Source organism: Xyrauchen texanus, chromosome 12 (assembly GCF_025860055.1).
Source record: "Xyrauchen texanus isolate HMW12.3.18 chromosome 12, RBS_HiC_50CHRs, whole genome shotgun sequence".
Classification (NCBI taxonomy): Eukaryota; Metazoa; Chordata; class Actinopteri; order Cypriniformes; family Catostomidae; genus Xyrauchen; species Xyrauchen texanus.
This window is the reverse complement of record NC_068287.1, coordinates 29,951,703-30,154,427: the sequence shown is the minus strand read 5'-3', so window position 1 is coordinate 30,154,427 and position 202,725 is coordinate 29,951,703. Positions and strand designations below refer to the sequence as shown.

Genomic DNA, 202,725 nt, shown 5'->3' with positions numbered 1-202,725 from the left:
GTGTAGATAATTGCGCCAAATTAAAGGCCATAGAGTACAACACAAGGATATCTCTCCCATTGTCCTCTTAGAGGTGCCCAGGTCATTAATAAAGATAATTTTTTGTCATTTATATTAACTGTATGACTTTCCTCACAATTAGTGCTCGCTTTATTCCAGCCAGACAGGGAAAGTAATTACTCAAGCTCTAGATAAAACACTGTTCTTGATTAAAATGTTAATCATTTTATCATTTTATATTTAATAATTTCCATTGAACTGTGCTACAAAAATGTAAAAGCAAATTAAACAACAAATAAAGATGCAAATTCAAATCTGAGTATTCTTGATATAACGTGATTCGTGTTACTCAGAACATGTGTGGAGACGATAGAGGTTTCACTTAAAGGGATAATTCACCTAAAAATTCTCTTATCATTTACTCACCCTCATGCCATCCCAGATGTGCATGACTTTCTTTCTTCTGCTGTACACAAATGAATATTTTTAGTAGAATATCTCAGCTCTGTAGGTCCATACAATGCATTTAAATGAAAATTAAAGCTCAATGTTTAAAAGCTGTTGATGAGAGAGATCAACAGAGAATGGCCAGAGTGGTTTGAACTGACAAAGTCTATGCTTACTCAAATAACCGCTCTGTACAATTGTGGTGAGAAGAATAGCATCTCAGAAAACTATTCTGTCTTGGTGCTGTTTTGGCAGCACGGGGGGCTCATACACAATATTAGGCAGGTGGTTTTAACACGAGGGTAGTCCTATTCCGACGTGCTGCAGGAACTGCACTCAGTGACCGACCTCGCCCTCAGGGCCACGAAGGCAACAACGCAGTCACTCGGGTAGGCGATGGTCACACTTGTGGTTCAGGAACGTCATCTGTGGCTGAACTTGGTCGAGATGCGTGAGACGGACAAGACAAGCTTCCTTGACGCCCCTGTCTCCTAGTTCGGCCTCTTCGGCGACACCGTCGAGGACTTCGCCCAGCAGTTCTCCGCAGTGAAAAAGCAGACAGAGGCCATTTCACACATCCTGCCGCCATGGGCCAAGCCCCGTCTGCTCGCCAAGGGCATCCACCTGCGGCTAAAAAAACATGCAGCTCCGCCTCAACCCGGGCCCAGCTCTCAGCCCCTGCGTCCAGCGCCCCACAGAAAGCGCAAGCCCCCCATCTCACAGACCCTCGAGGACCCGGAAGGCTTCCAGGCGCTCCTGAGACGATCGACTGACCGGGTGGATCACTTGCACCTAGCGCCCTTTTCCTCGGTTGAGGTAAAACCATGCGCTTTTTCTCCCAGGTGATCCCACTCACTCGGCTCCCTGGATGACTCCTCCCTAGCCCTCTCGGTACGCAATTCAGTGGAGGAATTCGCTGGCCCAATCCACTGCGGGTACTCAGATCTACCCTGTACAGGAATAATTGCTCCACAGGTCAGGGCTCCTATGTGGACTTCCCCCCTGTGTGTATTTTCCGCGGTACGGTCCCCTTACGAGCGGACCTGCATCTCCCTTGGGCAGTTCCCACTGCCCCCCGTGTCTGTAGCAACTCCTCCCTCCGAAGAGGCGGAATCTACCACCGTGCCACTTCCCACATGTGACCTAAAAGCCCATGTGGTGTATGTCACCACTCTTACCTCCCCCTCTCTGGGCAGGTGTGGTCTTCGCAGGGTCTTTTCCCCCTGAAAGTATAGGAAACTGGGTAAGACCCCCTTCCCCGATGCGTGTAAGGGCCCCAGCCGTTGACTCTATGAAAACATAGAGAGAAAAGAGGCCCTGCTAGGTTCGGCCCATTCCCAGGTTGGCAAGCGTCGTCTTGTTCCCCTGTCTAAGGTAACTATAAGGATTCCGATGACTTTATGGGGCATTGGGGGAAGGGTACGTGCAGTCTGATACAGCTGGTCGTTTTGGCACGTGAAGTACCTGCCCGCTCCTGTGTCAGCAGTACACGTACACAGCTCAGCGCATTTAAATTGGACCCCTAGTGTCGCTTCTTCGACACAACATCGAAGTGAGCAACAGACAAGGAACATCTAGGTTACGGATGTAACCTCTGTTCCCTGATGGAGTGAATGAGATGTTGTGTCCTCCCGGCCACGTTGCTGAGATGAGCCACTGTTTTGGCTGGACCATTTGCGGCTCCTCAGAAAAATCCTGAATGAAACAGACGGATTTCCCCGCCTTTATACCCATATGTCCGGGGGCGGGACATGCAAATTATGTCTGCCAACTTGTCATTGGCCTTTTTTCATAGATCAGAGGTATATTCGGTGCTCAAGAGAGACCCCTAGTGTCGCTTCTTCGACACACTGTCTCGTTCCCTCCATCAGGGAACGGAGGTTACATCCATAACCTAGACGTTTTGGTGCCACAAAGAAACCACAGCATCTTAAAATACAGACCTGATTAAAATAAATGTTTTCATCTTCCTATGGTTGCTTCTTCATGGACTTCAAAGCAGCTTCTTTACATGGAATGATATTGCAAAATTAGAAACATGGAAATAGATTTTCTTAATTTCTGCAACTGAGCAATGTAAACAAAATCACGGATAAAATCATTCATAAGAAAAATACCACATTGGGGTTTATTTAAGTGGTTTTCATTAGTTCATATATGTTTGCTCAGTGTTGTTTCTTTCTGGCATGTTAGTCTGTTAATTAATTTATGCTACATTGACATTAATTTTGTGAGTAGTGTCTGTATCCCCAAAGCACATTTGGCTAATTTACATATTTTCTTTCTATGCACTTAGTTACAGGTATAATGTAATTCAAACATTTCAAAGACTGAAATCATTAGTCAAATATGTTGCTGTTTGTTCTTTATTTTATCAAACACAACATGTTGAATTCTGACTTTTGTACATGAGTTACAAGCTTAAGCTCATGGATCCATTTCCACAACAAGTCCCTCACTTGACAGGAATGGGCTGAGTGTGTTGTTCTTTGCAGCCCACTGCAGCCCACATAAGTCTTAGCTCACTGCACCAATCCAAAAACACATTAGTACTTTCAGTACAACATATTATATATGCAGGGCTTTCAGTGGATTTGCTGAGCCATTAATTTCTGCTACTTTATGTATTTTAATGCTGACACTCAAAGGATCATATTCTTAATCTTTGTTTTCCTGTAAAAAATATATTTATGTTGGTCGTTCAAACATACATCTAGATGTGGGAGCACAGCCTGACAGAAATTAACTAGGAAAGTATATGGATACCTGTTCCTTCCATTATTAAAGGGGGGATTTAAAAAAGTGGCTTTGGGTTGTATGTATAGCCACGAACTCCACATGTTGTCCCTGAGTGCCTTAAGGACATAGTAACGTGTTTAAGCCTCCAGCAAACATATTCATTAAGAACCCGTTTATACCTGGTATTAAAATGCGTCTTGAGTGTTCCGATCACATGTGGTCACGAGACACGTCGCTGTTTAAACCTGGTTACTTAAATGTGTCTCCTGTGATCATTTGTGCTTGGATTAGGAGGGGAGGGTCTCTGATTTCATGATGATATACATTTAACAACTGTTTCACTGTGCTACTGCCTGAATGCACGGAAAACAAAATGGCATACTGTTTCTCCAAGATGCGATTGAAGATTAATCTAAGCACAAGCGCAACATTTCAAGCAGAATTATCCATTATTTTAGTTGAGCACCTGTGTCATCTGAGCCTAGAGTTTGTGCTTGACATCTGTGTCACTGCATTTTGATATCAGTCCAACCAGATCTCATGAAAAGTTGTACATCATTTACGAGTTGTCTATTTTGTATGGTCTCACACGATGTTGTTCACATAAACTTGCGATGTCTAATACGGAAGTTCCGCACACAAGGTGTACGGAACTTGGAGTGGTGGTGGCGTAGTGGCTAAAGCACAGGGCTGTTAATCAGATGGTCGCTGGTTCTAACCCCACGGCCACCACCATTGTGTCCTTGAGCAAGGCACTTAACTCCAGGTTGCTCTGGGGGGATTGTCCCTGTAGTAAGTGCACTGTAAGTCGCTTTGGATAAAAGTGTCTGCCAAATGCATAAATGTAAGGTGTTAAGGACATACTTATTAATATTATGCCCATACCCAAACCACTTATCTAAACTTAACCAATCAGTAGAGTGTGGAAACATGATAGGAATCTGTTGTGTGTGACAGTCGCGTATTAGATGTCCAGTGATGTCATTGGCTGTATTGAAAGTCATAGAAATTTAAACGAGGCAAGTCACACAATATCATACAAATAAGCCAAATTTAGAAAGTTGCACAAATGCTAACGATTTTGCCACGAGAGTGTGTTGCATCAGTCATAGCACAGACGATCTGTGAAGTTCTTGTACTTTTATTTGGTTTTTACAATTTTCTGAGTGAACTTTCCTTTTAAAGCCACTTATAACCGGTGACATGAGCAATTGAAACTCTTGTTTTAGTGCATCTCTTGATTGACAGATGAGGGTTGGTGCTTCACTGCTGCCTGAGATGCAGGGCTGGACTGGTAATCTGGCATACCAGGCATTTTCCCGGTGGGCCGATGCACTTTTGGGCCGATCAGGGGTGTAATGTCCATCGGGAGAACTGAGCGGACCGGTGGTTCGGCCGCAATACGTGCTGAATGGGCCGCGATAAGCAACAATGAGCCGCCGCTTTATGCAGAACAAACCATGGTGCCACGATATGCAGAAAAGGACAGAAACTTGAAACTTGCCTATTAAAGGTGCTGTAAGCAATTTTTTAATGGAAAGGTATGCAAAAGAAATTCTATTCCCTGAGAGCTATTACTGAAATAAGTGTTGTTAGATATCTCACCTGTCTCAGTGACTGCATTAGACTCTTTAGAAAAAATGAGTCAATGATGCCTTGACCTGTCAATAATTTGGCACATTCTCATAGTGTTGAAATAGCAGCAAATTATTGAGACTTAATGACATTTTTAAGCCATGCCGATCATAACAGTTGTCAGTTGAGGGTGTTATTTAGCTGCAGTTGTTTTTAACACCGTTTCTGCATGATGTTGGTCTCAATATAGCTCATTTGTTATCTTTGGAATTCTGGTTTTGGGAATTGAGGGCATGGCTTATCCAATGGCTCCGTCTCGTGGTAGCAGAACGACTAAAATTGCTTACAGCACCTTTAAGTAATTTTTCGTAGTTTAATTAAATTCTAGTGGAAAACCAAAAAAATACTGATTAAGGAAATTGTTTTTGCACTAAAGTTGTTGCAGACCACACATTCAGCCAGTGGTTATTTAGTCTTAGCATGGCAGACTTTTTTTTATAGTTTGCTGCTAATTGCCTCTCCTAATCCAATGACATAAAAATGTCAATATGGTCATGCACGACTGCGTTCATGATTACATTTGATTTCAGTTCAGTGTGGTATTAGTGAATGCTTGAGAGACATTCATTTGTCTAGATGAACGCTATTTCAGTGTTTAACATGGCAAATGATTCATGTGCTGAAGGTAAAGCCTCAACCGTTCCTATTTATTTTTTTCCCCGACTCAGATCAGTAGTCGTTTGTTTGCATTTATGCAATGTATATTAACTCAATACAATTCTCATCTGCTGTTCCATTAGAATATGCAGTGCTAATATTGGAAAGCGATTACTCAAGGACTGTTTTGCCTGGACTGACTTTAATGCAGCAGCATCGTAGCGTCTGTTAAAAAATCATTAGCAATTTATTTCTTATGTGTCATGTTCTATAGCAATTATGATGCTGGCCTATTGTGAGCCGAATAAAGGAGATGCAAAGATAGCATTTGCCATTTTTCATGAACCCATGCACAGCTACTGATCTGTCACAACAAAATGCTCTCTCTCTCTCTCTCTCTCTGTTGCTCTTCTTATCTGTATTTATGTCTCCCTCTCTCTCTCTCTCTCTCTCTCTCTCTCTCTCTCTCTCTCTCTCTCTCTCCCTCTCTCTCCCTCTCTCTTGTAAATGTAGTGCTGCACGTGGCTTTGGCATGCATCTAGGTAGAAGGCTTGATGTGTGCATAGCACGTTACCATATGAATCTGCCTGTAGGTTCACCCTAGAGACAGTACTACATATATATCATGAAAATTAGGAAGTGTGTGAGCTATGGGTCATTAAAAAGCAAGTGCCCCATACACAGTGTCTCTGATGTTTACTGTGCTTGCCACAGATTCACAAAGCCACTTATTACTGGCTGACTGACTTTAGCATGTGGCTTTTGTCTGCTGCTGTCTCCTCCATAAATGCATGAGAGATACTCAAACTCTCCATTACAGCCACAGACTCGGTGTACTGTACATTCCCAACAAGGGTTCAGCCACTCCTTTTCACCATATAACTCTGCTTTCATAGAAAACAGCTGCACACAGAGAGAGATAGAGGGGATGTGGCCTGAAAAGCTGCGATAAGGATTCACAAATGCAAGCACATAGAAACATACACTAAACCACAGACAGATACAAACTGAGGTTGAAAATAGCCATTGTTTGTCTGAGTGTCATATATTGAATAGTACTGGGCTCCAGGAATTTGGTTCAAAGACAGCAACTCTATCACAGGATGTTATTATAGCACACGTTACTATGATTGGCCTCTCCCAACTCTTAGCTATTCATGAAGAAGACCTTTCAGATGCCACTTGCTTTGATATTTTCTTATTTAAGATGCCACTTGCTTTGATATTTTCTTATTTAATGCAGACATTTTTGCTGTACAACGATAAAAATAATATTTTTTGGAGCCACTGTATAAGAGACATATTGGGAAAATTTAGAAGGCCCAGAGGGCTTATAGTACAGTGCTGTTGAAACTGTGTGTGTGGATGGGTATACCCTGGGCCCCTGCTCGGCATTCACAGTAGAATGCACAAGGTTATTCTGCGCCGGTCATAGCCATGCATGAATGAATAGAAAGCTACATTAGCATCTCCTCGCATCAGTCCTCTTATGTCTTGCCACTTTGATGTTGGGGAAGATGGACAGAAAGGAGGGATGAATGGCTAAGGAGAGAAAGGTAACAGTGGAAGGATAAATAGATGACTTTTTTGGAAAATGATAGCATATTACATGCTTCTTTACACTTATTGCAGGTGTTCAGAGGTGAATGTTCATTGAATGGCACTAAAAGTTAGTTACATTTTCTCCCCAGATTAATGTCCACTGAATGGCGCTAAAAGCGATTAAAATTTTCTTCTGAGGTGAATGTCCACTGAGTGGCGCTAAAAGAGAGTTACATTTTCTCCCAAACAGATGCTCTGTCATGTTTTAAATCAACAAAACCTTAAACCTAAACCTAACCCATAGTGTTATAAAAAGCAAATGTGACATGAAAAACACAATTGCTGAAGCAGCCACATAATTTTGTGGTATTTCTATGAAACTTCCATCTTGTGTGTCGACTCATACCCCGGTCCTTTGAATCACAACAGCAACACTCTTTCAGTTGTGATACTGCATTTAATCAAGCTTGTAAATGTAAGACTGATCTCACAGTGAAATCGAAAACAGTAGATTGACTTTTCTTTGTTTAACAAAATTTGAAACACTGACCCCAGTGGCCAAAGTGGTAAAGTGTTGTTGGAATTTTGGGCACATATGAGCTCTATTTTCCAGATGTAATGTCAATAGAGGGGCGCCAAAAGTAAGTTGTGAAGCAAGTTGTTTTAATCTGTACAGCATGTAATACAGTGAAAAGGAATTCATACTTTAACTTTTACTTCAACTGTACAGCCCAACCCCACCCCCAAACCTACAGTAAACCAAATCATCAGTGGAGTACAAATGTATTGTTAGAGGCAGAAATGCAACCTCCGAATCATGCTCGTCACTGATTATGCAACCATGATTATGTCCTTGTTTCAACCGAACGGGGGTCTCCCACACTGTTGACGCAATGCGTTTAGGGTCATGCCACAAGTGAAGGTAAACACACTTTAGCCGATGCAAAAAACTAGTCAATGAGTCAGCATAATGTATCCGATTCTAGAGTACTGGGACTCTAGGAAACAAAATGCCAACTTCCCGAGTGATCATGCAGAATGTAGTTGGTTATGTAATGCTGCAAACATTACCATGTATCTTCTTACAAGTCAAGCACTATAGGAAACATGTTTTGATGTCATAATATAGTATTGTGTGAGGAACAGGGTGAAAAGTCCAAGTTTATGAACTAATAGTATGCCTTTGTACTCGTGATTTGTGTGAAAAGTCATTGTTGTAGCTCCTCCAGTGTTTATTTCACCAGATGATACGCACAACAAGCCACATAAAAATATTTTTGCAAACATTTTGGCATAGTAACATGAGTCTATGAGAGCAGGTTGCTGAAAGCACAATTTGGCACACCTCTCTGACATTTTCATTAGCATTGTTGGGAGGGTTACTTTTGAAATGTATTCCACTACAGATTACGGAACACATGCTGTAAAATGTCATTTGCATTGTATTCCGTTAGATTACTCAAGGTCAGTAACGTATTCTAAATACTTTGGATTACTTCTTAAGCATTGGTAGATTTTTTTCACTTGTTTTGACTATAAAAACTATAAAAACAGTACAGTAAGACAAAATACACATGTTAAAAATACATTCTCTGAAAAACCTACATCTCTTATGTAGTATTGTTTCTAAAACAAAATATATCAAATTAATCTTGGTTTAAGGATTTTTATTTTTTTGATATTTTTACAGTTGTTTTTACCTCCAATTTTTACAAAATTATTATCAAGAATACGATTTCTGACCTAATATCAAAGGTCTTGCTAGAAAAAAAGAAGTTATGATCCAACGTGAATTTTCTTGATAAAAAATCTGATCGTGTCTGGTAACATGTGCATGTAAAATGGCTAGAAATAGCATTTTAGCTTAGCATAAAGCTGACAATTTACACAAGGTTTATTTCTGTTTTTCTGCTCCAAACTTACTTCAAACTTAATTCTCTGTCTGCTCGTATGAATGTAACACATCATAAGAAAGTGTTTCACCGCTGTTCAAATGCACTTTGGATCGCATCATTTATATGTATAAATGTGCATCTGAAAGGACTAAATATTAAATTAATCAAATGACAATAAAATGTAAAGTAATCTCTTCAGTAATTAAAATACTTTTTGAATGAAACTGTACTCTAATTACCGATGATTTAAATTGTATCTGTAGTGGAATACAGTTACTTATATTTTTTAGTTTAAATACGTAATCCCGGTACATGTATTCTGTTACTCCACAACCTTGCTCATTGGACAGTGTATGCCTACAGCAAAGTGCATTGTAAGAAAAATTCTGGTCACAGGTGTCGCTTTCACAAACCCCCGCATTTCTCCTCTTTGCAACACACTATCCCCATTTAAATAAATGGATTTGCATGCGGTCTCTGATGCAACATAAATGTTATTGTGTTGGTGTAACATTGTCCTAATCAGATGCGACACGATTAAGCAAAAAGCAATAAATCTCTTCCATGTTAAATAGAGTTTTTGTCCTAACGGGGTGCAACGAGTGACAAGACATTCTGTTGATCGCTTGATTTCTATTTCTGTGACCTTGTGCCGGGAAGGCTGGCCACTGCAAATTCTCATTGGTCCAGAATCGAACAACTTATAACAGTAAATTAAACATCAAATATTTTCTTATTGCCTGTGACATTATTACTTTCTTACTGCATCACATCTGGTTAGCATTCAATGTTAGTCTTGCTTCCAGTAGTGGTCGACCAAGTCGCAAAATCTAATTATTACTAAATGTCAGAGGGAAAAATCTGTGACGTTGTATTTGAGCTGCAGAAGAGAGAGTTGAATGGTATCATTATCATGTTTCTAAATTGTACCATGTACAGTGCCCTTTATCCCAGTAGTCCAAATGCAGCGATTGAGTCATTAGAAATTACAGATTCATAGGGAAAATGAGAAAGAGGGCACAAATGATATTCTCTCCTTCCTCTTGAATCTAGATAGTACACAGACCACTAGCTCTTTAACCGAGTGCTTACACAGCACCTAAATTGAATGGAATTTTACATTGTGTGAGCAGTATGAGAGTGAGACGAGGAAGGGAGGAATAAGGGGCCTTTAGATGGTATGCTACAAAATGCTAGATGCAATGCAATGAATATAACAGAACACAGGTGTCTTGGGATGTGTTTTAAAAGTTACAATTCTTTTCAACTTTATATGGCATATAAGAATGACAAGGAGTCTATTTGAGACACTGAAAAATAACGAGGCACGAAGGTCAATGATGCCTGCCTAGCATGTTTACATTGAAAAACAGCACAGGCTGACGTAAAAGCACATTTGGTGTGAACGGTCCCTAAGACTGGATGGCTTTGAGTGTTACAGAAAAGCACAGCGTTTGAGAGCTCTTCAGTGGAATGGATAAAGATGTGGAACGGAGATATGATATATTTTGAGCTTATTGTGGTTGTGTGATATGTCTTATGAATCTGTGGAATAGAAAATCTATAGAATGTGTTTTGCATTTTTTAAGGATTTTGTGAGATGTTCTGAAATTTATGGAGTTAAGAAAGCACAGAATACAGTTTAAGACATCATTATTAAAGGGATCCCAAAAAAACATAATTTACTCAACCTCATGTTGTCCCTTATGACTTTATTTCTTTCATGGAACATAAAAGGATTTATCTAGCAGGATAATCAATGTGCTCTCTTCCTGTTCATTATTCATTTTTGGGTGAACTATCCTTTTAAGTCAAACATTTGTGCATGATCTTATGTGGGCAAAAAGGTTACAATATTGAGGGGTGCCTAAACTACACAAATGATTCAGCTTTCAAGAATGAGAGGTTCTTCCTATAAGCCCAATCAGCAGAGCTGTCACTCAAAATCATAGGGGGTGTGGCATTTTTTAACACTGCTTCTCTGACTTTCTGCTGCAATTGTACTGATCTTATCACATCTGAGAAGCTGTTTATATGAATGTGTGTCTGTGTGTGTGTGTATGTATGTATATATGTAAACATAACACTTTAGTTTTGCTTTCTTTGTACTATATTGTCAAAATGAATCTATTGCTTTATTTTTTTGATTCTGAAAACCAAACCAAAAGTTGTGCAATAATGAAGAAACATTTTTTTGTAATTTATTGTACATATTCAGCCTGGTGGCAATAAATAGGTGTGACTTCCAAAAAGATGATTTGACTGAGAACGGAGACTGAGGTTTGCTCAGACCTGTCCTCTGTCATCTTTGTACATTCACCACTGGTCCTGCTTAAGATTTCATTGTAAAATGTATTGTATGAAATAAAATGTAAGATATTGAGACTTTATGAAAACCTTGTGCGATGTATTGTTTATTTATTAAAGCTGAAATAGATCATTTCTGCGCCATTATTGTTACCAAACGAAATTGCAAAAATAATTATTGTTTTCAAAAAGGTTTCATGAACACTTCCCTGGACTTCCATTGGTTAGTCAAACAGATAGTCATACTCTAAACTCTCACCATTAGTTGAGCCAATGTTACTGTGCTGGGCTGGATGGGGTGCCGTCATGCTTAAACATACAGAGAAATATTATAATAGCACAAGTGTTTACACTTTCAAGGAAATCAACCTGTAAATGGGGTTAGAATGAGAGTAGAAAATGATCATGTTTTACAAATATATTATTTTAGTTTTGTTTTTTGTGCACATTTTTTTTTTTACTAATTTTATAAGTGAACCTCAGGGAACATATTAAAATAATAAAAAAGGCATGTCATGTCCCCTTTAAACCAAGATTTGAATTTTTTTTTTTTCATGTTTTATAAATGGTGTATGTGTTTATCTAACAAAAATACTGTAACTGTGCATGTGAGTATTGGGTGTTGCTTCGCTCGAAATGTTGTTTTTAGGTACATTGCTCCTCATTGACACACACAACAGTTAATTTCCTCTTTCTAATAGAATCTGATGGCCTCATTATTGGACAATGACCCTGTTCAGAGCTTGCAGGGGAAAACAGAAGCAGCAGTTTTTCTGTTTGGTGTGATTTTTATTTTTATTTTTTTGTCTTTGGTAGGAAGGGGGATGGGGATTGTTTAGGATGTGATGGCATCATTCTGCCACAGATGTTCACTTGTGTGCATGCCAGATCAACTCCGGCAATATCTGCCCAAAGCAAAACTGTTGAACATCCATCTTAAGTCTCAGGAGTAAAATAACATCTCAGACCACAGATTCGGCGTCCTGCTGTCTTTCAATAACAAAGATTAAAGGAATGTTATTGGCAAACTGATGCCACGTTTCAGTAGTCAAATCCACAGAGATGTCTTCTTCTTTCTAAATAAGACTGCATCGACATTAAATAAATTATAACAAATAAAAATGTTTGTCTGCTTGTACTATGAAGCCTGTTTGTGGTTATAGAACACAAAAGGAATGGTTATTATTCTGAAATGTGTATATGTTTGTTCAGTTGAGTAGCTATAAGTGTTCATATATGCATGTAACCTTGGAACTTTTGGATTTCACGGAGATCTAAATAGACATAAGCACACAGTCTTAACGCTTGAATGCACCACAGAGAAATATTTTTTTAAGGCTTTTACTCTGTTAAACTTTATTTGCATGTATAGGTGTTTCAATGCTTATCACAATCTGAATAAAAATAGGAATATTTACTGTAAGTCATTTCGTATTTTACAGCCATAAGCATCATGTAAACACAATGAAAATTCAAAGATATGACATGTGCCGCTAGCAATGCCAAGGCCACGAGTTTGATTGCAAGCTAATACACATCCTGATAAAGTTCATACCTTGAATGCACTTGAAGTCACTTTGGATAAAGAGACTGTTAAATAAATTAATGTAAAAGAAATTAGCTCTATCCACAGGAGCAAGCAATTATGCAGACAAGGATGAAGTGTGTCCCCTTATGTTCAAATGCCATTTCTATCATGTAATAACTTAATACGCACATTTTAGCATCCAGATTGAAGCAATAAACACAAACATTATCTTACATACTCTACCCACAACATGTTTGGTATTTCTGCTACATTTTAAGAGCTAATGATCATCCCTTGAGGTGAAATGCTTCAAAGATTTCATGGAGCTTTATGTAAATGTAGAGCACATCAGCACATGGATGAGGAATTTCAGGATGATAAAAAAAGTCACATGAGATTTCATTACAGTATGGTTCTACATTTTCCAAAATAGAGGTGGTGGTTGACAGCATGTCAAAGTTGTGTAAGAGGAATTCCAGCAAACTGAGTATATCATAAAAGAAGGCACAATTGTTGAACAGTTCTTTGTTTTGTTTTTTTGCTGGTTTATAAGCTGGAGAGATCTGTGGGAGTGTCTACAGCATATTTGCCGTGGGCACGCGCTGCTTAATGCACCAATGAGAATACCTTTGTAATTGGAACTGCCAATTACTGTCAGCTGAATTGGTGTGAAAACAAGACTTTAAAAAGTCATTTGAGCATTTAGTTTGGCAAGAGCGGATGTATTTTCCTTAATGTTACCTTTATAGATTTTTCCCCTGTGGCATGTAATATATTTGTCTGAGCTGAGCTCTATGTAGCTCTCTTGTGAACTTTTCATGTGCTGACACGAAAAGAAAAATAAGTTACTGTGATGCTTGTAACTTTCAACTTGAAATCCTGCATCTTTAATAAAAAAACCTACTTGACCTAAAGGGAAAAAATACGTTCTTACAAGTGAGTGTGTAATTTTTGCACCACAAAATGGAAGGTTTACCGGTAACTTCCTCTTTCAAACAAACAAATTGTCCCCACCTGAACTCACATACAGTAATTGGATAAGCTAGTGTTGCTATCTTGGGCTATTGGGATGCTCAAACAATGCAAGCAATGTTTTAATAACAGCACAGAGCCACAGTGTTTACACTTTCCAGAGGAGTCAACATAAGAAAGCTGGGATAGGAAAAGCTATTTTTGCAATGTAGGAAAAACATCCAAAAAAGGCACACTTCACCTCTAAAAGTTTATTTTCTCCTATAAACTGATATTTTTTACTCTAAATTTCTTATTGGAAAAGCCAAGTGCAAAACCGTTTAAGTGAGATGCTGATAAACATAAGGTGTATCTCAAGTCGCATGCTTCTGCACTATTCTATGCCATTTTGTAGTGTATGATGAGTATAGTGATCACTCAAAGAATGCAACAAAGAATACTACGACTATCTGGATGATATACTACTTCAACCAAAATGTAGGAGTGTGGGATGCTGGAAACTTCAAGCAGTTACAGCTTCTCTTATATAGTGCAAGGGGCAGGGTTACCTGTCCGTAATGCTGACGTGACAAACAGTTGCTATAGTGGAGAATGTGGCAACAACAGAATCTTCTATGAAGAGAGCCCCTTTCCAGTATGAGTTGAATGCTTTATCATCACCCCACATAGCGAGTATGTTATTTGGGATATAGACTGAGGTTGGCTAATGCGTTGAAGCTAGCAGTAACATATTGCATGTGTTTGAAACATAATTTCCATCAGTCAAAAGGTGGCAAAGGCTGCTATGTAGTAAAAAACGTCTCGGGTTACTTGACTGTAACCCTTGTTCCCTGAGAACGAGATGCTGAGCTAGTTAGCGATTTGGGAACAACTTTAGGTGTGACCAGCTGTGTATATGTGTGCAACACGTCAATGAACATTGACCGGAATTTATAGCCTCTGCCGGTGACATCATTGGATGCACCTGTAGCAGGGCTATAAATAGATGCGTCACAGGTGTATCGTCAGGTATTTTGTCTGAAGAGCAGTCCTGGGGCATCCCAGTGCGGCAATGAAGTGTAGCATCTCGTTCCGCTTTTATCAGGGAACAAGGGTTACAGTCAAGTAACCCGAGACGTTCCCTTTCAAAAAGTTACACTTATGATGCTGTGCTGAGTTAGCGCTTTGGGAACGAGAATACCCAAGCTGCCGCACTGTGGATGCCCGGACCCCTTACGGTTGTGTAGTGTGCTCACAAGGGCGCGAGAGGTCTCAGACATGAGCTTGTGATGTCGACTCAAGGACATAAGAGCCCGGAGTGGCATGAACATCCAAACTATAAAATCTAATGAATGTGTGCGGAGAGGACCAGCCTGCCGCATCACAAACATGCTGCAGAGGAACACCTCTAGCCAAGGCTTTAGAGGAGGCGACCCCTCTGGTAGAGTGAGCCCTGAAGCCTACTGGCGAAGCTTGACCGCGCACCTCATAGGCCAGTGCAATAGCATCCCTCACCCAATGCAACATAGTCTGCTTGGTTGTGGCCGCCCCCTGTTGCGGCCCCCATGGCAAACGAAGATTTGCCTTGACTTACGCCACTGACTAGTGCGGTGAACATAAGTCAGAAGGGCACAGACTGGACAAAGTCTATGAAGTCTTTCCTGCTCTGGTGTTGTAAACGGCGGGGAGCAGAAGGCTTCGAGAGTGACCGGATGTAAGGTCGAGAAAGGAACCTTAGGCAGGTAGTGAGGGTGAGGGTGCAAAATTGCTTTAGCCATTCCAGGGGCAAAATCTAAGCAGGCTGGCAAGACAGACAGAGCCTGTAGATCCCCAATTCTTTTTAGAGAGCTGATTGCCATAAGAAAAAACGTCCTGAGAGTCAGAAGTTTATCAGACGCTGACTCTAGAGGTTTGAAGGGGGCCTCAACCAGACCCTCAAGGACTATTACTAAGTCCCATGAAGGGGTCCTGGTCCTAGCAGGAGGCCTCAGTCGCATAGCTCCACGAATGAAGTGAGCAAGTAGAGGATGTCCCCCCCAATGGCACCCCGTCAATCAAGGCGTGGCAAGCCAAAATGGCAGCCACATAGACCCTGAGAGTGGCGGGGCATGTGCCTGCTGACATTTTTCCTGCAGAAAGTCCAGAACTGATGCAATCTGGCAGTTAACTGGATACCCCATTTATTGGCATAACTTCTTTTGGTAGAGGGAGCCCTAGTACTCAGAATGGTCTTGATAACTTCAGTGTCCCTCAGTTGGTACCCTTCAGGGGCCAAACATGAAGGTTCCACAGATCGAGCCGGGGATGAAATATTGTCCCCTGCGCCTGAGATAGAAGGTCCCTCCTGTCTGGAATCACCCAAGATGAGCCGTCGAGGAGAGACATTATCTCCGAGAACCTTACCCTGTTCGGCCAGCGCGGCGCTATCAGTAAGAGGCAGGACCCTTGCTGGCGAACTCTGGCCTGATAAGCCTTCCCCACAAGCGTGGAGGTGGTCCTGCACAGCTTTGTGGGGAGAGTGGTTCTCTTTAGCGATGATGCCGAGCTAGGCGAGAGATAACCTGCAAGTGTATCTTCTACCGGCGGCATCACCGAATACCCCCGAGCCTCAGCACCCACGATAGTCGAATATGTCAACTTCGAGGGCACAAAGACACAGGAATTATAAGGATTCCTCCATGAATGAGAATGCTCATTGTGGAGGTCATAGAAGAAAGGAAGAGACTGACATAGCGTTCCCTTCCCTTTACTTATTTATATATTTTTGGCCACCAGACAGAAATCTGTTTTCTAGTTTGAAGCATTTGGGGGGTTTCTTGTTCGCGTGACCAGTCTAACTATAGTCTGGCCACAGCCCGAGTAACCACCTCGAGTAATTCCTCAGCCACTTTATTATTGTGCGTGGAAAGTACAGAGGTTCAGTGTCCCCCTCATGAACCGAAGAGGCGCCGAGGCGCGCTTCAGGCTTACGAGAAGGATCAGCTGGATCTGGGGAGAGAGCGAGCGATAGGGACAGACCCGTCTCTCACTCCTCAGCCAGATCTATGCAATAGCCCCAAGACAAAAGTGTGGGCGCTGGCTCTTGGAAGTAAGCGAGACAAGTGTGAAGCATTTTGACTGTAAACAGATCGCAATGCCTGCACCCACCCTGCCGCAATGCAAGAGCAGCATGCATACAATATCATAAAATGTTGTTAGATGAAGAAAGAGTCACACAGCAGGACACTAATGACAATGCTTAAAATTTCATGTCAATTACCCACACAACTTTGAGTACATTTTTATTTTAAAATATCAGTAAAACAAATTTGGCCCGAATATGTACCTATTCAAGTCAGTACTTGCGCAGCAACGGGCTGGCCCCAATTACCCAGCGACCCACTGGGAAAATGCCCAGTGCTCCCTATGGCCAGTCCGCCCCTGCATTGGTCTATGATGTCAGCATTGTCTGGGCTGAGGATGTGCAATTTTTTTGTCATGTCACAAGTGTTAAATCCATAACTTTAAAACCCTAATCAGTGTAAAGCCTTTGATTCAGCACAGTATCGCTCCATTTTGCCCCAAACAGCCAAATTTTATCCCTCTGTCTACTGGAAGAGCACAGAGACAAACCATCACTCTATGTGCATCAGACTGTTTCCAGTTGGAACTTTATTATTTTTTATTTGAATCTCAGATCTGGACCGGCATGCTTCACTTGCACACTCCATTAGTTTTCTGACTTGTGTTTCTCCCCCAGCCCTCATCATCTGTTTCACTCTGACTTTCATTTCTCTGCCCCCTAAGGTGATGTGTGGTGATTGGAGGATCTCCACACACTTAAAATGTGATTGGCGTAGCATAGTGACTCGAGGAGACCTGCTGCCAAGCAGACATGAGTGTCATTACAGCAAAGCCAAAACATACATTCACTTTCTCTATATTCTCATTATTTAGAGGTCCCTTTATATCTCCATTACTCCACATGACATAATCCTTATGTATTGGCTTATTTCCCACTATCTTGCACCACACCAGCACAATGTTTATCCAGCCCCACTGAAAAATCTGGAGAGACACAACATATCTTAACTGGATACTGGAAAATGAGAGAAGCAGCCCTTTAAGTGCTCTGCTGTCTGGAAGTAGAATGCAGGGTGGACTGCATCATAAGATGCGATTTAGGGATGATGCTGGTTTTTCTAGATATGGGGTGTCCAAACTGTGCCCCACGGGCCATTAGTGGCTGCTCTGGTGTGGACTGAGAGAGATTTTAGTAATAGAACATAATTTGCACCACTACTGAGAGATAATATGATATTCACACTCTGAACACTTGGTGTCGCTAACACATACAGCCCAAGCGAGCACTGTATGCACGCAGTCTGATTCATTTAACCACGCATAATCTTTAAGCATAGTCTGCACATTTGCCTGGAATGATTTGCACTAATTAACGAGTCCACAAGGTGGCAACACGCACAGTTTGGCCGTTGCTTTTTAATGAAGAAGTGTAAGATGACATAAACACCTGTAAACAACATGAGACAAAGGAGGGAACAACAACAGGTGATGTGCACATCAAGAGCATGTTTGTAAAAAAGAGTCAACGAGTTGAGATCCATGTGCAGCTTTAATAACAATAATCATAGATATACAGACAGGCAGGGTCAATCACCAGCAACAGTAAAATCTAAGGCAATCCAGAGAGGTAGCCAATAAACAGGCAATTGGTCAGGGCAGGCGGCAGACAATAACAGGTAATATCAAGGTAAACAAAGCAGTAGCAGTAGGCAGGTGGCAACGGGTCAAAACAGGGCAAACAGTCCAGGATCAAACACAGGCAAGGTAGTAAACTCAGATAATGCTCAGAAATGTTAGCCAGGGCAAAACAAGACGTCGCAATGACAAAGAGTCAGTGTGAGACTTAAATAGCTGAATAAATGAGGAACAGTTGAACAGGTAATCAGTGCCAGGTACAGGGATTATTAGAAATGGAGTTCAGAGAGTTAAAGTCAATATTCAGGTGATGGAGCCCTCTGGTGTTGAGTGGAAGGAAATACAGATTCCTGAGATTCATGAGTTTGTGAGAAGATACCATCATTTGTATAACTCAAGTCTGTAATACTATAAAGACATTTTTATGGGTCTAAACTCTTAAAGAAATAAAGTCCAGTATTGCACAGTATTTGTAGCACCCATGTGTCGACTGCATGTGTACATGCACATGCTCAAATCATATATACTTGGAAGTTTTATTAATCGTAATTAATTGGTTCATCACAATGATTTAACAGAGAAGAATAATTAACAGGCTTCCACAACATTACTGGAGCAAACATTTCATTTAACAACATTGTACAAATGGCTAAAAAGAATGTCTAAAAGGCACATCACTGTTCCATTTTAAGTGTTCTTGGTGAGTCAAACCAAGTCCCACATGCACTATTTAAGCATTCCATAATAAGCAGACAATTAACAAATAAATTAATGGTGACAAACCAAAAGTATCTACAGGTGTGACCTGCACTGCATTTTTTTCTATTTGGCCCCTGTTGGAAACTCTCAGATAAGAACATGAGACTTGGAAAAAGCAAGACATAACCGGATGGTTGCTGGTTCGAAGCCCATGGTTTACGGTGCCGTTCAGCGATTGCATGTAATTCATAGAAACAAATTAAACCGTCCCTTGTCGTGTGGCAATTAATAAAGGTTCAATTCTATATAGAGAAAAAAAGTGCTTGAATGATGGGAATATAGTGGAATTGAGTGAATTTTAACAGAGAATGGAAGAGAACCTGATGAAAAGGCAGGGTCCATTAGTCTTCTTGGCATCTCAATTATCACATCGCCTCAAAGGTCAAGGCGATACCTCCTGACTGGAGTGACAGTTAATGCACTGACCTTAGGTCAGATCTCAGAGACTTGTGATGGGCAACACGTAACTCACTCTCATTCATTACCTTCTTCCCCCTTCTTCTGTTCCCTTTTTGCCATCCCTTTGTTTCTATTCTTACTTTAAGTCCAAAGCCACCTCTGTGACTACATGCATTGACGTATTTAGGTGTCTACCCATGTAGCCTAACCTCTGACCCTTTTATGGGTGATGCCATCGATCGGCATGAATACAGTCATATACTGAGCACTTAGAGTGACAGTGTGACATGCATACATGCCTCAAATTGCTCTACAGTAACTCAGTGGTACTCGATGTGTCGTGACCCAAAAAATGTGTTGCAGGTCTGTTCTGATAGGGTTGAGGCCAGCAGGTAAAAAACTATTATAAATCCAATTATCCATTTAATTGTGAATAATTAGGTTAGCAAAATAAATAGGTTGTCAACTTGTAAAGGGGGGCAATTCCCATATGTTTTGTTGTTAACGTCAAAGGCTGTGCATCCAATCAAACTCTACGGTATTTTAGTGCAAATTCATCTTTCACTTGGAAGAAAATATAAAGATTAGGCAGTTGCCAACATAAATAGTTTGCATGACATGCCGTCATCCTTAAACCATGAACAAAACTGAGCACAGTTAAAGGAAATGTGACCCAGACTACAGTATATTAAACACAGGTTACAAGTTTAAAGGTTTGGTGCTGCATTGGTCACCACTTTATTTTCAATGTAAAATCTGGGTCCAAAAGCAAAACCAGTAACAGAATATTTTGCTCCATCTGGTAACTTTGTTCTAAACCACCGCCCCTTGCCTACAAATGATCAAATACTGTTGCAATGTAGATCTCCTTTGTCGACTGCTGAATGTGGCATTTTCAGAATAATCAGCTCTTATTTCATCATTTTTCACTTCCGCCTATCCCCAGCATCTCTATCTCTATCTCTCTGCTGTCTGTTAGTATTAGAATTAATGGGTGAATTTAAGATGCTGATTCAGTCTCAGAATATTAGACTCAGAGCTCCTTTCACCTCCTCCCTGTCATCTCCTGCTCTTAATCCACTGCTCTGATAAGCATCTTATTTACAATTTTACATATGCACAGCCTTTGTTTCTATCTCTGTCTATCTCTAACACACACACATACACGCACACCTTCTCACACATCCTCGCACATTACTTCCACGCATCTGACAGTAACCCATTGTGTGCCTTGCAGTCCTGAGATGGTGGCCTGAAGCGCAATCAGCTCACACACCAGCACAAGACAGAATGCCAAGACCTCACCTCACACTCCATCATCTTTCTATTACACCTATCTTTCTCACTCTTATCCTTCTCTTCCCTTCCTCCACTGCTCTTTTTGTCAATCTGATACTTCTCTGCAGCAATTTAGTGTGTTCTATTGACACAACACAGAATTAAGCAAACAATTATATACATGTATTTCTTATCATGTATATATAATTCATCTATCAACAAATTTCTTAATTCTCATAATTCTTCTTGTTTAATTGAAATGTATTTTCAATTCAAGTTTAGGAATTTATTTTGAATTTAAAATGCATTTTAAATGCAACTGATAATGCCTCACAGCTCTGCTCTCTTTCTCTCTCTCTGGTATGGAGAAAGTCTGTGTTGTCACCAGCCTTTTGTCCCTAGGCATGTTGCAGGGATCACCCTGGTAATGAAAGAGATTCAGCAGGTGTGTGGATAGAGAAAGGAAAAATATTGCCTTTAATATCTTTTAGTTCAGGATACAGTGCGGCCTTACCATAAACATTATTCCTATAAGCTCCTGTGCTCCAGAGTACCACACTGTTTTTCGCTGTGCAGTCATTTCTAGCCCCACTGAGGATATTTTTTGACAAAACAATAACATGGCAGAATGCATTATACTTCACATGCTGGTCCACAGGCTTTATTGTAAAACTGGAGCCTGTGGTGCATTTTACATTTAAAGGAGCATCATGAAAATAAAATACCATAAAGTGAGTTTACAGAGAATTACTTGTGCTTTAAAAATACAGTATGTGTGCCATTTTGTCATGCAGGGTGAATTATTGGGGCTCTTTATTACTCCTGGTTCCAAAAGAAAATGCAGATACCAAAGCCACTGCTGGTAAAGCAGCTGTGTGTGTGTCACACACAAACCCAGACACGTCGGCACAGAATGAAAAATCTGATCCTATCCACCCAGAGGGTCTTGTTAGAGGCTAGCCTTGGTGACACAGCAGACTGTTACTGTAAAAGTCATCAGTCACTGCACCGTGTGGGTGCAGGAAAAAAATCTGTTACTCCATGCAGAGGCCTTTGCAAAAATCTCATGTATTACCCCCAGAAATATTCTAAATTATAATTTATGCCTCTTCTCCCTTTTCCTGTTGTTGTTTGTTCTCATAGCTTCTCTTCTCTTAAAGGGATAGATTACTCAAAATTACAATTCTGTCATCACTAACTCAACTTCCTGTTATTTAAATACCTTATCTATCAATCTATCTGTCAGGGATCAATCAGGTTCATTCACACCCACTGCACAAAGATCACAATCACCTGAGTATTAACCACCTGCACCTGTCATCTAATCCAGCATCACTGAGCACTACAAAAGAGCACACTTCTCATCCAGTCTCCTTCGAACCTTGAACTAGGAACCGACCTGCTAACTCTCTCTCTCTCTGTGATTCCCAGATTTGTGTATTCATCAGCTCCAGTGTGACTCCACAGTATTCCAGCAAAAGGACTTACCTACTGCTTCTTTCCCTAGACCCCACGTTTCCTCCTGGATTCTCCCCTATTCTCCTGTGATCCTTCCCTGTGTTTCCCGGTTGGCACATCCTTGCTATATCCAAGCAGATCTCTACAACATATCATCCCACGATCATTCCTCTGCAAATCATTTCCCGCGTCTGTCAATTTCATCTGATGCTCACTTGCCATTCAAATATTAAAGCTTTCTGAATCCTATTTACCTTGTTGTCCTCGTGTATATCCTGACACTATCTGAACAATTCAAGTTCTGGAACTGATTTTGAATTTAAAATGCATTATAAATGCAACTGATAATGCCTCACAGCTCTGCTCTCTTTCTCTGTCTGATATGGATAAAGCCTTTTGTCCGCAGGTGTGTTGCAGGGATCACTCAGATAACTGAAAGAGATTCAGCAGGTGTGTGGATAGAGAAAAGAAAAATATGGCCTTTAATATCATTCAGATCATGATTCAGTGCAGCATTACCATCCATCCATCCATCCATCGTCAATACTGGCGCATGAGAATGTGCGCATTTTTGTGGTGACATTATCTAATCAGCATTATAATTACATAATTTTCATGCAGCTCCAAAGTAATTATTTATAGCTCAGGTGATTTACTCCAAAAACCCATATGTGGAAATGATGGCCCATTATGGCATATTTCAAATTGCATACCTCACTAAGTTATGCGCATACCGAGAAATTGCCATTGAGAACATTCTCCAGGTACAGTATATCTCCTTGATATAAATAAATACCATAAAGCTTTAAATCTGTTAGTACCACGTATGCTTTTCTTTTTTTTTCTTTTTTTTTTGCAATGATTTCTGCATGTTTGTTAAAAAAAAAAATCACTTTTGGATAATTTTCTCAATTAGGCTTAATATAATGTGTAGAAGTAAACTATCTATCTCACTTGTCCAAGCAACAATGTGTGTGTTTATTGATTCAGTTGTCAGCTTAAATTGTTTAAATGAGTCATGTATTAATGCTAATTACAGTTTATTAACATGAAATCAATTATACATTGATGTAAATTGTGTAAAATGCAGTTGTGTAAAACTGTGTTTATATTCTTTGTTAACAATGAGATTTAAATTGTGAAGTACATCCAACTGTACAACTAAGCTAATGTTAAATTAAACATACAATAGATTGATTCCAGAGTTAGTTGTTGGTTGGGTTTTTATCAAACAGTCTTTTAAAACAACTGAAGCATATCATATACACAGCATAGAAATGTAATCCTACGACATGAGCAAACATGGTGTCTTGTCACAGCACATTTTTAAGGCGTCTCTTTTGAAGGTCAAGATGAACAAAGAGACTGAAAATGGAGAATTTTTCAGAGGATTTCAGATCAGTTATTTTGTTTGGATGTACAGTAAGTGTGAGTGTAGTGGTGCTGGTGGTATTTTATTCAGTGGTTATTACAATGAAGATTATGGGAGGTTGAGTTTGAAGCGTTGCCATGGAGAGGAGATTGAGTAATTTCATGTCTCCTCTGCTCACCTGATTGCCTACACTCTGTTGGTCAAATAGATTCTGAATCCCATTAGCAGTGATCTATCAGAAATGTAGAGCAATGTCTGGACTTTTTCCATATCTCCATCTACAGACAGACAGGCAGGCAGAGAGAGAGAGAGAGAGAGAGAGAGAGAGAGAGAGAGAATAAAAAACCTTTATTACGATAGATTTAAACAATCATTCTATAAACAATTTTTCACAATAAATAGGGTGATAGATTCAAAATAGTTAAAATATTACAAACAATGTGCAAAATAAGCAAAAAGCTCTTCTGTGACACCATATACTCTCAAATATTATAAGATTACTAATGGTTTTATAAAAATCAACAAAATTATGGATTTTATCATAACAGTAAATTCTCTTAAAACATCATGATCACCTCTCTGTTCAATCTGGTTCTTTCTACTGATATATGTGGACATATATTTTGCTTTACCCAAAAGGAACTTCAACAATTGACATTCATCATGTCTTCTTTGAACATAATTAAAACAAAAATAAACATCTGTACTGAATAAATCATTAAAACAATAAAAAGACTCTTTAAAAATGTCAAACAAAGGCATTAACCTAAAACAGTGCATAAAACAATGGAAAACAATCTTTCTTTCAAAACAAAAAAGGACATTCTTTGCTTATACCAGGATTTAATACAGATATAAAAGCATTTACAGCAATTATACCATATAAAACCCTATACTGAATATCAGCCAATCGTTTTGTTAATGGTGGCTTATATAGTGCACACCATGGTATATCAATTCTATCGTGTAACCCTTTTTTGTTAAAGGTTTACACAATGCCATGTACAACTATTTACCATTGACATCATTAAAATCTAAACATTTTAGATTCCAAAAAAAACTCTGGAGATAGAAACAGCATAGAAAATGGGTTCTTGTCATTGAGGGAAATATCTTTCCCAAAGTAATCAGTGAGCATACCAGTTCCCACCATTGTGAGAGCAGACTGCAGTTTATATAATATTTGAGTGACAGTTCGTACAGATTTAATACTTAAATGTGTAGCCACTTCAACATCTCTGAATCCAGATCCAGATAAATTAATCAACCTTTGTAAAGTTGTAATTCCAGATTTTAGGAAGTATTCAGTCAGCGTTTTACTTGCATTCACTGTATCCCATACGTGCACCATTTATCAGTGGTTCTTCCAACAACCAAAACACAGATTCTTTGATCTCAATCCTTTTTACATTAAAACAGCTCCATACTTTAAAAAGGTTGTGGTAAAAACAAAAAAAAGCAATTGGTGTCAATCTTATTGGGGTACATCCTTAAACAGACTTCAATATACAGTTGAATATACCTGTGGATGTATTTTAAGGCCTACCTTCAAACTCAGTGCCTCTTTGCTTGACATCATGGGAAAATCAAAAGAAATCAGCCAAGACCTCAGAAAAATAATTGTGGACCTCCACAAGTCTGGTTCATCCTTGGGAAACACCTAAAGGTACCACGTTCATCTGTACACACAACAGTATGCAAGAATAAACACCATGGGACCACGCAGCCATCATACCGCTCAGGAAGGAGACACATTCTGTTTCCAAGAGATGAACATAGTTTGTTGCAAAAAGTGCAAATCAGTTCCAGAACAACAGCAAAGGACCTTGTGAAGATGCTGGAGGAAACGGGTAGACAAGTATCTATATCCACAGAAAAACAAGTCCAATGTCGGCATATCCTGAAAGGCTGCTCAGCAAGGAAGAAGACACTGCTCCAAAACCACCATAAAAAAGCCAGACTACAGTTTGCAAGTGCACATGGAGACAAAGATCTTACTTTTTGGTCTGGAACCTCTGGTCTGATGAAACTAAAATTTAACTGTTTGGCCATAATATTAATCGTTATGTTTGGAGGAAAAAGGGTGAGGCTTGCAAACCGAAGAACACTATCCCAACCGTGAAGCATGGGGGTGGCAGCATCATGCTGTAGGGGTGCTTTGTTGCAGGAGGGACTGCTGCACTTCACAAAATAGATGGCATCATGAAGGAAAAAGTATGTGGATATATTGAAGCAACATCTCAGACATCAGCCAGGAAGTTAAAGCTTGGTCACAAATGGGTTGTCTAAATGGACAATGACCCCAAGCATACTTCCAAAGTTGTGGCATAATGGCTTAAGGACAACAACTACAAGGTATTGGAGTGGCCATCACAAAGCCCTGACCTCAATCCAATAGAAAATTTGAGGGCAGGACTGAAAAAGTGTGTGCGAGCATGGAGGCCTACAAACCTGACTCAGTTACACCAGTTCTGTCTGGAGGAATGGGACAAAATTGCAGCAACTTATTGTGAGAAGCTTGTGAAAGGCTACAAAAAATGTTTGACCCAAGTTAAACAATTTAAAGGTAATGCTACCAAATACTAACAAAGTATATGTAAACTTCTGACCCACTGGGAATGTGATGAAAGAAATATAAGCTGAAAAACGGAAAGATGCAACAAGGTTATTTATGATGATTGTACGTCCTCTGTATGACATCGTTGTTACAAGCCACTTTCATCCGTCTAAACGCCCTTTTATTTTCTCAAGTATTCCATCCCAATTTTTCTGAACATTGGCTTCATCCCCCAAATACACGCCAAATACTTTAGCCCATCTCTATTCCAGATTAAGTCACCTGGGAGATTTGTTGCTCTGTCCTTCCCCTTTCCAACCAACACTGCAGAAGAGATATTTTCAAATTCTTTTGCTACATTTATTAACATCTGTACATCATTCTGCCCCTTAATCATTACAACTATATCATCAGCATAAGATGATACATTTAAAAGCATTTTCACCTTTGGTATTGTTATTCCTTGTAATTCTGTTCTCAATTTGTGTAGAAAGGATTCTATTGCTAATGCTTAAAGATTCTACTGCTAATGCTTAAAGCATACCAAAGAGCATCCTTGTCTAATTCCACGGCCAACTTTAAAAGGCGCACATAAGCCACCATTAATCTTCAACACACTCTCAATGTCACAATATAGAGTTTTCCTTTTGTTACTAAAATCAGAGCTAAAATAAACAAAACAAAAAACTTTCCACAAATAATTATGTTCACGCGATCAAAAGCTTTCTCTTGATCTATGGAAAACAAACCAGTATTCAGACCATACATTTAGGATATTTCAAACAAATCTCTAGTTAATAAAATGTTATCAAATATTGACCTGCCAGGCACACGATAGGACTGATCAGAATGGATGACTTCTTCCAAAACCCTTCCTAGTCTTGTGGCTAGTACTTTCTAGAGTAATTTATAAATCACATCAAAGCAAAGACACAGGTCACCAACTTTTTATATCAGTTAAGTCACCCTTTTTTGGCAAAAGGGTGAGTACCGTTCTTCGACAACTCAATGGTAAACACCCATCAAGTAAACTACTATTAAAGACTGCTAGCAGATCCTCTCCTATGATGGTCCAATAGTTGTAGAACTCAACTGGAATTCCATCAATTCCAGGGACTTTTTGAAGAGCTTTATGTAATTCTCCCAGGACTACAGGCTTATTTAGTGCTGCATTAGACTTTTCAGAAATTTTAGGTAGTTTTCTAAAACATTGTTCAACAAAACGATCTTCTTTGGACTCACTCTTATATAGTTTTTCATAGAAATGTGCTGCTCTCTTGTGCATTTCATTCTGGTCTGAATGTAAATCCCCAGTTTCAGATTTAAAAATATTAATTAAGCAGCGTTGACCATTTTTCTTTACTAACTCAAAGAAAATTTGGATTTTGAAAGTGTGATCTTATCACTGCTTAGTAAGCACTATTTGGTTTAAAAGAGTTAAGAGTACATCCTACTAAGATGTGATCTGAAAATCCAACTGGAGAAATAAAAAATTAATAAAAATAAACAGTTAAAAAAGTAACCTGTCTAACCTTGCAAATGATAGTAAATTATCACGAGCATGTGCCCGTGTATATAGTTTTGAATCTTTATGAAAGTTTCTTCATACATCACATGTGTGTTTCAGTCAGTTGAATGAGCCATCTGCGAGAGGGCATATGTGGCTTGAGGTGATTCCTGTCTATATTTTTTCTGCACAGAAAATACTATCTTCACCATTACATCCTTCTAAAGTTTTACAAAGTGTATCTAAAAAGACTCAGTCTTTGTTTTGGTAAAGTTTGGGCATAAATGCACATAAAATCAAAAGATATAATTTTCGAACTCTACAACAACTTTAAAAAGTCTACAATTTAGGACATACTCCATTTTAACTGAATAAGGCACAAAACTTTTAGCAAACAAAATAACAACACCTCCACTAAGGTAAGTGTTATGGCTTAAGAATGGCTACTCTTTTATTCACATCCCTGGCTCCATTCACACTTACAGAAGAAATACAAATTATCCATTTCATAATAAAGAATGAACCATAAAACACAGAAAAGGAGAAAGCCAACAAAGGCCAAGAAATTATAAGCTACTACACTATCATTGTTCCTCAGTTGTTTTTGTACCTTGGTGACAATCTTCTTCAGACGATACACTTCTTTGTCTGTGAAACGTCCTTCACTCATTGAAATCTTCATGACTTCAAGAAACTTCTTAAGATCCGGAAAATAATCAACAATGTGTACACCTCTAAAAAAAATTGTTACTTTTAGAAATCTCTTGATTCCTTCAGAACTATAACTGTCACATGACAAACCACTCTGAGAGCAAGCAGAAGCTCTTGAATCAGAAAAATCACTCTCGCTATCAACACCTTGGTCAATTTCATGTTTACCTGTTTTTCTTGCTTGCTTAGTTACGGTACCTTTCTCAATCTTTTTCCTTTTTAGAGGCAGAAAATATTTTGATCCACTTCCATCACTGTCCTTTCACCATTGTTTATGCTTTCAGAAAGGGATTCCACATCAGACACCTGACTCACTGAATTTGTCTGTGAATCCTCAGAATTCTCAACATTCTCACCATCATTGACTTCACTCAAATTAGACTCAATTCTAATAGACTCTGAGAATACTCTATCACCATCCCCATCACTCTTTACAGATGTAGACTGTTCATTTAGTGTTTTATCTGCAGTTAAACTTGCAGCTGATCCCAATACAATCAGAGTCATCACATCAGCAGAATTAACAGCCTCAACCTGTTCACTGCCTTCAGCACAAACACTTTGGTTGCGCTATTCTCTATGTAAGCATTGATGACCCATTTTTCTGCATCCAAAGCACCTCGAGTCAGTCGATACAAAGACTGTGTAGTCAAAATCATCTATTCTAAGTTTCAAATTCAAATCAAGTTCAGTCCCGTTGTCATTTAAATCTATGTATGCAAATCTGCGAAAGGAGACTGCATGTTTAACAAGTTCAGATTTGCTGCAAGTTGTGATCTTTTTAACAGGTAAAGCAGTTTTCCAAAGCGTTAAAGTTCTCTTGCCAACATTTCATCTTTTATAAATGGCGGGACATTAGACAACGTAAATGCGGGTGTGGAAAGAGGAAATACCGGTGTAAACAAACCCTGTAACACTATACCTCTATACCCATGGTGCTTAAGAACAAAACAATTGTATTGTTAATTCTTAAGGCAGCCAAAACACATTTATGGCCAGCCACATCTACAGCAGCAATACTGCATTCTTCTACACTACCTGAACACCAAGCCAATGCGTGAGTGAATCCAAACCACCACCTGCGCTTTGAGCCGCATAATCTCCAGTAAACTCTGGTTATTAGAGACATAATCTCCGCTAAACATTGTTCCACCTAACTATAGTGTCCAAAAGTTATCAACAATACATTACAACATAGAAAAGAAAGTTAGAAAAAAGAAGCCATAGTGGGCACAATTCACTCGCACTCACCACACACACTCTACTCGTGCACTCTCAGAATACACTCCGAGAGAGAGAGAGAGAGAGAGAGAGAGAGAGAGAGAGAGAGAGAGATGCATGGACCAAGAAAGCAAGTGCAGCACAAAGCAACAGACAGAAAGTGAATGAATATGGAAGCAGATACTGGAGAGAGTAATAATGAAAAGGAATAAATGCAGGACATGAGGAGAAGAGGAACTGCTGGGAGTCAGTGAGGGGACACAGAGATGTCAGCATGATGGCCACACCCCCCAAGAATAAAAATGAAAAAAAGTTGGAGCCGTGTGGTTGGTTGTTTATTGTCATCTTAAAAAACAATAAAGAAAAATATTCTCTTCATACAATTAGCTACGCTAACGGTGTCCATGCCCTCCTCTCTCAAGCTGCAACTTCGTCCCTCAGACTCCGGATTATGTCTGTGCTCTAAAACCATTTGTAGCGGACATCCCCAACTCTAACCCTACCCCTAAACCTTCACAAAAAAAAAACTTTCTGCATTTTTACCTTTTCAAAAAAAACATTGTTTAGTATGTTTAAGCAATTTGAATTATGGGGACAATAGAAATGTCCTCTTAAACCACATTTATAGCATAATACCCTTGTATTTACCAGTTTGTAACTTAAAAAGATGTCCTCGTAGCACACACACACACACACACACACACACACAGGAGAAGAATTCGGGAAGTCAGAACGTACTATAGCTCCAATTGAAGCTAGACACTGCCCCCTGTTGTTGATTAAGTGTAGGGAAATAGAGTGAGTGTTATTTTTCTTGAAACAGAGAAAAACATATTTTTTGTGTGTGTGTCACAGTCATCTTTTTTGCTATTTCATGTCAGAGTTCACTAGTTGGAGATCAACTGCCTTTCAATATTGTGCATTTAAACATTAAAACTTTAACTCTTATAATTTACTCACTCTCATGCCATCCCAGATGTGTATGACTATTTCTTCGTTGAACAAAAAATTGAAGTTTTAGAGGATAATCTCATCTCTGTATTTCCCTTCAATGCAACTGCAAGTAGTAAAAGTAGACTTTTGAAGCTCCCAAAATCAAATAAAGCAGCATAAAAATAATCCATACGACTCCAGTGGCTTAATATATGTCTTCCGAAGTGATCCAATTTCTTTGGATCCATTTTTAAATGTTTTTTTCAGAATTAAAAAGTGAAAGTAGATAATTATATCAAAAAATGACATAAATATTGATCTGTTTATCACCCAAACCTATCACATTGCTTCTAAAGAAATAGATTTAACCACTGGAGTCATGAGGATTACTTTTATGCTGCCTTTATGTACTTTTTGGAGCTTCAAAGTTCTTGCCACCATTTACTTGCATAGAAAGGACCAACAGAGCTGAGATATTCTTCTAAAAAGTTTTGTTTGTGTTCTGCAGAAGAAAAAAAGTCATACTGTAGTAAATGATGAGAGAATTTACATTTTTGTTTGAACTATCCTTTTAAGCTCCAAAAATGGAGAAGGTAACACTTTACAATAAGGTTCCTTTCATTAATATTAGTTAATGCATTAAGTATCATGAACTAACAAAGAACAATACATGTTTTACAGAATTTATTAATCTTTAATAAAAAATACAATTGTTCATTATTAGTTCATGCTAGTTCACTGTGCTTTAATGTTAACATATACAACTTTTGATTTGAAAAATTCTATTACATTAATTTATTAAGATGAATTAATGCTGTAAAAAATATTGTACATTGTTAGTTCATGTTAACTAATGTTAACAAATAGAACCTTAATGTTAAAGTGTTACCAGGAGAAGTAACCAGGAGAAGGGCATGAAACTTTGTCTTGCATTTATCAGACCCTAAAATTATAAAAAAATAAATAAAAAAAGCATCCGCTGCCACCAAAATAGCCATTTATAAATACCTTCTCTCGAAGGATGCAGTGGGAGTAAAAAAGTTGGGTGTCACCACTGATGTAAAGTACCGTCATATCTGAACAAACCACATAAAGACAGTTTCTATTTTTGCAGTGTGTCGATCTGTTAATCAATTCTCCCAGAGAGCAAGAGAGAGAAAATTCCTGCAGGAAGCCTCACTTCACCATGGAGACAGACTTGTGAATATGGGGTCAAAGAGGTGGACAGAGATGAGCTGAGGGGACTGGAGTCTTTTGAATTTCACATGTTCGTCAGTGCCATGGCAATCTCCCAGCCCGATTCCCCCCCACCTACACCTTGCCATAAACCATAGAGACAAATTTATAACTGCTGAAATACAAAACAGGGATTCCTCAGAACAGATGCCTTATATTCAGGTCATGTATACATTTATGCCTTTGGCAGATGCTTTTATCCAATGCAACTTGTGGTGCTTTCAAGATACACATGTCTATGTGTGTTCCCTAGGAACTGAACCCTTGGCCTTAGTGTTGCTGGTGCTTTGCACTACAGTGAACCACAGGAATATTAATGTAAATACTGTAAGTTATCCCACTAATTATACGGCTACTTAAATTAATAAATGGACATTAAATAGACATAATATATTTATTTGAGTTGAATTGTATTGATTCTGTGAGGAGGAAATGGAACAATGTAGGAAACTGGTTGTCAGGGCCAACGGCCAAAGTTAGTGGTTATAATTAAAATTATTTGACCACGGAATGCTGTGAGAGCTGTGTAAAAATTTAAAAACTGAAGTCCATTTAATATTCTCTTCATTCTAGTTCACATTCCTTCATTGGATACTTAAGTGATGATAAGAGCAGGAAGAACCCAAGACTATCATTTATCTCTCTGATGAGCAGAGCCATCCGTTAAGAGCAGGAAAGGCCCAAGGAGCTCCCTTAAACACAATCTGTACATTGACCCGGACACTGGTGGCTATTACATTTCGAGTGTTGACTCCTGAGTAAGCATGCTCTTAGTGTGGGCTGGTGGTGAGGTCACCACAAAAGAAACAGAACTGATTACACATGGTATGAACTGGCGATCTGCCGACGTAGCTATAGCCATGAACTATTCTTTCTTTCGATCTATCTTCCTCTTGTCTGCTTTATCTTCTCTCTATTGCTCCCTCTCTTTCTCAAGATGGAAATGGGGCAATAGGTGTCATGATAACTGTCCCACTCTGCAAGCTAACACTTCTTGTTAGCAAGGATGTGACATCATATTAAGTTTTTTGGGTGGAGACTTTTTTGGTTAGCGATGCCACTGTAGAAATGTGCTATACTTAGTCCGCTATGATTCATTTATTCCATTAGCAAAAGTGTCAAATGATAGAGAGGTTAACAAGATAAATTGAGTATCATTTGGCTGGTCATTTGATCTTAACATTTCAGCCCCATGCGGTAGTCCAGCTCTGTTAAATTAAACAGCATTTTTATTAGCCTACTGTTATGACTCATTTATTGCGGCTTTCAAATGGAGTCGGAAATATGAGTTCTACACACATAAATTATAAAAGTTTAGTCATATTTAAAAGTGGGGAAACTTGGAATTAGATGATACCAGAGTTGCCGAGTAGAGATGTTGTAAGGGGCGTGTCAACATGAAAGATAAGCAATGATTTGACAAAATTATAAAAATGTCTGTGCTTTATTTCAATTTGTTATACATGTAAAAACTTAGTCAAAATCTAACGAAACACCCTTCGCAGTTTGTTTTATGAAAATGAATTTGTATGTAGTTTAGTTTATTAAAGTAGGGCTGGTAAATTTAATGCATTAATGTGATTAATAGTTGACTGTTTAAGGTGTTAATTCCCCACTTTTAGTGGCTAAAATTGGCATATTTCATTTCCAGGAGGTACACGCTCAACTTGACTTCACATCCTTGCACAGAAACGATTGTGTGGAGCAGTGCACACTTATTAAGTGCGACACATAAAAGCTTCCCTGGTTCACTTGAAGGCAGCAAGGGAGAACATGGTTGTAAAAAAAAAAAAGTACTATTCATTTTCTAGAGGTAAAACTTTTAATGGCAAAATAAATTACTCGCGAGCAGGGTCGTAACCACAACATACATTGAGAGGGACAAGTCCCTTCCAATAATCAGATATGGCCAGATTGTGGGAACCTTGTGGATTATTTTTATTCCAGTGCCACGCATGCAATGTTTGCCCACTGTTTTATGATTGAAATGTTGTACCTACTGACAGTAATTTCCAAGGGTGCAAACTATATTCATAATTTGGTGAAATTTGCATTTTTAATTGAAAATGTCATTACAGCATGTGATTCGTACGTCATTAATTGTAAAAACAGAGTAGTTTTCAGCATATCAGGCCCAAGACAAGTAATTGAGTTAATGTGGTAATCTGGCAGGCTTTGAAGTAGCCTTTTAGAAAATTCACTTGACATGGTCTAATGTGGAGCTTACACTACATGATTTGAAGCCCAATTTTCGCTCCCTGACAGTTTTGTGGAGATCGCCGACAAAAGCCTAAAATCGTAGGCAAATCGGAGCTCGCTCCCATGATCGATGATCGCAATGTATGAACTATCACAGATGCAAGCTATCTAGAATGTTAAATATCTGGACACGTCTGCGATTCCAAATCGTGCAATGTGAAATATGTTTTGTCTGAATAAAACTGCAGCGTTGACCTACAGCCAATGAGAGAGCAAGACGCATGGCAAGGAAGTTTCAGTGGGAGGAGTCCTGACGTACCTGCATTAGAATATCAACTAGCATGGCTGCGGTATCAAGAAAGTCTCATTGGACCAAAGAAATTGAGGAAAAAAAATCTGTGGAACACTGGCAGGAGCACCAGCACCTATTTGATCTTTCATCTGAACTGTACCAAAACCGGGTGGAGAAATAAAAGAGTTGGAGAAAAATTACCAATTCTCTTGGACAGTCAGGTAAGCAAATAGGTAGATTTTTCAGTAGGAGGTACTTTTTCATATTGTAACCAATAAAATAAATGATTAAAAACATACACATCATATCCTGAAATGCATAACATATGATCATCCATTTGTTTTCGTATCGAGTCGTTGGGGATTCGTCAATAGTGAAATATTTTGTAATGCGTTCACCCCTATCGCCGATTCCTTGTGTAATTTGAAAACGCTACGACTTCCATGACAAGACAGACAGTTGTGTAATATGAACGGTACCACAATCCGACATGATTGAAAGTCGTGTAGTGTGTAGGAGGCATAAGATAATGATCTATAAAACAAAGTAGAGCATTATCACCCACAGATTAGAGCTAAACATGGTAAGACCTGTGACTTGCATTGAGTTTTTAGGTTGTGGCAGACAGTGTATGTATTTTTAATGCAAATATTATTAGGTAATAATTTACAATAAATTAAGATTTTCTAAATAATTTCTTTGTCTTTAATTCTACATTTTTCACATCATCTCCCAAGAGTTTTCTTTTAAAAGATACTTTATTTTGAGTATGTCCTTGTCGTTCAGGACCATTTACCATTTTATTCAGGACCAAAGCGAACCATTGTACACCTGCGACCCCCACCCTTCAAAATATTTTGGTGCCCCTAATGTTCAAAACATGATTATGGCCTTGCGGATGAGTGAACGTTTAAAGTGGAAGTGCGTAATTTCTGCGCCACAAGTGTCACCAAACGGAAAGGCACATTTTGTATTTTTTTTCAAAATAGGTTTTCTGAAAACTCTGTCTTCCATTAGTCAAGAAACGGAATGTCCCACCCCAATGAGCACCAAAAAAAAAAAGAAAAAAAATTAAAGAATCAAACATTTAAAAACACATATTGGTGACCACTTATCTCAATATTGGATGGCCGTATCCCCCTAATTGTCTATGCAGTTACAGCCTTTCTGTTAGTATATTGTAGCAAGCAAAAGCCATGGCAGTGGCAACAGTTCCTCTTTGAAGATGACTGACTACAATGTCACTCATTCATTCATGCTCTCAGCAAATCCCTTTTATCCACTGATAATTGGTCTTGGGCTCTCTCTAATATTCTGGCCTTTTAACCAGTTTCCTCTTCCTGACCATCTGCTGTATGCGGGTAATCACCTCCTCTCCTCATTGGCACAGGGAACGGGTCCGAACATTTCCATTGCCATGGAAACAAAACACCATCGTCAGCATTAAAGTTATCCTAGAATAACGCACACACATGCACATAATGTGAGTGATTAAGTAACAGTAAGGAGGAAAAGCCTGCATTTAACACACATTCATAGTGTGACTCTGAAGAATATGCACTCCCATAGTGAGTGGGAAAAGACATTAGACAGACACTCAAGAACAACAAATGCCAACAGTTTTAAAAATAGAGTTAAAGACTTCTGATGTTCTCAGTTTTCCACAAAACATTGCATGCCATGTACAGTACTGCATACGCAACCAGGAAATGACTTAATAGGTCCTGTGTTCAAGTTTATGGTGAAGACAAGTATGTTACTCTGAGTGGAAAAGAAAATGAGAAGGATCAGTGAGAGGAAACTGGTGCGTTTTTAACGGAGGTCAGTGGATGTTTTCAATTAATTCCTATGGAAGTAGAGCTGCGGTTGGATACTGGGACTGACAGCGGTACGAACAATCATGAACAGCAGGAGCATTGTGAGCAACGACGAGTGGTTTCTTCTGCTCCAGTGGAAATGTACCATAAGCCCCGTTCACATTGTCAGATATTTATCGCTTGGAGCACTAAAAATGCTGGGTGAAATTTTTACCCAACCATAAGGTGCATGTTCATTAATTGTTTATGGTTCATTGAACAAACATGAAAAACATTGTTTGAACCCTTTAAAATAAAGATCTGTAAAATTATTTGGATTTTTACAAAATTGTGTTTAAAGTAGTGTCCTGAAAAAGGGACATTTCTTTTTTGCTGAGTGTGTGTGGTGGTCATTCGGAAATGAGACAGGTGTGCAGATAGGTGAGATCAGGTGGTGCAGGGAGCAGGAAAACGTCTCGGGTTATGACTATAACCCTTGTTCCCTGAGAAGGGAGCGAGACACTGCGTCGTTAAGCGACTCTTTGAGAAGCAGCTCCTTAGCGTCGCCTCTGAAGTATGAATGAAACTATTCCAATCTTGATTGGTGTTGCGTCATGGCGTAACATGTGGCGGCATAACGGATGCATAAAAGTGGCGCCCGGCACACATACACATTAGCCTAGCGATGAAGCAAGCCGCTCTCAGGCCTTGAGAGCGTGGCAGGGCGGCGCAGTGTCTCGTTCCCTTCTCAGGGAACAAGGGTTATAGTCATAACCGAGGCGTTCCCTTCGAGGGAACTTCGCACTGCGTCGTTAAGCGACTCTTTGAGGAACGAATGCCCACTAGGCCACGCGCGCGAAAAAGGCCTGCCCTAGGGTGAAACTGAACTCAGGCACTCAGCTGGGGCGAGAGCACCGTCGCCAGGCGTACTAGGGAGGTGCAGACTGTAAAAACCTGATGAAAGTGTCTTGGGGTAGCCCAACCGGCTGCCTCACAGATCTCCTGGAGGGTACTCCCGATAAAGAGAGCCCTAGAGGGCGCCATGCCTCTAGTTGAATGAGCCCTCACGGCCAAAGGTGAAGGCAAATTAGCACCTTGTAGGCGAGATAATAGCCTGAACAATACAATTACTAATGGTTTGTTTTGAGGCAGGGAGCCCCTTCTTAGGTGACCCAAAACACACTAACAGTTGGTCCGACCTCCTCCAAGAAGAGGACCTCTCGAGAGTAAGCAGCTCAAAGCTCTGACAGGGCAGAGCAAATGGAGCCTCTCTTCTTCTGCCGACACATAAGGTGGAGGATGAAAAGCCTGCAGGACCGTGGGCCGTGCCGTGTTAGGCGGCACCTTAGGCCTATAGCCAGGTCTCGGGTGTAAAATGGCTTTAACTCCGCCAGGGGCAAACTCCAAGCAAGCTGGGCGTCACTGCCAGGGCTTGAAGATCACCCACCCTCTTTAGAGGTAATAGCTAAGAGAAAAGCCATCTTGAGCGTCAGGTCCTTGGTGAAGCCGACTGAAGGGGTTGAAGGGGGCCAGGGATAACCCGCCGAGAACCACAGCCAGGTCCCAGGCAGGAACCCTGGACCTGGTTGTCGGTCTCATCCTCCATGTACCCGCGGAGAAAGCGAATGACCAGCTGGTGCCTCCCCAGAGGCCCATCACTCAGTGGTGCATGGAGCGCCCGAAATGGCAGCCACGTACACCTTGAGTGTGGAAGGGAGAGACCCATGAAAGCGATCTTGAAGAAACTCCAGAACTGAAGCCACCGGGCAGTTAACTGGATCTACTTCATGTTCTCTACACCAAGTGGAGAACACATTCCACTTGAGGCCATATAATCTCCTAGTAGGCGGAGCCCTAGAGCTAAGTATGGTTTCAACCACCCCCACTGATAGACCAGCATTTAGGTACTGAACCCCTCAGGGGCCAGACCCACAGTTTCCACAGCTCTGGGCGAGGGTGGAAGACTGTGCCCCCGCCTGAGACAACAGATCCCTCCTCAGAGGAATCTGCCATGGCTGAGCTATCAGGAGTGAAATTATGTCTGAGAACCATACTCGGGCCGGCCACATGGGGGCAACCAGAAGTAGACTGATGCCCTCTTGGCGGACCCTTTCCAGGACTCCGGGAGCAGAGCGTCGGGGAAATCTTGTACAGGCGAAGCCTCGGCCAAGCCTGTACCATGGCGTCCAACCCCAGTGGGGCTGGATGTGAGAGGGAGAACCAAAGTGGACAGTGGGGCGTCTCTCGAGGCGAACAGATCCACTTCTGATGGTCCAAATTTGTCCCATATCAACTTCACCACCTCTGGATGAAGTCTCCATTCCCGGGCCTCAGCCCCTGCCTCGACAGGATGTCTGCTCCTGATTCTGAACCCCGGAATATACATTGCTCTGATAGACAGTATTTTCCCTTGGGACCAAAGAATTATCTGATCGCCAGTCTGCACAGAGGCGCGATCTGAGTCCTCCTTGTCGGTTCAGATAAGCTACCACTGATGTATTGTCGAGCGTGCTAGGACATGGTAACCCTTGATGTCTGGAAGGAAGCTCCTCAGAGCCCTGAACACAGCCAACATCTCTAGACAGTTTATGTGCCAAGAATGATGATGGTCCTGCCACAGACCCCTGGCAAGCGGCCGTCCATGACCGCGCCCCAGCCAGTGAGGGGCGTCTGTCGAAGCGGTTTTCGGCGACATGGCGCTCCCAACACTGGCCCTTGGGACAGGAACCAAGGTTTCTTCCATATTAGCAGAGAGCGAAGGCACCTGCGGCGTTACTCTGATTATCTGAAATGGATTCCAGCTGGGGAAAACCCCTTGGCTTTCGGCCACCACTGGAGGGGCCTCATGTGTAGAAGGCCCAGCGGTACAATGTTGGATGCAGCTGCCATGAGGCCCAGCAGTCTTTGAAATTGCTTTACAGTGATGGCCTGGCCTAGCTCTAACCCGGACACCATCGCCATAAGGGACTCGTCTGGCGCAGGAGACATGCGTGCCTGCATCAGTAACCGAGTCCCACACAACACCAGAAATGTTGTGCACTGGGATGGTTGTAACACACTCTTTTTGTGTTGAGTCTCAACCCCAAACTTGAATATGGCCAAGGGCGACATCTCGATGCCGAACCGCCATTTCTCGAGACTGGGCCAGAATGAGCCAGTCATCGATATAATTCAGTATCGCGGATGCCCTGAAGTCTCAGAGGAGCAGGAGCTGCATCCATACATTTGGTGAATGTCGCGGGGAGAGAGTGCTAGGCGAGCGGAAGAACCCGATATTGGTAAGCTTAGCCCCGGCGAACCTCAGGAACCTCCTGTGACATGGAAGGATGGGTACATGAAAATAGGCGTATTTTAGATCTATAAGTGACAAATCAGTCCTCGGATCTGATCTGACTCACGATGACAGGAATGGTAAGCATTTTGAACCTGAACCTCCTCAAAGGCGGTTCAAAACTCTGAGATCTAAAATCGGCCTCAACCCCCATCCTTTTTGGAACTATAAAGTACCGGCTGTAAAGGCCGGACTCCTTGTCTGAATGAGGAACACGTTCTATGGCCTCCTTCAGCAGCAGAGATTGCACTTCTTGTTCCATCACCTGAGCCTGCTCGGAACCACTGTAGTCTGCACCACCCCAGAGAATTTGGGGGGTGGTGCCAGAACTGCAGTCTGTACCCTGATTTTATTATATGCAGGACCCATGCAGATATGTTGGGAAGATGATTCCATGCCTCAACAAAATCTACTAAGGGAACCAGCCTCTCGAGGCTGATCTCGAGTGTTTTTAGAGCACTGTTCTCGACTTCCTGAGCGAGATACCGGCAGGGTTTAGTCGATACAGTTCTTGTGACCACAATTGATGTGTGTTTTTTATTTTTTGGCCTTGAGCGGCGCGGTGTGCGTTAAGCTGGAAAGTGATGTGGCCCGAGCGTCAGAGGCGGCGGGAACCGACACCGATTTCCTGAGGACTCGCTCGCGAGAGCAACCTCGGTTGCTCTGCAGCGAGGGATTCCCTCCGAGGTTCTACCACCTCGGTAGAACCTCTTTCGAAGCTTCTACTAAGGGAACCAGCCTCTCGAGGCTGGTCTCGGTGTTTTTCAAGCACTGTTCTCGACTTCCTGAGCGAAAGACCGGCAGGATTTAGTCGATATGGTTCTTGTGACCACCATTAATGCTTGTTTTTTTTTTTTTTGACCACGAGCGGCGCGGTGTGCGTTAAGCTGAAATGATGTGGCCCGAAGCGTCAAAGGCGGCGGGAACCGACACCGATTTCCTGAGGACTCCGCTGCGAGAGCAACCTCGGTTGCTCTGCAGTGGAGAGCAGCCCTCCGAGGTTCTACCACCTCGGTAGGACCTCTTTCGAAGCTTCAACTAAGGGAACCAGCCTCCGGGTGTTTTTCAAGCACTGTTCTCGACTTCCTGAAGCGAGGACCGGCAGGATTTAGTCGATATGGTTCTTGTGACCACAATTGATGCTTGTTGTTTTTTTTTATATATATTTATTTTTTTTTTTTGACACGAACATACAGTGTGCGTTCGGTGGAAATTGATGTGGCCCGAAGCGTCAGAGGCGGCGGGAAACCTACACAGCTTGTGTGCGCCATGTAAGCCCTACTTATTAAAGCAGATGTATCTCTGCAGGGCTTACTAGGCAGCGCCGAGGTTTTAGCCCATATCCGTGCCCCCAAAACATCGTTCTGTAATCAAACACTGGGGCTGGAGATCACGGGACGAATGCGGTTTACCCCGATCTCGTTCTGTGGAGATCGGGGAAAAGCGGCAAACCCGGCTGAGGTTGTGATCTGTGCCGCAGGAAGCGCGCGTCTAATTTGCTTTCAACTTGCGTTCCCTGCTCATTTTGTGGCCAGCTGATATTCAGTCTGGCCGCGGCACGCGTCATAACCTCAATCAGCTCCTCATAAGCTTGGCCAAAAACCGCGTGCTTGGCTCGCGATTAGATCGCATCGATGCTGAGCATATCCACTTCCTCGGAAGCAGTGAGCTCAAGCATCGGGACCTGATCATGGGCAGAAGAAGCGGCGGCGGGCTTCTGCACCACACACAGTAGGCTCGGGATCCTCAAGCGAAGAATGAGAAAGTGCGCAGCAGTCTCATTCTCATCTGCAAAATCCGCTCGCGAACCCCGCGATCTCAATCGCCGCGCTGCCTCAACAGGCGCGGGACCAAAACCGTGGGGAGCGCGAGCCTGACCGTGCTCATCAAAGCACGCCAACCGGGGCGCAGCACTCTCATGGGTAGTGCTTCACAACTTTCACAGGCAGATCCCTCGAGAGCTGCCTGTGCGTGCTGCGCTCCCAAACAGTTCACACATAAAGCGTGCGTGTCCCTACCCGTAATGAAACGAGGGCAGGGGTGCACGCACTTCTTGAACTGTTCGGTGGCCATAATATTTTTAAATCAGACAAACAACACCAAATAAGACAAACAATTTCAACATAGAGCGCTTGCTGAAGAGCGAAAAGCTGATGTGTATGTGTGCCGGCGTCACTTTTATGCATCCGGTTATGCCGTCACATGTTACGTCATGACGCAACACCAATCAAGATTGGAATAGTTTCATTCATACTTCAGAGGCGCACGCTAAGGAGCGTTCCCCAAAGAGTCGTTTTCAACGACGCAGTGCGAGTTCCCTCGGAAGGGAACTGGGGTTACTGCATGGTAGTGGAAAGTGGCAGGATCTGAAATGACAGGGGGAGTTAATGGGATGAAGAGACTGAGTATATGGAATGATGGACAAGGTGATGGAAAAAAGACTTAAAGTAGAAGGCGTAGGATATCAGATGTTAAATACATCCAAAGTTCGTTGGAGTTGCAGGAACATGATGGCGTGTCTGATTAAAACACGGGACAAATACCAGTCTTTTGCTCTCCTTTATTTTAAGTTCAGGATGATTAAGCCTTGGGTAATTCACATGACATGAAGTTCATACATTCACATGCTGATTGACACGATGTAGATGGACAGGATGAACAGGATGTACAAGATGGTCTTAAGTCACAACCACTGACGTGCGGTCTGGGTAGGCAAACTAGGCACTGCCTACCCTGCCAAAATTGTAAAATAAAATGTTTATTAAATAATAAACTTGTATTTGTATTTTTACTGTGTATTCTTGTGATTTATATATGCAATATGTGTGTTATTCCAATTGTTTAAGACGTTATGATGACAAATGTAGCAGTTACGCATAATCAACTAAAAACAAATGGTAGAATAAGCAGTGCTTTTACGGTCCATTCATTGCAGACGACAAGCGGAAAACCCATGTTGCGCATGCGCACTTCGATCCTGTATTCTTTAACATGTACGGCAAAAAGCACAAATCTGCTGTGCCTTTTGACGTAAATATGTTATGCCCGTAATCATCTCCGTTACGTATCAGACATGGACCAATTAAAATCGAGATATTCCTGGACGTTTGCGTAGCTAACGTCATTACACCACAGCTAGCGTACATGCCTAATCCCCGCAAAATTCAAAATCAAAATGACAGTACCGGCCGTAATCACGGAATTAAGACATTTTTCCAAGCTCGATTTTAATTCCAAATATGAGTTAATTGCAAGAGGGAGGTCTACGCCAGCCTTAGATGGACTAGTACAGAAAAAGGGCCCCAAAATTATCCCATCATTTCAAACTGATTGGTATGTACGAAAAGATTGGCTATGTGGCTTTGCTAACAATCAGCGGCTGTACTGCTATCCCTGCCTGCTTTTTTCAACCAGTCAGACTGTTTGGACTTCAGCGGGATATTGTGATTTGAACAACCGCAGCTTTAACCAAGCATGAAAAGCCGTCAGCTCACATCCAGTGTCAAATTACACTGAAAACCTTTGGAAAATCTCGGATCGACCTTGCACTTGACGAGCAAAGGAAGCTGAATATAACCTACCACAATGAAAAGGTAAAGGAAAACCGAGAGGTTTTGAAGGATCTGATAAATGCGTAAAGTTCACTGTTTACGCGCTTGTGTGTGTGTGTGTGTGTGTGTGCGTGAGCGAGCGAGAGAGAGAGAGAGAGAGAGAGAGAGAGAGAGAGAGAGAGTACACGATATACATCCTGATTTGTACATTTCTTGATATGCCGCGCTTGTGCGTAACGTTCACTGTTATTACGTATTATTAGCTTAAACAATAAATCAGGTAATCTGGCTTTCATAACTCAGTGCCTAGCCTCTTTAAGACATCACCGCACGTCACTGGTCACAACAAACAATACAATAAAAGGAAATCAAACTCATAATTCATCAGTACACATAAACAACATATACTCAATCCAAACAATTTGAATAAACAAATTCAAACAATACAATTGGCAAAACAAACTTAACACATCCTAAAGGAAAGGACTCAAAGGACATGGTTGGGTGTCCATTCAAACACCCACACCTCACCAATGCCAAAGAAACAAAGGAAGGAAGTGAGGTCTACTTATAGACCTCGACCAAGGGGTGTATGGATAATGTAGTGCACAAAATGTAGTAGTGTAGTTTGCTTGGAATTGTGTGATATGGAGTACAAATTATCTATCTATCTATCTATATATATATATATATATATATATGGAAGAAAAAGAAAACAAAATTAAAGAAAAAGGGCCAAATTCGCAACAGAAGGTAATTTGAGTCAGCTGATGATTTTGTATAATAATGCTGCATCAATCATGTATAGTGTGTAGTATGTTCTTATGCATTCTACGTTTTGATTCTGTTTTTAACAGGTTGGGACCAACATGGTTGAATACTTGGGGAGGCTGAGATTGCTAAACCCTTCCCCTTTGTCCTTGGCCTCGGAGCCAACAGTCAGTGCCATTAAGCCTTTGTTGTTGTTGGCAGACAGGCACTACAGCAAAACACTCCTTGGTGCTGTGGACATATGCTTTAAACTTTATGTTTTGGACGTTCATTTCCCAAACCAGTGTGCATCAGTGTGGGAGTTTCTGCAGACCGTTGTCTACAAACTCCCAGGAACAGAATCACCTTCATTAAGACTGCTGCGTGGTTATTTGTCTTGCTAAGCAGTACCACAACATTTGTTAGCTGTTTTGTTCTTTTGAAACAAAACCATTTATGATATTAAAGGATTTGTGTACAGAAATTGGATGAACTGAAATTGTTTATATGCTGTTTTATTGTTCATTGAGAATGAAAATATACTTGTGCTTTCTCTATGAAGTATGCTTTCTATTTTTTGTCTGTATATAGTTACAATAAGTGAAGGTAGTGAAATATAAAACTATGACATTCTCTCTGCAGAAATGCAATGTACACTGGAGTTATAAATTCACAAAAACTGCAGAAAATACTGATATGGTCCTTTTCAAACCCTTTATAAACAGCTTGAAACACATTACCTACACATTGGGTTGTTGTAACCCAGCAAAAAATTATCACTCCCCATAAGATGGGTTAGACAATCAACCCATAGAGTTGGGTTGGTTGTACAACCCAACATGTTAGGTTTGTCCATATTTGACCCAGCCATGGGTTGCAAAACAACCCAAATTGGGTTATTTTCAACCCAACATTTTTTAGTGTACAAAGGATTAAATACGTTTTTTGCATTCAACCAAACTTTCTAATAGAACACTACAAGCTGAGAAACAAGCACAGGAAAAGTCCAAATATTTTTTTTTGTAGTCATAGTAAAAATTTCAATTCTTAAAACAATTCATAACAGTTTTTTGCCCTTGATCCTGGCTCTGCACTGACAAAACTCAATCAACATACAAAAAAAAAATGTAATGCTTAGAATGAAAACACTGTTTTGATGTGTAGAATGCATTAAATGCAAAAATCTACAGTAATATAAGAAGTTTAGACAGATCCTTAGTGGGGGATTCAGTTCCAGGACATCCATACACCACAATCTGTAAATTCCCACACTGGGGAAAACGGTTTGGGGAAATTGACATCTAAGGTGTAGAATGCCTTAAAGCAAACATCTACTGCTGCCAGCAATGGGTTTTGTCAAATGATTCTCCGTTTATAACAACAAAGGCTTGAAAGCACTGGTTGTTGTCTCCAAGCATCAGGACATATGGAAATTTGGTGGTGTTTTTTACACATTGCAGGTACTCAGCCATATTGGCACTTCACGTCCTGGTACACACGCATAGCAGATCTGACCGGAGATGTTTCTTTAGTTAAAATATAGTTATGACGTTTATGACCAAACATAATTATGGATTTGTTTCTTACAAAAATGCAGCGATTTGCTTCAGAAGACATTCATTGAGCAACTGGATCCATATGGATTATCTGCATGCTGCCTAAATGTGACTTTTGGACATTCACATTGACTTGCACCGCGGAGGTGCAAAAAAGGACCAGCCTGCCTGATATATCGTTTTAAAAATATTAATTTGTGTTCATCTGATGAACGAAAGGCTTGAGAGAATTTTCAATTTTGGGTGGACAATCCCTTTAAGAAAGTCAACTACAAGCCTAGTGCTCATGTCTTTTCAATGCAAGTTTCAAGATAGTTTAAATAAGGGTAATATTTTGAAGAAAAACACCACAATGTATCATTTATGCCCTAATAATATGTTGGAAAATTAGCAATTTTCCACCACTGAGGCATGTTGTCATAGTGACTTTTTTTTCCTCAATTAATTGAATATTTTAAGTATCTTTAGATTCTGATCTTGCAGATAAAGAAAATATTTGTATATAATTCTTTAAAATATATAGTTGAATATACTCTATTTAGATTTGGAATTTTTTGAAGGTTAGTAAATGACAGAAATTTTGGGGTGAACCTTTTACTTTTGTCAGTGGTGCGTTACATGTAAATCAGTTCATTATGAACCTATTTGACATTGCCTATTTGCAATGACTACAGCAACCCTGTGAAATATTGTAAATTAATACATACCTTCAAATGTAGGAATTAACTCCTCAAGATTCCTCTGTCAGTGTACTTTCCACATATTCATCCATCTGTAAGAAAATACATACCAGTAAAAGGCATCTTATCATTATGGCCAAATTTTAATTGTATCCCAATTAAAGAGAATGGCATGGCAAATTTGACGTCACATGAAGCAAACTAGCCTTAATTTATCTATGATTAGGCATTTCTGGCTATTTATAACGTGTTGTCAGGTCTAATGTACGAAATAAAGAACTGAAAACTAGGTAAAAACACCTCATTGCTCTATAATAATTGTGTAATGAGGGACGATGAATACAATTTGCAATCAAATGTAAAACTTAACGCAGTAACTAGTTAGAAGCAGAGCGGGACATTTCGACACAAACTACAAAGCAACTTTCAGACAAAACACTACATAATTAGCTATATTTAGACATGTTTTCCGTTAAACGTACAGCTAAACAGAGCGATGAATCGCTAGAAAGGGAGGGACAGTTTTTGAAAGTTAGAAAGATAAATTTCACCCAATCACATTTTAGGAAGATAAATATCCAATATTGTACATACACAAACTGAAAGATTATCCGAATAAAGTATGTGAGGGTATCGCATGATGATTTTAGCATCTTTACATTTAAAGCATCTTAAAATCACTCCTCTTAAGCTCCACTTTTACAGTTCCTTTATGACTTCAGTCCACTTGACATTGCGTTTACTAACGCATATGGGGAGTGCCTTCATACACGACCTATTTGAAAGCTCTCTACAATATTCTAATATTGCTATGGTGTTTGAGCCAGCCTGTTTTGGCTCGAAACCGACCGCTCGTTTCGGCGCGAACGGACCGCTATAAAAAAGGTGCACAGACACCATTTCCTCAGAATTTCTTCCTTCAAAACCGCGATTAGCTCGTCTTGAAGCCCTCTACCTTCGCCGTCGATTCACACCAGTCAGCGGACGGAATCTTCATGGCAGTGAGAAGACTGTCTGCTCCCCGGCAGTGCTCTCCGGTCCCCGGCAGTGCTCCGGCGAACATCTCTCCACTTGACACTTCGCTGGTGAACGGACCTCAACATCCTGATTCTCCGCAGTGCGTCGGCAGGTGTAGAGTATCCTTTTAAAGCAAAATTGTACTTGTGTGTTATAAATGCAAGTTATATAAATATAAATCTATATTTTTATATATCTAGAAGAGACACTTACGTGTTCACGTCTTTCTCAAGATGTCGTTCCGTAAGTGTTCCTTGTGTGAGAGAGACATCCCACCGTCTGTCAAGCATGAGAGCTGTGTTTTCTGTCTGGGCCACGCCAATGCAGAGTCAGCTCTCATGGAGACAGACCATCCTCACTGTGAGGACATGAGTCTCAAGTCGCTTTGCTCACGAATCGCCCTCGTTCTGAGGGACGATTCAAACTCTCGCGCCCTTCCACCAGCCTCTTCTGTGATTACCGAGGGTTCACACGAGGAGGCATGGCGGGGCCGCGAGGCCAAGCAGGATGAACTTGAGGTGGATTTCGTGCCGGCACACGCCCAACGAGCCCCTCAATCTCCACGAAGCGCATATATCCCCCATACGCTATGTGCGAGACGAGCTCCGGCCCTCTGATGGAGCGTGTGGCCTCGTCTCGTTTGGTGGATCTGACGCTGGGGATGATGACATGTCTCTCGCCGCATCAGGCAAATGGTCAGTGGATGATGCTGCCGCCCCTCCCCCAGCGAGGGCGAGGAACGTGCACGCGCCACTGACAGGGAGATGCTCCGCGTCCTTACAAGGGCAGTCGAAGAGCTTCACCCTGACTGGTCTTCCCCAAAGGAACAGTCTCACCTCGATGAATGGTTCCAGCAGTCCAGGCACCGTTAAACTGCAGCATCCCGCACATTTCTTCCCTGAAGTTCATAATGAACTATTCAGAGCAGTTGGAGATTTGCTTGAGAAAACTAGGAGACCTACCAAAGACGGTAATGCATTCAGGCACTTGAGAACTTTCTCAGGGAAAGTTTCTACTCCTCGTGAAGAGAGCTGTCTGTGAAGGAGGAATCTGTCAAAAAGTCATGCAAAGAGGTGACATTGTAAGACAGTGCCCCAGAGAGCTGCCCCACTGCAACAAATCCCAAACACCTGTCCTTTAGACTTGGTGTGCATAGACATTTTGTCCATTTAGCCGGATTCAAAAGTGTTGATCGAGACAGATCACTTTACCAGATATACACAGGCATTTACAACCAAATATCAAAAAGCATTGACAGTTGGAAAAGTGTTTGAAAAGTTCTTTGTGCATTATGGATTTCCACCTCGAATCCATTCCGACCAAGGGCGCGACTTCAAAAGTCAAGTAATAAAAGAGTTGCTCAGAATGCTTGGTGTCCGAAAGTCAAGAACATCCCCGTACCACCCTCAAGAAGATGCACAGTGCACAACCTGAAAGATTTAATTACACATCGTTTTCAATGCTTGGAACTCTCGATCTAGATAAGTCAACATGGAGCCAGCACATAAGCAAGTTTGTGCATGCATATAACTGCACTAAAAATGATGCCACTTCATAATGTTTGGTAGAGAGGCAAGACTGCCCATTGATCTGTGCTTCGGGATAGCTCCTGATGGTGAAGATGAAATAAAGTACCACCAATACGTGGACAAGTTGAGACGTGGTTGAAGAGTGCCTATGAACTAGCTACTAATGCTGCTTCCAGTCATGAGGGAAACAAGAGATTCTGTGATGCTAGAGTCAGAAATCAGACTCTTAAAGGTGATGGAGTGCTGATACGTAACTTAGGACTAACCGGTAAACACAAATTGCAAGACAGGTGGAACCCCTTACCTTACCTGTTGATTGGAAAGCTTCCTAATTTACCTGTTTACAGAGCAGACGCAGCATCAGCCGCTTTGTGTGTTTAGCCCCGAATGTTTTGTGTAGCCCCGAATGTATTTTGAAAAGTTGACTGACAAATATGAAACTGGACAATAGCCTATGTAAACCCCCGAAATCATAAGTTTCCTTATTTCATTGTGTTTTGGCTTTGCACAAACTGCATACAGCCTGTAAAAATAGACATAGGTCTTAAAAATAATCTAGCCTATAGAATAAGTTTCTTTGCTGTCGGTAGCCCATGGGCTACTCAGTTTCTTCCTCTGTTGAATATGCAGCAGGTAGGGGAGGAGCTAGCACAGTCATTGACATCAACTAACGTTACTTAGTGGCGAGTTAACAGCAGTTAGCAGGAAAGACAGCAAAAATGAAGCAAATGAGGCTTTGGGGATTTTTCCGAAAGAAGTCAGTAAAATGGTAAATGGTCTGCACTTATATAGCGCCTTTTTAACCTTTTTGGTATTCAAAGCGCTTTACACTGTTGACTCGTTCACCCATTCACACACACATTCATACACCAATGGCGGCAGAGCTGCTATGTAAGGTGCTAGCCTGCCATTGGGAGCAACTTGGGGTTCAGTGTCTTGCCCAAGGACACTTTGGCATGTGAAGTCATGTGGGCCAGGATTTGAACCACCAACCCTGCGATTAGTGGCCGACCCACTCTACCAACTGAGCCACAGCCGCCCCTACTTACTCAGTGGGTAAGAATTAAAAAAAAAATTTTGTCCATAAAGTCTGAAGATCATCACCTGGCTGGCTTTCACCCACAGTAGGCTAAACCTCACTCTCCTGATGTCTCTAGCCTCCTTGTTAGCGCACCTGCCTCCCATGCTGGAGATGTTGCATCGAATCCTGTACAGCGTGTACTTTCCTTATTTATCAGGTGTTGTTTTCTCTAAGGATAACCAATGAGCATTAACATAAAATGTATGTGTGACTTGTTTTGTGATATTAGTTTGTAGTAAATATACACTTTGATTTGATTAAATTGTTTTGTAGAGTGTAGCAAAGATGAGCTACAGATTGAGGAGCCAGCAGCAGCTGTGCCAGAATCAGGCACGGAAACCAGTAACAATTAATCAGTCACTTTACTTTAGATAAAGTTAAAAGTGAAACATTGTTTATCCTAATGATCGTATTTTGATAGCTGAACATTGAGAATTATATACAGTTCGATGCCATGGTGTGTCAATGAACTTAGACTAAAGTCATTCATGTATTGCTTTAACTTAGGATCTCATACATCATTTTGACTATTTATGTCAAAAAATAGAAATGATTTATATAAAAAAAAAAAATAATTACCTCACTTTACTCACTATAATATAACTCTTTTGTGATGACTTTATGGTAATGTACATGAAAATTCAAGAATCATGATAGATCTTAGGGCAATCCCACTGATCTGCTCTTCCCAATACATTTTCTTCAATGGTATTGGTCTACAATTTGAAATATGTAGCACTTGATGAATTGGTTGTTTGAAGATGATTTGCAATAAGTTATGTGCTGTATCTGTTCTTTTGCATCACAGGTGATTCAGGGAGGAGACAGGATGAGTTAGTTGAGGATAGTACTAGATTGGAAGATTTAGGAACTGTAGAAACAGGCCCAGCCAGAGCAAAACTCAAAGAATACCCTCTCACCAGCTTTGGACTACAGAGAAGTGGTTGTTAGTGTGAAAATAAAATTGTCTGGGCTAAGCCCCGGATGTCCTTCAATGCTGGAAACGCCTCTATTACAGAGTAAAGCCAGACCGGGGACTAGGTGTTGTAGATACAATGCATTATGACAACCTTCTGCCCATTGGTTTCCTAGTGAGTATGCCAGTGAACTCTCAGGAAGTTCCAAAGAACCAGAGACCCGAGCACAAAGAACTAAAAGGATGGAAGAGTCACAAGAACAGAATAAATAGAAGTGATTAAAGAGAAGTTCATGAAGAGTGGAGTTCTGAATCTGAAGACGAGGATTTGTATCCTCTACTGCAACTTACTGTACATTTCATCGCACAAAAACATTGGAGACATCACCTGTCCAGAGTGTTACCGATCCTGTTGAGGAATTCCAGGTCACATACATAGCTGAGGAGTGAAACAGATAAGAGTTAGTACAGGAAATGGAAGAGACAGAAAATACTCTACCACCTGTCCAGAACCCTGTGGTGGACACAGAACTAGGAGAAGGAGACGTCCTTCTAGTACATTGGATGAGGAAGTGGAGCCAATCTGTTCAGTTTTAAGTCTCATGGGGACATGCAGACCTTCTAGAAGGGGGAGGATGTAGCCCTTGCTTTTAAAAAAGCTATAGCAAAACATTCACTTGAATGTTCACATTTTATTTTCATTAATACATATTTTTGCTTTACAAATCTAGATGGCATGCACCTGTAGTATTCATGTGTACAGAAAATGTGACTGAGTCTCGTACTAACTTTAATTTTATTTAAAGCCTTATTGGGTTCCTAAGTGTCAGTTTTGTTTTGGAAAAACTTGTGATTGGTTAGGAGTGACTTAGGTCAGGTAATGTGTGTGTGTGAGATCAGAGTGACTCAGAAAGAGGAGAACTTCAGAGTTAGACACGCAGAGTGTTGCTCATAAATATGTCTCTCAAACTTTTGAGTAATGTGTGATTTTGCTTGATTTTTTTATAATTTCTGAGAGTAATAGAAGTGTTAGAAGTGTATTGCTTTAGTACATTGTTTAGTACTCACTCGTTAAGCACTAGGGTGACTTGGATTACCCGGAGACTGAGCTCCTCTGGCCTCTTTGGAGATTGTTATCCTGGTAGCACTCCGGGTTACTGGGAATACCTGCTATTTCCCCTGGCGGCACAAGATTTTCTTCTCCAGATAGAGCTCCAGACTAACGGGTATGTCTGTGAGTTCCTCTGGCAAAGCAGGAGGCGCCGACTCACACATAGATTGGAATTACCCTCTCATATGCTTCTCTCTCGCTGCTGCCTGCTGCTCTTCTCCGTTCCCTGCCAATCACAAGAACTGCTAATTGTTCCAGGACACCATTATACTTCGTGAGGAGAGTTCTTTTATTTCTTGCTCTGTTCGAGTGAAACGGCGACACAATTTGGATGACTCAACATAACCAAGTGTCGCACAGGCCTGCAATGGGATATTTAGTTTTTTTTATTTTCATATATGGATCTATGAGGATCTAAACGCAGCTTTATTTACAAAGAATAAGCAAGCTAACTCAAAATAAAAAAAAAAAAAGAATTTCAACATAAAAGTCAAGACAAAAAACAGGGAATATGTGACAATACCTGTGAATTTGGTTAACAAATGTGTTTATATAAGTGTTTTAACAGTGAAAAGCTGTGAGTTTTGAACAAAATGTAGTCAACTTTGAGTTGTCGATTCGCTGTTTGATTCTTTTGAATTATTTGACTCCCTATTTGAGCGATTCAATTCCTTAATTCAATTCCCTATTGAGTTATTTGACTTTATATCTAAATTGATTCATTCAAACTAACTGTGATTCTTTAGATTGACCTTTTGAATCTTTACTCTCTATTTCTTGAGTAACCACCAATACATAGTCATTGTTAATTGAGAACTGTATTGATTGGAAATGATTTTGAATCTTTATTGATTCATTTGTCTTAAATACAAAAAACAAAACCATACACAAATTTATTTTATATATTTGTTTTTACATTTAAAGGATAAGAGAAATAATAAATACATACATACTTTTTTTGTTTTTATAAACCATACAATTTAAGTCCTTTTGTTTCTTGCTGAAAAGCCTTTAGTTCATATAAGTATATATATATAGTGAATACCCATTAGTTAATATAACTTTTAATACTTTAAAGAACCTAGAGCACTTAATTTCAAAGGAGTGAAGGAAGTGCTACACTTGTTTGAGAGAATAGTTGTGTTCTGTAAAACAGAGAGTTCTGAAATTACATTAAACTACAAAGACTTTAAAGAACCTGTTTATGAGCAAAACTGAGAACACTCATGTATTAGTATATTGGGCAATGCTCCGACAAACAGTGTGTGTACATATGTGAACATCTGTCTGTTTGAGGGGCCAAAAGGCACAGGATCATCAGATGATTATCTCTACAGTATCTCCCCTTTATAAAATCTTGCCCATAAACCAGTGGTACTGATACAGAATTGTGCTAATGTGCTGAGTTGAGTTGTGAGGTGGGGTGATTCTCACAGTCTGTCATTGCAGATGCAGACAGATTAACTGGAAAGAGGTGTAAATACCCTGGAGTGTTAATGAGATAACATCTCAATTAGGTATCAAATTTACATATCTGTTACACACAGCTGATTGTCCACTTCCGAAAAAGCTTCAACAGTAATTTCAAGAGTAGGTTGAATTATGTCCCTTTTCAATTTCAAAAGCTGTGTAATTTAAGGTAAATGTTAAGGTATTGGAAACTGAAAAATATTTCAGTAAAAAAAAGAAAAGAAAAATGCATACTAGGGGAATTATCACTTTTTTCATACAAAGCAAGGTTTCAATAAAAGAAAAGATTTTTCCCCACCAGAGTGCTATGTGGTTAAAATAGCAAAAATTGCATTTAAACCTTCCTATTGAAAATTTTAAATATGCGTACCACAAGCACTCTATTTCGTTCTGGAATTAACCAAATTAACCTTAAAATAATAATAACACATAATTAAAAAATCACCATCATCCTAGCAACAAATAGCAATTCTATGGCTTAATTCATTGCAGAAACAAGAAAAGACAAGACCAAACACATTAACAGTCCCCAACCATCTTTACCTCTTTCCGTGCTGAATAAAAAAGTGTTATATTGTGTTAGTGTTATCAAAGACCTTAAATCTTTCAGTCAAGAAGCACATCACATCCTGATATCTCAGATGACATAAACCTTTGATGATAAACCTATGATAATGATGAAGTTGGTAAAAGTAGGCAGCAATAACAAGCAAATGAGCAAAGTGTATATTTTGTGTACTTAAAATGTAACGATCAGTGGGCTTTGCACGACAAATGAAAAGAAAGATTTTCTGTGTAGACCTTAATCATTCATAAATCCATTCATGCATACATTATCCCAAAGGACTGAATGCAACAATTTATATAAGAATGGTTGTATGGTTTCATTCGCACTGCTCGTGTTTCATAAGTAAGGTCATACATAAGGATTCGTAAATAATAAACACTGCCTTACACATGTTGTTTGCTGTTTCCTGTACTTAGTCTTCAATTTTAATATTGTACCCATCTTTAAAAAGAAATTCACAAGCATATACTGTTGATAAAACAATAACCTACATACTTTAATTCTGGCAATTCATTGCAACTTTATCCTAAAACCTTATTAATAAGCCCATTACATTATTACTTGACATTATGGATTTCAATCTCTCTTAGGACCTTCACATCAAACCAAGCTTGACAAGCTGAGATATTTACGTGACCAGCACATAATGGCTTCTTTTTGTAGACAGTTTTGGGCAGTAATTATATAACAGGCGATCAGGATACAACAACGGAATCTCTTTCAGTTCTGTGTTCTGTCCGGAAGCTTAACTTAATATTATCATTACTGACAGAGGAGGAAGGACATTTGTCAGAAAGGGGGTTAGAAAACAGAGAGCCTCCCCTGTGTTACCACAGCTCAGATCCACCTGGATATAAGACAGAGGATAATGTTTTGTAATGAGGGGTCACACTACACTTTACTCTATACATTATAATGTAATTACCAAAGAAAATAATAATACTAACAAACAACCTATACTTCATATGTAATTATTTTGTGGCAAATTTGTAATTAGGCTACATAGTTACTCTTGCTGAAATTGTAGTTAAATATATTAACTGGTCTTTAATGAACCTAAGAGAGCACATGTTACACCACTCTTTGTCTCTCTCCACTGGCTGCCGGTTCATGCACGTACTAAATTCAAGGCCCTGATGCTGGCATACAAAACAGTCACTAGGTCTGCTCCAGCATACCTAAAAACACCTGCGGTCGGCTAAGGAACGTCGCCTTGTCGTACCAAAACAAAGAGGCACCAAAACACTTTCCCGGACTTTCAGTTTCATCATACCACAGTGGTGGAATGACCTTCCCAACTCAATCCGGGAAGCTAACTCACTCTCTATCTTCAAAAAAACGGCTGAAAACACATCTTTTCCAAAAGCACTTAACCGGTCACAAAAAATAAAAAATAAATAACATTTACATTTCTTGTTGCACTTAAATCTGTTTTGTATACTATTCTGATAAAAGTGAAACTTTGTAGTATGGCACTTTTTGTACCACTGTCTCCTTAAGATGATTCGCTTATGTTTTCCTCTTTTGTAAGTCGCTTTGGATAAAAGCGTCTGCCAAATGAATAAATGTAAATGTAAATATTAAAATTGATGTTTAACCTGTCTTTAGTGACCTGGATTGATTTGATCCCACACCTCTTTAGTATTCTGTAATCTCTCTCTTATTAATATATATGTGTGTGTGTGTATATATATATATATATATATATACTGATCAGCCATAACATTAAAACCACTGACAGGTGAAGCGAATAGCATTGATTATCTCGTTACAATGGCACCTGTCAATGGGTGGGAAGACAGCAAGTGAACAGTCAGTTCTTTCATTTAATGTGTTGGAAGCAGGAAGAATGGGCAAGCATAAAGATCTGAGCAACTTTGGCAAGTGGTTAGTACCTTCCAAAAGTGGTCCAAGGAAGGACAACCGGTGAACCGGTGAAAGGGTCATGGACACCCAAGGTTCATTGATGCACATGGGGAGTGAAGGCTATAGCACGTCTGTTTCAATCCCACAGAAGAGCTACTGTTGCACAAATTGCTGAAAAACAATGCTGGCAATGATAGAAAGGTGTCAGAACACACAGTGCATCGCAGCTTGCTGCGTAGGCACAGACCGTTCCGAGTGCCCATGCTGACCCCTGTCAACCGCCGAAAGCACCTACAATGGGCATGTGAGTGTCAGAACTGGACCATGGAGCAATGTAAGAAGGTGGTCTGGTATGATGAATCATGTTTTCTTTTAGATCATGTGGATGGCAGGGTGTGTGTGTTCTGCTGTGAAACCTTGGGTCCTGGCATTCATGTGGATGTTACTTTGACACGTACCACTTACCTAAAGATTGTTGCAGACCACGTACACCCCTTCATGGCAACAGTGTTCCCTGATGGCAGTGGCCTCTTTCAGCAGGATAATGTGCCATGCCACATTGCAAAAACTGTTCAGGAATGGTTTGAGGAGCATGACAAAGGGTTCAAGGTGCTGACTTGGCCTCCAAATTCCCAAGATCTCAAACCGAATGAGCATCGATGGGATGTGCAGGACCAACAAGTCCGATCCATGGAGGACCCACCTTACAACTTACAGAACTTAAAGGATGCTGCTTAAGTCTTTGTGCCAGATTCCACAGGACACCTGCAGAGGTCTTGTGGAGTCCATGCCTCGACATGTCAGAGCTGTTTGGTGGCACGAGGGGGACCTCCACGATATAAGGCAGGTGGTTTTAATGTTGTGGCTGATCGGTATACAGTTGAAGTTTACATACACTTAGGCTGAAGTAATAAAAAAAAAAAAAATTAACCACTCCACAGATTTAATATTAGCAAACTATAGTTTTTGCAAGTTGTTTAGGACATCTTCTTTGTGCATGACATGAGTAATCTTTCCAACAATTGTTTACAGACAGATTGTTTCACTTTTATTGACTATATCACAGTTCCAGTGGGTCAGAAGTTTACATACACTAAGTTAACTGTGAATTCCAGGAAATTCTGTCAAGCCTTTAGAGAATTAGCCAATTAGCTTCTGATGGGAGGTGTACTGAATCGGAGGTGCATCTGTGGATGTATTTTAAGGCCTACCTTCAAACTCAGTGCCTCTTTGCTTGACATCATGGGAAAATTAGCCAAGACCCAGAAAAATAATTATGGACCTCCAGAAGTCTGGTTCATCCTTGGGAAACACCTAAAGGTACCACGTTCATCTGTACAAACAATAGTACGCAAGTATAAACCCCATGGGACCGTGCAGACATCATACCGCTCAGGAAGGAGACACATTCTGTCCTGTAGAGATGAACGTAGTTTGGTCTTGAAAATGTTTGACACTTTCTGGGCAATTTGTAGATCCATTTATGATATGTGCCGAGTCTCTAAAGACCCCAATATGCAAGAGTGTTTGGTGAAATTCCCATGCATTTTAGGGTAAATAAAGGTCTACTGAACGATGGCTGAATACCAACATCTTTCCTTCCTTCCTTCCTTCCTTTACTCTTTCTTTCTTTCTTCCTGTGTCTGTTTCTCCTTAAAAGCTGAAAAAAATTCTAAACATACAACAAATGTGTGATGCTAATTATTTCCTTGTCGAAGTGTTGTATGTGGCTTGAGGTCTTTGCCTGGTTCCTGCAGTTGCATGAAAGGTTTGTGCAGGGGGACCCCCTCCCAAACAACCATCCAAAGCTTGTACACAATATTACCAGAGCATAAACCAGCTTCATCAAACTATTTGCGATTTAATGCACAGTCCATTGGCGGTTCTTGTATGGCGCCCTAGGCCATTTTATATTATTCTTAACAATTTCACAAAAACCAGAAAAAAAATGCAAATATGTCTGTGAAACTATATATTCACAGTATTATGAATGAATTGTGTTTTATTTTGTAACGTTTTGTAATGTGACTGATTTGCATTTGTACTGTACAAAGTTAGAGGTGCGCTATTTGATAGATTCCCCCGCTCCCCCTACCTCGGGCTTCCAGTGGTTAGACCTGAACTACCCCCAGCCCCCTCCCCATCTCGTACTTCTGGGTTGGAGAACTTCCCAGGTAGTAGCCTGCCTATCTCACACACAAAAAAACTAGAATCAGGGCGAAACCAACAAGGTTAATTGACCCACAGTCCCACACGGTGACATGATATAATTGATGTGACGTGCAAATGAGCGATAGAAAACGAATCGGTTACTAACGTAACCTCGGTTCTCTCTAGATGAGGGAACGAGTATTGCGTAAGCTAGCTTACGCTACGGGAAAGATTCATCTTTTCTGAGATATTGAAGCCAAAAAATTATCCTTAATTTTGTATCCATTGTCAGCGCAGTGCGGCAGCTGCAGACCTTGAGCGGGCTAGCTAGCGAGCTCAATGGTTGCTCTGCGGCAACTGCTGCAGCCTATAGACGAGCTTGGGCGAACTCGCATCCAATGAGAGGCGTCCGCGCGCTCACTGCATCAAAGCCCGCCAAAAAGGGCGTGACTAGAGTGCATATAAGCGTAGTTCGTAGGCTGGAACCCTGGTTTTCATTGAATGAAGCGAAAAATCGCTGCGTGGCGCGAAACGCGGCCGATTACGCAATACTCGTTCCCTCATCTAGAGAGAACCGAGGTTACGTTAGTAACCGATTCGTTCTCTTACGAGAGGTTCTCTCGTATTGCGTAAGCTAGCTTACGTTACGGGAACCCTTTGTCAACGCCGTCGCGCTCAAGCATCCACTGCAGGAGCCCCAGGGAATTAAGGGGGACCGGGGAGCCCTTGTGAGTGGGGAATTAATATTTGGCCGGCAAGAGTGCGGGCCAGTGTGTGTGTAGTACATAAGCACATAGACAGAGCGGCGGTGCCGGTCTGTGTGGACTGTGTCCCATTAATGCAGCTCACCAGGGGAGCTGTAGCGTATTAAACCGCTAGCAGTTTAGCCTGCAGAGCGGGTACTTCCAGATTGTAAAATCTGACAAAGGTGGAGGGGGAAGCCCAGCCCGCTGCCACACATATGTCGTGAATGGAAATCCCGCTGGACCATGCCCACGAGGAGGCCATGCCTCTAGTGGAGTGAGCCTTAATGCCTAGAGGTGGCGAGACCTTTGGTGCGCCCTCCGAACTAAACGAAAAGCTGCTCAGAGCTTCTGAAAGATGCGGAGCGCACAGTATACAATCTCAGTGCTCTAACCGGGCAAAGGAGATTGGCGTCGCGTTCGCTATCAGATGCTGGTAGCGCCGACAAGGAAATGATCTGTGCTCTGAAAGGAGTACCGACCACCTTGGGGACGTAGCCGTGTCTAGGCTTTAAAATGACCTTGGAGTCACTTGGTCCAAACTCAAGACACGCTGCGCTGACAGATAGCGCGTGAAGGTCTCCCACCCGTTTAACTGATGATAGGGCAGTTAGAAAAATGGTTTTAAATGAGAGGTGTTTCACATCCACGGATTGAAGCGGTTCGAAAGGGGGGGCTTTCATAGCTCGAGAACTATAGAAAGGTCCCAGATAGGAACCGATGGGAGCGCGGAGGGTTCATCCTTCTAGCTCCCCTGAGGAAGCGGATGACCAGCTTCGTTTTTACCCTGTGACTGGCCGTGCAGGGGTTCAGCGAACGCCGCGACGGCCACCACGTACACTTTGAGCGTGGATGGGGATCTGCCCTTATCCAGCAGCTCTTGTAAAAACACGAGCAGCGGCGACACCCACATGTCCGTGGGTCCAGGTCTCTGTCGGTGCACCATTTTGAAAACACAGACCATTTTGACGCATAGAGTCTTCTCGTGGAGGGGCTCTAGCGTGTATGATGGTGTTTATTACTCCTTCTGGCAAAGCGACGGGTAGTCGTTGATCACCCAGCGTGTAGCGCCCAGCTCTGGGTGGGGATGCCAGATTGTTCCACGAGCTTGCGAGAGGAGATCTGCTCTCACTGGGATGGGCCACGCGGCTGTCAGTGACAGCTGCGTAAGCTCCGGGAACCATGTTTGATTCTCCCAGCGGGGCTATGAGGAGCACCGAGTGGCGCGTTTCCCTGATCCTCTGCATTACCTGTGGCAATAGCGAGAGGGAGGGAAGGCGTAAAGTGGGCGGTTGGGCCAGTCCTGGGCCAGCGGCGTCCTCGCTTCGAGAAAAATATTGGGCAGTGAGAGTTCTCTTCTGGCGCTAAAGAGGTCTATCTCTGCTCTGCCAAATATGCACCATAGCGTCTGGACTGTTTGGCGTGCAGGGACCATTCCCCTGGGGAATATTGTCTCTGGACAGTCTGTCTGGGCCGTCGTTCAGGTGGCCTGGCATGTCGCGTCGCCCTCAGGCGCTGGGACCAACTCAGTATGCGTTTAGGTCAGATGGAAGAGGTTCCTGGATCTGACACCGCCCTGGCGGTTTAGATAGGATACCACAGACTTGTTGTCCGAGCAGACCAGGGCGTGGTGACCCTGAATGATCGGGAGGAAGCGCGCGGCGTGTACTCGACCGCTATCATTTCCAGACAATTTATGTGAAGGAGCTTTTCCTGAACTGACCATAGGCCAAAAACCGGAGAGCCCTCGCGGACCGCCCCAACCTGTGTTGGGCGCGTCTGTCGAGATGACTTTCGGCGAGATACAGCTCCCATCATCACTCCCGCTGATACCACTCGGCCAATGTCCAGGGCTGCAGAGCTGAAATACAGGTCTGAGTCACCCTGATTGGCTGGCGGCCTGTGGCCCAAGCCCGGCGAGCGCGGGTGTTTAGCCAATGCTGAAGCGAGCATCGCGCAGTAAACCCAGTTGAAGTACTGCTGCGGCTGAGGCCATGTAGCCTAGCACTCTCTGAAACTTCTTCAGAGGTGTGAGGCTGTTCATCTGAAATGACGCTGACTAGTCGCTGCACACGCGGCGCTGTGTAGATAAGCGAGCCGTCATTGCCACTGAGTCTAGTTCTATTCCAAGGAAGGAAATTGTCTGACTGGGCTGTAGTGAGCTCTTGGTCCAATTGACTGCAAGGCCCAAACTGTTCAGATGACTGAGGAGAACTGTCCTGTGAGACAGAAGCTCCGTATGTGATTGTGCCAAAATCAGCCAATCGTCCAAATAGTTCAGAATTCGCAAACCCTGACTCCGCAGGGAGTGCGGCGCCAGCGTCCATGCGCTTCGTGAAAGTACGGGTGCTAAGGACAGAGCGAGCGGAAGGATGGTGTATTGATAAACCTGGCCGTCGGCGAATCTCAAGAATGGCCTGTGACGGGGATTTATCTGAATCTGAAAGTATGCATCTTTCAGATCGAGAGAAATAAACCAGTCCCCTGGCGCATCATGCGCGAGGAGTTTGCTGGTTGTACGCATTTTGAGCGGTCTTTTTGCAAGCGCTTTGTTCAAAACCCTGAGATCTAATATTGGTCTGAGGCCGCCGTCTTTCTTGGGGACAAGAAAATAATGGCTGTAAAACCCCGGCTCAGCTCAGGGAGGCGGCACTCTCTCTATGGCCCTTTTGCACAGAAGGTTTGCTATTTCTGAGCGAAGCATGCACGCTGCTTCCGTGTTCACAGTAGTTTCGAGCAGCTCTGAAGCGAGGAGGACGGCGATCGAACTGTAGTAAATAGCCCTGTTTTATTGTGCTTAACACCCATTCGGATATCCCTGGGATATCTTCCCACGCTTTGAAGCGTAATGTTAGAGGGTGAGTGGGCAAATCGGCTCTGATTGCCGCACACAGCAGCTGAACAGAATGTGTGGCAGCTTACTGTGCTTATGCTGGACTGCTCGCAGACAGCATGGACAGGCTGTTCTGTGAGTGACTTCCGATTGAGGTGAATGGGGAAAGAGTCACGTCTGTTAAGTGATACACAAGCATAGTCACGGGCACGGGACTTACATACAGAAAGTGTTTGCTGGCCGTGTGACAGAGCGGGCAGAGAATGGGCGCACACGCGTATTAGTGGCGCATTTATTGACTCTAACACTCGAGTGGTTCAGTAACCACTTTTGAGTGTGCTCTGATGGGGACACGGAGCGTGTAATGCTTGTGTGTAGAGGTGAACACTGGATTGTGGGCACATTTTCTACACATAAGGCTGGTGCGTGTGACAGAGCGGCCAGAGAATGGGCGCGCATGCGGATTAGGTGGGTGCGTTTATTAACCCTAACACTCGGCGGTTCAGTAACGCTTTATGTGAGTGTGCCGTGATAGGGACCACGGGATGTGTAATGCTTGTGTGTAGGGGTGAACACTGGATTGTGGGCACATTTTCTACACATAAGACATGTTTGCTCTCTGGTATGGACACGGGATGTGTAATGCTTGTGTGTAGAGGTGAACACTGGGTTGTGGGCACATTTTCTACACATATGGCATGCTTGCTCTTTACCATATTTATTTGGGTCGCCGTGAAAACGGCGTTTGAGCGCAGGCAAGCGGGCGTTAACACCGGCTTGTTGGCTGCTGAATCTACCACTGTAGTAGCCTGAAGGAAGGGGACTGACAGGGGGCGAAGCTTTGATTGGTCTGCGGCGGCTGTCTGAGCGCGATCGAGGGCAGCCGCCCTGTCGACGCTGAGAAGTCTGGCTTTGTTGAGCTGGGCGCTGTGAAGAGGCTCGTGCAGGAGGCTCACGTGGGCGGCCTGCAGAGGAGCTAGCGCGACGAGGCAGAAAGAGATTCATGGCTTGTGTGGCTTTTGGACCTCTGAAAACCGGTCAATGATACCATTCACCGCGGAGCCGAAGAGACCGGATGGAGAGGCGGTGCGTTGAGGACGTAGAGCGCTCTGCTTCTCCCATGTCGGCTAGCGTTAGCCACAGATGTCTTTCGGTCACAGTCAGCGCGGCCATGCACTTCCCTATAGCTTGGGCTGCAGCTTTGGTAGCGTGGAGGGTGAGGTCCGTAGCACTCCGTATGTCTGCAACCGCCTCTGGATGCCTGCTTTCCTCATCCCACTCCCGCAGAAGGTCCGCTTGGAGGATCTGTAGGACGGCCATAGAGTGCAGAGCAGATGCAGCTTGGCCAGTGGCGGAATAGGTGCGGCCAACACAGGCGGAAGTTGTTCTGCAGGCCTTAGACGGGAGCACTGGTTTAGACCGCCATCTCGCGGAGGGCGGGCAAAAGGTGTGCTGCTACCGCATCCTCGACCGGAGGGATGGAAGCGTAGCCCTTCTCAGTGGCGCCATCCACCGAAGCAAGAGGTGGAGACGTGGGATCGGACCCTGGCCGAGAAAGGCACGTTCCATGATTTGGAAAGCTCGGCGTGGAGTTCCGGCAGGAAGGGAGCGGCCCGGGTAGCGGGTGCTGCACGGCGGCGGCCTGTGTGAGGAGGCGTGTTAGTTCCCCTTTGACACCGGCGCGGGTCCTGCTGGATTCCTGGGCCGAGGAGGAGGCGTGTGAGCCTGACCACTCCTCGCTGTCCGAAGCCATGATGGAACAGCCCTTATCCTCCGCTTCTTCGTCCGAGATGGCAGCAGAGCAGCGGCTGGCGGCAACTGCGCATCCGGGTGGGCAGGGAGGGTGAAGGCGATGCTCGAGGATGGGCTCGGCGAGGCAATCGCTTCTACCACTGTTTCCGGCAGCCTTTGAGGCGGCGCTTTTTCTCTGCGGCTGAGCGGAAGGCGCGGCGGCTTCAGTCCTGGCGCTCGAGTCGAGCCCGCAGGGGTCGACATCGGCAGCTCCTCGCAGAGATCGCATCCGCCTGGCGAGGCGAGCTCTGCATGCCCCAGTCCCAGGCAGAGGCGCCAGATGATGTGGCGGTCTCCGGTGCTGAGAGGAGCGCGGCATGAGGCGCAAGTGGAGCGAGGCATCTTAAAAAGACGCTCGTACTCTTTTGTGAAGTTCTTTAAGAACTAGCTTGCTTTTAAAAAGGATACGTCGCCGGATGGCGTAGCTCGCAGGACGGCTGAAGGCGCGAAGACGGCCGGCTTCTTCGGCGCTGTCCACGCTTGCTTGATGCCCCTCGAGCGGCAGCGGCTTCCAGTTCAGTGATGCGAAGAGCTTCGCTGAAGAGATGAAAATCAGGGTTCCAGCCTACGAACTACGCTTATATGCACTCTAGTCACGCCCTTTTGGCGGGCTTTGATGCAGTGAGTCGCGCGGACGCCTCTCATTGGATCGCGAGTTCAGCCCAAGCTCGTCTATAGGCTGCAGCAGTTGCCGCAGAGCAACCAATGAGCTCGCTAGCTAGCCCGCTCAAGGTCTGCAGCTGCCGCACTGCGTTGACAATGGATACAAAATTAAGGATAATTTTTTGGCTTCAATATCTCAGAAAAGATGAATCTTTCCCGTAGCGTAAGCTAGCTTACGCAATACGAGAGAACCTCTCGTAAGAGAACTGATTGCACAAATGTCACCATTCCGACTTTTTTTGTGCGGACGCCCCGTGCCGCCCCCCCCCCGGCATTGCCGGCAAGATGCCCCCCTGGGCGCTTGCCCATGTCGCCTATACCTAAATCCGCTAGTTGCATAGTCTATGTTTAACTTTGGAGTAGAGACAAACACTCTTCTATTATGAGAGAGAGAGAGGTAAACCACACACACATCCAGTAAGTTGATCAGTCAACTGCATTTCCTGTCGCATGCATTGCCATTCTAGCAGAACTGCTGAAGTGGCGTGTTCGTTCTCTATAAGTGCAAACGCTCCTCTTATAAAAGGGCAGACGCAAGCGATGTAGACTGAGCTATTTTAACACTTTCACAGCAAAAATATGTATAGAAATCTGCGTAAATGGTCAGTCGCATGAAACAGAAGCTAGTCTAGCCTATAAGATGACTTTGATATATTGCCAAAACCAGCTGTAATTTGACACAGCTGGCATTTGACAGTTGGAATAGTCGCGATCAAAAGGGGCGGGGTAAACGGTTCTGCTCGTTCTTGTGTAGTTAAGCAGCGCTTCAAACCGCAAGTGCGCGAGTAGGCTACAGGTGTAGATTAGAAGTTTAGTAGGGGGTTACTCGTGAGGCGCCGTGAGAGGTGACAGTTCTTCTGCAGGAGGTTTGTCCTGTCTGGCTTGAAGTTGCAGCGAAACAGCAAGACAACGGTTAAGTAATATGGTTTCCCTCTAGTTTTCTATAGTAGGCTACAAGAGCCAGAAAGTTGCTAGCACCAAAAAGGCATGTTATGTTGTTTGCCAGTTGCAACACTTTGCATAGTAGGCTGTAAATGCGATTGGGTGCACAATGAGAATCACTGAGATGCTCAAGTGAGCTGTTGGCTTCTGGGCTCACTTGAATGAATTTATGTTTTTCTTGATCTTAAAAACATTTTGATCTAAATGTTTATGCATCGATGCTTAAAATTAGCTTTGTAGACTAATATATAAATTGTGCATATGTGTGAATTTGTTTTATAAAACTAAAATATGGATTTATTTTTTAATGAATGAATTGGGCTGCATAGTGAAGAAAAAGTTGCTAACAAGTGCCCAGCATGGGCACTCTTTCAATACTATTTGAAATGTGTCCCAGGTGCAGAGCTGTAATGTAGGCAAAGCTATAATATAGTATTCTGATTTGTTTAGCATTTTTTGTCACATAATTCCCCAAATTAAGTATAAACTTAAATTTGTGTTAATTCCTAGTTTAAATTACTTTACTATTACTTGAAAAGTAGGCTATATATATCTATATATCATAATGAATGAGCTGGTTAGTTCAATGTTAAATGTTTGTTTGTGTGTGTTATTATGTGTGTGTGTGTGTGTGTGTGTGTGTGTGTGTGTGTGTGTGTGTGTGTGTGTGTGTGTGTGTGTGTGTGTGGGGGGCATGTTTATGTGGTTTACGAGAACAATTTTTTAGGTTGCAAACGGGTAATTACAAAGGTATTATGCTATAAATGTAGTTTATGAGCACTTTTCTAGTGTCCCCATAATTTAAATAGCTTAAAAAACGTATTAAATGATGTTTTATTGAAAATGTAAAAATGCGGACATTTTTATATGTGGGTTAGGTTTAGGGGAAAGAATCTATAGTTTTGTTCAGTATAAAAACATTATGTCTACCTATAATGATAGGTAGACTAACCTGTGTGTGTGTGTGTGTGTGTGTGTGTGTGTGTGTGTGTGTGTGTGTGTGTGTGTGTGTGTGCGTGCGTGCGTGCGTGTGTTTGTGTGTGTGTGCGTGTTTTTGTGATTTACGAGGACAATTTTGTAAGTTACAAACTGGTAATTACAAGGTTATTATGCTATAAATGTGATTTATGAGGACATTTGTAGTGTCCCCATAATTCAAATCGCTTAAAAATCATACTAAACAATGTTTTATTGAAAATGTAAAAATGCAGAAGGTTTTCTGTGAGGGTTAGGTTTAGGGGTAGGGGTAGGTTTAGAGGATAGAATCTATAGTTTATACAGTACAAAAATCATTATGTCTATGGAAAGTCCTCATAATGATAGGTAGACCAACATGTGTGTGTGCGTGTGTGTGTGTGTGTGTGTGTGTGTGTGTGTGTGTGTGTGTGTGTGTGTGTGCGTGTTTTTGTGATTTACGAGGACAATTTTGTAAGTTACAAATTAGTAATTACAAGGGTATTATGCTATAAATGTGATTTATGAGGACATTTCTAGTGTCCCCATAATTTAAATCGCTTAAAAATCATATTAAACAATGTTTTATTGAAAATGTAAAAATGCAGAAAGTTTTCTGTGAGGGTTAGGTTTAGGGGTAGGGTTAGGGTTAGGGTAGAGAATCTATAGTTTGTACAGAATAAAAATCATTATGTCTATGGAAAGTCCTCATAATGATAGGTAGACCAACATGTGTGTGTGTGTGTGTGTGTGTGTGTGTGTGTGTGTGTGTGTGTCTGTGTGTGTGTGTGTGTGTGTGTGTGTGTGTAGAATATATAACAGGGGTCCTTTCCCAATTCAAACTGTTTCGCATTTCCCTATTTCTAAAAATTAAGAGTTGCTATTTTAATATCAACCTTCAAATTACATCCAAATTACATACTTGCTCAAATTTCAGTTGTGTAAGTCAAGGCTGTGCTTGCGAACCAAATTAAATATTTGCAATGTGCAAAATCTCTGTGCTTCTGCAATATATCACATTGCACAAAAAAACACTAAGAAATAGTTTATCAAGGAAATGACTAAAGCTCACTGTTTGAAATCAACTTCCCGTGGCACCGTTCAAATCAGCTTACAAACTTAAAATGTCCTTTTGTTTTTCATCTTTCTTCTTCATAATGCCTGTGTATTAATCTGGTTATGTAGTTTGCATGACTTAAAGGCCTGTGTTTCAAATGTATGGGTAGGGCTCAAATGATTAGTCGATGTTATCGACAACATCAACAATAAAATAATTGCAGACAAAAATGTTCGTTATTAAATAGTAGTTTGATGTCATTTAAAGTATGAGATCTCAGTGATGAGAGCAGCACTGCAGTCTTTTAAGTGATCTTCTAAGTGACGTCCCCTTTAATTCAGTGAATGTCATTTAGAGTAAATGATGAGAGAAGATGATTTTGTACTCTTTATTGTTAGTAAGCACGTTTAATACAACCTTTAAGTCGGGGCACAAGCGGAATAATCCGTTTAGAGCTAATGATTAATTTTTGCAATAATTGCCCGAATAGTCGAATAATCATTCTAATTATCGTTAGATTAGTCGATTATCAAAATAATCACTAATGCAGCCCTAGTTATGGGTAAGTTAGATTTCATTGAAATGTATTCATATTTGCACAATGTTTTAGCCATAATCTTGAGGATGATACAGATACTGTGAAATTGCTGTTTGAATGTGTGTAAAATGTGACAGAGAGTGCGGATGAAGTGCAGCTTCAACCGGCAATCTTGACTATTAGCTTTTCATTTAATCCTTCCTCTGTCTTGCTGATCTTTCAGACCCATTTAGAACTATTTAAAAAAATTATTCAAAATGACCCAAAAGATCACAGAAGGGTTAAGCAGGAATATAACAGAGGTATTTAAAAGATTGTTTACCCTTTAGTAAAGTTTGGTTCAAAACCAGTTAAGCAATACAACAGCATTTGAGGCATAATGTTGATTATCACAAAAAAAAAAAAAAAAAATAATATATATATATATATATATATATATATATATATATATATATATATATATATATATATATATATATTTAAAGGCAGAAATGTGAAGCTTATAATGTTATAAAAGCACTTAAATGAATGATTCTGTTAAAACTCAGGTTTTATTTGAGCTGTAAAGTTGTTTAAATCGTCATCATTTTTACAGTTGTTTTAGGGTTTGTTGACATTACATTGCATGGCAATGAAGTTTGGCTATAACTTTACACAGAAATGATTAGTAAGTGATTTTATCACACTAAATTCATTTTAACAGACTTTTGAAACAGTATTTTAACATTTACAGATTGGTCCCCATTCACTTCCATTATAACTGCCTCAATGTAACCCATATTTAGCTTTTGTTTGTTTTTTTAAAAAAGGGGGTAAATCAAAATACTTTTTTGTGGAAATCAATATTATGCTACAAATGCTTTCAATTGAGCTTAACTTGTATTGAACCAGAAAATTACTTTAACTTTAATTAAAGTATCCACGCCAAGACTTTGCTATCCAGTCACTGAGGACAACAGAACTATTATGTCCACAGTCATTTGTATCTCCGTCCCTCAGTCTAGGCCATCACACAGCTTTGCTCCCCGTCTCCATTCAGAGCTCATTTCTTTGTAATCTATACAACATTTATTATATTCCGTCTCTTAATGCTCTCTCCCTCAGTCAGATTAATTCACAAAACCTAAACATAAATGCTATCCTCCTCACAGTTGTCCAAATTGTGTCATTGGACAGAAAACAGACAGTTTAACATTTGGAGTCAGGGACTAAATTATGTTTCTAATTATCATGGGTGTCACATGGGTGAGGAGGAGGGCCGGGCTTTGGTTCAGTGTAATCTAGAGGTGGCAAATTGAAATGGATGACACTGAAGACTATGCTAGAGTGCATAGGCATGGCAAAACAACATTTGCAAGTCCAAAGACATGAGATTTAATTTTTAGGATCATCAGTGGGATAAAAGAAATTATAGAATTTTGTTGATTAAGTATCTTTTTCTAGTAGATTATCTTCAAGTGGCACGATGAGATCTGCATTGCATTGAAATAATGCACAGTATTTGATGAACAATCAGTGTTGGTTTAAGTTGCTCAAAATATGTAATCCACTACAAATGACTAATTACTTCTTAAAAATGTAATCAGAGTATTTTCTGATTTCTTCATCTAAAAGTAATCACATTACTGATTATTTTTCTTTTAAATTACTTTCTAAATCACTTTTTTGGTTTTTGGTTCCACTCGTTCAAAATGTCTATATTTCCTCATTTATTGCCGCACACACTTCAGCTGTCACAGAAACACTAACAGATGTACAAATTAATTAATATTTAAATGTATTATACATATTACTTTATTGCAAGTAATGTACTTAAAAGTAATTACTTTAATTGAAAGTTAGTAACTGTAATCTGATTAAAAGTATTCAAAATGTAATGTTACACTACTTTTTTGACTAAAAAGTAATTAGATTACAGTAAAAAATTTATTTGTAATCGGATACACCTAACCAAATAATATATGCATCATAATCATGCAAAAATGCCACCAGAAGTGACAAAAATGCAGTAGATATTTAAAAAATAGAGGCAAAAAAGTCAAGTTGAATTCCTTGTTTTTTTTATTATTTTTCTTTATCTAACATTTGAATATTTCATGTTGTTCTGTTTCAGTTATATGTTTAGTGACTTTTTAGACACCTGTAGGTGTCAGATATCTAGGTATCTGATATCACTGTCTCAGAGGAGATTGTCGTTGAACGTGCTATAGCTAATATGAAGCAATACAAAAAATTGCTATGAGCTTTGAACGTAAAGGAAACACTCAGCAACTGCAAAATGTGCAACAGCGATAGTATTCAAATATACTGTAACAATAGACACAGCTTAAACACAGGGGCCAACCAATTATTTAAAGTGTAATTTATATGTTAAAATATCTTATTTACAACTACTTGTATTTTATGTTGATTTTAGAGGTAACAGCCATGATTGTTCAAATTGAGAATTTATTTAAATTTGATGTAAAAAATGACCCATTTTTGATATATAGGTTAAAAAAAAGCACCTGAAAATATATTCCGTGTGGCAAATATTGTTGAAATTAGTTTTTGACACTGTACCAGTCAGCCCCATTATGGTTTGTACTGTCGCAGGCTTAAAAAAAAGCCATATATTTTACAGCTATGAGACAATATCCAACCTGATCTCATGTTGAACTCGTATGATGTTATGATTTTGCCATCTGGTTAACTTGTGTGAGCTACACCTCTTTCCATTGTTAGGAATGTTCAGTTTAGGAATCTTTTGGATTTTTGTTCTTTAATTTTATAAGTGTATTTTCTCTATATTTCTATCTAAAGTCTAATTTAAGGTTAGGGTTAAGGCCAATCGCTTCCGCAGTTGATGCATAGCCTTGTGATTCCCTTGGTTATTTATTGTTAGTGCTTTGGTATAATTTTAATTGTATTGATTATGATTGACTCCTTAGTTAAATAAGAAGCAAAGAAAAAATTGTATTTGTTATTTTCAGTCCAGGGATAAAAGATAGCAAATTGGGTAAGAAATATAAAGTACAGTTTGAACATAATGTCCCAGAGAACTAGCTAATCTCTGTATATCTCTGCAATAGCATCTTGTTGCTTAAAACGTTTTGTTCTAAATCTTAACATGTAAACTATTAAATTACTTATCATCATAAAGTGAAAGGGCTGGGTTCACTTTTGCATATTTCCTTTAACAGTGAGCCAAAGCCACATTTTTGTTTAGGGAGTAATTTGCTAATACCACTCTCACACTCTGTCTCACTCTTATTCTTTCTCTTGCACTCTCACCGTCTCAAATGGAGGATGTGCAGTTATACTGTAAAATATGTATCATACTGTTGTTATTAAATATAATTTAATCTGCATGTCCTCCTCTGCTGTTTGCATGGCTCTCCCTATCCCTGATCAGAAAGATGGAAATAATCCTTATTTGAGGCATCCCTGTCTTTCCTCTTCACTCTGAAAAAGCACAATTCAGAGAAGTTTTTTGTACTTAATACAGTTTGTGTTTCAAGGAAGATCAGTCTACATAAAAAAAAAACATCCCATGCACCCATTGGCATTTTTCTTACATTATTTACACCTACATGTGTCTCTTCATTAGGTGAAACGGTGATGGCCTCTTGAAACAAGTTGAACGAGTTTCTCAACATCATCAGATCACAGAGAGCGTGTTATAGTAAGTCTTGATCACCACTTCATTAATAATTATGGACCAATACAATAACTGGCTTGTTCCGTCTACTTCTTTATCTTTGTCCCATAGAAATCTTTGAAAATAGTCTGCTTTTAGGCTTTTAGAGGTCATGTTGGAAATCCTGATATACAGTACTGTGCAAAAGTGTTAGGCAAAACTTTGTTTTCACAAAACATTTGTCTTAAGATGGTTATTTATATCTTCAGCTTTTGTGTGTCAATAGGAAAAATACATTTTAGACTCCCAAACATTACTTTTGTAAATAGAAAAGATTAGAATAGAAGAACAGGGAGCCCTGCAACAGATGGATTGGCCCCCACAAAGCACCCTACTGAACATCAAGTCAATCTGGGATTAAATGAAGAGACAGAAGCAAATTGAGACAGCCTAAATAGTTAGAAGAACTGTGGTGAATTCACCAAGAAGCTTGGTACATCCTGTGTCCAGGTGTACCTAGGAGAATTGGGGCTGTTTTAGAGGCAAAGGTGGCCAAACCAAATATTGATTTAGCTTTTTTATGTTTACTGGAATTTGTCTGATGTTAATTGATAAATAAAAACTATTTATGGCATTATTTTTGAAGAAATCCTCACTATGTAACATTTTTCACAAGTCGCTAAAACGTTTGCACAGTACTGTAGTATAAGCACTACATAACCTTTGTTAAAAGCAACCTGCTCCACTTTTACAACGATACACATTTGCATTGCATAGAACGGTGATTAGCTAGCTAACCACAGCGCACGCTCTTGATCTGTGCTTAACAAAATCCTCAGCAGGTTAACATGTTTTCTCTTCATTTTCTGGTACCTCCAGCACATTGGATTATCTAACCTGTAACATACCTTTTCCATTTCTCTATCTCTTCCAAGCCTGTTGTCCCGCTCCTCCAATCAACCTCTCAGTATTTCATTATGGAGGCCAGGGGAAAATATGACTTTAATGGCACGGCAGAAGATGAGCTCAGCTTCCGGAAAGGAGACATTTTGAAGGTGAGTGACAGATGACCCAAATACTCATACAGTTCAATACAGGTGTCTTGGTTGTACCTGAAAATATGCTTACAAGCGCTTTCACATGACTTGCATCAGGGCTTGAACACAATGCGGCAAACTCCACTTTGTCCTGCACATAAAAAGAGTTGCCGATTGTGTCACGGAAGGGTGATTTTTCAAGGTTGCAAAGTTGCAAGAAAGTGGGAAGTGTTACAGTAAACTGTAAACAAAAATGGCTTTGAGCTTTGAGAAAAAGTCCTGCCAAATCCTTTGATGTTGCAAAAAGAAAAAAAGGAATTATTGAACGTGGTTTCATTAAAGTTTACTGCCCTGAGATGGTCTTGGTGAACTGAGGCAGCATGAATACAAAACAATATGAGGCATTTAAGGTTGCTTCATAAAGTTTGTCTTTTTTAAACATTTCGTCATTCTTTTTACTACAAAATCATGCAACTTTCAAAGTTGGACCTATCAGAGATTGTATACCTCATGCAAATTGTCAGATAATTATTTGCTGCCCTTTGAATGTCAAGATTCAAAATAAAAATGTTTGAACTTCAAGAGCCATGTTACATTGTTAAGCTTACTGCTTACTCTGTTGCTGTAGCTTCAGATCATATGGTTTAATGCATTGGACAACACTGACATGAGTTATGTGAAAGGTCCTTTAAAGGGATAGTTTACCCATAATCTAAAATTCTCTCATCATTTACTCACTCTCATGCCATCCCAGATGTGTATTTCTTCTGCTGAACACAAACAAAGATTTTTAGAAAAATATCTAAGCCATGTAGGTCCATACAATGCAAGTGAATGGTGTCTAGGCCCTTGAAGCTCCAAAAATCAAATAAAGGCAGCATAAAAGTAATCCATACGCCTGCAGTGGTTAATGATATGTCTTCTGAAGCAATGCAATCACTTTGGGTGAGAAATAGATCAATATTTAAATCAATTTTTACTATAAATATCCACTTTCACTTTCAGAATGTAAAAGAATGTGAAAGTGGAGATTTATAGTAAAAAAGGACTTCATATGGATTACTTTTATGCTGCCTTTATGTGCTTTTTGGAGCTACAAAGTTCTGGCCATCATTCACTTGCATTTTAGGGACCTACAGAGCTGAAATATTCTAAAACGCTTCATTTTTGTTCAGTGGAAGAAAGAAACTCATCTACATCTGGGATGTCATGAGGGTGAGTAAATTAATTTTCATTTTTGGGTGAACTATCCCTTTAACATTCAATCTGTGAATGTTTGTTAATGGTGTCAAAAATATTATAACCACTGTTTGTTGATGTGTGATGTGGTGAGTTTTTTTAACAAAAAATATCTTCAATAATGCCAGATTCAATGTGTGTTATTTATTTTGACAAATGTTGCACTACAGATCCTGGGATCTCAAGACGACTGGTTTAAGGCAGAGCTGCATGGTCACGAAGGCTTTGTACCTAAAAACTACATTGACAGGCAAACACCAAGGTGAGCTTATGATTGTGATATTAGTGAATGTTTGCTTTTTGCCTCACGCAAATAATCTGTGACCATGTATTAGTTAATATAGTGGGGTATTGTTGAAGATGGATTCCCTTGCATTCCCTCTGCAGCTGGTTCAAGGAGAACGCCAGTCGTGGTACATCTGAAGAGATGCTCATGTCTCGAGAGGTGGGGGCTTTCCTGATCCGTGGCAGCCAGAGTTCCCCTGGAGACTTCTCCATCTCAGTCAAGTATGAACAGCTTGAGAAAATCCAGAATAGAGTGCAGAAGTCAGGTTCCTAAAAATCCCATTACTTTTCTCTATAGAGACATTGTTCCTCATTCATTAACTGTGCGTATTTGTGCGGGTAATCTGCATACCAACATACAAACACTATGGTCCTAACAAAGTACCCGAGGTCTTCTGCTGTTGTTGCCCTCTGCCTCAAGTTTGTTGTGCATTCTGAGATGCTATACTGCTCACTACAATTGTACAGAGTGGTTATCCGAGTTACCAAAGTCTTTCTGTCAGCTCAAACCAGTCTGGCCATTCTCCGTTGAAATCTCTCATCAACGAGGCGTATCCGCAGTTCCATTATTAACTGAAGTTCCTGACCTGTATCAGCATGATTTTATGTAAATATAAAATAGTCTTATTACATAGTATTATTACAAAGTAACAAAAATTATGTGCATATGTGCGTTATAGTGCCTGGGCGTGCTCAGTGATAGATCGCACAAACAACATACTATGTCATTGGATTTGCTTGGATACAATTGGTGGTTGATCTTATACAGCCCGGAAAATATTTGTCAGATAGTTTTAGCATGTTATTTACTGCACAACATCACAATGGCACGGGACATTTCTTTACCTTATGGCAGTGCTCTATGTGCACAATTTGTGTTACAGTACTGGCAGCAATTTTAACTCTTAATGCCGGTATGGTGTCCTATTCACAAAATTACTAGTGGTACATATCATCTACAGTGGTACATATAATATAATCATTCTAAATTTGAATGCTGTACTGCGCTGTTTTATAGTCTGATGTCTTTTGACCTTTTGCTTCAGCGGCATCTTTGTTTTTTCTTTTTTTTTTCTTTTCTCCACTTTTTCTCCCCAGTTTGGAATGCCCAATTCCCAATGTACTTTAAGTCCTCGTGGTGGCGTAGTGACTCGCCTCAATCTAGGTGGCGGAGGACAAAACTCAGTTGCCTCTGCGTCTGAGACTGTCAACCTGCGCATCTTATCACGTGGCTTGTTAAGCGTGTTACCGCGGAGACATAGCACGTGTGGAGTTTTCACGCCACCCACAGCGGCATCCACATACATCTCAGCACGGGCCCCACTGAGAGCGAACCACATTATAGCAACCATGAGGAGGTTACAACCTTGTGACTCTACTCTCTCTATCAAACGGGCCAATTTGGTTGCTTAGAAGACCTGGATGGAGTCACTCAGCACGCCCTGGGATTCGCAAACTCTAAAATTATTTTCATTAAATAAAGTCACAGTCCTATTAATCGAATGCCAATATTTCAGCTACCCACAGTTTATCCCAAAAATTGCTATGTCAGTCTTGTTGCCCTTCAAGCCATGAGGCTGAAAGATCCACATACCTCCCTGAGAGCTTTGCACCTGAAACATATCTGCCCACAAACACTGAACCTGACTTTGGAATCACTCCATGAATAATGCATTAATAACATCCATCTTATTACATGGAGTTAGAAAAATGTAGAATTTCTTATTGTGCAGAAACCCTAGTAGGGTTTACCAAATTAATCAATGCCTTATTATTCACCCTATTTTTTTTTTTTTTAAATTTATTCCTGTTTCACAGCCAAGCAAGGATTGAATACTTATCAGTTAAGGGTTAAATCTTTTTGAACGCTGTGTGTGTGTATATATATATATATATATATATATACAGTATATTAATCATAAACAGAGTGTGAGTACATCATTTACAACATTTACAGTACTCCTTCTGAAGCTCATTGCTGGTGATCAAAAGGTTGCCGTTTTGAGCCCTATAAGGGATGATCAATGAATCATCACCATTGTCCCCTTGAGCAAAACAAGTTGCTTCAGGCATACTGTTACTTTCAAGTTACGAGTTACTATCGTAAGTCAGCTGTTAAAATGACTACGCAATTTTGCATACTGCAAGTGAGTTTATTTTTTAAAGTGGTTTGTCATATCTCTAAAGAAAACATTGAAATAAGTGTGGACAGTTATTGTGCGTTTTTCTCTGCTCACAGACACGAGCATGATGTACAGCATTTTAAAGTTATGAAGGATAATAAGGGCCATTACTACCTGTGGACAGAGAGGTTTACCTCCCTTAACAAGCTGGTGGAATACTACAAGACCTCATCTATATCCAAGCAGAGGGAGATCTTCTTGAGTGATGAAAGCAGTGATGAGCCAAGAGCACTTCAACCAGTACATAAACTCTAGATTTAAATCAATGATCCCACTTGATTTACTGTTGATATTCCAGATGATTTCTGTATATACCAAATCTCATAACAGAACTCCATAAGCCCAAATCATTAGATTCCCTTTTTACCTCCATCCTTCCTTGAAGAACTAATATATTGTAGGACTCTCTGTTGTTTTATTAAGACATATATATGGTGCAAGATAATCAAAAACTGAAGTTATGTGGTGGAGATATAATGTCATATTTATTGATTCAATATGAGCAGATTTTGTGTGCAGGAGATGAATAATGATATGAAGGGTGATTTTCATTTTCAGTTAAAGAGTAAACCAGAGGTTCGGCCTCCCCCAGTTGGAGGTTATGGTGGTCCCCAAAGCACCACACAACACATCACGACTCACAACCAGAAGGTACTAGTTACAATTCAACACACACCCACTTGCATACCAACACTTTCATACCAACAATCAAAATTCCCCTCAATTACAAGTTTATTCAGACTATTTAATATACACTGATGAGCCAAATCATTATGAGCACTCATAGGTGAAGCGAAAAATGTTGATCATCTCCCAACAAGGCCACATGTCAAGGTTTTTGTAGATTAGATGGTAAGCGAACAATCAGTTATCGTAGTCAACTTGTTGAATACAGGAGAAATAGGCACGAGTAAAGACCTGAGCAGCTTTGACAAGGGCCAAATTCCAAACGACTGGGTCAGAGCATCTCTGAAATGGCAAGGCTTGTGGGGTGCTCCCGGTCAGCAGTGGTGAGTACCTACTAATAGTGGTCCCAAGGCTCATCTTTGCACAAGGGCAAAGAAGGTATCCCATCCTGTCCGAACTGACATAAAGTCTACTGTGACACAAGTCACAGAAAATTGTGATGATGGTTACAGGAGGAATGTGTAAAAACACATGGTCCATCGCACACATGTCAAATATGGGGTTGCTTAGAGGCAGACTGGTCAGAGTGCCCATGATGACCCCTGTCCGCTGTCGAAAGCACCTGCAATGGGCACGCGAGCGTTGGAACTGGACCTCGGAGCAGTAGACGAAGGTTGCCTAGTCTGATGAGGGCCTGTTTTTTTTACATCACGTGGATGGCTGTGTATGTGCACGCCAGGAAGTGATGGTACCAGGTTGCACTTTGGGAAGATGACAAGCCGGTGGAGGGATTGTGATGCTCTGGGCAAGGTTCTGCTGGGAAACCCTGATTCCGGCCATTCATGTGGATGTTACTTTGACATGTGCCGTCTACCTAAACATAGTTGCAGACCAGCTACACCCCTTAATGGCATTGATATTCTCTTTCAGCAGGAGAATGCACCATCACACTTCACACATTGTTCATTGGAAATGGCTTGAGGGACATGATGAAGAATTCAAGTTGAAGTTCTTTTTATTTATATAGCACATTTAAAAACAGCATCAAGGCTGACCAAAGTGCTGTACAATACAAAAGTATGAATAAAAAGTTATAAAAACACACAGCATTTTAAGACCAGGACATTACGTGCTATTAAAAGCCAGTGAAAAGAGATGAGTTTTAAGAGAAGATTTAAAAACAGATAATGATGTTGACAATCTGATACTGATAGGCAGACTATTCCATAAAAGAATAGTCTTGGTGCTAGATACCACAGAACACCTTCAGGGGTCTTGTAGAGTCCATGCCTTGGCAGGATGGTGCTATTTTGGTAGCACGCGGAGGACCAACACCTTATTAGGCAAGTGGTCATTAAGTTTTGGCTCATCGGTGTACATAAAACGTAACAATACAAAAAGACTCTATAGTCAGACAATGAACAATGATTTTTTAATGCAATTATTAATCTTGTTTAATGTTCATTAATAAATATACTGTTGTTTGTGCATTATCTAATGTTAACATATAAAACTTTTAATGTTAAAAATGTTTTTAGTATGTAGAAATTTATCAAGATCATTAATGTTGTAAGAGTTTTATTCGTTGTTAGTTCAGGATAATTATTTTAACAAATGTTAATGTATACAACCTTATTGTAAAGTGTTACAAAAGAAATGCATGTCATATTGAAAAACCTTGTTGAAATATTAAAAGCTTCCATTCGAATCGAAGTACGCTATGCACCATTCAGCTGGACGACAAGATTAGTTAATGCACCTGGTTCACTACAAAAAATGGTATGTGTTTTTTTTTCTCAGAGTAAGAGGGGAAGTGTTGAGGAGAAAGCTAACACTGTGGGTCACACAGGGAGGAACAGCCCAGTCCCTCTGAGAACCTCTGCAACTTTGCCTGCTCCGGTAATTCTCACAATCACACAGGCACTCATGGGTGTCATAAGTAACACGGTGTTTCAGTCTTGTGTGAACTTCTTCCTTAATGTCTAGTTTAACAAATGTTCTATTCCCAAACAATTCATGAGCCCACTTCAGATAAAATCCATTCAATATCTGTGTACTAATATTCTATCACTGAGAGAATATAACAGGGAAGATTAAAGTAAACTCAAATAGACAATTTAGAATAGTACTTTGTATAGCACTAACACAATGTGTATGTGTCTGTGTGTCTCAGATGTCAACCATACAGGTGAGAGCAATACATGACTTCACAGCAGAGGAAGACGATGAGTTGGGCTTCAATGTCGGTGACATCATAGAAGTACTGGACTGCTCAGACACATCATGGTGGAAAGGACGATTGTGCGGCAGGACTGGTCTTTTTCCTGCAAATTTCACAGATCAGATCTAATATGTTACTACTGCTCAGAGGTGCAAACCCACTGTAGGAAGAGTCAAAATCATCATTCTCCCACCAACTGCCTGTCTATAATATATGGAATTGACAATATATTCAATAATGTCAGTTTTACAAAGCTGGCTCAGGACATCTGTTCCAAGATAACTGAGGGAAAAAAATAATTACTTATGAAGGACGTATTTTATTTCAGAAATAAGGTATGAAAAATTACTAGATTAGATGTCAAATTCCACAAATGATTAGACTGTTACCCTTGATATGAATTATACATTGTTTTCTGATACATTGACCCTTTTATCTCCTTGGCCATGTCAAAAATGTCATGTTGTGAGTTTACAATTTTCCTCATCATAAACTGTCAAGTTAAAAAGAACTTAAAGTTTCAAAAACGTATATTGAGACAACTGCATTCTGTTTTGTTCGTTTCGCTGTGTATAGATAGATTTTTGAGCAAGTGTCAAAAAGATTCAACATTCTGAACAAGTTATGAATGCAAAGAGGGGAATGTTACATTGTTTCACATTATTTCAGATTGTTCTGCACAGTTTCAGCACATGATAAACGGTAGGGAAATGTTTTTTCCACTTCTTTAGTGAAATGAGGGGCTTCCGTACCTTTTTAAAACTGTGTATGTTTACTGTTACGAATGTTGCTCACATAAAATACAGCATACTGCAACAGTACTTGCTAGGAGAAATATATAAAGGGAGTAAGCTATTTTGGGTTTGGGCCTGACACTACCGTTGGGCCGGTTAGGGTCGGGCCACATGGTTTCGGGTACGGGTCAGGTTCCAGTTTCATTTTAAGGCTCATGCAGTCCTCATATGCACTATATAAAGCAATCAAAAAGCAAATTTTCGACAACTCATGTTAATTGGAGTTTGTTTGACTACTAATCTTTTTTCCCTTCCATGGAACAATCCAAAAACCCTTTAAACAACTGTAAAGCTCGTTAAAGGGAAGTTTGTTTGCTAGACATATGTCTATCCCTCACAGCGTCCTTGTTATTCCTGGTCTCAGAACTGGTCGAAAATCAAAGATGGTGCTGCTGTGAACAAGGGCTGCATCCGAAACCAAAATGTTGCCTCCAGAGGTAGGATGAAAATAAGGTGCTTTTCAAACTGTTCTGAGACCAGTTTCCATTAATCAAAAACGCTGTAGGCTGAGCCACTAACTGACACACGTGTAGGAGACTAGATAGGGCATGTCAGTTCAATAACAACCTGTGTGTCGTCTGACTTATTATTGAAAAAAAAAAACACAATATTACAATGACAAGGCAGCAAGTCAGCTGCCTATATTTTTGGATGCAGCCAATAAGTCTGACCCTTTTAGCCTTCCATAAAAGACGTCTGTCAAGCGCAGGTTGGGCGCAAAAACGCGTTCGGTGTAAACGGCCCCTTATAGCTCCAAGCAAACCTGTTATTGTATGAATTTTATTAATTTTTGTATTAAAAACCTAAATTATATATATTATAAAATGGTAGGTTTTTAAAACAGCACAGGCAGGAGGTATGATGTTGTGTTGATACGCAGGATGGTACATAGGCCTACGTCAAATGTGATATCAGTAGGCTAGTAGTGAAAAGGACTTGAATAAACATTCTCTTTCTGCTTTTAAATATGTCAAGTAAATTTTTTTTTTTATTACGTTTGAATCATTTCTATTGGTCATACAGTTTTCTTTAATCTACCGTCAGTTTCATGGCGTCAGTCAAATATACTACCGGTGACAGTTTAACGTGTATTGTTTTATTTGAAGTTAAACAAGAGTGTCGTCATTTCAAATCCCAGGAAGTTTCCACCACAGCAGCCCAAAGCCGAAGCATTCTGACTCCAAAAAAACTCCTCCCCCCGTTTCGCTTTTAAGCTCGATCATCTACACCAACACCAACCATTCAAACAGGTAAAGGTGCGCTGAGCGTTTCCGCCTCGAGACACACAGGTGAGCACTGTGTCCTGGAGCACCGCTGCCATGGCCGAGTCTCAGTTGGTGTGCATGGACGATGAACACGTTAATGTGAAGATACCGGAATCCAAACCGGAATTTTATTACAGCGAGGAGCAGCGGGCCGCGCTCGAGCAGCTCTTGAAGAACGGCGATGGCGCTTTTAAGATGCGTCTCAAAGACGATAACGTTAAGGACTTTCTTTCCGCCAGGGAAATCAAATGGATGCGGGACACCTTCCAGGAATATAACAGTGACTCAGACACATGTTGCTCGCGGTCGCCCCATGATACGAGTGAAGACTCGGGTGTTCACTCTACATACTGGCCGACCATGTCTGACACCGAGATCCCTCCGCTGGACATCGGTTGGCCCAGCAGCGGTCATTACAAAGGGGTGACTCGGGTGTCTGTTTACACCCACCCACCCAAAACGAACAGTCCGCATATTAAAGAAGTGGTGCGTAGACTCATTCAAGAATCTACAAAGGTAAGAGGATGTTTAGTTTTAGACTGAGTGATGCTCATTAAAACGTGTTCCTGCAAAACAAGGTCTTCCGTTTGAACTTCTTCCGTTCAAAACAAGGGCATATTTATTAAAGGTGTAGGCTATATATGTATGTGTGTATGTGTGTGTGTGTGTGTGTGTGTGTGTGTGTGTGTGTGTGTGTGTGTGTGTGTGTGTGTGATATTTTCTATAGGCCAACACCATATTAAAATATTCCGTTTTGTCATTCAAATGATGATGGTTAGGTCTTCCTAAACATGGTTAACAGGAACGAGAAGTGTTTGAAAGCATATGGTCTTGACCATCTTAAAAGTTTTATGTTGGTCTGTGTTTTTTAAGTTAATTGTCAGTCATGTGAATTAAATGGGAAATATCTTTGTATTTTTATTTTACTTTTGTACTTTGTAAAATGTATTATTTTCGACTGAGCATGATTCGTCATTTAAATCAACCTCTGTCTCACACTTGACTATGTTTATATCGAGCCATATAACGTTGTGGGAATGAAGAATAATGGAAGAAAGTAGACTATAAATGTTAAGGTTTCAGTGATAAAATTACACTGGGGGCATGTCCTAAATATTGAACAGGCCTATTCCCTAGAACAGTGGGTTTTTTGTGCAGTGGAGCGTTTATTAGAGGACTAGGTCTAAGCACTTGGAATAAAACTGTTTGTTTGAACATTAAACTTTAGTCATGTCAAATGCCAGACAGCACCACCAAGCCAGTCTTAAAACACTGTTATTCTAAAAATGGAAAAATAAAACAATTTCAAAAGATTATAAATGCAATAGAAAATGCAGTAAATATTATTATCAATAACAATAATCATCATCATTATTGTAGACCTAATTATAATGTTTTTTTTAATAAATAAAAATAATTATTATTAAAATACACTCAAAATGATTTATGGATTTACATTTTAATTAGGGCTGTCAATCGATTAACATTTTTAATCCAATTAATTACATGGTGTCCCGATGAATTAATTGCGATTAATCGCATATACAACTATTTGCTGAGAAAGCCCCTCATATAACAATAACTCAATATATAATGATTATACATATTTATATCAATATATCATTATACATAGTTATCTTTAAATATTTATGGTACCTGGAGGGGTCTTCTGGTGCTGTTGCCCATCCAGAAATACTTTTCTGCACTCTTGTAACATGTGATTATTTGGGTTACTGTCACCTTCCTGTCAGCTCAAACCAGTCTGGCCATTCTCTATTGACCTCTCTCATGAACAAGGCGTTTCCATCGCAGAACTACCATTCACGGGATGTTTTTTGTTTTTGGCATCATTGTGAGTAAATTATAAAGACTGTTGCGTGTGAAAATCCCAGGAGATCAGCAATTACAGAAACAATTACAACAATTATCCATGTGATTATCTAATCAGCCAATTGTGTGGCAGCAATGCAGTGCATAAAATCATGCAATTACGGGTCAGGAGCTTCAGTTAATGTTACATCAATCCTCAGAATGGGGAAATAATGTAACCTCAGTGATTTGGCATGATTGTTGGTGCCAGATGGGCTGGTTTGAGTATTTCTGTAACCTTGTTGATGAGAGAGCTCGGTAGAGAATGGCCAGGCTGGTTCGAACTGACAAAGTCTACAGTAACTTGGATAACTGCTTTTTACAATTGTGGTGAGAAGAATAGTGGTTGGTGCGGTTTTGGCAGCATGAGGGGGACCTACACAATATTAGGCAGGTGGTTTTAATGTTGTGTGTATGTACACACATACATTAACTATTTTATTTGAAGTTTTTTCTACATAAAACCAAATTTAAAAAATTATTTTATTTGTAAACTTATTTGAAACAAGCTACTGCCATTCATCTAATGTTGGAATTGATAAGATAGAAAAGTTTTTGGTGAGATAATAAAATGAATTATTTAAAGACAAAAACTTAGATTTCCTTTTCAAAAAGACCAGTTTTTCTCGTTATAAGACACGCAATAAACTGAACTTGAACTTGTAACAGATCAGTTGCTAAAAAAATCTATCTAATTTGAAATGGATTTGTGTGTGAAAGGTGAAGAAATAATCATTCATGTAATTGCCCCATACAGCCTTTGGCTTTGTCTGTAAGTGCCAGTCTCTTCCTCTATGTTGTTGCTTTGTCAATCATACAAAAACCACTGGTGTCACCCGAGGCCTCAAGTCATGCCTCTCTACTACCGGGTTTGCACACACGTGATTAAATGACTGTGCCGAGGCTCTGTCAGTCTCAATTATAATGACACACTTCAGGCACTTTACTGGCTTCAATACAATACACCTCCATATACTGTACATGGACCCTTAATTATTAATAAAGCTGTAATAGAGTCCTGGATAATTTATTTAACCTCAAGAACTGGAGTCCTCCTACATTACAGTCTTCTTGTTATAATGCACCCAGTCCGACTATGGGACTGGCCTGTTTAAGACAATTTTCACTTTCAATTCTCATCAGTGTTTACTGTAATTCATTACAACATTTGGGTCTGAAAACCTCTTATTTAAATGGGTCCGTTGTGATATTACTGGTTATTTTAGCTTGTCAGTTATTTTATTGATAAAGTAACATTTTTGTGTATCTGTTAGTTGACTGTATAACTCTTCCATCTTTGCACTATAAGTACCCAATACAGCATAAATACTTATTTGGTAATGGGTTTAGCTGAGATTTAAGTGAAACCAACAACTTGTCAAAATTAGTTAATGTCGTTCTGGCTGTTTAGTTGTTTAGGTTTGTAGCTATATTCCTGTATATATCATGTGAGCCTGTTTCTAGTACTTTTTTCATACTAAGTTGTACTTATTTAAAAGTTTATTGTTGTGCTCTTGATGCCTTTTAAAAATAGTTGACATGTTTTAAGCTGCTTTTATACTCATTTGTATATTATTTTATACACTTCACATTGTGTGCATATTATTGAGTTATAGTATCATAATTGTATTTATTTTTTTCTTAGATTTAGGAGTGGCTTAAAATGAATACATGTGATTGCTGACTAGTGTTACATTTAAGTTTCAGTAAATGTGTCAATGTTAGCATTGGATTGTGCCCTTAGGACATTATATTAACATAGTATTTGGGTTGATCCTGACGCTTGCTGTCACACATGACTCTAATGTCAAGGTACCTCCTCCTGATGAACTGATAAGAAAGACACCTGTCTTAAGAGCAACATTACCTTGTTCTGTAACTTCTGTATGAAGTTGTTTTAGTTCCTTGATGTTCCTTGGAAGCTGATACAGTAGTTAACTGTAAATAATGCAGATCAGGCTTTACAACCTTTCAGGCATTTTTTGGATTGTTTCTCATAGTAGTGGTAGAGCAGAACTGTATGTGTTATTAAAAGGATAAAAGCAGACAGGCCTGTCCTTGTGTTATATTAATTGTATGTTACATATATCTTGTGCCTGGTATCGGCTTCATTTTTGGGTGGACATGTCTGTACCAATTTTAGCCTTTGACAATTTTGTCCCTACCACTTTTTGAAATAGCTTTCATCAGGTAGTCTAATGCAGAATAAATGTTCTTCTTGAACAGGATTTTCAATTTCATTCATGTGCGTTATAATAAGTGGCGATCTGGCACTGGAATGTTATCTTAAAAGTTATGATATATGTTTTTTGCGGCTGTTCAAAGTGATGTTGAGCGACAGGTGACAGAGACAATGTTCTTTCGTGCACACAGAAGCACGCTCTACTGGCTCCGCAGCTGTCGCTCTTGTCCAGTTAAACCGCAAAGCAAAATACAAACAGATGCTGTGCATCCGGAAAGTATTAACAGCGCTTCAATTTTTCCATATTTTGTTATGTTCAGCCTTATTTCAAAATTGATTAAATTCATTATTTTCCTCATAATTCTACAAACAATACCCCATAATGACAATGTGAAAGAAGTTTGTTTGAAATCTTGAAATTCAAGCCAAAGCGTTCAGTTTTGCTTATGGTCTGAGAGTCCTTCAGGTGCCTTTATGGCAAACTCCATGTGCCTTTTAATGAGTGGCTTCCTTCTGGCCACTCTACCATACAGGCCTGATTGGTGGAGTGCTGCAGAGATGGTTGTTCTTCTGGAAGGTTCTCTTCTCTCCACAGAGAAACGCTGGAGCTCTTTCAGAGTGACCATCGGGTTCTTGGTCACCTCCCTGACTAAGGCCCTTCTCCCCCGAACGCTCCGTTTGGCCGGGCGGCCAGCTCTAGGAAGAGTCCTGGTGGTTCCAAACTTCTTCCATTTAAGGATGATGGAGGCCACTGTGCTCATTGGGACCTTCAATGCTGCAGAAATTGTTCTGTACCCTTCCCCAGATCTGTGCCTCGATACAATCCTGTCTCGGAGGTCTACAGACAACATAACAGTACAGTAACCTAACAAAATGTGGAAAAAGGGAAGCACTGTGAATACTTTCTGGATACACTGTCCAGATTCATGATATACATCCACTGACGTAAAGATGTAATCTTGGTATATATAAAAAAATTATACTAGGGCAGAATAAAACCTGGAACTCCTTGTACTAGAAGTAAAAATGTACCATAAGCTAGGGGTGGGCGATATGGAAAAAATATCATATCACGATTTTTTCAGGAAAAATCACGATTCACGATTTTATCACGATTCTATTTCATGTTTATTTTTAAGACTATTTTGCAAATTACTGAGCCGCAACACAGGAAAAATTATATCCCCATTTAAAAAAAAACATAGCCCTACAAGGTAACAAAACATAAAAGGGAAAAAAAATGACAGACTGTGTCAAAGTACGTTTTCGAGCATATTTTAATCAAGTGTATATTTAATGGAAGTGCAGTTGTGCAAAGTAAGAACATTCAACAGGACTTGCATTACAATCAAAGACTTCTCATCATAAAATGAACATTGTTTTAAAAAAAAATCTAACATTGGCAACAGCTGTAACAGACCCTGAGCAAAACCCATGTCAGCATTTTTTTCTATTTCTATTTTTTTGAGGTAGCATCTAGCATGAAAAATATAGATAAATAAACAGATGCAGCAAAAACAAGTTGAAAAATGTAAGCTTATTTTAAAAAGGTTAAATAAAAATGTTTAAATAAAAAAATATTAACTTGGTCTAGTTATAAATGTAAGTACAGTCAGAGACTATAGCATAAATCCCCAAATAAACATTTTCTTCAAAAGGTAAAACACTACAAAAATAAATAGCTTAATAAAGAAAAGTCAAATACAAAATGTAAACTACCTTTTATAATCTCTTAAGTAAATTTTTTTTTAAAGTGCAATGTGATTCAGAACCAAAACAATCAACCAAAGGTGCAAACATATTTCTGAATCCTGACTCTTTTAAACTTGGCAGCTTTAGAACAAACCTTTCACAAGAACGTAAAGTATGACTGATCCCAATCACAAATTTTTAGAGAGGAAAACCAGTTGATTGACTTTATCTGGCTTGAGAGTTGCCCTTTGGCATGTGACAATATTGCCACCTGTGCTAAAAGCTCTTTCTGATGGAGCACTTGTTGCTGGAATGCACAAGTACTTTCTAGCAAGTTGGCTAACTCTTGGAAAGTTTGTCTCATGGACTTTCCACCATTCCAAGGGATTCACCTCACTTTCTGCATTCGGTGTGGACAAGTATCCCTTCAATTCCCCTTCTATTACCTCTTTTAGAGATAAGGAAGATGATCTTGGAACTGCACCACCTGAGGTTTTCAAAAAGCTGGCAAGTGATTTCTTTACTTTCTTGTGTGGTGTTTGTTCTGCGTCAGGGCTCTGTGATGTGGAGGCAGATGTAGGCTGTTGAACCGATGTTGGATACTGTATGGTCAGCAAAGACTCCAGCTCAGATACAGCTCTGGCTTGTATTCCCTCTATCTTGTCGCTGTCAATGTATTGAGTTTTGAACCTGGGATCAACAAGCGAAGCCATATCCAACAGGTCATCAGTGGTGGGATCCTGATATTTGTCAGTGAGGTAATCGAGAATTGCTTTCTTCATTGTTTTTGTTAGTTCAGTTTCATCATCATTCAGGCTCAAGATGTTGACTTTCAACAGATAAAGCACTGGCTTTACGTAGGACACACTCACATAGTCCTCACCGGAGAGTGCATCAGTAAAGTCTCTCAGTGGACTCAGTGCCTTTTTCACAGACTCCATCACGTCAATGTCTTGCCATGATGGGACCAAATGCCTCGCCTTCCGGTCTGCCTTCAGGACCTGCGAAATGGCCTTTTCCTGGTCAAGCACTCTCTCAATCATGTTGAGTCTGGAACCGCATCGTGTAGGGGATTCAGTGATGAGTATCTGTTGAGGTAGTTTCAGCTCAGTTTGATCATTATTTAATTCCCTTTTTTTCTTCCAACTGAAAGAGAAGGTACTGACGACTTTCTTGCAGATAGATGTTATGCGTTCAACACGAGGGTCTTTGGCACTTTTTTTCTAAATTAAAAAATAAAATAAAAATGTATTGATTAGATTTAATTAAATTTTAATTCATAATATTTTATTGAAACCAAACAAATTGTGCTACAATACCATATTTTTTTTTCATATACAAAACATTTAAATATAATAATCCAATTTATATTGTAAACTAGTCTCATCATTTTACTCTGTTCAGTGTTCCTAATGTACCCTAATTAGTAAATATTTAGTGTTACAATTTACAAACAAACTTCTAAATGCATGTGAAAATATTTTATTTTTAGTCTCACTCACCAATAGCTAGGTGAAGTCTGTGCCCAAAGCACTGTAGACGTGTCCAACTGTTGAGCTCCAAGGCTCTCACCATGTTAGCCCCACTGTCAGTAGTCATGCAGGTCATGTTCGCTTCTTTCAGTCCCCAAAATTCAAGCGCTTCCCTAAGGCCTTGTCCTATGAGCTCTCCCGTGTGGTCTTGCGGGAAGTATGTTGTTTCTAGACATGCACTGCACAACTTCCAGTCATCAATTAAATGAATTGTCAGACTTAAATAGGGTTCTGAAGTGCGGCTAGACCATAAGTCAGCTGTTGTGGCAAAAAAATTAACGTTTTGAACTTTGTGTTCCATCTTGTTGCGGCATTCGGAATACAGCCGTGGAATGGCCTTCGCAGAAAAATATTTGAGGCTGGGAATCTCGTAACGCGGATCAACGACTTTGAGGAGTCTTTTGAAACCCTCGTTTTCCACAGTTTTTATGGGGATCATATCCTTGGCCAGGTAAAATGTCACTGCATCAGTTACATCTTTCCAGCGCTTACTTGTCCTGTCATACGGAGTTCCCTTCTCAAATACCTCCTTCGTTAGAGTTGTTTGTTTAAGCCTTGTAACGTTAGCCTCTGGCTGCTCCGTGGATGTACCTGATGCACTCGCACGGGGTCCCCTCACAATTTGACTATCAGCATATTCTTTAGGGTGTTTTCTTTTGAGGTGGTTAAAAAGATTTGTTGTGTTACCATCCGACGTGCGAATCTTATCATTGCAACATTTGCAAATAACTGTTGTTTGCGCCGTGTCTCTTATGGAAAATCCAAACCATTTCCATATTACCAATGTTGATTTTTTTTTTTAGGAATCAACTCCTCTGTGTTTTCATCCATCGTCCCTGCGTTGCTAAATCTCACAAGCAAGTTTATGATCCTGTTAGCACGCCGACATCTAGCGCGCCTCGCATCGCATGCTGTTTTCATGTAGTTGAAAAGCCATAGAACTGCATCTGATAGAACGTGCACTGTAGCACGATACAACGATATTTCCGAAAAGTGAATCGTGGAGACAGTTTAATCGTTCACGAACAAAAATGGTCATATCGCACACCCCTACCATAAGCCCAATCAGTCACCCAGTGTGACTTTGGTTAATGCATGTATATCCACAGACTACCAAAATCTCATGACCAACAGTTATATGGATAAAGTTACCAAATTAACTATTTGAAATATTTATTTGAGTGCTTGAATTGTTCAAAGTATGATTTTGTTTAACAAAGTGATGCCCAGGGGCCTGGGTAGCTCAGCAAGAAAAGATGCTGACTACCAAACCTGGAGTCACAAGTTTGAATCAAAGGCATGCTGAGTGACTCCAGCCTGGTCTCCTAAGCAACCAAATTGGCCCAGTTGCTAGGGAGGGTAGAGTCATATGGGGTAACCTCTTCGTGGTTACTATAATGTGTGGTTCTCGCTCTCAGTGGAGCGCGTGGTAAGTTGTGCATGGATGCCGAGGAGAATAGCGTGAAGCCTCCACACGAGGACTTAGAGGTCATTGGGAATTGGGCATTCCAGATTGGGAAGAAAAAGAAAAAAAAGTGATGTTCATGCATGGTATACACTCTGATATACAAATATATTTCAATCAACAGGTTTGTAGAAAGAGTCGTTTCTCTCTCTCTCTCTCTCTCTCTCTCTCTCTCTCTCTCTCTCTCTCTCTCTCTATATATATATATATATATATATATATATATATATATATATATATATATATATATATTATATTATATTTGTTGCATTTTCCCTTTAATATTAAAAGAAATAAAGAGATACACTGTTAATGTGTCACTGTGCTTTTTTAACCAGCAAAATGAGTTTTGAGTGGTTTTGACACCACAAAAGGTTTTAATTTTTATTTTTTTTCTCTGTTTAATGCAAATCACTTCCTTATTTTACCTTGAGCTTTTATGGGTATGTGTGAGTCAGTAACCAGGAGTGAACAAGTCTTTACCAACCAATGAACCTTAAGACTAAGCTCTACAGCAGCTCTAAATTGACCCATTACATTTGTTTTTCCAGATTATGATTGTTTTTAAATGATGAGCTTTTGTGTTAACCCAGTTTTAAATGGTGCATGTGGTTTATATTTAACACATATCTGCCTTTTACCCAGATAGGCAGCTTTGTTTATACAGTAGATGGCTTGTTTTAGCTGAGCATTTTGAGTCATGCTGAGTTTGTTCTCTTTTATTTGCTTTATCTTTAAGTAGGGATGTCCCGATCCGATACCTGGATCAGTATCGGCTTCAATACTGACGTTTTTGGATGGATTGGGTATCAGACCGATGAGCCCGACCCAAATCCGATACTGTGTGTTAGTCATGTTCGTTACTGTCAAGCTCAAAAAATAACATAAAAGAACAGTTAAAACACCATTAAAGCAGTTAACATGACTCAGGCATTTTATGCGAAGATGCATGATAGCTCTGATATGAACTCAGAGATATGAACTCAGTAGCAGGGTTTATTGAACAGATGATTGGAACAGTGATGTAAACATTGTGAGTAAATCCAGTTGAGCAGAGTGGCAAACAGCAGGTGAGTAATATCCAGACAGAGTATAGACAGGGTATAGACACGATGAAGGGGATAACTCAAAAATGTTATGATACTTGCAGACAATAATGAAGACACAGGTATGCTTGACATAGTAGAAAGTTCTGGAAGCAGTTTTGGTCAAAGTTCTACGGATGACTTATAATGGAATTACTGTTAATTTTGCTGCTACATTATCCAGTATACTAGTTAATAATAAAGTGTTTCTTAAGAAGCTATACATTTATATTGAAAATCATTATTAAAACATCATTTATATATGATACTTCCACACAATAATGTAAAGATATTATAAACTGATTATGAAAAAAACCCAACACAGTTATCGGTATCAGCCAATACTGAGATTTCCGATATCGGATCGGAAGTGGAAAAAGTGGTATCGGGACATCCCTATCTATAAGCCCTCAGTGAATCATTTATGTCTAACAAATAGAAATGTACTGTAAAGTTTTATCAAAAATAGAAATCTTTTTTTTCTGCCACATAAATTTGGTGGGGCCTGTGAAAATGTTGTCGGTGCAAGTTAAAACTACTACCAGCCTGACCAGCAGATAAAATCCTTAGTGTTGGGCCCTGACCTGTTTGAAACATGTTTACTCAAGTTACATTACTGCAAAAAGTCCAGAGCTTGATGTTGCGCATAAACACCTCAAAGGCAAATGTGTCATGTTAAGAAGCTCTGGGTGAATAAGCTATGCACTTACCACTCCTGTTTGGCTTTACTTAATTTTCAGTTGATTGCAGTGGTCATGGACCTGTTGACAGACCTGTTGATCCTGCAGGATCTCTTTGATGCTGCAAGTAAGAGAGGGGTGGCTGTATACTTACTGCTGGAGGAGCATGGCTTGCCACACTTCCTGGACATGAGCAGCAGACTGCAGATTTCTGCACAACATCTGAGGGTGAGTGAGCCACTTGTCCCAAGCAATTATAATACAGGGAATTGTTGTTGAACTTTATCATTGAGACTGTGGAGGCTAAAGGAATATGTCACCCAAAAAATGGAAATTCCATTTACTCACCTGGTCTTCCAAACCCAAATTACTTACTATGTGGAACACAAAAGCCTCAGTCACCATTAACATTTGTTTCATCGTGTGTGTGTGTGTGTGTGTGTGTGTGTGTGTGTGTGTGTGTGTGTGTGTGTGTGTGTGTGTGTGTGTGTGTGTGTGTGTGTGTGTGTGTGTGTGTGTGTGTGTGTGTGTGTGTGTGTGTGAGCGTGTATTTATCACTTTGTGAGGAGGACCAAATGTCCCCATAAGGATAAATTTTTGACTTTGTGGGGACATTTTGTCGGTCCCCATGAGGAAAAGAGCTTATAAATCATACTAAATTATGTTTTTTGAAAATGTAAAAATGCAGAAAGTTTTCTGTGAGGGTTAGGTTTAGGGGTAGGGTTAGGTTTAGGGGATATAATATAAAGTTTTTACAGTATAAAAACCATTATGTCTATGGAAAGTCCCCATAAAACATGGAAACACAACATGTGTGTGTGTGTGTGTGTGTGTGTGTGTGTGTGTGTGTGTGTGATACTGTGATTCTAATTCACTAATCATCACATGTAGGGCTGGGATAAACGATTATTTTTTAAACGATTAATCTAGCGATTTATTTTTTCGATGCATCGATTAATCTAACGATTCATTTTTTTCAGTCCGATTCGATTTCGATTCGATTAATCGACTTGTGACAACACCGGTAATACCGGTTTCATCGGGGGTGGGGGTGTATAAAATGTAAAAAAAAAACATTTGCCGGGAGTTTGATTGACTGGCGATCTGATCAATCAATCATAATACGCCATTTTTGTCCGACTAAGTAGTCAGGAGAGAGAAGATTAATGTCGGTGGATTTGAATTTGAATAATGGATTGTAGGCTACTGTACTGACATCTTTCCCCGGTTAAAACAACAGTCCTTCTGATGTAGGCTACATTCATGTTTAGCCTATTTGATGCTATAAATTAACCAAGGAAAAGATGATCGGTTCACGAGCAGCTTTAACTGAGGCAATCTGTCACGACACATTAAAGAGCCACAAAATAGTAGGCCTATTTATGGTTTAATTTTCTTTGAATGACCAAATTTGAAAGTTGAGACTTTATTAAATGTTACCTGCTTGGTCCTGTCTGTCAGCGTGCTGTCAGTGTCCTCTATGTATTTTTCACTGACATTCATAGCTATAAGCGCATTATTAATAGCTATAGCTGAAAACTTTAGGTGTTGACAACGTATTATAGCCTACTCCAACATCGAGTGCAAAGTGGGGAGTTGAAAAAAAACTTGCGGTGCTCTGTCATCTGCAGCTGCAACCGGGTGGCGCCTCTTCAGATGCTGGTGCATTGCCGTGGTGCTAGAATGGAAGGCCATCTCCATTTTGCAAAGACGACATATCACGGAATTGTTTCCTTTTAAATTAAAGAATTCCCATACTTTAGAGGAACGAGTGCATGCCGCCTTGCACTTCTGATAGTCTGAGGAGCCACTCGTGTTGCTACTAGTCGCCGGCGCCGCCATCTTTGTTTTGGGTCCGCCGAATCAACGCGCATATTTTGCGTCGACGTATTTTTTGCGTCGACGTCATCGATGACGTCGCCGCTTTGTCCCAGCCCTAATCACATGTCATACAGGTTTGGAACAATATGAGGGTATGTGTCAACAGTAGTTTCACTTTTGGACAAAGACAAACAATCTTACACTCAAAAACATATACTGTATGCATATACTACTCTAGTAAACCTTTAAATTCTGTTCCAAAATCTAGTGATCTGCTTCACTACCTACTGCCTAAATAGGTAGCTGCCCACTAAAGCAGCATCCTAACTGTCATGAAACCTCATAAGTGACTTATTTGGGACACTATATAGGAAGCAACTCTATGTTCCACACAAACAACACTTTGCATGTACTTTGACACAGTTAATTTCAACTGAGTTTGACATTAGTATGTTGCTAAGATTATTGTGCAATACTGTAAAAATATACAGCACACACAAAGATTGGGTAAAATAATCTATTTTAAATCGTTTTTAATTACACAATTTTTACAGATAATTTTTCTGTATTAAATTAATTTGTCTAATAGTATATTAATTAGTGATAGACCGATATATCAGCCATGCAGATTAATCGGCCAATATTTGGCCTTTTTGTGATTATCGGCCCATAATTGTTTGCTTGGCGTATTAACAGAAGTGTAATCTTTCCCTTGTGTTAGTTCCAGAATCTGTCAATACATTTGTCAATGGATAATCAACACTTTCTGTTTTCAATGTTTTTTCTTTTCCAGTTTATGCAAATTTCAGTAAATATTGCATAAAATTATGTTTGTTTCACTTTAGAAACATCTGATTTGCTGTTGTTAAATTGTATTATGTTTATCAACATTTATATCAGCCACCCTGCTCTCTAGACATCGGTATCTGCATTGGCCATTGAAAAACCCATAATGGTCAACCACTAATATTAATTAGTAAATTAAATAAAATAGGATATGAAATTATGTTTATACTTATAAGGACAGACTTTCATAAATGGTATACAATTATACTTATTGTTTTGGGGGGTTTTTTTTGGCCAAAAAAAGGTAGTACCTAGAAGGTAGAACTTACAAACTGCCTATAGAAACTTATATATGCTGGCTCCACATTGGCACGATTCCTTCAAATATGATTTCTTATAATGCTGCTTCCATAGGCAGCTTTTTATGTTTCTGAACAGCGCGATAGAATAACCTGTTTTAAAAAAAAAAAACAAGACCAATGCATTTTTTTAAACCCTATTTGATTTTATTCATCAATATCAAAATACATCTTTTGCCACGTATAATGTTATTTAAAGTGATGAACACAAATCTTATCAACGCATCTGAATGTGTATGTTAAGAAAATTGCCACTTTCCATATCAGTCAGATACTAACATGTGACTAAAGTAATTGCACATGTTAGCAGAGTGTCAGCTGTCCTAGAAGACTTGTGTGAACTTGAAACTGTGGATGATTGTCTGATGCTACAGGCATCACCTGACATTCTGGTCCGCTGTGTACACACATAACAGTACCTGTAGAATAAAACCCAGGACCTTCCGAAAGACTGTCCCATATAGCACCAATCTCCTTAGTGTACATTGCCAAAAAGTCTTATCTACAGTATGTGTATTGCTTTTTAATATCACACTGGGGCTTTTCATCTGACACTTTACACTATGCAATAGAGTTAGATAAGATTACACTTGCAATAGAGTTAGATAGACGATATTCAGATTTCCACAGAACTAAGAAAAAAGGCAACTTGATCTTATTTAGGAGAGTTGTGGAGTGCTCTCATCTCTCATGCTTCTGATTTTTCTTGTCCATGCCAGCCATGTACTTAAAGACTCAGTTCCAGTATTCCTCTCAGTATTCTGTTTGAGTCTTGATTGTGCAAATTAAATCGCCACACCTCTGTGTGCAAGGATTTCTTTTCATTTAACCTCACACCACTCGTCACATTTGATATTTGCCTAAGTTGGGTGTGTTGCTCTGACACCTCAGCTATTTTTTAATCCTGGCCTCATTTTTACTATAACTGGAATTGTATTTTATGGTGCATTTAAATTTTGTGTCCTTTTAGAACAAAGACGTCTAAAAAAAACCTGTTAAAGTATGTTATAATCTGTTAGCATCAGAGACATTATAAGAAGAGGAGACATATTGCATTATATGTATATATGAATGGGAGAAATCATAACATTCAATGTGGCAGCTGTAGTCCTGCTTCACAGTTAAAAGAGCCATTTGTGTGTTTGTCTAGAATGACCTCACACATTAGCAACCTGGTCACATAGATTCAGCTATTTGCTATTACACTATTGGTAAGGTTTAAGGTATAGAAAATAGAATGTTTTTGTGGATTTTAAATCTAGATAGAGCATTAATCTTAAATAAGCATCTGTTTGTCATCTCACATTTGCTTTTTTGCCGATAGTGCATTAACCTTAAAAGTCTGTTTGGGAGAACATTTACCTCACTTTTAGTGCCATACAGTAGACATTTACCTTGGTACAGCTGCAGTATGTGTAATTAGCCATGTATGTATTTATTTAAAAAGAAAAATGTTGCCAGTTGAAGCTCCAAAAAGCATAAAAGTAATCCAAAGGACTCCAGTGGTTTTATCTATGTCTTTGGAAGTGATTCAATCAGGTTTGGGTGAGAACAGACCAAAATGTATTTTTTTTTTACTATAAATCTTACAACTGCAGTCTCCTTTGTAGCAATATGGAAAAAAATCCATACCGTCCATTTCACTTTTCCAAATGGGCGGAAACCAATGAGGAAGAAGGAAATTATATAAAAGAGAGCGAGAGAGAAGCGGAAGCAGGAAGAAAAGAAAATTAAAACTCATAGGTTAACTAAGAGGGTCACATGCTACCTGAAGGCCGGGCGCTGCCATTTGTTCCTGGATTTTCTGTGTGTGCTGACCGGGTGTGATCGCCAAGTGATGGAGAAATTTAGCTCTGCACAGTTTGCCTGCCTGGTGCAACCTGAGACAGCCTGTCTCGCCTGCCACAGGTATTAGCATTGTCCATCATCTTTTAACCCCACGCTAAGACTCAAAACTTATTTTTCCAGGCTCTGAATGTTCAGTGGTGGGTCCCCTACGTAGCCTACTTCATGCAGTCAACACACACACACACACACACACACACACACACACATACACGCTCACTACCCATGCACGCAAGCACAAAGGTATTGTGAATCAGACGAAAGTCAGAATTGTGTTTAAGCCGTAATCTGCTTGGTACCGTTTGTGTATTAATTCGTTTTTGTTTTTGTCTTTTTGAGGAAAAAGAGAGAGGAAAAAATACATGCTGTTTGAAAAGTGAACATTGAGTAACCACTTTTTCTATGTTTTCTTAAATAACGTGTTTTCTTTGTTTTTTGACCTGAAAACCTTCAATTTGTGAGTGTACATTTAAGTCCATGTTCTATGTGCTATTGTGGTTATTGGAAGCTTTCATTGTGTGTATCGGTGGTTTATGAGCTATTTACCAGGAAACTGAAATTGATTTATTTTTTGACAAGTAAAAACTTGTCTGGCACCCAAACAATTAGACTCAAGTTACCAGTTATTCATTCTTTGAATTTATTTGGGACAGCCACCGTTAGAAAAATATTTCTGCTCTGTTGGTTCATACAATTCAAGTGAATGGCGACCAAAACTTTGAAGCTCCAAAAAGCATAAAAGTAATCCAAAGGACTCCAGTGGTTTTATCTATGTCTTTGGAAGCAAGGTTTGGGTGAGAACAGACCAAAATGTAACACATTTTTACTATAAATCTTACAACTGCAGTCTCCTTGGCTAGCATGATTACAAGCTTGATTATATTGCCAACTAGCACTCTGTGCATGTATCAAGCTCTAGGAAGTCTAATTGAATTAAGAAATGAACTTGTCATGATCATGCATAGAGACATTTTGGTTACACTTCCTAGATTACAATTCTCGATTACATTTCTAGTACTTGAAGCATGCGCTAGATGTCGCTAGGAACTGTATTTGAGCTTGATATCATGATCGGCAAGGAGACTTATTATGTCAAGACAAATTAGATACATTTTGGTCTATTCTCATCCAAAACCAATTTGATCAGTTCAGAAGACATGGATTAAACCACTGGAGTCATATGGATTACTTTTTTGAAACTTCAAATTTTGGTCACCATTCACTTGCATTGTAGGGATTTACAGAGCTGAGATATTCCTCTAAAAATCTTTGTGTTCTGCTGAAGAAAAAAGTCATAGACATCTGGGATGGCATGAGGGTGTGTAAATGTTGAGAACATTTACATTTTTTAATTAACTAACCCTTTAAATCTATATTTTTATAAGCGATATGATAGGTGTAGATGAAAAACTTATCAATATTTAAGTCCTTTAAAAGTCCATATCAGCCTTTTTTTAAAGCTTTTAAAATTGGGCACTGGCAAAGATCATGAAAATGTTAACTTTTTATATGTTGCTTTCATGGCCATCAATGGAGGAATCATATGGTGTAGTTCAAGCATTTATCAGCAGAGCTTAACTGGATCATGCTAATTAGTCAATCTTTGAACACCTTGTTTATAAAATTTTTCTCTCTCCCTGCTTAAGAACCTGCGGGTGCAAACTGTGAGAGGCTCTGGGTTGGATCTGTCTTTTGGTCGTCTTCCAGGATCGCTGTGCTCAAAGTATATGTTAGTAGATGGAGAGAAAGTGATGTCTGGATCATACAGGTTAGTATGTAGACCAAAGGTACCTCTCTCACCCAAACTTTACATTTGTTTACTCCGTACACCTTGTTCACACATTTTTTATTAAAAAAAAATGTTCATTTGTTTACACACTCTTTCATCAACACATTTGATTTACCTTTCCATTCTATGTAGCTTTACATGGAGCGCCTCCAGAATGAACCGTAACACAATCACTGTAATGTCAGGACAAGTTGTTGACTTCTTCGACAATGACTTCAGAGAGCTGTATGCTGTGTCTGATAAAGTGGATCTATACCGTGAGTTTCACATCACTAAGCCAACCCTGATAGTTCCTGTGCTGAAAACGCCAGCAGAACCCATTAGACGTGCACTTCCTGTGCCCACATCTCGCTTCCAAGTTTCTCTAGAGGGCACCAAACAGACTGACCTAAAGGTTCCTGCACATAAATACCACAATCCTAAGTACTCTTTGGTTGTTGGCAACAGTCTAGGCATGACTGGTTCCCTGCAGGATCTTTCAACGCTTAGGGACTGTGTTGATCAAGGCACTGTGAATAACATGGAAAAATTAATCTGCACCAATGGGGACAGTATACGTCCGCTGTCCCCAGATGGGACCGAGGACAGTAAATGTAATGGGAAGAAACTTTCACCTTTTGGTTCTAAAAAGCGTTCTTCGTTCCGAAGTTTCCTAAAAGGCAGGGCAAACAACCAGAGTCCAGACTCAAACACAACCTATCACAGCCCAGTCTCTAAAACAACTACTCAAAGCACAGATCCAGTACAGATCAATCATAATAAAAACACTAAGGTAACCAATAATTCCATGGAAGCATCTTGGTTGACCAGACATATCAGAGAAGAGGATGCATCCAAACATATTACTCCCACACCCACTCACAAGATCTCAGAGACTGACAGCACTAGTGAACTCGAGGACACTTTTGAGATAATAGAGAGTCCACCAGTGGTGAAGTTTAAAGGCAAAAAGGGCAAAATGGGTCAGAGGAGTATTTCTCTTCAGGCTATTTCCACAGACGGCGAGGATGGTATGTATACTATACAACTATTTCAATATTTTTGAAGGAATAGTCCACTTAAAAATGAAAATTCTGTCATAATTTACTCACCTTCATGTCATTCCCAACCTGTATGACTTACTTTCAATTCGGAACACAAAAGGAGATGTTTTGGTGAATATCTCAGTCCATTTTTTCAATGCAATGGAAAATCACTTTAAGAAAGGACCTAAGACGTTTAAAAAAGTAGTCCATGTGGCTTTGTGTTAAATTCCAAGTCTTCTGAGGACATATGATTTGTTGAGAACAGCACAAAATGTGTAATTTTTTTTTTTAGCAAATATCTTCACGTCCTTGCATGTTCATGAGTGTATGAGAGAAGCTCATACACGAGAGTGGTGGTGGGATAGTGGGCTAAAGCACATAACTGTTAATCAGAAGGTCGCTGGTTCGATCCCCACAGCCACCACCATTGTGTCCTTGAGCAAAGCACTTAACTCCAGGTTGCTCCAGGGGGATTGTCTCTGTAATAAGTGCACTGTAAGTCGCTTTGGATAAAAGCGCCTGCCAAATGTATAAATGTAAAATGTAAATGTAGAAGCTCATTCACAGTGGCTCACATCTTCATGCTAGAAATTGCATTATATTTATTTACCACCCGCAATCCAGTTTAACCAGGCACTAAATGTACTGAAATAGTACAAATGTAAAAAATCAGTCATTCTTTTTAGCGCAAATATGCCTAGTTTCTAGAGTATGTAAATTTAGCTTATTATATATTGTTTAATTTACAAAAGTGGGCACTATTTGCATGGTGCAATTAACATTATGCTATTAACGCCCGTGGAAAGCAAGTGGTAAACGGAATTTTTGAGATGTTGTGATAGTGAATCGGGTGCTAAAACAATGCAGACAGCACATGAAAATAAACGTTGCCATCAGAAGATGCAATTAATTCTAAGTCAATTCCCTGAGAATATCTGACTTCTTTTGTTTCTTTTCAGGCCTGAGAGGACGGAGGCGTCACCAAAAGAAGACATGTATTCAGTCCTGAGGTTTCATTATCAGCGAGAGGATTCAACATAAGCATGTGCTTACAAATAAGGACTTCAGACACCAGAACAGGTTGAACAGGAAAATTAAAGGGATAGGTCACCCCAGACATAAAAATTTCTCACACGTTGTTCCAAATCTGTATGACATTCTTTCTTCCATGAAATAGAAAATGTTTGGCAGAACAGCCTCTGTCACCTTTTATTTTCATGGTGTATGTACTGTATATATCTTTGGTTGAACTTGATTCAATCATGGACAGTGGTTCCTCGTGACTGAGATTAGTTTTATTAACTTATAATTTTTATGTAATCTCAACACCTAACACTTTATATAGATAGAACCTAATTGAATTAGGTAAACCCAACAAAATTAGACGTGTCAGTGTAACTCAAATAAATCTCTTGTTTGAAGCACTACAGTGCTGTTTAGAAACGATGCTATGGTTAGATTAGATTAGCCTTTATTGTCTCCCTTAGGAGAAATTTGTCTTGGGAATTCGAGAAAACACAGTCAACATAGCATCACACTTACAAATAAACTACAATTATCATGCATTTACACATCAGATATAGCACAAAGCCTTATAACATACGATATACCATACTATTGCACAGATGCCTTACACCTAAATATTGCACAAATGCCCTATACCTAAGTATTGTACTTTGGATGCGTTACCACTAGGCGGGATGTATACAGCCAAATGAAAATATTCCCATAGTCTCTGGGTAGGTAAAAAGGTCTTTGACTTAAACATTTGAGTTCAAGGTCAGGAGTACATACAGAGTCTTTTATTGAGTAATTCCTGCATCAATTATCCTTAATAAAAACACAAATGCCACCTCCATTCGTTTTCCCTGAGTTATTATTTCTGTCCGTACGAACATTTGTGAAGCCTTGTACATGAATCAATGAGTCCGGGAAGTCTCCTTGAAGCCGGTTCTCTGTAGACAATGAGGCATGACTCACGGTATTCATTGCAGGCTCTTGTGTTCAGGTGCAACTCTTCCATCTTGTTCCCAAAGGAGTGAGCATTGCTGAAGCATCTTCAGTGTTGTTGCATCATGGCTTGTTGCATCTTCGGTGTTGTTGAATGCTGCCCCTTCTCCCTCATTTCTGTGGCTGACTGCCTCCATGCCATCGCAACTACTCCTCTGGAACTGTCTAGCAGATCCAGTTCTGGTACTGCTGTTTGCTGTGAAGGACAACAGCAGTTCTCTGCCACAACCCCGTAGCACCTGGTCACTTTCCCTGGTAAACACGGTGGCAGAGTTGTATTGCATGCAAACACTGGATGCAATCAGTGCCAGCAACAACATCACTCCAACAGTCTTCTTCCCCATAATGTTATTTTCTTACTTTTGACTTCATCACCCTTAACAAACTTAACATACATAGAGAAGAGATGGTGAGAGACTTTATATACTGCTTAATGTCTCCTTTTGTCTTCCATGGATGAAAGAAGTCATACAAGTTTGAAACAACATGACGGTGAGTAAATTATACATTTTTGAGCAAATTATCCCTTTAAAAATATACTATACCTTTTTAAAAGAGGAGATTTGTCTCATTATTTTCACCTGTGTAAACAAGATGGGAAAAGTAATTATCCCTAAAATAATATTGACTCAGTCAGCTGAAACTCCTATTGGTGCTGAATTTTAAGAGGAATGTGAAGTTGTTACAACAACCTCCAGAATGCTGACATTACAAGAAGCTGGTCTCAAATAAATGACTGAAATATAGTGCTCACACAGAGATCATGTGACTTCCTGTCATGAGTTATAAAGATAATTATTGCAGAGAGCTCAGTATGTAAGTGTTTCAAAATGTGAACATGTTAGCTTTTTTCCCCCTCTGAATGTCAAAAATATTTCCTGTTCAGTAGATACTTGATCTTTGCTCTACATAACCTCCCTGTCTAAATCAGTTCCACTAACATCTGTGGCACCCACAGAGGGATAAAGAAGTGAGGAAAAAGGGTAAAGCTGACAGAAAATAGTTACCGTGCAGCTTGTTTGTACAACAAATTGAAAGAATTCAACCCAGCTATGTAAAACCCATGCTACTATATCTTCATGGGATGATTTTAACACGTGTTATTTATATATAGATAGATAGATAGATAGATTAGGGCTGTCAATCGATTAAAATGTTTTATCAAATTAATTACATGGTGTCCCGATTGCATTTTAATTGTCGGAAATGAAACAAAATCGAGTCGCACTTAAAGATGAAAAAATTGTTTCATTGACCAATGAAATTGTCAAAATTGTTTATTGGAGTCTTCATTGGGTAATCTATTTGTAGGATGATTTTACATAAAAGTGTAAAACTGTGGCGGAATCAAAACATTCCTGTTTGTTTGAGCAGCCACATTGGTTTGATCAATGGTGTGAGTTCAGGGCGGGACTAAATGTTTAAACAACCAATGGAAAGTAGTTCCAAGAGTTTTCTGGAATTTGTTTGAAAACAGATTTTTTTTTTCATGATGTTAGTAGTGCTGAAATTACACACTTTATGTCCAAAAATAATTGACTTGAGACTTGACTTAAAATCGTAAACAAATGACTTGTGACTTAAAGCTATAGTATGTCATTTCTTCACTAGCACCTATGAAAGGAATTAAGAGGAATCAATGTTTTAAAAACAGCTTTCTGAATATGCACCTTGTCTGCAGTCGTTCAAACAGTCAGATAGTCCCGCCCCCAACCGTGGTCATTGGCTAAGTAACATTGTTGAGTGGAGTCTAAGCGGGTCATCAAAATACACACATACATTTGTATAGCGCCACAGAGACACAGTGTTTACAGTTTTCAAGAAAATTAACCTATGAATGTCTTATAGTCTCTGCAAATTAAATGGAAGTCTCTTGTGCAATTTAATGAGAATGTGCAGTCATTTGAGCCTGTTTCCCACAGCAGTGTTTCAGCACGATGACAACAACTGATTTAATGTTGTAAGATTTTAAGACATGAACAACCGGACTGCACACAAGCACACTGCCTCTTTTTTTAGACTTGTCTTGGACTTGTTACAAAATACTTTGCATCTTAATTTGATTTGTACTATTCTGTACTGTTTCTTTAAAGAATGTATGACAAATGTTTATTTTTTTTAGATCATGACTTCCAATAAAAAAAAGGCTATGGCCTTAAATAAACTTATTCTTCCTTTTTCTTTTCATTTAACCTCTGTGATTGTACTCTGCTAACAATTGCCTGTAAGGAAGACAATGAGCCTTATTTGCCAAATGTGCATTTAATCAGATTGAATTGTAAAGTGGCTAACAGCTACTATTACACAAATTATTAGATTTGCTATTAGAAGAGATGTGAGCGGTCAAATTTAACAATGACACTGATTGAAAATCCAGTATTATTAACTAGTATTATATCCTTTAAAATAAAAAATAAATAAAAGTAAAACACACTCCTATAATAAACTTTTTGAATAATAATTGAAAACATCTGTTTTATTAAACATAGCTAGTTTTATCATTTCTTTTAATCATCTTTTATAATAAAAATGATGCTAGAGGTCAGAGGAGAATGGGCCGACTGATTCAAGCTGATAGAACAGCAACTTTGCCTGAAATAACCACTCGTTACAACCGAGGTATGCAGCAAAGCATTTGTGAAGCCACAACACGCACAACCTTGAGGCGGATGGGCTACAACAGCAGAAGACCCCACCGGGTACCACTCATCTCCACTACAAATAGGAAAAAGAGGCTACAATTTGCAAGAGCTCACCAAAATCGGACAGTTGAAGACTGGAAAAATGTTGCCTGGTCTGATGAGTCTCGATTTCTGTTCAGACAATCAGATGGTAGAGTCAGAATTTGGCGTAAACAGAATGAGAACATGGATCCATCATGCCTTGTTACCACTGTGCAGGCTGGTGGTGGTGTAATGGTGTGGGGGATGTTTTCTTGGCACACTTTAGGCCCCTTAGTGCCAATTGGGCATCGTTTAAATGCCACGGCCTATCTGAGCATTGTTTCTGACCATGTCCATCCATTTATGGCCACCATGTACCCATCCTCTGATGGCTATTTCCAGCAGGATAATGCACCATGTCACAAAGCTCGAATCATTTCAAATTGGTTTCTTGAACATGACAATGAGTTCACTGTACTAAAATGGCCCCCACAGTCACCAGATCTCAACCCAATAGAGCATCTTTGGGATGTAGTGAAACGGGAGCTTCGTGCCCTGGATGTGCATCCCACAAATCTCCATCAACTGCAAGATGCTATCCTATCAATATGTGCCAACATTTCTAAAGAATGATTTCAGCACCTTGTTGAATCAATGCCACGTAGAATTAAGGCAGTTCTGAAGGCGAAAGGGGGTCAAACACAGTATTAGTATGGTGTTCCTAATAATCCTTTAGGTGAGTGTATTGTTTACAGCATTTATTAATCTTAGTTAATGTTGATTTCATAATATACATTTTTAAAATCAAAATTTGTTTTTGTTAACATTAGTAAATGTACTATGAACTAACATGAACAATTAGCGTTAGGGTATTTTTAACTAACATTAACATTAATATTATCTATTGTTAACAAATGGAACCTTCCAGTAAAGTATTACCCAAATTTTCTAAAATCTTAGTATATAGTACTCATGTTTGTTTCACTGTATTAGTGAGGAAACTTTCACAAGTACAGTATGTCTCCCACAAGTATAGCCAAGCCTGTACACATACATCATTTGTTTAATGTAGCAGCTATTTGGCCACCAATAGGAAAGCAACACCTGCTTGATACAAGTATAATATGAACTTATGTGTGTATCGCTGTTCTTTTCTTACAAACACAATTGGGAGCAATTGAGCCAAACGATAACAGTCATATCATTGTCAAAATGTGGCCCAGTTTACCTGAATTCACCATATACTGTAGGAGAAGCTCCACGTGTAATAGGCTACAGTTTAAAATAAATAGATAGATAGATAGACAGACAGACACACAACATAAGTCTAAATGGCATTGCATTTCTAAACATTCCATTCACCCTCATTCAATTCAAATGACAAATTTGGCCATAGAAAAGACAACTTACATTATCTTACAAGCTCTTAATTCATGGACAAGACTGAATGGTCAATAAGTACACTTGTTTTATTGTTTTCTTTTATGTAGCAGATAACATTTCATAGTACATCCATAATGAACACAATAGTGGACAATAGGTGAATTGTACCTTGACCTCAAAGAACAACAAAAAAGCAAACAGAGATGAGCCAGTGTGCTTACAATACTTGACATTCTGACATCAGAGAGAAGAGTCAACATCTCTGTTTAGCTAATGTAGGTGTGACACTCGCCCTCCCATGTTTGTTAAGGGTATTATGATGTGTGTTACTTAAGCATATACTGTTTGTGAAACCAAACAGTTTCATTGATTACACATATGAAGTTAAAGTATAAACTCAAAAATTCAGACATGACAAAAGAGTACTTTTTTCAAATATGAGCCAGACTCATGTTGTCTGTATCAGTTGCCAAATAGAGCTTGACTGGAAAAGTATTGTACTTTAAAGTACAAGTACCAGCGAGATAATTATACAAATCAAAAAGGAATGAATAGATGTGAGATAATAAGAAAAAGAGAAATACAGTGGGTACGGAAAGTATTCAGACCCACTTAAATTTTTCACTCTTTGTTATATTGCAGCCATTTGCTAAAATCATTTAAGTTCATTTTTCCCCTCATTATTGTACACACAGCACCCCATATTGACAGAAAAACACAGAATTGTTGACATTTTTTCACATTTATTAAAAAAGAAAAACTGAAATATCACATGGTCCTAAGTATTCAGACCCTTTGTTCAGTATTTAGTAGAAGCACCCTTTTGATCTAATACAGCCATGAGTCTTTTTGGGAAAGATGCAACAAGTTTTTCACATCTGGATTTGGGTATCCTCTGCCATTCCTCCTTGCAGATCCTCTCCAGTTCTGTCAGGTTGGATGGTAAACGTTGGTGGACAGCCATTTTCAGGTCTCTCCAGAGATGCTCAATTGGGTTTAAGTCAGGGCTCTTGCTGGGCCATTCAAGAACAGTCACGGAGTTGTTGTGAATCCACTCCTTCATTATTTTAGCGGTGTGCTTAGGGTCATTGTCTTGTTGGAAGGTGAACCTTCGGCCCAGTCTGAGGTCCAGAGCACTCTGGAGAAGGTTTTCGTCCAGGATATGCCTTTACTTGGCCGCATTCATCTTTCAACCAGTCGTCCTGTCCCTGCAGCTGAAAAACACCCCCACAGCATGATGCTGCCACCACCATGCTTCACTGTTGAGACTGTATTGGACAGATGATGAGCAGTGCCTGGTTTTCTCCACACATACCACTTAGAATTAAGGCAAAAAGTTCTATCTTGGTCTCATCAGACCAGAAAATCTTATTTATCAACATCTTGGAGTCCTTCAGGTGTTCTTTCATGTGTCTTGCACTGAGGAGAGGCTTCCGTCGGGCCACTCTGCCATAAAGCCCCGACTGGTGGATGGCTGCAGTGATGGTTGACTTACTACAACTTTCTCCCATCTCCCGACTGCATCTCTGGAGCTCAGCCACAGTGATCTTTGGGTTCATCTTTACCTCTCTCACCAAGGCTCTTCTCCCCCGATAGCTCAGTTTGGCCGGACGGCCAGCTCTAGGAAGGGTTCTGGTCGTCCCAAACGTCTTCCATTTAAGGATTATGGAGGCCACTGTGCTCTTATGAGCCTTAAGGGCAGCAGAAATTTTTTTGTAACCTTGGCCAGATCTGTGCTTTGCCACAATTCTGTCTCTGATCTCTTCAGGCAGTTCCTTTGACCTCATGATTCTCATTTGCTCTGACATGCACTGTGAGCTGTAAGGTCTTATATAGACATGTGTGTGGCTTTCCTAATCAAGTCCAGTCAGTATAATCAAACACAGCTGGACTCAATTGAAGGTGTAGAACCATCTCAAGGATGATCAGAAGAAATGGACAGCACCTGAGTTAAATATATGAGTGTCACAGCAAAGGGTCTGAATACTTAGGACCATGTGATATTTAAGTTTTTCTTTTTTAATAAATGTGCAAAAATGTCAACAATTCTGTGTTTTTCTGTCAATATGGGGTGCTGTGTGTACAATAATGAGGAAAAAAAATGAACTTAAATGATTTTAGCAAATGGCTGCAATTTAACAAAGAGTGAAAAATTTAAGGGGGTCTGAATACTTTCCGTACCCACTGTAAAGCAAATGATACACAGGAAGAGGGGAGTTTGCTCTTGTAGACCACAAGTGCAATGCAGATTTTGCAGAGGGGATTTTTTTCTTCTATAGAATATTGTCATTGTGCATCAGTAAAGGTCTCTCATGATACAGGTTGGACAACCTGGTAACTTAACATATACACCTAAGCAGGCTAAACATGGAGTGCAAAAATTGCAAATTACAATTTTGTTTTTAAAAAGGTTTATCCAGGGCATGATATAACATTACAAACGAATTATATTATTTCTTACTCTCACAAACATAGTAATGTGTTGTTAGAATATTGAAGAATTCTTGTAGAGCTCGAATCTTGCTTTATAAAGATTGGCAAACAGTACCATCTGCTGGACAAAAATGTGTGTTGCTTAGTAAAAACAAGGCTTGTAAAGTGCATCATAATGATTTTGTAAGAACAGACTGGACTACTTCAATGTACAGATTTATTTGTAACACTTTACAATAGTTTTTAATTATTAGTAACAGAATTAGGTATCATGAACTAACAATGAACAATATTTTTATAAATCTTGGTTAATTTTGATTTCTGAAAATAAAATAGTTCTTTGTAATTTCATGTTAAATCATAATGCATTAAATAATGTTAATGTATACAGTTATTCATTTAACATTTTTATTAATTTATGTTGAAATGCATATAACATGAAAGGTTGTGCATAATAGTATTTAGTTGTGTTGTAATAGTATTTCTTATTGTTAGTCCATGCGAACTACTGTAGTTAACTAATATTTACAAATACAACCTTATGGTAAAGTTGTTGTTTTTTTTTCAAAGCCTTGAAATTACAAAATCCTACAATCAAATAAGGACACATTTATTAAATAAACCATTTATTATGTACAAAATATGGACAATTTCCTCCTGATGAGCATTAATGCTAAATGGCTCCAGAATTCTAAAATATTTACAAGATACACAATGATTCTAATTTGTTTCCTTTTTGGTTAATCTTAGAATCAAAAAGAAATAAAGGTGTTTAGTCAAATTGAAAAATATTAAAATAAAGCAGGCCAAATGATCCATCAAAGCATAAATAGCTTAGTAAATGTTTAGAAATGTAGCTTAGATACTAAAGTTACCTTTTGTGTTTTAATCCTTCACTTAAATAGGAACAGAAATGTAATGTATAGAAACAATAAAATAAAAAAAAACTAGAGAAACTAAAATATTTCCAAGGGTCACTTACAAGCGATTTCCCTGTAAAATTTCTTGTAAGTTATAATAAATACAAAAATAGCTTCTCACAGAACTCCTGACCACAACACCACCGCCTAAACGAGCCCCGAGGCTGCAAATGTAGCAGCTGTGACCTATGCATGGTGAGAGCGAGGGGTGAGAATTACTGTAGCACCTACTGTAGAACCTTATTCATCATTTCCTGCTGCTCACTCAGTTCAGTGATCCAAACTCTTGAATGTTCCAAAGGCTCTAGTCTGTGAGCAACATTTTTGAAACAGATCAACCTCCTTACTTCAACTTTTCATTAATCGGTCCTTTAAGTCTGCCTCACTCATGGTGTTCAATATGGTTGATGACCTTCTTCTTGCGTACAGATACCAGGTCATAAAATGGGTCTTTTGTGATGCAGGCTCTGAGAAAAAGAGAAGCAGTTAGATTGAAATTTCTCAGTTCCTCTGGAAATGAAAGCATATACAGTATCCATGGCTATTTTGTAAACAATTTTTTGAATCATGATTTACCGAGTTTACACATAATGTGTGAAAATGTTTGTTAACATACATGAACATGACTTCCTCATTCCCATGAACTAGTTCTATTCATTGCTACACCAATGAAAGGTCTTATACAGTACATCCATAGTATTATTACCAAGCCTATACTGTATAAATAAGGTTAAGGTTAAGCCTATGTAACTACGGTTTTGAGTCAAAAGGTAAAATACACAAATGTGTTTTCCCTAGCAGTGGTTTGATGGTGGTTTCAAACACCTTGTTCAACATTCACTTAAATTACAATATTGTTTTGTGAATTCTACCCTCCAAACAAAATTTTTTATATAATACGCACTGCGTCGTTGAAAACGACTCTTTGGGGAACGCTCCTTAGCGTGCGCCTCTGAATTATGAATGAAACTATTCCAATCTTGATTGGTGTTGCGTCATGACGTAACATGTGACGGCATAACCGGATGCATAAAAGTGACGCCGGTACACACACACATTAGCTTTCGCTCTTCAGCAAGCTCTATGTTGAAATTGTTTGTCTTATTTGGTGTTGTTTGTCTGATTTAAAAATATTATGGCCACCAAACAGTTCAAGAAGTGCGTGCACCCCTGCCCTCGTTTCATTACGGGTAGGGACACGCACGCTTTATGTGTGAACTGTTTGGGAGCGCTAGCACGCACAGGCAGCTCTCGAGGGATCTGCCTGTGAAAGTTGTGAAGCACTACCCATGAGAGTGCTGCGCTCCCGGTTGGCGTGCTTTGATGAGCACGGTCAGGCTCGCGTTCCCCACGGTTTTGGTCCCGCGTCTGTTGAGGCAGCGCGGCGATTGAGATCGCGGGGTTCGCAGCGGGATTTTGCAGATGAGAATGAGACTGCTGCGGCACTTTGTCATTCTTCGTTTGAGGATCCCAAGCCTACTGTGAGTGGTGCAGAAGCCCGCGTCGCGGCTTCTTCTGCCCATGATCAGGTCCCGATGCTTGAGCTCACTGCTTCCAAGGAAGTGGATATGCTCAGCATCGATGCGGACGACCGTGAGCCAAGCACGCCAGTTTTTGGCCAAGCTTATGAGGAGCTGATTGAGGTTGTGACGCGTGCCGTGGCCAGACTGAATATCAGCTGGCCACAAAATGAGCAGGGAACGCAAGTTGAAAGCAAATTAGACCGCCGGAAAACCGTTTGGACAGACGCCTCCCTCACTGGCTGGGGCGCGGTCATGGACGGCCGCTTTGCCAGGGGTCTGTGGCAGGACCATCATCATTCTTGGCACATAAACTGTCTAGAGGTGTTGGCTGTGTTCAGGGCTCTGAGGAGCTTCCTTCCAGACATCTAAGGTTACCATGTCCTAGTACGTTCGGACAATACATCAGTGGTAGCTTATCTGAACCAACAAGGGGGACTCAGATCGCGCCCTCTGTGCAGACTGGCGCATCAGATAATTCTTTGGTCCCAAGGGAAAATACTGTCTATCAGAGCAATGTATGTTCCGGGGGTTCAGAATCAGGGAGCAGACATCCTGTCGAGGCAGGGGCTGAGGCCCGGGGAATGGAGACTTCATCCAGAAGTCGATAGGGGACAAATTTGGACCATCGGAAGTGGATCTATCAGCGTCTCGAGGGACATCCCACTGTCCACTTTGGTTCTCCCTCTCACATCCAGCCCAACTGGGGTTGGATGCCATGGTACAGGCCTGGCCGAGGCCTCGCCTGTACGCATTTCCCCCGATCGCTCTGCTCCCGGGAGTCCTGGAAAGGGTCCGCCAAGAGGGCATCAGTCTACTTCTGGTTGCCCCGATGTGGCCGGCCCGAGTATGGTTCTCAGACATAATTTCACTCCTGATAGCTCCGCCACGGCAGATTCCTCTGAGGAGGGATCTGTTGTCTCAGGCAGGGGGCACAGTTTTCCACCCTCGTCCAGAGCTGTGGAAACTGTGGGTCTGGCCCCTGAGGGGGTTCAGTACCTAAATGCTGGTCTATCAGCGGGGTGGTTGAAACCATACTTAGCTCTAGGGCTCCGCCTACTAGGAGATTATATGGCCTCAAGTGGAATGTGTTCTCCACTTGGTGTAGAGAACATGAATTAGATCCAGTTAACTGCCCGGTGGCTTCAGTTCTGGAGTTTCTTCAAAATCGTTTCTCTGCGGGTCTCTCCCCTTCCACACTTAAGGTGTACGTGGCTGCCATTTCGGCTTTCCATGCACCACTGAGTGATGGGCCTCTGGGGAGGCACCAGCTGGTCATTCGTTTTCTCCGTGGTACATGGAGGATGAGACCGACAACCAGGTCCAGGGTTCCTGCCTGGGACCTGGCGGTGGTTCTCGAAGGGTTATCCCTGGCCCCCTTCGGACCCCTTCAGTCGGTTTCGCCCAAGGACCTGACGTTTAAGATGGCTTTTCTCTTAGCTATTACCTCTCTAAAGAGGGTGGGAGATTTTCAAGCCCTGGCAGTAACACCAGCTTGCTTGGAGTTTGCCCCTGGCGGAGTTAAAGCCATTCTGCACCCGAGACCTGGCTATGTGCCTAAGGTGCCTTCTAACACGGCACGGTCTACGGTCCTGCAGGCTTTTCATCCTCCACCTCATGTGTTGGCAGAAGAAGAGAGGCTCCATTTGCTCTGCCCTGTCAGAGCTTTGGGCATTTACCTCGAGAGGTCCTCTTCTTGAAGGAGGTCGGACCAACTGTTAGTGTGTTTTGGGTCACCTAAGAAGGGGCTCCCTGCCTCGAAACAAACCATTAGTAATTGGATTGTTCAGGCTATTATCTCGGCCTACAAGGTGCGCAATTTGCCTTCACCTTTGGCCATAAGGGCTCATACAACTAGAGGCATGGCGTCCTCTAGGGCTCTCTTATCGGGAGTGCCCCTCCAGGAGATCTGTGAGGCAGCCGGTTGGGCTACCCCGCACACTTTCATCAGGTTTTATAGTCTGCACCTCCCTAGTACGCCTGGCGCGCGTGTGCTCTCGTCCTAGTTGAGTGCCTGAGTTCAGTTTCACTCTAGGGCAGGCCTTTTTTCGGTCGCGTGGCCTAGTGGGCATTCGTTCCCCAAAGAGTCGTTTTCAACAACGCAGTCGCGAGTTCCCTCGGAAGGGAACGTCTCGGTTATGACTATAACCCTTGTTCCCTGAGAAGGGAACGAGACACTGCGTCGTCCTGCCACGCCCCTCAATGCCTGAGAGCGGCTTGCTTCATCGCTAGGCTAATGTGTGTGTGTACCGGTGTCACTTTTATGCATCCGGTTATGCCGTCACATGTACGTCATGACGCCAACACCAATCAAGATTGGAATAGTTTCATTCATAATTCAGAGGCGCACACTAAGGAGCGTTCCCCAAAGAGTCGTTTTCAACGACGCAGTGTCTCGTTCCCTTCTCAGGGAACAAGGGTTATAGTCATAACCCGAGAGGTTTTTTTCTCCCCTGGGCAATAACGATGGAAATGTTCAATAGATATTTTTTAGCCAAGGTTTTAAGCTGTGTGTTTTTCAGAAACTGACTTTCACTGGAGTAAAAACTAGCCCTGGTCTCCCCTATTTTGGTATTTTTCAGTGGACTAAACTGCCATGCAGTGCTGACTGGTGTTGTTGACGGGTGAGCTTTCTGGTACCTGATGGCTTGGATCCATTCTGTTTGTTCCTCAGCAGACGCAGCACTGAGTCTGTAAGATTGGTGTTTACTCATCACAACTCTTCCATCTGTCTCTGTTTTACAAGCCTTTATTTTCTCCCCTTTGCGATGAGGGCTGAACAACTCTAAACAAAACTAAGCACACAAAGTGGATCAGTATGGAATGGCTTGGTTTCACAACAAGAACCGTTCGACTCGATGGTTTCAAAGTGGCTATAGAAATCAGGATCTGAGCAGTGAGACTCTTCAAAGCAAATCTAGATTCAGCTCACAGAGGTATAGTTATAAGTTATGGTTGACTAATATAAACTTAAAGTGCTTAGAGAAACATGGTTTTGGATCAATAGCCTCTTTCACATATGCAACCAGGTAAATTATAGGAAAATATTTGGGTTGACTTTACTGATAAATGTACCACATTTACTGTTCACACACCATCAAAATGGACATTTATAGGTACAAAATTACACAACTTCTCATTAAAGGAAATTGCCAGAGCACAATGTACCAGTATTTTCAAAAGGGTTGTGCTCACAAATGGCCTCTTACCTGAAAATTGCAGTAACATTTCTGCAAAACACTGTATGTGTGAACGGGGCTATTGATAAACATAAATACATTGGGTGGAATGGCAATGTCTTAAAAAAAGTACCTGTTTGTGTGTGTCTTCCACCTCTCTAACACTTAAGTTCTCTAGAGGGATGATACCTTTTGGCTCTTGGTCCTAAAGAGTGTAAAAAGACTTGTGTTTAATTATTACTTTTATTTATCCAAATTGGAAAAACAATCATTTTATACTGATTTAAAAGACCCCATGAAATCAAAAATAGACTTGTGTCTTTTAGTTCCTGTGTGTTTGCTTTGAGGCCATCTACGCTATATGAAGTGCGCTCCTAAATGTTGACAAAATTCACTTTCAGCAGATATATGCAATTAAAATAAAAGACTTAAAATTATATGCTTGGCATTTTTGTAAAGTTAGAGTCTTACAGCAGTGTACTGGAAATAGTAGAGACAGCTGTCAGTCAAAATGAACCATCTCCTCTTCCAGGTCTTTATTCTGCCACCTTTGAATTACACAGAACTGTTACAAATTTCAAAGAACAGAAACAAACATTTGAAATGCACACTAAAGAGTATATTGTAAAAAAGATCAAGCTATCTTGTATTACAAAATGTGTATTGACAGTCCTGAAGAGTAACACACCCTCTTTGAGAAGCCAGCCCTCTCGATCAGGATTGAAGAAGGTGTGAGTAAGATCATTCCCATCATCTTCTGGGATCTTAAATGGTTCATTCTTAATACTCTCATAAAGTTTCTAGAAAATTTACCAGACAAAGAGAAATTATCAACAATTGCTCATAATTAATTAGACAAAATCATGTCATCATCAGTGGTCTATAAAAGGCACAATAGAATGTGCTATATTGTGAATAGAATCACAGCTAGGTCATTGTGAGAGCCTAAAATCCTTTCAGCCATGACTATATTCACAATATAGCATGGCTTCAAGTGCCTTACTATATTAAGGACTGGGACTATCTGTTTGTTTGTTTTTTCTGTTTTTTTGGCTTGGTTAAAGAGATATTTCACCCAAAAATGAAAATGATCTCAATTCCTCACCCTCATGCCATCCTAGATGTGTATGACTTTCTTTATTCTACTGAAAACACACAAAGATTTTTAGAAGACTATCTCAGCTCTTTAGGTCCATACAATGCAAGTGAATGGTGACCAGACCTTTGAAGTTCCAAAAATCACATCATGGCCACATAAAAGTAATCTATACGACTCCAGTGTTTTAATATATGTCTTCAAAAGCAATATGATAGGTGTGGGTGAGAAACAGATCAATATTCAAGTCCTTTTTTACCATAAATCTCCACAAATTGTGGAGATTTATGGAAAAAGATATTGGTCAGTTTCTCACTCTTCACACTTATAAGTGCTTTTTGCTTTTGAAAATAACCACTGGAGTCATATGGATTACTTTTATGTTGCCTTTATGTGATTTTTGGAGATTCAAAGGTCTGGTTACCATTCACTTGCATTGTAAGGACCTAGAGAGTCATACACATCTTAGATGGCATGAAAGTGAGTAAATGATGAGAGAGTTTTCATTTTTGGGTGAACCATCCCTTTAACATGGAATGCAAGAGGAAATTAAACCTTATGTCTGCTCTTACCTCAAGCAGTTCATTAGGAAGATCTCCCCCATTGTTGATTCCTCTGTTCATGCTGATGAAGCGTTCTAGTGTGGTCTTGTCTTTCACATTGCGGTTATGCAAGCTTGTGTTGAGCATGATGATAGCAAAGGAAAGAATGTAACAGGTGTCTGTTACACCCACACATGCACACACACACACACACACACACACACACACACAAACAAACATAATTGTTATACATAATAGTCGCCAATGTCTACATAGATTGTGGTGGGATGGTGGATGGCAAAAATGTCAACAATTTAGTTAAGGATGAGGGTATTATTTATCAATTAGCATACTTTCTGGTATAACTGACTGAAACATTAATGAGCTGTGTTGTCAAATTTACCTTATTAAAATGGTTGTTTTATATCGTGTAAGTTGAAGCACAATGTCACTGTAATTTAAATATATCCTTTATATATACAGTACTGTGCAAAAGTCTTAGGAGTGGTGGCTAAAGCACTAAACTGTTAAGCAGAAGGTTGTTGGTTCAGTCCCCTCAAGCCACAACCATTGTGTCCTTGAGCAAGGCACTTAATTTCAGGTTGCTCTGGGGGGATTGTCCCTGTAATAAGGGCTCTGTAAGTCACTTTGGATAAAAGCGTCTGCCAAATGCATAAAATGTTATACATAAGATGTTTCACAAAAACATTTGCCTTAAGATGGTTATTTATATCTTCAGTTTTAGTGTGTCAATAGGAAATATACATTTTAGACTCCCAAACATTACATTTGCAAATAGAAAAGATTAGAATACAAGACAGATGTCATAGCCCCCACAAAGCCCCACACTGAACATTGTGTCAGTCTGAGATTACAGGAAGAGACAGAATCAATTGCCTAAATAGATAGATAACTGTGGCGAATTCTCCAAGAAGCCTGGAACATCCTATCTGCCAACAACCAAGAAAATTTGTGTCCAGGTGTAAGTAGGAGAATTGGGGCTGGTAAAGGTGCTCACATAAATTATTGATTTAGCTTTTTATGGAAACTGGATTTTCTATGACAATAAGTGATAAATGAAAAATATTTATATAATTATATTTGAAGACATCCTCACTATGCAACATTTTTCACAAGTGCCTAAAACTTTTGCACATTACTGTATTTTTTCAGCTTTGAATGCTGGGAATTCATTTAAAACCTTCAATATACAGTATGTGACACAGATTCTCTGATTCAGAAACAGGAAAATTGTGATGCAGTTGAAAGTGTTTTTAAAGTTTTGCCATAAACATTATCATAAAAGCATGCTTTGCATTACTAAAAATTATTATCTCGAAACTTCAGCAACCAGAGAAAATCAAGTATAAATGATTGGAAAAAACAGTTTTAATAAGATGTGGCCTGAAATCCCTTAACCTATCCTCAAAATGCAGAATTAACACAGAATTACTACCTGTGGACTGAAAAACTCCAGAGTTACAGGTGCAGTAGCGCAGAGCAAAAGCCTCCATCATACGGTCAATCTTCTGAGCCTCGCCAGGCAGACGGAAACTCCACAGGAATTGCCTGTGTCCACATACAACAAGATTCAACCAAACCATTTGACACAAAAAAAAAAAACTGGTGAATAAGTAACATATTATCAATGTATATTCAAACATATGTGTAGATGTGAAAATAAAATGAGACGAGCTCCTCCACTGACCTTAGAGCCTGAACCAGATTAAGGTTTGAGAACTCATGAAGGTCAACAAAAGCTTGTAGGATCTGAAGGTGGATCTCCTCCCTGAGGACATACGAGCAAACAACTGTTTCAGAATATTCATCAGAGGTCAGACTAAAAAGCAACTATCAGTATTTAAAGGAAAATACCATCATCACATCATCCTACCTTTCTCCTAAAAAGTTGCCAATAGCTGTTTTATTGAGGCCATCCTCTTTGTAGAGGAACTCTGCCACAGTTTCTGGTTTCCACCCCAACAGGCCATTATCCACAAGGTACTGGATACCCTGGAAATAAACACACACATTTAACCTCACTGTACTGTAATAACAAAGCTTTCATACCACAGACCACTGGCACCACTGTTAACAACCATTCATTAAAAAGCTGCTTATAAGATAAAGATCCTGCACACTAGAGGAGGAGATGCATAATTGGCTGTTTGTCGAATAGCAAATGAGGTTGTACCTCGATTGCAAGGGACACATTTTTATCTGAGAATCTGAGACACTTACACACAGGAACTCAGGAAACAGAACACATTGTTTATGCAGGATGCATATGACACGGCACTAAATATTGTGTGAGACGGGGCTTCCTATACTTTCTGAAGTATAATTGAAACTGGATTACTTTAGTTCTTTTTAAATATACTGACCATGCAGAATGAGCTACTTGGAAAATGCTGTGTGGCTTCAGCTCACTTGTTCTACAGAAAACACAGGATGTGGTTCTACATTTCTTTCTCTGTCTCTCTCCACTCCCTCTTCCTCTAACCTAGTTTTGCAGTTGTGAAGCTGTTACCTTACATGCATCACTTTGTTACATTGCATTAATTGTTTTGACTCATCTTACCAACAAATAATTCTTACAGCAATGATGGTGCATACCTTCTTTGGGTCCATGTTAAACTTCTTTTTTCCACATTGGATTCTCTTGTTCTTCATAATGTTTTTACTACAGGGGCAAATAATTGGCAGACAAATTAAACGCATTCATTTGTCTGCATGATTTATTTAGAATATTAGAATATATAATAGAATATTGATTCAGCTAAAAGTGGTGTGTGTGTGTGTGTGTGTGTGTGTGTGTGTGTGTGTGTGTGTGTGTGTGTGTGTGTGTGTGTGTGTGTGTGTGTGTGTGGTTTAAAGGTTGACCCATTTAACCTTCCTCATCATTTTCTGTGGCTAGCATGTATGTACATGTATATAATTAGCAATGTCACATTTAGGCCCAAACGTCTTCTCATAAAATTAATACCAAGGAACAGGAAACAGATACAAGCCCACACACATCATCAATGTACTGTGACGTGCACAAAAACTGAGACTGGTCAAACTCAATTCAAGAACATACAAAAAGTCACAGATGCACACGCAGGGGTGTATTCCCACACTAAAAGATTGAAAGCACCTTTTCCTGATGCTACAGGTGCATATTGGTCATTACTATGTGGAAGCAGGTTAATTAATCACAGATACTCCACTATATGCTTTCTTTTTAGTCATTACAAGTCTGACTCCTCTGCATTCTAACCTTAAAGGAAACTTCTGGGTTCAATACAGGTTAAGCTCAATCGACAGCATTTGTGGCATAATGTTGATTATCACATACATTTATTTTAACTTGTCCCTTTTTTCTTTAAAAAAAAAAGAGCAAAACTCAAGGTTACAGTGAGGCACTTACAATATAAGTAAATGGGGCCAATTTTTGGAGGGTTTAAAGGCAGAAATGTGAAGCTTAAAACTTTATAAAAGCACTTACATTGGGGGCCTGGGTTGCTCAGCGAGTAAAGACGCTGACTACCACTCCTGGATTCATGTGTTCGAATCCAGGGCATGCTGACTGACTCCAACCAGGTCTACTAAGTAATAAAATTGACCGGGTTGCTAGGGAGGGTAGAGTCACATTGGGTAACATCCTCATGGTCGCAATTAGGGGTTCTCACTCTCAATGGGGCACGCGATAAGTTGTGCGTGGCTCACGGAGTGTAGCATGAGCCTCCACGTGCTGTGAGTCTCCGCGGTGTCATGCACAACGAGCCATGTGATAAGAGGCGCAGACTGACGTTCTCAGAAGCGGAGGCAACTGAGACTTGTCTTCCGCCACCCGGTTTGAGGTGAGTAACCGTGCCACTATGAAGACCTACTTAGTAGTGGGAATTGGGCATTCCAAATTGGGAATGAAAGAAAAAAAAACAACGAAATGGAGGGACGAGTCAAAATACATTGTTATGGTAAACAACATTATGCCACAAATGCTGTCAAATGAGCTTAACTTGTACTGAACCTGGAATATTGCTGATGTGATTGATATGATTAAACATTGTCATTTGAGGTTCAGAAAGAAACTACACAGCAAATGATGTATAGGAACTTGGAAATTAGTTTGTGAAATGTCCAAACACTGGGGTTAGTGATTCCATTTCTTGTTGCCATGGTAATTCAGACCTTACTGAAAGCGGTGAATACTCACTTCTCATCATCAGCCTCTATCGTATGAATTTCTGTCATCATGTTTTCAATCTCCAGTCTGAGTTTCTGCCAGAGAGAAAGGACAGCGGTCAGCCAGAGCTTTGTCTAAATAATATTATACACTGAAAAATTCCAAAGTCACAAATTTCCCAAGACTTTGGTCTTGCATGACTTTTTGATATGCTTAACAAGCATTTATTATGAACAACATAAAAAAGCAAATGTTGAATGAGACTGACATGCCATATACCTGTATATCATCTAGTATTACATGCTTATGGACATTGACGTCAGTCTGCCGCTTCTCATTTGGACCAAAAGTTAAAGGTGCTGTGGATGATATGAGACACAAAAACATAAACAGTTAGCAACAATTTCACATCAGATCCATGACGACACAATTACACAGAAGAGGAATTGGAGAGAGATAGAGAGAAACCTAAAGTGCAAACACAGCCCAGATTTCTATCATCCACTAAATACAGTACCTGCTAACTCTGTTTTGGAGAACTAGACCACATCAAATTTATTTTTGGCCTGTTAGTGGATACATTGACACAACACTGAAATATTTATACTTCATTTAATTTCAGTGAGTTACTCTATGGTATGTGATTATTTTATCAATAAGTGAATTTTTAAGTTCAAGTTGTTCTAAACATGTATGACTTTAAATCTTCTATGAAACACATTAGGAGATGTCAGTCAGTATGTTAGTCTCAGTCACAATTTGTATTGTATGGAAAAAGCATACAAATACTGCATAATTACAAACCACAAACTTCCCAAGACATCAGTTTTGCATGACTCTTTAACCTATGTGGTATATAATACATATTTTTCCACACAATAAAAGTGAATGGTGACTGAGCCTTTCTCTTAAGAACAAATCTTTTTGTTCCAAAGAATAAAGTATGAAAATGTCCATCATTATATCACTGACTGCTTTTGCCTTTATACCAGACACATGCTGTAGGCATTACAACATATTCTTCAGTCTACAAAATAAGCAAGTTTGGATGAAGAAGGTGATGTCACAGGTGTGCTGCATTTTGCTCAGGCTCCAACCTGTCCACACCTGAGCAAAGCAAATGATTAAGGAAGCTCATACCTTTCCCCCAGAGGAAGCTGTCCTTTCTTTGGGTTCCCATACTGGTTGTGCTGGAGGGGGACTGCAGTAAACAGTAAAAAATCAGAGTAGTGCAAACCCAGAGTAAGGGAGTGCTGCATGCGTTGCTATTACTATATTAGATTACGGATACACTGCTTTAAAATGTATAAAATAAAATTTTGTGATGCATTTCTTAAAAATGCCAGCAGCGTAGGCTACATATAGCCTAAAATAATTAATCCCAATGTTCTATGCGCTGTCGAACGTAACAACCTGCGAAACCTCTAAATAAAAGACTATTTTATTAAAGCTGACAATAGTTAAGGCTGTTGAGAATTTGGAAGGTATGTCTGTAAAACCTTTTCTTGCGTTAAATAAACTACAAAGTAGCGATATAAATGGAGGTTACAGCCCATAAACCCCACATAAAGTCTTATCAAAAACGAAAGAAAGTGGTCAAAAAGCATACCTTCATATGTGTAATTCAATAAGCAGGTACTCGACGGCATGTAAATGTCAAATGCGGTTTACTTGATGGAGACGCGCCGAGTTCTTGAGCGAGGAGCGTGACGTCACCGTCATGAATGATAGCCGCCTGAGCTCTGAGAATTCGTGTCAGCTTATTTCCTCAACGTAATTTATCTCACTCTCGCACAACATTTTACAACAATTTACATAAATGTGAAATGAGAATTTATGACATTGCAATTCTGAGAACTTCGTAGAGTAATTTTCTTGATTACACAAAATATCCTCAGACACTCACAGTTCTGTCAAGATAAATCCATATTATGACTTTATATGATGTTGAACCTATAAATAATCTTCAAATGTACTCAGAAGGAGATGAAGGACCAGAGCATAAATATATGCGGGTATTAATATATGCGGGTTCAATCATTGTTACACACCGCCCTCCTGTGGCCTGTATTGGTTATGGCGCCAAGATAGCCTCTCACTTTAAGTTAAATACTTCCTCATGTTCGAAATAGTCACAGTGCGCAGAGAAGGAGAGAGAGAGAGAGAGAGAGAGAGAGAGAGAGAGAGAGAGAGAGAGAGAGAGAGAGAGAGAGAGAGAGAGAGAGAGAGAGAGAGAGAGAGAGAGATACTGAAGAAGCAAATCTGTTTCCTGTATTTCAACTTAGTTCCTTAACAGTTGTTTTACAGCAGCAGCCGCAAAAGTTTGTTAGAAAAAAAAGTTTCAGAAAATGCAAGCAATAAAGTGTGTGGTGGTCGGAGATGGGTGAGTTGTTTTATTAGTATACTTTATTTGCTATATCATTTTTCATCCTTTCACTAAAAAGATACTGTATGTAAACAATATAGTACAGTTGTTTGTTTTTTGTCAAACACCTAATCTGTCATATGAATTAGAGTTAATAGCATTTATTAAACTTTCAATGTCTCTCCAAAAATCTAGCAATTTACTTATTGTACATACTTAAGCTGCTGGTTAGTTTGAATTGTTAATGTCATATGAGATACTTATTCGTTTATACAGTCTAAGACTCAGGTCAGTAAAGTAGCTGAACCCTAAAAGAGGTCATGACTGAAAAAAACTGATTGTGAAACTTCATATAAACCTGATTTTTCTCTTCCTCTTTGAGCTTAAGGTATTAAAATACATGTATTTCCTAAAGTCTGCTTTGTCCAGGCTTTGCGATTTAGAATAGTATTTCAGTTGTGCTTGGCACAAATCACAGAGATGTGCTTTATTTGACTGTCTGACAATTTGTGGGTCGCAGAGATCTTTTGGGGCTTGTCATTCAGCTTCACGGGTACTGTACAAGATCATAAAAAACACAGAAGGATGAACACATTCTGTCTTCGTTGCATTAAGTTTTGCCATTCCACTGAGAGTGTGCAGGAAGTTATGCTTCATATAGAACATGCTAACTGATTTTCATCAAAAAAGGAAACTGAAATTGCACATGGGCATTTTCCTGTAGAGGAAGTTTTTAACACTGCAAGTGACAGGATCATAATGAGAATGTTAATAAATCACATCACTTACACAATGTGACCCTTTATAAGGGTGTACACATTTGCGCTGTTACTAATAAACCAACCAAAATTTCCATGAAGGATGCACTATAATGCAAGGAAAATAACCTGTTTCTTTTCCTTCATTGTAAGAATGAGGCTGTACAAATTATAGTCATGCAGTCAAAGCTGCATTGCCATCTGTGTTTCTAAGATGACTGATTAGCAATGGCATTCTGTAGAAACAAATTCTCTTTTATTCAAGGACTGTTAAAAAAAAATTAAGACTTTGAAAACAATCTAGATATGTTAAGTCTGTGGTTTGCTTTCTGTCGGTTACTCGTTTAGGTCTGTGACCATAATTACAGTTAAGCAATTTAGGTGTATCTTGATCATATGCTGACTCAGACAGTGATGATTCAATGTGGAGGATGAGATGGCTCTGATGTCGAAACATGTGAGATTGAAGATGCTTTTAGAAAGGGGTATGCTGGATTTGCATAGGAATTTATTTTATGTTCGGATTTGTGACACTACATTATCTCAACTGTTTCATATAATACTGTTACACAGAAACTGAAGTAATGGTGATGCATATGACATATGGGTCTGAAATCAGACCAGTATGGTAATGCTATAGTTATATGAGTGTAGGCTGGAGATTTAATGTGTTAAAATGTCTTATTGTGGATAGATATAAAAGTGAGCTCTAATGCATTAATATTTCTCTCCAAGACTTCAGTGGTATAAAGTGATTATGCGATTCTAGTCTGATTCTAATGAACATATCATATGGAAGATGGGGAGAGGTTAACTCCTTTCTCTTTGCGGATATCCTGTTTAAACCCTGTGCTCAGTTCTCCATTTTGAAACGGTCTGCTGCCTCTTGTGCTATTTTTAATGCCATAATGTGACCCAACTTAGCTTAAGTTCCTCATTCTCCTTCAAGGTGAAAATCCTGTCCATCTATTTACTCTTTGATGCCTGGTTGCATATATAATAATCTCTTTCAAAGAGATTATTCTCTTCATTTTATTCATAGATGTATGCTGTTCAGGTTCATACACTTGTTGTCAACATTAGTTGTCATGTGGCATCATCTGTCTCATCTTTCGTGTACATTCTTTGTGTGAGTGCACGGGTCCTGTTATTAGTGACCGCCGTGTTCGAGTTACCGCCATGCACTCTCCGGAGATGTCACGGTCCCGTCACCTTGTCAGGTTGGGTTTTTGTCTGACGAGGACCGTGGCATCATCATTCCTTTTCTGTCTTGCGTTTCGTGTCTAGGGCATGGTGTCTGGATCCTGATTTCCTGTCTGGTTCGGTTTTGGTCTGTGTCGGGATCCAGACACTCATGCTCCATGTTCTATTTGATTTGTTGGCAAGTTTGTTGATGTTTTTGCCCTCATATGTTTCAGGTGCCGCTGGCACACAGAATCAGCGTTTCCATGGGAACCCTGATTGTTTCCATGGGAACGCTGGTCATGCCAACTTTCATCTGCGAGCAGCACCTGCCCCTTGTTTGTTCATGCATATATTAATCACCTCATGTGTCATGTGCAGTGCTGGATTGTCTGATTTAATGTTAAATGTAGTTCAGTGTTGACTGAATGCCTCGCTAGATTGTTGTTTGGTGTGAAGTAACTAACCTCACTCTCTCTGCCTAGTCTCGTGTGTTAGGGGTATAACAGTTATGACCTGGACCAGATATGGAGAAAGAAAACCAGGAGTCGAGAAATTCAATTAAAGAATCAAAATTTACTGAAGAATAGTTTGCAGTGAAATTGGTAGAGCCAGCGACAAAGTCTCACGAGGAGATCGAAAGCTAACTTTTACCTTACACAAAATCTTGATGAGGTTTAATACAATCAACTCAGACCTTAGAAATACAAGCACATATGAGTGTAGACACCTTAGCTATCACATTATGTTATCGTTGACAGAGTTGGAGAATTCTGGAGTTTAAGAGTAAAAGAGGGAAAAATAAAAAGTTAAAGTTAGCAGAGCATTTTCAAAGACACATCATCAAAAAGAGACACTCTCTCTCTCTCTCTTCCTGACAGACAGCACCCTACTTCCTGCCAGGCCCCATACTAAGCTCGCTCTTTTTTCTCTCTGCATCTATCTGTTTCGGATTCACAATACAACTTCAAAGAACCTCAGAAAGCACCTCTTAACGGTTATCTCCCACTGTTTTCCAATTAAGACTTCAGCACACTGCCTCAAGTGTGTACGGGAATTTGAGTAGATTGAAATTTATTCAAGTCTTCTCAGAGATAATATCATATTTGATTCCCACTGAAGCTGCACTCTCTGACTAAATTCTTTTAATGTTACATTATTTCGTTGGGATGGCAAAATCCTAAGAAATCTTGTTGTCTTGTTCAATGGAATGGCCAATATGGCGGATGCAGAAAAGGAAGTCCCACCTTACTGGTAAAATAGCAAATAATTTTTAGATACAGACATCGCCTTTTAGTCAATGTCTGATACCATTGTATGATGTATGATACCATTGTGTCATATTTTAGCACATTTTAGAGCAAATTTTACTGCTGATTTGAAATTATTCTTTGATCATAATCTTGACCAACAGTTTTGGAGATTTCGGTCTTTTCCCATTCAAGTAGATTGGAGCTGTACTTTTATGCTGGTTGTATCCATAGAAAATAGCTGCACTCCAAAGACAGCAGCCGAGTGGACTGGCTTGCCATGAAAGGGACAACAGTTGTACTGTTGTTTAAAGTGTTTTGGATCAATCCACTCGCTGGCGAAACACTGAAAAAAAGATCTTTCCAAGACATTTAAAACTTGAGTAGTGAAAAATAAGATGTGATCTTGGAGCCTTATACAGTGCATGTCATTGAAGAGACTGTAAGTAAAAAAAATCAAATATGGCGCTGCTGTAAATAAGTCATTGTACAATAATTGTATTGATTTGAAATTCTTTATGTTTATTAGTAGGTCTCTATGAGAATAAAAGTCAGACCTTTTTGTACAAGCCAAGACATACATTATCTTACAATTTCTCCATCTCATACAAATTATTACGAGCTGACATGAAACTGTGTTGTATTATTTTATTGTTTTTTGTCAAAATGGTTTACATAAATTGTATGTGGACATTCTTTGAAACTTACAGTACAGTATGCTTAAATGACTGGAACCATCAAAAAGAGGCCTGGGTAGCTCAGCGAGACACTGATTACTACCCAAGTTGCAAGTTTAAATCCGGCACAAGCTGAGTGACTCCATCCAGGTCTCCAAAGCAACCATATTGGCCTGGTTGCTAGGGAGGGTAGCGTCACATGGGGTAACCTCCTCGTGGTCGCAATAATGCGGTTCTCGGTCTCGATGGGGCGCGTGGTGAGTTGTGCGTGTATGCTGTGGAGAATAGCGTGAACCCCCCACACGTGCTATGTCTCCAAGGTAACGCGCTCAACAAGCCATGTGATAAGATGCACGGATTGACGTCTCAGACGTGGAGGCAACTGAGATTCGTCCTCCGCCACCCAGATTGAGGCAAGTCACTATGCCACCACAAGGACTTGGTGCATTCTAAATTGGGGAGAAAAGGGGTGAATTCTCTTTTTTTAATTACTGGAACCATCCAACATTTTTTGGTTTTGAATGGATTATAGTGCACAATGCTATGTCTCTGCCAGAGCTCTAGTTTTTTCTTTACATAGGACTCCAAAGCCCAGCCCTTAATCAAGTGCACACAAGCCTACCTCCAGATTAGCGTGTGTTTGTTGGTATGTACTTTCCTCAGTGTCTATATGTGAATGCATTTTATAGAGTGAGAGAGAGAGAGAAAGAGAGAAAAAGATAAATTAAAAATGTACAAAATTACTAGAGTGTAATGAAGATATCTGATAGTTCTGAATCTGATGTGACTGAATGTGTGCTGCCTGAGGTGTATATTTTTGGCCTTGCCTTTGAGTTCTGTAGCTGTAGTGTGATGCAAGGAAATGTAGCCACAGGCTCCTGAATCCCAGCATTCCTCTCTCTCACCGCCTGCATGCAGCAACATGTGCTCTGCTGGAGTTTTTTTCTCTCCTACACTCCATTTTGAACCTGTGTACACTCCTCTTTCATATACCTGTGTTTGTTGCTTATCAAGTGACCAATTTAATTGTATTCTCCCTTGTTGAGACCATGCATGCATGCACAATTGTTTGAGGTGTTATGTGTATAATTCCCCTGTTTGTTGTCATAGCTGTGTATGTAACATAACTCTACCTGATATCGCAGGATCTGTCTGTTTAAGCAGTTTTAGAGTGAATGCACTGACTGTGACTACAGGTTTCTGAGTATATATAAATTATTTTCCCCTGAGGGTATTCCAGTTATCTTCTCTTGTTGCCTTAATACAGCAAACATGAAAACTTAACTCATATATAAAAATAAAAAAAAAACAGGACAGTAAGTGATGTACAGGAGAAAAAAATTATCAACAACTTCATTCAGCTCTGAGAAATGCAATGCAATGCAAATCAATTGAAACAAAAGTACATACAGAATGGCTAAACTCCTTTCATGTGTGGCATTGCTGTATGCAGCTTGTATTCAAACACTCAGAGTACAGTCCTTAGTTCTTGAAATAGAGCCATGTAAACCACAAGAATGTTCTTTGAATTTGGAAACAAATGGGTAGATTCACAATGGAAAGTACAGTACACCTGTTGTCCTGTTGTTGGAGGATGGTTACACCAGTTGCCAAGCACACTTTGAAGCCATTTTAGCAGTACTTTACTTGACATCTGACTAAATACCTGTTGTTTGTATATCTCAGAGCTGTGGGAAAGACCTGTCTTCTCATCAGCTACACTACAAATGCCTTCCCCGGGGAGTACATTCCCACAGTGTGAGTACTGCAACAAAGAAAGATAAGTTTAACATATATTTTTACTGTATGTTGTTCATTAACCTAACGCTGATGGCGAAAGATTTAGAGATTGTGTGGGTTGTTTTTTTCTTTCCACATTTCAGGTTTGATAACTACTCAGCAAATGTAATGGTGGACAGCAAACCAGTCAATCTGGGCCTCTGGGATACAGCTGGACAGGAAGACTACGACAGACTGCGGCCACTGTCCTACCCGCAGACGGTACACTCCCACGTGTACTGTATATACACAAAACTCAGGGCCATAGGCACTGTAGACATTAATAATAATAATAAAATAAAAAATACAGATACATTCATGCACATACAATGGAAATTATTGGGGCCAGTCCATAAACTGGTGCAAGACAGGCACAAGACATGAACATTACATGATTTAAGTGTGATAAAATCGCTTCCTAATCTAATTAGGGTAAAGTTATCCAATTTTCCAACTTCACTGCCATGACAATTCAACACCAGTAAACCCTATAAGCGATTTTATCACATTAAAATCATGTAGAACTGAGAAGGTCTTGTAGCTCTACTTTCAGAAACAGAGTGTATTTTGTATGTTTATGGACTGGCCTCATTCACTTCCATTGTCAGTGCCTTACTGTAACTGTAATTTTGGCTTCTCTTTTTTAATAAACCATAATAGACCATTATTGTTATTGTTTTTTTGTTTTTTTTGTGGTAATGAACATTATGACATTCTTTCTTCATCTGAACACAAACAAAGATTTTTAGAAGAAAGATAAAAGTAACCCATAAAAGTGATCCATAAGACTCCAGTGGTTTAACCAATGTCTTCTGAAATGATCCAGTTGGTTTTTGGGTGGAAACAGACCAAAATATAACTCCTTTTTCACTGTACATCTTGACTGCAGTCTCCTTGGCGATCATGATTTCAAGCTTGATTACACTTACTTTTGCGCCATTCATTCCTCTTCGCATCAAGCACTAGAAAGTGTAACCAAGCATGAAATCATGATTGTGCCTATAGACTGCAATGAAAAGATGTACAGTGAAAAAGGAGTTTTTCTCACCCAAAAAACAACTGGATCGCTTTTATGCTGACTTTATCTCCTTTTTGGAGCTTCTGATCACCATTTTCTTGCATTGTATGAACAAACAGAGCTGAGACATTCTTCTAAAAATCTTGTTTTTTGTTCAGCAGAAGAAAGAAAGTCTTACACATCTGGGATGGTAAATTATGAGAATGTTTGGGTGAATTATCCCTTTAAATTTATATCCCCCATCACGCTTTGTAGGATGTGTTTCTCATCTGTTTCTCCCTGGTGAGCCCGGCGTCGTTTGAAAACGTCAGAGCCAAGGTTAGTCTGGATATTTATGTAACAAACACATTCAAATACAGACACAATCCATGTGCATTCCAATTACAAGCAATAATATTCACAAACACAAAACAACCTACCACCATTCCATTCATTCACACATGCTTACACACATTTACATAGACACTCATACATGTACTGTACTTCAAAACTGTACTCCAACTACAAATTTTCCTATTTTGATATTAAACACTTGCTCTGCATTACACTGGACACTTGATGCCACTATGCATTAATCTGTGATGCATATTAACCTAAATTTCAAAGTAGTTTTGATAAACCGATGCAAAATTAAGTTTCACATCCAAAGAGATGTTCATAAAGGGGACATGATGTCAACATCGGTCACTATTAAAATGTTTTGGCCTTCTGGGTAGTCAGACATTCACAAATTGAAGGCTGAGTTCCATTGATGGCATTTAGTCGTTTTGAAAGAGACGGTGATGTGTGCTTAGGAAGCATTTATTAAATACAGCATCATCATGTTTTTCCAGCCAGCCACAAGGTTTTTTTCTATACAAAGTCTATTAATCAGTTTGGTTATTCATATACCTTATACCTTGACCTGTTTTCAGTGGCGGGCCGTGTATTAAAAGTCTAGGCCTTCAGTGTGATTCATGCCATTAAGAAAACAGTTTCACATGAAGACACTTTATGCCTTTGGGCATCATACATTTTGTCACAGCTAACTAATAATACCAACTGACATTTTAAAAACTTGTCCACACATGAAAGCCAGAACTTGAAAAAACACTTAATGCTCAAGCAAGCCTAATTTAACTGCAGCATGATGTCTCCCAAACAGACATTCAAAAATCATAATTTTTGTCTAATAATATTTGCAATTTAAATGTTGCTTGCAATAGATTTTGTTTTGTCAGGGTACACGGTTATGCTGCGTTACATTCAAGTTGGATGTGGGATATTCCTACTTGATATCTCCGACCATAAATTAATTATATTCCCTGATATTTGGAAGATGACGTTTAAGGAAACAAAACTGCATCACTCCTGTTAGCTTAGAAGGCGTTTGACTCTCATTCAGAGGTGGGTAGAGTAGCCAAAAACTGTACTCATGTAAAAGTACAATTACTTCAAAAACATAATTTCTCAAGTAGAAGTAAAAATACTAATATAAATAATTACTTAAAAGTAAGAAAGTATCCGATTAAAAGAGTACTCAAGTAGTGAGTAAATCATTACTTTCACAAATGATATAACAGACGTTAACTCCCCTATATTCCATTACATAATACACACTGAACATGTACTACAGAATTATTATTAATATTAATGGAAATTCTGCCATCATGCACCATCATGTTGTTCCAAACCCATATGACTTTCTTTCTTCCATGCAACACAATAAGGAGATATTAGACAGAATGTTTGCCTCAGTCACTATTTACTTTCAGTGAATGTTTTTTTATATTTTTATATTTTGAAAGTGAATGGTTAGGGACTGTCAGTCCAACATTCTGTCTAAGATATTTTGTGTTCCACATAATACAAAGCCTCACACTGGTTTGGAACAACATGAGGGTAGAGAAATGATGACGGAATGATGAATTCTCTCATCATTTACTCACCCTCATGCCATCCCAGATGTGTATGACTTCCTTTCTTCTGCAGAACACAAATTCAGATTTCTAAAAGAATATTTTAGCTCTGTAGGCCAATGTTTTGATGCTCCAAAAAGAACATAAAGGCAGTATAAAAGTAATCCATAAGACCTCAGTGGTGAAATCCATGTCTAAAGATGTGATATGATAGGTGTAGGTGAGAAACAGATCAATATTATGTCATTTTTTGCTAAACAGCAGGGGGCGATATGCAGAGAAGGATGTGAATCGCCAAAAACACAAGAAGATTGTGAAAGTGATCCGTTTCTCTGTTTCTCATCCACACCTATCACATCACTTCTGAAGATACTGATTTAACCACTAGAGTCTTATGGATTATTTTTATGCTGACTTGTGTTTGTTTGTTTAGCTTTAAAATGTTGCCACCCATTCACTTGCCATTATGGACCTACAGAGCTGAGACATTCTTCTAAAAATCTTAATTTAAGTTCAGCATAAAAATATGTGTCATACACATCTGGGGTTGCATAAGGGTGAGTAAATAATAGTAATTATTGCGTGAACTATCTCTTTAAGGGCTCTTGTCAGATCTGGATGAATTTGTCAATAAGATTATTATATATAATGCTGAAATATAATGCCTTCTTTTGCTATTTCATTGCTTTTAAAGTCCTGTGTGTATTCTTATTTCAGTTTAGTTAAATAAGATTCAGTGTCGTAAGTATTTAGATTGTTAGTTCTGTACAGCAGTACCACCGCTCTCTAAATGCAGAGTACACAACCTACGTAAGGCACAACCCTGATCGTGGAACACTCGCTGTGTTTTCGCTATTTTGTAGGAGTGTCTGAATTCTGAGTGAGCCACTTGTTCCTTACGTTTGTTCACTCATTCTTTCCCACAATGCACTCTAATTTCAGACATTTAAAGTACACTCAATGACGGTTAATTTCCCACAATCCACCACGGAGAAGACGTACGAGCTGGGAGTTTACTGCTTCCTTCACTCCTGCAATCTTTTATTTTATTCTGAATGTAGTAAATTACTTTTTGACTTGATTAAAATAACATAATAACATATAGAGAGACAAAACATACAGATACATTTTAAAATATACTCTTTATTTGATCAAATGTGTTTACTCTTTATATTAACACACAGTATATATTAAAAATGACAAACAGAATGAAGATTTATTGAATTAATATATTATTTAATAAGAATAACTTATAAGGCCCAAGTATTTAAAAATGTCATATGTGACGTTTCTGCACCAGCCCCAGAGCTCTGACACTCTCGTCCGAATTCGCTCATTTCGTTCACTTACTGCTGAGATATAGTGCACTAACTGCCATTTACTATATAGGAAATAGTGAATGAGTGAACGATTGCAGACACAGACACTCTCGTCGTGATGATTGCCTTCACACATGCGCGCCTCACTGCACGTGCAGAAATGCTGTCTATACACGCTCCAGTTGTTGATCACGTGAATGGCAGCGATTTACACTCAACTTGGATGTTTACGTGGATGTATACAGTTAATCCGCTTGAAGTAGCTGCGATAGTTTCCAGTACCCCCACTTGCAGAGTATATGCATAAATACAGCTTATGACATGTGGAACAAAGCACACTGATATATTGATGCACTGATTTAAAAATGTACACTTAAAAACTTATGTCATAAGCGCCCAGTTACAGAATCACCCTGAAAATCTCCCGCATTAGAATTAGAGCCAAAACTTACCTCAGCGTGCTGCCTGAAGTTGGAACTTTGACTTTAATCTTGAAATATCAGCTTGTCTTGGTGTTAAAAGAAGGCATTGCAATGACGAAACTATTCTGTTTTTCACTGTGTGGAGCGAAGAAAGTGTTTCATTTTGAAGAGTTTGATGCTGCTGCACTGATGACTTGAGTGACAGTCTCTCAAGTGGGAGCCTCTCATCGTGCGCAGCTGTGAACTTCTGCTCTCGTAAAAGTCCCATTCAATAATTTCTCAATAAATTACTCATCAATTCAAATTAAACCCAGTACTGTAACGACAGTAACGCCACACATTGTAAAGAAGTAAAAGTAAAAAAAAATCATTAGAAATTTACTTGAGTGAAGGTAAAAAGTACCCACTTATTAACATACTCTAAAAGTAAAATTTTACTCAAGTAATTATAACGGAATAAATGTAGCGAGTTACTACCCACCTCTGCTCTCATTAGAGATGTCTCCTAGCAACCCAATTGATTAACAATGCCGCAGCATTAACATTTGTGCTTCAGGTGTACGATTATCAAAAGAGATTATAATGTTTTATACACCTGTTTCTGCAGGCGTTTGTTAAACAAGCTTTAATATCATGTAATGTGGAAACTAACTCATGTATTGATATTACTTAATAAAGTGAATGTTTATCACTTACTTTGTATATCTCCCTGAGTGTCGACATGTTTGTGTTACATCATGCACCTGTATCTCGGCGAAATTGGAGTTGATAACTTCTGCACGAGCCTAAAAGTTGTATTTCTGACTTCAAGATGCATTCCATTGCACTTTTCCTAGTAGGAAGTTGTAAAATCCAACTGTCCGAGTTGAATGGGATGCAGCACTACTTTTCAAACTTTATCCGACACTGAATGCTCAAGCAGTATAATTTACACTAAGAAAAATCATGATTAATAAAGTAAGAAATCACACGGTCATGCAGAACATCAGTTTTTTGTTCCATAAGGATCTCTCTCTCAGTGGCGATAGCAGCAGTAATGACAGTCGACTTGTCAGCAAGATCTCACACTCTCTTACAAATTACGTCACTTAAAGCGTGATTGCGTCACTCAAGGCAAGCTAGAAGGCCTCGAACAGGACATTCCAAACCAACCAAGAACAAATAAATCAATCTGATTGGCTGATGAATCTGACACTCTGACTTTTGTTGCCCATTCATTTGCACTGTTGAGGGATTCTGTGGAAATTCTTAAGGCCTAACGGGGTGGAGCTAAAACTCACGTGCTGCCTCGGGCATGCGATTTGTGAAATAGTTGTCACACTTTTCTTGTAAGCATCAAGGAATAAATTCTGACTGGATAAACTTTTTGTTTTTCTCTATTTGTCCTGCTATAGATGCCTTGTTTAAACTGCCTCCATTTCACCCTGATAGAAAGCATTTTCAAGAGTGATCCCAAAAGGGAATGCTGTTTTAGAAGTCAATATGGCTGTTCCCTGAGAGTGAAGTGCAATCCAAACAATCTAAAGTACTAGGGGCAAAACGTAGGGATAAAATGTGTCAATGGTATCCAAATTACCCCAGTGCCAAAGATGGAACTACAGTCATGCAGTACAGAGACCCAGACTGCATTCTTTCACTTATTTCTTCAAATAGGTATAGCTGCAGTCAGAGATCTCAAAATGGAGTGGAATCTCCAAAAGATGGTTGGGTCACTCCAGAAGGGGCGGGGTTACTCCAAAAGCGGGTTGCGCTAACTCCAAAAGGGGGCATCACTTCCACACATGATAAGGGAAAGAGTTAGTAAAAGGCTCCCTATATCTCTGCTGCCAGTTTGGAGCTCCCGCCCCATTTTGGAGCTCTGCCTGGAGCAATATCCTTCTCTATTTCTGTGAAGGGATGTGGCTTGAAAAGCACATGGCGTACAATTTTTGGAAACATTTAAGTACTAATTGCATTAATATACTCCTAACCCTAACCGTACAGAAACAGTGTCCTTTCACTTACTTCGTACAAATGTTGTATCTTGCTAGTCGGAGACCAAAAGTAATTTGACATTAAATGCACAGTGTGGGCAATTTTGGAGATATGGACATTCATCACTTCATGCCGCTTGTCTGGAATTCAGCATATTGGTTCTAACTTCAGGTGGGGGAAAAAAATGTAACACAGAATTCCCATTTGAACATGTTGGTCCACAAGCGTTTAAGTGATAAAGAAAAAACAGGTAGTTTGATAAGTCCATGCTGTTAGGTTAGCTTGTATAACTTTGACTTTGGGGGCATCAATCTGGGATGATCTCTTGTATTGTTAATTGTAATGGCTCAAGCGTGCAACTTGTGTAAGTCTGCAAGGATGAAAAAAAAACCTCAATATACAATATTTATAACCTTTCGTTTTCCAAAGAGAAGATGTCCCTGAGTTGTCTCTTCACTTATTCGTATTTAAATAGTATTGTTTGGACAAGCAAATACATAATTCTCAATCTGAAAGAACTATTTATGAGTGGATCTGACTTTATTTTACATTAAAGCACAGTTTGGCTTAAATACTAAGATGATTATCTCCAACTTATATCATACTTATATCATACACAATGTTTAACAATATATTGCCATGTAATACAAAGCAGCAGTGATGTTTTGAGTGGAGCGAGATGTGTTCACCAGCTTGTATTTTCAATGGTTGTGGCATTGTGTTATAGATACATTATTAGACCAAATTGGCTTTGTTGCTGTGTTAGTTTTTCCATCGGTTTAATATTAACTGTAATGTCAACCGTGAGCTATATAGTAATAGCATTGTATGTCTAATACTAAACAAAATGAACTTGGAAATGTAAATTGTCATAACCACCATAAACATTAAGGGGGACATTTGCCCTCCAGTATTCAGATTAGTCCATCTAGGTTTTAAAATGTTTACATTCTTGAGCATTTATTTACATCTTTGATTAGTAAGAGCTCAAGAACCAAAGGAAATTGACAAAAACGAAAAGAGATTCAGACAGATAAAAGGAATTTTAATAAACAAAGACAAAGAAGACTCTTTAATATTCTACCAACCTAGTTTATTTTTGTATTAAAAGAGATGAGGAACAAAGGCCCAAAATGAATGAGCAGAGAGAAAGTGTTTCTATTCTACGAAGTTGTTGTTATAATGCTAGACCTTATCAAGGCCACTGCAGCACGTTTAAGGTGCTGGAATGGAAAGCAAATTGTTTTTGATATCAACAATTCCAGAAACACTCTAGGCCTAATCCATTCCAATTTACATTGTTTAAAATCTTACCGCTTGCATAAACATGTCCGCCAAAAGCCCTTTGGTTTGTTATTAAGTTCAAACAATAGCAATCTCATCACCCGTCCCTTAATGCTTTATGCTTTCACTCCCAATCAAAGACCTTCAGAAGCTTATTCCACTCTTTTAGCTTTTCCTACCCTCCTGGTCTATTCCTTTATTATTTCTACAGCATATTCCCAAGAAGTAACCATGGTAACACTGGCCATATGCAAATGTAGTCTTGATAGATTGCGCGAAGTTGAGGAGACAAATTAAAATCTATTTAAAGCAGAGAAGAAGGCACATATATGAAGTGGGAGAGGCTGTGGGAAGTTACATGGCCCATGCTAACACATCCACGCTGTGGAAGCAATCACCAATGACGAAGAAGTTAAGTGCAGAGAGATCATTTCTCATTACCAGTGCTGGCTGAATTTGAAAAGGGGGTGCTGCGATAATGGTTTGCTTTGACTGGATTACAAAACGAGTCACAGAAAAGCTGATTGGAGATATGCTGATCCCTAACGAATGCCACCATTTTGTCTAACAAATGCCACCATTGGAGATATGCTGATCCTTAACGAATGCCACCATTTTGTCTCTCTAAATCCTTTTGAAGACTCTTCTTAATAGGCTTGAAAAGAGGAAACAAAGATACCTTTAGTTTAATTCAAAAGCCCAAATAGTTTAGCTGCTGTCGATCAGGTGTGGTATTTTAAAGGAACTGATGAATAACAAGTGCAAATTTTAGAACCTGAGTCATGGATGTAAAACTTTTGTCCTGAGGGAACTGAGGAGATATTTGTTTATTAAACTTTTTAATGTTCTCTTGAAAAGATCTTTCATGTGCACTTTAGTTCATTGTACAGTGTTGGCATTCTGTTTTCCATCTAATAGCAGTAACATCATCCATATTTATTCAAATGTAAATTATCCCCAAAATGAAAATGTTGTTATCATTTACTCACCCTTGTGTTGTTTCAACACATGCACAGGTTTGGAACAGGGATGCACCGATCTGATATCTAAATCTTTATAAGCTCAGATACCGCCATTTTTAACTGGTTCTGGTATTGGTCCAACAAGCCCAACCCAAAACTGATACTGTAACTGGATTTCATCTAACTATGAAATTGTTTATGAAATTGCACATAAGAAATCCTAAATGGAAATGCTTGTCATCCTAATCAACTATTAATGCAATTGTATGCGCTAGGAGGAGGTTGATTTTCTAGAGTTTTGCATTAATTAAAATACACATTTAGGTGATAGAAACAGTTTATTCAAAAAACAATGCCCATTGTTTTGACCATTTGTGCATGTGTTAGTATGCTATAGCTTGATGAGACTGGCCAAATGAAAGGTTAGACCTTGGCACACACTTCTTCGAACATAGCTCTTGACATTCAGAAGTGTTTAACCCACAGGCGTTCCCATGTATGCGGAGGCTGGTGGCGTGTGAGCATCTCAGCCCATTTCAGCCCTCATTATATCTGATATGACACTTATTCTGTGGAGTCTCCTGGCAGCATTTAATAAAAAAGGTGCAATTGCTCCAATCCTGTAAATAAAACTCTCCCCATCATGACAAGGCAGGCTCCCTCAAGATAATGTGCATGACGTAGGAGATTAGAGTAACATTTATTAAATTTGGTTGACAATTAATTGTAAACAAATAATTGCAATTATGTTGATTTAAAAATACAGTTGAAGTCAGAAGCTTACATACACTTTAGCTAAATACATTTAAACTCAGTTTTTCACAATTCTTGACATTTAATCGTAGAAAACATTCCCTGCCTTAGGTCCGAAAGGATCACTACCGTAATTTCCGGACTATAAGCCGCAACTTTTTTCCCACGCTTTGAACCTCGCGGCTTATACAATGACACGGCTAATATATGGATTTTTCCAGCTTTCAAATTTTATATTAAAAAAAAAAAAAATTCTGTGACGTGCTCAGTTTTTTGGCGGCGTGAAGCTTTCATTAGACCAATTGAAATTGCCGAACGGGTTAAGGTCAAAACAACTTTTTTTGTATACTGTTTAGATTAAATCGAGCGCGCTCAAACTTCCCATCATTCTGATTACGGTAGTAATTTTGTCACCCTCACCATGGCAAAGTTGAAGGCGATTGATCTGGCTGTTGGAAAAGGAAATAGAGCTGCTGCACGGGAGCTTGGTCTTAATGAGTCGATGATAAGACGTTGGAAACAGCAGCGTGAGGAATTGACTCAGTGCAAAAAGACAACTAAATCTGAGGCTATTCAACTCTGACACCGAAGGAGATGACTTCAGTGGTTTCAGTGCACAGGACGAGGAAGATATTGACCAATGACTTTCTTGGTAGGCTACTGTTTACTGCAAATGTTTTATTACAAGCCATGTGTGGCAGCGGGCGTGGTCAAGCGCCCGTCCGGAGAGAAAAGCTGTAAGGCGCTTACACCTGCGCTAAATTATGTCTAACACCGGTGTCTAATTTCAAGTGCCCTGCTTCACGTGTCCTTCTTGGGAAAACTGTCACACGGGCACCAGTGTGACAGTTTTCAGCAGGGCACTTGACGTTCCAGGTAAGGCTTTTAATGGCCACAGCAATGTTTACAATCAATTTTATAAAGTTGCTCAATTCTTCTATGCGCCAACACTAGACTGACGTGTGTCACTCTCTCAGCTCTGTGGCTGCTGCCTTTTTATGCCGCTCTCTCCATGCTTACTGAAATTAGACACCGGTGTTAGACATAATTTAGCTCAGGTGTAAGCGCCCTTACCCTTACGCTTGACCACGCCCCCGCTGCCACACTGTGTTTCGTTAAAGCCTATTTATTTTTGTTACAAGCCGTGTTTCGTTAAAGCCTGAGTAAAGTTAATTTGTTTCAATGTACCGGTAGGCACCTGCGGCTTATAGACAGGTGCGGCTTATTTATGTTCAAAATAATATTTTATTTAAAAATCAGTGGGTGCGGCTTATATTCAGGTGCGCTCAATAGTCCGGAAATTACGGTACTTTATTCTAAGAACGTAAAATGTCAGAATAATAGTAGAGAATGATTTATTTAAGTTCTAATTTCTTTAATCACATTCCCAGTGGGTAAGAAGTACACTTTGTTAGTATTTGGTATACTAAATATCAAAAATGCTTTTTGTTAATCCATTCCATTTCTTGTATGCTCCGACATGTTTCAGACATTCCGGCTCCATTTCGCAAGTGTACATGCTCAAAAGCCTTTCAAGTTAATTAGTCAGTTGCTGGTAAAGGCAGCATATTCAAGAGTGGCACGAGAGCATGCACCCCCACAACAGATGCACGTTCCAATTCTGTATTGCTACGTGGTCCGATCTCTGATTCACAGAAATCGCAAAAAATAGAATCAACTGCTCATTTATTTCTGAGACTTCTCCACTGATATGGAGTAGCAATTTTGCTTTGTTTATCACAAAGCTGTATACCCCTTAAGAACAATGTGAATTTACTTTTAAATTGTAGGCTAACATAATTGGATAGTTTAGCATGTTCAAATGAAAGATGACCCCCCTATGTCCCAGCTGTCACCTGATTTTTATAAAATGCATAAAATACATCTGATATCATTATTCATAATGTAGATTTGTCATTTAATGTAAAATCCTAAACCAAATAACTCTGTATTATCACAATTAAGTTAAATAATTGCATTCATAAATAATGATAGACAAATCATATAGCCTAACAGTTTGCTAGTTCGTTTGGTCTCGCACGATGTTGATCGCATAAACTCTTCATCACGTGCAAATTCTCGGATGTCTAATGCGGAAGTAAGTGCGAGTTCTGCACATGAGGCATTAAGGACATACTTATTAAAATTATGCCCTTACCCAAACCCCTTATCTAAACTTAACCAGTCAGTAGAGTGTGTAAACATGATAGGAAGCTTTTAAAGCAAGTAATTGTTACATATTACATGGAAACGATGTTGAAAATAGCGAATCAACGACGTCATTGGCTGTAGTGAAAGTCATAGGAATTCAAATGAGTGCAGTCGCACAATATAATACGAATTAGCCAAATTTAGAAAAGTCGTATGAATCCTGATGATTTCACCATGAGAGAGTGTTGATTTAGACACACATATGTTTTAATGAAGGGATGTTATAACAGCAATCACTCGATTTTAGGGTTCCCCCAAACTAAACCGATTTGACCTGCATATGCCGTTAAAAGTGGTCCCAAACCTAAATATGATGCAGTGTTGAACTGAATTTTGGAAGTTAAGATAAAATCGAGTGGAGAGAGTCTTCTTCACAAGATCAAGGAAATTGTCTGATCAATTTATTTTCACAAAGTCATCTCCGTGCTGGATTTTTTAGTTTCGAGTTTGATTGGATGCTTGCTTATTGATTTAAATGTAAATGGATGCAATTAAAAAAGAATGTTACGAACTCGTTTTCAATGCTACCATAATCGAATACATATTTATTAGGCTTATGTAAGACTTATACTACATTGTTTTATAATCATTTTGTTTTTTAGTAAAAAAAAAAATGTTTGCACATGGATGCAGCAACTAAAGCAATGTACGTTTTAAGATGATTTCAGCCACAGTGACTGATCTAGAGTCAGCTTTCCCATCCATTAAAAGTTTGAATTTGAGGTAAGGGAAACTGATACTAGATAGTTTAATGGTGCGGTTATGAGCAGCATTATCCTGGAGCGGCAACTCCGATCGATACCTAATATTCATTAATATGAACATCGTGCCCTCGACCAGGGGAAGGCTAAGCCTTGCCCAGCCTTACACACGCTCCGCTTATGGCGACAAGCCTACGTGCAACAATTCATATTTTCTTTAGTCACTTTTTTGGTCGAAATGCGCTTCAAAAGTGCTAAACATTTAAATGGAAACCCAGTTTGTGTGATAGTCATGTTCATTACTGTCACGTTCCAAAAATTACATAAGACCAATTAAAGCACCATTAAAGTAGTTAATATGAATCGTGCATTTTTTTCAAAGTTTCTTCAAGACAAACGATAGCTTTGTGAATCGCAAAAGGCTGTGTTTACTAAGTAGATATATAATCTGCATGTGCAGCACATTTCAGTGAACGCGTGCTGCTCTATTGACACACACTCATAACATGCACAGGGAAATCATGATGTGCTACTGAATCACCTCTCAGAGTGGCACACGATATGCAATACACATGAACAACATCTCAGATATAGATGCTCAATAGTTTAGTTAAATTATATTGAAATAATGTATAGTTAGAGGTTTGTGTTTTTTTTCACAGTGAGGTGTGTGTGTATATATATATATATATATATATATATATATATATATATATATATATATATATACTAAAATGATTAAGAAAAAACAACTGTAGTATCAAAAGTGGTATTGGTGCATCCCTTGATTGGAACAACATAAAGGTGAGTAAATGATGAAAGAATTTTGTTTTTTGGGTGAACTATCCTTTTAATTTATAAATACTGACCACTATATTGTTTAAAAAATATAGAGCAAATTGTTTTCTAAGTGTGACGTGGAGTAGGGCGGGGCTGGGCCGTGACTATGCACGCCCGGCCCCCAATCGGGCTAATCATCCAAGGAGAGTGATAAGTGAAGCGGGATGTTCAAGAGAGAGAGACACACACACAGCTGCCATGTGTGCATTTGTGTTGTGTGTCTTTTTGTTTCGTTAAATATTATTTTGACCGTTCAGCCGGTTCCCGCCTCCTCCTTTCCCATTTTAACCTTGTTACACCTAGATTTCATTTTGTGTCTGTTTGGAAGGCAAGGACACTGTGGACTTAGAAATGTTCTAGTAATACAAAGATTGCTGTGCCCATTGATCACTCAAGGCCTGCTATAATGTAACTGCAAAGACTGCTTTGTGTATGGTAACAATGGTGTTTGTGAGTGTCAGATTAAAGACCATATTTAGAGGGCAGGCCTTGAAATGTGCAGCAGTCGTTGTACTTCATACGTTTTCATAAAGCATCTCTCTTTCAGCTGCTTTGCAATGAACAAGCAAGCTTTTTTCATCAGCATTTTTCAGATACACTGACATTAACTACTAATTTGGTTGGTGTTTTTATGGAAAAAAAAAAATTAATTAAAAAGTCTTGGCATATCCAGACATAACAGACATAAAGTCAAATGGAGCAAGAACTTAAAAAGCCTTTGTAGAAATAACTGACTTGTTAGTTATAATTAGTTTAATTAATTTATTTTTGACTTACTCTGCATAACTCAATGTATTCAACAAAAAACAAAAATGTATTGTTTTGTTTTTTCACAATTCTCTTTTTATTGTTGCGCTCTTCATGTCTGTTGAAATAAAAATAAATAAATAAACATCTTCCTAAGGCTCTTTCAGTATATCACATTATCTCTTGTTATGTATTTTTGCTTTCATTATGGCAATAAATTGTCCCAAATTATTGTTCACATGAGCACTTTAATTACCTTTATAATCCCTGCATACACACTGTCAAGTAAATGCACTGTGCAAAGCACCATCAGGGTAGAGGCAAAACCGAAATACCACAGATGGACTGATAAATAAGTGTTATGAGAATAAGAGAATTAACTTGTTTTGACCTGCTCCTCTGCTCCCTCTAGTGGTACCCAGAGGTGAGGCACCACTGCCCTTCCACTCCAATAATTCTGGTTGGCACCAAGCTCGATCTGAGAGATGAGAAAGAGACCATTGAAAAGCTAAAGGAGAAAAAACTGGCACCAATCACTTACCCACAGGGTCTTGCATTGGCCAAAGAAATAGGTGAGACGGCAAAGGTGGACTTCTACTTTTTATATCTTTGGATCTCAATGTTTGAGATACTGTATATACTTTTGACAATAAGACATAATATATATATATATATATATATATATATATATATATATATATATATATATATTCTCCCAGTGTGAATTATACGAGCATTTGAGAAAACACATGTGCTAGTCCTCCAACACACTCAGCTATGACAGATTTGTGCACACCTAATGCACCCAGACATCTGCTGCTAGGTATCCCACTTAGAAGAGCTGTGTTAATGTATCAGATATGCTTAAGTATGCCTCTGCAAACAGCATTTCAACTATACATTTTATAGATATATGAATGTTTCAATTATGTACAATGAGTGCTATATTACTTTTGAGAGGATGATATATTGCTTGTTTGTTCCAATATGTACTTCTTTGTCCTAAACATGACTATGTACTGTATGTTCTTGTGTGAATACAGATGCAGTAAAATACCTGGAGTGTTCTGCTCTTACTCAAAGAGGTCTAAAGACGGTGTTTGACGAGGCCATCCGTGCTGTGCTTTGCCCCCAACCCACCAAGGTCAAGAAGAAGGGCTGCGTGCTGCTCTAAGTATACATGGTGCATTAGTGGGTGCGTGTTGTTTCTGAGTTTTTTCTCATAAGACAGAAAGAGTCAGACAGAGGGGGAAAATGCAAGCATAAAATTTCAGATACTGCCTCAATTACCACGAAAGGCTTTTGTTCTATTGCTTTGCAATTGTAGTGACTTAAAGGCACGTTTTCAGGTGCAAGTTAAAGATAGTTATTCTGATTCATCGCAAAGGCTGTTCAAAGGCTCCTTAAAAAGAATGTTACGAAATGCAAAAAGCAGAACAACCACTGACCTTTTGTTCTCTCTGCCTCCAGATTCTTCACAGCAAAAAAGGTACCAGAGAAATCCACTGATTTTCTCCAACAACCTATCAAGGGATAGAAAATAATTGTTTGTGGAATTTTATTAAATTACAAAAAACAAGCCTTCTCTTTTTAGACAAATATAGCTCTTGAATCCACCATATTGATACCAATGAAATAATATTTTTGTTAAAGTGATAGTTAGAATAGATAGAAAATAAATTTATATAATTATTTACTCACTCTAATGTTGTAAACCCATGACTTTCTTGGTTAGCATCAGTCAACATTCAAAAAGTGCACAGAAAGTGAATAGTAACTGAGGCTGTCAGAACAGTTTGAGGGTGAATAACAGATGAATGAGTTTTCATTTTTGGGTGAACTACACATACAAGTGTAAAGAAAGAGAACATATTTAGTCATAATATAGTAACTGATGTATTGTGTATATTGTGATTGATGTAGTTGATGTGTTTTTTATGGGGACACAGTTGTGTATTGTGGTCTTGGGTGGGAAGAACCCATTTTTTTCTCTCCATTCTTAGAACCGAATAAAATGTTAAACTCAGAGGGATTTTTGAACATATGAATCACATTCACTAGAATGGCAAAATAAACTCTACAACTCCTTTCTCCGTTTATCTAATTTATTTTCATTTTTTCTTTGATTGTGCCACTCTTGTCGAAAGCGTTCAAACATAACAACAGTTAAAATAATAGATTCATAGATTACACCCTGCAGTAAAAGTACATTGTGGAGAATGATTGATTATTGATTGCAGAACAACAGGATTTCACTTTGAATAGCTTCTCTCATTACTTCTACAGTTCTGAAACTTCAGCAGCAAAAATGTTAATTTATATCTTACTATGATGACACGGTCACATAATCTGATCTTCCCTCTTGTGTTGGCTGTGTGGACTCAGTGACATGACAACAAGCATTTCAATGGCACTGTCATGAGCTAACATCAATTGTACTATCATGAGCCAACCTCAAAATGTTGCCATTTATAGCGAGTCCTTATGTGGCACTCATTTCCTTCATCTCTGCCTCAACATGAGGGTTCTTGTCATAAGTGGATTTTGCACTAAAATAGTGTAATGGGTTTAAAAAATGGTGTTAACAATCCAATCTTACAATAAACTAGTTAGTTATTATCTCTCAACTCATGGTAATTGCCAATATCAGTCACCTTGACAGAAAGTTACAGGACCCTATAATAAACCACGACACCATAAAGTGTAAAATATTATTGATATTTATCTGTTTCTCATGCTTCAATGTATTTATTTCAGTGACTTACAAATAAAGCACTCTAAGAGGCTGTGATGGGGGTCAGTGCAATGACTAAGGAATGGATTCAGATCATAAAAATCTGATGAGGGTGGGGGAGAGGTAAAGAGAGGAACAAAAACACAATCAAGTGGAGTCAAGAGGTTCAGCTTCCATACAGCCATCCAAGAGGCTATAAATGATGTGCCTGTGTGTGTGGATGTAAACAGACTTTCAGAGACGAGCTGTGCTCAGAGATCTTGTGAGGTATTGTCTGATCTTCAGAACCCTCCCGGTCACTCAGAATCTGATGAGAGTCTAGAGAGCAATCCCACCCAAACACCTCCAGAATATCAATCTGCATTATTGTTTAAACAGAGGAGAACAAATGAGAAAGCTTCTGGGCAGAAAGCTAGACCAATATGCTGAATACAAAATTGATAGAATCTGATGGCTTGCAGCTGATCTCTTATTCCTTGCTCCTTCTCTCATTTTCAGTGCTCCACTTCTACTATCAAAGCAGTGAATGAAAGAATCAATTTTAAAACAATGGCAATCTATTAGCTTTAAATTTTATATGTCAGAGCTCGAAAGGGAAGTTGTTGAAATAAGTTTTTACTATTTCATTGTCCGTTTCAAAGTAGACATCTAAAGGGTTAATTCATACAGGTGGTCTATCAAAAGGTATGTCTGTCTGTCTGTCTGTCTGTCTGTCTGTCTGTCTGTCTATCTATCTTATCTTATCTGTGGTGGTGGCGTAGTGGCTAAAGCACAGGGCTGTTAATCAGAAGGTTGCAGGTTCTAACCCCACGGCCACCACCATTGTGTCCTTGAGCAAGGCACTTAACTCCAGGTTGCTCTGGGGGGAATTGTCCCTGTAATAATTGCACTGTAAGTTGCTTTGGATAAAAGCGTCTGCCAAATGCATAAATGTAAATGTGTCTGTCTGTCTGTCTGTCTGTCTGTCTGTCTGTCTATATATATATATATATCTATCTATCTATCTATCTGGGTGTTTCTTGTGTTTCAGGGGGTCCAAAGTACCTCACTCCCAATTTCTAGCCATGATCACATGGGAAGTCAACATGTTGCTATTGAAAGTTCCAGTACCCTGACATTGACCCAATTCTGTTGAGTTTATGATGAGCACCATCTGCCAATTGATATTTTTGCATCAATTCAAGCAGGCTATCTTTAGTGTGTTGTGTGTTGTGAAACGAGGCCCCTAGACACAGATTCAGGATTCAGTCCCATGGAATCCAGGAAGTAATTGCATTCCCATAATCAATGATGAATGCGACTGGGAGGTTGCCTTTCTCTACTATTACATTTTGACTCCACTGACAGGTAGATTTAGGGGAAGGGTATAGGTTAAGGCGTAACCCATACCCTATACCGGTTAATAAAATATGCATTCCTGTTGATTGTAAAAAAATAATTTACATTTAAAACCACTTGCTTTTGGTACCACTCTGTGGAAATTTAACCCGGAAACAAGAGCTCACATGCCCTTCCGTTCAAGAAAAGTTCCAGCTTTGGCCACATGGGGCAGGAGTTTGAAACTGATTGCAACTGAAGAACTTTCGACCTACTGTGGCAAATTTCCCAGGGAGATCAGTATGTAAGAAAACTGTGTGTATATAAAACCGTATCTATGGAAACTGTCAGTGTGTGAAACCAAACTATTTACCTGTCAGATAGTTTAGACATAGAACAGTAACTCGGCACCACAAGTTTAAAACAATAATGTGAAGAAATGAATAACTTCAGTACTTGTTTTTGTTGTGTTACTGCTGTCAGACTGGGTTAAATTAGTGCCAGTTATTGTGGCTCATGCCTCTATGTCCTCCCTGCTCTCTGTACTGTTGTGTGACCATTACATTTAGCTCACTTATTAGATTCTATTGAATGCCCACACCAGCACATCCTATCTATTTTCTAGCAAAACAAAAAATTTTTACATTCTTCATCAGCTCATCTCTGCACTGAATTCTTGTACTGAAGTATTACATAGCACAACAAATGAGTCATTAAATAGATTTTTATTTTAATGACTATTCGTGTCACATCTAATGACAATAGCTTTCCATTTAAAGACCATGTGACACTGATCAACTTTATGCTTCCAGATTACAAAAACACAAATATTTTGGCTTTTGACATGTTTTAAGCAGAACAAGATATAAAATAAACTTTGAGAGAAAAAGGTTGGAGCATGAGTGCTTTTTCTCAATTCTTTTCTACAGTAGTCTAAAATACCTCCCATACAAAACATTTACAAAGGGACACACTTTACAGTACACTGTCAATGTCATAGTGTAATTAGGACATATGTAATATGCAATTATGTTTTGAAACAGCCTCATGTAATTACAGTTGTCAGTGCTCTTCTTTCTAATCATATTCCTAATGTGTGTAGAAAGGACACTTTTAGTGTAACGTGTTACCAAAAAACAATAATCAACAAGAGCCCTGTGCTATGTACTATATATTGTGATATTTTGAAAATAAAATGAAATTCTCTGTTACTTTAATTTGTAACTTTGATCATTGAAGCCTGATTATTATAATTTTTATCCAACCTCTGTTTTCTCCTTCACAGTTTCATGAGCACTTTCTTCTTTGTGTTTGTGTGGGTGTGATGACAAAAGAAAATTGCCTGTCAATAAAAACTTTATAACATTAAAGTTATGTTTAATATGAGATAATGGCTTAATTAGCTTAACTGAATTTTGTAACATACTAATTTATAAATAATCATACTTAGAGATTATACATAATTATTTATTATCCTTTTTAACATCCAATGGAGCTATGTCACAATAAGGTCATGACCACAGTGTGGACTTAAAGAGGCCCTATTATGCTTTGGGGAATTTTACTTTTACTTTTTACTGTGTGTAATACAGCTGTTTGTGCATGTAAAAGGTCTACAAAGTTACAAAGCACATAGTCCACGCAAAAGGGAGTTATTCTCTCCCACAGACAACACTGCTCAAGAACTACAAGAAACAGGCTGTTTGTAGTCCAGCCATTTCTTCTGTAAAGTATCTATGTAACTATGTAATACATTTGCATAATGTCCACTAAGGGCTACATTGGCCCACCCTCAAACAAAGTTAGTTATAGCCGAGGACAGGATGAGTTGGGTTAGTGTTGTCGCCATGTCGAGAAGACACTGTTTTCTTCACTGCTAAAGAAAAAATGCAATTTTCAAGACGGTTACTCCTGAAAGATGGTGCCGTTCCCACTTTGTTGGGGCAATCTGGCGCTTCAGGGTCACGTATGCTTGATTATTTGTGGATTTATCTGCTACCGCAAATGCTGAGTTTTGTGTTTTAGCTACAGTGTACACCCATTGCACTGCTGTAGGCCTCTGCTGACCTGATAGCTAAAGTTATTGTGTTGAAATAGTTTTGCTAATCAGCTGCAGGCATACTTTTACCTACAATTGTGAAGAATTATGCAGATTGTTTGTCATTCTTACTATCATGAAGTGATCAAGTGTGGAGATGGTTTTATTTTTGCAAATGGTAATTTTACATCCACAATCCACGGTAGAGCTCTGCTAATTTGCTATGTTATGTAATTGTTTTGATAACGGTTTACAATTCAGTTGAGCGCCAGCTTTTACCTAAAACTATAATAAAATGGTCGTTCTCAAGAGTCTTTTATAATTATATAATTACAAGCTGTAATGTCACGGCCGCTATCCACGATACTCCGCGGCTAACTTGCTCACTAACTCTCTAATACACCCGGTAATGTCCAACCGGGAGTAAGCCTCTGTTCTCCATTCATAGATCGGGTGAAAAAATTTGACTACACCCAATCCAGCTAATCTTAGTAAAAGATTACTAACTTAGATGCACTATGTGTCTTTTTACTTGAAGCTTTGTTAGGTTCACAATAATCAACAGTGTACTTGTAAGAAAGCTAATAAATTAAAACTAACCACTGTGAAACATCCTGCTCAATTCGTGTTTGTTCTTCCAAACTTTCATTATCGACTCAGATTCTAACTGGTACGGCAAAAACCGATGTCACTGTTACCATAGTTACAATAGTGTTTTCAGCTGCTCAGGAAACCTGAAACTCCGTAATGGTAAGAGGCATTACATTTCTGACACACGCTCTACATGGTTGACCAATCACAACAGACTGGGCCAGCTGACCAATCAGAGCAGACTGGGCTTATCGGAAAGGGGGGCTTTAAAGAGACAAGACAAAAAGCTGAGTGTTTGAGCCAGAGGATGAAAATAGGTTTAGCAGAATTGTACAGTATTAGAAAAAGAATGTGTCTTTTGAACATTAAAGCATGTAAACCTATTCTAGTAGACCCCAAAAATTAAATCATGAACCTGTAAATTAGCACAATATGGGCTCTTTAACCCTAACACTCTATGCTTACTGAAAATTCAAATCACTACTCCCAGTGGCCGAAAGTGAGAAGTATTTGTAAATATCTGGGCACATGTGAGCTCCAGTTTTCGATAAAATATCAAGTGAGTTGTAAACTGAGGTGTTTTTAGTTATAAATGATACAGTATAATACAGTGAAGAGGAATGCATATTTTATTCAAATCTATACCCCCAAACCCCAACCCTAAACCTTACTTAAGTAAAAATGTAATCTTGCAGCCCCCGAATTGCATTCGTCACTTATTATGTGTACAAGAAAACTTCCTCGTTTCAATGCAAGATGACAAGTAGAGGTCTAAAAAGGACTTTGGGTTGGGTTTGAAATTAATGAAAAAATAAACAGGCTTACCAAACTTTCACTCACAGACACGTACAAACAGATGAGTTTGCCTCGTTGCAGAACAACTGACCATAAAAACTGATCTAGCAGCGTTCTTCATGGAACTAAGCCAGATGAATTTGACAATTCTTGAGTTCTCCTACTTCTCCACCGTGGCCATCCACACCGGTTTTGATGACAAGACCCTAAAAGACATCTATTGCATCGGGCATCGGACTACCAACACGCCGATTGAGTGAATTGCCGGAGACCGGCGCTTACACGTGGAAGGAGTATGTGGAACTCGTTTTGGAGATCTTCACTGCTGAGGAACCACCTCTCTCAATCCCGGGTTCATCATCTGAACATTCCATGCCTGCCACGGCCAATGAGCCAACGGCCACGCCTGCCACGGCCAAAGAGTTGGAAATCTCGTCCTTCCCAGAGCCAGCATTGCCAGCCTCGTCCTTCCCAGAATCAGCATGCTCAGCCTCGCACGCCCGCCGGAGGAGGAGAAGAGGAAAGGCTTCTGCTCTCCAGTCTCTGCCTTCCACGGCTCCGTCGTCAGAACCTTCCAGGGCTCCACCTTCCACGTTCATTGAACCAGAGCTCACGCATGCCACAGTCAGCGAACCAGCGCCTGAAGCCTCAACCGTCCCAGAGCCAGCGCCTGTAGCCTCGACCGTCCCAGAGACAGCGCCTGTGGCCTTGACCGTCCCAGCGCCAGCACCTGTGGCCTCGACCGTCCCCATGACCACGCTTGGTTGGAAGGAAGAGGGCACCTTCTCCCCAGTCTCTGCTAGTACTCATGACCACTGAGGTTATCCTCGAGTCTTCCACGGCTCCGCCTCTCGATCCTTCCAGGGCTCCGTCTCCCGAGCTTTCCAGGGCTCCATCTCCCGAGCCTTCCAGGGCTCCGCCTCCAGAGCCTTCCACTTGCCTTTCCCTATCCCCCTCATCCCCTTGCCCCTTGTGCCTCCTTGGACTGCCTGTTTGCCCCTTGTGCCCCCCTTGGACTGCCTGTTTGCCCCTTGTGCCCTCCTTGGTCTGCCTGACACCCCCCGAGCCCCCCCTTCACTCCTTGGAAGATTTGTTTTTTTGTATTTGTGGGGTTTTTTTGGGAGCGTCTACAATCCGCTCCTTTGAGGAGGGTTATGTCACGATTCCGTTGTCTGCCCTGTGTTTCTCACTTGCCATCTGTCCCGGACTACACTTCCCATAATTCCCTGCCCTCATCATTGCCAGCTTCATTGTTCTCACCTGTGTTTAATTTAATCATTATCCTTGTGTATTTAAGCCCTGTTGTTTGTTCATTTGTGGTCAGTTGTTAAATGTAATGTATGTTCTTCAATGTGTTCCTGCCCGTGCTCTTCGTGGATGTTTTCTCTTGTTTATATTTTGGTTTTCCCATCGTGGATGTTTTATTTGTTCCCTGTGTCTTTTTGTTATTCACCTAATTACCCTGTTCACCTTTTGTTTTTCCATCAAAGCTGCATTTAGATCCCACTCCTCGTCTGCCTCGTTACAACTTGAGCCTGAGTAGTTCAGTACTTGAGGATTGAGCCTGCTCAGTACCTTAATGGGAGACCTCCTGGGGAAAAATAAGGTTGCTGCTGGAAGAGGTATTAGGGGCCAGCAGGGGTTGCTCACCCTGTGGTCTGTGTGGGTCCTAATGCCCCAGTATAGTGACAGGGATGCTATACTGTAAAAAGGCACCATCCTTTGGATTTGATGTTAAACCAAGTTCCTGTCTTTCTGTGGTCATTAAAAATGACTCTTATAAAGAGTAGGGCTGTACCCCGGTGTCCTGGCCAGATTCCCACCGTTGGCCCTTATCTATCATGGCCTCCAAAAAATCCCCATCCCTGAATTGGCAACATCACTCTACTCTCCCCTCCATCAATAGCTGGTGTGTGGTGAGCGTACTGGCACACTATGGCTGCCGTCACATCATCCATGTGGATGCTGCACACTGGTGGTGGTTGAAGAGGTTTCCCCTCCTCTATGTAACGTAATCGAAGTGCCTAGAAAAGCACTATATAAATGTAAGGAATTATTATTATTATTATTGCATCCTAGGAGACAAAATGATATAGACAGTGAGCAATTTTGGTCTTAAAATCTGACTATATTGTTCAGGCCGGGTAGAGTATTCCACACGGTCTTGGGTGTGGGTCAGGTTTCATTTTAAGCCCCCCGGAGACCTCTAATGAGAACCCCTGTCTCGGAGTATGCTGATGCAGTGTGATTCAGTCATGCCACAGGAAATGGAAAAAACTTTTTAACTGATGCAAAAATTTAAAATGGGCAGTGTTGTATAAAGTATCCATTTGTCATACTTGAGTAAATGTAAAGTTAATTTCATGGAATATGACTCAAGTAAATGTATTAAAGTAACTGATATTAAATTTACTTAAGTATCAAAAGTACATGTAAATTGCATAAATTACGGAACAGTTCATTAAACCCATGGCAACTTATTTGATTGGTGGCGCTCATCATTTGCTCACCCTCATGCCCAATTTGTTTGACTTTCTTTCATCTGCAGAAATCATACAATGATTTTTAGTATAATATTTCAGCTCTATAGGTCAATTCAATGCAAGTGAATGGTGGCCAGACATTTCAAGCTACAAAAAGCACATTAAGCAAGCAAAATGTTATCCATACAGTGGTTAAATCCATGTCCTCTGAAGCATTTCAGTTGATTTTGGGTGAGAACAAACCAAATTGTAACTAATTTTCACAGAATATCTTGCCATTGCAATCTCTAGGTACGATCACGATTTCAAGCTTGATTCTTAGCCTTAGATGGTGCTATAGGAGGTGTAATCAAGCTTGAAATCCTGATAGCCAAGGAGACTGCTAATGTCAAGATTTATAGTAAAAAAAGGAGTTATATTTTGGTCTATTCTCACCCAAAAACAATTGGATCTGTTCAGAAGACATTGGCTGAAACCATTGGAGACTTATGGATTATTCTTATGCTGTATTTATGTGCTTTTTTGAGCTTCAAAGTTCTGGCCACCATTCACTTACATTGAATTGACCTACATAACAGCAATATTGTTGTTAAAGTCTTTTTTAGTTTGTGTTCTGCAGAAACAAAATGAAATTCATACACATATTGGATCGAATGAGGGTAAGAAAATGATCTCTTTAATGGCACATTCAATTCAAATCAGAATTATCATATTTATGGGATGAGTGTAAATGAACACCACAGTCCATAAAAATTTGAGTCATATGAGTAACCAGAACAGGACTCTTTTCATTTGGGCCAATAAACAACTGTGCTGAAACACCGTTAATATAACGTAACAACAGCATAGCAAGAACCTGACAACTAGGGGTGCACCGATGTATCGGCCAAACATCGGTATCGGCCGATTTTCACCTCGTTGACTGACATCGGCCTATCGGCAAATACGATGTCCTTCACCGATGGCAGTGACCGATGTTTATCTGTTTATATGTCTTGGTTATTTGCGGATGACTTGGACAACAGTTGCCTACCCAGCTGCAGTTTTGGAGAAGATCCAACAGGTGGTGCTATAATACCACCCACAGCCACTGGCTGGACACGACTCTGGCATGACGTAAGAGGGCAATGGATGCGGTGCGCACGTGTGGTTTGTTTTCAAATAAGTGCAAGAACATGTCGGTGGTGATTTTACTGTCTGGCCTGTGATTTAATCTAGTTTAATATGATTTAGCTGTATAGCAGGTGAATATCAGGCTAAAAAGGCTCTTGAAAGTCATTTTTTATTTGTGATTTGAAAGAAGGTTTCATAAATTTGTGTGATTGAATTTGTGCTCAAAGATAGTGTGATGCAGGGCTGAAAGATTTAAAAACAGCTCATTTATTTTTTATAATGAAGATTTCTTTGTTTCACTGGCACAAAAGGGAGATTAAATAACAGCAAAAACAAAATAAACAAACTGTATCACATCGGCCATCGGCCAAATTGTTATTTTAAACATCGGTATCGGTATCGGCCCAGAATCACACAATCGGTGCATCCCTACTGACAACCACCTAGAACACCCTGTAAACTGCAGCTCAATGTGCAAAAAACACAGAAAACAACTTAGCAACAGCATAGTAACAACCTGGCAACCACATACTGTAGCAATGCGCCAAACACACAGCAGAGATCACCTTGACAACTGCATGCATAGTATGTCCTAGCAAAAATCCAGAAAAATATAGTAAGCACATACTGAAGCATAAATATGCTACAAGCAAATATAACACTTTAGCAACCACCAGAAAACTAGTTTTGCTTAGGCAAAGACCATTCACATCATCATAAAATATAAAAATAAATATTTTTGGACATATTCATGAGCAAATATCAGAATAAATATTGTTGGACATTTTCATGAGCACTGGTAATTGGTCATACACAACATATCTTGTTTAAATGTAAAATGTAAATGCAGGTCTCCTGGAAAGGTGGGAGATTGGTCACACATAACTTCATTATTTAACAGCTTTCATATTGTTTATGCCTAAAATTATAAAATTAATTAGCAAAAAAAAACTTACATGAGCAGTTTCTTGACTTCACCAGTGCTTGAAATGTAAGACATGTAATCTTAAAGCTTCGCTTGTGATTTTGATTCAGATTCGTGATTCGCAAAACAAATCATTCAGACCACTGTTTGAATCTTTTAGTTCCGTTCAAAGGAATAAAATGTAAAAGATTCGACTCTTTCAATTCTCTTAACGTATCACACATCACTATTGCCTATCTGCATGCATTTTTACACATACAGCTGCTATTTTTTTTGCTGTGTTCAGTCGCAAAATTAACGAAAGTGTCTGGAGAAATTAATCAGAGTTAAAGTATACATTTTATCTTCACAATGTAGTGAAGTGAGACAGCTGCCTAAGTAAATAGGTCAGTTTTAGAACATACCTATCAAGTATCAGAAAACATTACATAGACTTGAGGTGGACAGCTCTGATATAATGGTGGGATTACAACACCAAGTATGTTAACAATGTGCTTACCTACTGGGGCTGTGGGTCTTAGTTCACATGCACTTGTCAATCAATCGACAACCAGTTTTTATACACAAACTAACAGCCAGCACTAATTAAACGAGAAATTAGGTACTCTCCAATGTTTGCAGGCCAGCAGACCCACCAAGGGAATATTGAAGCAATTTTATACAAATGATGATGCTTTGAAACATAGCAGTGAGCTTAGCAGTTTCTACCTTTTGACATTTACAAGCCTTGTGCTGCCTTAATGATGCAATAACAGAACCAGCCAGTGCACCTTAGCAATGACCTTTAGCACACCGTGGGAGTGGACCCACAAACCCAGCCAGTCAGGCTACAAAAGACAGCTGAACTACCTCTGAGACTACAAACAATGAGCATGTACAGCCCCTAATGGACCTATTTGTTTTATGACAAAGAGAGGGCGTGGTTAAATTTGGATGGATGTCTGAGCGGATGTTTATGGTGGCTCTGGTTTTGATGGATTATAAGAGAGCAGCTGTGGGATTTGCTGTCAAGGCTCCAGCAGTTTTGAAATGCCATAGATGCAGCAAATAAACAAGGCAGCGTTCCTGAGTCAAATGCAAGTAATAAGCTATTGATTTCCTGCATCATGGAACATAATCTTGACAGCTGAAATATCAGATTCAGACCAGGTTTAGCTCATTTACAAGGGAAAAGGACCAATCTTCTAATTCATCAGCCTAGAGCAACTAAACAACACATATAAATCTTTGAAGGAGAAAACAGAAATTGTTTAGATATTTAGAAAAAAAATACTACAACTGAATGTGTCAGTTTAGTCATGAATATAACAAATGAAAAAGGGAAACAGCTGTATGAACACAATTTGACAACCTGCTACCTAAATGTTTGCAAAAGTATTTGTACGTGGCTTGGTGTACGTATCGAGGCACTTTCTTGGTGAAATTAATGTTGCTACAGCAACACTGACTTTTATTCCCATTCAACAATTCAAAGGCAAAATGGCAAATATCAGAAATCTTAGTTTTCACCCTGTTCCTCACACAATGCCCTGACATCTAAACACTTTTACTATAGTGCATGACTTGTAAGGCAATACGTTTTAACTTTGCATTACATAACAAATCTCACTTGCAAGCTTGTTTAAGCATGATTAAATTGCATGGTAGCTCAACTGATAGTGTTACACTTGCAAGACCAAGGACAGTGGATGAGCAGGCAAATCACATTTTATGACATTTTCGGTTAGCTTTAGGGTAGGGAGGTCAGTTTTGTTAAATTTAAAAATGTGATATAGACTAGCACAAAAGTAATTCTAGCAAGTCAGTCCACTGTCAGCCATCTTTGGAATGCTCTCGGGAGGCTATTTCCAGTCATGGCAGTGCAGCTCCTATCTACTTGAATGGGGGAACACATATGTTAATGTAATCTGTTGAAGCAGTAAACGTATTTGGCTTGCAGTCTGTATACTGGAGGACCCGGAGCTCGAGACTCAACTCGAGTCCTGAGGGAGCGCTTTACACGTTTGTTTGAAGGTGCATACTTGTAAGATGGCTGGTCGAGAGAGCTATGCAGCAATTCAAATGAGAAACCACCACTCCTCGTAGAAGTGGATGGGCTCACAGCATGCGACCAGGGAAGGTGAAATTATTATCGTCTGTGAATAGCGGATCAAGAGGGGACTTAATGAGGGAAGAGAGATTGGTAAGGTTGGATGGGGGAGAGCAAGTTGAAAATGTAAATCGAATTCCCCTTTTAAATTTATCTGTTTTGCTTTGTTTAATGAAGAGTCTGATTGTTAGTTATCTATAATTTGCAGATCTGAGAAGGTGGGATGGATTTTGGGTTCGAATTGTGTGTTGACAGTGATTTCTGAGCAACGCAGAAAGCCAAAAAATGCTAAGATAAACATAGCGTTGAGCGTGTATTTAATGAATGGTAACCAAGGCAGAGGGTTGTTAGGCATTTTGTTAATATGTCGATGTTAGAGGCATTCTGGTGTCTGGGTGTGCGGGTTGGGATTTTTTTAATTCCTTTATTGAGCAGAGAAATTTGGGGATTAATGATTGCTGGGGCTGATTTGACAAATATTAATTTGTGAAAGAAATGTACGCTGCTCAGATTGCCTTTGATGGTACCTGGTTGAATGCCTTTGAATTGATTTAGGAATTAAACAAAAGATGAACTGGATAATAAGGAAAAATCTGGGAACTGCAGCTTAGGTTTGGTGAAACAATATGAAGCTTTTCCAGGCTGTCCAGTAGGTTTGGAGAGTTCTCAGTGAGACTGCTCGAATTATGGAGTCAAGGGATGCAGTAAGAAGTTGTTAAAGGGGATGGTCTATAGGAATCTCAGCTCCGAACACATGAGGTGCCGGGATCTTAGTTCAGTCCACCTCTAGAGCTAATGCTCTGCAGTTTTTGCAATGACTAAGATGCTTTTTTCAGATCTTTGGGCTACATACTGAGGAAATGCTGCGGCATCCCAGAAAAACTCGAGGGCTCCCCAGTGTGGACACTGGTTCCACTGCACGACTCGAACAGTTCATTAGGCAGAGAACAGTTTATGGTAAGTGTAGAAATGACTGCTGCCAAAAGAGAGATGTAATCATTTCATTTGCTTCATCTGTGTGGAAACAGAGCAAATAACTTCTGTATAACAGCTAAACGAAATACAGAATTCTGTCAAGGAGAGTGTACAAGTGGAGGCAATTTTTTTGTTTTTTAGCGTTACTGAAAAGTTGCCGCAATCTAAAAGGCATTGCGGCTCGTTGGTAGGGTAGAGAGAGAGGAGAGCAGAAAGGTCTATATCTGCACCTGACAAAATCTGGGTCCGGAGATTACTGGACAATTGCGGAAGCTCCGTGGCTGTGGCATTTGCGGGAATGGCTAGGGGCGCAGCTGTATGAAGGGTGAAAGTATGAGGGCAGGCTGGCTGAGGCCCACCGAGGGGTGGGGGCGGAGCCGGCACTGAATGCGGAGGCATCCTCATGCCTGGGGCAGCTCCTAAATCAGGATAGAGTGAGGGGGAGGAGCTGGAAAAGGTATACATTGAGCTGAAAAGATTGTTGTTACCGGAGGCAGCCTCACACTCGATTCCTCTCCAAAAGCCCAAGGGTATGACAGGGGGAGAGAGCTGGGGAAGGCTGTCTGAGGACAAGGATTTAGAGCCTCTGAGGTTGATGATACTCCGAGCGGTGGCGGCGGGCAGACTTCTGCATCAGGGTGCCTGGTGGTTGGATGCGAAGTAAGCGGAGGCTGGAATGGGAGAGAAAGGAGAGGTGGTAGCTTGCTAGGTACTTGCAAGTTTGGTGAGGGAGAAATGGCCTGTACCTGGAAACCCGGAGGGTTGTGAGCAGTCGGGGTGCTTGTGGTAAAAGGTAAGGATTCGACTATCATGTTTTCAGGGGTTTTAGAGGTAGAGGGAATGTCATGTTGGGAAGAGACGTATAAATCATATAATTGGATTTTACTTCGCCTGCGAGAAAAGTGGATGTTAGAAGTGGCTAAAGCGTGGCGAAGTTTGTTAACTGTCCATTTTGTCATAACAGGTATAGTTGGGTGGTCGGCAGAAGTTGAAGATCTGAGTGAATTGGACGGCGGAGGAAAGAGTTGATTCCTACGTCTTGGTGTGCGGGTTGCTAAGCGAGAAGCTCTCAGTCCTTGGCTTGGAGCAGCCGGATCGAAGACGCCGTTGGACAGAGAAGTGTCTTTGCCGGGATCGGATGGCTGCGATGAAGCATTGACGGGAGAGTTGAAGAGTTCCTCATTGGAAGGAAAGAGATCCAGTTCAGACATCTTGCTGGACTGAGGGTTGGACCCAATTGTCAGGAGAGTTGTCACAGGAAGCAGGTATACTCCTGCATGCTTGCTGTGATTTGTCAGATAAAAATTAACCTGCTCCTCCTGAACCTCTGTTAATTAACTCCATTAGGGAGGCCAGACATCCTGTTTTTCCCAGGACAGTCCCGTATTTAAGCACTTTTTCTAGTGTCCTGACTTATTCTGAAAACATTTGTGTTTTGTCCCGTATTTCCCCTCTCCTAAAATTTGTCTATCGCCTATGCTGCATTCTCAGTCACGTGAGTATTACAATCAAAGGTAGTCAAGGATATAGCTTGTAAAACCAAATAAATCACACTGTGTTATTTGAGCCCTGCGATGGACTGGCGACCTGTCCAGGGTGTCCCCCGCCTTTCGCCCAATGTTAGCTGGGATAGGCTCCAGCCCCCCGCGACCCTGTACACAGGATAAGCGGTTGACGATGGATGGATGGATGGATGGATGGATGTGTTATTTGAAGTACACGTTTGGATTAAACTGTCCAATCACAATCCCCTATCAATACATGTCCAGTTAGTGAACTGATTGAAGAGTCAATTTGAAGTCACTGACAGAGCCAAGTAAATTGAGGTGTGAGATTTGTGGCGCTCACAATTCCATTGCCCATGGAGGCCGCACCGACATCGTGCAGCATGTTCGTACAAAAAATGTGGATGCTGCTAAAAGTGTGCACCACCGAGTGTTAATGATTTTTTTGTGAAGCAAATTTTGGAATCTAAAAAGCTGCACACATGTGAAGGACTTTTTGCTTATAATTTTGTTGTGCATGGCCATAGCTTTGCACATTCATGACCTGAGAAAAATCTTGCAGGCCAGGCTGCAGGAATAATTCATACCCTCTGACATTAAAAAGCAGTTGGGTGCCCTGGTTGAACTGGTGACATGCGAGTGGATGATTTATTTTGTGCAGTCAGAAACTTTAATTCAGCATCGCTGGATTACCTCCAAAATTGGAGCCACTGGAGAACACAGAAAAACTTGAGTGGGCCCTTCTGAGAGACATCCCAGAGTGGAAAGACATTCACAGCAGCCTCAAACATTTCTACTCCATAATCCCCACTCTAAGTTTGATTGACAAATCCATGCTTTTTGATGAGTGGGCTTGCACGTAAAACTTTGTCAATCGTCGTATCACTGAGTGGAACATGAACATGAACAAGATGGCCATGTCTGAGAGATGGACAGATGTTTTTTTGTGACCTGGAGAGCAAGACCATCAACTTCCAAGTCTTAGCCAAGGTCGTGGAGTTTGTTTTATGCCTGCCTGAGACATTTTTATCTTTGGAGCATGTGTTTTCGTTAATAAACGAAGCAGGGACACCCGCTAAAGCTCAGTCATGAAGGCAATGCTTTTCGTACATCTTAATTTTGGACTGGATTGCTCAGCATTTTACAATAAACTCTTGAAATTGCAGCCAGTGAAAAGTACAAGATGACAGCAGTTACAGATGCAGATGCACTTCGCATTGACCTGCGCCTAGGTAAGGATACGTCAATTACATTTTTGCTAGGAGGGGGCTGTCCTGTTTTCCATAAGCAGGAATCTGGTCACCCTATAAATTGTGCTTCTTTATATTATATTATGCTAAAACACGGCACCTTAAAACACGCCTGGCTTGTATAGCTAATGCGCATGTGCCTTAGAGAGCTGATTGACCGGCAATGTCTGTATCTAAAAGATGATTTGCTCTTTTACCTGTAAGGTGGCACTTCCTTTCCATATCTGTTGTTCATTGGGCACTAGATCTTCGTTGGGCTTTCCAATTTCTCCCATTTGTTTAAATATAAGTGGCCCATCTCTGCTAAATAATCTCTGGCTAGCATTAAAGGTGCTGTTATTAGCACCTGAATTAGCCATGCCCCCAAATTCCAAATCCCCACCCTTAAAAGATAATTTTGAGACAAAAACTGAGCAAAACAGCAGAATTGTTTGTTCCTGTGGCTGTCAAATTCAACAGTGGCACAATAGCGCCCTCAACTGACAAACATTATGAATCAGCCTCAATGATCTGCTTCAAATGACAACGAGCAAAATAATTGACAGGTGAAAAGCATCAATGTCCGCAGTCCACAGACACATTTTTCTTTGCAAAGTCAAGAGCTGTCACATGAAGCTCTTTTGCATGAAAAAATCGCTTACAGCTCCTTGAACTTTAAAAACCTAATCTTTTTGGGAAGAAATGTAACTTTCTTTTAGCACCACTCAGTGGACAGTTCACCTTGAAACTGCTGCAGTATGAGTTAGAAACCATGCAATATATATATATATATATATATATATATATATATATATATATATATATATATATATATATATATATATTTTTTTTTTTTTTTTTTTAAATGTCGCCACAATCACATACAAAAAAAAGAAGTCTTACCACTTAGTAACCTTTCTGTCATTAGAAATGCTATGGGATTTAAACGTCTCTTAACAGCCATGCAACTCACTAAGCAGAGTACTTTCTTGTGTGTACATTACATACATTGTATGACTCTTCAATCAAAACCTAATCAGTTTCCATTAATTGTCTGGTCCTCTTACTCTTATGCTGTTAACAGCAAATCTCTGATCCATCACAGCTTTATCCTTTATGACCTGATCTTTGGTATCTCATTAAGAAGCTTCCATCAGACATCTCTGCTGAATTATCTACATGGTGTCCTGGAGAAAATTGCTGCATTATGTTAGCATAATTGCATGTCAGTCTTTCAAATACTTTCTAAATACCTCTAAAATTCTGTGACAAGCTGAAAAAAAGAACAGAGAACTTCTGGAGAAAAGAAAACAATTTGTTAAGAGCAAAAGTACTCAATGTAGTTTTGAAGCAAAGGCTTCTTTAGATTCCATATAGTCTTTCATCTTCTAGCCACTTTCAGATTTATTTATTACATTTTATTAAAGTATGTATTCAAGTGTTTAGCAAGGTCATCAGCTTTAAAGGATATTTCACCACAAAATAAAAATTCTGTCAATATTTTTTAAAACATCATGTCCTTACAGACTCTATGACATAATTTTTCTGTGGAACAAAAGAGGAGAAATTCAGAAGAATTTTGATGTTATCCTTTTTGGTGATTATTTACAGGTGTAAATTGTACCTGCCACACAATGAGGCTATTTGCACTCAAATACAGTAGGGGTAAAAATTTTCCGTGGCAGGGAGAGCCGCCACAGAGACCTGCCACCACCACAGGCAGCTCTCACTCGACCAGTCACCGCCACAGGCAGCTCTCACTCGACCAGTCACCGCCACAGGCAGCTCTCACTCGACCAGTCACTGCCACAGGCAGCTCTCACTCGATTCGACACTGTTCTTTGCATTTCCCGCTCGATGCGTCACCATTCTTTGCGTCTCCCTCTCGATCCGTCAGTGTTCTTGCTTCTCACTCTCGATCCATCACCTTTCTTTGCACGTCCCTCTCGATGTGTCACTTGTCTTTGCTTCTCCCTCTCGATGTGTCACTGTTCTTTGCGTCTCCCTCTCGATACGTCACCCTTCTTTGCGTCACCCTCTTGATCCGTCACCTTTCTCTGCGTCTCCCTCATGATGCGTCACCTTCCTTTGCGTCTCCCTCTCGGTGTGTCATCGTTCTTTGCATCTCCCTCTCAATCCGTCAACATTCTTTGCGTCTCCCTCTCGATGCGTCACCTTTCTTTGCATCTCCTTCTCTATCCGTCACCGTTCTTTGCGTCTCCCTCTCGATCCATCACCGTTCTTTGCCACTCACTCTTGATCCATTACTGTTCTTTGTGTCTCCCTGTCAATTGTCATCATTCTTTGCATCTCCCTCTTGATCCATTACCGTTCTTTGCGTCTCCCTCTCAATCTGTCACCGTTCTTTGCATCTCCCTCGCGATGAGTCACCTTTCTTAGCACGTCCCTCTCGATCATTACCATTCTATGCGTCTCCCTCTCAATGCTTCACCGTTCTTTGCATCTCCCTCTCGACGCGTCACCTTTCTTTGTGTCTCCCTTTCGATGTGTCACAATTCTTTGCGTCTCCCTCATGATGCATCACTTTTCTTTGTGTCTCCCTCTCGATGCGTCACCTTTCTTTGCGTCTTCCTCATGATGCGTCACCTTTCTTTGCGTCTCCCTCTCAATCCGTCACCGTTCTTTGCATCTCCCTCTCGATGAATCACCTTTCTTTGCATATCCCTCTCGATCCATTGCCAATCTTTGCGTCTCCCTCTCGATGCTTCACCAGTCTTTGCGTTTCCCTCTTGATCCATCACCATTCTCTGCGTCTCCCTCTCAATCCATCACTATTCTTTGCATCTCCCTCTCGATGATTTACCGGTCTTTGTGTCTCCCTCTTGATGCATCACCTTTCTTTGCGTCTCCCTCTCTATCTGTCACCGTTCTTTACGTCTCCCTCTCGATCTGTCACCATTTTTTGCATCTCCCTCTCGAAGCGTCAGTTAGTTGTGTCTCCCTCTCGATGCTTCACCAGTCATTGCATCTCTCTCTCGATACGTCACCGTACTTTGCATATCCCGCTCGATGCATCTCCGTTCTTTGTGTCTCCATCTCGATGCATCACCTTTCTTTGCGTCTCCCTCTCAATGCGTCACAGTTAGTTGCGTCTCCCTCTTGATGTGTCACACTTAGTTGCTTCTCCCGATGTGTCAACGTTCTTTGCGTCTCCCTCTCAATGCATCACACTTAGTTGCATCTCCCGATGTGTCAACGTTCTTTGCATCTCCCTCTCGATTTGTCACAGTTAGTTGCGACTCCCTCATGATGCGTCAACTTTCTTAGCGTCTCCCTCTCGATGCTTCACCGGTCTTTGCATCTCCCTCTTGATCCATCACCATTCTCTGCGTCTCCCTCTCAATCCGACACAATTCTTTGCATCTCCCTCTCAATGCATCACTTCACTTCACCATAAAGTTCTTCTGTACCCAAACGATTGATTATTTTTAGAAACAAAACAATACTTATATACTTTTTAACTACAAATCTTCACTTCCGTACACCTCTGTGATGCGCACTCATGAGAAGGATGATGTAAGCTTGTTGGTAAGGTCACGTTTCATGTGGAGGAGGAGGCAGGAAGCACGTCATTGTTTACAAGAGAAACTTTCACAGACCACAGACCAAACGCTGTTCACAAACCAAAACAGTCCAAAACAATTTCAAAACAATATAAAATAAAATAAAATAAATTTTCTAAATAATAATAAAAAACATTACTATAGTAAATAATCATCCTTTATTTCAGAGCAATGCCGTTGGATTATCTACTTGTGCTTTTTCATTAGCAGAAATATATAGGCTATATGACAAAGTTTTCACACATACCTAAGTTCGCTGAAAAACAGCATGGGCATAGCCGATGAATTCATATATTGACCCTTTGTTTCTTTTTATTGTCTGAAATCCTCAGGGGTAAAATGTTCACTGCACACCCTCCAATATTTGAGAGAATGTATGGGTGTACTGATATCCAGGTTCATGCGATAAGCCCAAGCTTTAATCACTCATGATCATGTAGAGTCAATCGATGAAAAGTTTAATTTCAGTGCATTTTCTTTGGGTTTCTGAAGGTTAAAGCATCTAGGATACACACACCAAACGACTATTTTGAACAATACGCTTATACAAATACAAATCTACAGCAAAGACAATTAAACATTTGAACAGCACTCCACTCGTAAACAATGACGCTCTTCCTACCTCCTCCTCCATGTGACGCGTTACCTTACCAACAAGCTTATGTCACCCCTCTCATGAGCGCGTGCATTTTAGGTTAAATGAGATCACACGACTATTCTGCATATAGAAAGGAGGTTTAACGGCTGGCTGTCTGGTGCAGTCAAAACAACCTGGAGCTGAACACGCTCAAAACAGTGGAGATGATTGTGGACTTTAGGAGGAACACCCCAACATTGTCCCCCCTCACCATTCTAAACAGCACTGTGGCAGCAGTGGAGTCATTCAGATTCCTGGGCACTACCATCTCACAGGACCTGAAGTGGGAGATACACACCGAATGCGTCACAGTTAGTTGCGTCTCCCTCTTGATGTGTCACACTTAGTTGCTTCTCCCGATGTGTCAACGTTCTTTGCGTCTCCCTCTCAATGCATCACACTTAGTTGCATCTCCCGATGTGTCAACGTTCTTTGCATCTCCCTCTCGATTTGTCACAGTTAGTTGCGACTCCCTCATGATGCGTCAACTTTCTTAGCGTCTCCCTCTCGATGCTTCACCGGTCTTTGCGTCTCCCTCTTGATCCATCACCATTCTCTGCGTCTCCCTCTCAATCCAACACAATTCTTTGCATCTCCCTCTCAATGCATCACTTCACTTCACCATAAAGTTCTTCTGTACCCAAACGATTGATTATTTTTAGAAACAAAACAATACTTATATACTTTTTAACTACAAATTTTCACTTCCGTACACCTCTGTGATGCGCACTCATGAGAAGGATGATGTAAGCTTGTTGGTAAGGTCACGTTTCATGTGGAGGAGGAGGCAGGAAGCACGTCATTGTTTACAAGAGAAACTTTCACAGACCACAGACCAAACGCTGTTCACAAACCAAAACAGTCCAAAACAATTTCAAAACAATATAAAATAAAATAAAATAAATTTTCTAAATAATAATAAAAAACATTACTATAGTAAATAATCATCCTTTATTTCAGAGCAATGCCGTTGGATTATCTACTTGTGCTTTTTCATTAGCAGAAATATATAGGCTATATGATAAAGTTTTCACACATACCTAAGTTCGCTGAAAAACAGCATGGGCATAGCCGATGAATTCATATATTGACCCTTTGTTTCTTTTTATTGTCTGAAATCCTCAGGGGTAAAATGTTCACTGCACACCCTCCAATATTTGAGAGAATGTATGGGTGTACTGATATCCAGGTTCATGCGATAAGCCCAAGCTTTAATCACTCATGATCATGTAGCGTCAATCGATGAAAAGTTTAATTTCAGTGCATTTTCTTTGGGTTTCTGAAGGTTAAAGCATCTAGGATACACACACCAAACGACTATTTTGAACAATACGCTTATACAAATACAAATCTACAGCAAAGACAATTAAACATTTGAACAGCACTCCACTCGTAAACAATGACGCTCTTCCTACCTCCTCCTCCATGTGACGCGTTACCTTACCAACAAGCTTATGTCACCCCTCTCATGAGCGCGTGCATTTTAGGTTAAATGAGATCAAACGACTATTCTGCATATAGAAAGGAGGTTGAACGGCTGGCTGTCTGGTGCAGTCAAAACAACCTGGAGCTGAACACGCTCAAAACAGTGGAGATGATTGTGGACTTTAGGAGGAACACCCCAACATTGTCCCCCCTCACCATTCTAAACAGCACTGTGGCAGCAGTGGAGTCATTCAGATTCCTGGGCACTACCATCTCACAGGACGTGAAGTGGGAGATACACACCGACTCCATTGTGAAAAAGGCCCAGCAGAGGTTGTACTTCCTTCGCCAGCTGAGGAAGTTCAACCTGTCACCAGTACTGCTGAAACAGTTCTACTCAGCAGTCATTGAGTCTGTCCTCTGCACTTCAATAACTGTCTGGTTTGGTGCAGCTACGAAATCAGACATCAGAAGACTACAAAGGACAGTTCGGTCTGCTGAGAGGAATATTGGTTGCCCCCTGCCCCCCCTTCAAGAACTATACATTTCCAGAGTGAGGAAAAAGGCTGGTAAAATCACTCTGGACACCACTCACCCTGCCCACTACCTTTTTGAACTGTTGCCTTCTGGCCGGCGCTTCAGAGCACTGAGCACCAGAACCGTCAGACACAGGAACAGTTTTTTCCCTCAGGCCATCCATCTAATGAACAATTAAATTGCCCCCTGGAGCAATAATTATGTGCAATACACAGTTGAATTTTAATTTAAATTTATATTATCCAACTTATCCACTTCTGCCATTACTTACATTGCTCTGTACATAATATACAGGTTTTTGTTCTTTATATAACAGATTGTATTAGATTTGCACTACGTGTGTGTATGTGGGTATGTATGAAGGTGAGTGTATGTACGACGTATATGTATAATTATTTATTTTGTGTTCTTTTTTGTTTTTAATTACCTATGTCTTGCTGCTGTTTTTGGTATTGTTTGTATTGTTGTTGACTGGAAGCTCCTGTCACCTAGACAAATTCCTTGTATGTGTAAGCATACTTGGCAATAAAGCTGATTCTGATTCTTCTGATTCTGATTCTATTCGACAACGCCAATTTTTTTATTGTCTACGTTGTCGATAATGTTGACTAATCATTTCAGCCCTACTGACAAAGTCCACGGTAACTCAGATAACCACCAATTGTGATGAGACGAATAGCATCTCAGAATGGATAACGAGGGAGACACTTATTACTGTGACCGCGCGAGTGTTTCTGTGGCAGAAACATTTTACCCCTCTCCTCTAGGGATGCACCGATACCGCTTTTTCTCTTCCGATCTGATTCCGACATTGGAAATCTCAGTACTGGTCGATACTGATCCCAAGCTGATACCAGTGTTGTTGTTTTTTGCATAATCAGTTTAGAATATCTTTACATAATTGTGTGGAACTAATTGGGAGTACTCTTTAATATATAATAAACACAAACCTCTAACTATACACTATTTAAATATAAATGTATAGCTTATTAAGAAAGACATTTTTATTAACTAGTATACTGGACAATTTAAATTAACAGTATTCCCAGTTTTCTAGTCTTCAGTAGAAAAGAAACTTTTTTTTTTTTTTTTTTTTTTCAAAAATGTTTAAACTTGCATCTGGACTTTAAAGGATTCAGATCTCTTTTTTGTTCAATTTAGTTGTAAGACATCAGTCCACTTTTCATTTACACAGTTATTTTTTGGAACCCATTCAATTTAAATATTGCTATAAATTGTAAACAAATACTAATGAGGACAATAATAATAATAAATTGTTATTAATATTATAATTATTGACTTTTAATTTTAAACACAACAGTTATATGTAAATCGTGCACTTTTTAAACCCTCACGCTTTTATTTTGACATTCTGAACCCTCCAGGAAGTCCTGTATGGGTCTGTTTGTTAGCAAGTTCACAGTAGTTTAATGCCTCTTATTCAAGTTCTGGTAAAAATACACCTCTGAGATGCTGTTCTTGAGAAGCGCTCAAATATAGCGCACAGTTGTGAAGGCTAAAAAATAGCCGTGAGTGCATCACCAGCCTGTGCATGAGTTTGTGTCAACAGAGCAGCATAATTCACTAATGCACTGGCGCTGCACATACTATATATTTACTTATTAAACACTGCTTTTTGTGATTCACAGAGCTATCGCACGTCTTCAAGTGACTTTGAATAAAATGCTTGAGTCATATGAACTTCTTTAATGGTGTTTTTATGGTTCTTTTATGTCATTTTTGGAGCTTGACAGTAACGAACATGACTAACACACAGTATCGGATTTGGATCGAGCTTGTCGGAAAGATACCCAATCCATCTAAAAGCTTCCATATCGGAGCCAATATCAATTCAAGTATTGGTAATGCAGAATTGGTGCATCCCTACTCTCATCCAATAGTCTGGTGGAAAAACAGAAATTGAAGATGAACTGCTGCCTCTAGTGTTGCTGCAGTGTCGTGGGGTGTAACGAAGCTGTCGGTGTGGAAATGCATTTTTTCCGTGCGGATGACCTGGGTTCTAACTGGCCTTTTGTCTCACTTTTTCCAATCCTGTTTCCTGTCTCCACTAATATTTCCTCAAATAATACTTATAATAATAATAAAAAATCTTGCAGTGATTTGGTCACGATGAAGGTCAGGGAGTGGAGAGAAAGGTTTGATCCAAGTAAAATTAACCATGGTTTTACTATATTGTTGTATTGTAGCAACCATGATTTTTGGTGGAAGCCACAGTTTTAATGCAACTTACCATGGTGTTACTACAGTAATATGGTGTTAATATAGTAACCATGTTTAACTGTAATTTTCCTTCGAAATACAATGATGATAGCCTACTATGGTCACTGTAATAAAACCATACTTCATTTTTGTAAGGGAAGGTTTGGGTTAGGTGTGTACGGTGTCTGTGGAACTCTAAATAAACACAATGCACGCAGTGATGCCCTACTGCATGTTATTATTTCATTAGTTATGCAAATAGAATCTAATATTATTTGGACTTGGTGCTATTTTTACACAATAGCCACTGCATATTCTTCTTTCTATAACAAAAGAAAGTCAATGGTTGAGGTGTCATTCCAAAATATTCAGCCTAACATATCCTTTTGTGTTCCATAGAAGAAAGTCGTGCAGGTTTGGAAAAACAAGAGGGTGAGTAAATTATGAAAGAAATTTCATTTTTGGGTGAATATTACTTGAATACATCGTGGTTAGATCAAGCCAATCCTGTGAACAAGAACAGTTTTAGATCAGCACAGTGAATTGTAGGTCATACGTGTAATTTTCTCGAAAAAAAAGCATGTAATTGAAGCATGTTTATGGTCTGTCAATATTTGTGTTTAAACCGATGCAAATCTAACGCAGATACCTGGAGGTCTTCTCAGAGTCAATGACAAAGAATCGTTTAGACAATATCCAGACTGACTCTTACTCCGCACTGGCGTAGCCTATCAAACAAAATATCAGATGGATAATAATAGCCTGTTGTTTCTGCTTTACCTGACGGAAAACTATGACGCATCGCGAATCATTATAATTTGTCCAGTGATTTTGTAATGATTTTTAGGAGTGCAAACACACTGTGCACTTCAGCTTGTATCTAAAGAACGGCTAAACACACATTAACACAAGCTAAACTGATCCCGGAGTGATATACAGTATATCAACGCCTACCTTGCCTTTGCGTGTGCTTGCGGAAGAGCCGTTACCTGGTTACAGGGGAGTGATGGAGCACAGTAATGTAATGTTAAGGACTCCCATTCAGCTCGCTACCACAGTACGCTGAGATTTGAGTTTCTATCGCGCTCACCGAACACGTTCCCGCCTCATCTCCAGAGCGCGCAAACAACGGTCCATCAGAGAAAGACGACGTAAGATCCGAGATAAGTTACAAATACTACCATGAAGACTCTGCATTTTATCCAAAGATCAGTCTAAGGTAGGAAAGTTTTAAAAGCGCAATTTTGGTATTCTTAATGAAGCAGTAATATTTTTATTTTATTTTTTTAAACATTGTCGTTTATTCTGTCTTTCCACAAGCGGCAGCTTTGTTTATATTATATTAATATCTATCTTGTATTATTTTGATTAAATCCTAAGGGCGCAATCGCAACAGTGTTTAAAGTGCAGTGAACCGCTGTTTTTCAATGTAAGACAGAGCACCACGACAGGTGAATCGCAGGTGCTATTACACTCTAATTACTTCATGTTAGTTATTAGGGCGTTAACGTTACTTAGTAACATCTTGGTAATGTCAGCAATCTATTAATGCTTGTTATTATATATAGGCTACTTTTGTTTTTCAAAGCAAGGGGATATAAGGGGAGACATATCAAGGGGGAGGCTTGATATTTTTATACTGTATATTAAAGTAGATTAAAGTAGATTATAGTTAATCTATGGCTAAGGGATTAATTTATTCATTAATGTGTCCTACATGGTTAGAATAATACATTAATGCCTAGACCAGTTCAGCCTTTTTGGTTAAACATCAACAAGGTTCCATTTGTTAACATTAGTTAAAATGAACTAACAATGAACACATATTACAGCATTTATTAATGTTAATTTCAACATGTAGTAATACGTTTTTCAAATCAGAAGTTCTATATGTTAACATTAGTTGAGTATGCACTATGTAGGCCTATTACATGAACCGACAATAAACAATAGTGTTTTTATTAGGGTTGCAAAGAGGCAGAAAATTTCCAGAAACATTCAATTGGAATTTAAATTTGGAATTTGGAAATGTTGGAAATAACTTTGGGCACTTGGCTATGTGCTGCTACATTTTGTGGCATTCTTAACTTTGCACACTATTTGCAAATGTACTCAGACTTTCCTTCTACATTGGCTGAGGTGAAATGTATCCACACATCAAATGGCTCACGTGGCATTGTTCTGTAGAATAAGATTAGAAAAAAGCTTGCAAAAAACACTAATGCAATGGCATGCACAGATATATAAATAGTTAGCTAAACAATTGGAATATTCTGGAATGGTAAAAATATATTACAATTGATGCTGGACAAATAGAAATAGACTAGATGAATAGATGAACACTCCTCAATCAGCATGCTAAATCAAACTATAACCTACGTTCTTGTATGATAACAGAAAACTGGCTAGCAGAAGGCAGAAGAAACAGCATCACAGTTGAGCTAGCTAGAACCATGATAGCTATCCTTTTAAATTGTCAATGAAATGGTGTTAGATAGCTTACATTTTGCATATCTGATTTACTGGCTTACTAGCTACTGTATAAACACATTTTGATTTAGTATTTGCTAGTTAAACTTTAATACCATAGATCATATATATTTACCCTAGTAATATCATCAAAATTTGCTTGACTGGATGTAGTCCTTGTAGGCTCAAATGCAGTTGTGTGGCTTCAATAGTCCTGCTGTAGTAAGTAGCCTACAGTAAGTAGTAGGGCTGGGTATCGTTAAAAAAAATCGATATCGATACAGATACCTTGACTTCGATACCGGTTCCTAAACCATAGGCTTTTCGATACCAATTTTATGTAATCCATTTTAACAAGAAACAAAACGTTGGTTTTATTTTTTCAGTTTGTTGACTTTTTTACAGAATCAAAGACTTTCAAAAAATCTCCTGAGCCTTCTGGTCTTCTCATGCCAGGGTCGGCAGGGGGCAGAGGCTATTACATAAATGTGAAGAGGAAAAAAAAAAACACAAGAATGCTAAACAGTTAATTCAGCCAACCCTAAGGATTAGTACGGTTTAACAAGATAACTAGTTTAATGTACGTTAAACGTGATCAGTTACTGTCAACCTTATAGCATTTTTAGCATCGATTTAGCTATAGCTATCTATACCCATACATCCAAACAATATCTAACATTACATAGGTCCCAGTTTATAGGACTATGTCACCGCACACAGAATTTAAAATGTACACAAGCATGCACCAGTACAAGTTAGCTGATTTTGTTTGTTGTTTGTTTGCTAAACGTTAACCTTTCCTGTCGGAGTCCCAGTCATAGAGCCGCTGCATTCATCCGTAGTTTTTGAGGTGGACTCGTGTGGTGGGCATGTTCAAGGAATTTCTGTGGCAGGACGCTGAGAGGATGACTATACCAGCTCAGTCTTCTTGCAGATTTCTCATGTTGCTGGTCTTGGCAGCTTTTATCTTGTCACAAATATTGCATTATCGACGCTGTTGGCATCAAGCCTGGTAAAATGTAGCCACACTTTTGATCTTTTCCACGTCTTTTACATCTAAAGGCACTTTTCCACTGCACGTTATGGTTTGACTCGCCTCAACTCTACTCGCTTTACTTTTCTGAGCTTGCATTTCCACTGCAGTTTAGTGCTGCCTAAACGTGGGTGGGATTATAGGCTGATCGTCATAGTTGAGCCGCCTCTACTGCCGTGGCATCATCTTCAACATGACACAAACTGACCAAAGAAATATCACAACGTTTAGCTACTAGCTCATTTTGCTGCATAAAACAGTTGTTGCATGGTGATTTTACAGAAGTTTAACAGTTAAATTGGCCTGGTTGTTTTAGAAGCAAGCTTCCAGTAGCTGGTCAACTAAATAAAGTGAAGCTTTCAAGCAGAATATAGAGTTAGCATAACAAAATGTAGCACCCTCCTTCGTGGCTGAGTCCAGGGCACTCTCCCTCCCATTGCTCGCTGGATTAGACAGCGTCCATTTGGTCGAACCATTTCCACTTTTCCTTGATGGTTCTGTAGTCACTTTAAATTTTTTTTTTTTACTTTTCCTTACACTGTTGGTAGGTCCGGTGGTAGCCGTGTGCGACCAACAGCTGAGACACTTCCTGAGAGACTTTTTCGTTTCGCTCATCACTAACGAGTGGACCATCTGCACCTCGTTTATTAACCATGGCATGGTTTTGTGCACAGCCATTTCTTTTTTCACAATTTGAAAGTCGCATAAACAAATGATACTGCTATCGCTGTTGCTAACTTTAAACTAGCAAGTTGAAGTCGCGTGTCGGAAATCCAGTGACGTTGGTAGTGACGATTCTCCCTGACAATCAGTGATCTGCAGGATTTTGACATCACATTTAGTATCGGATCGTCTCGCTTGGAACCTCAACCGAGGTGGTACTAAAAAAAGTATCAGGTACCAGGTACTGTTTTCCACAGTGGAAAACCCCAAAAAAGCGAGTTGAGTTAATTCAAGTTGTACCGTGCAGTGGAAAAGCCCCTTATGGTGGTTGAGAAGCATTCACACTTCAGCCTCACGTGTGAACAGCGTCTCTGGGTGTAACCGGCGTAAACTTTTTCCTTGATGCCTTAACACAGCCAATCACCGGCACTTTAAGATTTGGGCACATCTAGCATGCTACATGCTTATCACTGAAGTTAACGAGATTAACCCCTTGGATTAAACAATTTGGTACCAAACAACAAGACATTTTTCAATACTTGATTGTGTAGAGGCAATTCGGTCGGTGCCTAAAATGTATCGAACTCGATACACAGCCCTAGTAAGTAGTGTGCTGTGTGCATGTGATTGAGGAATATGCAGTTTAGAAATTCAAATTTTGCATTAAATCTGGTTGTTTTAACCAAGATAATACTGCAAGATGTTATTTTTTCAACTACATTGAAGTTCCATGTTATAGGCTAACCTGCAATTTAGCAAATTTCCAGTTTATTCCCATTAATTCCTGTTAATTCCCATGGAAAGTTTCAAACTTTGAAAATTCCCGGAATTTTGCAACTCTTGTTTTTATCAACTAACATTACCAAAGATTAATAAATGCTGTAAACAAATATATTGTTAATTTTTATTTCATTTTAGTACCTAATGTGTTAACGAATTTTGAATTCATTTAATTTTTTATTTTTTTATGACATAAAACCTCATGGGTAGGTAGATTAGTATAGTAATTTTTGAGGATGTGAGTGTTTTTTTTTATATAATAATTTGTATACTTATTGTTAAAACAACCTAAGGATTATTTAGTCTATTTTTTTTTTAACCATTTTATTTTATAAATAAACTTTTTCATGTAAAGTGAAAAAGATGTACAATGCCTTTGAAAAAAATCAGTAGGCTAGAAACATATCATCCAAATAAACATCAACTGAGCTAAACAAGGATATATAGTATGCCTCATATCAGTAATATTTATCCAAAGTTCTAGTATAAATCCATTCACATATGTTGAAACAATATATAACTACAGAATGTATACACTGAATACAGTATAATAATAATAAAAAATCCATCCTAATAAAATATAATTATATACTAATGCTCTGAAACTTAAAAAAACAAAATGTTTTAAAGTACATATGTTTGGGATCATGACAGTTTCTTAAGACTTATGACCCTAAAGGACATGCATTCAACTCCAACTCTATTACTGTCAGTAACAGAAGCCCTGACTGAAAACCCTCCCGGTGGTAGCATAGTGGATCGCACCTTGCTCTGAGAGGAAATTGAACTCATTACTATCAGAAGAGTCCATGCAAGCCATGGAGTAGAAGCCTGCCAAATAGGCTGGCATGCTAGCCAGTGAGCCACGATATCAGGCCTGTTCACGTCTCAGGCGAGATGTGTCAGTTTTGACAGGCTACCCAGTGTAACTGATGAACTGGCTCTGCTTATGAAAGGATTTAATAAAATATTGACCTATATCCTTCATAGTCTCTCTCTGCTTGATAATATCAACCCTTGGTATTATGTCTATTTCATCTTAAATGGATGTCTTTTTCATAATACTGTCCTGTTGGTGCCAAGAAGTTGGTTCGAGAGTTGATAAAGATGACAGTGGTTATAATTTTAACAGACTTCCTAGCAGGTAAATAGGTATTATGTTTTCTCTACATATATTAAGAGAGAGACTGATTGAAAAAATTAGACAGGGAGAAAAACAGACAGATTGAGAGTAGGAGGGCAGGAATGATAAATATGTGTCTCTCTCCATTGTCTAATTAACAGCTCCTCACTAGTCCTATTCCCTCTGAGCTGACATTCCAGACAACCTGTCTCTTTAAATCAAACCCAAATGCTCTCCTCACACAAGTTCATTTTACTCACAAGACATGTTTCCATAATAAGATCTAGAGATTTACCCATTCTTTTATTGTTGTAGTTTGTTGTGATCGCATGCACTCAGGCATGATAATTCCTATTATGCTATAAGACTTTGCATATTCTGTGTGTCTTCTGAATCTCATAAAAGTGTGTCCACATTGTGTGTGTCTGTTAGTTTATTAGGTTATAGAACATGTCAGCACCTCTATCAGCAGCCTTTCTGCTTTTCCCAGTGAGAGTGTGAATGTGTGAGCAACAGCTGAGCCACATTTTCTCATCACATGCCTCTCTTCATCCCAACACTGCCCCAACTGTTCCACCTACATGCAGTTATACAGTATATCTACAGCCAACACACGCTCATAATGATACATCATTATAGCAATCTTTTGCTTGCACCCCCAAAACATCACCCAAAAGTTTTCTGATTGATAATAAAAGTAATCCTCTATTCATGTGCTCTATTCTGGATCTTCCGAAGCTGTGTGATGGCTTTGTGTGTAACAGATACTCAGACTCGATGGTAGTGTTAAACCTGGAGGTGTAGTTTATTGAGGGATAAAGGGGAGCTGGTAAACCTGAGTGCAAACCGCAGTGCAATGGAGAGGAGATCACAGGAACTTGACGATGGAGCGATGGAGTGAGGAGCTTGAACACGCTGGAGAGGAGAACTACGTTGCTGGGACGTAGGAGCGAGGAGAAGCAGCAGGTAAGTGAGTCTGTGATCAACGTGGAGACCAGACAAAGAGTGAAGGGAGAGTAGAGCTTATATGCTGTGAAGCTGATTGATGTGGGAACGAGTTTCAGGTGCAGGTGATTAGTATTCGGGAGAGAGAGATCGTGGAGTGTAAGTGCTTGGGAGTGTCAGGAGGAACTGTGACATTACCCCCTCCAGGGGCCGCTCCTGAGGGGCGTGCAATCTGGCGTCGAGGACGCCCATGACCACGAGGAGCTGGACGATCTGGGTGGGTATCGTGGAAGTGGGAAAGAAGGGTGGGATCCAGGATGTCGTCACGAGGGACCCATGATCTCTCCTCTGGGCCATATCCTTCCCAATCAATGAGGTATTCAAGGCGACCTCTGTGGCGACGGGAGCCCAGGATGTCTCGGACTCCGTAGGCCGGGCCTTCTTCCAGGAGTAATGGTTGGGGAGGAGCATCAGTAGGGTCCGGTTTCCGCGAAGAGATAGGGGCGGGTGGTGAGACATGAAAGGCAGGATGGATACAGAATTCTGGTGGGAGTTGAGTTGGAAGGTGACAGGGTTAATTTGTTTAGAAATCGTGAAGGGACCAATGAAACAGGGACTTAGCTTCTTGCAAGATAGGCTAAGTGATGAAATCTACTCCTAGATGTGACCAGGGATGACGAGGAATGGGCAGAGGGAGGAGTTTGCCACCAGGTTCGGGAGATGGCACGTTCAACACATACTTGGAGAAACCTTCGAACGTCTTGTTCCATGCGGGGCCACCAGAATCTGTCCTGGAGAAGGGAGAGGGTTCTATTACTCCCCGGATGACCAGTGCCCAAAGAGGAGTGAAGAGAATCGATGAGGATTAAACGTAGGGAAGAGGGAACATAGGTCTTATCTGCAGGACAGTTAGGAGGAGCTGGGTCGGTAACAGTTGCTTCGGCGATGTCATCGTCTAGGGACCATTGAATGGGACTAACCACTATGTTGGGAGAAAGAATGGTATCTGGGACCTCCTGGACTTCCTCTGGAGCATAGAGACGAGACAGCGCATCTGCTTTAACATTCTTGTTTCCTGGGCGATAGGTGATAGAGAAGTCGAAACGGAAGAAGAAAAGTGCCCATCGTGCTTGTCGAGGGTTTAGGCGGCGAGCCTCATGGAGATATTCCAGGTTCTTATGATCTGTTAGCACTAGAAAGGGGTATTTGGCTCCTTCAAGCCAATGCCGCCACTCCTCTAAGGCCAACTTGATTGCCAGAAGCTCCCGGTTACCGATATCGTAATTGAGATCCGCTGGGTTGAGTTTCTTGGAGAAGTAGGCGCAAGGATGGAGTCTGGATGGTTTCCCCTGCTGCTGGGAGAGGACAGCTCCCACGCCAGTGGTGGAGGCTTCTACTTCAACTAGGAATGGTTTGTTAGGGTCCGGATGGTAGAGAAACGATGTGGTTGCATCTCAATCGCTAACGAACACTGGGTTAGAAAACCACTGCAGTACTCCGCCACTCCAGAGTAGGGTGCTGGGTTGGCAACGGGAGCCGAGGAATGACCAGGGGAAGGAATTGTGGAAGCGCTGGTGGTTAATGGAGGTGCGGAGGGATCCAAGCTGTGAGCAAGTGCTTGCCGGAAAGCGTTTACCAGGGTTTGAATGGGATCGGGTCCTGCTGGGTTCATGATTATATTGTGGCTCTGGTCTTGTGCAAGGAACATATCTAAACTTAAGTCTTCATCGTTCTCATTTGCGGTAACAGTCAGAACACTCATTTAAACATAAAAAATTGCCACCTCAAGACAGCTTTGATGTCACTGAATTCAAATACCACGTGTCTTGTGACCGAATGCAACATTCAACATAGTCTCGTAGAATGAACATTACCATAACTACATTTGTGTAAACTGAGTTTTATATGCCACTTTCTACATTTTGCTGCAGTTTCTTGGTAAAATGAACACTAAAAGGCACTATAACAACTGTGCGTTTTATTCACCTTCACACAAATCATGGATACTATGGCTCAATATTACTTTATAAACTCTTATTTTTCACACTATTTCTCACACCCTGCTATGTTAAGATATTGATACACTTTTACTCTAACACATCATTTAAAAAAAGGATACATTTTAAGTGTAGTACACACACATGTAAACATTAGCTTCTGCGGTAGCTCACCAGATCGAGCCTCGAGCCTGGCCAAGGGCGCTCGAGTGAAAGTGAAGCGAAAGGTCCATAGAAGCGACATGAAATGATGGACATGGGGGTGGCTTTGTGCGGATTTCTTCCGCTTCAGTGGAAACGCAGTGGTAGCCTAGTCTTTCTCACTTTAATGAAAATAGAAAAATGGTTCATTCAGACTTTTACAAAAGTTTCTCTCTGGAGATACCCCTGAACCCCCATACAGTATAATTCCTCAGTCACAAGGGCTTCTATGCCCCATACTTGGATATCTGTATGTAAAGGAATATGAAACCAATTTGAATGTTAAAAAAATATATATATATATATATATATATATATATATATATATATATATATATATATATATATATATATATATATATGATATTGAATGATATGAAAAATAATATTGTGATAATATTTTTTGCCATATCGCCCAACCCTACTTCAATGTACTCTTGAAATTTTCTCAACCAACTTCTTCATGTATCACCCTGGGATGCTTTTTAAACAGTATTGAAGTCTCTCAGGAAGTGTCTCAGCTGGTGGGTCGCACACGGCTACCACAGGACCTACCAACAGTGTAAGGAAAAGTAAAAAAAAAAAAACGTAAAAGTGACTACAGAACCATTAAGGAAAAGTGGAAGTGGTTTGACCAAATGAACGCTATCTAATCCGGCGAGCAATGGGAGGGAGAGTGCCCTGGTCATGATGGAGGATGGTACAAGTCTGGAGGTCACTTGTTGTCTGCTTTTCTTTATTATTTGGTCCAAGTCATCAATTTCAAAACAATTTTTATAATGAAATAAATTAATATGGTGGCACAATAAAATTGTTGTCTACAAAACTAATTTCAAACATTTAAGCATACGCCTTGAGATCAAAAGATATTTAAGATCATGAGAAACATTTCAGTCAAGTGTTTCAAAGGTTTTGACCGGTAGTGCAGAGGAGACTCGATAGGAGGGTATATCTAGGCCTAACTAAACTAATACTGTATATTTATAAGTATAATGAAACATTGTGGTTTAAATCATAATGAATCTGAAGATTGACAAGCGTGTGACGTAATCCTGCAAACTGTGTTGAGAACAGAATGACAAAAACATTTTCATGATGCTGCCAAAAAGTTGCTTCAATGATGTCTTCGTTATTAGGCTGCCCTGCTACAGCACACACTCTATCATTTATCGTATAGAAAGTTAGTACAGCACTGAACATCTGCTACAAACTTTTATTAGAATAGTGCAATTGTTTTATTTTATGTCGTTTACAATGTCATATGCATAGAAAATTTAAAGAGTAAATTAAAATATATTCAGATCAATGCTGTAGTGATGTGTTGATGAAATGGCTGCTGTCACAGGCAATGAAGTTTACTTTGTCTTTCACTCTGTATCTCCTTTCTCTCTCTCTTTCACTCTTGAATCGAGAGAGGCCGAGGTACATTTTGGGCTGGTATTTGAAGAATTTCTTATTCTCCTAATTAGAAGTAACTGCAAGGACATCAGCTCTTGATGCTTAAGAGCACATCAGGGCCCAGGTGACTGAATGTCATTTTATGTCTTTCAGGTAAAGCTTGAATGTAGTCTGGAATTGTTTCAGATGGATCTGAGAAATCTGATGTTATCAAGTGGGAACTAAGCGGATCAGTATTGGTGCTCTGGGTGGCAAAGTAAGAAGGTGGATTTGATCTGCTGATATGGAGGGTTTTTGTTTGAGATTGTCTCACGCTATGAGAATTTTGCAGCATTTTAGTGTTTTAGCCTGCAGTGTTTCAGCGTTGATAAGTGTTTGTTGTTTGTTGGTGGAACTGAGATCGGAATTGAGATTGTAAGCCAATGAAAAATAAGAGCCCCTAAATTAATAAACAGTCTTACAGGGATTAAGGGTGAATTAACTCTTTTTAGAGTGCTTGTTCTGAACCAGTTTAGGAGAAGTGACATAACCTTTCTCAGGACTGGTTACCACAGCTTTTTGGGGGAGGACTTTAAAAATAATAACATTAATATACTATAGCAGTTGTTCTCAAACTATTTAGGCCAATCACACGTGAATCTTTTTCAGTGAAAGCTTAAGGAATATGGGCATAATATTTTGCCATAATATTTTGAAATGATATTGAAAAATATCAATATTCTTGTAGTTAAGATAAATCATTGGCTTTAAAAGCCTCATTAGTACATCCTGTTTACTGCAGTATACCTACATTTTTGCAAAATGATTTTTATATGGCTCGTTGTACGTATTGCGACACAAAATAAACACGAGGGCATTACAAAAATAATGACTTGTATTCCCTCATTGTATTAAACATATTATCAGTGCATAAACACTTGTTACACTGTTCCTCACACAATGCTATCTTATGTCATCTAAACACTTTTACTATGACTTGAAAGGTAATACATTTTAATGTTTGCTTTACATAACAAACTACATTTACAAGCTTATTCAAATATGATCAAATTGCTCAATTAACTCAACTGAGAGTGTGTTGCTCTTGATATGCAAAGGACTGAAGTATGAGTCTATATGAGCATGCAGGTCGACACGAAACGTGAAAGAGTCATTAAAGTCCAAATTAAATCTATATTGGCCTCATCATGCCCATTCAGACTGAGGGAGAACGTGCCCCCTTAGAGTTTTGAGCCAAGAGGATATTGAATGGATTATTTGATATTACGAAAACTTATTTGAACCTTCGATAATTAAATTAAATGATGATTGCATGTAATAAAGCATGTCTGGGGCAGAAATTTTTATGCACATGTGTAAATTTTTTCAGTCCAATTGAGTCACGTGTTCCTTTATAGGAGGCGTGCCGTGGCTGCTTCGGAGATCTCGCTCAGGGGAAGGTGGAGCACCAAGGGAGAGCGTGGGGTTATGGTAATAAAAACTAATTGATTGCATCAACATCAGTGCAGTTTACAGTTGCCAACTATGTCTGATCTCTGTGGAATAGTCAATCTGTTTTTTTTTTCATACTCTAATACACATTAAGTCTATGTTTTTGTATCGGTTTCTGTTCATTTTCTTTGATGCAAAAATACATGTGACAGGTTTTGCGGCGTCTTTTCACTGTCTTCATGTTTAGAGAAAGCAGCAGCTTATTATCTTGTTTCAGTGTGAATTTTCTCCTTTCTAGTCATTATAAAAACGTAATTTGAAGGAAGGCAGTTTTACATGGTCCCTCGGCAGCGGCCGGTTCCTTATTTTCAATGGGAGAAAGGTGGCGCGGGTTGCTGAACGGATCGAGGCGGCAGTTCTTGACAAGCTCACTCATGAGACATCAGCTGCTTAATCTGGGTAGAGTAGCCAAAATCTTTATACAGTAGGAACTGATATATTGCAGCACTGATGATAAAATATATACTTATAAACTGAGGTCATAAAAACCAGTAGCAGTCTAAATACCATGCAAACCCCACGACTGTGTGGGGTACCGGATGTCAGGTAGCCACCCTGTTAGGAAAACTCCGCAAAAACTGCTTGAGGAGTAACATGTTGTGCTGTGTACATGCGTGAATATGCTGTTGTCAGCGCTCTCAGTGCAGTTCACCAGGTCCACTGAGTTGGGCCAGTTTTTCAATTAGGACTTTACTTAATGAAAAAAATATACAGGCCTTCCGAACTTGTTTCACCCACGCACTCTCACTCACAGATACACGGGAATGGATGAGTTAATTCATTTACTGCCCGTGTCTGCACTGTTTTCCATTGTTTTCCAATGTAAACACACACTGGAAAATTTGTCCATACCTGCTGCACCACATCTCACTGTTTCTTCAGTGTCTCGCAGGACCGGTAAATTTTTAGACACAGTGATAAGTAAAAAAGAACTTCAGGTCTCAAAAAACGCATGTCGAGGCATCTGCGTTCTGTTTCATTCGTTGCGCTGTGTCTAGATTGTTTTAAGCTCAGGTTTCACAAAGATTTAACATTTTGAACAAGTTCAGGTTGCAAAGAGGTGACAGTTGCAATGTTTAACATTATTCCAGATTGTTCTGCACCAAGCGAAGTTTCAGCGTTTGATAAATGTCAATGTATTTTCCCTTCTGCTCTAGTGTGCTGAGGGGCCACTGTGCCTTATATGCCTTTGATGCCTTTTGCAGCATGGTGAACAATACACTGCAGCATCATATATACACTCACCTAAAGGATTATTAGGAACACCTGTTCAATTTCTCATTAATGAAATTATCTAATCAACCAATCACATGGCAGTTGCTTCAATGCATTTAGGGGTGTGGTCCTGGTCAAGACAATCTCCTGAACTCCAAACTGAATGTCAGAATGGGAAAGAAAGATGATTTAAGCTATTTTGAGCGTGGCATGGTTGTTGGTGCCAGACGGGCCGGTCTGAGTATTTCACAATCTGCTCAATTACTGGGATTTTCACGCACAACCATTTCTAGGGTTTACAAAGAATGGTGTGAAAAGGGAAAAACATCCAGTATGCTGCAGTCCTGTGGGCGAAAATGCCTTGTTGATGCTAGAGGTCAGAGGAGAATGGGCCGATTGAGTCAAGCTGATAGAAGAGCAACTTTGCCTGAAATAACCACTCGTTACAACCGAGGTATGCAGCAAAGCATTTGTGAAGCCACAACACGCACAACCTTGAGACGGATGGACTACAACAGCAGAAGACCCCACCGGGTACCACTCATCTCCACTACAAATAGGAAAAAGAGGCTACAATTTGCAAGAGCTCACCAAAATTGGACAGATGAAGACTGGAAAAATGTTGCCTGGTCTGATGAGTCTCGATATCTGTTGAGACATTCAGATGGTAGAGTCAGAATTTGGTGTAAACAGAATGAGAACATGGATCCATCATGCCTTGTTACCACTGTGCAGGCTGCTGGTGGTGGTGTAATGGTGTGGGGGATGTTTTCTTTAGGCCCCTTAGTGCCGATTGGGCATCGTTTAAATGCCACGGCCTACCTGAGCATTGTTTCTGACCATGTCCATCCCTTTATGGCCACCATGTACCCATCCTCTGATGGCTACTTCCAGCAGGATAATGCACCATGTCACAAAGCTCGAATCATTTCAAATTGGTTTCTTGAACATGACAATGAGTTCACTGTACTAAAATGGCCCCCACAGTCACCAGATCTCAACCCAATAGAGCATCTTTGGGATGTGGTGGAACGGGAGCTTTGTGCCCTGGATGTGCATCCCACAAATCTCCATCAACTGCAAGATGCTATCCTATCAATATGGGCCAACATTTCTAAAGAATGCTTTCAGCGCCTTGTTGAATCAATGCCACGTAGAATTAAGGCAGTTCTGAAGGCGAAAGGGGGTCAAACACAGTATTAGTATGGTGTTCCTAATAATCCTTTAGGTGAGTGTATAAGCTCAGGGTGAAAGAAAAACAAAAACAAAAAACAAAAAATCATCAAAGTAATAATGATAATATTGTATCATATTATAATGCAATCTTGACAACAATAAATAATTGTTGGTTTATAATAATAATAAATAAAAACTGAATTCCAAAATGTTAGCTAGTGTTTCACACCCTGTTCATTAAAATATTGTAGAGTGTTTTGTAAAAATATTGTGGAAAACTGGAAAACATGCATTAATTATCTTTAACTAGATTTTTATTTCATTAAATATTTTGAATGTACTTGGCTACAACGGCTGATAGGATGAATTTAAAATGATGATTTAAAATCAATAATGTTATGTTTTAAGCAAACATTTTCGAAATGGGCCCCAGGGTTGGTTGCTTGGGGCCTCAGAAATCGTAAACGCGCCCCTGATATGAATGAGCCCATAGTTACAGAATTACCCTAAAAATGACCATGACACAGACAAGCCCACATAATCATTATTGGCAATTGGCAAATAATCTGCAATTAAAATTTTTAAATATCTGCTTGTCTTGGTGTAGAATGAAGGTATTGTGTGAGAGAAAAGTGCTTGTTTTGAGCACTTGCTGCAGGAATAATGAGCTTGATTAGAGTGACTGAGTACAGCTGTAAAGTTCCGCTGTCGTAAAAGTCCCAGTAAAAAATCTCTCTACAAATTATGCAATTATTAACACTTAAAATTCAAATCAACTAATCTACCGATTATTAGAATGATTATTGAACTATTCTGGCAATTATTTCATAGATTAATCATTAGCTCTTAACCGACTATTCAGCTTGTGCCCCGACTTAAACAATTGTATTAAACGAGCTTGCTAAAAACAAAGAGGACAAAATCATTTTTGTTCCTCTAAATTACATTCTCTGAAAAATACTTTTTATTAAGTTTATGTAACAAAGGTAAAGGTTGGGAAAGGAGGATGCGGGAACCGGCTAAACCATCAAAATAATGTTTAATGCAAACAAAAAGACAAACACAACACAAACACACACATGGCAGCTGCATGTGGCTCTCTCTCTCTCTCTCTCTCTCTCTATCTATCTCAAACTGCCGCGTTCCGCCTCATTTATCCCTCTCCTCGGCTGTTTAGCCCAATTGGGGCCCAGGCGTGCATAGTCCCGGTCACAGTCCTGTGTTTTGGGCTTGTTTATACCGTAGTTTGCACCAAATATTCATGTTTTCTGGTTATTATTGGGAGTTTGGTTGAACAATAAACTTAATCTAATATTTCATTCATTTTGGAGTCTTGTAGCCTCTATGTGTGTGCCTGTTGGAATTTATTATAAAAAAATGACATTCTTTAAGTCTATTTTAAAATCTATCGGCCGATTAATGGGTACACTGCCTTTTCCACTACCTTAGTAATCGGTATCTGCTGTAAGGCTGACATCAAGAGGTCGTAAAAGTCAAAGAACTCTGCGAGAACCAACGTCATAAAACTCTCACACAGATGAACATCTCCACCCAAGATAACACTCCTTACTTGCTAAGGACCATACAACGCAAATCCCATTTTGACCTCTATCTCACCTAAGGGCAATTTAGAATGACATCCTTTTCTGTAATATAAGAGGTTTTCTGTTCATACATGTTTGATATCATTCAAGAGGTCTCAGTGCGACTGGTAAGGTGGTCTCATTCCCTTTTCGGAAAAAACAAATCTCAATTAAGATTTTAGAACTTAACAGAATCATGCACTCTATTAGAGACATGTCCCTCCCAAATCTCCCACAGGGACCACATGCTGTATGCAGATTAGTTATATTCTTTGTAAACATCAAAGGACCTAATCAATCACAAGTTTCAAAGGTCTTTGCCAAATGCTGTATAATTCTGGAGGTCTGTCCCCATCCCTGCCTGTATGTTAATGAGGTATGTCCCCAGGACTACCAAACCTAACCACTCCCAAAATTCCCTTGTTCATGGTTTGGGTATTTAAGGAAATGTGACACATTGTGCAGGGTTCTCTGTAGTCAGACGAGTTAATTTATATCAGGTGATTGCAATTCGAATTTCTTATGTTTTGATAAAATGTCTAACTTTGAATTATCACTGTCTAATTGGAATTGATGAATTGATTATGTTACCTGGTCAATAAATTGTCAACATTTGATTTTATTCTGACTGACTCTGACATTGTGTTTCCCAAACAGATTAAACGATTCGTATGTTACCGCAAGTCTGCGTCAGATTAGTGACGACTAATATTTGGCATCGATTCAAGTGTACTTGGTTTGCAAAGACAAAAAGGGAATTTCCATTTAGAACAGCAAATGCTGCTTGACCAATCTAAATTCAGGTGTGTCTTACCTCTGTTTTAATTTGATGTTTCTCCAGATAAGTGTACATGGGAAACCACGCATGGCCAATCCAAAGCTATTATAAGAGAAGTTATGTTGGTCAACTTACATCTGTAATAGTGGCCGTGACCTCTACTGAAGAAAACGTTAAGTTACATTCAAGTGTATGTAATTCCATGGGGCTATACTGAAGTATCTTTGATTGTGTGAACTTGAATGTGACCAAATCTCAGGTATATAGCAATTACCTCTGTTTGATGCTCCAATACTGGCCGCTTGTGATCGTGAGACCCGCGGTGTAGAGAAAAACACGCGAGGACCTCAAAGCGACATAGTTTCTTAATCTAAATGGGTAAAATATAATTAAAGGAGTTAAAAGAATAATCAAACATTCGCTCACTTTTAATGATGCTCAGATATCATTAAAAACCTATGGAGTCAGATGAAATAACGAGATAATACATAAGAGAAAATGTATTTCATTTAATATTGTTGTGTTGCGTAACAAGAAAGACAGTAATGCGCAGAGAGCTTCACCCGTATTATTGGAGACCGTCATTGGACCGATAAACGGGCTTACACTGCAAAATTAATTATCGGTTGACCTCTAGTTTTAACCCTGCCCCTTCAAGAGCCTGTCATTGTACACAAACTTGGCTGCTAATGTTGTGGTGAAGATTTGTACTTTCAGCTGTTTCCCCTTGCAGAAAGCCTGTTCATACCCCAAACTACCTTGGTTAACGGCCCGCTGGCTTGAATTATTACTTTTCAAAGGAGGAATAGGCGAATTTACTGTTGTGTTTGAAGAATTTCATGCCTGAATGCTTCCATTGTATGGATATGTCAGATGTATAGAAAGTGGCTGGATTTTATTCATATTTTTCATGCTGTCATTTTCTAAGGTATCTACATCATGAGTAAATGTTTTTTTATTCTTTATATTCAGTTTACTTTGATTCAAAATGTTAAAATATTGTGATCTTACTTGATTGTTTCTCATTCATCTACAGTACATTGGACTTGCACATTGGCTCCAGCCTCTTCATTGGCAAATGTGCTGTGAGATTAAAATATGTGCTTCTGCAAAATGGCACCCTCCTCATCATAATCTCCGCTAAAATTGATTTCATCAGATGCACCAGCACACAGATCCTCACGGCTGTACTGGACAGGCGAAGCCGGTTTTAGATGGAGAAGAGATGAGGTGCAGAAAGAGTATAACGGGAGGGGAGCCGTATGGGCTTTCAGAATGAAAACGAATCGAGAGCAAGTGTTTTGAGTTTTATGCAGCTACAAAAAACACAATCACTCTCAGTGAATGCTATTTCAGTGTGGGCTTTGCCTTGTCAATCACAGTGCTTATACTTAACGGGTGAAGCCGCTTGATATGGAGGAGAGGAGTCACGCAGGCTGGGCTGGCAACAAATCCTCCTCAAATCTCAGTGTTTCGAGCATTTAAAAAAATTTAATTGCTATAATAAACGTATCCTCTTAAACAATGTTTCTCTTACTGTAGTGTACGTATGGTAAGATAACACCATAGTTAATGTTTGCTACTTAAAATAAACATGTTGTTGAAAAGACTGTTTGAGCAGCGGCCTGAGTGAACTGTGCATATAATGACAAGTGAATAGCCAGGGGGAGTTCCATTCAAATGTGATCATCCTTATGCCCTATTCCCTTCAAAGACTTTTGTCACAGATTGAAGCAGAGACAGGACCCAAACGCAGAGCTAAAAAAACAAAACGATTTATTTATACAAAATAATCAAAACCAAACAAAACTACCATAGGGGAAAAAACACAGTCCAGGGCAACAAACTAGATTACAGGCTGGGGGCAGATGAACTGTGTCTAGGGCCAACCGGAACCGACAGACTGGAAGGCCAGGAGGGCCAACATGAGTATAAAACAAGCACAAGGTAAACTGGCACTGGACAGCACACACGAGGAGACTAAAATAGAGAAATAAATAGAATATGTTAATGAGCAGGGCAGGTGTATCAAATTAACTAATAATGGCAAACAAGGAGGTAGGGTATGGCCACGTGCTCTCACAAGACACAAACATCAGAATGGCATGAGCACACATCGCCAAGACAATAAAGAAATATACACCCATGCCAACCAACAAACAAGACGAGAGAATGCGTTGCAACACCAAACAAAGCAATGCCACACATTCCCATACTAGAAAAAGCCTGAACATACATTGCGAGGCAAACGCCATGCAGTGCAATGCGATGTGCGCCCGAGGTCATGAGAGACAGACATAAATGACTGATGCGAGTGCATGCTGCCAAGATGACATAAATACAATGCACCCACACCAATAACATACATAAAATGGAGCATGAGCGTCCGAAATCGATACCAGACTGGGAAGCCAGGATCCAGACACCATGCTCCAAACATGACACATGAGACCAACTGAGGAGCGCAAGGCAGGGAACAAATCACAAGACATAGAACGATGATGTCATGGTCCTGTCACACAAAAAAACAGAGTGACAGGACCTTGACACTTTACTATCCACTGTGAAATCTTTGGATGGCTAAAAAGTGTGGATCAAAAATAAGGGTCATTCAGATTTCCATTTTTATTGGAAATTCTGTTTGAAGTAATCTTACAGCATGACTATAATTATTGTTCTCCCTTTTGGAACACAGGGCCAGTCTCTCTCTGTGCTGGCGCAGAAGCAGATTTTCTTTTCTTTTGTTTGATCTAGTTTGGCGTCAACATTTACAAGGAGACACAGTTCTTGACCATACGTTTTTGACTAATATTTAAATATATGTAGATAATTAACTAGTCAGTCACCATGATTTTGACAATCTTGGAATCTGGTCTGGATAAATTGGGTGTACAACACAATCTAAATAATGTGATGACGTAAAAATCAGCCAGTTTGAGCACCCCACCACCCACAAACAAGGGGTGAGCCTTTTGACATGAGTTTCAGGAGGAAATACATAAAAACACTGCTCTCATCAAGGCACTTCACTGCTACTTTATAGAAGCACAAAATGACTTGTTTGTTAGGTTTAAGGTATAGGGTAGGGAGGTCGGATTTGTTGATTTAAAACTCCATAGAGCATTAACTTTTAAAACCTTGTTTGTTTAGGAGACAATTTTACTCTATTTTACTCTATTGCCCCACTCACTGAACATTTCACCTTGGAACTACAACAATCCACATAATATAATTTTGCACAAATATTACAACAGTCTTGACTGACCATTACAGATCTGATGGAATTCCTTTACAATAGTACATTTTTCATCTAAATCTAGTCTTAAATTACCTATGAAATACTCTGGATTTAAATATGCATGCATGTATTATTATTATTATTATTATTATTATTATTACTGTATATTACTACTAATATATACTGTATACTAACATATAGTATACCAGTACTAATTATAATAATAATAATAATCTTATTTTATATATATATGTTTGTTTTTATTCATGAGCCAAAGACACTTGAAGTTAAAAGAGGATATTAAATGTTTTTCAATTTGACAAATAAAGGTAGATATACTGATAAATGACAAATATTGTGTGATAATAATAATGTATAAAAATTATAGCCTGCATTGTCACAAAAACCCCACAGAGTATTGTATTTATTACTGTAGGATTTACGAGCACAAGCATTTTCTGCACTTAAATACAAGTTAGAACACACAATAAAACATGAATGACCATCAGAAGGCATGTTGAAGATATAGTACAACTCACATTAATGTATTGTTTATCATGTAATTGCCCAATCTGTGTTTCAGCTGCGGAAAGACATTAATAAAAAGAGCTTGTCAACAACCTGTCACCCAGCATTATGTTTACCTTAGGAAAGTTAGGCCTATAATGTCCTTCGCTCATTAGTTTGCTAAAACATTAACTATATCAATACTGAGGAGCATAAAAAAAAGTTTTTTATGACAGTTACTTTTTAAATGATTAAATCTAGGCAATGATTAGAAACTTAATTATATAAATAGAAAGCTGAGAATTTCTTTTTTAATTCAGTGCCTAAAACTCAAAGTGTGTTTCTGGGTCAATGCGACTCAAAATGATGAAGCAGGTCACAATCAAAAAATAATAAAAATCTTATGAAAATATTTGGATTAGTATTGTAGCCTAATAAGCATACATTTCTCTTAATGTAATAACCTATTAAATGTGGCAATATATATCTATCAGGAAGACCCGCAAACTGAGTGAAACAAGATGACATTTATTTGATGAATATAAAACAGAAATGTAATGTCTTTCTTTGGCGTAAGCCCTGTCTGTCGGTCCGAAGTTGTAGTACTCGGAACCGTCATATCCTGCCAGAGATAGGAGGCAGGGGCGAGGAACCTACCCCCGTACAGGATGGGACTCAACTGGTGGTGGTGGGGTTGTGGAGGTTGCTGTGTTAGCGCACTGAAACAGCAATGTGATAGATTGTGAGCAGACTTATAAAGCAATGGCTTACATGTGATTGGCTAGGGGTTTCCTAGCTAATGGTGTAATGATGTACACCTGCTAGTCTTCCTGCTAGAACTACGCTCCGCTTACATATACTGTATATTATTATATTTTGTGCTCATAACGTTATGTTAAGAGAAAATGTGCTTAAACAGTGCTTTATTTATACATTGTGTGCTGTTATTACATTATGAGTTACTAAAGTGAGTTTTTAATGTAATACATTTCCAATAAAATAAACTGTTACAATATGTGAAAAACATTATTACATAAAGTTATGCACTCAGAATTGTATTACGTTTTGAGAAAATTATTACATTATGATTATTTATTACATTTAACATATTACATTATGTTCAGTTGTTACATTTTTCTTTATTACATTATGAGTTTCTACAACATTATCAGAAATAAGTAAAAACACTATTTACTTTTTCGAAAGGATTACAGGAACAATGCAATTGCTCACATCAGTATACCAATTTTCCAGTGTAATTCAAACATATACACAATAAATACATGTTTGTATTGGGGCAGTGTAATCTTTTTAAAACCCTTTTCCATCTAGACATGTCTGGAACTCCTCTGACTTGTTACATTATCAATATCATGCTCAAAATTGAGTGCTGAATGTGTTTGGGTAAAGCTAGCCTTTAGGAAATCAAGTATACTGGAGATGATCAGGCTTTTAAGGCAAGCAGAATAATATTTCAACTTTTTGTCCGTTTTTGCATCTCTCTTTGTACCGTGTGGACTGTAGCTTAAAATTATAGTGTGCAGACTCTGATCAGCATGGCTGTGCCAGCACGCAGCACAAGAGCAATGTACACCTTGCCTATTAACATCCAGCATTGTGCGAAATAAGAAAATAGGATAAGTATTAGAGTCTGTGATTTTATAAAAAATGTATTTCAAATATTTCAAGTACTATTTATTAAAGAGTACCACCTGAGGGCACTCTACATACCACAGTTAGAGAATCAAACAACTTATAGCTAATACAAGCCAGACAATAGCAGCATATTTTATACAGGTATGAGACTGATATATTCAACTAAATACAGCTAAATTAAATAATCTATTCCCCTCTATTAGCTATAGTGTGGTTAAACAGTTATCTGATAGCTGTCTCATTAAGATTCTAAAGATGTCCCACCTTGTTGTCTGACAAGTAAACCTCACCAGAGAGCAGATTTACTGCTGATCTGAGCAGCTAAGGTCAACAATCTAATTAGCTGATGGGGACACAATGGAACAGATGTAGAAGAATATTTAAAACAGAATATATTACATATGGATGCAAAGCTGACACCATCTAGCAGATGTTTATAAAACATTTAAAAGTAGTCTTTAGTAATATCCATCAAACCTTGCAATATTTGTTTTTCAAGGGAAAATCTATCTATCTATCTATCTATCTATCTACAGGCGTATGCAAAAGTTTAGGCACCCCTGACAATTTCCATGATTTTCATTTATAAATAATTTGGTGTTTGGATCTGCAATTTCATTTTGATCTATTAAATAACTGAAGGACACAGTAATATTTCAGTAGTGAAATGAGGTTTATTGGATGAACAGAAAATGTGCAATATGCATCAAAACGAAATTAGACAGGTGCATAAATTTGGGCACCCCAACAGAAATATCACTTCAATATTTAGTTGAGCCTCTTTTAGCAGAAATAACAGCCTCTAGATGCTTCCTATAGCCTGTAATGAGTGTCTGGACTCTGGATGAAGGTATTTTGAACCATTCCTCCTTCCCCATCTCCAGTTCAGTTAGGTTTGATGGTTGCTGAGCATGGACAGCCCGCTTGAAATCACCCCACAGATTTTCAATGATATTCAGCCATTTCAGAACATTGTACTTGTTCCTCTGCATAAATGCCAGAGTAGATTTTGAGCAGAGTTTTTGGTCGTTGTCTTGTTGAAATATCCAGTAACTTCAACTTTGTGACTGATTCCTCTACATTATTCTCAAGTATCTGCTGATATTGAGTGGAATCCATGCGACCCACAACTTTAAAAAGATTCCCAGTACCGGCACTGGCCACACAGCCCCACAGCATGATGGAACCTCCACCAAATTTTACTGTGGGTAGGAAGTGTTTGTCTTGGAACGCTGTGATATTTTGCCGCCATGCATAACGCCCCTTGTTATGACCAAAAACTCCATCTTTGTTTCATCAGTCCACAGCACCTTCTTCCAAAATGAAGCTGGCTTGTCCAAATGTGCGTTTGCATACCTCAAGCGACTTTGTTTGTGGCGTGTGTGCAGAAAAATCTTTTCCGCATCACTCTCCCGAACAGCTTCTCCTTGTGCGAAGTAGGTCTTTGGAGGTGGTCCGTGGGCTGTTTTTGACTGTTCTCACCATCCTTCGCCTTTGCCTCTCTGATATTTTACTTGGCCTGCCACTTCTGGCCTTAACAAGAACTGTATCTGTGGTCTTCCATTTCCTCACTATGTTCTTCACAGTGGACACTGACAGCTTAAATCTCTGCGATAGCTTTTTGTAGCCTTCCCCTAAACCATAATGTTGAACAATCTCTTCAGTTCTTTATCATTTGAGAGTTGTTTTGAGGCCCCCATGTTGCCACTCTTCAGAGGAGAGTGAAAGAGAACATCAACTTGCAATTGGCCACCTTAAATACCTTTTCTCATGATTGGATGCACCTGTCTATGAAGTTCAAGGCTTAATGAGCTCACCAAACCAATTGTGTGTTCCAATTAATCAGTGCTAGGTAGTTACAAGTATTCAAATCAACAAAATGACAAAGGTGCCCAAATGTATGCACCTGTCTAATTTAATTTTGATGCATATTGCACATTTTCTGTTAATCCAATGAATCTCATTTCACTACCGAAATATTACTGTATCCTTCAGATATTTGATAGATCCAAATGAAATTGCTGATCCAAACACCCAATTATTTATAAATGAAAATCATGGAAATTGTCAGGGGTGCCTAAACTTTTGCTTACACCTGTATCTATCTATCTATCTATCTCTCCATCTATCCATCTATCATCCATCTATCTATCTATAATCCATCTATCTATCTATCTATCTATCTATCTATCTATCTATCTATCTATCCATCCATCCATCATCTTCCAACCATTTCTAGACATTAATCAGTAGTATACCTCCATGCACTATATCTGACATTCTTCTTGACCAGAAATGTAAATTTTCATACAGACATTCAAAAACAAAATAATACATAAAATTGCATGGAAGGCAATTCACTATGTAGGTCCATAGTGAATGTGTCACCAAAACTTTGAAACTCCTGAAAACACATGAAGGCAGCATAAAAGTAATCTCTATAAAATCCATTTGCTTAATCCATCTTCTTAAGTGATCTAATCGATTTTTGGGTGAGAACAGACCAAAATATAACTTATAGTTCTCAACTCAACTTATTCACAGTATAATCTTGATATTGCCATCTCTAGGCTCGATTGCATTTCCTAGTGCTTGATGCATGTGCAGAGTATTCATATTTGGGTGAATTATTCCTTTAAATAAAGCAGCGGCTTAATATCTTATTTCAGTGTCAATTCTCTTCTTTCTAGTTGGTTTTACATGGTTTCTCATTAGCCGTGGGTTCCATATTTTCAATGGGAGAAAAGCAGCATGAGTGGCTGAATGGATCGAGGCGGCAGCTCTTGTCAAGCACGTTCAAAAATGTAAAGCTGGTGACGGAAGACGCTGTGAATGTGGACATCATATAGTGCTATACTCAATACACATTTAAGTGCAATGAAAAGGGCATAGCTACAGCTGCACGAGGGGTTTGAGCCATCACATACAAGAAAAAGCAGCAAAGCATGTTGACCTTAAAGAAAGAGTCTTTCTGCACAAATACTGGCTGAACTCTGTGTCACAGATCCAAACTGGGATCAAAGTATGCTTTTATCAAAGAGAGGCTAGATCATAAGGTATCATCAGATGGCAAAAAGAACTTCAATATTTTCAACATTCAACATTTTACAAGCATAATCAAATTGGGCATTAGCTCAACTAATGCAAGAACCGGGAGTCTTCCGAAGTCCAGAAGAGCACGCTTTTTCATGTCACATTTGCTTTTTATTATACTATCTAGGTTTAGGTTTAAGGTTTAGGGTGGACATTTCACCCTGGAACTGCCCTGAAACATGTTAGGAACCACCTAAAATATTTTTTCAAAAATGTCAGCACAGTAATGTAATTTTTATGAGATCTGGCTGGAAAAAACTATTGTTCCACCATGTAATATAATTCATTTTAAGGATGGGCATTTTCCAGTAATTTTGTAGCTGAGTACTCTAACCCACAAAAAATGAGTAATCAATTATTTGTTTATTAAAATGCAAGTATGACATGTATGTGAAATTTATATTTTATTTTATTCACAAACATTACCAAAAATGTATTTCAAAATAAGCTATCTTCAACAAACAATGCTTTTCATTTGGGAAAAATATGAAGTAAAAATTTGCACTCACCCAGAGGTTACATAACCAATTTTGATGCTATTAGGGTAATGGACAAATATACATTTGCATTACAGGTTTTGGAAACAAATGGTGAAGTGGTGAAAGTTGGCTTTATATAAAATACGCTCTGCCCGTGGACAAATATTTAATGCAAATACCAAGTAGAATTCCATAATCAAAATATTACAAGTTTGCTTAAAAGCACTCAAAGGGTGTTTTTCATTTCTGAAATTGTGCATCCTCATTTCCTTTCCTTATTTCCAAGATCCTCCCTCTTAAAAAAGAGGAAAGGATGCAAGGAAAGTAAACGATGATGCGGAATTGAAGCAAGATGTATTTGTAAATTGTCTTTGCTCACTCATGCATCACTTCAGAGTGCCGTCTCTTCGTTGCTGCAGAACCTTGGAGCGTTTTCCATTATGTTGTTGAAATTTGATTCATTGATATGTTTATATTTAATCTTAATAATTAAAGATGCACTGTTGAAGTATGTGACAATTATGGTTTAATGTGACACATTAATTAAAACTGTTGTGACAGATGTGAAGGGGGATGCTAATTTATACTTGCATTAGGTGCTTCGACCAAAAAGTCTTCTGCATATGTTGCACCTTTGCTTACTTGCCCAAGTGTCCTCGGTAAGCTTCCTCCATCCTCGATTCTTGCTGTGCAATAAGAGAATTGATATTTATTTTTACAAAGGTCAACTCACCACGTGCCGCAAACCACATTATAGAGACCACGAGGAGGTTACCCATGTGACTCTACCCTCCCCAGCAACTGGGCCAATTTGGTTGCTTAGGAGACCTGGCTGGAATCACTCAGCACACACTGGGATTCTAACTACTGAACTTGCGAACTCCAGGGGTGGTAGCCAGCATCTGTACAACTGAGCTACCCAGACCCCCTGATGATTTTACTCTGCAGTGCTGGAACCGGGCTAAAACAAATTATAGACATAGGTCTGACTATGCAAGACTGTAGTTTGAAGTAATCACTTTTCTTTGCATGATACATTGACTGCATTTATACGATAGCCTATGTCGGCGTTAGCTAGCTAGCCAGCTGTTAGCTAAATTTGGTGGATGATGACAGTAGCTGTTTGTAAAATAGACCGTACATTATAGATATGTTGACACAATTCAGTGTTAATGTGACATCTGTCATTTTGATCTACTGATGCACTATTGTTTTATAATAGTAGATTGTATACAGTATATTTTCTGTATAACCAAGTTATGTTACACTAATGAATGTGTCTTTTTGCATTATCTTGAACATTGTCTAGCATTCATTTCATGTGTTATTGTAGTATTGTAAAATTACAGATTGACATTGTTTATGACAGTTACTGTGCAGGCAAGATCAAATTAGCTAAAATTACACAGATCCATCCTTATGGCACTATATTGGCACGATACCTAGGGTTGCAGTTTGTTTCACTGTTGAATAGTGGAAGGGAAGCTATTACTGTGGCAAGGCTCTCGGGAGCACGTATAAACGCAGAGATGGATTACCGACCGGGACAATGGGGCCAGTGCCAAGGGGCCCTGGGCTTTAAGGTTGTGCGATCCAGTTTGGTTATCCCCCCACTCGAAAACCCATTGTGACAGGGCGGAGGGTGGGGCCGGGTTGTGATTCTACACACCCGGCCCCTTATCAGGCTAATCAAGCCTCCGATAGTGATAAAGGCCGACTGCGGACGGTGGTGCGATAGAGAGATAGCGTTTACGAGCAGCTGTCCGTCATATGTGTGTGTTAATGTCTTTTGGGTTAAGTTTGTCATTAAATATGTTTATATTACCAAGCCGGTTCTCGCTTCCTCCTTTCCATAATCCCTTTACACCCAACAACACTGAAAACGTTTGGAGGGGGTGCCAAAAAAAGGCAAATATTACATTAAAATATTTACATATTGCTCCTTTAAGTATGCAATTGAAACTGGTTCTCTTCCTACTACAATGACACAGGGTCTAATAACTATAATTCCGAAACCAAAAAAGACCTATTATGATCAGACAATTTGAAACCAATAACTTTAATTAATAATGATGCAAAATTATTAGCTTTGATTTTTGCTGAAAAACTTAACAAAGGACTTAATCAAATTATAGATGAATGTCAGTCTGGTTTTATGAAGGGCAGGCATATCTGTAATAATATGCGACTGGTGTTAGATCTAATAGACTATAGTGATTTTATACCAGAAGATAGTTTTATATTATTTATAGATTTCTTTAAATATCTTGAACATGCTTTTATTTTTAAAACCCACACATAATTTGGATTTGGTGAATATTTTCAACAAGTAATTAAAACCCTATATCATAACATCAACAGTTCAGTGAAATGAGGGACAACACAACAATTTAATATCAGTAGAGGTATCAGACAGGGATGCCCAATTTCACCCCTTCTCTTTCTATTAGTTACCCAAATAATGACAATACATATGCAAAAAAAAAATAATTGGTTTAAAGGAATTCAAATTCAAGACAGAAATTAAATGTAGGGAACTTGTGGACAATACAACTTTTGTGTTTTTACGAGATAGCAATAAGGTTCATAAAGCAATTGAGTGTTTAGAAGCTTTTTCCAGAGTGTCTGGTTTATATATTAACGTTAAAAGAATTTGAATTGTTACTGCTTAAAAATTGCACATTAACCTCTATTAAATGTGATAATCCTGTGAGGAATCAAGTCACCTATTTTGGTATTTAACACAATAGAAAACAATTTTCCTAAAAGATTGGTTAGGAAAATACATAATATGAGTTATACAGTTAATTAAAGGAGACCTATTATGCCCCTTTTTACAAGATGTAATATAAGTCTCGGGTGTCCCCAGAATGTGTCTGTGAAATCTTTGAAGTTTGAGTATTTATTTAACCATGTTATAAATGCCTCTTTTTGAGTGGAATCAAAAACACGCTGTTTTTGTGTGTGTCTCTTTAAATGCAAATGAGCTGTTGTTCCCCACCCTGACATAGCTCTGGTCTCTGTGAATACAATCAGAGAAAATGGTAACTTTAGCTGCATTAGCCATGGAATCAGCTAACAAGCACATTCGGAAAGGCGATTTGCAAACAGTCACAAAAAATTAATTGCGATACATCTTCAGGATATAAAGCTGGTACATGAACAGTTGGTACTGATCCATGCTTGAGAACCTGCTTAATATTGACACTCATCCACAAAGCAGTCTGGTGTAAAATGATTTGCACAAACATACACAAATTTTGTTTGTTTTGGGGCACATTTCCTTCAAAAACAAAACTTGTCCACTGTATCTTCAGTGGCTCTGGTGTCGGGAGTATATGAAGACCCTTATGTTCACTTTTACAGCCAACAACAGAACACTTGTGACGTTTAAGAAACTGAGACATTATTGTTCTCACTGTATCTGCTCCAGCATGGACTGTGTATATTATCTATGATAATAGGCTGGAGTCCATCACCAGTCATGGGCGAGGCCAAGGAAACGAAAACGATTCATTTTGACACACTGTTTTTGATTAATAGTAATGTAAGAAAGACGAGTGGGTGGACTTTTAGCATTGTAGGGTGGTTGTGTACACACTGCGGACTCACATTTATGTACAAACACCATGTAAAAGTGAATTTTGCATAATAGATTTATCCCCCTTTTAATGAGGATGGTTCTTTTTTAAATCATTGAGTTTTTGGTAATTCCTTTAGTCACAATGTCCATCCCTGGAGGAGTAAGATTGCTGTTCAGGAATTCATCCAATTTTACCAATTTGTAAAAAATAAGATTTTATAGCTTTTATACCTATAGAAGGTGCAGATATTAGAAAATATAATAATAGCCATTTCAGATCTATGTGCAGAAGCAATAATACTCTCTTTAGTGTCATATATTTTAATATTAATTTGGAATATATACATTGGAAAACTACATGGAATCAATGTAATAAATACCTTATAACTAATCAAATTAAAGAGGTAACTTTTACAATTATTAATAGAATATATCCTGTCAAAGATTATATTTGTAAAAGATGTCAAATTGAAATTAATAATGAATGTGCATTCTGTAAAGTTGAAGCAGAAACATTATGCCACCTATTTTGGAATTGCCATCTTGTCTCAATTTATGTGTAGAAAAACGAATTTTACTTTTTCCACTGAAGAAATTTCTTTTAATTTATTTTCATCACAATAACAAAGATTTTAACTTTACTTTTGTTATAAAGTGCGTAATTATTTATGAAAGATCCCTTTTACATACGTTTAAATGGTCAGAAAAGAAACCCAATATTATCCTATTTTTGATAGATTACAAGGATATTACAGCATGATTAAACTTTGTAAAAAAAAAAAAAAGCCAAAACATTTGTAAAGATCTTTAATTTGAATATAATTTAACATAATGCTGTTTGTATTGAAACCCCTGTGAGGGAGGTTAATACGCTCAGTGACCTATATGAGAGTGTTTAGATCCTTTGAAAATATTGTTCAACATTTTGGGATTCCCAGGTCTCAATTCTTCAGGTATTTACAGCTGCACCGCCATGCTATTTTTGTGAGTAGCATACACCCCCCTAAAGCGGCAGATACTCTGGAAGTGGTGATTACTGCTTTTGGAAAAGGTCATGAGGCTTCAGTGTATTACTCCCTGTTAATTCAGGGTCTGGGGGATGGAGCTTCATCTTCTCTCAACAGATTATGGGAGATAGATTTAAACTTGGTATTGGAGGAGGGAGTGTGGGCTTGGATTCTGAAAAACATCAAGTCTACATAAGGTGCGCTTAATGCAATTTATGATTTTACATTGATTCTATTGGACCCCCTCTAGATTCCAACTTAGCGTTGGGTAGCATTTCTGGGCTCAGAGATTAGAAAACCATGGGAACATTGCCCTCATGCGATGATAAAACAGCACTAAATGATCATAACCTACATGTAGAAATGGAATAGTTGAATCATCCACTAAATTATAATTTCCACTGTGTCTAGTCTCCTGTGTTACAGTAATATCACCTTTTATTTAGTAAAGAAAGAATTATTTAGCTTAATGGCAAAATTAAACTCCACATCATAACATCATCTATATTATACATTTTAAAATGTATCTGTATTATTTTGGCTCACTATCTTTTATTATGTTATTTTAATAAAGTAAAATTTCCCAAAAGGTAAAACAATACAGTCACCAGGAAATAAAACAATGAGACAAGAAAAACTGCATAGTCATGATCTGAGTAAAGTAATAAATAGATTGTATTACCATCTCTTCAATAAAACAACACACACCAACAAGTGAATGATTTACTTACTCTTTTAGTATAAATGCTGATGTTAGAAAATTATCCGACCTTGGCACATAATTCTGCTGTACCATTCTGGCATTATAACCTTCTAGTTATTTACACACCTCGACAGCACCCCCAGTGGACTTAGTAGTAACTGCAATATTTGGTGAGAGATTCAGAGGGAAGTACAAGATAATAATTCAGCGTTCATGGCAAACAAAACAAATTTGTGTCGTTCGAGTAGTGATTTTAATAGTCGACTAGCTGCTGCAGAATGAATACTCGATTAGTCGATTACTCCTGCACATCCTTAGTTCATTTTCCTAAATGCAGTCTATTTTTAGGATCCAAGAAAGATAGCAACTTGCTGCATTAACATAGAGTGTGCGGTGTCAAGTGTGTGTTTTAGTCAGTTTTAAACAGCTTCGAACGTGGCTCATCCAATCAGAATTTAGAGTTAGAACTATTAATTTTTTATAATGACCAATAAATGGTGGATATTAAGCATTGAAATGTACTTTGTACTACTGACTACTTGCAAGTATGACTTAACCAAGTGGCAAAATAAATGTTCTGTCTTACTTTAGAAGAAGCAATTAGCTTTAAAATACTGCACAAAGCACTTCTTGAACATTTAGACTTAATGAAATCAATAATTTCATCTTCTGTGATGTTTTTAACAAGACCTGAATAGAGGAAAATGTTTTTGATGGTTTTGATAGCTATTTAATCATGAAGGTTACATGTGTGGAGCAATATGAATGTCAGAGACTTAAAAGATCACAGCCTTTCTTCTCTCTCTTTTATCTCTTTTTACTTATTCTCTTTGTTCAACTTTGCACTTTTATTCTTTTCTGCATTAATTTTTCCTTTTCAACATTGCACTGACAGCAAATAACTTGAGTCTGCTCTTTTTTTATGCTCTCATCTGTTCATATTTATGGGACAAATCTTAAAGCTTTGTGATCCTATAACATTTTATATAATGACGTTTGACTCATTCGCTGGTTTCAAACATAAATGTTTTAAAACATTGTATCTCTGTTCAGTACTTGGGAACTTCTAACATAGTCTCATGACAGCTCAGAATAATTAGTACGAGATGGCGGAATCAAAAGATTTTACATGACTTGGCTCGTACGAAAAATACTTTTATTTCCATACAGACCATCCAATAAACAAACAGAATTTAAAATCAATACAATATAGCCATAACATTTTAGCAAGCCTTTTATCCAACACTTTATTAAAGAAATGAAATGTCTGAACAAATGCCATTTCTCATTGGGTATTTATTTATCCAATACAAATGGATGATATAGGTTATGTCAGTAACCTGTAATATACGTCCCTCATCTCGTTCCTAATTTTTTCTTTCTTCCATGGTACACAATTTATATTTTCCTAATAGAATCATGGTTATATTTAGGTTTGGGTAAGGGGTTAGACTTAATGTTTAGGTTTCACAACTCCCTGGATCAATCCAAATGCAGCAGATCTTGAGATAACTGCTCGCTAAAGGAGAAGATTATTAGTAATTATACAACAGTTAATTCCAGTCCTCGAATCTGATTGGACGAGAATGTGTTCAAAGAGTGCCGTTAGCTTACACCATTAGCACTGGGATGCTTTACTGTTTGTATCGCATGCTTTTGTTTGTGGTGTTCCAAACGTGTAAGAACAGTGCAGATGTGTAAACGCAGCTATTGTATATCGCCTTGTGTGTGCTATGAGCGAATTGAGAAACTGTTATGTTGTCATTCAGTGCACAAATTTCTTTGAATTGTCTATTGGTCCATGATTGCTTGGATAACTACTACTGAGAAATAGAGTTAAACTAAAGGCCAAAGTATAAGTCGGGTGTCCGCATTGCGAATCGCATCGTGCAAAGTATGTGTGACGGAAATTGTGTCTTCAGCTCTGCGCACAGTATGTGTTATGCAAATTGCATCTTCAGCACAGCCGCATCTTATGCTTTCACACACTATATGATACATGAGCACAATAAAATAACCAAAGACAGTACCACATATGCTTAGAATGAGCATGCACTCACTTGCACACACTACGTGAATGGTTTTCTAGACATATACTCAGTTAGCCCTGAGCTCCAATCTGCCTGGTTGCTAATAAAACTAGCTTGATTAAGCTAGTTTAAAAGCTTGGTGGTGACACCAGCACACCAGCACCCAATACATATTTTATATATATATATATATATATATATATATATATATATATATATATATATATATATATATATATATATAAATAGCTCCTTAAGGATACAAATGCAGGTTACTAATTTTTACAGTGCATGGTTTAGCAAGGTACTATTGAGGCAGACTTTCCTCTTCTGAGCATCACACAATGCTGGCTAATTGGCATGCCTGAGTACATAAGGGACAAAAATAGCTCCACCCAAATTTTCATGTTAGGTTTTACAATGATCTGTCCTCTGCAATCTCTTTTCAAATAAGTTGTCCAGTGTCAAATCAAACAAACTTCTGAACAATGGTGCTTCTGTCTGCAAATTATGCATTTATTGCATGCCAGAATATACAGTAGTTGTGAATGTGAGAGTGCATTGAAAGAGAAATCATAGTTTGTGGTTGTTCTTTGTACAGGACAATGGCCCCCAGCTGAGAGCAGTGACGGGATTAGACTGAGATGGAGTTAGACACCTCTGCTGCACTGGACATTTGGGGCAACAGCTCCATTCCTGATTTTCTCCTCAGTGAGAAAATTCTCAATGATACCTGCATCCTCAACACTTCAAACTGCACTAATGGGACAGATACCGGGACCCGACCAGGAACGAGCATGGCTGGAATCCTTATTCCTCTCATTTACATTGTTGTCTGTGTCGTTGGCTTGGGAGGAAACTCTTTGGTCATCCACATTGTCCTACACTACTCCAAGATGGAGTCAGTGACTAACATCTACATCCTGAATCTTGCTATAGCGGATGAGCTTTTCATGTTGGGCCTTCCATTTCTGGCTGTGCAGAATGCCATGCACTCCTGGCCCTTCGGCTCCTTTACATGCAGACTGGTAATGACTGTAGATGGCATTAACCAGTTCACCAGCATTTTCTGCCTAACCGTGATGAGCATTGATCGCTACCTGGCTGTGGTTCACCCTATTCGATCCTCTAAGTGGAGGCGACCACAAGTGGCCAAGGCGGTGAATGGGACAATCTGGGCAGTCTCCTTCTTGGTAGTCTTGCCAGTGGTGATTTTTGCTAATGTGCAACGAGAGGGAGGAATCTGTAACATCATATGGCCAGAGCCAGCCAGAATCTGGGGAGCAGCATTTATCATCTACACTTCCACTGTTGGGTTTTTCTTTCCCCTGTTAGTCATCTGCATGTGCTACCTCTTCATTGTGATCAAGATACGGAGCTCAGGAAAGAAGGTTCATGCCACTTCAACCAAACGGCGCAAGTCAGAACGAAAGGTCACGCGAATGGTGGTGATAGTGGTGGCAGTGTTTGTTTTTTGCTGGATGCCATTTTACGCCCTCAACATCATAAACCTGGTCGAGTCACTGCGTGATGAGCCACAGGGTCTGCACCTTTTTGTAGTGGTTTTGTCTTATGCTAACAGCTGTGCTAACCCTATTGTTTATGGCTTCCTCTCTGACAACTTCAAGCAAGGTTTCCGGAAGGCTCTGTGTCGCTCCTCGCGGAGGGTGGAGAACCATGAGCCCACAGAGAAGCAGCATCAGGAGCAAAGAAGAAGGGTGCTAATGCCCAGGGAAAGCCTTAGACAAGCGGTGAGAGATGAAGAAGATGAAGAGGACAGGGATGAGGTGACAGAGATGACAGAAATCTGCAGGATTACTCAGAATGGAAATGGAAGTGGGCAACCCGAAAGCACACGTGTCCTTTTTATGGAGAGACCCTCAGCCAGAGGTTTCTGAGACCGATTCCCCAGACAGGAGAGGCACAGGTGGGGAAGCATTTGGAAAAGCAACCCTTTTGAATGGGGCTAAAAATGGAAATGTGAAAACACTGCCAGAGGAACCAGTGGAAATGAACAGCTCACTGGAGATCAGCTACTTGTAAAATAGCTGACAGGATTTGTCCCAGCTGGAAAAACAGTATAATTGTACATGCCTGCCAACTTAAAAAGAGCCTTTTGTACTACTGGCTTCTATTGACACTTCTCAATGTCTGAATGTACCATGACATTTCCTCTTCATAATTAGACTAAACAGTATGGAAGTCTAAACTTTGGAAATTGTCACAATGGGTTTTTCCTTATTAATAGAACTCGTCAAACAAAAAGGGTTGTCAGCAGCATATTGTATCAGTACATAAATGGTCTCATGAAAATTACATGATGGCAACATTTTTGTATAATGATATGACATGGTTCTTTACACTTATTGCAGCAGTTCTGAGATAAAATGTCCATTGTGAGGTGCTAAAACAGTTGTAGTTTTAAAGGTTAATGCTCTATTGCATGGGGTTTCTGAAATTTTAGTTTTGAGAATTATGCACTTAAGTAAAAAAGAAGGTCTCAGCTAATTCTATAATTTTTTTATAATTCTATCCCAAACCGTTGCCGAGATATAATCATTTGAATGTTGGCTGTCATAAAAAAATGTTGGCTCTAAATTACTTATTTGTTCTACAAATATTTAAATGTGTCACCATATAAGTCATGCACAATAGTTAGTGTTTAAATGTTATAAGATAGCATTGTGTGAGGAACAGAATGAAAAGTAAGTGTTTATGATAATCAGTTTTACTTGTGATTAGTGTGAAAGTTGTGTCTTAAAGCCTCT

At 39.5% G+C, this 202,725-nt stretch overlaps 4 protein-coding genes and 1 pseudogene across 4 annotated transcripts; 4 read left to right on the top strand and 1 right to left on the bottom strand.

Annotated features, from left to right (window-relative positions):
* Positions 1 to 64,160: 64,160 nt before the first annotated feature.
* On the top strand, positions 64,161 to 80,129 carry LOC127653072 (GRB2-related adaptor protein 2-like). The gene is made up of 9 exons (XM_052139583.1): positions 64,161 to 64,576; positions 70,745 to 70,819; positions 71,710 to 71,829; positions 73,221 to 73,312; positions 73,438 to 73,557; positions 75,575 to 75,758; positions 76,077 to 76,169; positions 77,946 to 78,044; positions 78,319 to 80,129. The coding sequence occupies exons 3-9, from the start codon at positions 71,752 to 71,754 to the stop codon at positions 78,493 to 78,495; spliced, it is 843 nt and encodes a 280-aa protein (XP_051995543.1). The 5' UTR covers positions 64,161 to 64,576; positions 70,745 to 70,819; positions 71,710 to 71,751; the 3' UTR covers positions 78,496 to 80,129.
* Positions 80,130 to 80,362: 233 nt separating this feature from the next.
* Positions 80,363 to 102,694, top strand: LOC127653055 (protein FAM83F-like). Its single transcript, XM_052139562.1, has 5 exons — positions 80,363 to 80,941; positions 90,991 to 91,158; positions 97,388 to 97,509; positions 97,663 to 98,540; positions 99,515 to 102,694. The coding sequence occupies exons 1-5, from the start codon at positions 80,480 to 80,482 to the stop codon at positions 99,562 to 99,564; spliced, it is 1,680 nt and encodes a 559-aa protein (XP_051995522.1). The 5' UTR covers positions 80,363 to 80,479; the 3' UTR covers positions 99,565 to 102,694.
* A 4,152-nt stretch (positions 102,695 to 106,846) lies between these two features.
* LOC127653064 (cytohesin-3-like) lies at positions 106,847 to 120,177 on the bottom strand. Its single transcript, XM_052139572.1, has 14 exons — positions 120,082 to 120,177; positions 119,613 to 119,673; positions 118,752 to 118,831; positions 118,503 to 118,567; positions 116,918 to 116,984; positions 116,196 to 116,314; positions 116,010 to 116,090; positions 115,758 to 115,870; positions 114,332 to 114,480; positions 113,352 to 113,463; positions 113,135 to 113,211; positions 112,797 to 112,868; positions 112,125 to 112,279; positions 106,847 to 108,431 (listed from the first exon to the last, which is right to left on the bottom strand). The coding sequence occupies exons 1-14, from the start codon at positions 120,085 to 120,087 to the stop codon at positions 108,347 to 108,349; spliced, it is 1,242 nt and encodes a 413-aa protein (XP_051995532.1). The 5' UTR covers positions 120,088 to 120,177; the 3' UTR covers positions 106,847 to 108,346.
* A 643-nt stretch (positions 120,178 to 120,820) lies between these two features.
* Positions 120,821 to 142,727, top strand: LOC127653081 (ras-related C3 botulinum toxin substrate 2-like). The gene is made up of 7 exons (XM_052139593.1): positions 120,821 to 120,855; positions 126,391 to 126,462; positions 126,588 to 126,705; positions 127,757 to 127,819; positions 141,025 to 141,184; positions 141,656 to 141,807; positions 142,083 to 142,727. Exons 1-6 carry the CDS (start codon positions 120,821 to 120,823, stop codon positions 141,784 to 141,786), a joined length of 579 nt encoding a protein of 192 aa, XP_051995553.1. The 3' UTR covers positions 141,787 to 141,807; positions 142,083 to 142,727.
* A 25,172-nt stretch (positions 142,728 to 167,899) lies between these two features.
* LOC127653061 (somatostatin receptor type 5-like) lies at positions 167,900 to 202,408 on the top strand (annotated as a pseudogene).
* The last annotated feature ends 317 nt before the right edge of the window (positions 202,409 to 202,725 follow it).

Excerpts from the sequence above, each read along its gene's own strand:
- LOC127653055 (XM_052139562.1), top strand. The coding sequence starts at position 80,480 with ATGGCCGAGTCTCAGTTGGTGTGCATGGACGATGAACACGTTAATGTG. Across the intron at positions 80,942-90,990 it reads TCATTCAAGAATCTACAAAG|TTGATTGCAGTGGTCATGGA; the intron begins GTAAGAGGATGT and ends CTTAATTTTCAG. Across the intron at positions 98,541-99,514 it reads TTCCACAGACGGCGAGGATG|GCCTGAGAGGACGGAGGCGT; the intron begins GTATGTATACTA and ends GTTTCTTTTCAG.
- LOC127653064 (XM_052139572.1), bottom strand. Across the intron at positions 114,481-115,757 it reads TGGAGTTTTTCAGTCCACAG|ACACCTGTTACATTCTTTCC; the intron begins GTAGTAATTCTG and ends TGGGTGTAACAG. Across the intron at positions 113,464-114,331 it reads TTCCTAATGAACTGCTTGAG|AAACTTTATGAGAGTATTAA; the intron begins GTAAGAGCAGAC and ends TAAATTTTCTAG.
- LOC127653081 (XM_052139593.1), top strand. The coding sequence starts at position 120,821 with ATGCAAGCAATAAAGTGTGTGGTGGTCGGAGATGG. Across the intron at positions 120,856-126,390 it reads TGTGTGGTGGTCGGAGATGG|AGCTGTGGGAAAGACCTGTC; the intron begins GTGAGTTGTTTT and ends TGTATATCTCAG. Across the intron at positions 126,463-126,587 it reads GGGGAGTACATTCCCACAGT|GTTTGATAACTACTCAGCAA; the intron begins GTGAGTACTGCA and ends TCCACATTTCAG.
- LOC127653072 (XM_052139583.1), top strand. The coding sequence starts at position 71,752 with ATGGAGGCCAGGGGAAAATATGACTTTAATGGCACGGCAGAAGATGAG. Across the intron at positions 71,830-73,220 it reads GGAAAGGAGACATTTTGAAG|ATCCTGGGATCTCAAGACGA; the intron begins GTGAGTGACAGA and ends GTTGCACTACAG. Across the intron at positions 73,558-75,574 it reads GACTTCTCCATCTCAGTCAA|ACACGAGCATGATGTACAGC; the intron begins GTATGAACAGCT and ends CTCTGCTCACAG.